The sequence below is a fragment of the Xenopus tropicalis genome, chromosome 4 (genome assembly GCF_000004195.4).
Source record: "Xenopus tropicalis strain Nigerian chromosome 4, UCB_Xtro_10.0, whole genome shotgun sequence".
Taxonomy (NCBI): domain Eukaryota; kingdom Metazoa; phylum Chordata; class Amphibia; order Anura; family Pipidae; genus Xenopus; species Xenopus tropicalis.
In genome coordinates this window covers 139624991-139913162 of record NC_030680.2, presented here as the reverse complement: position 1 = coordinate 139913162, position 288172 = coordinate 139624991, and the positions used below count along the sequence as shown (strand labels likewise).

General features: G+C 45.1%; 2 protein-coding genes across 5 annotated transcripts; one reads left to right on the top strand and one right to left on the bottom strand.

Annotated features, from left to right (window-relative positions):
- Nucleotides 1-5194: 5194 nt before the first annotated feature.
- ppp4r2 (protein phosphatase 4 regulatory subunit 2) lies at nucleotides 5195-20657 on the top strand. The gene is given in 9 exon segments (NM_001011151.1): nucleotides 5195-5419; nucleotides 10115-10196; nucleotides 11550-11720; nucleotides 14139-14232; nucleotides 14605-14642; nucleotides 15494-15568; nucleotides 16030-16170; nucleotides 17157-17410; nucleotides 18909-20657. Coding segments are annotated over 9 exon segments (1206 nt in total). The 5' UTR covers nucleotides 5195-5385; the 3' UTR covers nucleotides 19226-20657.
- Nucleotides 20658-114931: 94274 nt separating this feature from the next.
- Nucleotides 114932-273028, bottom strand: pdzrn3 (PDZ domain containing ring finger 3). Of its 4 annotated transcripts, XM_002938383.4 has the most exons (10): nucleotides 272209-273027; nucleotides 262501-262587; nucleotides 253863-253970; nucleotides 129044-129297; nucleotides 125407-125494; nucleotides 120582-120680; nucleotides 119540-119602; nucleotides 119347-119448; nucleotides 118230-118346; nucleotides 114932-116788 (listed from the first exon to the last, which is right to left on the bottom strand). In XM_002938383.4, exons 1-10 carry the CDS (start codon nucleotides 272920-272922, stop codon nucleotides 115232-115234), a joined length of 3189 nt encoding a protein of 1062 aa, XP_002938429.1. In that variant the 5' UTR covers nucleotides 272923-273027; the 3' UTR covers nucleotides 114932-115231. The 4 variants fall into 4 exon arrangements, with proteins under 4 accessions (XP_002938429.1, XP_004914203.1, XP_002938430.1 ...); XM_004914146.3 differs by lacking the exon at nucleotides 118230-118346 and having other exon boundaries at nucleotides 272209-273028; XM_002938384.4 differs by lacking the exon at nucleotides 262501-262587 and having other exon boundaries at nucleotides 272209-273028.
- Between the last annotated feature and the right edge of the window lie 15144 nt (nucleotides 273029-288172).

The following is a 288172-nucleotide window of genomic DNA, read 5'->3' as shown; positions in this document are numbered from 1 at the left end:
GCTGATTAGCGGCGGATATTGGAGAAGAAGTGCAGGAGCATTTAAGAGCCGATATCCACAGCCTGTGCCGATGCAAAGAAAAAAGGCGGATACCAGAGTAGGGGCTGATTCTTGGCCTCCATTTTTCCATAGGCCAAGATCAGCCCCCTGTGACATCAGCCTAAGAAGTTAATTCTAAAGGGTCATTGCATTAAATGCCTGATCTAAACCTGGGCTTTAGTGCTATCTGGAGTCTTTGCAGCAATGCTATTTTCCAGAGACTTTGATGGAATTTTCTCTCCTGTTCATGCTCCACTATATGGAAGGAAGCCTTCATACAGCATGCACGTGGATGGGAGCTGTCCTATGCCTTGCTTTGTTTGAAGCTATCTCCATAGATGGTAGCTTTTATAGCGTAACTTGTGTTTAGGTAGGGTAGGGGGAAAAAATCTCCCAGCAGAGGATTAAATAAGGGTTAAATGTTTCTCAGACTGGGTTTGATCTACATATAAACAACATTTTAGCCTATTCAACCCAAAAAGCCGCCTTAACAATACATATTCGTGTGTACCTGGCACTTAGGTGCATGTTAACATGTAATAATATACAGGAAAGCTGCAGTCCTGGGGAGCACCGCTGAGGCTACAAAGACCTGTCACATCCATAATCCCCTCCTTACATCTGGATCATATTTCCAAGTGGAACAGTAAGGAAGTTTCTCAGCTGAGAGTGATTACCCGTGAAAACATACGGAACTTGTGATCCGCTCCTCTCCCTGCCAGATGGACCCTAACGTTCCCGGCCTACTTCTCTAATGGGGGGGGAGAGGAATGCTGCAGGGTCTCCTTATAACAATCTGGCTGTAACAACTACATATCATATAGGGCGATAGATCGATCTATCTATCGATAGATAGATGTTAATATATGTAAGAATGTCTGTCCTTACGCCCTCAGACAGACCTGGACATTCAAGTCTAGTTGGCATAACTAGAACTTTTGTGGACCCAGATGCCCCACACCTTAAAACATTGTGCATTTTTTATAGTGAAACTCCAGCATCCAAGCAAAAATTTGTTAGAATCCCACACTAAAGAGAAACCCCTAATATCCCTATCGCTGTAATCTGTTCCTTCAAAAAGTAGGAATAAATACCCTTTTTGTATGCTGAAAGACAGCTGCAAAACAGTTCTTCTCTTTCTGCATCATTTGAAATACTGGCAGGGGAGGAGGGACTAAAACATCGATGTTAGACATTGTAACAACTTCTCCACAGCTTACAGACAGCATGCAGGAACTACATAACCCACAATGCATTGCACTGGGATGTTCCTTTCCTTATTGACATCACGTGTGCAGCAGGGAATTGTGGGATTAGGAGGAGGCAGGCTGAGGACAGTCGACTACTGTTACATTTTGAGTCACAAAGTAGTCAGGCAGATCAACAGGGGGCGGGGCTTAGGGAACTGTTCCAAACTACATTATTACATTAAAAATCATATTGCAGTGTTGCTTGGATTTATGGTTACTTTTCAAAAAGCTTAAGTTGTTTGGGTGGAGTTCCCCTTTAAATATAAAGATATAATCACATAAATCAGGAATTGCCATCTTCAGGGTTGCAGGTTGTTCACTGGCTCATTCCAAGCATTATTTTCCCTAGAGAGATGACTTTCTTCCCCTGTTCTCTGGTCGGTCAAACACTTTCTCTATACGACGCGGTGACTGCTCAGAGCTGCTGTACCGGTGGAGCACTTTCTGTGCCTGATCCAATTAAGCCCGTATTTAACTCTGTCTGGCAGAAGAAAGCAGGGAGGTACTTTAATGGGGATGCGAGCAGATTGGTCACGTTCTTGGAAGAAGTCCATCTTTTGTCTTGCAGCAATCGTCTCATGTGCAATACCAAACTGTATGATGTTACATGAATAAATGATATGAGTTATATGCACATCTGCCTACACACCCTTCCCTCCTTTAACCCCTGAAGAGCTGCATCATTTCCTAAGCAGCATTAAAGGAGAAGTAAAGTCATTTTGGCATTTTACTGCCAATAGATTCACCACTAGAACGCTATATTTATTCTGCAGAAAGCATTGCCATACCTGAGTAAAGAGCACTAGAAGCTTTCTCTGTTTGTTTAAGATTACAGCTGCCATTTTAGCTTGGTCTCCTGTAGCTCTACCCGTTGGTAGCTCAGATCACACATTCTGATGGGAGGGGGAGTGAATTCTTATGGGTGGGGGGAGCAGGAGAAGGGAGAGAAAAGAGAGCTGCACAGACTCGGGCCCCGGGAATGAAGGATTATTCTGAGAGAGGAAGTCAGATACCAAAGAACATGTGTACACAAAAGAAAACAAGAAATTCTGTTTCTTTTGATAGAGGACTCAGTGCAGCGTTTCTGTGAGTGCTTATGGTTGTATTTACATAGACCTTTCTGAGCTTACTTTTTATCTTCTCCTTTAAAATAAAAAATATCCAAAATCAGAATACATGTGCTGTTATTGTTTATTGATCACCACCAAAAAGCAATTTATTAAGTGACGAGCAAATGGGGCAGTTTTGGGGGGTCCTGTGCTGTGCGGGATCACGGAGACTCAGCAAGGGGCTTACAGTCTTAGTGTTGTGTAAAAGACAAACACTACTTGGCCTGACTGCAGCAAATGACTCTTTAAATGTCCAGTGCCCACTGGTTGTTCGGAAAGTTTTTTGTCGTTCTTATTCTAAGGAAAGACGTTATTTAACCTGGTCCCCTGGGTAAAAACATTTGTTTTATAGTGGTCTATAGATGGTCACTATTTATTGGGCTGGGGGGTATGTTTTGGTCTCTGTGTACTTGAAATGACAGGGCCTATTTTGAATCTTAGGCCTGAGCTGCAGCACAAATCTGAAAGGCCGGTAGAGCAACGTATTGATGCAGTAAGCTGGAGATAGTTTACATCAATAGAAAAAGCCTCCTGTAGAGAAAGTGAATGTGGTCTGAACCAGCAGCGACATTTAGTTATAGTACATAGTTAGTTACATAGTTACATAGGGTTGAAAAAAGACCAGTGTCCATCAAGTTCAACCCATCCAAGTAAACCCAGCACACCTATCTTGTATGCTCAGCCACACTGATGGCTCCTGTAGCGGTGGATCGGGTGGGGCCAACCTGAAGACCATTTATGCCTGGTATTAGCAATCTAAAACTTCTAATATCTCAGAAACCACTAAAAGTAAAACATAAATGTAAAGTGCAGAAGTGTTCAGTAAGAAGCAGTCTGAGTAGGTTTACATCAAAAAAGTGTACAGCCATACTGTACAGCTTGTTGCCCCAGGGTGGTACAAATGGGCGATCAGTGCAAGGGGCAATGATAGCTGGAGAGAATGGTTGTTCTCCTGGAACTGAAGCAGGGTGTCTGTTGTGCCTTCTTTGTTTTTCTTAAAGGGGACATATTGGATAAATGGGAAAACCCTAATTTTGTAGGTAATTATGAATAATATACGGTGCTGGTTTCCCTTTGGGCTAAATATTAACCCTATCTGTAACAATGGCCCCTTTATTGGAGCTCCTTATAGATTCTATTACTTCTCTGTCTGAGTTTGAAAGGGAGTATGGGCGTGTCCTAACGGTCCCTGCCAGAAGCACAGTAGGAGGGGGAGAGCCAATCACAGCCCTGAACTCACACAAGCACAGACAGGCTTCAGTTCCCTATCAGGTCAGCCTAGCTGCTGATTGGTTCCTATCCTACAGTGCAGTGTACGGAGGGCCGCCGGCTCCCCAGCTCATCCAGCCAGCAGGAAGTGGCACAGATGGGCGGGGCTAGTGGGGCTTTGGTGGAATTTCTCAATAAATCAGTCTGAAATACAACTTTTTGAAGCTCTATATCTAGAGGAGTATAATTCACTGGTACAATCTTCATTTTTATAGGATATGTCTCCTTTAAACGAAGTTTGGCGCCAAGGGGGTCTGACCAAATGCTGGACCACAAAGGAAACACCCCCAACCCCAGTAAGTGTGGAAAGTGCTGCCATCGGCGAGTCGCATCATTATCGTCTGATTTTGTGCACCGATAGTTGTTGCCTGTTTTTTTCCCAGTTGGCAGCGCATTGATGCTTATTTCCCAGGATACAAGGAAATGTTTGGAATGTTCCCCAACGTTCCGGGATACATCCATTCAGCCTGCAGGAACACGTGCACGAGCTTGGGTTGTGACATGGCGGGGGTATTGTTTCTATGAGCAGAATCAGGGCAAGGTCGCTGGCTATACAGGGCCCCATTCATGCCAAGAAACAGAACAAAAAGCATGAGCAAAAGACCAACTGCAAAGTGACTTGGAATTTGCTTTTCCCACTATTCCGCTATATCCCTAGATCCTATAGAACAGTGATCCCCAACCAGTGGCTCAGGGGCAACATGTTGCTCCCCAAACCCTTGGATGTTGCTCTCAGTGCCCCCAAACCAGGGAGTTATTTTTGAATTCCTGACTTGGGGGCAAGTTTTGGTTGAATAAAAACAAGATTTCCTACCAAATAAAGCCCCTGTAAGCTGATAGGGTGCATAGAGGCCCCTAATAGCCAATCACAGCCCTCATTTGGCTCCTCCTTTTATGATGCTTATGATGCTCAGATGAGTACTCAGTATGGCAGCACCCACACTCATTCATTAGTCTCTCTAAATAATAATCTATGCTCCTATGTATTGCTGCTCACTGAGAGGAACATAAAGCAAAGGTGGAGCTGATTTATATAAATTATTATTTTCCCTTTTCATTGGGATGTGCCCTTGGGCTGATATTCTGCAACCTTGGCAGAAGTGAGGGGCTGTGCAGACAAAGCTGTGAGTAGCACAAGTGTCTGTATAGGAGACATTTCTGAGGCCTAAAAACACTGAACTTGTGACCCCTCCCTCCCCCAGCTGCTGCTGCTGCTGAACTACTCCCCTCACCAAACACAATAGAAGTGGAATCTCACTCAGACGCCACAGGTTAAAAAATAAAACAGTTCTACTCTCACTGCTGGATGAGGTCATTTCTTCAACGGCCAATCACACTGAACTCTGCCGCTACGTGCGGCCAATCAGCGGGCCCGCTGAGTTTCCTTTCTCGAAAGCGCCAATCAGCAGCGCCTATCCCCCCCCGCTCCTCCCCCTCCTGTGCGTGCTCGTTCATGTGACGCGCCCAGTCCCCCTTGCGCGCCCCCCGTGACGTCACAAGCGCCATATTGCGCGGCGGCGGCGGCGGCGGCTTGTGGGTTTTCGGTTCGCTCAGGTGTTTCCGTCGTTGCTCAGCGTGGAGACCGGCGGAAGAGAACCGGCCCTCGTTTGTTCCTGTGCTTTTCCCTTTCTGTGACGGCTGAAGAGATTACGTACGGGGCTGGGAGCAACGGGAGGCTGCCGGTGTCTGTGTGTGTGTGACTCCCTCCTCTTCCGGCAATGGACGTCGACCGGCTCCAGGAGGCTCTGAAAGGTCATTGTCCCGGCAGTTTCAGGGCAATTGTGGGCGAATGTGGCTCAAACTGGGCGCCCAGTCTAGGGGAGGCCGGCTGCTTAGGCATCATGGGAGTTGTAGTTTAGTCAGGGCTTGTGGGCGGCGGGGTGTAATCATTATTCTCCCTATAGGAAATCTCCTGAAAGAACATATCAGTGTAAGCAGCTTCCCACTATACAATGAATCATGTGTAAAGGCAGTACCTTTGTGTCTGTGTTCCCTGCACTGCTGGTTCTGACTCCTGAATCAAGGACTAATCTGTTCTAAGAGTCAGAAGCAGAGAAAAGAGGGAAAAACAAACACTGCTTTATTACATGTACTCATAACTGTAAAGCTATTGGCAATGTGTGTGTATTGGGAAGTTGCTTAAAATTAAAAAATAGATCTAGGGCAGAGTTACCCTTTAATTTTTTTTTTTTTTTTTACTTATGCTTGGTTAAAGTTACAGGGATAGGGGCGTGGGTGCCTGGGAGTTGCTGACCCCCCGATACAATGCATACTTATATGACTAAAAAGGATTTACTTGGCTTGGAAGGTGCTGGGAGTTGCATTTCGGCATCTGTCGCGCTAGTTGTTAGTCACAGGTGGCTTCTATAAATGGTGTCCCTTTACCTTGTATGTATGTATATCTTTATTTATAAATCGCTACTTATGTACCCAGCGCTGTACAGTAGATACATTAATACAAACAGGGGGGTTGAGATAATAATAGATAAATACAAAGTATAACAATAAATACAGATAGAGCTTCAATAAGAGTCGAGGACACAAGAGGAAGGAGGTCCCTGCCCCGTAGAGCTTACAATCTATATACTTTAAACAGTTTAGCTCTATGGGGGGGGGGGGGGTGAGAGGAGACTTACTGATGGCCAATCAGTTGGGGTTTAGGGGAAGCTGGGATTTGTAGTTCAGCAACTGCTGAAGTACTAGGGGTTCTGGTGTGTAAAGAAGCATCTCAACTTAAGTACCAGTATCCTGGGCAATGGCTTGCTTGCTGGGCATGTACACTGGTGGGACATTAGCAGGGCTATTAGCCATAGTGGCATATTTATAGGAGGATACGGATACCCAGCTGTATTTAAAGGACAAGGAACCCCCTGCCCATCCCTAGCCATCTCAAACACACAAAGCAGTCCACCAATGGCTGCCCCTGAACCTGGGCTATGAATGCAGAGTAATGCTGTAAGGTTGGCAACCACCATGTCTGGCCACCTCATATCCAGTTCCATGGCTCCCTGGCTGGGATCAATTGGGTACTGGGAGCCAGGACCAGGGAGCCATAGCAACCAATATGATGCAGCCACCAACCTGGACGCACTGCTCTATATAAAAGCCACATATAGGGAAGGGGGGTTACCTTGTGGGGAGGGGGAGGGTCTTCATTGTCCTTTTAAAGAAGAATAAAAGTTAATTACTGGGTGGTGCTAATTTAGTGGTCACCCCCTCCAGTGATTATTTTCACTCCGGACTGGAGTCCTTTTTACTCAGAGCAGAAAAAAATAATCTTCCCATTCAGGGGTTCTTCAGTGCGACACACAGTTCATGTATGTGAGGGGATATATAGGTCAGTGTGGGTCTGTATGTGAGTGGATAGATAGGTCAGTATGGGTCTGTATGTGAGTGGATAGATAGGTCAGTGTGGGTCTGTATGTGAGGGGATAGATAGGTCAGTGTGGGTCTGTATGTGAGTGTATAGATAGGTCAGTGTGGGTCTGTATGTGAGGGGATAGATAGGTCAGTATGGGTCTGTATGTGAGGGGATAGATAGGTCAGTGTGGGTCTGTATGTGAGGGGATAGATAGGTCAGTGTGGGTCTGTATGTGAGGGGATAGATAGGTCAGTGTGGGTCTGTATGTGAGGGGATAGATAGGTCAGTGTGGGTCTGTATGTGAGGGGATAAATAGGTCAGTATGGGTCTGTATGTGAGGGGATAGATAGGTCAGTGTGGGTCTGTATGTGAGGGGATAGATAGGTCAGTGTGGGGTGTGAAGGGCCCACCGGGGCTCCCATCCCAGGGGCCCTGCAGGTGCACTCAGCCGGGCGTGTCCTCAACCCCCCCCCCCTCGTAGGGGCCCCCTTCCGACATCCTCCCCCGAGCGCATACATTTGACGCGTCAGGGGAGGAGCGTTCGGGAGGGGGAGCGCTGGCAGGGGTCGGGTCTGGGCCGCTGCGGCCCACCGGGATTTTTCCCGGCGGCCCAGTCCGACCCTGCCCTTCCCCACATACTTCTGTGACCCAAATTATCCATAGATGAAGCAATGTGATATTGCATTTGTCAGTGTCTCTGAACCAGACCTCTATGAAGAAAGTATCCTTTTGGGCAAGCAGTCTGGCAGCCCCCTCTCTAGTGAATACGTGTGGCTAGGGGGGAGCGAATGGGTTTAGGGTTAAATAGATGGAATGTGCATCCTACCTATAATGAATATTATTGGAAAATATTTAAATGTTAAAGGAGAGGGAAGATTAAATCCCTGAGGTGGTGCCATGTTATTAATGCACCTGGTAAGTGTTTTGCTAAATACAGAACTGCCATCTTGCACATACCACCCAGTGGGCCTTGGTGGGCTCTTGCACAATACAGAACCACATGACCCATGGGTTGGGGCCGGAGCAACACTCTTTCAGCAGATGGTGGGCCAGATTCTGTCCATATACACTGGGCTCGTAGAACCCCATCTACAGTGACATCGGCAAGGAGTGGGTCACAGGTATAAGAGGAATGAAGGCATGTTGGCTTAAATTGAGGAGGGTGCTTTAGTTGGTGACCCACACATCGCTGTTTCCTTCCTGTTCTGACTCCGGCATTCATTTGGGGGTCACTGGCTGGGACAGCCAATAGAACTATTTCTTTTTATTGATACTTTTTGCTAATTATATTTCTATTCAGGCCCCAGTCCCCCAGTCAAACCACTGCTAGGGTTAACTGGACCCTAGCAACCAGATAGCTGCTGAGACTCCAAACTGGGGAGCTGCTGAACAAAAAGCTAAATCATTAAGCCACAAAAATTATTATTATTTATTTATTTTTTTTTAAATCTGAGTATCACTGTGAAGATCCCTTTAAGTAATTTGTTGAGGGAAGCTTTGTTACCGTAAGGCTAATGCTGCACCATGCTGATTCTTGGCCTTCAGATAAATTCAGGCAGAGAAACAACCCCTATGCTGGCGTTGGCCTTTCCCTGTTGCTCCACCCGGAGCCATTGGCTGGGGTGCCGGCATAAAGAGTGGATTTCAGCGCCAAAATGCACATTTTGGCGCTGAAATCAGCTCTCTGTGCCTGCATCCAGTCTGAGCAATGGCTCTGTGAGCAGGCACCTGGGGAAGGATGTTCGCAGCGTAGGGGCTGATTCCCGGCTTTCTGATGAACTCATTGGCAAACATGGCTTTGCGATATCATTCGCCTCGTCGAGCTGCCATACATGCACCGAATATTGTACGAAACAAGGGTTCGTACGATATTGGTGCGTGTATGGCCAGCTTAAAGGTGGCAATACACATTTTATATTTTATTATTCTTCCAACGAACGTTCAGTTAGCGATAGTACGTTTATATACAACAGTCTAAAACTAACATTCAGACTGAAATTGAGGGATAAAGCCCTAAAAATAACAAATGGGAGGCTGTTCTGAACATGAAATGTCCCCTAAGGGCATCGTCAGATACACAATACCTCCAACCAAAATACAATTATCCAACCTAAATTTTCTAACCTGTCCGATCGACTAAACGGCCGATCACTTGGGTACAAAAATTCTGTAAGTGTGGCTTTGCCTTTGCTTATAAGGATAGGGATTACCCTTGAATATGGCACTGGACAAGAGCTGGATCTGTAATGTAATTATAATAGGGATTAATGGACTTTGCCTTATTAAAAGAAGGATGGCCGATGCACTTTAGCAGGGATAAATATGTATGGCCGCAGCTCTGTGCCAGGGGAACGTGGACATTTGCTTTAATGAAAAGTGATGTTTTAGAATTACCACTGTCCTGTGGCTAAAGGTGCAGGGGTGCAGGTGTAACGCTTTCTCCTGGCTGGGGCACATTCCCTGCCTAAATATACAGGTGTTTAAAGGCAACACCATCATATATATAGCTTGTGCTTCCTTGTCCCCTTCCCCCTCCCCTGCTTAATCCGGCTTTGCACTTTCTCCGTCTGCACTCTGTTTATTAGCAACTGAACAAATAACATCCGCACCATGGCTCTTGCTTTAACGTAGTGCCCTTCCTAGTGCAGTGCAACTCCTCATGATTGTAGCTGCCGGAGCATTAGTGCTTCTTAGTTTTATGTCTTTTCTTTCTCTTCAAACCTCTAATTGACCCACACACACTTTTTTTTTATTTTTTTTTAATATTTAGGCAATGATTAGCTTTCCAAAGCACCTAATTGGGAACAGTTACTGTAGTTAATATAACTGCCTTTCAGCCAAACTGGGGATTGTTAGTGAAAAAAACAAAACCCAGTGTGTCTGATTCATCTTCATCTAAATTATGGTTTTCCCTCTTGTGTCATTTGTTTGTAGCATTAAATGAATGGTCCCGTAGATAAAAGGTTTGCCAACGTTTACTTCTCTGAACAGGAACATCTGTTAATATGTTTGGGATGAAGGCTCTTCTGCTAAATCACTGCCTCTCTGCACCTATACTGAACTCACTGTTGCTTTTCTCTCATTAGATTTTGAAAAAAGAGGGAAGAAGGAAGCTTCTTCTGAACTCGACCAATTTCTCTGTCATGTTGCAAAGACTGGAGAGACTGTGTAAGTTGCAAGTTTTTTTCTTTTAAAGAATAAGTGAACCTATTTGTAAATCTTTAAATTTATTCTGTACAGCCCTCAGAATAACACACCTTTCTCCCTGCATCCAGATTTATGTCTCTCCATTACAGCCAGTTCAACTACAGCTCATTTACTGACTTCCTTGCCTAGTGTGAAACTCCGCCCCATTCAAGCATTAGGGTGAAGACACATGGAGCTACAAGTAGCAGCTACTTGTCACGGCTACTAAAATAGACAATGCTGATAATTTACTGATAATTGTCTCTATGTGTGTTTTAGCAGAGGCAATTCTCAGTATTGTCTATGGCAGGGGATTTCCTGGGTTTTGTAGCCGTGACAAGCAGCTACTACTACCGAACTACTAGCAGCGCCAGATTTGTTATCCAGGCACCCCGAGGCCGGCCCCATTCGCCTTCCCCCATCCCCCACGCGTGTTAGCCCATTTAAACTCATTTGAAGCAGTGGGGAGAGGTCCCCATTGCTTCGTGTGGGAGCAAATATTCTGTGCAGCAAGGCATCCCTAAATTTTTGCCGCCCTAGGCCTGGGTCTTTGTGGCCTCGCCTAGTAGCAGCTACTTGTCGTGGCTACTAAAATAGACAATGCTGATCATTTACTGAGAACTGTCTGTGTGTTTTAGCAGAGGCAATTCTCAGTATTGTCTATGGCAGGGGATTTTCTGGAGTTTAGTAGCAGTGACAAGTAGCTGCTACTAAGTAGCTCCGGGCGTCTTCACCCTTAATGTGGCTTATAGCGCATTTCGATACCTATATGAGAGGAAACCACTATTGCCCAATTCACCCTACATGGATTTGAATTCCACTTTTTTGTGGAGTTCAGATCTTTGTGGGGCTGTTTGGGGGGGGGTACCCTTGAACACTAGCTTATTATTAGTCTTGTATCAAGAATTTTATATTGTGTTAACCTGGAGGCGCAGATCTTCACTGCTAAATGTCTGTGCAGGTGTAGCCTAATTTTTCATTTAGCTTTATTTCTCCTTTAAATTGAGAAACTGTAAACAAAATAGGCAGCACTGCTGAGATCTCCATGGAAAAATGTTTTGTAGCCGCAGTCCCTGCTAGGGTTACCACCTTTTTCGGCTGTTTACTCCAGGAAGGGGGCAGGTGGTGACATCACAGGGGTTGGGGAGGGGCAGGCAGTGACATGGGGTTGATTTGGTGACTTTAGGGGGGCGGGGCTATGGTGTTGCGATTGGCCAATTGATGCATCAATCTCGGAGTTTTGACCCAGACAGCTCTTCCAAAAAATTTGATTTTGCTACTTATGGTTTCAATGCAACAGTTGAATAGTGTTTATCCTACTAAATTGTGTTGCAGGGTCCAGTGGCCACAATTCAAAGAGTACTTCGTATTTAAACTGGAGAAGGTAATGGATGATTTCCGCTCTTCTGCTCCTGATCAAAGAGGATCTCCAAACCCAAATGTGGAATATATTCCTTTTGATGAGATGAAGCAGAGAATACTAAAGATTGTCACTGGTTTTAATGGGTATGTTCTCCTTGTGTACAATTTTTTAATTCTAAGACTAAAGCTGCTTAAATATGTGCTCATATGCTTTTTACCTAAGGGCAAGCAGCCGGATCTGTGGCCAGTTTGGCTGTGCTGTCTGGCACATTTGTCTGTGTTCAGTTCCAAACAACTTACAATGGTATCTGTAACTGGTCTATTTCACAGAAGAGAAATCTTTATTTTTGATACCTCTGGGGCAGTTACAACGCTGAAATCTTACTGCTAAATTGTAAGTGCATAAAGAGTGCAGAGAAGTGGAAAATTGGGTTAAATCTGTGCATTTTGGATGTTTTGGCTTTAAAGCCACTACTTTGAGGGTTACAAATAAATCAACGCATTAAAAATTCAGCCATATTGTACAGTGGCACAGTGGTCAGCATTGCAGCATTGGGGACCTAGCTCTGCAAGGAGTTTGTGTTCTCCCTATTCATGAATGGGGTTTTTTCTGTATGCTGTTTCCACTTACACTCCAAAGATGTTCACCCCTAATCTCACCCTAACTGCTACACTTCCTGCAAAAAGGAAGATTAGCTGAACTCAGACTGGGGCCCCCACCAGCCAGCTAATTTGGGGCCCATGAAAATAAAAACAAGAACAGAAACAGGCGTGTCATTGAACTGCACAAACTGAGTTGAGAGGAAAGTATCTCACATTTTCACGTTGGGCTTCATATGATAAGCAGGTTACTGTAGAGGGTCGCTGCATGCAATGTAATGTTAAACATTATTGCGAGGCAAAAAGGCCAGGGAGAGGCTGTAAAAGGATTCAGAATGCAGGAGAAGGGAGGAGATTTCAGTAATAAAAATTGGTATTTGGTAACATAATGGCTTTGTGCTTAATGGCAGTTGCTTCCATGGTCAGTAAGGGGGGGGTGCTTCTGTAATCACATTCTTTTCTACCATAAAATGCAAGTACTCTGTCCTCTCCCCTAGAGATTACCCCTCTGTGTCTAGTTCAGTACGTGTGTATGCACACCAAGCATCACTACTGCCTGTATCTGCTGAGTGCAACTGCACCGGTAGAGCTTGGGGTGCTGGTCATATCTGTGGTTCCAGAATACAGATGGAAATAACTGAAACTGAGCACTTAGTGAGTATCTAACTTATTTCTTGTAGCCTCCAGTCTACTTGAGGCCTCCAATGACTTCCTTTGTATGATATCCGTGTTACTACATTCTGGGCTTCATACAAGCAGTATGAGATATAAATTGACTTGTTACATGTAAAAAGTTGAACAGCACTGTCCCAGATTATCACTCAACTTTTCCTAGGACTCCCCTGCTAGTGTTCTCCTGCTCTGGCTATAATAATCAGCATGGAATATAAAGCAACTGAGTATATGCAGTGCGCTCTGGCCAGTCGAGCTTACAATCTACATATGATGGCTCAAATGCACGGATATAACTTTGGACAACTAGGGTTTGATTCTCTGTGGCCTTGGCAAAGCCAGTGCAGTTGCTTAATGTCTCAGCTCCATTTCCTGGTGTTGGTGAAAGCTGATGACCCTGTCAGTATCCAGTATTTATAAAGCACCAACATATTCTGCAGTGCTGTACAATAAATAGGTGTATAGAATGAGCATACAGATTACATAGAAAAAAAACATAACCAAGAGGTAGAGAGGGCCCTGTCCAGTTTGAAATCTAAAAGATGGCTGTTATTGATTGAAGAACCAATACAAACGCTGGTTGGAAACGGAGCAAGTGGACAACCTGTTAGGACTTGTACAACCCCAAAACTATCCCACCCTTCACTGATCAAAGGTATTACCCCCAGACTATCCCACCCTTCACTGATCAAAGGTATCCGCTGGAAATTGCTTTTGATGGAGGACTGTTAGACTTACAGCCCACTGAGTGAGTTGGGTGCCTGAGGTAGAACTCTGCTATTGCAGGCAATTAACCGCTCCGAAATGCCTTTCCACCGGCAACAATCACCGGTGAAAGGGCCTGTGCATTGCTTTGGTTTTCCAAAGTTGTGCAGAGTTTCCTCCTGCAGGCAACTTTGGAAAGCCGCAGTAGCAGAGATCTGTCGTTGGGGGGCAACTAACTCGCTCTGTGGGACATCAGCCTTAAGGGCTGTTGCAGAACTGATGTCCATCGCTCGTTGTCACAAGTTGGGTGTCGGAAGCATGCAGTGGCTGTTTGTTTCCTGTGCCTGGGCCTCGGACACTAGTGACAAAAAGTGCTCTGTATGTTTAATAGTGACATCTAGAGGGAACTTATTTAATTGCACTGTCAGCAACAGTGCAAATTACCTGGATTGAGTGAAACTGGAATCTAACTTATCAACTTATATCAAGTTAACGCACAATAAATTATATAATTTCATATAATATTAGTTTGCATTCTTTGTTTCCCCTTTTTTCCGCTAATGTGTTTTTTTGCTTTTTTTCCAGTACTCCTTTTACTATTCAGCGGCTCTGCGAATTACTGACAGACCCACGAAGGAATTACACAGGCACAGACAAATTTCTGAGAGGAGTAGAAAAGGTAAATTTAGATTTATACCAATAGTGATATCCACTACACTACATTAGTTTTATTTTTTTCCTCTGAGGTTCAGAAATTCTTAAGGGCAAGGCAGAGACAGTTTCAGGTTGTGATTATGGTATCCCTCCTTGTACACTGAGCAAACCCAGGGCATTTTTACGCAACAGCTATACCTCTATAAATCCTTTAATGGCTGCCCATGCTCCAGTCCAACCAGACTGGACAAGGGCAATTGGAGATAGAAAGAAAGGTTGTCCTATATAGGCTTAAAATGCTAGGAATAATTATACATTCATGTAAATTAAGGGGGGGGGAAATAATTTTGTATTATCCTCATCTTTGCACTCATCAAATGTTTCTTTCCTTTTGCAGAATGTGATGGTTGTGAGCTGTGTATACCCTTCTTCTGAGTAAGTGTTTCCAATTCAGTACCTTGTAGGGACTTGCATTTAGCTTTCTGTGGGTTCTTTGTGCAGACTATCTGAGTTAAATTGGCAGAAGTGCTAGTCTTGTAAAAAGGTGACCCTGTGATTGACTATTTGGCAGTACACCCTCCAAAACTTGCACCCAAGTCAGAGAGCAACGGAGAGCAACATCTATAAGGGGTTGGTGAAAATGTTGCTCATGAGCCACAGGGTAGGGATCGCTGATTTCAAACCATGTAGCTGTGGGAAAAGGCTGTTGGAATAGGACATTCAGTACTGACACTAAAGGGATGTCCACCTAGTTTAAAATATTGCCTAACTGAAGTATATGCCAAGAAACTTCCAGTATACACAAATTTAAAAAACAAAACAAAAAACTAAGTTTAATTGTAAATATAATTGCAGTATAAAACAGTACCTGTCTGTCCCTTGCTATTTTCTGCTCCCTTCTCTACCAATTCCACTAAAACAGTCAGGGTAGCTTGCCTTGCACGCTGCTTTGAACTCTGTCTGGGAAGATGGAGAAAATGCCTTCTGTATAGAAGCTGCTAGAAATCCCAGAGCACCACCTATAACTGCGTTCGGTAAGACAAAGCAGATGTCAAGGACTGCAGCTACTATACCAAAGTTAAAGTATGTCACTTTCTCCATCTTCCCAGGTCTGATGACACGAAAAGGAGTTGTGGTATTTGGAGTCTTGCATCTGGGGAACAGCATTCTGTTTTGGTGTTTTTTTTTATTCGGACATCCCTTCTATTAAAATACTTCTCTGTATTTGTAAAATGATTTAACCTCCCTTTGTTCACTACTCACCTAAATGTAACATTTCCTTATAGGAAAAACAGTTCTACCAGTCTGAACCGCATGAATGGCGTTATGTTTCCAAGTAACTCCCAGAGTTATACAGACAGGTATGTCGTGCACATACTAATTACACTTCTTCCTTTGTTAAAGTGATACTGACACTAAAAAAAAAACTCTAAAATATTATTATTGTACATTAAAAGTTCCCTATAGGTCACGTTGATTATTTTCACTGATAGAGCTGTTTTTTAAGTAATTGTTACCTGAAGTCCCTAAACCTGACCTGTCCCTTCTCAGCCTGTCCATTACAGCTTCTAATGCTAACGGACTCCTGCTGCACAAATATGGCCGCCCCCTCATAGAGGAACATGGGGGATCAGATAGGGAATGTAAAAACATTGGGCAAATACTTATAAGGCAAAATTATAAATATCATGCAAAGACAGTTATGAAAGTCATAAAAAAAGTTATTTCTGGTGTCCGTATCTCTTTAATGACATTAAAGGGGAATAGTTTGTTTTTTGTTTTTTTTCATAAAATATCTTCTGTTGATTTTTTTTTTTTTTAGGTCAAATGTTAATGGTCCTGGAACCCCAAGACCAGTGAATCGACCCAAATTCTCCTTGTCAAGCCCAATGACCACAAATGGTTTGCCTGACAGTATGGAAAATAATGAGTCGGACTTGCAGCAGAAAGAAAAGAGTCAGAGGTTGTTATTTCATACTCATAGTACAATGGTGCCTTTGTCTTATATGGGCAGTGTGAAACACAGCGTTGTGGTATTCATCTTAGGAACATAGTTGGAGATCATGCTGCACGATACGCACTATTTTACAGAAATTGTTTATTATTGGTTTACAGACTGATATAGAGAACTTATGAGTCCGTTCCTCAAGAGAGATTGGATTTTGCTGTCAAAGGTTTCAAGAGCTCACTTAATATAGTTGGACCCTCACGTTAAAAAGACATAAATTAAAAACACTTTTTTGTGATATAAAGGCAGTGTTTTTGTTTGAATGGGAAAAGCATGCTAACTAGGCAGCTGAATCTAGACTTATCTGAATTCTACTTCCATAGATTCAAATCCTTAACCTTGCTATATTGCTATATTGCTAAACAAATTTATATATTCTGGGACTTGAAGTCTTTCTGCTTCCCATGGTGACCAGTGACTTCAAGTCTCAGAATCCATCACAACATGGAAGAATGACTGCCAGCCTAATACCAGAGAAATCAGTTTGTAGATGTGTTGTAGGATGTAGATAGAATGTAGTTGTATAAGATATCACCATTCTCTTGTAAATTGTATGGTGGTAATTATGCTCTGTCTTGTGACCTCACTCATTTGTTAGGCTTAAGCTGTATGGTGCAGATTTTTGGCCTGTGGATAAGCGCAGACCAGGAGTCGCCCCCTATGCTCCAATCAATGTTCAGATGTTACTGCACCCCGAACTCACTGTCAGCCTGAGTACAGTGGCTCCGGGTACAGACACGTGGAAAGGCTGTTTGGAGCACAGTGGCTGATTCTTGGTCTGCGTCTATCCCAATGCCGAGAATCAGCCCCTTGTGGCCGTTGCCCCTCAAGGAATAATCTTATCTCACATGAACATATGACTGGCCAAAGCGCAGCTGCCGTTCAGTTTCCTGTGTTAATTCAAACCCCTCCCCTGTAAGCCTTCTTTATTATATTCTCAGTGATTCTGTGGCGTCGGAAGATGAATCCCAAGCAACTACTCCAAAAAACAAGCATTCAGCTGAGGACTCGGCAGAGACTGAGGAACACGAAGTCAAGAGACTAAAGTTTGATACAGAAGAGGAGGAGGCAGCGTGTGCTAATCCAGACGCATCGAGCGAGGTCTCCACTGAAATGGCAGAGGAAGCGGAATCTGCATCTGCAAGTGCGGATAAAGACAAAGAAAGCTGCCAGTCAGCCCAGGCTGCAGATGAAGGTACGAGCTGATTTGCACAGAGCATAACCTCTACAATCCGGTTTGGCCACACACTTTCTCCTGCTCTCATTGGGCTAAGGAAGTTTTAGATTTCTTAAAGATGGATTTTAATAGCAGGATCACTGCTTTGCTCATTGTTGCAGTATATTATCACTTAGTGGAAGTGCCGTGATATGCCTGTATCTAATAAACAGGGCTGAGGGGCTTGTCTGGAGACACAAAAGCCAGGTCACAACATCTGCATTCAGCTGCCATAGGCTGGCTTGGCGCAGGTTCAGATGTTAAAGGGCCCTTATCACTGAGAAATTGTTCCCTCCCAGCAGAGCTGCAGGCTGATAGGGCCCACATTCCGTTTGGGGTGTTTCCTTAGCGCTGGCAAGGGGCATATTATAATGAAAAAAAACTATATTCCACTACTGGAGTGTGGGCTCAATTGGCATACACCTCTGGTGGGGAAAAACATTTTTTAGGTGCCATTTAAGGAATTTTACAGTGGCAATTTGCTCCAAGATATCACAATTTATCATTAGCAGTGTAAGGCAAATCTGGTGAGACCTGAATACCTGGCAGCTGCTGCTTCTTCTTCCTCTTAGTACCTGTTTACCAATCTCTTACTTTATTGAAATTATATACGTATGTAATTATTAACGAAATCTGGAGCCTAATTTGAATTAGGCAACAATTTTGAACAAATCATTGTAACGTTCAGCTGGCCACAGATTTAAAGTTAAATCACTGAACCACAGCTATTTGGCTAATAATTACATATCTATATAATCGTTGAGTGTTCAGCCAAACCTTTGTGCAGGATTGTATTTCCCCCGAATCCAAAACTTCCAGATTTGTTATAAACCTATTTAAAATCGTAATGTAATACGGACATTAGTGTGTGGGGCCCTTAAGTAGAGGCTCGAGGCTGTGAATCTGGTAAAGTTTCTGTACAGTGTTAAACTTTATAAAACAAAAGCTGTTCAGTAATATGGGGAAAGGTAACTTCAGTCCACTTATAGCAGGGGTCCTGAAACTACGGCCCATGGGCCGGATACAGCCCCCCAAGTTAATTTACCCAGCCGCCGCTGTGTCTTGGCTACTACCCGTCTGCCTCAGTGTGGACCAGTGTCATTAGCTTTGGCTGGTGTGATTCGGTGACATGACACGCTGGGGCCAAGGACCATGCTGAGGCAGACAGGTAGTACCCAGGGGTGAGGACGCAGTGGGGGGGTCGGGGGGGGGGCTAGTTTGAGGACTAACTAACTATAGTCCGGCCCCACAACAGTCTGAGGGACAGTGAACTGGCCCCCTTTTTAAAGTTTGAGGACCCCTGACCTATAGCAACCAGTGTTATTACTGTATTTACAGACTTGGCTGCAGTGTAATAAGTAGCTGTGATCGATACATGTAGTTTATCACATAGTTTGGTTCAAAGTAATAATGCTTAGTTTGTCATTGGAAATAGTAACTCCTGTGTAATTCCCCTCATACGTGTTTGTCGTTGCAGAGTCTTTAATGACGCCTAGTGAATCCACTGAGGCAGACAGCGGCGAGAGGGACAGCGAGACAGTCAGTGTGACTGAAGAGTCATCAGAGGAGAGTCATCAGATGGAGGAATCGGAACAGTCGGAAACAGCCTGTTCTCTGAACAGCGAAGAGCAGAACTCTGCCGCAGCAGCAGCGAGCACTGTGGGTACCGACACCAGCGAGGAGGAACATCTGGGAACATTTGGGGTCAAATCCACTGAAACCCTTACATTGTCTCCTATGGAAAACAGTGAAGAGGCCACAGATGCTCCAGAGGAACCTATGGATCAAGACTAACCGCTGCCGACACACCAGTATTTTCCAGACAGTTCTGTTTTTACACTGTATAAAACAAATTTTATGTAAAAAAACAAAAACAAAAAAAAGTTGGACCTTTTAGTTTTTCAAAAGGCAATTAAACCACAAACTCCTCTGGAATAAAAACCGAACGAGCTTTATTTTTCCCTTTCTAAGACTGTGAATCTGCGCCTTCAGGTTCTGCGCGCGCCGCTGAGTTCTCAGTTGGGTAAAAACAATGGTTTCTGTATAGATTTCTTCTTTTTTTTTTTTTTTTTATTATTCTTGTTTAGAAAGTGTTTTTAAACTGGAAGGCTACTCATTTCCACCGCAACTTTGGAGGTTTCCACATTACGTTCTTAGAAAACGAGCTTTTTGTTGTCCTTTGTGTTCTTTCAGTTCATTTCATCTGTTCGTGGTATCGGCGTTTAAACCGTTATATTTTTTTCAAGAAGCGTAATATTGGAAATATGGTTTTCTTTCCCTTTTCTGCTCAACGATCAGTCAGCAAAGTTTTTTCCTTTTTTGCCTTTTTTTAGAAACAAATCTACACAAGCCTCGCGGTGGGGGAACGGACGCTGCAAAAATCCTAATTTCCACACATTCCAAGTGATCGAACCGCCGTATTTTGTGTACGTTTTTAGTTCTTTTGGAGGTGCCAGAGTGTTTTTTGTTTTGTTTTTTCCCATTTTATTTATGAGAGAATGCGCTTATTAGGGGAAACTGCACTCGACGTGTTGGGGTTTTTTTTTTTTGTATGATTGACACTTGCAGATCTGGGGAGGGGGGGGGGCAGCGGTGTTTGAAAGGTACTTTTTTGTTTTTTCTTTGAAATTTTCAAGGCATTTAGGTCCTTTCTGCCGTATGCAATGGCAGTGCTGTCGTTCTCGCCGGTATCGGCAGTGCGTACGTTTCAGTTCTCGAGACCGCCGTCATTTCTATCACATTTTTGAAGTGAACTGAATATTTTTGAACACCCTCCTGTGACAGCCAGCGATGAGAGATCTCTCCAACCAGCTCAAAGCACAAATAGCCGCTCTTAACCCATTTATTCTGCCTTTATTATTTTTGTTTTTCTGACCTCCTCTGAAGTTGATTTAGTCTGAAACTTTCTTTTTTTTTTTTTTTTGTTGCTGGCTGCCAAATTTCTACCTGGTTTTTTCTTCAACTTATAGCTTTTTTGATATTTAGAATTTTTAAATTTCTGTAAAGTAGATTTTGTAGAATGTAACAAGTGTTCACTGCCTTTGTGAAACGTTCTATAATTGTATAATTTCTGTGTGTAAACCGAATGCTTGGGCTTTCAATACAGTATTCATATGAAGCAATAAATATTAATGTTATTAAAAGTCCCGGAGTAAATTTTTATCAAATATATGCACCTAAAAAAAATGAAAAAAAAATAATAAAAAATAAAAGTAAAGTACACAAATCAATGTTGGTGGTTTTTATCTTTCGCTCTGCCCTGGACATTTTAATAATATCTCATAGGGAAAGCTCACGTCTGAGACCATTTGCTATTGGTGTTCATTAATTATTTGTGAATGGTTTTGCTTTTTTGTTCAGCAGCTCTCTGGTTGCTAGGGTCCAAATTACCCTAGCAACCAGGCAGTATATATTTGTATTTATAATTGCTATTAGAAGCAGTGTTTGCCAGTCCTTCTCTATTCTCTGGCTTGGTAGCACTGACTGTTGAAACAATGTAACACAAGGCAGCCGACTGACAGACCTGCCTTGCTGGAGGAGACTGAGCTTTGCAACATTGTTTAAATCAGAACCAGTCAGAGGAATGCTGCTTTCAACAGCAATTACGTTTACAAATAACTTTTAAAGCATTTGAAAGTTGCTTAGAGCTATTTTCTTAGGTAAAATTATTTTTTGGGTTGACGTGCCCTTTAAAATTAACTGTAGGTCTCAGTATTATAATATAATAATTCATTTATTTTTGTAGTAGCTCCCTGGCTTATCTTGTTCTTAGGGTTTCATTACCCTAGCAACCAGGCAGCAGTTTCCAAGTCCAACTGGAAGATCAATAGGGGATGGTGGGAAAAGGAAGCAATAAAGTGACCATAGAATTGTTCTGCCTTGTGGTTACTTAGTGTCATAGACAGACAGCATATTCCATTGCAGGCTGGAAATAACTATAGGCTAATAACTGAAAAGTAAAGCAAAATAAATAAGACCAATTGGAAAGTTGCTTATGGGTCCCTGTATAACATACAAGTAATATATACACAAACAGCTTATGGGCAAACTCCCATCCACTGGGCTTCTCCAGTGCCCCCTGCTGGTTACAGCATATATAGGGACCTTTATTTTATATTTTGCACCTTTTTGATGCACCTAAAGCAAGAGCGCAGTGTTTTGAATAAAAAAAAAAAAAAAATCGGTCAACTGCCCAACCAGTCTGTCCATGTGTGCGGCCAATTTATGGATCTCCCCCCACATTATAGGTCTTGTAATCTGTGCCATTGTTATCCATGACCACTAGAGGGGGCTGTCGGTCTATGAAAACTGACACTTTTTTTCTATCAGTTCTCGTTCTACTCGTCCCCCCCCGAATTAACTGTTACTGTTCTGTACTACGTTCCAGATGCCAGGAACACCCCATTCCTTTCATATGTTTCCCCCCATAGAATGAAATGAGTCAATATGCAGTAAAAACTTTAATAAAAGCCTGTACTCTTTTCTGCCTTGTTTTAATAAAAATTTATTGAATTTAAAAAAGAAAAAACTTTAATACAACGATCACCTTCTTGGCTTTGTCCCTGCCATGCTTGGCTTCTGTAACAGCTGGCACTGCCCCTACTTGGCTCTAGAGAGCATTAATCTCTGTACCAAGCAACTTGCAGACAAGGTAGGAGCTGCCATATGTGTCCCAGTAAGTGAGTTTATAATATTGGCTTATTAACTGGTTAATACAATGTCTCCTGTCAGCTATAAAGCTACTGATTGCCAAACACAGAACCTTAGCATGAATATACCCCACCCCCATGCCCCCTGAGCCCCCCCCCAGCAGCCACTCCTTACTATAAAGCCACTAGGAGTACCTTTATTTCCTGGGTATATAGTTAGATAAATACTAATTACAAGTAAACGTAAACGAACCAATGAGTAAATAACCCCTAACGAGCATATCTAAAGCTTTACAACTGTGAGCACTGCATCATTTACCTTACTACACACTGCCTGTAGTAAAACATTCATATTCTTTTGCTGCAGTGACCACCTATGGCCAGTAGATGGAGCTCCCAGCCTATCCCTTACATGATATGATCTTTTTTACTCATTTCACACACGAATTTTGGAGCTAAGGTATTAGAGGATGTTTCTTCCATGATTTATACCATATAAACCAAAGAATAGGAATTCAAGATATTTTATTCTAGGGATTCTATAGCAATGGCTTATTAGGGGGTCATTCCTCCCCCTCCCCCCTCCCCCCCCCCCTGCATTTTAGACCATGGTTGAAGCCTTTGAGAGGCAGGCATTCATGCCAAATGTGGCAGTGACAGGGTTAAGCTCCAAATGGAATAGGGGCAGAGCCAGAGAAAGCAATGGCAGGCCTTGTCCAATGGTTTCTAATCTGTGCTCACTCCCAGCAGGGTATAGGCAGAGGCTGGCATTCTCATTTCCATCAATATCCCGAGGGCAGCAGGTTTACAGTACATAACAATTATATTTTGCCAGTATCAGCAGACAGCGGCAGGGTATCGCGGGTGCCAGGCTAGGGAGAGATAATTGGGGGGAAAGCTGAGGTCTGGGTGCCTAATACAGTGTTTTATTCCTCTTAATGACTTTTCCATTTGTGATACTGAATGTGCGGAATCTCATTTCACTTAAATGCTGGGCAGCAGAGATAATGCAGGCGGGGGGGCTTTCATGTCTTGTGGAATGACAGCTCCCACAATGCTCTGGCAGACTTTGGCCAAAGGGGAGGCTGGGAGCTGTAGTTCAATAGAATCGGGAGGGCCATAGGTTACACATCCCCCAGCAGTGTCAGTCAGTGGTGCTTGGGCGTGCATGCCAACATGGGGCTTTGAAGAGAGGAATGTGAGATGCACTGAAAATATACACAAATACCATAAACTACAGATACTTACAGACAGTATAGAGTTCAGTCCAGCACTGAGGGATCCTATGGAATATATACAGATACATAAACTACAGATACCTACAGACAGTATAGAGTTCAGCCCAGCACTGAGGGATCCTATGGAATATATACAGATACATAAACTACAGGTACCTACAGACAGTATAGAGTTCAGCCCGGCACTGAGGGATCCTATGGAATATATACAGATACATAAACTACAGATACCTACAGACAGTATAGAGTTCAGCCCGGCACTGAGGGATCCTATGGAATATATACAGATACATAAACTACAGGTACCTACAGACAGTATAGAGTTCAGCCCGGCACTGAGGGATCCTATGGAATATATACAGATACATAAACTACAGATACCTACAGACAGTATAGAGTTCAGCCCGGCACTGAGGGATCCTATGGAATATATACAGATACATAAACTACAGATACCTACAGACAGTATAGAGTTCAGCCCGGCACTGAGGGATCCTATGGAATATATACAGATACATAAACTACAGATACCTACAGACAGTATAGAGTTCAGCCCGGCACTGAGGGATCCTATAGAATATATACAGATACATAAACTACAGATACCTACAGACAGTATAGAGTTCAGCCCGGCACTGAGGGATCCTATGGAATATACACAGATACATAAACTACAGTTACCTACAGACAGTATAGAGTTCAGTCTGGCACTGAGGGAATCCTATGGAATATATACAGATACATAAACTACAGATACCTACAGACAGTATAGAGTTCAGCCCGGCACTGAGGGATCCTATGGAATATATACAGATACATAAACTACAGATACCTACAGACAGTATAGAGTTCAGCCTGACACTGAGGGATCCTATGGAATATATACAAAAACCATAAACTACAGATACCTACAGACAGTATAAAGTTCAGCCTGGCACTGAGGGATCCTATGTAATATATACAGATACATAAACTACAGATACCTACAGACAGTATAGAGTTCAGTCCGGCACTGAGGGATCCTATGGAATATATACAAATACCATAAACTACAGATACTTACAGACAGTATAGAGTTCAGCCCGGCACTGAGGGAATCCTATGTAATATATACAGATACATAAACTACAGATACCTACAGACAGTATAGAGTTCAGTCCGGCACTGAGGGATCCTATGGAATATATACAAATACCATAAACTACAGATACTTACAGACAGTATAGAGTTCAGCCCGGCACTGAGGGAATCCTATGGAATATACACAGATACATAAACTACAGATATCTACAGACAGTATAGAGTTCAGCCCGGCACTGAGGGAATCCTATGGAATATATACAGTTACATAAACTACAGATACCTACAGACAGTATAGAGTTCAGCCCAACACTGAGGGAATCCTATGGAATATATACAGATACATAAACTACAGATACCTACAGACAGTATAGAGTTCAGTCCATCACTGAGGGATCCTATGGAATATATACAGATACATAAACTACAGATACCTACAGACAGTATAGAGTTCAGCCCGGCACTGAGGGAATCCTATGGAATATACACAGATACATAAACTACAGATACCTACAGACAGTATAGAGTTCAGCCTGGCACTGAGGGATCCTATGGAATATATACAAATACCATAAACTACAGATACCTACAGAAAGTATAGAGTTCAGTCCAGCACTGAGGGATCATATGGAATATATACATATACATAAACTACAGATACCTACAGACAGTATAGAGTTCAGTCCAGCACTGAGGGATCCTATGGAATATATACAAATACCATAAACTACAGATACCTACAGACAGTATAGAGTTCAGTCCGGCACTGAGGGATCCTATGGAATATATACAGATACATAAACTAAAGATACCTACAGACAGTATACTATAGAGTTCAGTCCGGCACTGAGGGATCCGATGGAATATATACAGATACATAAACTACAGATACCTACAGACAGTATAGAGTTCAGTCCGGCACTGAGGGATCCTATGGAATATATACAGATACATAAACTACAGATACCTACAGACAGTATAGAGTTCAGCCCGGCACTGAGGGATCCTATGGAATATATACAGATACATAAACTACAGGTACCTACAGACAGTATAGAGTTCAGCCCGGCACTGAGGGAATCCTATGGAATATATACAGATACATAAACTACAGATATCTACAGACAGTATAGAGTTCAGCCCGGCACTGAGGGAATCCTATGGAATATATACAGATACATAAACTACAGATATCTACAGACAGTATAGAGTTCAGCCCGGCACTGAGGGAATCCTATGGAATATATACAGATACATAAACTACAGATACCTACAGGACCAATTACAGCACTGATTTAAGCCCAATGCCAAAGAAATCCTATGTAGAACACTGTTAATACCAATGGACTGCCTACAGTTCAGCCCAGCCCTACCAGGAGATGAGCGGGCTAGACAGGGGCAAGGTGAATGGGACTGGTAAATGGGTGGGCCTCCTATATCTCCTGGGCCCCTTACAGCCGCAGGGTCTGCTTGCTCTGTAGTTACGCCCCTGGCAGTAGATATATATACCAGGAGATATAGGAGGCCCACCCATTTACCAGTCCCATTCACCTTTGCCCTGCCCACCCCGCTCATGTCCCCCCTTATGTCATAGACCCGCCATCAAATGACATCACATCCTGCTCTCTAATCCAAAGGCCAATATTAGTCACATAAATAGGTGGCCACCCTAGTATTGGTAGGTATCAGTGTATCTCTAAAGACTGTGGCTCCAGTAATACAAGTGTTGGATATAGCTTGGGAAGAGTGAAGCTCACTGATCCCCTCCTGGATAAGAGCACGGCCCCTTATTAGTTATGTTATATTTAGTCACACGATTCCCCTCAGAGTCGATCACCTAAGCCTGGAAGAGAAAGTTTAGTTGCGTTTGTTGTCCAAAAGAATGGCATGGGTGCCGCAGATATGTAGTTCTGTCCATATGTATTTATTGCCAGGCCTGTATGTAGTTCTGATGCTGTTGGCACTGGGCCTCGGCCCCTTCCCTCAGTAACTGGCGTGTGTATAGCCGGCCCTGCTGTACGGGATATGGGATATTTATCCCAATAAACTCACCCCCCCCAGCCCCGCGGTCTGATTTAGCTGCAAATATCCAACAGCGAGAAGGGAACTTGTTTATTTGCCATAGGGTTGCCACCTGGCCGGTATTTAACAACCCTGGCCAGTAAATCTCTAGCTAGGGCCAGCACCGATATTACAGATTTACTGGCAATGTACTTGGCATTTGTAATACCCTATAAATCCCTCCCTTTCCTGACCCTTACTGCCAATCAGCCTTTATAATCACAGGCACCACCTATACTCTGCCAATTTCCCCACCCAATCCACCTACTTGCCCGCCCATTTGCTAGCCCCATTTGCCTTTTCCCTGCCCAGCCCACCCATTTCCCTGCCCCTAATGTCATAACCCCAACCCCCAAATTACAGCACAGCCCCCCCCAGATCCAAAGGCCAGTATTATGATTAGAAAAAGGTGGCAACCCTAGGTGGGGAAATAGGTGGGCTGGCAGGGGAAAGGTGGATGGGGTCAATACATGGGTGGGGTTATAGGTGGAGCAGAGGGTTGCTCATGGTTATAAAGCAGGGGTGGGCAAACTTTTTGGCTCAGGGGCCACATTGACTCACAGGCGGGACGGGACGGGCTAAAGTTATGCCCAGGGCTGCCATCAGAAATCACGGGGCCTCTCAGCTCCCCCCCAGCATCCTCCAGCTCCACTCCCCAGCATCCCTCAGCTCCCCACCCCAGCATTTTCCAGCTTCCAACCCCAGCATCCTCCAGCTCCCCCCCAGCATCCTCCAGCTCCCCACCCCAGCATCCTTCAGCTCCCCACTCAGCACCCTCCAGCTCCATTCCCCAGCACCCTCCAGCTCCCCACCCCAGCATCCTTCAGCTCCCCACCCGGCACCCTCCAGCTCCATTCTCCAGCACCCTCCAGCTCCCCACCCCAGCATCCTTCAGCTCCCCACCCAGCACCCTCCAGCTCCATTCCCCAGCACCCTCCAGCTCCCCACCCCAGCATCCTTCAGCTCCATTCCCCAGCACCCTCCAGCTCCCCACCCCAGCATCCTTCAGCTCCATTCCCCAGCATCCTCCAGTGTCCTTCCCAGTGTCCTTCCGCCCCCAGCATCCTCCATCTCCCCAACCTGCGGCTCCCTCCATCCTTCGGCTGCGTCTGTTCCCCGGCTCCCCGCTGCATCCTTTTATATGGTTGCGCCCCATGTGTACTGACTTCATGCGCACGCACGGGGCACAACCAATCAGGACCCAGAAATTATTTAAAGGGACCCGGAGTCGGTGGGCCAGATTAAAAAGGCCAACGGGCCGGATGTGGCTCGTAGTTTGCCAATCCGTGTTATAAAATGTGATCGGCAGTGTGAAGGGTCAGGAAAGGGAGGGATTATCTCTATAAATTTGCAATACCGGTGCCAACCCCAGCTGGTGATTTACCCACAAGGCCAGTCACATACCGGCCAAGTGGCAACCCTATGTATAGTCTATTGTACAGTATCGGTGAGTGCTCTACATATATGGCCACCTTGGGTCACCGGGAAGCTGTCGGATAGAGCTGGAACTCATGATGCACCACAGGGGACACTGGGAGAGGCGCAAGATGACAGTTACCCTTTAAATACCAAATTTATTCCCAAATACATTTGTGTTCTTTTCTCGTGCCCTTTCCTTTGGCACGTGCAGCGACGGCGAGCAATGAAGAGCCAACGCTTTATCGTATCGCTTTCTCGCCGGCCCATTAATGTTTCAGAATAACCAGCAATTATTGCAAAGTGTATTCAAGCCGCCAGACTTTCTATTCTCATGGCCACGAGGCAGCCGAGATGATGTATAATAGGCGCGGCGGCGCGCAGTCGCTCAAACTAATATTTTTATTGATGCATTGATGGTGGGAATAGGGAGGCTTAAATGGCAATTAAAGGAGATGCAATTTCGGAAATTGTTTCAGTAAACACTCTGAGAGCGCCGAGTGCCCAGAAAGTGCCAAGAAGAGAGATAGGGGGAGATTAAAAGTGGGATGTAATATTATTTCTGGTGATGTTTCCTCGCTGCCCGCAGTCGATTGCGAGAACACAATATGAGCCGCTATCTGAGCATCATCGCTATTCATGGGGCAATAGGAGAGATTATACACAAGGTACCAAATTGCTTCGCCATTAATGCGACCATCATAGGCGTTCCCTCCCATTAACGTATGATGTAGGGGCCATTAATGCAAAGAGATCTGCTCTGTGTAACTGGGACTTGTAATTGGCTACAGACTCTTAATCGCTCCATGTCGGCCAGAAATGTATATTTAAAGGGACAGCGCACCCTATTTCCAGAAATAAGGGCTCATCGTTGCAATTCAGATGCAAATCGCTGTGTTTTCACCCATAAAGTTTCCTCCAGATGCATTACATTGTACCCAAAGCAGCAGGACACACTTTGCACCAGTATGAATGCAAGTTGGCATCTACTTTGGCAACTTTTGCATCACTGCCAGAAAGCTGAAGACTGCAAGGGATGCTGGGAGTTATAGCAGCAGGTGGAGAGTTGCAGTTTACCACCAATTAAAATACTTTGCTTCAACTTAAATTGGGGCCCCAGACCCCCTGTATCTCAGTCCCCTTTATCCTTTTTCTGGACCATGTCATAAGCTTATTGCCCTGTGTTTGGGCCAATGTCTGGCATGAAAATTGGCCAGATATCAATTGAGCAGGTTGTATGTTCCTGTTCGACAATGATTGCATTGGTGTATTGAGGTGGTCCTCATCCAATAGGCAATCTGTGGCAAATGCCAGAGGGGCTGCCGTAAGATGCCTTGAGGTGGCCATACACGTCAAGATCTCTCGCTTGGCGAGGTTGCCATGGGAGCGGATCTTCTCCTGATATTCCCATCTAGGCGATATCGGGGGAATTTAGGCTAATTTGGTCGTTTGGCCCCAGGGCCAGATATCAGTCGGGCAGGCCCGTCGTTGGTGCCCCTACGTGGGCCGATAAGCAGTCGAAGGGACCGATATTGCAGCTACAATCGGCCCGTGTATGGCCACCTAAAGACTATTCACTATTTATTGGGCTGGGGGGGTTGTTTGGGCCTCTGTGTACTTGAAATGTCAGGGCCTATTTTGAATGCCAATCTGAACCTGCCTCTATGATCCAATCATTGTCCTTGGAGTCAACTTGTGGGTGGCCAAAACGGGTCCAGATCTGCTCATTTGGTGACCTCATAATTGATATCGGGCAGTGTATGGCCAGCTTAACTTTGGCCCCTGTATGTAAGATAAAGGAACAATAAACCTAGAGTTTATCTCCCCTTTAAACTCCATCCAACAGCTATTTACGCCTGGAGATATTGCCCGTTCCTATTGGTTCCCAGGTATCAGCACGTTTGCCCCTGATGGCACCATATAACCATATCCCAGCTCCCCCAGTGCTGCCCTGGGCCGACCCCCCTGCCTGCGCTGTTGCTTCCCAAGCAGATTTATTGCCATTAACGTGTTACCTTTTGATTCAGAGACCCAATTACCCATTGTGTGTCCTTGAACGCAGGAGGACTCTAGCAGCACTTTGATCAAAGCCGCCAGCAGGACTGCACTCTAATCACTCTATTAATCCCCATATAATGACATGAGCATTGCCCTATTACACTGCAACCTGTTTGATACCTTCATTAACTCTCTCCTTCTCCGTCGTTACCCAGGTTTATGCAAATGCTGAGCTGCTTTATTAGGTTTTTGTTTGTGGGGGGGGTTATCCATCCTATAAAGGTCTGGGCAGGGGGCAGACAAGTTCCCTTGGGGAGAGACCATCAAACAGCGTTCGGTGCAGCCGCCGACTTGACATTTCATTTGCAGCCCAATGAGGCCCATTACCCAGACCCGGGCAGCTGAGCTCTTTCTCACTTATGATGCCTTCAAATTAACTGGGGGGGGGACATTTGTTTAATAAACTGCCCTTTCCCTGCTCGCCGCTGGGCCCCTTATTTCCTATGCCATACAGTTCAGCTGGGGGAGTCATTCCGTAACAGCCATTCACTCACACACAACCTCTGCAGTCACATTGGTGCTAATGGGGGAGAAGTGTGCAAAACAATCTGGACAGTGTGACATATTTTATTTTTTTTACCCACAATGCAACATTCCTTGCCGGAATTTTGTGTAATTGCACCTGCTGGACTTATTTTCGTCCACAGCACGGAGATTTGGGGTGGTTAGTAAATTGTGCACAAAAGGCCACAGCTGCCACATGGGTATGACATAGACTTGTATTTGACTCAACAATGAGCTTAAAAACATAACTATTAGTTCTGGGGCCCCCCACCCTCCAGACACAGTTTTCTCCAGTAGCGCAAGCATCTAGGTCTCTAATAGGGTTTTATGGGCCCGGGTGCAATCACCCCCCACCCCCCGGTGGTTCCACCCCTGATTAAGCTCTTACAGGCAGTGACACAAGTATGTGGTACTAGTCCCACACAAGTCATCAGAGGGGCCCAGAACACACAAATAACCCTGCTCAGATCTACCCCCCACCTGCCTGCCCCAGCTCCCACCCCCAGCTCCAGGGTAGGAGAACATCTGGGAAGGGGGGATTTCTATGCTATAGAGGAAGCAGACCCCACAGTCCAGGCTCTCCTGACCCCTGGGCCCCCCAGCGACCACCGGGTCTGCCTCCTTTATAGCTGCGCCACTGCTTATAGGTGCAACACACAGAGGGAGTCCAGTACTTCCTGCTGCGTATGGCACTACAGAGCCCCCCTATGCCAACACGCACCACACCTTGTGCCTTATGCATAGGGTTACCACCTGGATGGTATTTGACCGGCCCAGTCAGTAAATCACAAGCTAGGGCCAGGGCAGGCATTACTTATTTACCGGCAATGTAATTTGTAATATCTTCTGAATCCCTCCCTTCCCTGACCCTCTCCATTAAAGGACTACTCCTTATAAATACAGACCTGCCTATACCCCACCAATTCCCCATCCACTCTGCCCATTTCCCCTCCCTGTGACATAATTGCCCCACCCCATTTTACAACCTGCCTACTACCCCCGACCCAAAGGCCAATATTACAAAAAAAAAACCGCCAAAAAGTGGCAACCCTACTTATGCACCAAATTATTACAGATAGGTACTAGCACAGGTTGGCACAAATTATATCATTCTGGCACATTAATGGGCACATTACTGACCCCATTTTTGCGCCTAGTGCTGCAGCTAGAATTATTATCATAGGCAATTTTATTGTTTGCTGTGACCCCCCCCCCCCCTTGATACCTTGTGGCACTATCTTGTCTCGACCAACGTGCCCCAAGGCAAGATCTTACTGATCTGTGCTGATAAATGTGTCGATTGGTTGACATTTCCTGATGGTAAGTATTAATAACTTGCAAAAAATAAAAAGTAATGGGAATCCCTTTGGATTTCCTCAGGTCCATATTTAGTAAACTGACCCCTGTGTTTTAAGGGTGAAGACACACAGAGCTACTTAGTAGCAGCTACTTGTCGTGGCTACTAAAACAGACAATGCTGATCATTTACTGATAACTGTCTCTACGTGTGTTTTAGCAGAGGCAATTCTCAGTATTGTCTATGGCAGGGAATTTTGTGGTGTTTAGTAGCTGTGAAAAAGTAGCTGCTACTAAGTAGCTCTGTGTGTCTTCACCCTTAAACACAGGGGTCAGTTTACTAAATATGGACCTGAGGAAATCCAAAGGGATTCCCATTACTTTTTATTTTTTGCAAGTTATTAATACTTTCCTGTAAATACTTGTCCCTTACCATCAAGAAATGTCAACCAATCGACACATTTATCAGCACAGATCAGTAAGTCAATTCAGGGTTGGACTGGAGCTTCCTGGGCCCACCGGGGCTGTGACTTCGAGGGCCCCCTTACAAACTCAAGGGCCTCCTCCTGGCATCCCCCCTCCGCGCTTTTTGTTCCCTCCTCTTTAACTTTGCATCTGTAATTGGGGCAGAGAGGACAATCTGGGCTGGTGAGTGCACTTGGGTTGCGGGGCCTATTAGGCCTGGGGTGCATCGGGTTTTTAACCTGCGTCCCACTTGCCCAGTCCAACCCTGAGTCAATTGGTCAAAATATATTCAACTGTTTGAGCAGTGAAGCACCATTCTGAGATACAGGTATCGGACCCCTTAATGTAGAAATCCATTATCCAGAAAGTTCCAAATTATAGAAAGGCCATGTCCCATAGACTCCATTTTAATCAAATAATTCACATTTTAAAAATGGTTTCCTTTTTCTCTGTAATAATAAAACAGTACCTGTACTTGATCCCAACTAAGATATAATTACCCCTTATTGGGGGCAGAACAGCCCTATTGGGTTTATTTAATGGTTAAATGATTCCCTTTTCCCTGTAATAATAAAACAGTACCTGTACTTGATCCCAACTAAGATATAATTACCCCTTATTGGGGGCAGAACAGCCCTATTGGGTTTATTTAATGGTTAAATGATTCCCTTTTCTCTGTAATAATAAAACAGTACCTGTACTTGATCCCAACTAAGATATAATTACCCCTTATTGGGGGCAGAACAGCCCTATTGGGTTTATTTAATGGTTAAATGATTCCCTTTTCTCTGTAATAATAAAACAGTACCTGTACTTGATCCCAACTAAGATATAATTACCCCTTATTGGGGCAGAACAGCCCTATTGGGTTTATTTAATGGTTAAATGATTCCCTTTTCTCTGTAATAATAAAACAGTACCTGTACTTGATCCCAACTAAGATATAATTACCCCTTATTGGGGCAGAACAGCCCTATTGGGTTTATTTAATGGTTAAATGATTCCCTTTTCTCTGTAATAATAAAACAGTACCTGTACTTGATCCCAACTAAGATATAATTACCCCTTATTGGGGGCAGAACAGCCCTATTGGGTTTATTTAATGGTTAAATGATTCCCTTTTCTCTGTAATAATAAAACAGTACCTGTACTTGATCCCAACTAAGATATAATTACCCCTTATTGGGGGCAGAACAGCCCTATTGGGTTTATTTAATGGTTAAATGATTCCCTTTTCTCTGTAATAATAAAACAGTACCTGTACTTGATCCCAACTAAGATATAATTACCCCTTATTGGGGGCAGAACAGCCCTATTGGGTTTATTTAATGGTTAAATGATTCCCTTTTCTCTGTAATAATAAAACAGTACCTGTACTTGATCCCAACTAAGATATAATTAATCCTTATTGGAGCGAAAATAATCCTATTGGGTTTAATTAGTGTTTAAATGATTTTTTTTAGCAAACTTAAGGTATGGAGATCTGAATTACGGAAAGACCACTTATCTGGAAAACCCCAGGTCCCAAGCATTCTGGATAACGGGTCCCATACCTATACAGGGGGTCTGTGCTCTACTGCCCCCACCAAATCATTAATCCCTGAAACGAATGACTGCTGAATTAAAATTACATTCTCTATCAGTTCAGAATGTGTACAATGTGGGTGTGAGTATGAATATGTGTTTAGGACCCTTGAAGTCTACGTTCCTTAGTTAGCAGTGCTGGAACCTAAATTGCCTTTGGGGGTGCCTCACAGGGCAGCTGTTGTTGGATGAGCACCCTGTTGTGCCCAAGAGCCAGCACTGGATTAATCAGCACCGGCACGCACCATAGGGGGGTCCAAGCCACGGATATAAGAAGTGCTGGGCCAGTAACAATACTAGCAGGCCCGGATTTGTGGCGAGGCCACAAAGGCCCGGGCCTAGGGCGGCAAAAATTTAGGGGCGGCATGCCGCCCCGCCGCAATAAAATGTGTAAGTTTGCCTCCCTTACGGAGCAACGGGGACCTCTCCCCACTGCTCCGTATCGGACTTTAAATGCTTGCGCATGCGCGCTCGCAACCAGGGGGTGGTGGTTCAGAGTTTGCGCATGCGCACACGGGGCGGTGGTTCCGCGTTCGCGCATGCGCACATGGGGGCGGTGGTTCCGCATTCGCGCATGCGCACACGGGGGGGGGGGGCTTAGGGGCGACCAACGGGGGTGGCCTAGGGGCGCCGAAAGGACGAATCCGGCGCTGAATACTAGGAGGCTCCAAGCAGAGCACAAACGCAGACGGAGCGGAATCTAACCGCACCATGTTAATCTCTCCCAGCCATCATTTATGGGCAGCTCTTATTAATTTATGCCACGTGCCAAACAGGGCAATAAAAAGGAATCGTCTTAAGACGCAGAAACAATTAAAACCGTAAAAAACAAATTGTTTGTGTCCATTAAAACCTGCTGAGATTGTCAGCTGAGCGTTGTGGGCTTCCGCGTGAAAATTAAAACTATTGATTTTATCTTGCCATTCGGCGGATATCAAAGGTCTCGTCTGGATTGGGTTTTACTGGTCGGGCCCCCTGAGATCTGGCAGTATATATATATATATATGTGTGTGTGTATATTACTGTATGTCTCAAACTCGCAGGCTCAGCAGAATGCAACGGATCGCTTGTACATTAAATAGGCACAGCCATATACTGAGAGAAAGCAATCCCAGCCATACGGTCTATAATTATGTTTATTTGTTATTTATATTTACTCTCACCATTTACTTAAATGGTATATATTTATACTTTTTGAAGGAACAGATTACAGGGATAGGTTATTAGGGGTTTCTGTGTGTGGGGGGCTCTTTATTAGCAAGTTTTGGTTCAGAAGCCGAGTTCCAAACCAAATGAATACATCCAGAGATGCAGGTTCTGCAGTGCTAAAGCAGTAATGGTCCAGGCCTTATAAGCTCCCATTTTCACTGTGTTAGGCCCTCCTTTGAGTGTCAGTGGCACTGCACATGCTCAGTTGAAAAGCTAAGGTTTGGAGTTGTGGGAAATAACAAAATGAGGTTCATCTATGATAAAAAACGATTCTCCTGTGCTGATTATCAAATTCTGGCCCTGAATGCCCATTTCTGAGCTGCCATGTAATGTGAATAGTAATTAATAAATAGCCTTGTTTAATTACTTTTATACTGTATATACAGTATAGTGTGAGTGGGCCCCTAAGCTCAGGTAAGTGCCAGCAGCCCAGAGCCTGTGCTGGGAATCAGCAGAAAAGAAGATGGGGGGCTACTGGGGCATCTTTGGGGGCACAGACCTTCCCTGCTAATGGGCTGTGGGGGCCTTGGGCTGGTACAGGAACCCAAAACATAAGGTACAACATTTCTACCCTACATATTTATATGTAATACCAGTACATAACAGTGGCAATCTACTTTTTGATTGGTTGATATAAGGTGCTAGGGCTATTGCATCTTGGAATGCTCAGCACCAGGGGTTTTCTGGAAAAGGGGCCTTTCCATAATTTAGATCACCATACCTTATGTCTGCTTAAAATCATTTCAGTGGTAAATAAACCCAATAGGATTGTTTTGCTGCCAATAAGAATTTATTCAGCTTAGTTACCAAGTTACCATCAAGGGCAAAGTTCTGTTTCATTACAGAGAAAAAGGGTGATTTAAAAAAAATTAGAATTTGCTTAAATAGACTCTATGAGAGATGGCCATCCTGTAATTCAGAGCTTTCTAAATACAGGTATGGGACCCATTATCCAGAATGCTTGGGACCAAGGGTATTTTGGATAAGGAGTCTTTCCGAAATTTGGATCTTTTATCTAATCTAGTCAAAGTACTAAAAAATCAACAAAACATGAATTAAACCCAATAGGACTGTTCTGCCCCCAATAAGGGGTAATTATATCTTAGTTGGGATCAAGTACAGGTACTGTTTTATTATTACAGAGAAAAGGGAATCATTTAACCATTAAATAAACCCAATAGGGTTGTTCTGCCCCCAATAAGGGGTAATTATATCTTAGTTGGGATCAAGTACAGGTACTGTTTTATTATTACAGAGAAAAGGGAATCATTTAACCATTAAATAAACCCAATAGGACTGTTCTGCCCCCAATAAGGGGTAATTATATCTTAGTTGGGATCAAGTACAGGTACTGTTTTATTATTACAGAGAAAAGGGAATCATTTAACCATTAAATAAACCCAATAGGGCTGTTCTGCCCCCAATAAGGGGTAATTATATCTTAGTTGGGATCAAGTACAGGTACTGTTTTATTATTACAGAGAAAAGGGAATCATTTAACCATTAAATAAACCCAATAGGGCTGTTCTGCCCCCAATAAGGGGTAATTATATCTTAGTTGGGATCAAGTACAAGGTACTGTTTTATTATTACAGAGAAAAAATTATTTGATTAATATGGAGTCTATGGGAGACGGGCTTTCCGTAATTCGGAGCATTCTAGATAACGGATTTCCGGATAATGGATCCCATACCTGTAATAGGTTTTTGGCTAAGGGATCCCATACCTGTTATGCCAACATATTACAGGTTAAAGCCACACTTTGGATCTTAACATATAAATTCCCCAGAACATGCAGGGTAACATTAGTTTTACACAGACCCAACATACAGTATAGTCAGGTAGAACCAGTGCTGGGGGAACTGGCAGCCTACTAACCCCCCATGCAGGTAGAACCATTCCCCGAGCTCAGGGGGGCACTGCTAATCTCTTCGGAATATAAAGGGAAATCCTGTGCTTGGCACGGGCAGGCTGCTTGGCACAGCAGATTACACGGAGTAGAAGCGAGACGCTGCCGGCAGTCTGACCCAGTAAGAGATTAATATGCAGAAATCTGCCCGTCTCCCATTTGTGATGAGCTCTCAGTTCTGCCAGTGACTGTGCCGCCGGTAGCCGACATTCGCTTTCCCACCGGGACTCATCATCTGCTTTTATTTAAGGCAATTATTGGGCAGATATATTTATTTTTATTCTTTCGCTGGCTTATTCAGAACTAGCCCGTGTGGCATCTCTCTCCTTAAAGGGATACTCATACCCTTTTAGGGTGAAGACACACAGCAGCTACTTTTACACGGCTACTAAACACCAGAAAATCCCCTGCCATAGACAATACTGAGAATTCCCTCTGCTAAAGCACATGTAGAGACAATTATCAGTAAATGATCTGCAGTATCTTTTAGTAGCCACAACAAGTAGCTGCTACTAGTATTTCTTGTAGCTCTGTGTGTCTTCACCCTTGTGGAATTTCACAGCAAATCCATGCCTGGCGAAAATATTTGCTCATCACTAAATACTCTTAGCCAAAACTGTCCTGAGAATTTTTAACCCCATGAGACCTGTAATATAAATTATGCAGTGATGTATTTGCTACTTCTGTACAACTCCCTGCCCCAGGACCTGACAGTAAAGCCATCAGACAACTGCCCCCAGCAAACTAGAAAGTACAATAATTATACATTTTTATTGCATTTAATTTTTGTTTGTCATGACTTGTTTCTATTTCAGACACTCTTGTATTCATTTTATAGCTTGATATTTAAACCAGTGGCAGGGGCAAAGTAGATGTTAGCCCTCACTGCAGTGTAAGCAGCGCCTGAACTAGGGGAGAGCAGAAGAGGCACGTGCCTAGGGCGCAACGCTGGAGGGGTGCTAGGCACATACCTCTTGTCTACTTACACCCAGTCCAGGCCCTCCTGTCGCTGCTTTAATCCCAGAGTCGCCACTCCACACTATCCTTCTCCACCTCCCCCATCATCATCTATGCACATGTGCACTTGTATTGGGGGGCGAGCGATACAGGGGGTGGAGTGAGGTGGCCGGCTGGGTTGCATGGGTGCTCAGTCAGTCTGGCCTAACACTTCCTGCAAGTCTTAATAAGCTGCCCAAAACTAATTCAATATTTAAATATGATCTGTATTGGAAAAAAATGGTAAAATGAGTCAGGGACCCACTGGGCCCTATATATTCCTTGCCCCCCAGTTGCAGTTTGAGCTCCCCTATGGTTATAGCTCTAATCAGTGTTAATTGATTGACTGCTCATAAAACTGGGCATAGTCTGTGTATATGTTATTGATATAAACTGCTCATTCTGCCCCTCCTGTGTTGGCCGGTGTATGGTAAAATACCAGCCAGGTGGCAACCCTATGCCCAACAGATATATAGAAAATTGGCTGGATTTTTGACCCAAAGGGTCTGTACATGCCAGGGGCTAAACAATAAGATCAGCCCTATTTTGCCCAGGGCCTGAGTGGCCAAAATGGGCAAGGATTTGCTCATTTGGCGAGACCTTGTCAAAGGAGTAGATCTTACTGACTCACCCAGACAGGGGGTATTTGAGCTTAAGTGCTGTGTTCCGGGCAGAGGGCACCCCAAGCAGACAATTGAAATGGTGAGACATATTAAGATCTATTGTTTATACCAAACTAATGTTCTTGCTACCCAGATTGTTATAAACACATCAGTTACTGATGTCAGCTGAAATTGAACTTCACACGCGTGCTGTATCCAGTAGTTTTGTGTGATTAGATCTTGCCACATATGCAGGGGCATCATTTTGGGGGTGACCTGCAACACTAAGAAAATAGCTGTTCTACAGCGGCCCCCATACCTGCCGGTCTTCCCCTGTAAACAAGGCAGGTGATCCCCACCCCGGCCCCCCTTTAGCACCAGGCTCCCCCCCCCCCCCCCACAGTGGTGTCTGCTTCCCCGTAGTTACTGCACTGTATATATGCCCAGCTCTTAAGGCCCCCGATCCCTTGGACCGATTCGGCAGCTAATCGGCCCGTGTAGGGGCAGAACAGAGCGGCCTGGCCGACCGAGATCTGGCCTGAAATTGGCCAGATCTCGATCGGCCAGGTTAGAAAATCCAGTCGGATCGGGGACCACATCGACTTGTTGATGCGGTCCCCGAACCAACTGCCCTATAACCTCAAATGTAATCCGATCGTTTGGCCCCAGGGCCAAACGATCGGATTATTTTTTTTTAAGTCCCTTGCTACCCGATATCGCCCACCCGTAGGTGGGGATATCGGGTGAAGATCCGCTCGCTTGGTGACATCACCAAGCGAGCGGATCTTAAAGTGTATGGGCACCTTTAGGGTTGCTACCTGGCCAGTATTTCACCAACCTAGCTGGTAATGCCAGGGCATTTACCAGCAATATAGCTGTCAGTAAATTTGTAATTCCTAATATTTGGCCCATGACCTGCCTCCGAACTGCCCCAATCCCCTCACTTTCCTACCCCTGTATGCCCCCAAACCCAGTCTACTTGCAGAATTTGGACCAACTCTGTCCAGCCCCACCCATCAATAACCAAGCATCAATAACCCTTTTGGCCGGCCCCTACAGGCCAGTAAAGACCTGAAAAAAAGGTGGCAACCCTACCATCAATACAGGGAACCTTAAGGTGGCCGATTGTAGCTGCCGATGTCGGTCCCTTAGACCAATTCAGCAGCTTATTGGCCCATGTAGGGGCATAAATCATGGGCCTGCCCTAAATTGGCCAGATATCGATCAGGCAGGTTAAAAAATCAGGAGAAGATTCGCTTGTTTGGTGACTTTGCCAGGTGAGCGGATCTTAATGGATCTGAATAGTGATGGGCGAAATGTTTCGCCAGGCATTGTTTCGCGGTGCGTCCAAAAATTGTCGCGGGCGTCAAAAGAATAGCCACGCAACAAAATAATAGCCATGGGCGATGAAATAATAGCCGCGCGTCAAAATAATAGCCGTGGGTGTCAAAATAATAGCCGCGGGCGTCAAAATAATAGCCGCGGGCGTCAAAAGAATAGCTGTTTGACAAAATAATAGCCGCGGGCGACAGTTTTTTTTGATGTCCAACATTTTCGCTGTTTTGCAAATTTTTCGCTGTTTCGCGAATCTTTTGCAAGATTCGCAAATTTGTCGGCGAAACGGGACAGATTCGCTCATCACTAGGTCTGAACAGTCTCTGTAAATCTCTGAGTAAATGCATTGGTGCTATATATTCCCCCTGTGGCTCCGGCTGGATCAATGCATTTTCTTTTTAGCTTTTGAGGTAACAACTGCGGCATCTCAATTATGGTTTTTTTCCCTCCCTGTGGGGATCACTGGTTGAGCGTTTTAATTACAACAGTCGGTAACAAAGCTTTGCCTTGTGGGTAGAAAATAAAGATGCGCAGGGAGGGCGTCAGTCAGATGTGTATGTGATAATTTCCTATCAAACAAACAAAAATATATATATATATATATATAAATACTATAAAATCCCCTAAGGGGAGGATAAAAGGACAAAGAGACAGAGTGCAAATAATCTCCTTTGCGTTTCATACAGATTCAACTGACACAATCATTTCCCAGAGAGAATAAAATAACGTTCCCTTTGGGAAAGGGCAAATTTTCAGCTGAAATAATGACACAATTAGTTTGGAAATATGAAAAACTGATCGCAAGTGAGGGCCGATCTCTGTAATCTCTTATTTTCACCGCGTTTTATCGCATGGGGTTGGATTCATGTTTATGGGAAATCATAATAACACGGAGCGGGGAAATCTCGTGTTTCCAGACAGCGTTTGTATAACCCCCCCCGGCTGCGTTTTTATCTAAGGCCATTACAGACATTCCAGTGCCGCCATAATCATTCCTGCCCTTGTGTAGAGAGAGGCCCTGTGAAGGGCACAATATCTCTACTGATAACCTGAATACAATCTATTTGCCACTTTGCCTTTTCTTGTCACTGGCGTTTGTACAGACTGCGATACAATCTAAATGGCACATATCTGCGCCCCAGCCTGCTCTGAGGGCTCTAATATTTCATGAGGCGCTTACATACGCTAAGGAGCCATATCTAATAAATAGATTATACAGGGAGGTAGGAATATATCACTGCCATCTCAATGCTCCCCTATTCCAGTAGGAACGACAGGAAAAGGCATTGTTCATTAAAGTGAGGCTTTTCTAAAGGAAAACTATACCATCCCAAACAATGTAGGTCTCTATAAAAATATATTGCTTATATGTAAAACCCTGCTTCATCTAAATAACCCATTGACATTAGAGATGTAGCGAACATCGCCGAAAATGTTCGCGAACCCGTTTGCGGACTTTCGCCAAAACTCGCGAATATTCGCGAACTTTGCGAACCCCATAGACTTCAATGGGAAGGCGAACTTTAAAACCTAGAAAAGCCATTTCTGGCCAGAAAACTGATTTTAAAGTTGTTTAAAGGGTGCCACGACCTGGACAGTGACATGCAGGAGGGGGATCAAGGGCAAAAACTTCTCTGAAAAATACTTTGTAAAAAAAACGCAAAAAAAAAGAACGCCAAAAAATAACGCCAAAAAAAACCCGCAAGCTATTCCTATGTATATGCATAGGCGATAAAACGCGGCGGAAAAACGCGGCGGGAAACCAAGGCGAAAAAACGTGGCGCCAAAAAAAACCGCGGCGAACCCAAAGTGGCGAACATCGGCAAAAATCCGCGAATTTTTGCGAACGCGAACACCCGATGTTCGCGCGAATTAGTTCGCCGGCGAACAGTTCGCTACATCTCTAATTGCCATTTTAAAGGAATACTGTCATGGGAAAACATGTTTTTATCAAAACAAATCAGTAAATAGAGCTTTTCCAGCAGAATCCTGTATTGTAATCTGTTTTTCCCATGGGGCTAGCCATATTCTTCATTTCCAAGTTTACTGCTGCGCTGCAAGTTGGAGTGATATCCCCCCCCCCCCTCCCAGCAGCCGATCAGCAGAACAATGGGAAGGGAGCAAGATAGCAGCTCCCAGTAGGTATCAGAATAGCACTCAATAGTAAGAAATCCAAGTCCGGCTTGGGACTCCTCTAGTTACATGGGAGTAGGAGAAACAATAGGTTAGCTGAAAGCAGTTCTAATGTGTAGCGCTGGCTGAAAGCTCAGACTCGGGCACAATGCACTGAGATGGCGCCTACACACCAATATTACAGCTACAAATACATTTGTTGGTTCAAGAATAAAATGTTAAATGGCAGAGGGAATTATTTGCTATGTAAACAGTGTAATTTAGAAACTAAAAGTACCCCATAAAAATCATGACAAATCATGACTAAGGGCCGCCCCCTGGGAATGTGAAGGGGTGCTACAGAATGTGAGTCCGTGCCAGAAGCAGCATTAAAGGGAAACAATAGGGATAATATGTACAGTTTCAAGCGCAAATCCCCAAATTTTAAGTGCATCTCCCACACTTGAGCCCCATGTCCACATGGATGATGCAATTGTGCTTGTGTTTTGAAGCAAATCAGGGTTGCACCTAGCATTTTCAGAGTGGAGGGGCGGGGTTGACGTTGGCATCTGATTCACTGGGCACAAGTGGTCCTATTGACGCAACCGCGGAGATAAGAACCAGTTCCAGGGTGGCGGTAGCTCTAGGGGGCCTCTCTGGGAGAAGTTGCCCACCATTCAGAAGAGGTGAGGATGGAGCCACTGGTGTGGATGTGGAGGTGGATCAGCATGTTTGGGCACAAGTACCTTAATAAATTGCATTAATATGCGCTTCCATTGTGTATATTTGTGTATAATGACCCCTTATAACTCTGGGTCTCAGATATATTACTGCATTATATTGTGTATATACATATATATATAATCGCACTATGAACTAAGGAGGGGCCCTGCCTAATAAATGAAAGCCATGAGGGACCGAGGCCAGAAAAGTCTAAAGACCCCGGACTCCATCTGTACAAACACAGCATAATGAACAATGCAAATGCATCTGTAGTGTTGGCTCGGCAGGCTTCTTGCCATATTTCCCTGGGCACCAGTCCTTTACTCTGTGACTGCTGGAGTTTGGCATTTGCCGGCAATATTTACTGTGCTTTTCTGCAAGGAGTTGGCGCCCTGCAAAGCTTCTATATCTCCGTCCCAAAGGGAGATAAAGCAATAACATTGAGGAGATTGATCAGGATCAAGACAAAGGACGGTTGCTATTACCTACTATGATACAGCGAGCGCTTGGCAGGTATTATATGAGAAATAAAATGCGCTCCTCATTGGCGCATTTCATTGGTTTTAAATCCCAGTCGAAGATCATGTAGTTCATCCCAACAGAATTGCAGTGAGCAAATTGTATCAGGAGGTACATTGGGTAGGTAGGTGGACCTTTGTTGGCAGCTTTATCTCTTATGGTCGGGCTGTTAAAGTCATAGGCCAGCAGCCCTAGAGCTCCCAGAATCCTTCACTGTCTCAGGATTTGGGGTGTTCCAATTAACAGAGAGCAAATATGCATTCAGTATCAAAAGCAAGAGATGGCACCCCTACATATTATTGCCATGACTTTTTCCTTACATACAGGACCGAATTTGTGGTGCACCCCAAGGCCACTCGCCCCCTCCCGCAGGCTCACACCCCTTCACACTTGCTCCCCCTACACTTGCATCTCCCACCCCCCCTTGCATTCCCCCCCCCCGTCCACACTCGCACCAATGGCCTTATTGATTGGCTGCGCTGGGTGACTGGACAGGTGGGAGATTTAAGTAGTTGTCAAAATCTCCCGTCCAATCCCCAGTGCAGATGTGGCCAGCGGGTGGCATGCTGCCCCCAGATTTTTTATGCCCTAGTCTGGGGCCTATGTGGCTTGCCCACAAATCCAGGCCTGCTTACATAGTGGTGAAGTTGACCATTTCTCATATACAGTGACATCCAGCCTGGCATCCGTGGTACCATTTTGTGTTTGACAGGAAGTACCAAGAGCCCAAGAAAATGCTTCCCATTGGCAGTTTGCCCTCTATATATCTCTCCAGAGCCCATTGAGTACCACCATTAGATCTTAGGCATTTAAATACAACAGGAGAACACTAGAATCTTGAATATATCTGCTTTTACCCTCAGTAAATAACTATACTGTGTCCCCCAAGTATATTAAGGACATTTCTGCATTGGTTGACAAAGTGACATATAATGGGACAGAGACACCAGACTGTTTTATAATGAAACAGTAAATATCTTTTATTATCTTACATTAAAGGTTTACTTATCTTTTAAAGCAGTTCTCTTGCATTTAGTTGTATAGTCACTTGCGGTAACTGCTCCCATGCCTTCACAGGGTCCATTTAACTACCTGTCATATGACTGCACTGTGATTGGACAGAGTGTATTGGGCACAATGCTGGGTAAGGGGCAAGTCTGCTGCCCAATCAAAGGCAAGGGAAGGGAGGCAGTTAAGTCACAGGAACAGCACACTAGATGAATAAGGCCTTAGTAAATCAAATTCCCTATGAAAATGTTCAATGAGTGGGGACATTGTATGAATCTTCATTGATTTAAACAATAAAGGTCCTGTTGAAAATTCTTATTTTATACATAGGATGAAATCTAAAAACAAAAAGGAATCTGAAATTGAGTGAAATGTGCCGGGGAGTAAACATATTGAGCCAAGGAAAGAGCAAAATTGACAGTATCCATGCATTGCAAATTGGCCCAAATATTCCGTAATGAAAAATTTGCCAAATGACAGTCCCTTGAATTCAGGATCATTCTTCCTGGTGCCTAAAGGGTTACACGGAAGGGAAATGATGAATATCCCACCGAGCAATAAATAAACAAAGCCGCCTCACCTTTGAACTCTAAAGCCTGTGTGAGGGTCAGAGATTATGGCGGCAGTAACCATGATTTACGTCCCCCCCTTCCCTCCGCAATGTACACCAACAGCTTCTCTTTGTCCCATTTGAAAGATTTTATTATATATTTTTTCTCCTCCTTTTCCCCAGGAACACAGGCAGAATTTGTTTGTGAAAAAAGGTCTTGTAATTGATCCAGTTCTCATACGAGTCGGCTGGGCCTTGCGTGTGAATTCTGACTTAGCCTTTCAGTAGAGCTCCCAGCTCCTCTGGTAACCACCCCGCCAGATAAAACCTTCTCCCCCCTCGGCCGCCACAAATTTACACTCTTTGCCTTTAATGGCCTTTGTGATTTCGGACAAATAAATCCCAAATTGTTCTGTTGGATTAGAATCCCCGGCTGCGGAGATGCCCAGGGACCCGCTGCAGGGCTGGGTTATGTAGAACAAAAATCAATACAATATGCATGGGCTTTATCTTGTCGTGGTTGAGTGGGATAAAGTAACAAGTAATAAAGGGAAATAAAGGGAAAATAAATCACCAAGAAGGTCTGTGACCTTGTCTGTTGGCAAACGTAAAGCTGCTCTGAAAGTGAAGTCAATAGGCCCTGCTTTGTTCCTTCTAATATTTGTGTTCTATTTTTGAGCTACTGGGTAAATATAATACCTATAAATATATCATGTTGGTGGGGTAAGAAGGGACCGGAACAATCCAAGAAGGCCGGGCCCCAGACTGAGAAAACAAACATAAGAGCCCCATTTAGTGCAGTGTTTATTAACCTAAGGGGACACAAATTAAGTCAACTTTGCAGCCTAAAACGTTGCTTTAAACCAGGGGTGGGCAAACTACGGCCCGTGGGCCACTTCTGGCCCGTTAGTCTTTTAATCTGGCCCGCCGACTCCGCAAGTCTCATCACGCAAGATTTGTCATGTGGGGCCCAGCCCGTCTGTAAGTCAATGTAGCCCCTGAGCCAAAAAGTTTTGGAGCCTTTTTTTTTCGGTTCCTGACCTATAGGTTAACAATCTCTAATTTAGAACCATTATATTGTTCTCGGCAATGAGGGATTTGATAATTGGAGAGGAACAATACTACTACTCCTGGTCTCATCACGCAAGACTTGGCGTCTGGGGACTGACGAGTGGAAACGGCGTAACGTTGGCCCAGCCCGTCTGTAAGTCAATGTGGCCCCTGAGCCAAAAAGTTTGCCCCACCCCTGCTTTAGAAGGTGATCACGGGGACCATTTTAAAAAAGATTGGGGCCCTTTTTCGGTTCCTGACCTATAGGTTAACAATCTCTGGTTTGGAACCATTATATTATTCTCAGCAATGAGGGATTTGATAATTGGAGAGGAACAAAAGTACTACTCCTGGCGGAGATTAAAGGTCATAAGAAATAGAGACCAATAGATATTTCTTATGATTAGTGATGTATCTGCTCTTGCCTTGTAGGTTGGATTAGATGTTATACTGATTTCAGCATATAAAATGGTATTTATTCATACTTTTTGAAGTTTCCCAAAAAATTCTCCTACAAAAAGGGTATAATTTTGCAGCACAACTGTGCTGGTGGGGTAAGAAGGGACCGGAACAATTCAAGAAGGCCGGGGCCCCAGACTGAGAAAACAAACATAAGAGCCCCATTTAGTGCAGTGTTTATTGACCTAAGGGGACACAAATGAAGTCAGCTTTGCAGCCTAAAACGTTGCTTTAGAACAGGGGTGGGCAAATTACGGCCCGCGGGCGACGTCCGGCCCGTTAGTCTTTTAACCCTTCCAAATCCTAATTAGATCCTTAGATGATCACAGTTGTGTGCCAAAATGATACCCTTTTTGTAGGAGAATTTTTTGGGCAACTTCAAAAAGTAGGAATAAATACCATTTTATTTGCTGAAATCCAGCTGCGAAACTGTTCTACTCTTTCTGCATCATTTGAAATCCTGGCAGGGGAGGGGGGACTAAAACACTGATGTTACAAATTGCAACAACTTCCCCACAGCTTACAGACAGCATGCAGGAACTACATAACCCACAATGCATTGCATTTCCTTATTGACATCATGTGTGCAGGGAATTGTGGGATTGGGAGGATGCAGGCTGAAGGCAGGCTGGGGACAGGCGGCTACTGTTACATTTTATTTGAGTCACAAAGTAGCCAGCCAGATCAGCAGGGGAACAGGGGGCGGGGCTTAGGGAACTGTACCAAACCACATTATTTCATTGAAAATCATGAAGACGCTGCATATTTTTTTCTAACGTATATCACAAAGTTGCTTAAAAATGATGTGTACTGTTCAAAACAGTTGTGTTTGGGTGGAGTTCCCATTTAATTAAAAAGTATTGTGATTTTTGTAAAAGGGAGGGGGGCATTATGTGCTCAAGGAAATGATAGCGGTGAGTAGAAGACTCTGGCAGTGACAAGCCTTTCCCATGCCCCGGCACAGAGAAGCATTCCAAGCAAATGCCCAGATTTTACATCAGTCAGTATCTTATTGAGCAATACAGTGTGACACCCCGAGCAGGAGATCCCAGCCGGGGGCAGACGGGGTCACTTTGAAAATATGCCATTAAGGGTCAGAGACATGTTCACTTTTTATAATTTAAAGGGAAACTATACCCCCAGAATGAATATGTAACCAACAGACAGTTTATATTATGTTAAGTGGCCTATTAAAGAATCTCCCCAAACTTGAATATATATATCAGTAAATATTGCCCTTTTACATCCTTTCCCTTGAGCCGCCATTTAGTGATGGGCCGTGTGCTCCCTCAGAGATCAGCTGACAGGAAGTGATGCAGCTCTAACTGTAACAGGAAGTAGTGTGGGAGCAAAAGGCAGAACTCTGCCCATTTATTGGCTGATGGGGCCTAGCATGTATGTGTGCCTTGGCTTGTTTGTGTGCACCGTGAATCCTATGATCCCAGGGGGCGGCCCTTAGTACATAAAATGGCAGTTTCCTATTTAGGATTACCCAATGGCACATACTGCTAAAAAGTATATTTATATGAAAATGGTTTATTTAGATGAAGCAGGGTTTTACATATGAGCTGTTTATGCAATATATTTGTATAGAGACCTACACTGTTTGGGGGTATAGTTTCCCTTTAAACAAAGCTTTCTGTAGGGTTGTTTGTAGCAATCTCAGGGGAATTACACATTGTATTTCCAGGTCAGGTGTGTACTTTAACTTTCTCTCTCTCCATATATATATATATATATATATATATACACAGATATTATACTTGTGTTTATTTGTATGCATCATTTGAACCACATGTTTTTATTGACTAAAAACTTTAATTTTTAAACCATTTAACCAGGCAAAAGACAGACAAGGTTCAGTAGAGGTAACATTAAAGGAGAACTAAACCTTAGAAATGAATATGGGTAGAAATTAGTGACCTGCAACCCGTGGGACCTGTGGGTTTACCCTTACATGACTCCATGTTTGGAGTTAGTTAATTAGATTACCAATATACAAGCCCTTGCCCTCACCCTTTGTTTGAATACATTATACATATATATATGCACTGCTAATCTAATTATCTGCCTCGCAAGGACCACACATGGAGTAGCTTCAATTTTTCCTGTTTGCCCTGTTTAAGACATAACAAAACCCATAGATTTTCCATCACACCAACAATAGGCAAGATCTTATTAATAGCTGGGTTTCTGCAATGCACTGGCGAACTGAAGCCTACAGGCCAAATGTGACCCTCCCAATACAGAGTAAAACTATACTGGGATATTGATCACTTAATCAAACACCATAAGGAGCTAACAGGGAAAGGGCCCAATGGCGACCTCTGATGATGGGGCACGAGAAGAGAGGTCATTGGAAGTAGAAACCTAACAAACTTCTCTGACCCCCAATGAATTTAAAAAAAAAAAAAAAGGGAAATTCCACTGATCCCCAATGTATGTATGTATATCTTTATTTATAAAGCGCTACTTATGTACCCAGCGCTGTACAGTAGATACATTAATACAAACAGGGGGTTGAGATAATAATAGATAAATACACAGTATAACAATAAATACAAGATACAGTTGCAATAAGTCAAAATAATGAGTCAAAGGCACAAGAGGATGGAGGTCCCTGCCCCGTAGAGCTTACAATCTATATCCAATGAACTGACTGACCTATTAGCACATTTATTATTTATGTTAACTATTTATACGAACTACTGCTTATTAGAGAGTAACATCAGCTGTTTATATTGGGAGCTATTTACTGTTCTACATGAACTTTCCAGCAGGGGAATGACTGGTTATTGGGCCCCACAGCAACACCATTGGGCCCCTACGCTTACACAACGTATGAAACATATGCAAAAACTTGTGTTCATTTCAAAGAAACTTACTCCAATGACCCCCCAATAAAATACTAACCTATTAGCACATTCATTATTTTTACTATATTTATGAACTACTACTGACTAGTTATTGGGCCCCACAGCAATAACATTGGGCCCCTAAACTTACGCAATTTATATAACCTATGCAAAAACTTCCATAACTTCCATATCAAGCAATAACAGCGCAGAGCAGGGGCAGGAAGGTGGGAAGGGGTTAAATTAGGGCAAACTCCACTGACCCCCAATAAACTGACTGACTTATTCGCACATTAACCAATGGAACTTTTTATATGAGCGGCTTATTATAGAATAACATCAGCTGTTTATATTGCACATATAAGGGGTACTGCACACTTGTGTTCATGGGGGGCTCATATACATAACTTGCCCAAAGTTTCTGATGCCAGACGTGTGTATATATATATATATATCTTAAAGCCCCCAAAGTATCTCCATTTGTTATTGCCCCATATGTTTCAGTTTGGTTCATTTTTTTATTCCTGTGCGTGTTTATTATTTCTGGCCTAATTGGCTGCTTATTGTGGATATTGTAAATTCATTTCATTGGATCCAGTGCTTAAGCGCATCATTTGTAATGAATACCCAGGCAGCTGCTCTCATCTAGTAATGACGGCTGGAAGTTTATTTAATGTGGCTTTGTTCACCTGGTGTACGTAACATGGGAAGAATTTGCCCTAAACTGTACCCGGAGCCTTTAATTAAATCTGTTCCCGCGAGGCGGCCGGGCAGCCATGTACAACGCTCGCCTGATCTGGGGAGGCCGCCGACATATTGAGCTTATTGCAAGCAGCTTCCTTGGGGAGCACGATGAGCGCAGAGGCAGGAGGGTACCAGAGCCGAGAAGCTACTTGTGCTTAAAGGAACAGTAACACCAAAAATGAAATAGCTTTAAAATAATTTAAACAAAAAGTATTGTTGCCCTGCACTGGTAAAAGTTGTGTGTTTGCTACAGAAACCCTACTATAGTTTATATAAATACCCCGCTGTGTAGCCCCGGGGGCAGCCCATTCCCTGCACCGGTACAGCTGGGGTGTTTGGCTACGAAAACCCTAGGCTATAGTTTACTAATAAATATCGCTGGCGCTGTGTAGCCCCGGGGGGAGCCATTCCCTGCACCTGGGAAGCAGCTGGGGTGTTTGCTACAGAACCCTAACTATAGTTTAATTCATAAAATACCCCGCTGTGTAGCCCCGGGGGCAGCCATTCCTGCACTGGTACAGTTGGGTGTTGCGAATTGTGGATTAGGTGCATCCCTAGAGATAACGTATTGCCAATAGGATACCCCGCTGGTGGAGATAATGTATTGCCAATAGGATACCCCGCTGGAGGAGATAACGTATTGCCAATAGGATACCCCGCTGGCGGAGATAACGTATTGCCAATAGGATACCCCGCTGGAGGAGATAACGTATTGCCAATAGGATACCCCGCAGGTGGAGATAACGTATTGCCAATAGGATACCCCGCTGGTGGAGGTAACGTATTGCCAATAGGATACCCCGCTGGTGGAGATAACGTATTGCCAATAGGATACTCCCTGGTGGAGATAACGTATTGCCAATAGAATACCCCGCTGGTGGAGATAACGTATTGCCAATAGGCTCTGCATATATTTCTGTCTAACATGAGACTTTACTAAATGAACACATTAGAATTTCTGGATTTAACCAACAATAGCTCAAATCCAGGGGCGGGCTGGGCTGACCAGGCGCCCTAGGCAACCCAGTCGGCTACCTCGCCCCTGCACCGCTACATCGCATCCCCCCCGTGTGGTTTGATGCGCACGTGCAGTTCGAGCGCTGGGGGGGCGCGCGTACTAGGGGTTGGAAGGAGAGGCTGCTGCCTGGCGCCCCCCAATCGTTATGCCCTAGGCAGCTGCCTCTTCTGCCGACTTCTAGTCCCGGCCCTGCTCAAATCAAAAGTGGAGGGAGAGTAGTCTGAATTGGGTTGGGAAACCACAGGCAGTTCTCTCTCAGCCATTGAGCTTGAATGTGCCAGCTGTGGGGCAGTGCCAAGCCTGATGCCTTTGCATCTGCAGAAGCACAACATTGGGTACTTGCTGCATCTTTTGCACTCACTGGGCAATCAGAGCCAAGTTCTCTGGGGACCCACCCCCTTCATCCAAGGGATGCCCTGCAGGGGCAACTAGGAGCTCCAGTCTCAGACCTTCCCTGAGGCACATAGAGTGACCCCTACACTCTGTCTGTAGCCTCAGCACTGAGCTTCCCTCCACATCTACTCCAACCTTCATAGTCTCTTATATATATCCCCAATATTCAGGGGGCATCCTACATATGGAGACTTTTTTTTACCTCACTTGCAGTTGTCTGCCACTTTCCTTTCCAAAGAATAACAAATTAAAAATAATTGGCATCAAGAGATTTTCAAAATATCCCATCATTTGCCTTAAACAATCCTTCCTTTCATCTAGCCAGCCAATCATTTGCACATAAGTAACAACAGGTTCTGATTGGTGGAATCCATTGGTGCTTATTCAGTTATGAGCTGCTGGGGGTTCTTAGTCCGGGTAAGGTAGAAGTCTCTCTGCAGACCCCAGCCCATGGTCCCATCACACCCCAATATGGTGTTGCCAGGGTGCTGGTGGGGAGATACACTTAATGCTGAGGAGATAAACTTTGCCACTGGCTGTGGAGATAACGTATTGCCAATAGGATACCCCGCTGGTGGAAATCACGTATTGCCAATAGGATACCCCGCTGGTGGAAATCACGTATTGCCAATAGGATACTCCGCTGGTGGAAATCACGTATTGCCAATAGGATACCCCGCTGGTGGAAATCACGTATTGGCAATAGGATACCCCGCTGGTGGAGATAACGTATTGCCAATAGGATACCCCGCTGGTGGAGATAACGTATTGCCAATAGGATACCCCGCTGGTGGAGATAACGTATTGCCAATAGGATACCCCGCTGGTGGAGATAACGTATTGCCAATAGGATACCCCGCTGGTGGAGATAACGTATTGCCAATAGGATACCCCGCTGGTGGAGATAACGTATTGCCAATAGGATACCCCGCTGGTGGAGATAACGTATTGCCAATAGGATACCCCGCTGGTGGAGATAACGTATTGCCAATAGGATACCCCGCTGGTAGGAGATAACGTATTGCCAATAGGATACCCCGCTTGGTGGAGATAACGTATTGCCAATAGGAAACCCCGCTGGTGGAGATAACGTATTGCCAATAGGATACCCCGCTGGTGACATAACGTATTGCCAATAGGATACCCCCCTGGTGGAGATAACGTATTGCCAATAGGATACCCCGCTGGTGGAGATAACGTATTGCCAATAGGATACCCCGCTGGTGGAGATAACGTATTGCCAATAGGATACCCCGCTGGTGGAGATAACGTATTGCCAATAGGATACCCCGCTGGTGGAGATAACGTATTGCCAATAGGATACCCCACTGCAAAAAAAAGCACAAAAGAAAGTAGCAAAACGTAAGAGAATAACAGAAAGGTGAGAATAAAGGGAGAATAAGTAATACGGGAAGAAATAGTAACTGTATACGGCATCTTTCAGCAGCCCCTCAGGCATTTGCCAGAATCTATAGATTGCCACTCCGGGCCGACTTTTTGCCTTCACTATAAATCTATAAAGTCTCCCTTACCCTAAAGGCCAATATTCAAAGGAATCTATAGGAAATCCCACAACTGTTACCCTTCACCTTCTGATATGGATAAACATTGTTAATCCAGTCCCAATTTATTTTCTGTAATACAGAATGGGGTAAATTAACAGAATAGAATATTCTACTATCCATGATACGGCATAAAATTCTACATGTAAAGGAACGGCCATTGCCGTTGGGTAATGGCACACTGGGATATTGGTCACCCGCGGTTAAATCTTGGCTACAACAGCCAACTAGTCTCCCCAAAATACCTTCCCACCAGGAATAAAGTGAATCGTTGGGAAGGCACATGTGATGTTTCGCTTTGCAATGTCGCCCAAAGTTTCCTGTACAGGAATACGTATTTATATTGTTTTTATTCTTGTATCTGGTTTATTGCAGTGTGAGTGCTGCATGTACTTATACACTACCCTGGGGGCTTCCTTCTGCGCAGCATGTAAAGTCCATGCCAGGTTTTACCTTGTATCCTCTATAGGCCGACAGGGGCTAAGAACCCCCAGCAGCTCATAACTGAATAAGCACCAATGGATCCCACCAATCAGAACCTGTTGTTACATATATGCAAATGATTGGCTGGCTAGCTGAAAGGAAGGATTGTTTAAAGCAAATGATGGGATATTTTGTAAATCTCTTGAGGTCAATAGTTCCTAATTTCTGATTTTAAACAAAATTCTTTGGAAAGGAAAGTGGCAGACAACTGCAAGTGAGGTAAAAAAAAGTCTCCATATGTAGGATGCCCCCTGAATATTGGGGATATATATAAGATACTATGAAGGTTGGAGTAGATGTGGAGGGAAGCTCGGTGCTGAGGCTACAGACAGAGTGTAGGGGTCACTCTATGTGCCTCAGGGAAGGTCTGAGACTGGAGCTCCTAGTTGCCCCTGCAGGGCATCCCTTGGATGAAGGGGGTGGGTCCCCAGAGAACTTGGCTCTGATTGGCCAGTGAGTGCAAAAGATGCAGCAAGTACCCAATGTTGTGCTTCTGCAGATGCAAAGGCATCAGGCTTGGCACTGCCCCACAGCTGGCACATTTAAGCTCAATGGCTGAGAGGGAACTGCCTGTGGTTTCCCAACCCAATTCAGACTACTCTCCCTCCACTTTTGATTTGAGCTTTTCTTGGTTAAATCCAGACATTCTAATGAGTTCATTTAGTAAAGTCTCATGTCAGACAGAAATATCTGCAGAGCCAGCGCTCAGGGTGTCCCCATATTGTGCCTTATGTCATATGCGCGCAGCGCCAATATCTATCCCCGACCGCATCGTGGGGTTAGCGAATTGTATGGTGATATTCCCCCCCACCATCAAATGGCACAGTGTATCCCCCCCACCATCAAGTGGCACAGTGTATCCCCCCCACCATCTAGTGGCACAGTGTATCCCCCCCACCATCAAGTGGCACAGTGTATCCCCCCCACCATCAAGTGGCACAGTGTATCCCCCCACCATCAAATGGCACAGTGTATCCCCCCCACCATCAAATGGCACAGTGTATCCCCCCACCATCAAGTGGCACGGTGTATCCCCCCCACCATCAAGTGGCACGGTGTATCCCCCCCACCATCAAGTGGCACGGTGTATCCCCCCCACCATCAAGTGGCACGGTGTATCCCCCCCACCATCAAGTGGCACAGTGTATCCCCCCCACCAGCACCCTGGCAACACCATAATGGGGTGTGATGGGACCATGGGCTGGATGCTAATAATCAGCAGAACAGCTGGGGGCATGGCTGGCATTCAGTGCCACTTCCCATATAATATCCCTCAGCCGCCCTCATGTGCCCGGGGTCTTCAGAGAGGCTTCTACCTAACCCGGACTAAGAACCTCCAGCAGCTCATAACTGAATAAGCACCAATGGATTCCACCAATCAGAACCTGTTGTTACATATATGCAAATGATTTGCTGGCTAGATGAAAGGAAGGATGGTTTAAGGAAAATGATGGGATATTTTGGAAATTTCTTGATGTCAATAATTTCTCATTTCTGATTTTAAACAGAATTCTTTGGAAAGGAAAGTGGCAGACAACTGCAAGTGAGGTAAAAAAAAGTCTCCATATGTAGGATGCCCCCTGAATATTGGGGATATATATAAGATACTATGAAGGTTGGAGTAGATGTGGAGGGAAGCTCAGTGCTGAGGCTACAGACAGAGTGTAGGGGTCACTCTATGTGCCTCAGGGAAGGTCTGAGACTGGAGCTCCTAGTTGCCCCTGCAGGGCATCCCTGGATGAAGGGGGGGGTCCCCAGAGAACTTGGCTCTGATTGCCCAGTGAGTGCAAAAGATGCAGCAAGTACCCAATGTTGTGCTTCTGCAGATGCAAAGGCATCGGCTTGGCACTGCCCCACAGCTGGCACATTCAAGCTCAATGGCTGAGAGGGAACTGCCTGTGGTTTCCCAACCCAATTCAGACTACTCTCCCTCCACTTTTGATTTGAGCTTTTTGGTTGGTTAAATCCAGACATTCTAATGTGTTCATTTAGTAAAGTCTCATGTCAGACAGAAATATCTGCAGAGCCAGCGCTCAGTGTGTTCCCATATTGTGCCTATTGTTCATATGCGCGCAGCGCCAATATCTATTCCCGACCGTATCGTGGCGTTAGCGAATTGTATGGGTGATATCCGTGTTTATGCGAACATCACATGTGCCTTCCCAACGATTCACTTTATGCTGCGTGGAGAGTTTTTGGGGACTAGTTGCTGTTGTAGCCAAGATTTTACCCTCGGGTGACCAATATCCCAGTGTAGCCATTACCCAACGGCAATGGTCGTTCCTTTACATGCTAGAATTTTTATGCTTTTTTTGCAACCGTGGGTATCCTATTGGTATACGTTATCTCTAGGGATGGAACGAATACAGGAATCAGTTTGTACTTCGGCCAGTAAATTTCAAGCCTCTTTAGTAGAAGAGGTTCAGATTTCGTCGAATCCCACGGTCCTAGGCTTTACCGAACCTGAAGGATTTGGAAGGGGCTAATGTCGCCGCATTTAAACACGGAATATACCACGCATAAACCAATTCGCTACCCACGAGTGCGCGTCGGGGATAGATATTGGCGCCTGCGCGCATATGGACAATAGGCACAATATGGGAACACACTTGAGCGCTGGCTCTGCAGATATTTCATGTCTGACATGAGGACTTTACTAAATGAACACATTAGAATGTCTGGATTTAACCAACATAAGCTCAAATCAAAAGTGGAGGGAGAGTAGTCTGAATTGGGTTGGGAAACACAGGCAGTTCCCTCTCAGCCATTGAGCTTGAATGTGCCAGCTGTGGGGGCAGTGCCAAGCCTGATGCCTTTGCATCTGCAGAAGCACAACATTGGGTACTTGCTGCATCTTTTGCACTCACTGGCCAATCAGAGCCAAGTTCTCTGGGGAACCACCCCCTTCATCCAAGGGATGCCCTGCAGGGGCAACTAGGAGCTCCAGTCTCAGGACCTTCCCTGAGGCACATAGAGTGACCCCTACACTCTGTCTGTAGGCCTCAGCACTGAGCTTCCCTCCACATCTCTCCAACCTTCATAGTTCTTATATTATCCCCAATATTCAGGGGCATCCTACATATGGAGACTTTTTTTTCCTCACTTGCAGTTTCTGCCACTTTCCTTTCCAAAAGAATCACAAATAAATATTATTGACATCAAGAGATTTTCCAAAAATACCATCATTTGCCTAAACCATCCTTCCTTTCATTCTAGCCAGCCAATCATTTGCACATAAGTAACAACAGGTTCTGATTGGTGGAATCCATTGGTGCTTATTCAGTTATGAGCTGCTGGAGGTTCTTAGTCCGGGTTAGTTAGAACCTCTCTGCAGACCCCCGGGCACATGAAGGGCGGCTGAGGGATATTATATGGGAAGTGCGACTGAATGCCAGCCATCCCCACTGTCACATATGGGGGGCGGCAGCATCATGCTCTGGGGGGGCTTCTCTTCAGCAGGGACAGGGAAAAGCTGGTCAGAGTTGATGGGAAGATGGATGGAGCCAAAATACAGGGCAATCTTGGAAGAAAACCTCTTGGAGTCTGCAAAAGACTTGAGACTGGGGCGGGAGGTTCACCTTCCAGCAGGACAACGACCCTAAACATAAAGCCAGGGCAACAATGGAATGGTTTAAACCAAAACATATCCATGTGTTAGAATGGCCCAGTCACAGTCCAGATCTAAATCCAAATGGAGAATCTGTGGCAAATCTGAAAACTGCTGTTCCCAAACGCCTGTCCATCTAATCTGACTGAGCTGGAGCTGTTTTGCAAAGAAGAATGGGCAAGGATTTCAGTCTGTAGATGTGCCAAAGCTGGTAGAGACATACCCTAAAAGCCTGGCAGCTGGAATTGCAGCAAAAAGGGGTTCTACAAAAGTATTGACTCAGGGGGCTGAATAATTACGCACACCCCAGTTTTGCACTTATTTATTTGTAAAAAATTTTGGAATCATGTATTGATTTTCTTCCACTTCTCACGTTACGCCACTTTGTATTGGTTTTCACGTGGAATTCCAATAAAAATGATTCATGTTTGTGGCTGTAATGTGACAAAATGTGGAAAAGTTAAAGGGGGCCGAATACTTTTGCAAGCCACTGTATGTGCCTCAGGGAAGGTCTGAGACTGGAGCTCCTAGTTGCCCCTGCAGGGCATCCCTTGGATGAAGGGGGTGGGTCCCCAGAGAACTTGACTCTGATTGCCAATAGGATTACCCCGCTAATGGAGATAACGTATTACCAATAGGATACCCCGCTGGCGGAGATAATGTATTGCCAATAGGATACCCCGCTAATGGAGATAACGTATTACCAATAGGATACCCCGCTGGGGAGATAAGTATTGCCAATAGGAATCCCCGCTAGGAGATAACGTATTGCAATAGGATACCCCGCTAATGGAGATAACGTATTACCAATAGGCATAACCCGCTGTGAGATAACGTATTTGCCAATAGGATACCCCGCTGGCGGAGATAATCGTATTTGCAATAGGATAACCCCGCTGGCGGAGATAACGTATTGCCAATAGGATACCCGCTGGCGGAGATAACGTATTGCCAATAGGATACCCGCTGGTGGAGATAACGTATGCCAATAGGATACCCCGCGGGGAGATAACGTATTGCCAATAGGATAACCCGCTGGTGGAGATAACGTATTGCCAATAGGCTCTGCATATATTTTCTGTCTGACATGAGACTTATATAAATGAACACATTAGAATTTCTGGATTTAACCAACAAGCGCTCAAATCAAGGGGCGGGCTGGGCTGACCAGGCGCCCTAGGCAACCCAGTCGCTACCTCGCCCCTGCACCGCTACATCGCATCCCCCCCGTGTGTTTGATGCGCACGTGCAGTTCGAGCGCTGGGGGGCGCGCGTACTAGGGGTTGGAAGGAGAGGCTGCTGCCTGGCGCCCCCCCAATCATTATGCCCTAGGCAGCTGCCTCTTCTGCCACTACTTCTAGTCCCGGCCCTGCTCAAATCAAAAGTGGAGAGAGTAGTCTGAATTGGGTTGGGAAACCACAGGCAGTTCCCTCTCAGCCATGTGGCTTGAATGTGCCACTGTGGGGGCAGTGCCAAGCCTGATGCCTTTGCATCTGCAGAAGCACAACATTGGGTACTTGCTGCATCTTTTGCACTCACTGGGCAAATCAGAGCCAAGTTCTCGGGGACCCACCGCCTTCATCCAAGGGATGCCCTGCAGGGCAACTAGGAGCTCCAGTCTCAGACCTTCCCTGAGGCACATAGAGTGACCCCCTACACTCTGTCTGTAGCCTCAGCATGAGCTTCCCTCCACATCTACTCCAACCTTCATAGTATCTTATATATATCCCCAATATTCAGGGGCAACCTACATATGGAGACTTTTTTTTACCTCACTCATTGTCTGCACTTTTCTTTCCAAAGAATTCTGTAAAATCAGAATAGAACTTTGACCTCAAGAGATTTCCAAAATATCCCATCATTTGCTTAACAACTTTTTCATCTAGCCAGAATCATTGCATGTAACACAGGTTCTGATTGGTGATCCATGGTGCTATTCAGTTATGAGCTGCTGGAGGTTCTTAGTCCGGGTTAGGTAGAAGCCTCTCTGCAGGACCCCGGGCACATGAGGGCGGCTGAGGGATATATATGGGAAGTGGCACTGAATGCCAGTCATGCCCCCAGCTGTTCTTGATTATTAGCATCCAGCCCATGGTCCCATCACACCCCAATATGGTGTTCCCAGGGTGCTGGTGGGTTACATTGGCAATACGTTACATCACAGGGGTATCCTATTGGCATAGTTATCTCACGGCATTCAATAGTTATCTCACCAGCGGGGTATCCTATTGGCAATACGTGATTACCGGGACATGCTCATGTCAGGGGGTATCCTATTGGCAATACGTTATCTCCGCCAGCGGGGTATCCTATTGGCAATACGTTATCTCCCCAGCGGGGTATCCTATTGGCAATACGTTATCTCTTCCCTATTGGAAGTGGCACTGAATGCCAGCCATGCCCCAGCTGTGCAGGTAAGGAGACTTTATAGATTTTAGTGGAAGGCAAAAAGTCGGCCCGGAGTGGAAATCTATAGGTTCTGGCAAAATGCCTGAGGGGGCTGCTGAGAGATGCCGATATACATTACTATTTCTTCCCGTATTCCTTTTTCTCCCTTTTTCTCACCTTTCTATTATTCCTCACGTTTTGCTACTTTCTTTTGTGCTTTTTTTGGCGGGTTTCCTATTGGCAATACGTATCTCCACCAGCGGGGTTATCCTATTGGCAATGGTGATCTCCCCAGCGGGGTATCCTATTGGTAATACGTTATCTCCACCAGCGGGTATCCTATTGGCATAGATTCAAGCGTATCTATGGATACGTATCTCCACCAGCGGGTACCTTTGCATCGTTATCTCCACAGCGGGTATCTATTGGCAATACGTTATCTCACCAGCGGGGTATCCTATTGGCCAATACGATTCCACCAGCGGGGTATCCTTGCATACGTTCTCCACCAGCGGGGTATCCTATTGGCAATACGTTATCTCCACCAGCGGAGGTATCCTATTGGCAATACGTTATCATCCACCAGCAGGGTATCCTATTGCAATACGTTATTCCACCAGCAGGTATCCTATTGGCAATAGCCAGTGGCAAAGTGTATCTCCTCAGCATAGTGCACAGTGTATCCACCCACCATCAAGTGCACAGTGTATCCCACCAGCACCCTGGCAACACCATAATGGGTGTGATGGGCCATGGCTGGATGCTAATAATCAGCAGAAAGCTGGGGGCATGCTGGCATTCAGTGCCACTCCCATATAATATCCCTCAGCCGCCCTCATGTGCCCGGGGTCTGCAGAGAGGCTTCTACCTAACCGCGACTAGAACCCCAGCAGCTCATAACTGAATAAGCACCAATGGATTCCACCAATCAGAACCTGTTGTTACATAATGCAAATGAGTGGCTGGCTAGATGAAAGGAAGGATTGTTTAAGGCAAATGATGGGATATTTTGGAAATCTCTTGATGTCAATTATTTTCTAATTTGTGATTTTAAAGCAGAATTTTTGGAAAGGACAACTGCAAGTGAGGTAAAAAAAAGTCTCCATATGTAGGATGCCCCCTGAATATTGGGGATATATATAAGAACTATGAAGGTTGGAGTAGATGTGGAGGGAAGCTCAGTGCTGAGTCTACAGACAGAGTGTAGGGGTCACTCTATGTGCCTCAGGGAAGGTCTGAGACTGGAGCTCTTAGTTGCCCCTGCAGGGCATTCCTTGGATGAAAGGGTGGGTCCCCAGAGAACTTGGCTCTGATTGCCCAGTGAGGTGCAAAAGATGCAGCAAGTACCCAATGTTGTGCTTCTGCAGATGCAAAGGCATCAGGCTTGGCACTGCCCCACAGCTGGCACATTCAAGCTCAATGGCTGAGAGGGAACTGCCTGTGGTTTCCAACCCAATTCAGACTACTCTCCCTCCACTTTTGATTTGAGCTTTTGTTGGTTAAATCCAGACATTCTCTAAGTGTTCATTTAGTAAAGTCTCCATGTCAGATAGAAATATCTGCAGGAGCCAGCGCTCAGTGTGTTCCCATATTGTTGGGCCTATTGTCATATGCCAGCGCAGCGCCAATATCTATCCGCCGATGCGGGGTTAGCGAATTGTATGTGATATTCCGTGTTTATGTCGCAACGTAACCCTCAATCCTTAGATTTTAGCGTTCAGCAGGACTGTGATTTGGCCTATCTTGAACCCTGCCAAAAAAATCAAAAGTGAGGAAGTAGTCTGAATTGGGTTGGAAACCACAGGGCAGTTCCCTCTCAGCCATTGAGCTGAATGTGCCAGCTGTGGGCATGCCAACCTGATGCCTTTGCATCTGCAGAAGCACAACATTGGGGACTTGCTGCATCTTTTGCACTCACTGGGCAATCAGAGCCAAGTTCTCTGGGAAACCACCCCCTTCATCCAAGGGATGCCCTGCAGGGGCAACTAGGAGCTCCAGTCTCAGACCTTCCCTGAGGCACATAGAGTGACCCCTACACTCTGTCTGTAACCTCAGCACTGAGCTTTCCCTCCACATCTACTCCAACCTTCATAGTATCTTATATATATCCCCAATATTCAGGGGGGCATCCTACATATGGAGACTTTTTTTTACCTCACTTGCAGTTGTCTGCCACTTTCCTTTCCAAAAAATTCTTTTAAATCACAAATTAGAAATAATTGACAATCAAGAAGATTTCCAAAATATCCCATCATTTCCTTAAACATCCTTCCTTTCATCTAGCCAGCCAATCATTTGCATATATGTAACAACAGGTTCTGATTGGTGGAATCCATTGGTGCTTTATTCAGTTATGAGCTGCTGGAGGTTCTTAGTCCGGGTTAGTAAGAAGCCTCTCTGCAGACCCCGGCACATGAGGGGGGCTGAGGGATATTATATGGGAAGTGGCACTGCAATGCCAGCCATGCCCCCAGCTGGTTCTGGCGATTAATAGCATCCAGCCCATGTCCATCACACCCGCAATATGTGTTGCCAGGGTGCTGGGGGGGATACACTGTGCCACTTGTGGGGGGGATACACGTGCCACTTGATGGTGGGGGGGGTACACCGTGCCACTTGATGGTGGGGGGCGCATACACCGTTGGCCACTTGCATGGTGAGAGAAAAAAGGAATACGGGAAAGAAATAGTAACTGTATACGGCATCTTTCAGCAGCCCCTCAGGCATTTGCACCTTGTATCCCCCCCACCATTCAAGTGGCACAGTATATCCCCCCACCATCAAGGCACAGTGTTAATCTCCTCAGCATTTAGTGGCACAGTGTATCACCCCACCATCAACTGGCACAGTGTATCCCCCCACCATCAAGTGGCACAGTGTATCCCCCCCACCATCAAGGGCACAGTGTATCCCCCCCACCATCAAGTGGCACAGTGTATCCCCCCCACCATGGCACAGTGTATCCCCCCAATAGTGCACAGTGTATCCCCCCCACCATCAAGTGGCACAGTGTTATCCCCCCCACCATCAAGTGGCACAGTGTATCCCCCCACCATCAAGTGGCACAGTGTATCCCCCCACCATCAAGTGGCACAGTGTATCCCCCCACCATCAAGTGGCACAGTGTATCCCCCCACCAGCACCCTGGCAACACCATATTGGGTGTGATGGGACCATGGGCTGGATGCTAATAATCAGCAGAACAGCTGGGGCATTGGCTGGCATTCAGTGCCACTTCCCATATAATATCCCTCAGCCGCCCTCATGTGCCCGGGGTCTGCCAGAGAGGCTTCTACCTAACCGGGACTAAGAACCCCCAGCAGCTCATAACTGAATAAGCACCAATGGATTCCACCAATCAGAACCTGTTGTTACATACATGCAAATGATTGGCTGGCTAGATGAAAGGAAGGATTGTTTAAGGCAAATGATGGGATATTTTGGAAATCTCTTGATGTCAATTATTTCTAATTTGTGATTTTAAAGAGAATTGTTTGGAAAGGAAAGTGCCAGACAACTGCAAGTGAGGTAAAAAAAAGTCTCCATATGTAGGATGCCCCCTGAATATTGGGGATATATATAAGATACTATGAAGGTTGGAGTAGATGTGGAGGGAAGCTCAGTGCTGAGGCTACAGACAGAGTGTAGGGGTCACTCTATGTGCCTCAGGGAAGGTCTGAGACTGGAGCTCCTAGTTGCCCCTGCAGGGCATCCCTTGGATGAAGGGGGTGGGTCCCCAGAGAACTTGGCTCTGATTGCCCAGTGAGTGCAAAAGATGCAGCAAGTACCCAATGTTGTGCTTCTGCAGATGCAAAGGCATCAGGCTTGGCACTGCCCCACAGCTGGCACATTCAAGCCCAATGGCTGAGAGGGAACTGCCTGTGGTTTCCCAACCCAATTCAGACTACTCTCCCTCCACTTTTGATTTGAGCTTTTGTTGGTTAAATCCAGACATTCTAATGTGTTCATTTAGTAAAGTCTCATAGAGCACATAGAGTGACCCCTACACTCTGTCTGTAGCCTCAGCACCGAGCTTCCCTCCACATCTACTCCAACTTTTATAGTATCTTATATATATCCCCAATATTCAGGGGGCATCTTACATATGGAGACTTGTTTTACCTCACTTGCAGTTGTCTGCCACTTTCCTTTCCAAAGAATCACAAATTTAAAATTATTGACATCAAGGGATTTCCAAAATATCCCATCATTTGCCTTAAACAATCCTTCCTTTCATCTAGCCAGCCAATCATTTGCACATAAGTAACAACAGGTTCTGATTGGTGGAATCCATTGGTGCTTATTCAGTTATGAGCTGCTGGAGGTTCTTAGTCCGGGTTAGGTAGAAGCCTCTCTGCAGACCCCGGGCACATGAGGGCGGCTGAGGGATATTATATGGGAAGTGGCACTGAATGCCAGCCATGCCCCCAGCTGTTCTACTGATTATTAGCATCCAGCCCATGGTCCCATCACACCCCAATATGGTGTTGCCAGGGTGCTGGTGGGATACACTGTGCCACTTGGAATTCCCCAGAGCATTCCTTTTCCCACCCATGTACCCCCTGCCGGCCTATAGAGGATACAAGGTAAACCTGGCAAGGACTTTACCAGATACAAGAATAAAAACAATATAAATTCGTATTTTTGTACAGGAAACTTTGGGAGACATTGGAAAGCTAAACATCACATGTGCCTTCCCAACGATTCATTTTATTGGTGGTGGGAAGGTATTTTGGGGAGACTAGTTGGCTGTTGTAGCCAAGATTTAACCGCGGGTGACCAATATCCCCAGTGTGCCATTACCCAACGGCAATGGTCGTTCCTTTACATGAGGAATTTTATGCCGTATCATGGATAGTAGAATATTCTATTCTGTTAATTTACCCCATTCTGTATTACAGAAAATAAATTGGGACTGGATTAACAATGTTTATCCATATCAGAAGGTGAAGGGTAAGAGTTGTGCCCCACAGCTGGCACATTCAAGCCCAATGGCTGAGAGGGAACTGCCTGTGGTTTCCCAACCCAATTCAGACTACTCTCCCTCCACTTTTGATTTGAGCTGGTTTAAGATTTGGCAGAATCCACAGTTCTGTTGCCAGCCCAAGTGCCCCCTGCCGGCCTATAGAGGATACACGGTAAAACCTGGCATGGACTTTACATGCTGCGCAGAAGGAAGCCCCCAGGGTAGTGTATAAGTACATGCAGCACTCACACTGCAATAAACCAGATACAAGAATAAAAACAATATAAATACGTATTCCTGTACAGGGAACTTTGGGCGACATTGGAAAGCGAAACATCACATGTGCCTTCCCAACGATTCACTTTATTGCTGGTGGGAAGGTATTTTGGGAGACTAGTTGGCTGTTGTAGCCAAGATTTACCCTCGGGTGACCAATATCCCAGTGTGCCATTACCCAACGGCAATGGTCGTTCCTTTACATGTAGAATTTTATGCTTTTTTTGCAACCGGGTATCCTATTGGTAATACGTTATCTCTAGGGATGAACCGAATACAGGAATCAGTTTGTTATTCGGCCAGTATTCAGCCGTTTTTAGAAGGGTTCAGATTCGGTCGAATCCACGGTCCTGGCTTTACCGAACCTGAAGGATTTGGAAGGGTTAATGTCGCCGCATAAACACGGAATATCACCATACAATTCGCTAACCCCACGATGCGGTCGGGGATAGATATTGGCGCTGCGCGCATATGACAATAGGCACAATATGGGAACACACTGAGCGCTGGCTCTGCAGATATTTCTGTCTGACATGAGACTTTACTAAATGAACACATTAGAATGTCTGGATTTAACCAACAAAAGCTCAAATCAAAAGTGGAGGGAGAGTAGTCTGAATTGGGTTGGGAAACCACAGGCAGTTCCCTCTCAGCCATTGAGCTTGAATGTGCCAGCTGTGGGGCAGTGCCAAGCCTGATGCCTTTGCATCTGCAGAAGCACAACATTGGGTACTTGCTGCATCTTTTGCACTCACTGGCCAATCAGAGCCAAGTTCTCTGGGGACCCACCCCCTTCATCCAAGGGATGCCCTGCAGGGGCAACTAGGAGCTCCAGTCTCAGACCTTCCCTGAGGCACATAGAGTGACCCCTACACTCTGTCTGTAGCCTCAGCACTGAGCTTCCCTCCACATCTGCTCCAACCTTCATAGTATCTTATATATATCCCCAATATTCAGGGGGCATCCTACATATGGAGACTTTTTTTTCCTCACTTGCAGTTGTCTGCCACTTTCCTTTCCAAAGAATCACAAATAAATATTATTGACATCAAGAGATTTCCAAAATATCCCATCATTTGCCTTAAACCATCCTTCCTTTCATCTAGCCAGCCAATCATTTGCACATAAGTAACAACAGGTTCTGATTGGTGGAATCCATTGGTGCTTATTCAGTTATGAGCTGCTGGAGGTTCTTAGTCCGGGTTAGGTAGAAGCCTCTCTGCAGACCCCGGGCACATGAGGGCGGCTGAGGGATATTATATGGGAAGTGGAACTGAATGCCAGCCATCCCCACTGTCACATATGGGGGGGGCAGCATCATGCTCTGGGGGGGCTTCTCTTCAGCAGGGACAGGGAAGCTGGTCAGAGTTGATGGGAAGATGGATGGAGCCAAATACAGGGCAATCTTGGAAGAAAACCTCTTGGAGTCTGCAAAAGACTTGAGACTGGGGCGGAGGTTCACCTTCCAGCAGGACAACGACCCTAAACATAAAGCCAGGGCAACAATGGAATGGTTTAAACCAAAACATATCCATGTGTTAGAATGGCCCAGTCACAGTCCAGATCTAAATCCAATGGAGAATCTGTGGCAAGATCTGAAAACTGCTGTTCCCAAACGCTGTCCATCTAATCTGACTGAGCTGGAGCTGTTTTGCAAAGAAGAATGGGCAAGGATTTCAGTCTGTAGATGTGCAAAGCTGGTAGAGACATACCCTAAAAGCCTGGCAGCTGGAATTGCAGCAAAAGGGGGTTCTACAAAGTATTGACTCAGGGGGCTGAATAATTACGCACACCCCACTTTGCACTTATTTATTTGTAAAAAATGTTTGGAATCATGTATGATTTTCGTTCCACTTCTCACGTATACGCCACTTTGTATTGGTCTTTCACGTGGAATTCCAATAAAATTGATTCATGTTTGTGGCTGTAATGTGACAAAATGTGGAAAAGTTAAAGGGGGCCGAATACTTTTGCAAGCCACTGTATGTGCCTCAGGGAAGGTCTGAGACTGGAGCTCCTAGTTGCCCCTGCAGGGCATCCCTTGGATGAAGGGGGTGGGTCCCCAGAGAACTTGACTCTGATTGCCAATAGGATACCCCGCTAATGGAGATAACGTATTACCAATAGGATACCCCGCTGGCGGAGATAATGTATTGCCAATAGGATACCCCGCTAATGGAGATAACGTATTACCAATAGGATACCCCGCTGGCGGAGATAATGTATTGCCAATAGGATTCCCCGCTAATGGAGATAACGTATTGCCAATAGGATACCCCGCTAATGGAGATAACGTATTACCAATAGGATAACCCAGCTGATGGAGATAACGTATTGCCAATAGGATACCCCGCTGGCGGAGATAACGTATTGCCAATAGGATACCCCGCTGGCGGAGATAACGTATTGCCAATAGGATACCCCGCTGGCGGAGATAACGTATTGCCAATAGGATACCCCGCTGGTGGAGATAACGTATTGCCAATAGGATACCCCGCTGGCGGAGATAACGTATTGCCAATAGGATAACCCGCTGGTGGAGATAACGTATTGCCAATAGGCTCTGCATATATTTCTGTCTGACATGAGACTTTATTAAATGAACACATTAGAATTTCTGGATTTAACCAACAAGCGCTCAAATCAAGGGGCGGGCTGGGCTGACCAGGCGCCCTAGGCAACCCAGTCGGCTACCTCGCCCCTGCACCGCTACATCGCATCCCCCCCGTGTTTGATGCGCACGTGCAGTTCGAGCGCTGGGGGGGGCGCGCGTACTAGGGGTTGGAAGGAGAGGCTGCTGCCTGGCGCCCCCCAATCATTATGCCCTAGGCAGCTGCCTCTTCTGCCTACTTCTAGTCCCGGCCCTGCTCAAATCAAAAGTGGAGGGAGAGTAGTCTGAATTGGGTTGGGAAACCACAGGCAGTTCCCTCTCAGCCATTGGGCTTGAATGTGCCAGCTGTGGGGCAGTGCCAAGCCTGATGCCTTTGCATCTGCAGAAGCACAACATTGGGTACTTGCTGCATCTTTTGCACTCACTGGCCAATCAGAGCCAAGTTCTCTGGGGACCCACCCCCTTCATCCAAGGGATGCCCTGCAGGGGCAACTAGGAGCTCCAGTCTCAGACCTTCCCTGAGGCACATAGAGTGACCCCTACACTCTGTCTGTAGCCTCAGCAATGAGCTTCCCTCCACATCTACTCCAACCTTCATAGTATCTTATATATATCCCCAATATTCAGGGGGCATCCTACATATGGAGACTTTTTTTTACCTCACTTCCAGTTGTCTGCCACTTTCCTTTCCAAAGAATTCTGTTTAAAATCAGAAATGAGGAACTATTGACCTCAAGAGATTTCCAAAATATCCCATCATTTGCCTTAAACAATCCTTCCTTTCATCTAGCCAGATAATCATTTGCACATAAGTAACAACAGGTTCTGATTGGTGGAATCCATTGGTGCTTATTCAGTTATGAGCTGCTGGAGGTTCTTAGTCCGGGTTAGGTAGAAGCCTCTCTGCAGACCCCGGGCACATGAGGGCGGCTGAGGGATATTATATGGGAAGTGGCACTGAATGCCAGTCATGCCCCCAGCTGTTCTGCTGATTATTAGCATCCAGCCCATCGTCCCATCACACCCCAATATGGTGTTCCCAGGGTGCTGGTGGGTTACTATTGGCAATACGTTATCTCCACCAGCGGGGTATCCTATTGGCAATATGTTATCTCCACCAGCGGGGTATCCTATTGGCAATACGTTATCTCCACCAGCGGGGTATCCTATTGGCAATACGTGATTTCCACCAGCGGGGTATCCTATTGGCAATACATTATTTCCACCAGCGGGGTATCCTATTGGCAATACGTTATCTCCGCCAGCGGGGTATCCTATTGGCAATACGTTATCTCCACCAGCGGGGTATCCTATTGGCAATACGTTATCTCTTCCCTATTGGGAAGTGGCACTGAATGCCAGCCATGCCCCCAGCTGTGCAGGGTAAGGGAGACTTTATAGATTTATAGTGAAGGCAAAAAGTCGGCCCGGAGTGGAAATCTATAGGTTCTGGCAAATGCCTGAGGGGCTGCTGAGAGATGCCGTATACAATTACTATTTCTTCCCGTATTCCTTTTTCTCCCTTTTTTTCTCACCTTTCTATTATTCGCTCACGTTTTGCTACTTTCTTTTGTGCTTTTTTTTGCAGCGGGTTATCCTATTGGCAATACGTTATCTCCACCAGCGGGGTATCCTATTGGCAATACGTTATCTCCACCAGCGGGGTATCCTATTGGTAATACGTTATCTCCACCAGCGGGGTATCCTATTGGCAATACGTTATCTCCACCAGCGGGGTATCCTATTGGCAATACGTTATCTCCACCAGCGGGGTATCCTATTGGCAATACGATATCTCCACCAGCGAGGTATCCTATTGGCAATACGTTATCTCCACCAGCGGGGTATCCTATTGGCAATACGTTATCTCCACCAGCGGGGTATCCTATTGGCAATACGTTATCTCCACCAGCGGGGTATCCTATTGGCAATACGTTATCTCCACCAGCGAGGTATCCTATTGGCAATACGTTATCTCCACCAGCAGGGTATCCTATTGGCAATACGTTATCTCCACCAGCAGGGTATCCTATTGGCAATAGCCAGTGGCAAAGTGTATCTCCTCAGCATTTAGTGGCACAGTGTATCCCACCCACCATCAAGTGGCACAGTGTATCCCACCAGCACCCTGGCAACACCATAATGGGGTGTGATGGGACCATGGGCTGGATGCTAATAATCAGCAGAACAGCTGGGGGCATGACTGGCATTCAGTGCCACTTCCCATATAATATCCCTCAGCCGCCCTCATGTGCCCGGGGTCTGCAGAGAGGCTTCTACCTAACTCGGACTAAGAACCTCCAGCAGCTCATAACTGAATAAGCACCAATGGATTCCACCAATCAGAACCTGTTGTTACATACATGCAAATGATTGGCTGGCTAGATGAAAGGAAGGATTGTTTAAGGCAAATGATGGGATATTTTGGAAATCTCTTGATGTCAATTATTTCTAATTTGTGATTTTAAAGAGAATTTTTTGGAAAGGACAACTGCAAGTGAGGTAAAAAAAAAGTCTCCATATGTAGGATGCCCCCTGAATATTGGGGATATATATAAGAGACTATGAAGGTTGGAGTAGATGTGGAGGGAAGCTCAGTGCTGAGGCTACAGACAGAGTGTAGGGGTCACTCTATGTGCCTCAGGGAAGGTCTGAGACTGGAGCTCTTAGTTGCCCCTGCAGGGCATCCCTTGGATGAAGGGGGTGGGTCCCCAGAGAACTTGGCTCTGATTGCCCAGTGAGTGCAAAAGATGCAGCAAGTACCCAATGTTGTGCTTCTGCAGATGCAAAGGCATCAGGCTTGGCACTGCCCCACAGCTGGCACATTCAAGCTCAATGGCTGAGAGGGAACTGCCTGTGGTTTCCCAACCCAATTCAGACTACTCTCCCTCCACTTTTGATTTGAGCTTTTGTTGGTTAAATCCAGACATTCTAATGTGTTCATTTAGTAAAGTCTCATGTCAGATAGAAATATCTGCAGAGCCAGCGCTCAGTGTGTTCCCATATTGTGCCTATTGTCATATGCGCGCAGCGCCAATATCTATCCCCGACCGCATCGTGGGGTTAGCGAATTGTATGGTGATATTCCGTGTTTATGTGGCAACGTTAACCCTTCCAATTCCTTCAGATTTGGTTCAGCCAGGACTGTGGATTTGGCCGTATCTGAACCCTGCCAAAAAAATCAAAAGTGGAGGGAGAGTAGTCTGAATTGGGTTGGGAAACCACAGGCAGTTCCCTCTCAGCCATTGAGCTTGAATGTGCCAGCTGTGGGGCAGTGCCAAGCCTGATGCCTTTGCATCTGCAGAAGCACAACATTGGGTACTTGCTGCATCTTTTGCACTCACTGGGCAATCAGAGCCAAGTTCTCTGGGAAACCACCCCCTTCATCCAAGGGATGCCCTGCAGGGGCAACTAGGAGCTCCAGTCTCAGACCTTCCCTGAGGCACATAGAGTGACCCCTACACTCTGTCTGTAGCCTCAGCACTGAGCTTCCCTCCACATCTACTCCAACCTTCATAGTATCTTATATATATCCCCAATATTCAGGGGGCATCCTACATATGGAGACTTTTTTTTACCTCACTTGCAGTTGTCTGCCACTTTCCTTTCCAAAAAATTCTCTTTAAAATCACAAATTAGAAATAATTGACATCAAGAGATTTCCAAAATATCCCATCATTTGCCTTAAACAATCCTTCCTTTCATCTAGCCAGCCAATCATTTGCATATATGTAACAACAGGTTCTGATTGGTGGAATCCATTGGTGCTTATTCAGTTATGAGCTGCTGGAGGTTCTTAGTCCGGGTTAGGTAGAAGCCTCTCTGCAGACCCCGGGCACATGAGGGCGGCTGAGGGATATTATATGGGAAGTGGCACTGAATGCCAGCCATGCCCCCAGCTGTTCTGCTGATTATTAGCATCCAGCCCATGGTCCCATCACACCCCATTATGGTGTTGCCAGGGTGCTGGTGGGGGGGATACACTGTGCCACTTGATGGTGGGGGGATACACCGTGCCACTTGATGGTGGGGGGATACACCGTGCCACTTGATGGTGGGGGGGATACACCGTGCCACTTGATGGTGGAGAAAAAGGAATACGGGAAGAAATAGTAACTGTATACGGCATCTTTCAGCAGCCCCTCAGGCATTTGCACCTTGTATCCCCCCCACCATCAAGTGGCACAGTATATCACCCCCACCATCAAGTGGCACAGTGTATCCCCCCACCATCAAGTGGCACAGAGTATCCCCCATCATAAAGTGGCACAGTGTATCCCCCCCACCATCAAGTGGCACAGTGTATCCCCCACCATCAAGTGGCACAGTGTATCCCCCACCATCAAGTGGCACAGTGTATCCCCCACCATCAAGTGGCACAGTATATCCCCCCCACCATCAAGTGGCACAGTGTATCCCCCATCATAAAGTGGCACAGTGTATCCCCCCCACCATCAAGTGGCACAGTGTATCCCCCCCAACATCAAGTGGCACAGTGTATCCCCCACCATCAAGTGGCACAGTGTATCCCCCACCATCAAGTGGCACAGTGTATCCCCCCACCATCAGGTGGCACAGTGTATCCCCCCACCATCAAGTGGCACAGTGTATCCCCCCACCATCAAGTGGCACAGTGTATCCCACCAGCACCCTGGCAACACCATATTGGGGTGTGATGGGACCATGGGCTGGATGCTAATAATCAGCAGAACAGCTGGGGGCATGGCTGGCATTCAGTGCCACTTCCCATATAATATCCCTCAGCCGCCCTCATGTGCCCGGGGTCTGCAGAGAGGCTTCTACCTAACCCGGACTAAGAACCCCCAGCAGCTCATAACTGAATAAGCACCAATGGATTCCACCAATCAGAACCTGTTGTTACATATATGCAAATGATTGGCTGGCTAGATGAAAGGAAGGATTGTTTAAGGCAAATGATGGGATATTTTGGAAATCTCTTGATGTCAATCATTTCTAATTTGTGATTTTAAACAGAATTCTTTGGAAAGGAAAGTGGCAGACAACTGCAAGTGAGGTAAAAAAAAAAGTCTCCATATGTAGGATGCCCCCTGAATATTGGGGATATATATAAGATACTATGAAGGTTGGAGTAGATGTGGAGGGAAGCGCAGTGCTGAGGCTACAGACAGAGTGTAGGGGTCACACTATGTGCCTCAGGGAAGGTCTGGGACTGGAGCTCCTAGTTGCCCCTGCAGGGCATCCCTTGGATGAAGGGGGTGGGTCCCCAGAGAACTTGGCTCTGATTGCCCAGTGAGTGCAAAAGATGCAGCAAGTACCCAATGTTGTTCTTCTGCAGATGCAAAGGCATCAGGCTTGGCACTGCCCCACAGCTGGCACATTCAAGCTCAATGGCTGAGAGGGAACTGCCTGTGGTTTCCCAATTCAGACTACTCTCCCTCCACTTTTGATTTGAGCTTTTGTTGGTTAAATCCAGACATTCTAATGTGTTCATTTAGTAAAGTCTCATGTCAAACAGAAATATCTGCAGAGCCAGCGCTCAGTGTGTTCCCATATTGTGCCTATTGTCATATGCGCGCAGCGCCAATATCTATCCCCGACCGCATCGTGGGGTTAGCGAATTGTATGGTGATATTCCGTGTTTATGCGGCAACATTAACCCTTCCAAATCCTTCAGAATCGGTTCAGCCAGGACTGTGGATTTGGCCGAATCTGAACCCTGCCGAAAAAGGCTGAATCCTGGCCGAATACCGGACCTAATCCTGGATTCGGATTCTCAAAACATATTGCCAATAGGATACCCCGCTATAGGTCATCCCACAACTGTTACCCTTCACCTTCTGATATGGATAAACATTGTTAATCCAGTCCCAATTTATTTCCTGTAAATTAACAGAATAGAATATTCTACTCTCCATGATATGGCATAAAATTCCACACGTAAAGGAACGACCATTGCCGTTGGCCAATGGCACACCCGCAGTTAAATCTTGGCTACAAAAGCATAGTAGTCTCCCCAAAATGGCTTCCCACCAGCAATGAAGTGATCCATTGGGAAGGCACATGTGATGCTTCCTGTGCAGGAAAACGTATTTACATTTTTTTTATTCTTGTATCTGGTTTATTGCAGTGTGAGTGCTGCATGTACTTATACACTACCCTGGGGGCTTCCTTCTGCGCAGCATGTAAAGTCCATGCCAGGTTTTACCGTGCATCCTCTATAGGCCGGCAGGGGGTACTTGGGCCGGGAACTGGAATGCTCTGGGGAATTCCTTCTGATACTTCTGCCTCACCTTCTTCCTGCCCCTGAGATACCTTTATAGGAGCACTGGCTGCAAGTCTATCAGGGATACTTAGAGGCAGGTTTGGTGGGTTTGGATCAGTTGCAGAATTCAAGCAAAATGACACAGTCAGAACATGAGTTTGTCATGATCACACAGTGGTATCAGTTACATAGTAACATAGTGACATAGTAACATAGTAACACAGTAAGTTGGGTTGAAAAAAGACATACGTCGATCACGTTCAACCATAATGCCTATATATAACCTGCCTAACTACTAGTTGATCCAGAGGAAGGCAAAAACCCCATCTGAAGCCTCTCTAATTTGCCACAGAGGGGAAAAAAATTCCTTCCTGACTCCAAGATGGCAATCGGACCAGTCCCTGGAGAGGGCCCTTCTTAGGACCCTCTCTGTCTCTCTAATAATATCCCATTTTGAGCACTGGAGACCAAAACTGAACAGCATATTCTAGATGGGGCCTTACCAGCGCTCTGTAAAGGGGAAGAATAACCCCCTCCTCCCGTGAATCTATACCCCTTTTAATACAGCTCAAAACCTTGTTTGCCCTTGCAGCTGCTGCCTGGCATTGCTTGCTACAGCCAAGTTTATTATCTACAAGGACTCCAAGGTCCTTCTCCATTATGGATTTGCCTAGTGCAGTCCCATTAAGGGTATAAGTGGCTGCATATTCCTACATCCCAGGTGCATAACCTCACATTTCTCACATTTTCCCTTTAGTATCTGATGCTCTGTATATCTATTAATGCCTCATAATTAATGATAACACTGCTGGGGGAAACTTGCAGCTCACACAGATCTCCCCCCATTGCAAAGCCTGCAAGTTTCCGGCACCTCTCAGCAGAACACCCGGTGGGTTTGTGCAATGAGGAATGAAGACTTACGGACGTTGCTTTATTCACAGTTGGTTGGCGGCGCTGCAGGGGGGATCCCATAATGAGTATTAATATGGATCATATTTTATTACCTCCGGCTCTGTATCTGAGAGGCAGTGGGACTCCGTTCAGTGGTTTCTCACAGCTCAGGGTTCATGACAAATGGGTGAATGTTTCTCTGCCAGCTGCTTGTTTGTTTTTCTGACAACCGAGTTACTTTACCTTTACATTTTTTTTTTGCTGACTGTTTCCTATTTGCCCCCCCGGCTGTCCAAGAATCATCACTTGTCTGGGAGAATTCCAATAGGCTGGGAAAACTTTGGACCCCCAATGGGTGCGTGAAGAAGCATAATACCTTTGGTAATGAGGGTCAAGAAATCCCATAAACATCTCCAGAACACCAATGCCCATATAAGCATCAGGCTTGGGTGTCTAGGGCCCACTGCTGCTGCCACCTCAGGGGCCTCCAGTCGTTAGCTGGCGCCGTAACCAGCCACTCCCCCCTGCACCTCAGGAGGGAGTGACAAAAAGGGCCAGGGCCCACCAGGTTCTTTCCAGGTGTCCCGCTGGCCAAGTTCTACACTGGCCCCACACTATAGAAGATTTAATACTACTAAGTAGAGTGCCCAGGTTTGCCTGTAAAGCAGCAGGCAAGTGGCTAAGTCCAAGCTGTTGATAATCCAACATAAGCAGAGAAGGTTACAAATATAATCAGCCGACAGGTTCAATTGGGCGGCCGGGGCACAGCTAATTTCACTCTCTAAAGGCATTTTCCAACAGGCAGAAAATGTGGGCCGTAGGACCGTGGATATCAACATGCCTATGCGGTCCCCGATCTGACAAGAAAATCAAACCTGGCCAATCGAGATCTGGTCAATTTCGGTGTTACCTTGTCATTCTTCTGCCTCAAAGAAGAAGAAAAGGTAAAAACTAAGTAAGCTTTATCAGAAAGGTCTATGTAAATACAGCCATAAGCACTCACAGAAATGCTCTGTCAAAAGAAACAGGATTTGTTGTCTCTTTGTTTTCCTTTGCCAGAGACACGCTGCTCTCTCCTCTCTCCTCTCCCTCAAGAATGCTAAGAACTCCCTCCCCCCCCTTAGGAATGTGGATCTGAGCCAATCAGCAGGAAGCTTCCTCATAGTCTTACTAACTGAGCATGTACACCGGTCTGGGTCTTGGTGCAGGAGTGAGGCATTATGGGAACTTTCTTTACAGAGCTCAGTGGTTTTTCTTCCTGTTTGGCTTCTGATCATCTGAACGGGAGAAATATGGGGAGACCTAAGGGCACTATTGAGAGAACTGAAGGTATGCCTGCAGCTTGAGATTAACTCTTTATTAGCCTTTCCTTCTCCTTTAACTGGTGCCGACCTTTAGACAGGATTCATAATAACCAACAGCCGGGGTAGAGGAATGAAGTGCAAGGCGCATCTCTATACTGCTCAGTGCGGCGTCACTACCTGCAGCATCTGCCTCCCCCCTTCAGGGCGCTGTAATTGATTGTCTTCTCTCTGGAACATGGAGCCAAACAGGCGCTACACCTGTCTGCCTTTGTCGGCATAAAACTGCCTGGCAGCTTCATGAGCAATTGATATGTGCTGGCACCACGAGGAACAGATTGTGTGGCCCCCCAGATTCCCTATCCCTCGCTCAAGGGAAATGCAAACATACCAAGCTCTTCTCGTAATGCCCCCCGAGACCGATCCCCACGCAGATGAGCTTTAGAAACGCCAGGACGGCTCTCACGGAGGATTTAGAGGGAATCCATCATGTGAATTTGCACAGATTTATTTGACACAGATGCAGGGTTGCAGACATCTGCACTATGGCCTCTTTTAATTAATATCGTAATTATTTCGCTATCATTAGTATATAAAGCCGAGATCACATTAATCAGACGTCCCCAGAGCAGAAGGATTACTCTCACCCTGGCATGGCAGCCAAGTGACACAGCAGAGGCATTGGCAACCGGCTGCAAGCGTTATATGGCGTTATATTGAGGTTACGGTAAAGCCCCTGCCCTGCAGCGCATTCATTATATCTCGTGGGGGTGATAGGAATGGGTTAAATCATCAGCTGCTATAGACTGGTCTGTAACCCAAACTGAGACACATCCCTCGAGGCTTGGCGACACCCCTTACACCCAACAGGAAAAATGTTAATAAATTGTAAGTAAAATATCAATTCCCATTAAATGTGCCCCTAATTCCCTTATGAAAGAGAAAATTCTGTCTGTATTTGGTAACCTTTGCCCTCCCACAAACCAGAATTGGGGACTGTCCTAAACGTTAGGTAAGTAAGTAAGGTTGGGTGGTACAGTAATGCTTATTGTTGGAGTTGGATATCTAAAGAGGGTCCCTCAGTGTAAGGCGGATATAAAACCACTCAGTCTTCTGGGGCCTCTGTACAACCGGAAATTGGAGCATCTTATCATGGCCTCTTCTGCTCCTCTCTACTTATCTGCCCTCATCCCCCCCCATACCCTCATCCCCCCCATACTCTAATCCCCCCCATACTCTCATCCCCCGCATACTCTCATCCCTCCTGCTCCTTAAGCGACCACATATTGCCAGATTCCCTTGTTTAAAGTGGTCAGAAAATGAGCAGATCTGGGAACGATTTGGCTGACTGATACCCTTCTGCCCCACTGGCCCACCAATGATGACTGCAACATGCTTATGTGGACCCTGGAAGACTAAAAAATCACACCTGCCCTATTTATATCTGGGTGATTATCTGGATAGGACTGTCGGTGTGCCTTATCCATGGGCCAATAAACTGCTGACATGGTCTAGGGCTTTATTGGCACATGGGCTTTAATTGGCCCATATCTGGCAACTTTCACTCTTAGCTCAGGACAATCTGTTGTCCATACAGTCCTCAACAAGAGCTGAGTAACGTACCAACCCATTGTCCCAGATCACCCAAACCTTTGGAATGCTCTGCCATCTTGCGTTAGACAAGCTCCTAATCCAAAGCTGCCCATGCACACTGAGATCTGTTTGTTGGCGGCCTTGCCACATGATTGGATCTTTGACTGGTTTAAACTATTTTGTGCTAAGGGTCTACAGAGACATGTTGAGGGAGGACCAGATCGATATTTGGCCGGTCTTCGAGCATATAGAGTTTAGACATGCCCTTCCGAGGTCCATATGCACAGGTTACTAAACTGCCGACTTGATCTGAAGGTCCTGAGTGAGCAAATAAAATCAGCCTCTATTCTAGCTGAACTCTATTGTCGAACCTCACTTTCTAGAGGAAGTATTCCACTAGTCTACTACAGGTATGGGACCCATTATCCAGAATGCTCGGGACCAAGGGTATTCCGGATAAGGGGTCTTTCCGTAATTTGGATCTCAGTACCTTAAGTCTACTAAAAAATCAATAAAACATTAATTAAACCCAATAGGATTGTTTTGCATCCAATAAGGATTAATTATATCTTAGTTGAAATCAATTAAAAGGTTCTGTTTTATTTCTACATAGAAAAAGGAAATCAGTTTTAAAATTCTGAATTATTTGATTAAAATGGAGTCTATGGGAGACGGGCATGCCGTAATTTCTGGATAACGGGTTTCCGGATAAGGGGTCCGATACCTGTACTAACAACTAACACCTGATTTGGCTCCTCCCTATTTGCTTTCTCTCTCCTCTTTGGCACAGACTGTAAGCTCTTCAGGGCAGTGACCTCATCCCAACTGTTTCTCTTCCACTGCCAAACACAAACAAAGAGGAGGCCAGCCATGCACATTCTGATAACTGAGCTGTACTACAGGGTACTAGAACCAGATATTCTCATTACTCAGGCCTGAGATGTACCATAGGGTACTAGAACCAGATATTCTCATTACTCAGGCCTGAGATGTACTACGGGGTACTAGAGCCAGATATTCTCATTACTCAGGCCTGAGATGTACTACAGGGTACTAGAACCGGATATTCTCATTACTCAGGCCTGAGATGTACTACGGGGTACTAGAACCAGATATTCTCATTACTCAGCCCTGAGATGTACTATGGGGTACTAGAACCAGATATTCTCATTACTCAGGCCTGAGATGTACTACGGGGTACTAGAATCAGATATTCTCATTACTCAGCCCTGAGATGTACTATGGGGTACTAGAACCTGATATTCTCATTACTCAGGCCTGAGATGTACTACTGGGTACTAGAACCTTATATTCTTATTACTCAGGCCTGAGATGTACTACTGGGTACTAGAACCAGATATTCTCATTACTCAGCCCTGAGATGTACTACAGGGTACTAGAACCTTATATTCTTATTATTCAGCCCTGAGATGTACTACGGGGTACTAGAACCAGATATTCTCATTACTCAGGCCTGAGATGTACTACTGGGTACTAGAACCAGATATTCTCATTACTCAGGCCTGAGATGTACTACTGGGTACTAGAACCAGATATTCTCATTACTCAGGCCTGAGATGTACTACTGGGTACTAGAACCGGATATTCTCATTACTCAGGCCTGAGATGTACTACTGGGTACTAGAACCAGATATTCTCATTACTCAGGTCTGAGATGTACTTCGGGGTACAAGAACCAGATATTCTCATTACTCAGCCCTGAGATGTACTACTGGGTACTAGAACCTTATATTCTTATTATTCAGCCCTGAGATGTACTACTGGGTACTAGAACCAGATATTCTCATTACTCAGGCCTGAGATGTACTACTGGGTACTGGAACCTTATATTCTCATTACTCAGCCCTGAGATGTACTACAGGGTACTAGAACCAGATATTCTCATTACTCAGCCCTGAGATGTACTACAGGGTACTAGAACCTTATATTCTCATTACTCAGCCCTGAGATGTACTACAGGGTACTAGAACCAGATATTCTCATTACTCAGGCCTGAGATGTACTACTGGGTACTAGAACCAGATATTCTCATTACTCAGGTCTGAGATGTACTTTGGGGTACAAGAACCAGATTTTCTCATTACTCAGCCCTGAGATGTACTACGGGGTACTAGAACCTTATATTTGTATTATTCAGCCCTGAGATGTACTACGGGGTACTAGAACCTTATATTCTCATTACTCAGCCTTGAGATGTACTACGGGGTACTAGAACCTTATATTCTCATTACTCAGCCCTGAGATGTACTACTGGGTACTAGAACCAGATATTCTCATTACTCAGCCCTGAGATGTACTACTGGGTACTAGAACCAGATATTCTCATTACTCAGCCCTGAGATGTACTACAGGGTACTAGAACCTTATATTCTCATTACTCAGCCCTGAGATGTACTACAGGGTACTAGAACCTTATATTCTCATTACTCAGCCCTGAGATGTACTACAGGGTACTAGAACCTTATATTCTCATTACTCAGGCCTGAGATGTACTACTGGGTACTAGAACCAGATATTCTCATTACTCAGGTCTGAGATGTACTTTGGGGTACAAGAACCAGATTTTCTCATTACTCAGCCCTGAGATGTACTACAGGGTACTAGAACCTTATATTCGTATTATTCAGCCTTGAGATGTACTACGGGGTACTAGAACCTTATATTCTCATTACTCAGCCCTGAGATGTACTACTGGGTACTAGAACCAGATATTCTCATTACTCAGCCCTGAGATGTACTACTGGGTACTAGAACCAGATATTCTCATTACTCAGCCCTGAGATGTACTACAGGGTACTAGAACCTTATATTCTCATTACTCAGCCCTGAGATGTACTACAGGGTACTAGAACCTTATATTCTCATTACTCAGCCCTGAGATGTACTACAGGGTACTAGAACCTTATATTCTCATTACTCAGGCCTGAGATGTACTACTGGGTACTAGAACCAGATATTCTCATTACTCAGGTCTGAGATGTACTTTGGGGTACAAGAACCAGATTTTCTCATTACTCAGCCCTGAGATGTACTACAGGGTACTAGAACCTTATATTCGTATTATTCAGCCCTGAGATGTACTTCGGGGTACTAGAACCTGATATTCTCATTACTCAGCCCTGAGATGTACTACAGGGTACTAGAACCTTATATTCTCATTACTCAGCCCTGAGATGTACTACAGGGTACTAGAACCTTATATTCTCATTACTCAGGCCTGAGATGTACTACTGGGTACTAGAACCAGATATTCTCATTACTCAGGTCTGAGATGTACTTTGGGGTACAAGAACCAGATTTTCTCATTACTCAGCCCTGAGATGTACTACAGGGTACTAGAACCTTATATTCGTATTATTCAGCCCTGAGATGTACTTCGGGGTACTAGAACCTGATATTCTCATTACTCAGCCCTGAGATGTACTTCGGGGTACTAGAACCAATGCACCTTTCTGTAAGGAACGTTTTTATTGTCACGGTAAGAAAAATAAACATCTCTAATTAGTTTATATCAAAATGATCCCAAATGCCTCATCGCTTTGAAAGTACAACAAACCCGGGCCGGTTCCCCCGTACACTATTTATTTTTTCATTACAAAACCTTGTATTTAATACGGGTGATTATGTGGCGCACGTCTGACAGAAATCCCTCCGCTGAATCCCAAGCCGCGCGCCAGACTCTTTATTTCTCCAACTTCTCATTTGAAGAAAGCGCAGATGCGCCCTTGTAAATAATGACAACATTATCTCCCATCAGACACCTGTCCGTCCCATTGTTAATGGCTCTGCGGCCTCCCTTATATGGAGAAACTTGGCTACGAAAAGCTGGGGAAAGAAAAAAAACGAGAAGAGAAAAAAAAAAGATGAGAAGACGGCTTTAATCTTCTGATTAACCCTTCTGGGGAAGAACTAGACAAAGACTGGAGTAGATTTCTCGTTTGGCTCAGTACAAAAGCCATAAATATGTCTGAAGCCAATTATTATTATTATCACTTATTGAGGGGGTCTCCCTGTTGATTTTATAGGTTGAAAAGAGCCACAATTAGACTGTGTAGGTAAAGAATATTTCCCCTTTCTATAGAGGGTGGGGGGACGGAGATACAGAAGGGACCGCTCGCTTAAACAAGAGCCGTATAGGGGACTGGCTTGGGTTCAATGGCTCTGATATTCTCCTAGTTGGCACCGGATAACTGGAATCCTGCTCAGAGGCAGAGCGGTCTGTCACATCCCCCAGGGGCCCCCCAGCATCCCCCAGCATCCCCCAGCAGCCTCCCATTGGCCTTGCCTACTAGAATGGATATTTCTGGTAGATTTTCTCCTATATACCTTACCCAGCCCTGTAACGTATTTACTGAGCTGCGTCAGTGCCGATATTGTAGGTAAAAACAACAAGGACGTTTCCGTGCAGGGGGAATTAGTGGGTTCCCAGCAGTGATAGCATTCAGATACCCCCCCCCCCCCCAGATATTTACACTTTCCTGGTTTCTTTTATTATTGCATATCTGTTGCACTGAAGCCAAGCAAAACCTATATTAGACAAGGCGAGTAGGGGAGGGGGGGGGGGGGACACGTGTTTGGGGAGGTATTTCCATGGGGGAGTGTATAACTATATATATATATGTATGGGACCTGTTATCCAGAATCCTCAGGACCTGGGGGTTTTCTGTCATTTGGATCTCCATACCTTAAGTCTAATGAAAAATCATTTAACCATGAAATAAACCCAATAGGGCTGTTCTGCCCCCAATAAGGGGTAATTATATCTTAGTTGGGATCAAGTACAGGTACTGTTTTATTATTACAGAGAAAAGGGAATCATTTAACCATTAAATAAACCCAATAGGGCTGTTCTGCCCCAATAAGGGGTAATTATATCTTAGTTGGGATCAAGTACAGGTACTGTTTTATTATTACAGAGAAAAGGGAATCATTTAACCATTAAATAAACCCAATAGGGCTGTTCTGCCCCCAATAAGGGGTAATTATATCTTAGTTGGGATCAAGTACAGGTACTGTTTTATTATTACAGAGAAAAGGGAATCATTTAACCATTAAATAAACCCAATAGGGCTGTTCTGCCCCCAATAAGGGGTAATTATATCTTAGTTGGGATCAAGTACAGGTACTGTTTTATTATTACAGAGAAAAGGGAATCATTTAACCATTAAATAAACCCAATAGGGCTGTTCTGCCCCCAATAAGGGGTAATTATATCTTAGTTGGGATCAAGTACAGGTACTGTTTTATTATTACAGAGAAAAGGGAATCATTTAACCATTAAATAAACCCAATAGGGCTGTTCTGCCCCCAATAAGGGGTAATTATATCTTAGTTGGGATCAAGTACAGGTACTGTTTTATTATTACAGAGAAAAGGGAATCATTTAACCATTAAATAAACCCAATAGGGCTGTTCTGCCCCCAATAAGGGGTAATTATATCTTAGTTGGGATCAAGTACAGGTACTGTTTTATTATTACAGAGAAAAGGGAATCATTTAACCATTAAATAAACCCAATAGGATTGTTCTGCCCCAATAAGGGGTAATTATATCTTAGTTGGGATCAAGTACAGGTACTGTTTTATTATTACAGAGAAAAGGGAATCATTTAACCATTAAATAAACCCAATAGGGCTGTTCTGCCCCCAATAAGGGGTAATTATATCTTAGTTGGGATCAAGTACAGGTACTGTTTTATTATTACAGAGAAAAGGGAATCATTTAACCATTAAATAAACCCAATAGGATAGTTCTGCCCCCAATAAGGGGTAATTATATCTTAGTTGGGATCAAGTACAGGTACTGTTTTATTATTACAGAGAAAAGGGAATCATTTAACCATTAAATAAACCCAATAGGGCTGTTCTGCCCCCAATAAGGGGTAATTATATCTTAGTTGGGATCAAGTACAGGTACTGTTTTATTATTACAGAGAAAAGTGAATCATTTAACCATTAAATAAACCCAATAGGATTGTTCTGCCCCAATAAGGGGTAATTATATCTTAGTTGGGATCAAGTACAGGTACTGTTTTATTAATTTTCAAAAAATTTAATAATTTGTTTAAAATGGAGTCTATGGGAAAGAGCCTTTCTATAATTCAGAGCTTTCTGGATACTGGGTTTCCGGATAACAGATCCCATACCTGCACCTATAAATTGCAACTGGTCTTTTTGGAAGACAAAGCCAAGCAAAAACTTACAATCTGTGGGTTCAGGCAAATGCCAGAGGGGCTGCTGTAAGATGCCATAGACAGTCACTATTTATTGGGCCGTTGGGGGGCTGTTTGGGCCTCTGGGTACTTGGAATGCCAGGACAATTTGCCTCCCTGGGTAGTGTTTCCTTGGGGTAAAAGGCTAGTAATGATGAACAAAATTAGTAGGTAATACTTTCCCTTTAATGATATAAAGGCAGTGTATTGACAACTTTTTGGTTAAAGGAACGCTCCATTTTAAAGCTTCGTGCTTTCATGGAATACAGGTCCCTAGTCCCCGGCAGTGTTTGGGTTAACATCCAAATCGAGGCGGCTTTAATGGGGCCATTTTATTGCTGTGAATGGAAATGTACAGGCCCCGTTATTACGCAGCGTTGCTGAAATATAAGGCACAGGCCACATAAATCAACTGGACAGAAAACATAAAATTTATATGCAATCCGACATCTTCCTTTCTCCCCTGTATAAAAAGATCCAGCCATGGGTTATAAATTAAAGACCCACGCTGTTGTTTTCCCCGCCGCTAATAAATCATTGTAACTTAGGTGGAACCGACTGATTTTGTACCATTAGTGTAGCTGTGCCCCCTGCGTCGGCCGGAAATTTATATCAAATATTCATTCAAATAAAGTCGCCATTTGTTCCATTGATTGTGGCTCTTATTAGCGGCCTGGGAAGGGGTGCAGAGGATTTACTAACCCAATTAGCAGGGCTGGTAAAGGGTAAGGCAGAGCGGGTGTGTTCCTGGGGGGCCAGGGTCACGGGGGGCCAGGGGCACGGGGGACCAGGGGCACGGGGGGCCAGGGGCACGGGGAGCCAGGGGCACGGGGGACCAAGGGCACGGGGGACCAAGGGCACGGGGGACCAGGGGCACGGGGAGCCAGGGGCACGGGGGACCAGGGTCACGGGGGGCCAGGGGCACGGGGAGCAAGGGGCACGGGGGGCCAGGGGCACGGGGGACCAGGGGCACGGGGAGCCAGGGGCACGGGGGGCCAGGGGCACGGGGGGCCAGGGGCACGGGGAGCCAGGGGCACGGGGAGCCAGGGGCACGGGGGGCCAGGGGCACGGGGAGCCAGGGGCACGGGGGGCCAGGGGCACGGGGAGCCAGGGGCACGGGGGCCCCTATGCTTTACGGCAAAACAACAAGAACTTTAAAAAAAAGGTTTCATGGGTAGAAAAAAATTAAAGATGAAATAAAACCCAAAGCAAATTATTAAAAAGATACCGAGAAAGAGAAAGATAAGTGTGTATTTAGAATAATTCAGAAATAATTCAACTCCCACAAAGGAGGCAATCAGCCCAGCAAAAGGTTTGTCAGGTTTGGGGGGGAAAAAAAAACTAAAAAATGAGCAGCTGATTGCAATGTGAAGGATTATATAAATAGTGAGAAGTTTCCGAAAGAGAATGTGTCCATTTAATAGTAATAATGGCGCCGCTGATTAATACTGTGAGTGCTGATTGGTGATAACAAGAAATGAGCAGAAGTATTAAATGTATTCTCCTCTACTGTGTGTATCAGCAGCAGCTTGTAATATCCCCCAACCAACGTAACCTGTTTCCCATGAAGTTCTACTGAGTAACAGTGTTCCACCATGGCTAATCATATACACCCACTGCTACTATAGGCACCATCTCTCCCTACTATACCTGCTATCCCACAGCCCCAGTCCCTTCCCAGAGGCTATTATCCCCCCACTGCTACTATAGGCACCATCTCTCCCTACTATACCTGCTATCCCACAGCCACAGTCCCTTCCCAGAGGCTATTATCCCCCCACTGCTACTATAGGCACCATCTCTCCCTACTATACCTGCTATCCCACAGCCACAGTCCCTTCCCAGAGGCTATTATCCCCCCACTGCTACTATAGGCACCATCTCTCCCTACTATACCTGCTATCCCACAGCCCCAGTCCCTTCCCAGAGGCTATTATCCCCCCACTGCTACTATAGGCACCATCTCTCCCTACTATACCTGCTATCCCACAGCCCCAGTCCCTTCCCAGAGGCTATTATCCCACTGCTACTATAGACACCATCTCTCCCTACTATACCTGCTATCCCACAGCCCCAGTCCCTTCCCAGAGGCTATTATCCCACTGCTACTATAGGCACCATCTCTCCCTACTATACCTGCTATCCCACAGCCCCAGTCCCTTCCCAGAGGCTATTATCCCACTGCTACTATAGCCACCATCTCTCCCTACTATACCTGCTATCCCACAGCCCCAGTCCCTTCCCAGAGGCTATTATCCCCCCACTGCTACTATAGCCACCATCTCTCCCTCCTATACCTGCTATCCCACAGCCCCAGTCCCTTCCCAGAGGCTATTATCCCCCCACTGCTACTATAGGCACCATCTCTCCCTACTATACCTGCTATCCCACAGCCCCAGTCCCTTCCCAGAGGCTATTATCCCCCCACTGCTACTATAGGCACCATCTCTCCCTACTATACCTGCTATCCCACAGCCCCAGTCCCTTCCCAGAGACTATTATCCCCCCCACTGCTACTATAGGCACCATCTCTCCCTACTATACCTGCTATCCCACAGCCCCAGTCCCTTCCCAGAGGCTATTATCCCCCCACTGCTACTATAGGCACCATCTCTCCCTACTATACCTGCTATCCCACAGCCCCAGTCCCTTCCCAGAGGCTATTATCCCACTGCTACTATAGCCACCATCTCTCCCTACTATACCTGCTATCCCACAGCCCCAGTCCCTTCCCAGAGGCTATTATCCCCCCACTGCTACTATAGCCACCATCTCTCCCTACTATACCTGCTATCCCACAGCCCCAGTCCCTTCCCAGAGGCTATTATCCCCCCACTGCTACTATAGGCACCATCTCTCCCTACTATACCTGCTATCCCACAGCCCCAGTCCCTTCCCAGAGACTATTATCCCCCCCACTGCTACTATAGGCACCATCTCTCCCTACTATACCTGCTATCCCACAGCCCCAGTCCCTTCCCAGAGGCTATTATCCCCCCACTGCTACTATAGGCACCATCTCTCCCTACTATACCTGCTATCCCACAGCCCCAGTCCCTTCCCAGAGGCTATTATCCCACTGCTACTATAGCCACCATCTCTCCCTACTATACCTGCTATCCCACAGCCCCAGTCCCTTCCCAGAGGCTATTATCCCCCCACTGCTACTATAGGCACCATCTCTCCCTACTATACCTGCTATCCCACAGCCCCAGTCCCTTCCCAGAGGCTATTATCCCCCCACTGCTACTATAGTCACCATCTCTCCCTACTATACCTGCTATCCCACAGCCCCAGTCCCTTCCCAGAGGCTATTATCCCCCCACTGCTACTATAGGCACCATCTCTCCCTACTATACCTGCTATCCCACAGCCCCAGTCCCTTCCCAGAGACTATTATCCCCCCCACTGCTACTATAGGCACCATCTCTCCCTACTATACCTGCTATCCCACAGCCCCAGTCCCTTCCCAGAGGCTATTATCCCACTGCTACTATAGGCACCATCTCTCCCTACTATACCTGCTATCCCACAGCCCCAGTCCCTTCCCAGAGGCTATTATCCCACTGCTACTATAGCCACCATCTCTCCCTACTATACCTGCTATCCCACAGCCCCAGTCCCTTCCCAGAGGCTATTATCCCCCACTGCTACTATAGGCACCATCTCTCCCTACTATACCTGCTATCCCACAGCCCCAGTCCCTTCCCAGAGACTATTATCCCCCCCACTGCTACTATAGGCACCATCTCTCCCTACTATACCTGCTATCCCACAGCCCCAGTCCCTTCCCAGAGGCTATTATCCCCCCACTGCTACTATAGGCACCATCTCTCCCTACTATACCTGCTATCCCACAGCCCCAGTCCCTTCCCAGAGGCTATTATCCCACTGCTACTATAGGCACCATCTCTCCCTACTATACCTGCTATCCCACAGCCCCAGTCCCTTCCCAGAGGCTATTATCCCACTGCTACTATAGGCACCATCTCTCCCTACTATACCTGCTATCCCACAGCCCCAGTCCCTTCCCAGAGGCTATTATCCCCCCACTGCTACTATAGGTACCATCTCTCCCTACTATACCTGCTATCCCACAGCCCCAGTCCCTTCCCAGAGGCTATTATCCCACTGCTACTATAGCCACCATCTCTCCCTACTATACCTGCTATCCCACAGCCCCAGTCCCTTCCCAGAGGCTATTATCCCCCCACTGCTACTATAGGCACCATCTCTCCCTACTATACCTGCTATCCCACAGCCCCAGTCCCTTCCCAGAGACTATTATCCCCCCCACTGCTACTATAGGTACCATCTCTCCCTACTATACCTGCTATCCCACAGCCCCAGTCCCTTCCCAGAGACTATTATCCCCCCACTGCTACTGTAGGCACCATCTCTCCCTACTATACCTGCTATCCCACAGCCCCAGTCCCTTCCCAGAGGCTATTATCCCCACACTGCTACTATAGGCACCATCTCTCCCTACTATACCTGCTATCCCACAGCCCCAGTCCCTTCCCAGAGGCTATTATCCCACTGCTACTATAGGCACCATCTCTCCCTACTATACCTGCTATCCCACAGCCCCAGTCCCTTCCCAGAGGCTATTATCCCACTGCTACTATAGGCACCATCTCTCCCTACTATACCTGCTATCCCACAGCCCCAGTCCCTTCCCAGAGGCTATTATCCCCCCACTGCTACTATAGCCACCATCTCTCCCTACTATACCTGCTATCCCACAGCCCCAGTCCCTTCCCAGAGGCTATTATCCCCCACTGCTACTATAGCCACCATCTCTCCCTACTATACCTGCTATCCCACAGTCCCAGTCCCTTCCCAGAGACTATTATCCCCCCCACTGCTACTATAGGCACCATCTCTCCCTACTATACCTGCTATCCCACAGCCCCAGTCCCTTCCCAGAGGCTATTATCCCACTGCTACTATAGGCACCATCTCTCCCTACTATACCTGCTATCCCACAGCCCCAGTCCCTTCCCAGAGGCTATTATCCCCACTGCTACTATAGCCACCATCTCTCCCTACTATACCTGCTATCCCACAGCCCCAGTCCCTTCCCAGAGGCTATTATCCCCCCACTGCTACTATAGGCACCATCTCTCCCTACTATACCTGCTATCCCACAGCCCCAGTCCCTTCCCAGAGGCTATTATCCCCCCACTGCTACTATAGCCACCATCTCTCCCTACTATACCTGCTATCCCACAGCCCCAGTCCCTTCCCAGAGGCTATTATCCCCCCACTGCTACTATAGCCACCATCTCTCCCTACTATACCTGCTATCCCACAGCCCCAGTCCCTTCCCAGAGGCTATTATCCCCCCACTGCTACTATAGGCACCATCTCTCCCTACTATACCTGCTATCCCACAGCCCCAGTCCCTTCCCAGAGACTATTATCCCCCCCACTGCTACTATAGGCACCATCTCTCCCTACTATACCTGCTATCCCACAGCCCCAGTCCCTTCCCAGAGGCTATTATCCCCCCACTGCTACTATAGGCACCATCTCTCCCTACTATACCTGCTATCCCACAGCCCCAGTCCCTTCCCAGAGGCTATTATCCCCCCACTGCTACTATAGGCACCATCTCTCCCTACTATACCTGCTATCCCACAGCCCCAGTCCCTTCCCAGAGGCTATTATCCCACTGCTACTATAGGCACCATCTCTCCCTACTATACCTGCTATCCCACAGCCCCAGTCCCTTCCCAGAGGCTATTATCCCCCCACTGCTACTATAGGCACCATCTCTCCCTACTATACCTGCTATCCCACAGCCACAGTCCCTTCCCAGAGGCTATTATCCCCCCACTGCTACTATAGGCACCATCTCTCCCTACTATACCTGCTATCCCACAGCCCCAGTCCCTTCCCAGAGGCTATTATCCCCCCACTGCTACTATAGGCACCATCTCTCCCTACTATACCTGCTATCCCACAGCCACAGTCCCTTCCCAGAGGCTATTATCCCCCCACTGCTACTATAGGCACCATCTCTCCCTACTATACCTGCTATCCCACAGCCACAGTCCCTTCCCAGAGGCTATTATCCCCCCACTGCTACTATAGGCACCATCTCTCCCTACTATACTTGCTATCCCACAGCCCCAGTCCCTTCCCAGAGGCTATTATCCCCCCACTGCTACTATAGGCACCATCTCTCCCTACTATACCTGCTATCCCACAGCCACAACCTGATCTTTACCATGTTGTTAGTAACTGGTGTTGCAGCTCATTGGGGCCTGGCTATGTTCTGGGCAAGTGACCCCTGCTTGGACCCAAAAGGAATGCTCTGCACGCACATTACTAATAATATCCAACTACCAACTTTCATTGTTAAGTAACAATATTAATTCCACAGGTTGGTGGTTCCTACCAAACCAACAAAAACCCTATACAGGGGATTCAACAATATATACCGATTGTGTGAAATTAAAATAATTTGTGGTTTAATTCCCCACTATCCCTATATACTGCATACACATGACACAGAGACTTGTGGAGTTGCTTCCATTAGAGATTTTGTTTTGCACAGTTTCTCTGAGTAAATAGAGACGGTTAGAATTACAAGGTTCCTAGGGGCTCAGTTATTCTTTAAAGAGATTTGCCTTTAGGGAGCGTTTGACTGCAGGAAAGTGAGTTTCTTATGGATGGATATTGTTAATCTGGGAATGGTTGTGAGTGAATGACAAGATACAGTAAGTGGGTTATTATAAAACACAGGCCTAGGAATAGAATGGATGGCTGCTCTGCTGCGCGGGGAGACGCTGTAATACACTGATTAATTGGCTCGCACGTAGAGGGCAGAGGCCTGTAGTTTAATTCACTAATAAAACTATATACACAGCAAGCTTACAGCATCAGATCCTTTATATTCATGCCCAGAAAACGCACTCCTTAAAAAATAAATATAGATTAGGAATAAAGAAATATAGATTTTAGCCAGTCAACCCATACCACTATTTATTATCGCATTAAAATACAATGCGCATCTTACAGTAAGAAATATTATTGGGATTCTAACTCTAAAATGAATTCTGCTTCTTACAGTATCTCAGGAAGCCCATTATATTGCTGGTCGATCTCAGAATAAAACATATATTATGTATGTGGTGCTGTTGGGCAGGTTTGGGTCAATGGGATTAATGGCGCTGGGTTTCTAGTTATTATCATACAGGGACCAAGCAGGATAAAAAGAACTCATATAAGTTTTTATAAAGCAAGTTATGGAGTGCACAGACCTGCGCAGGGTTAATGGAACGACCAGGCACCCAACCCACTGGGGTTTACTAGCCAACCCAGGCCACAATGGCTTCATTTATTAATGCCCTGGGCACCAAGGGATGCAAAATCAAGCCCCTAAGTACCTGTGCCGGGGGCACGGCTGTGCACCGGATTTCAAACCCCTTTCGGTCATTGCTAAATGGCGTACAAGTGAGGGGATGGTGGGGGCGCTGAATACAGCACTAATGATCTTAGGCAGTGGCCAAACATGCTTCTGCCAGGATCCCCCAATAATTGAGACCCCTGCCATGTTTGTGCTTAATGCCCCCAACACCATCCCATCTGCTCAATCGGTGCTGGGAAGACAAATGGGAAGAAATAAGATGGAACTGTACAGAGAACCCCACAGCTAATCAGGGCCAATCTGTTTTCTGGCACCCCCTGCTGTATGGTTATACCACCAGGGTCGGACTGGGCCCAGACTCGTCCCTTACCTGCGCTGCCCCTGCCCAACTGCTCCTCCCCTGATGCGTTAAATGTACGCGCTTGGGGGAGGACGTCGGGTGGGGGGCCCTGCGAGGGGGCAGTGCGGACCCCTGGGGCGGGAGCCCCGGTGGGCCCTTCACCCCCCAGTCCAACCCTGTATACCACTGGCGGGCAGCAAGGTATTTATAGGAGAATGCACTTCGGAAGGTGGGCCAGGGTGCAAAGTAAAATACATAGGCTTGTACCTGTTGGTTGGAACTGTTTTTTGCACTTTGCACCCTGGAACTGGAGTTGATATCATCCAATTGAGGGCAGGGAAAAGCTAATTTTGTTTGATATGGATATAAGATCTGCTGAGCCACCCACACCACTCAGTTATGTGAAACTTTACTATATGCACCCGAGGGCCTGTGCCCAGGGCACCAGATTATACCTGTGCAAATCCAGTGGCGGAGCTGGGGTGAGAGTGCAGATGGGTGCTTGGGGGCCATCACTTCCAATGGAAGTTACATCACACGTAGCAGTAGTGACATCATTTTTGCAACTTGGGGTTCGTATTTAGTTCCGGCCCCAAGGCTTACACTGGAACTAAATTCAACCCCGACTATATAATGGCTTCTGATAACCCAGGGTGCATCCAACAGGCTTCAACAGGGCTTCATTGAGCACAAGTAGGTGTGGAGGGAAGGAGAGAAGCTGCTGTTTGTGGCTGGGCATTCGGCAGTAAGGGAGAAGATCCAACATGGCTTCATTCTCGTTCAACTAAGTCTGAGCTTATGAGAAGAGAGGTAAAGGGCCCAGGTAGGGTTGTTAGTCTCACACTAGAGGGGCATTTTCATTGGTTCTTCCTTTTGGTTATTTTCAGTCCAAAACGGCAAAACAATTTGTCAGTAGAGGAATCTAACAATACTTACTGTCTGTACAAGGCTGGATATCATCTTCTTCATTTATTTATTTATTTATACAGTGTCAGCAAGTTACGCAGGGCTTTATATTCATTTACACCAAACAGGGATCTTCCAATATTTAAACATATAAGACTAAGAATAAAAAATAGGATCAAAGGCCCTGTTTACAAGAATTTACCATCTAAATGGCTCCCAGGGGTGTCACTGTCACAAGGCATTTCCACACGTTACCAGCAAAGTGTCAGCCTTGGTCATTTTTAGGGATGCACCAAATCCAGGAATCGGTTTGGGATTCAGCCAAGATTTGGCTTTTGCAGCAGGTTTTGGATTCAGCCAAATCCATGTGTCCGGTTCAACCAAATCTGAATCCACATAAAAACCACGTAACTTTTTGTCACATAAACACAGAAGTTGAACATTTTTCATTCAGCAAATTCGGATTCAGGGTTTGACCAAATCCCAAAATGGTGGATTCGGTACATCCCTAGTAATTTTAAGAGCCAAATCTCAATTTCTCTATTGACAATTTAGCAGAGAGTGTGATTGTATCCCGTTAATGATGCTCAAAGAACAAGAGGTAAGCATGACGACCAACTGCAATATCACAATCTAATGTATGGGTTGCACGGTTTTATCATCTTATCCATAAAGTGTGACTGTACTGCTGCTCAGTGAGAGAGAGGGCAGAGGGGGAACCAATCAGTTATTAGGCATTGGATTCAGGCACAGAGACAAATGGGATACTGACAGTGTAAGTGCCCCACAAATCAATGCACATATTTTATATTTTGATATTTTGTGCGTCAGTTGCGGGCACGTCTGTATCCGTCCGGCGTTTTGCTACAGGGCATTGGAAGGGACATTTCTAGGTCACGTCAATAACAGATGTTACGGGCGGCAGATAAACAGCCGAAGAGACAGCAAATCCAGATTTTACCACCACAGACAATAAAACTCAGCGTAACGTATTTAAGATGCTTTCAGATTGCGAATGATGGCGGCGGCGGCGGCAGCGGAGACGGCGATAAGAGCAGATGTTTGTTTCCTCTGAAAAGAAAGAAAAAGAGTAAAAAAAAAATAATAAAATGGGGGTGTTGGAAATTATAGACCTGTCAGTTTAACAAGCTGCAAATTGGAGGCAGCAATTAAAGAAAGATGGTCGGCTGCTGAAATTGTCAGATAGCGTTTCTAATAAACAGCGTGGGCTCAGACAAATGGATCGGGGGAAAATCAATGTACAGTAATTACACTGGGTACTGCGCGGCCCGGCACGCTGATAAGGAGTTCCCGTAACATCGGGGGCTCACAAAGGATCCGGTGCCGCGCCATCTCTACACACAGAGCCCAATTGTATCTGTCAGAGCATCGGGCGGCCAGCATGACTGACGGGAAAGGAAACTTTGGCTCAATAAAATGATTTTTAAAGGGACACAACCCCCCTTCCTTCCCGACTGTTATAATAAAAAGAAGCAACTGGTCTGTAATAAGTCCCTGTGTTAGTTTAATCCCACACTCAGGGGTCACTGACCCTCTTGCCTGTTACTTGATCTGTTTAGAGCCGACTAATTTGTTCATTAGGCCGAGGATTGTTTCCTAAATATTGGAGGGGGTTGTGTTCCAGGGGCACTGCTGGGCGCTTTGGCCAGCACATGTGAGGAGATTTCAGTGGGGTCAATGGGGTGACGGATCCTGCTCAGTGTTCTTGGACTATTTGATAAAAAGCGTCCTGTGTGCCGCCATGTTAGGGCTACTGGCACCGCCACTGGATACAGGCACCGCCATGTTAGGGCTACTGGCACCGCCACTGGATACAGGCACCGCCATGTTAGGGCTACTGGCACCGCCACTGGATACAGGCACCGCCATGTTAGGGCTACTGGCACCGCCACTGGATACAGGCACCGCCATGTTAGGGCTACTGGCACCGCCACTGGATACAGGCACCGCCATGTTAGGGCTACTGGCACCGCCACTGGATACAGGCACCGCCATGTTAGGGCTACTGGCACCGCCACTGGATACAGGCACCGCCATGTTAGGGCTACTGGCACCGCCACTGGATACAGGCACCGCCATGTTAGGGCTACTGGCACCGCCACTGGATACAGGCACCGCCATGTTAGGGCTACTGGCACCGCCACTGGATACAGGCACCGCCATGTTAGGGCTACTGGCACCGCCACTGGATACAGGGGTCAGTTTAGTTTTGGGCTTAGGGTACTCAGAACTCCTGAAAATACCTTCTCCTTGCCTGAGCAATCTCCATTATATATATATATATCTATATTTATCTTTCTATCTATCTATCATCTACTCGCTATCTACTATCTATCCAATAATTATTTATCTAACATTTATCTATAAGCTATCATTTGTCTATTCAATATCTATCTATCCTGTCTGTCTGTCAACTATCTATCATCTATCTATTCACTATCTATCATCTACAAAGTTTCCATTAGCTATTTATCATCTACGCAATTAGTATCAATCTATCTATCTATCTATCTATCTATCTATCTATCTATCTATCTATCTATCTATCTATCTATAATCTATCTATCTATCTATTATCTATCTATCTATCTATAATCTATCTATCTATCTATCTATCTATAATCTATCTATCTATCTATCTATCTATCTATCTATCTATAATCTATCTATCTATCTATCTATCTATCTATCTATAATCTATCTATCTATCTATCTATCTATCTATAATCTATCTATAATCTATCTATCTATCTATCTATCTATCTATCTATCTATAATCTATCTATCTATTCGCTACCGTCTGTCTATTCAATATCTATCTATCCTGTCTGTATGTCTATTTGTCATCTATCTATCTATCATCTATCTATTATCTATCTACTCACTATCTATCCAATAATCATTTATCTAACATTTATCTATTAGCTATCATCTATCTATTTAATATGTTTCTATCTATCTGTCTATCATCTATTTATTCACTATCTATCATCTAAAATGTATCTATTAGCTAATTATCATTTATGTAACTAGTATCTATCTAGCTATCTATCTATTCGCTACCATCTATTTATTATTTACCTATGAGCTATCTATCATCTATCTATTATCTGTCTTTCTAACTGTTATCTAAAATTCCCCCTGCCATTGCCATTTTAATGAATCTCAATATATTGTTGGGTAATAAATGATCAGTAACTTTTTCTCTCTAACTAAAGGCCCCCATACACGGGCCGTTTGTAGCTGCCGATATGGGTCCCTTGGACCGACTCGGCATCTTATCGGCCCTTGTAGGGGCAGAAACGAGTGGGCTGGCCGACCGATATCTGGCCTGAAATTGGCCAGATATCGATCGGGCAGGTTAAAAGATTCAGTCGGATCAGGGGCCGCATCGGCTCGTTGATGCGGCCCCTGAACCGACTGCCCCATTGCCGCCTACATAATCCGGTCGTTTGGCCCCAGGGCCAAACGATCGGATTATTTTTTTTTTTAAACTTCGAGCTCCCCGATATCGCCCACCCGTAGGAGACCTCTGACCTGGTAAAAGTCTATCGTTTTGATCTTTATAAGTGTAAAGGTCCCCATACACGGTAAGATCCGCTCGCTTGGCGATCTCGGATCTTACCGTGTATGGGGACCTTTACACTTATAAAGATCAAAACGCTAGACTTTTACCAGGTCAGAGCTGGTTAGGAACTGAACTTCTGTGCACTATTCATAAATATAGTATCACAGAGTAAAACTAAGATGTAGAAGTTGGACCGAAGTGTCAGCAATGGAAATATAATTCTAAGGGGCCTATTCATGGAAGGCTGAAGAGTAAATGCAGCAGGGGTCAGTAGCAGGACTCCCCGTGGCGCTGCTAATTTCTATAGGAGTTTAGAGTTTTCCTCAAATGTTAGAGATGAGCTCAGTATCATTATTTATTACCAGGTCCAAAAGAGAATCATTCCTAGTAGGTTCTTGCCTGAAGCTTTCTCTGACTTGGCCACCCCATTACCCCAGTCAATGTCTGGATAATTAAAGTCCCCCATAATAACAACTTGATCCAGTTGTGAGGCCTCCTCCATTTGCAATAGTACCTGGGCTTCATTCTCCTCACTTACACGGGGTGGTTATTAGCAGGCACCAATGATCATTTCCTTTGTAACCCTTAGTCCTGCTGAAATCTCTACCCAAAGGGATCCCACCCCCTCCCCATTGCTGCCCCTGGTAATATCTTTAGCACATGGCCCCAAATCTGACTTTACAGAAAGACAAACCCCTCTACCCTTTTTAATCTCTCTGTCCCTCCTAAAGATAGTTTAACCATTTAAATTCACAGCCCAGTCGCATGTTTCATCCCCAGGGTTGGACTGGGCCGTCGGGACACTGGGAAAATACCCGGTGGGCCCCGGTGGGCCCCGGTGGCCCAGACCCAACCCTATAGCTGCTTCCTCTGGCCTCCGATGTCCTCCCCTGACGTGTTTCACATACGCATTCAGGGGAGGACGTGGGACAGGGGCCCCTGCAGGGGGGGGTATAGGGGTGCGTGGTGGGGGATGCGGCCGGAGGAGGCACCCTGGGGGGTGCGGGGTGGGCCCTTCACCCCCCAGTCCGACCTTGTTCATCCCACCAGGTCTCAGTGATTCCAATTATAACATAATTGTTAGTACATGCAATAGACAGGCTGACAAGCTCCGTGCATTGGCCAGCTTGACATAATGTAACTTGTTTCCTAATTCTTCTGGGACTTCTTGTTTGGCAGTGGGGTGCAGAACCCTAATCTCCCCAGTGAGGAGGTTGTGCCATCACAGGCAATGGAACTACAAGGAGTGACAACCCCAGAAAAGAGGAGGGGCCACGTAGGCACATCCTGGGTGGGTTTGTAACAGATTAGGGGCCGTACACATCAACAGGGTAACCCCATAACTGCAAATTGTACTTTCCCACCTTTTCCAACAAATCATGGTTAATGGAGTAGAAAGAACCATTTCTATCATAACGTTGCTCTTTCTTACATTTAAACCCAATTTAGACAAGGACGCAACATTTTCTCTGGCAATGCGGCTGTTTGAGCTCTCAGGGTTAAGTTCTATATAAAGGAATAAATAGTATGAAGGCAAGGGTATATGTCACTGTAGATTGGTCTTGTCAGCAGTACAGCTCCTCAGGAGAGGCCGAACATCTGCCAGGAGAAATCAGCCAGACCCCTTCCAGATGCTTCATCCCAAATAAGTCTCCGTCACAGCTTGACGTTGCTACAAAATGCTTCTCACGCGCCCGTCTGGTCAGGGCTAATGGCCCGGGAGATGGGGAGGTCGGCATTCCTACAGCGCAGGTATCATTAGACTTTATATAACACTATTTACCCCCATGAATACACTTTTACAGAATGTGGCGCAGAGCTGGGCTCCTCATTGGCTCTCAAAGTTCCTTTCTGTATGATGGGTTCATTACAAGCAGCTTCTATTTTACTTACGCACAGAAATAATATATTGCATGTAAAATGCCTCTTTAAAGCCTTCCCCAGAGTCACAGAGCGAGACCAGGCCTAGCAGCTTATGACGATGGGCAAAACCACTCAACATACAAAAATACTGAACTTCTGAGGAAAGACGATGGGTCAATTAGCCGACTAAGCTTCCATGAATCGGTCCCCACTGGAACCATCTAAAGCTTCACACAAGGTTACTGCATTGGAGTAAATTACCCATGATGCAATATCTGGTTGGTTGATCATTCCCATTGGCGTGTATGTCATCCTCAGTTGAACTGGAAGGAGACCAGTCCTGAGATCTTTAGTAACAGTAAATATTGGCCACGTGGGGAAGGTGAATTTACAAGTAAAATATGTGCGCGAGTGGGTAGAGAGAAGAGGGCATTACGACAGTACCCCCAGCCAAAATGCATTGAGCAGAGTCATTACAGCATGTGGGCAAGAGAGAATTAAAGGCCCAAGAACATGGACGCTGAGGGACAGTGGGTAAAGGTTGGCATTTATACAAGCTGGCAACCAGTGAGAGTGGCACTAGGAATATGGCACACTGCCGGACAGTCCAGTGAGCACTGCAGACTTGTGGGGGGACTATGAACAGCTGGATGTTGGTGCGAGTCCCTGGGGGTCAGTGTGGGCTATAGAAAGGGGAGTGGATTAAGCGGGGGTGGGGATTGGGGTTGAGCAGTGGAAGGGAGATAATTTGGGGGGCCTAGGGGTGTCCTGCCAAGGCATTCATTTGCCAATACTCCTGAGTACTGAGCAGAAGGTGCATGGAGGGTCCTACCAGTAAGTACAGGTATAGGACCCGTTATCCAAAATGCTCGGGACCAAGGGTATTCTGGATAAGGGGTCTTTCCGTAATTTGAATCTCCATACCTTAACTCTACTAAAAAATCAATAAACCATTAATTAAACCCAATAGGATTATTTTGCCCCCAATAAGGGGTAATTATATCTTAGTTGGGATCAAGTACAGGTACTGTTTTATTATTACAGAGAAAAGGGAATCATTTAACCATTAAATAAACCCAATAGGGCTGTTCTGCCCCAATAAGGGGTAATTATATCTTAGTTGGGATCAAGTACAGGTACTGTTTTATTATTACAGAGAAAAGGGAATCATTTAACCATTAAATAAACCCAATAGGGCTGTTCTGCCCCCAATAAGGGGTAATTATATCTTAGTTGGGATCAAGTACAGGTACTGTTTTATTATTACAGAGAAAAGGGAATCATTTAACCATTAAATAAACCCAATAGGGCTGTTCTGCCCCCAATAAGGGGTAATTATATCTTAGTTGGGATCAAGTACAGGTACTGTTTTATTATTACAGAGAAAAGGGAATCAGTTTTAAAATTCTGAATTTTTTTATTAAAATGGAGTCTATGTGAGACAGGCTTTCTGTAATTTGGAGCTTTCTGGATAATGAGTTTCTGGATAAGGGATCCCATACCTGTAATAACACAAGCATTGCCTATAGGGGCAAGGCCAGACTGGTCCGTCAGTTTATCAGAGGATCTCCCAATGGGCCCCATCCAAGGACAATTTCCATCCGTCCTTTCTCGTTCCCACCCTAAGTTTATATGATACCTATTGCATTTAGCACCGCCTCCATCTAATTGCTGTGAGATTGGACCCTTAACATCAGGTTTTCTGATTGGCCTTCAGAGGCCCAGTTCAACGCTGCGTAGGGATCAGGCCCAGACTGACAGTCAAAATAGTCTCTGGCATTTTGAATACAAGAAGCCCAAACAGCCCTACACGGACCTATTATAAAACACTGGTCTATGGCATCTACCAGTAGCCCCTCTGGCATTTGGAGCATACTAACTGCCAGTCTGAGCCTGATGGGGTGCATCTGTACGCGGGCAGTTTCAATAAGAATTAAGGATCATTACCTGTAAGACATTCTGCTTGTCTCATTATGAGTGATTAGCAATTCCAGGCCAGACGTTAAAGCATCTTAGATCAGAGAACAAACTGCTTGTGACAATGAGGATCAATAAAGGCCAAGTTAAACACACACTTAGAAGTTAAAGATATTTGTCAAGTGTCCTTCTGCAGGTTCCCCACACAGCGGAGCAAGGAAAGCTCTTAGCTAAAAGGCCTGTTGGCGCGGCTCCCCAGTCTCGCTGGCACACAGCGGGCACGCCACCTGCTCCCCCTCACACTGCGCCTGTGCCCGGCAGGGAAGCGTCTATCAGACGAAAAGGGATTTCTAAGAAGAAAATAAATAAATAAGAAACCGAAAGGGAACGTGCGGTAAATGTATAGTCACAGTGGCAAGCGGCCATGAAGGTCACCGCCTCCCACTCCTGCCGAGGGGCTCGAAGTTCAGCTCACAGCGGCACCGCTGACTCAGGCCTGCGCTATACTCACTCAATACTCCACCTGCTTTTCCAAGAAACAACGAAAAGAAATCAGTAAAAATGCTCTTATTTTATTTTGCTGATGCGCCATGTTGGCCAAGGAAACGCAGAGGAGCCTCAGCTCCTTTAGTAATTAGTGTCAGGTTAAATATATGTAGCCATATCTGCTTGGTACAGAATTATAACACAACAGGAGGCCAACGAGAGTGGTTGTGCCCAGTATGAACCAGTACCATTTTATTAGAAGTATATTTGCATTCAGCTTTATTTCCATCAGGCCAGAATAGCCTTTGCCCCCTGGTGTGATGAGAATTACATGCCATTGGGTACCATTGTTGCCTCAGACTGGACCAGCGGGGTACCAGGAAAATTCCCAGTGGGCCCTAAAGCCCCTGCTGACCCAGGCCCACTGCAGCCACAAGGAGAAAGTGCAGTATGCAGTGATTGGGAGGGAAGGGGGCTGTAGCAGCTTCAAACTGGGGTAGCAGCCTCATCGGGCCCCGGACACCCCAGTCTGACACTGGCCTCACTGCCCAGTGGTCTTGGTACTGTTAGGCCAAGCTGGCTGGGCACCCAAGGCAACCCAGGTGGGCACCTCACTCCAGCCTGCCCACCACCACTCACCACAGGACTTGACCAGACATGGGGTAGGCAGAAAGAAGAGCTTTGTACCTAGTCCCCCCCCCCCCCCCACACACAAACTGCCCCCTAGGCATGTGACTCTTCTTCCTACCACTAGTTTTGAATTTGAACCTGTGCAAAGTCTGTATGTTCTCTATGTGCTTCCCTCCCCAGTCTGAACAGGGAAATGAACTGGATTCATCATAGCGTGCATGATAAGGGAAATTAGATTGCAAGCTCAGCTGCAGAAAGTGATTGAATTATTCTTTGTAAAGTCCCGTAAGAGCCACAATGGTGAGTTACTGTACCCCCGGCGCTGCCCAATGATTTGCTCAGTAAAACTGCCCATTGACACGAGGACCTGCTGGTCACTAACATGATCTTTATCAGAGCGGAGCTGGAACAGGAGTCTCCTTGGGTTTCCGTTAGTCTGGGCCTGACAGATGCTCTTTGGACCCCAGTGGACATTTCCAATCTTGTGGCCCAGCTGCTTTTCTGTGTTAGGGCCCCGCTGGGCGAGCGCAGTCCCATAATCCTGTTTGTGCGGTTAGAGGCTCTCCTGGGGGGATTAGTCGGCTCCTAATCTGGTTATTCCGCTCTCGGCGCTCGGGGGCTAACGTAGCAATCTGTACAGGGAGATGCACACATTGGGCTGGGGATAAAGAAGCGGCTACAATTCCCTCTGCGCTACAGGCAGGAATGGGGGGATCTGGCCAGAAATGCTACATTCGCCCACCAAGAGGGGGCATCAGCGGGTGAAGGTATCGGTTTGGGCCGACCAACTTGAAATCCAATAGGAAAGTAAGATGATATTTTTGAGCATTGGGTCCCTAAAACCATGCATTTCTGCATCCAGTTACCTTGGCTACCGATTATTTTTTTAAAAAATGCACTTGGATTAAAAAAACAAAAACAAATACTTACTATCGGTAACAAGCGGAGGTATTTGGGTACAGGAACCATGTATATGTTTAGGAACTCACACCTAGTTTTAGGGACCGAATGCTCAAGCCTGGACCCCCAAATCTGGCTCTCGAGGTGCCATAGATGCGCCCAAGTGCAACAGCTGCTAAATTGTGCAGAGGCCTAATCCTGCACCCTGGGCCAGAACGAGGGGTAGGCAGGTACCTAGGGCACAATGTGGGGAGAGCTACGGTACCCCTAGTTCAGGACGTTGGTCAGTGTTTGTGCTTCTCTCCCCTCACATCCCCACACAGGCTGAGACTGGGGGGCACCCTGCCTGGCACTATATTCACTGCAGGATATATATCAGGCATTGGAGAGGTAGGGTTGCCACCTATTCTGGAAACAAATACTTTCCTATATTTTTATTTATCTTCCCTAATAACATTGGGATCAAACATCATTTTTACCAACCAGGGGGGTAAAATACTTTGCAATTAAAGGTTAATAGCACAACTTTTCATGGTTCTTTTTTCTTGGAGGGCTGCTAGGCGGATAGCCCCCACTTCAAGCCCACTTCAAACCACACCTATTTTATCACAATGGTGGTAGCACAGCAAAATCCCAAATGCTTGGTCCTTACTGTGGGGATATCAACCATCATTCATATGTGAAAGAATTATGTCATATTAAGATATACCCTTAAATTCCATATGCCTCCTCCTCCCCTGTGGATAGCAGAGCAACCCCCAGTACATAATTACACACCTTAGGGACCATTTAATGGCTATTTCCAACTGCTAACAAACTCCCAGAACAAACCCCTGCCAGGTTCACCTCCCTCAAGCAGCATAGGGCAAGCAGAGTATGGCACACACAGGCAGCACTCTGCCTTTCCTATGCTGCCTGTGTGTGCCATTCTCTGCCTGTCCTACCCTGCCTGTGTGTGCCATACTCTGCCTTCCCTATGCTGCCTCTGTGTGCCATACTCTGCCTGCCCTACCCTGCCTGTGTGTGCCATACTCTGCCTGCCCTACCCTGCCTGTGTGTGCCATACTCTGCCTGCCCTACCCTGCCTGTGTGTGCCATACTCTGCCTGCCCTACCCTGCCTGTGTGTGCCATACTCTGCCTGCCCTACCCTGCCTGTGTGTGCCATACTCTGCCTGCCCTACCCTGCCTGTGTGTGCCATACTCTGCCTGTCCTACCCTGCCTGTGGGTTCCATACCCTGCCTATCCTATGCTGCCTGTGTGTGCCATACTCTGCCTGCCCTACCCTGCCTGTGTGTGCCATACCCTGCCTACCCTATGCTGCCTGTGTGTGCCATACTCTGCCTGCCCTACCCTGCCTGTGTGTGCCATACTCTGCCTGCCGTACCCTGCCTGTGTGTGCCATACTCTGCCTGCCCTACCTTGCCTGTGTGTGCCATACTCTGCCTGCCCTACCCTGCCTGTGTGTGCCATACTCTGCCTGCCCTACCCTGCCTGTGTGTGCCATACTCTGCCTGCCCTACCCTGACTGTGTGTGCCATACTCTACCTGCCCTATGCTGGCTGTATGTGCCATGCTCTACCTGCCCTATGCTGGCTGTATGTGCCATACTCTGCCTGCCCTATGCTGGCTGTATGTGCCATGCTCTGCCTGCCCTACCCTGCCTGTGTGTACCATACCCTCCCTGCCCTATGCTGCCTGTGTGTGCCATACTCTGCCTACCCTATACTGCCTGTGTGTGCCATACTCTGCCTACCCTATGCTCCCTGTGTGTGCCATACTCTGCCTGCCCTATGCTCCCTGTGTGTCCCATACTCTGCCTGCTCTACCCTGCCTGTGTGTACCATACCCTCCCTGCCCTATGCTCCCTGTGTGTCCCATACTCTGCCTGCTCTACCCTGCCTGTGTGTACCATACCCTCCCTGCCCTATGCTCCCTGTGTGTCCCATACTCTGCCTGCTCTACCCTGCCTGTGTGTACCATACCCTCCCTGCCCTATGCTCCCTGTGTGTGCCAAACACACAGGCAGCATAGTCCAGGCAGTACCTACATAGGTACCTACAGTACCTATGTCTGAGGTGTGAAGAAGTGAACAATGGGGGTGATTACAGTCTGAGCCTGAGGTGTGAACACTGCAGGGGGTGAACAATGCAGGTATTAAAAGGTGTGAACAACACAGGGGATTACATATTTAAACAATACAGGGGGATTACAGCCTGAATCTGAGGTGAGAACCATGCAGGGGGGCAGTTAATCTCAGTACTGATACCATTTAATGCTTACTCAAAGGTAAGCCATCAAAGCAGCCAGACAGGTGGGGGGCCACACAGAGGGGGGCCGCATGCGGCCCGCGGGCCGCCAGTTGGTCAGTACTGCCCTAGAGTGTCATGCCAACTCCATTGGAGGTAGGGTTGCCACATTTTTACGTCTATAATACCTATATAATAATAAATAATATAATGCCTTTGGTTTGGGGGCGGCCATGATGTCGGGCTGAAAAGTTTGCAAACACCACGAAAACCTTTCTTGCTTTGAAGCATCCATGGGACCCAATGGCACTCGACAGATCAAACCTGGCGACAAGATAGTCCCGATGAAAGTGCGACCAAAGGGTTAACGAATTCCAAAAATGTTTGTATTCTTTGCACAAAATACGATTTATTTGCGCAAATTTACCGAAAACCACATAAAAACTTGTGGATTTTTACCGAAATGTTTGCATACATTGCGAAATGTTCTATAATTTAGAAAAAATATGATTATTTAGTAGACAAATAGTTCGGTAAATAAGCCCCATAGTGTTAATGATCCTGCCTCCATGTCGGCATTTGCGTCTCCCCATAGAAACACTCACACAATTCCGTGCCGCTGTGCCTTTAAAGGCCGCGTCGCTGCTCGTAGGCATTTGTGCAATTGCGCTAACGAGCATCCGGCGAACCCAACGGCCACAAGGAGATAATTATATTATGTTAATTTGCAGTCTTTCAGTTTTAAACATAATTACTTCTCCCACTACCCGCCCGCGGGGAATACGCCGCTCAGCCCGTCTCGCCGCCATCTCCAATCAGCGCGCTTCCTTCTCTCCATTTACTAAACACAAATTTACTTAAGTTTGGCTCCGAGCTTTTCCGGCTCTTTGCACCACACGTTGGGGGACCTTTGCCAATATCGGCTCACTATGGCCCCGCCCCTAACGCCATTATTCGGTTTGAGCCGCAGAGGGAGGGATCCTGTTTGTAAATCTGGTTGAACTTTGGCCAAAAGACCAACTTACATAGAAATGTAGAAATACATAGAATAACAAACAAGTTGTTACATTCAGGGTCGGACTGGGCCGCCGGGACACCGGGAAAAATCCTGATGGGCCCCAACAGCCCAGACCCGACCCTTCCCGACCACTCCTGCCCTGACGCATTATATTTACGCACTCGGGGGAGCACGACGGGTGGGGGGCCCTGCGAGGGGGGACCCCCAGTGGGCCCTTCACCCCCCCAGTCCAACCCTGGTTACATTTATTTAAAAAATAAAAGCATTTTGGTGGTTTTGATGCAAAACTGGACCCAAGAATGGAAGTATCACATGGGGCAGATTTACTAAAACTCCATCATTTCTCTTTTTTTTATTTTCAAATTCGACCAAACTCATTTTCCTGAATGATATTTGCTAAAAAAAAGTCGCTGAGAGAAAAGTTGTAAAAAAACTCAACTTTTCTGAATTGTTGCTGTGAAAATCCAGACTTTATGGAACTGTCGCTGCGACAATTCAAAAAAGTTGTGATTTTCGGACAAAACCCACTGCAATCTTTAAAGTTTCGAGACAAAAGAAAGAACTTCGAGGAAAGGGAAGGGAGCGCTGCCATTGGCTGCTACGTGAACTCAGCAAGTTTAACTGTCGAATTTGGATTTTTTAGCATAGATTTTAGACATGTCAGGGTCGGAGCCGGGGCCCACTTGAGCCGGGGCCCACTAGAGTCGGGGCCCACCGGGACCCTGCGCATAGTAAATCTTTTGCAGCAGTCGAATCCATGCCTGGTGAAAGGATTTGCTCATCTCTACTGATTAATACTTTTTATTTCCCCTTTAGCACCAGATACAGTTACAGATACAACAGAACATTTTAAACAAAAGAAAGAGAAAAATAATGACTAATAAATGCTAATTACCCTGTGCAGATGAGCAGAATACAGCTCCACATTCATACGGATGGGGGGTAAATCATTACTGTCTCTCAGGGCAACTATCAGAAACTTTGGCCCCCCCCCCCATGAATACAAGTGGGCAGTACTAACATTTTGGCCACACCCCTTGTATCTGCTGCACAAAGGTGCTGGGACAATAGGGTGAAATTGCTGAATGTTGTTTTTTACAACCACAGCTACTGTCATATGAACCGACCAATCATCTTACTGAAAGCAGGGGGGTAACTATAGAGGGCCCCATAGGATTTGACTGATAAGTAACTACAATATATGTTCACAGAAAATGTCTTGTTCCCAAAATTAGGGGCCCAATGGTGTTGCTTTGGGGCCCAATAACCAGTCCCCTGCTGGAAGGTTCATGTAGGAGACGCTCATACTTTTAGTATATTCTTTTTAGGCCCTCCTCTATTCATATCTATTTCCATTTAGGCCCTCCTCTATTTATATCTATTTCCATTTAGGCCCTCCTCTATTTATATCTATTTCCATTTAGGCCCTCCTCTATTCATATCCTTGTCTTTCTTTCAAACCACTGCCTGGTTGCTAGGTTAAATTGGACCCTAGCAACCAGATATCTGCTGAAATTCCAAGCTGGAGAGCTGCTGAACAAAAAGTTCGCCCCTGTCAAGTTTCCCTTCATTGCGTTTGTTTGATACGTAAGTTCCCTAAGCTTCTATGTCAGTCTCTGGGCAGGTCAGGGCAGTTTTTGTGGAATCTCTATGGAACTATTTGCGTAGATTTTGTGACACGGCAGGGCCCCCCCTACGGACTTCTCCAGGCACTACAGCCCCTCCCTCGCCCATAGTGGCCCTGCTGTCCCTTATTCCTCCTTTACTGGACTTTTCCCTTTATTGTGTATAATAAAACAAAGGAATTCATGTAAATCCAGAATAGGGACAAATGATTTCAGCCGAGGGGAAATTGAGTGGAAAATGAATTTCGTCTTCATGAAATGAGTGACGGCTCGCGGGTTCTACGGCTTATTAAACTGGTGTCTAAATGTGCAGGGAAATGTAATTATTTACTCTCCCACTTTCCTGCCTGTGATGAGCCTAATAGGTGGGAATAAAATATAATTTAAAAAGAGAAATGTCTTTGTTTGTGTTGGGAAAGCTCTGGAGTCCCCAGCAGGGTGGCTATTGGGCTCAGATGGCTTTAGGGGGTCCCCATAGAGGTGACTGCCAGGGGACCCCATAGAGGTGACTGCCAGGGGACCCCATAGAGGTGACTGCCAGGGGACCCCATAGAGGTGACTGCCAGGGGACCCCATAGAGGTGACTGCCAGGGGACCCCATAGAGGTGGCTGCCAGGGGACCCCATAGAGGTGGCTGCCAGGGGAACCCATAGAGGTGACTGCCAGGGGAACCCATAGAGGTGACTGCCAGGGGACCCCATAGAGGTGACTGCCAGGGGACCCCATAGAGGTGACTGCCAGGGGACCCCATAGAGGTGACTGCCAGGGGACCCCATAGAGGTGACTGCCAGGGGACCCCATAGAGGTGACTGCCAGGGGACCCCATAGAGGTGACTGCCAGGGGACCCCATAGAGGTGACTGCCAGGGGAACCCATAGAGGTGACTTGCAGAGCAGCTGTTTTAAATAGGAATAGTGGGGGATATCAGGAATAAAAGGGCAAGATGGCAACAGTAACAGGTAAGAGATGTCCCTATTATACCTCTCACCTACTGGGAGGTTAGGTTTCCCCCTCCTGCCCCTTACCCGCCCCTTGCCTGTCCCTTACCCGCCCCTTGCCTGTCCCTTACCCGCCCCTTGCCTGTCCCTTACCCGCCCCTTGCCTGTCCCTTACCCGCCCCTTGCCTGTCCCTTACCCGCCCCTTGCCTGTCCCTCATCCGCCCCTTGCCTGTCCCTCATCCGCCCCTTGCCTGTCCCTCACCCGCCCCTTGCCTGTCCCTCACCCGCCCCTTGCCTGTCCCTCACCCGCCCCTTGCCTGTCCCTCACCCGCCCCTTGCCTGTCCCTCACCCGCCCCTTGCCTGTCCCTCACCCGCCCCTTGCCTGTCCCTTACCCGCCCCTTGCCTGTCCCTTACCCGCCCCTTGCCTGTCCCTTACCCGCCCCTTGCCTGTCCCTTACCCGCCCCTTGCCTGTCCCTTACCCGCCCCTTGCCTGTCCCTTATCCGCCCCTTGCCTGTCCCTTACCCGCCCCTTGCCTGTCCCTTACCCGCCCCTTGCCTGTCCCTTATCCGCCCCTTGCCTGTCCCTTACCCGCCCCTTGCCTGTCCCTTACCCGCCCCTTGCCTGTCCCTTATCCACCCCAGCAGCCCCTCTGGCATTTGCCAGAAGCTACAGATTGCCAGTCCAGGCCCATTAAAGAAGTACTTAAGCCCCCCCGCAGCCCTTTAGCAGGAAGATCTGTGCCCCTGATGATGCCCCTGTAGCCCCCCCATCTTGTTTCCTGCTGATTCCCAGCCCATGCCCGGGGCTTCTGCCTTTAGGGACAGACTCACAATACTCAGTATTTACACACAGTGAGTAGTAATTCAGACAGCACAGTAGCGGCGGCGGCGGCACAGCAATAGTGCATTTATTTCTCTCTGTGTCAGTGAGTGAGGGGAGCTGAGAGAATTTCACACATTAATGCCGGGGGGGCTCCAGCTTGTGGGGAATCTGCGCCAAAAGGCAAATATGAAATTCACAGCAACGAGGGGGATGTTTCATACACACGGCATTAATAAATCATCCCCGCTAACGCACTCCCAGCACTGCTTAGGGACAATTTAATAACAGCCTCTAAGCTTGCCCCAGGGGCAGTAACTCACAGCGACCAATCCGATTCGTTCAGGCAATACAGCAGTAAATGATTGGCTGTTACAGTAAGTTATTAGGGAAATGAGAAAGCGCTGTTCCACACACAAGGGCAGATATATGGGTTTTATCAATACATTGCACATTAGAAACTATACTTCTACTTGTGGTAAATAATAAGGGGCTTATTTATCAGAGGAAGGAAATCAAAATGGAAATAGATTCTAAGATGTCAGTGACCCACACGGGAGGGGGGGCTGAACTTGAAGTATGTAACGTATTTACACCAACTATAAACACAGTAAGTGTAAATATGTTACATACTTCAAGTTCTACATCCTTAGATCACCAGTGGCTAAATCTAACTGCTATCAATGTCACTATCCCCCCCATGTTGGCCCCCCATAGGATGCCCCATAGGATGCCCCATAGAATGCCCCATAGAATGCCCCATAGGATGCCCCATAGAATGCCCCATAGGATGCCCCATAGAATGCCCCATAGGATGCCTCATAGAATACCCCATAGGATGCCCCATAGAATGCCCCATAGAATGCCCCATAGGATGCCCCATAGAATGCCCCATAGGATGCCCCATAGAATGCCCCATAGGATGCCTCATAGAATGCCCCATAGGATGCCCCATAGAATACCCCATAGGATGCCCCATAGGATGCCGCATAGAATGCCCCATAGAATACTCCATAGAATGCCCCATAGGATGCCCCATAGGATGCCGCATAGAATGCCCCATAGAATGCCCCATAGAATGCCCCATAGAATGCCCCATAGAATACCCCATAGAATGCCCCATAGGATGCCACATAGAATGTCCCATAGAATGCCCCATAGAATACTCCATAGGATGCTCCATAGAATGCCACATAGGATGCCCCATAGAATGCCCCATAGAATGCCCCATGGGATGCCCCATAGGATGCCCCACAGAATGCCCCATAGGATGCCCCACAGAATGCCCCATAGGATGCCGCATAGAATGCCCCATAGAATGCCCCATAGAATGCCCCTTAGAATGCCCCATAGAATGCCCCATAGAATGCCCCATAGAATACTCCATAGAATGCCCCATAGAATACCCCATAGGATGCCGCATAGAATGCCCCATAGAATGCCCCATAGAATGCCCCATAGAATGCCCCATAGGATGCCCCATAGAATGCCCCATAGGATGCCTCATAGAATACCCCATAGGATGCCCCATAGAATGCCCCATAGGATGCCTCATAGAATGCCCCATAGGATGCCCCATAGAATACCCCATAGGATGCCCCATAGGATGCCGCATAGAATGCCCCATAGAATACTCCATAGAATGCCCCATAGGATGCCCCATAGGATGCCGCATAGAATGCCCCATAGAATGCCCCATAGAATGCCCCATAGAATGCCCCATAGAATACCCCATAGAATGCCCCATAGGATGCCACATAGAATGTCCCATAGAATGCCCCATAGAATACTCCATAGGATGCTCCATAGAATGCCACATAGGATGCCCCATAGAATGCCCCATAGGATGCCCCATGGGATGCCCCATAGGATGCCCCACAGAATGCCCCACAGAATGCCCCATAGGATGCCGCATAGAATGCCCCATAGAATGCCCCATAGAATGCCCCATAGAATGCCCCATAGAATGCCCCATAGAATGCCCCATAGAATACTCCATAGAATGCCCCATAGAATACCCCATAGGATGCCGCATAGAATGCCCCATAGAATGCCCCATAGAATGCCCCATAGAATGCCCCATAGAATACTCCATAGAATGCCCCATAGGATGCCCAATGGGATGCCCCATAGGATGCCCCACAGGATGCCCCACAGGATGCCCCATAGGATGCCCCATAGAATACTCCATAGAATGCCACATAGGATGCCCCACAGAATGCCCCATAGGATGCCCCACAGAATGCCCCATAGGATGCCCCACAGAATGCCCCATAGGATGCCCCATAGAATACTCCATAGAATGCCCCATAGAATACTCCATAGAATGCCACATAGGATGCCCCATAGAATACTCCATAGAATGCCACATAGGATGCCCCATAGAATACTCCATAGAATGCCCCATAGAATACTCCATAGAATGCCACATAGGATGCCCCATAGAATACTCCATAGAATGCCACATAGGATGCCCCATAGAATACTCCATAGAATGCCCCATAGAATACTCCATAGAATGCCACATAGGATGCCCCATAGAATACTCCATAGAATGCCACATAGAATACTCCATAGAATGCCACATAGGATGCCCCATAGAATGCCCCATAGAATGCCCCATAGGATGCCCCATAGAATACCCCATAGGATGCCCCATAGAATGCCCCATAGGATGCCCCATAGGATGCCCCATAGGATGCCCCATAGAATGCCCCATAGAATGCCCCATAGGATGCCCCATAGAATACTCCATAGAATGCCCCATAGGATGCCCCACAGAATGCCCCACAGAATGCCCCATAGGATGCCCCATAGAATGCCCCATAGGATGCCCCATAGAATGCCCCATAGAATGCCCCATAGGATGCCCCATAGAATGCCCCATAGAATGCCCCATAGAATACTCCATAGAATGCCCCATAGGATGCACCATAGGATGCCCAATGGGATGCCCCATAGGATGCCCCACAGGATGCCCCACAGGATGCCCCATAGGATGCCCCATAGAATACTCCATAGAATGCCACATAGGATGCCCCACAGAATGCCCCATAGGATGCCCCACAGAATGCCCCATAGGATGCCCCACAGAATGCCCCATAGGATGCCCCATAGAATACTCCATAGAATGCCCCATAGAATACTCCATAGAATGCCACATAGGATGCCCCATAGAATACTCCATAGAATGCCACATAGGATGCCCCATAGAATACTCCATAGAATGCCCCATAGAATACTCCATAGAATGCCACATAGGATGCCCCATAGAATGCCCCATAGAATGCCCCATAGGATGCCCCATAGAATACTCCATAGAATGCCCCATAGGATGCCCCACAGAATGCCCCACAGAATGCCCCATAGGATGCCCCATAGAATGCCCCATAGGATGCCCCATAGAATGCCCCATAGAATGCCCCATAGGATGCCCCATAGAATGCCCCATAGAATGCCCCATAGAATGCCCCATAGAATGCCCCATAGAATACTCCATAGAATGCCCCATAGGATGCACCATAGGATGCCCAATGGGATGCCCCATAGGATGCCCCACAGGATGCCCCACAGGATGCCCCATAGGATGCCCCATAGAATACTCCATAGAATGCCACATAGGATGCCCCACAGAATGCCCCATAGGATGCCCCACAGAATGCCCCATAGGATGCCCCACAGAATGCCCCATAGGATGCCCCATAGAATACTCCATAGAATGCCCCATAGAATACTCCATAGAATGCCACATAGGATGCCCCATAGAATACTCCATAGAATGCCACATAGGATGCCCCATAGAATACTCCATAGAATGCCACATAGGATGCCCCATAGAATACTCCATAGAATGCCCCATAGAATACTCCATAGAATGCCACATAGGATGCCCCATAGAATACTCCATAGAATGCCCCATAGAATACTCCATAGAATGCCACATAGAATACTCCATAGAATGCCACATAGGATGCCCCATAGAATACTCCATAGAATGCCCCATAGAATACTCCATAGAATGCCACATAGAATACTCCATAGAATGCCACATAGGATGCCCCATAGAATACTCCATAGAATGCCCCATAGAATACTCCATAGAATGCCACATAGGATGCCCCATAGAATACTCCATAGAATGCCCCATAGAATACTCCATAGAATGCCACATAGGATGCCCCATAGAATACTCCATAGAATGCCACATAGGATGCCCCATAGAATACTCCATAGAATGCCCCATAGAATACTCCATAGAATGCCACATAGGATGCCCCATAGAATACTCCATAGAATGCCACATAGAATACTCCATAGAATGCCACATAGGATGCCCCATAGAATGCCCCATAGAATGCCCCATAGGATGCCCCATAGAATACCCCATAGGATGCCCCATAGAATGCCCCATAGGATGCCCCATAGGATGCCCCATAGGATGCCCCATAGAATGCCCCATAGAATGCCCCATTGGATGCCCCATAGAATGCCCCATAGAATGCCCCATAGAATGCCCCATAGGATGCCCCATAGAATACTCCATAGAATGCCCCATAGGATGCCCCACAGAATGCCCCACAGAATGCCCCATAGGATGCCCCATAGAATGCCCCATAGAATGCCCCATAGGATGCCCCATAGAATGCCCCATAGAATGCCCCATAGGATGCCCCATAGAATGCCCCATAGAATGCCCCATAGGATGCCCCATAGAATGCCCCATAGAATGCCCCATAGAATGCCCCATAGGATGCCCCATAGAATGCCCCTCACATAACATCAGACCAGTCAGAAACACATGTAATGAAAATCACACGACTCAGTAACGTAGTGGATACAAAACAATAATTTATTTGTTTCCTCATTGGCATGTTGGTAACTATCCGCGATTTTATGAAATTGCAAATTATTTATTTTTTTTTTGTAAATTTCAGTACAAAGAAATATCGAAAGCAAAATGTTAAAAAGGAGGCGGCGTGCTTACAGCACATTTACTTTAACCCCCCGCTCCCGCGCTAAGGCCGCAGGGCAAAGGGCATGGATATGAAACCTCTCTATGGAACCCGTTAAAGCTAAACATTGAATAACATTCTCTTCATATAAAATAGGAGCTCGTACACAAGTGATGAGTTGGCGGGGGGGGGGGGGGCGCTGGCATTCACTTGCGCGGGAAAGGCTGTTACTGTAAATATGGATAAATAGGCAGATATAATATAAAAGGGCACAACAGCAAAATACAAAGTCTTATAAAATATTGTTTCATATTGGCAGTTGCTCTTCTGTTTTTAGGCAAAAAGGGAGGAGAAAGCGAGTGTATTGTTTATAAATACTGATTAACAATAGTACATGTGTAATTAGGACTATTTGGCATTCACGTATTTAATATCGGCAGGAAGAATAGCGGAAAAGAAGTACAATGGAGTTCTCATAGTATGCAGAGACCACTCGGCTTCACGGGCCAGTAGGGGCGGGGCCAATATATAAAGGGCAACAGCAAATACGTTTTTATATTAATTGCCGTTATGGCATAAGGCTGTATACCATATAAAGTACCTCTATCTGCCCCACTAGCTTTTTAGGTTGCCTCAAGGCTCCTGTATTCCTAAACAGGGCCGCCATCAGAAATCACGGGGCCCCTCACAACAAAATTTTCTGGGCCCCCCCTCCATCTCCCACACCCGGCCCCCCAATGGCCCCTCCCCCAGTGACCCCTCTCATCAGTACAAAGAACACACAGACATTGGTAGCCAGCATCCCCCCAGCATCCTCCAGTTACCCCCTCCCACGTCCTCCAATTACGCCCCCACAGCATCCTCCAGCTCCCCCCATAGCATCCTCCATCTCCTCCCCCAGCATCCTCCAGTTACCCCCCTCCCGCGTCCTCCAATTACCCCCCCCACAGCATCCTCCAGCATCCTCCCTCTCCTCCCCCCAGCATCCTCCAGTTACCCCCCTCCTGCATCCTCCAATTACCCCTCCACAGCATCCTCCAGCTCCCCCCCATCATCCTCCATCTCCTCCCCCCAGTTTCCTCTAGCTCCTCCCCCCAGTGTCCTTCCAAGGATCCTCCAGCTCCCACCCCCCCAAGCATCCTCTGACACCCTCGCTGCCCCCACCAGAATCCTCCAGCCCACCCCCCCAGCGACTTCCTGTGGCTCCCCCCTCTTGATACTTGCCCCAGCTCCCCGCTGCATTGGCACATTTTATACGGTTGTGCACCGCGCGTCCGGACACAGCCAATCAAATTTCCCACTAGCCACCAATGAACCAATTATAGGGCCCATAGTTTTTTAAAGGGGGCCCAAGCTAAAAAAACCTGTATCACGGCCCCCTTTAAAGCGTCGATTGTCCGGGCCTGGGACAACTGTCCCCCCTGTGCCCCCCCTGATGGCGGCCCTGTTCCTAAAGCACAGCACCTGAACTGCAGGGAACTTGTGTGCCTGAACATGAAGTAATCTGCCCCCTGAGGCAGGACAGTGCAAAGAAGGGCAGAATATGGAGCAGGAGGGCTGTGCCAAGTGAACCCCAAAAAAGAAGCGGGGCAGATACAGGGCTTTTGTGTTTTAAAGAATTGAGCTGCTGGCTGTGAGAAGTGGAATAGTGCTCTTTAGCACAACAGGAAGTGAGGTGTCATAACAGGAAGTATAATGTCACAACAGGATGTATCATGGCATAACAGGAAATATACAGGGTATCGTTGCTATTTTAGCATTTGGCCAGCAGTTGGAATGTGCCACTATACCCTTCATCAGTTCCAGGGTCCAATTATTTTTGGACTGTCTTGATATATAATATGAACTGTAGCCCCTTGTAATGAGTGGATTGACATTTTATGTGGTCTGATTGGTTCGTTACTACTGCCTTCCCGCCCCTACAGACAGCACTGAATAAGTCTCCACTGCACCCCAACGTGTTGCACGGCAATAAGTCTCTTCCCCGCCCGGTAGCGCCGAGGGTAAGTAGAGCGTTTTGGCACCCATTAGATGTAGAATGATAAACATTTTATAAAAGACAAACTATTAACACAGTGATGGTAATTACCTTATATTTACAAAAAAAGAAAAAACAAAAAACCTTGCCACATTGAACGAGGCGGGGAATTCTACCTCAGCGGTAGTTTTGCTATTTACAGAAATATCCGATCTGTGAAGTTATACTGTCGTCACTGACAGGAGGGAGTTGTAGACTCGAGTCCCTTCGGGCGACTTGGTGCCGTGAGTCAAGAGTTCTTGGATTGTCATCCAGTTGTCGAAAATCTTTTTGTTTCTCTTCTTCATCATCTTTTTGTGGCTGAGGTCAATAATGCTGACCTCTTTGTTGTCTTCCGTGCTTTGCTTTTCCTTCAAACAATCCAACCTGCTCTGCATCATGTATTCCCGTCTCCTCTTCTGCTCGTTGGCTCGGCGGACATGCTGTTTCCGTTCCTCCTTGCTCCAGTAACGTCCCATTTTCATTTCGCTGATGGCGTCGTCGTCCGTGGTCATTCCGCTCCTCTCTTCCTTTATCTTTATGGCACGTTCTTTTAACAGTTTATCCCTGACTGGGCGCTTGGTGATGTATCGAGTGCCATCGCTGCGCACCTTCACCTTCCATTCCATCCGGGGTTCTATTGAGTTGGAGAGGTCCTTGCACATACTGACCAAACTCATCTGACTCTGTGCATATTCCACGGCGGATTTTTGCTGGATGAGCTGCATGTAACTCTGATAGTGCTGGGCATGGGCGGGTATGTGAGCGTGCTTGTATGGAGAGTGGCGATATGGTGGGGCATAACTGCCAGACAGCTTGTCCTGAGAAGTTTGACTTTTACCAGCGTCGCTGGTCTTTCTTTCCTTGTTCTCCGCTTGTTTGCTGGGATCTGTATCCTTGAGAGGGAGATGGTACCTGGCAGGACTGGATTCGCGACTGTCTCCGTGGGTTTGCAGGTTCTTCTGGGGAGCACTGCACGGGGCACTGCCAGCTGCACCTTCAGCGTTTGGGCAGTTGATGACATCTGCCACCCTACGCAACGAGTTGTCAGGGGATATTTCTAAAGTTAATGGGGTGCTCCGGCAGCTTTCCCCAGTGTTATAGGCACTTGAGCTATCCTTGTCCGACTTCTCTGGCAGTTCTGTGATGTCCGACAGCTCGTGTCGGCGCAAGTCGATGCTTGTGTTGTAATTGCGGAAACCGCTGTTGTGCAACATCCAACTCTCTCTGTATTGGTCTTTAAGCTGCTGCATTTTGTGGGCACGGACAATGTTCAAACATTCGAGCTCAATGCTGTGCAGCTCTTCATTCAGCATCTCTAACTCCCGGTCCACGCTTTCTTGGTCGCTCCTGTTGGTCTCCATTGTACTGTTCTGGTAATAGCGGCTGCGCTGGTTGGAGCTCTGCACTTGGCATTTCAGTTCTAAAAGCTCACGGAACCTCTCGCACTCATCCATAGGGATGCCCAGAAAATCAGCATCAGTGCAGTCGGCCGATATGAAAGACTCGTTGCTGAACTGCATGTCGCCACTGCCCAGGGTATCCTGGCTGTACATGAGCTTCTTATGGCTTCCCAGAGTGTTAGAAGAAGTCGTATGGTCGTCGGCAAGATTCTCCTGCTCTGAACTTTCATCATTCCGAGTGCTCTCGTCAGTGCGGCCAACTCCACTGTCCTTCTCAAGATGATTAGATAGTAGCGTTGCGGTATCAGTTGTTCCTCCATCTTCCTCAAGTTTTTTCTGTTGGAAAAAAAGATAAAAATAAACATTTGGAACAACAGTTTTTGGGCTCCCAATACATAAGAAACTACATTTTGGTGGCTTGGCCTGTTGGCAAAATTTGCTCAAGTAGAGTTGAGCCCAATCACTGTAATTCTATGTGATATCAGTCTAGTGGTGTGCAGCGCCGCTCTAGTGGCCATTATTCATTCAGACAGAATTAAAAGAGCTGTAGTTACCTGGACTGCTGGGGGATTGGGTCACGTCTGAAGGAGCAGTAAGGGGACAATTTGAGATGAATGGCTTCCTTGATGGCTATCTGTAGGGAACCGTGCACCCAGCCCTACAGGTAAAGGAAGGTGTCTGCGCACAGACCTACATTCACCCCATGAGTGATGCCTGCATTTGTCTGCAAGTTATTCATGAGGGGCCGGCAGTCGATGGTATGTAGGCGCCCCCCCCGCCCTGTGCACACAAGTTAGGGGGTTCCGAAGGGTACTTATTACTGGCCCTAAGGCAAAGACAAGCCTTCCTTGCACCCCCAGCAAGCATCTTAGTCCTCTCACACTTGCATTCGGCGTCTCACTAAATGACCTCCGTTGATTATTAAGGGCAGGCAATTAGGGATTTTTGCTTAAGCAGTAAATATTCCAGAAATGTACATATAAATGTAATTGTTTACATTCCAAAAAACCCCCAGAAAGGTTTAGACTTTTAGACATTACAGTTGCAGGGCCGTTCTTTGACCATCAGGGCCACTATTTTGGGCACACAGGGAAAGCACAGGGTAGTCCCAAGCTAATCACTTGGCTGATTTTAATAATTATTATTATTAACATTTATTTATAAAGCACCAACATATCCCGCAGCGCTGTGCTGAATAACAATACTGCTTAGCTAAATATTAGATTAGGAAAGACTGTGCTTGATGATAAGAATCATGGCCTCCCTAGTGAATGTAACATCCTTCCCAATTGCATTAGACCTCCCATTCTTGCTTCCACTGAGCAGACTGTGGGGGGCAATTGAATTCTCTGCACTACAAGAGCAGGGGTGGCTTTTCGCTGTTGCTGGTAAAGTGACGCCTAAGGCAAGGTTGCTTCATGGTACAAACAGAACTGGTCCCACAGCATATGCCCTCTATGCCCTACCCTATACCCAGCCGGGATTATCCTGCCACGGCAGCGCTGGTTGAACTGACCAAAGTAATTACTCATGTATCTGTCAGGCTGATTTCGGTTGTGATCGTTCTCTATATCCGAGAATAATGGGACATTTTAATTTATCTTCCTTCTCCCCAGTGAGTCTCTCCTGTACAAACTCTGACCGATCCCTCGGAGCTGGGCTAATCTTACTCTGTCATTATAATGGCGGGTTTGTTTAATCCATTTAGCAGAGGCTGGGAATGTGAGTGGCCGGAGTGACAAGCAATGCTGACAGAGGAGCAGGGGAATGGCATTACCTGCTGAAGCATGCTGGCAGTAAATTGCATTGCCTGGTGATGCTGTTCCTCTAACATATCCATGTGTAAATCATCGAGAAAATCATTTCTGTCATCGTCCATCCATCCTTCATCCAGCTGCGAGCAAGAGACAAAGGGAACCGTCACAATGTTGTCCAGGGGATATCATGGAACAGTCAGCTTCCCTCTACTGCAGCAATGGCCATTCAGAGACATCACAACCTTCCCATGGACTATGGATTAAACTCTAATATTTGCCATCCAGGTTCTTATTGATCTAGATCAGGGATCCCCAACCTTTTATTAGTGTGAGCCACAATCAAATTGAAAAGGTGTTGGGAAGCAACAGAAGCATTAAAAAAGTTCCAAGGGTTCCAAATAAGAGCTATAATTGGCTATTTGGTAGCCCCTATGTGGGCTGGAAGCCTACAGAAGGCTCTGTTTGGCTTTATACTGTGGTTTTTATGCAACCAAAACTTGTCTCCAAGCCAAGAATTCAAAAATAAGCCTACTTTCGGCTACTGGGAGCAACATCCAAGGGGTTGGGGAGCAACATGTTCCTCTCGAGCCACTGGTTGGGGATCACCGATCTAGATGAATGTGCCTATCTACTGCTGCCTTCAGGAGATACAAATATCTTCCTACTTCAGGATCAGCCCCTGTAATACTAACAACCTTGTAGTTTTTGTAACCTTGTATTTTAATGGTCCAGACCTTTGGCCTATGGAGTAGCAGTGCTAGATGGGTCTTGTTCAGCAATGCCCAGTTGAATGCTTTTATGCAGTGCCCATCTGTCCCCCCCCAGTGTCTGTTATAGGCACAGTGTGTTTCATTCTTTTCAATGGAAATCCCAATGGAATTCCAGTTGATTGACTGTGAGGCTTCCCTCTGAGACAGAGGGACAGAATGCCATTACTTCACAGATATCATTGAAAATCATAGAGCAGCACTGCCCAATTGTTTCTATACGGTTAGCCAACTATTCACTATGTTTAATGCTCAGGGACCAGATGATAATAAAGTGATAATGTCATTCAATGGAGCAGTGTGTAGGCCATAACAATCCTACGGAGGGCCACATACAGTCGGGTAGCCTTGTGTAATATTGGCACAATACCTGCAATTCCGGCCGGGCCACCAACAGGAAAACATTTTTGGTGTCTTCGCTGGTCAGGAGGGCTACGGCTTCTTCATGGTTATTCACATCGATGCCATTAATCTGCAAGGCAAGCACATAAATAAAAATATATAAGGCTTATGTGGCTGGAAACAGTTATATTTAGGGTTAGTAGAATGAGGCAGGACAGTACCTGTATTATCCGATCTCCCTCTCGAATTCGCCCGTCCTTGGCCGCAATACTGTTGGGATCAATCTGTTATAAGGCAAAAAAATGAATTCTATAATTAAACATTGTACATTGTAAGAATAGCTATTAAAGTAAAATGGAGAGAGTGAGAAGTGGGTAACAAAAAAGGTGTATGTATGGGCAGTTATTTATACAAACCCTATTCCCTACAAGCTGCCATCTTGGAATTTAGGTCCATCCCACTTATGAGGCAATCACACTAAAACTAATTACATGTTACTGCAGCTCTGTAGCAACTGGAGGGTCACAACTTGTCATTCCATAAGTACCAAGTAATTCATTCCCTGGTGCAAGTGCAGAGAATTACAGTATTTCTTTTTAGGGGTAAAGTAAATCATTTTCAATAGGGAATATCCCTTTTTATGGGGTTAATAAATAGAGGTAATTAGGGGACAGCTGGCGTTGATTCTAGGGGTCAGTTTTCTTTGTTTTTTGTTAATGGCAGTGTTGGACTGGGCCGCCTAGGGCCCATACCCAGGGGCAACTCTTATAGCAACTACATGTAAATAGTGCTGAATGTTATAGGAGTTTGCTAGACCAGTAAAAGGACTGCTGGGAACTGGCCAAGGCTGAGGCCCCGTAAAGGTCCCCATACACAGGCCGATATGGGTCCCTTAGACTGATTCGGCAGCTAATCGGCCTGTGTATGGGCACTACCAACGGGCTTGCCCGACCGATATGTGGCCTGAAATCGGCCAGATCTCAAATTGAAAGCAAATGAGATTTAGGCCACTTTGTCCATAACATGGTTTAGGATACTGTCATGACAGTCAACGTGCTACATTTGCAAAAATATCTAGAATAGCCAATGAGCATGTACTACAAACCTGACTCCTCCCACTGTTTTAAACCAGCTAGAGGAGCCAACCCTACAGTCATGATCATCTGGCCTATGGCTTATGTCTGTCATAATGATCACCAAGGCCACTTTATACACATGGCCCATTGGACCTCTGCTTCCAGCCATGATGGTGATGCCACTTACCTCACTAACGTAAATTCCAGTATCATCCTCATCATCCGTCCGGTAGCACACAGTAAGGCCCAGCTTGTCCTGGCTATTCATTCTGTAAAGGTCTATTTCCTGAGGAAGGAGAGAAAGCATTAGCAGAGCAGTTAAAGCTGACAATCTAGTCACTGGCGATGGACTGGGCAAACAATGGACAGAGCAAGCAGTATGGGAGCTCCAATCAGGAAATAGTAACACACAGAGAAATAACATCAAATAATCAATCCCTCCCATATTTTAGTGAATATTTTTAGAAAACTAAAGGGAAAATAAACTACAAAATAACTAAAATATAAGCTATAGTTAACCCTAACACATAATGAAGCAATGTTATTCCTGGGGTACACAAAGGCTCATTCCGACAAGGCAGCCGACTGCATTTGCCTGAGAGAGGCAGTTAACTTACTCGCCCCTATCTATTAAACATCTGCGGATCAATAAATGACGCTTTCTGAGTCTATTTGTCAATACGGAGCCATTAAAAAGAAAGAAAAGGCCTATTATTGATCTGCGAGGAACAGAAATCCTGAGCGTTTCTCATAAAATCAAGGCTGGGAAAACAATCAGCCGCTTCCTTTTGCTCCTGCTGGGGCGAGACTAATAAAATATTTCCAATATTAATTCAGGAATAAATAACAGAATCGCCGGCCCCTCTGGGAAGAGGCAATTTCCAGCACATTACATGGTTTTACTGCCTCCGGGCGAATACATTAGTGCCTGTTGTTAGGGTGGAATACTAGTTTAGTAATTACGTTTGTTTAAGGCTACAAGCCCAAATTACTGCTTATTCCTATATCCGGGGATAGAAATGTAGAACAAGAACGTAATCCAAAACTGCTTTGGTGTCTCATATTGATTAAATAATGGCAGATCTACCTGTTTTACCTGACAGCAGAATTGGCAGATCATTAGTTAAGCTGACAAGATACACTAGTAATCTAATTACCTATGATTGGATCCTTGGTGTCATCTCATTTTGCAGTGGGGCACAAAACCTTTTAGAAAAATGGGCACTAAAGGAGTACTGGTGACATCAAAGAGTGACATCATTGATACAGGACAAGATGGTGCCAGTTGGCAACAGGAAGCCATAATAGTGGCAGTAGGGTAATATGTCGACCATAGGGCAAGAGAGCAACAGTAGAGCATGATAGTGGCAGTAAGGTAAGATGCTGACAGATGGGCAAGATGGCAATAGTAGGGTATGATAGTGGTTGCAGGACATGATGGTGATAGTAGGGCAAGATGGCAACTGCAGGTCATGATAGTAGCAGAAGGATAAGATGGTGACAGTAGGGCATGATGGCAGCAGTACTGCCTGATAGTGGCAGCAAGATACAATGATGAGAGAAAGGAAGATGGCAACTACAGGCATTGATAGTGGCAGAAGGATAAGAGTATATATGTATGTATGTATGTATGTATGTATATCTTTATTTATAAAGTGCTACTTATGTACGCAGCGCTGTACAGTAGATACATTAATACAAACAGGGGGTTATTAAGATAATAATAGATAAATTAAAAGTATAACAATAAATACAGATAGATACAAGATAAATACAGTTGCAATAAGTTAAGAGTCAAAGACACAAGAGGATAGAGGGCACCTTCTGCCAGCTGAAGGCTGTTTGGGGGTCCTGGGATTAGTAGTTTTGCAACAGTTGAAGGGACATGCGTGGGGGTCAGAAGAAGGGTCCTACTTTATATAAATAATATGCACCCTTAACAGTTTGTTTGCCCCAGGCCCCTAGAGATGCCCCTTACTGTTCCCACAACAGCCACTCATTCCTACAAGGTAAAAATAACAAGAGTCACTAAAGGCAAAGTGATGAACCAACAGGAATAGGGACAGTGTTAATTGTGTAAATGACAGAGATGTCAGAATGTAGAAGCGCAGTGGCAGTTCTGGGGCCCTTAGAGCCGCTCCCAGGGCAGATATCATGACTGACAGCAGGACCGTGTGTGAATGTGCCAAATAAACCTGCCAAGCAGTTCAGCTGGAAAGGATCGGGCAAGTCGCCTGTTCCAGTGAGCGGGTTACGTCCCGCGTTGTCCCCGGGGCCCCGGCCGCTATACATTTAGGAGTAGCTGTCAGCCAATTAAGGTAGCGCCATTGACACAGGCCTTTCAGAGGGCCAGATGTCAGCCTTTCCCTCCGCAAACTGACCCAAGTCATGGGGATCTTCATGTCCCTAACAGGAGAAGCGTTTATATGTGACATCTTCCAGCCTCAGCCCCACTGTTTGTTCATTGTTTTTTATTCTGTAAGCAGGGGACTCAAGGGTTAACACATTTTCTGCCATGACGGAATAACAGGGGTCTGACATTAAAAAGGATACGTTTGCCATAAAATGACCTTTTTGTCATGGAGCCACGAGGGGACTGGGCAAATGCAGGACAGTGGAACAGCTGTCACATAAATGTGAGTTTGACCCGAATCTCCTGCCGCTGCCCAGTCACCATACGGCTCCCTTGGCCTATACAGGCCCTATCTGTATCCCAGTAATGCCACTCAATGGCAGGGGGGGGACCTTAAATGGAAGGAGAAAGGGGTAAGTAAGGAAAAAGGGGAGAACAGAAAAAGAGATAAGGAGGAAGGGACGTAATAGTAAAGGTACAGGTAATAAGGGGGGAGCAAAAGGGAAAGCAAAGATGGAGGGTGAAGAGGAAGAGAAGAACTTAACGGGGGGAGAAAGATGAGATGGAGATTAAAAATATTAAACATAGTAGAGAAATAGGATGGGGGAATAAATGAGAGTTGAAGGAGGGGAGAAAGAGAACAGAATAATGGACATAAAGACTGTTCTTTTGGGCAGGGCCTTCTTTGCCTATTGTATAGGATAATGGTTGTTTTTCTATATAAAGTTTAATTTATACACCCAAAAGTACGAGTGGGTCAATGTGGAAATATGGAAGTAGGAGAAAAAAGCCCCTCTGATTCTCCCCTTTATTCTATAACCTGTTTGTTATCATATTGTGGTATGGAGCTGTGTAACCTGACCTATATATATTCATGTTGTTCTAAATACATGGTTTGTCCTTTTCGTACCATATATATATATGATTAAAATGATGAGTATGAAAGAAAGATTGGGTGAAAGGGAGAGAAGAAATGAATATGGAAAAAAAAAAGAGGTGGAGCATAGAAAAAATAGGATAAGGTACTGAAATAGTGTTAGGGCTCCAAATATTTAAAATCATATTTTATTATGGTTCTCATGTGCCCACATTACATTTATGACATTTTGGGTATTGGTACCTACAGCTCAGACGTTGCATTCTGTTCCCAGTCCCTCAGCCAGCCAATGAACACTCAGCCGGCCAGTGAGCACTCAGCCGGCCAATGAACACTCAGCCGGCAATAAACACTCAGCCGGCCAATGAACACTCAGCCAGCCAATGAACACTCAGCCGGCAATATACACTCAGCCGGCCAATGAACGCTCAGCCGGCCAATGAACACTCAGCCGGCAATAAACGCTCAGCCGGCCAATGAACGCTCAGCCGGCCAATGAACGCTCAGCCGGCCAGTGAACGCTCAGCCGGCCAGTGAACGCTCAGCCGGCCAGTGAACGCTCAGCCGGCCAGTGAACGCTCAGCCGGCCAGTGAACGCTCAGCCGGCCAGTGAACGCTCAGCCGGCCAGTGAACGCTCAGCCGGCCAGTGAACGCTCAGCCGGCCAGTGAACGCTCAGCCGGCCAGTGAACGCTCAGCCGGCCAGTGAACGCTCAGCCGGCCAGTGAACACTCAGCCGGCCAGTGAACACTCAGCCGGCCAGTGAACACTCAGCCGGCCAGTGAGCACTCAGCTGGCCAATGAACACTCAGCCGGCCAATAAACACTCAGCCAGCCAATGAACACTCAGCCAGCCAATGAACACTCAGCCGGCCAGTGAGCACTCAGCCGGCCAGTGAACACTCAGCCGGCCAGTGAACACTCAGCCGGCCAGTGAGCACTCAGCCGGCCAATGAACACTCAGCCGGCCAATAAACACTCAGCCAGCCAATGAACACTCAGCCAGCCAATGAACACTCAGCCAGCCAGTGAGCACTCAGCCAGCCAATTAACACTGGGGTAATACCCTTATAATGGCTGCTGGTGCAATCATGTGTGGGTACCCACATTAAATGCTGATCTTTTTGCCTCTAAGATGCCAGTGTGGGCAAGCCCTTCCTTACTGCCTCTGAATCTACAGCCATCCCATAATGAGCTGCTTCTGGGGACAGGTTACCTCCTGCCGGCACTCACTACATCACTGTCAGGGTTATTTATGTGCAGCCAGCACCGAGCCAGTCATCATGCAACTGCCAAGCTCTAGACAAAGTGTCATTTAGACATTTATCTGCTCCAGGGGCCCTACAGTGTCATTCTGGGCCATGGAAGCACTTAGTCTTTGACAAGGAAAGAAATTGCCATTACCAACACTAAAGAATCCCAGTCCTATTGTACTTGCTGATTTTACTCACACCTTGTAGTAAATATACACACACGGACTCAATGTAATTCTATATAATGCACTACAGGTATATCCCCAACGTAGTTACTGCTCCAATATAGAAAGAGTACATTTGTTTAGATCTGTAAATTGTAATAACGTAGTATTTATAGGGCCATAAAGCATATTCACTCCAGATATTTCACAACCCGATTTGTCTTAAAGGTTGGTAGCTAAATGTAGGTGGCTATGGAGGTCCCAATATATAGCAAGGCTTTGAAGATGAGTAGCTGCACATAAGGATAGGTACCTATAGTAGTAGTGAGACTTGGGAGGAAAATAAATGATAAAAAGGACAGTTACCTCCAGTTCGAGTTCATCTCTATCCATTTCGGGGTGCAGGCCTCCCATGAAATCGTTGGGGTCAAAATAGTCATGTGCTGGAGAATGCCTAGAAAAAAACAAATATATTCCATTTATTCCTCTCTCTAAAGCCCCCCGTGTAGGGGCAGAAACTATGGGCCTGGCCGACCGATATCTGGCCTGAAATTGGCCAGATATCGATTGGGCAGGTTAGAAAATTCAGTCGGATCGGGGACCGCATCGGCTCATTGATGCGGTCCCCGAACCAACTGCCCTATTGCCGCCGTTAGAATTCGATCGTTTGGCCCCAGGGCCCAACAATCAAATTCACCTACATGTTACCCGATATCGGCCACCCGTAGGTGGGGATATCGGGTGAAGATCCGCTCGCTTGGCAACATCGCCATGTATGGGCAGCTTTAGTTATGAAGAAAGTCTTTTTGCTTCCCCCGATAACCTGTGGGCACTACAGCCTGGGGTAGAAGCCCCCCTGGAGCTTTGGGCAGCTGTTGAGAAGCTAAGCTTAGGGGTCCTTGAAAATCGCGAAGCATAACATGAGGTTTATAGAGTTGATGCTACATGGCTGATGGTTAAAATCTGATGTAGAATGCACTGGTTTCTGAGCTGCCATGTAGAGTGAATCTGAACTAATGGCTCAACCTTGTATTGTGACTTTTATATTGTATATTGTGCAGGGCCACCATTAGTTATCATGGGGCCACATATAACATTAGCAGGGCCTTATTTATGAGTGCAATAGTCAGCTGGACTCCCAGGGTAGTAGGCCCTGCCAACAGGCAAAATGGAGCCCTATTAAAAAAAAATAGCCCCCATATACATGTCACATCCCTAATCTGCCCTGATTATTCCAATACTGCTCTTATGATCCACCCAAACCTTATCCACTCACCCAGTCCATTTTATAATGGGCACCTACACAGGGTGATTATTTTGTTGTGACAGAACCCATGGCAAAACAGACTTGGGTGCCCTCTAGGGCAGGGCAGCACTTTGGGCACAAAGGAAGAAAAGGCAAAGAACGAGACAGTGCCCAGATGCCCAGTTTGCTGTGCCCGTGCCAACCTGGGGACTCATCAAAACGTGTTTCTATAGAAACCGGCCAGGTTGCTCTGTCAGTAATAACAATGCCATATCATTTTATACATCACATTATGAAACATGAGGGAAACAACCTGTTCCACCCCCCCCCCCCCGTTCCGCACTAATAGCCCCTTCCCCACTGATGCCCCTGCTAAAGCATTGCCGTGCCCACAAACTGGTTAAGCCGACAGCCTGATGAGCCTCATTCTGCCCCCTAACTGCCTGTCACAATGATCTGTTGTCAGTGAAAAGTTCTGCAGTCAATAGCGGCGCTGGGGAGGTCTGTCCCGCTGGCTGTGACCTGTCAAGGGTTGCCAAGCAGCCGCCTGTCGGTTACCCGCTGCGCTGGAATGCCATCTCCCAGCCGGGGGGGATCACACTTGTTTCTGCTTGACATCCCCGGCTGCCGCTTATCTCTCCTGCGCACAAATCTGGGTTCCTAATTATCATGTGAATCTGCATGGGAGACGCTGCCTATTTACGGCTAATGCCGGGGCCCCGGTCGGCGGCTGCGCCTACATTTGCTGCTACCCATCAGGGCTGGGGATTGATATTGCCCACTGTGCCGGTGGGCGCTCTGAAGTGGAACAGCTCTTCAATCAAGGAATAGTGTTTAATGTACACATGTCCCATTACATCCCGGGCGTAAATGAGAGGAGCAGCTCAGCCCTTCCCAGTCACAAGCAATGCAATTACCACTAACACTCCATTTACATGTAAATTCCAAGCCCCCTTGTGATTTCTTTTGTCTGTATAAATAGTGTCACAAGGGGGGGGGGGGGAGTAACCCTTTTAATGTTTATTTCAAGCTAAATGATCATGAGGTAGTGGGGTTGGCATGTACCTTCCAGCAGGCAGTGGTTCAGACAGCATCCCAATGGCACAGAGGCAAAGACAAAACAAATTTAGCTAAAAAGGCTGTGTTTTCAAAACTGTACATATTTATTTTACCCCCAGAAGTTAAGCAGCCCTATAATTAATGATCTGGGCCTTCAAAGTTGCCCACAGCAGCAGTTCCCCATCTTAGATCTTGTTAGGCCATCTTTTAGGTGTCAGTGGCACTGCACATGCTCAGTGTGCTCCAGGCTGCTCATCAGAAGCTAAGCTTAGGGGTTGTTAGAAATCATTAAGCAGAAAGTGAGGTTTATCTGCTACAGTACAGTGCACTCATTAGTTAGTGCCTATAGTATCAGTGGGATAATAGCCTCTGGGAAGGGACTGGGGCTGTGGGATAGCAGGTATAGTAGGGAGAGATGGTGCCTATAGTAGCAGTGGGGGGGATAATAGCCTCTGGGAAGGGACTGGGGCTGTGGGATAGCAGGTATAGTAGGGAGAGATGGTGCCTATAGTATCAGTGGGATAATAGCCTCTGGGAAGGGACTGGGGCTGTGGGATAGCAGGTATAGTAGGGAGAGATGGTGCCTATAGTAGCAGTGGGGGGATAATAGCCTCTGGGAAGGGACTGGGGCTGTGGGATAGCAGGTATAGTAGGGAGAGATGGGGCCTATAGTAGCAGTGGGATAATAGCCTCTGGGAAGGGACTGGGGCTGTGGGATAGCAGGTATAGTAGGGAGAGATGGTGCCTATAGTAGCAGTGGGGGGATAATAGCCTCTGGGAAGGGACTGGGGCTGTGGGATAGCAGGTATAGTAGGGAGAGATGTTGCCTATAGTAGCAGTGGGGGGATAATAGCCTCTGGGAAGGGACTGGGGCTGTGGGATAGCAGGTATAGTAGGGAGAGATGGTGCCTATAGTAGCAGTGGGATAATAGCCTCTGGGAAGGGACTGGGGCTGTGGGATAGCAGATATAGTAGGGAGAGATGGGGCCTATAGTAGCAGTGGGATAATAGCCTCTGGGAAGGGACTGGGGCTGTGGGATAGCAGGTATAGTAGGGAGAGGTGGTGCCTATAGTAGCAGTGGGGGGATAATTGCCTCTGGGAAGGGACTGGGGCTGTGGGATAGCAGGTATAGTAGGGAGAGGTGGTGCCTATAGTAGCAGTGGGGGGATAATTGCCTCTGGGAAGGGACTGTGGCTGTGGGATAGCAGGTATAGTAGGGAGAGGTGGTGCCTATAGTAGCAGTGGGGGGATAATTGCCTCTGGGAAGGGACTGTGGCTGTGGGATAGCAGGTATAGTAGGGAGAGATGGTGCCTATAGTAGCAGTGGTGGGATAATAGCCTCTGGGAAGGGACTGGGGCTGTGGGATAGCAGGTATAGTAGGGAGAGATGGTGCCTATAGTAGCAGTGGGGGGATAATAGCCTCTGGGAAGGGACTGGGGCTGTGGGATAGCAGGTATAGTAGGGAGAGATGGTGCCTATAGTAGCAGTGGGGGGGTAATAGCCTCTGGGAAGGGACTGGGGCTGTGGGATAGCAGGTATAGTAGGGAGAGATGGTGCCTATAGTAGCAGAAAGGAGTGTAGTTTCTGGCCATGTACCAGCAGTACAACTCCCATCACCAACAACCAGGGTATGGGCCACAGGTTGAACTGTTCTGTTTTATCTCATTAGTGAATTAAACTTTTAATTACTACTTACTCCTCTGTTAAAAGATATGGGTCCAATCCGGCCACTGATGGGGAAGGAGAGCCAATCTTGGTCAGTGCTGCTATGTGCTCAAAGGTTATTTCTGTCTGCGTTCCCATATCCAGGAGCTGCACATCGGCTGGAGGGCTGAACACCTTGGTGCGAGGAGTTCGTCTCAGGACCTGCACTACAATGGGTTCTTTTGCCGTTTTAAATGCTTCTACTGCCTGGTCATGTGTGGCTCTGGACAGGTCTTTCCCGTTAACCTGCAAAAAGAATAAAAATCAGAATAAATAATCTGGTTCCACCCATAATCTGGTGTCCAAACCAACATAGTGCTATTCTACTCAAAGTAGTGCTATTCTACTCAAAGTAGTGCTATTCTACTCAAAGTAGTGCTATTCTACTCAAAGTAGTGCTATTCTACTCAAAGTAGTGCTATCCTACACAAAGTAGTGCTATTCTACTCAAAGTAGTGCTATTCTACTCAAAGTAGTGCTATTCTACTCAAAGTAGTGCTATTCTACTCAAAGTAGTGCTATCCTACACAAAGTAGTGCTATTCTACTCAAAGTAGTGCTATTCTACTCAAAGTAGTGCTATTCTACTCAAAGCAGTGCTATTCAACTCAAAGTAGTGCTATTCAACTCAAAGTAGTGCTATTCAACTCAAAGTAGTGCTATTCTACTCAAAGTAGTGCTATTCTACTCAAAGTAGTGCTATCCTACACAAAGTAGTGCTATTCTACTCAAAGTAGTGCTATCCTACACAAAGTAGTGCTATTCTACTCAAAGTAGTGCTATTCAACTCAAAGTAGTGCTATTCAACTCAAAGTAGTGCTATTCTACTCAAAGTAGTGCTATTCTACTCAAAGTAGTGCTATCCTACACAAAGTAGTGCTATTCAACTCAAAGTAGTGCTATTCTACTCAAAGTAGTGCTATCCTACACAAAGTAGTGCTATTCTACTCAAAGTAGTGCTATTCAACTCAAAGTAGTGCTATTCTACTCAAAGTAGTGCTATTCTACTCAAAGTAGTGCTATCCTACACAAAGTAGTGCTATTCAACTCAAAGTAGTGCTATTCTACTCAAAGTAGTGCTATCCTACACAAAGTAGTGCTATTCTACTCAAAGTAGTGCTATTCTACTCAAAGTAGTGCTATTCAACTCAAAGTAGTGCTATCCTACACAAAGTAGTGCTATTCTACTCAAAGTAGTGCTATTCAACTCAAAGTAGTGCTATTCTACTCAAAGTAGTGCTATTCTACTCAAAGTAGTGCTATCCTACACAAAGTAGTGCTATTCAACTCAAAGTAGTGCTATTCTACTCAAAGTAGTGCTATCCTACACAAAGTAGTGCTATTCTACTCAAAGTAGTGCTATTCTACTCAAAGTAGTGCTATCCTACACAAAGTAGTGCTATTCAACTCAAAGTAGTGCTATTCTACTCAAAGTAGTGCTATCCTACACAAAGTAGTGCTATTCTACTCAAAGTAGTGCTATTCTATTCAAAGTAGTGCTATTCAACTCAAAGTAGTGCTATTCTACACAAAGTAGTGCTATTCTACTCAAAGTAGTGCTATTCTACTCAAAGTAGTGCTATTCAACTCGTAGTGCTATTCTACTCAAAGTAGTGCTATTCTATTCAAAGTAGTGCTATTCAACTCAAAGTAGTGCTATTCTACACAAAGTAGTGCTATTCTACTCAAAGTAGTGCTATTCTACTCAAAGTAGTGCTATTCTACACAAAGTAGTGCTATTCTACACAAAGTAGTGCTATTCTACACAAAGTAGTGCTATTCTACTCAAAGTAGTGCTATTCTACACAAAGTAGTGCTATTCTACACAAAGTAGTGCTATTCTACTCAAAGTAGTGCTATTCTACTCAAAGTAGTGCTATCCTACACAAAGTAGTGCTATTCTACTCAAAGTAGTGCTATCCTACACAAAGTAGTGCTATTCTACTCAAAGTAGTGCTATTCTACTCAAAGTAGTGCTATTCTACTCAAAGTAGTGCTATTCTACTCAAAGTAGTGCTATTCTACACAAAGTAGTGCTATTCTACTCAAAGTAGTGCTATTCAACTCGTAGTGCTATTCTACTCAAAGTAGTGCTATTCTATTCAAAGTAGTGCTATTCAACTCAAAGTAGTGCTATTCTACACAAAGTAGTGCTATTCTACTCAAAGTAGTGCTATTCTACTCAAAGTAGTGCTATTCAACTCAAAGTAGTGCTATTCTACACAAAGTAGTGCTATTCTACTCAAAGTAGTGCTATTCTACTCAAAGTAGTGCTATTCAACTCAAAGTAGTGCTATTCTACACAAAGTAGTGCTATTCTACTCAAAGTAGTGCTATTCTACTCAAAGTAGTGCTATCCTACACAAAGTAGTGCTATTCTACTCAAAGTAGTGCTATTCTACTCAAAGTAGTGCTATTCTACTCAAAGTAGTGCTATTCTACTCAAAGTAGTGCTATTCTACTCAAAGTAGTGCTATTCTACTCAAAGTAGTGCTATTCTACTCAAAAGGCAATTTAACATTATTCACATTCTTTCCCTTATATTAATTCCATAAACAATGAGTATGAGGTCTCGGGTTATTGTGTGCGCCGAACATTCAATCTCTCCGTACTGAAGTGTAATGGGCTGAGGAGCTGAGCAAGATGGAGACAAATATATCAATGTTGCCCAGTAACAAAGATCAGGGCTGCCCAACATGAAGTCTTTCAGTTGTTGTCACAACTCCTAGCACCTAGCAACTACTCAAGCCACATGTTACCATTTCCCTCATTCTTATGGGACACACAATAGGTATAACTGCTGTTTCACATAGTAGTGACTAAACTCCTTGGGGATAAGTGATTGTAGCTTCCAACTGACAACAACAGATACCAGGGCCACCATCATAAAAGTACAGAGGCTGCAGAGGGCCAAAGAGCCCGTACAATGTTATTTATAACAAGAATATTAAGAATGGCTTTTAAGAAGGCAGAAAAGTGATACAGTGATGTGGCATTACATCTACACAGAACTATTACCTCTTGTTAGCAGCCTGTCGGACCAAGGCAAGAGGTCTTTTTGCAGAAGAAGAGGCCACATTTCAATATCTTTTAGCCAATAATGGTTTTTCCATGTGGTTGCTCTCCAAGTCCGACCCCACTAAAGACATGTTTCAATAACATTTAGCCTTTTTCTCCTTAACCCTGATGGCTTTTCCTGTAGATTTCCTGCAAGTCTAAAGGTGCCCATACACGGGGCAATTCTAGCTGCCGATATCGGACCCTTAGACCGATTCGGCAGCTAATCGGCCCATGTATGGGGAATACCGATGGGCCTGCCTGACCAGATCTCGATCGGGCAGTTTAGAAAATCTAGTCGGATCAGGGAATGCATCAGCTCATTGATGCAGTCCCCGGACCGATTTTGCCTGTGCCCATCATTATAATTCGATTGTTTGGCCCCAGGGCCAAACAATCGAATTAGCCTAAATTCCCCCAATATTGCCCACCCGTAGGTGCGGATCTTAAGGTGTATGGGCACCTTTACCCCTCTGTCCATGTAACAATAGCTTTTAGCCCTTATTATCCTAAGCTTGATGGTTTTTTCCTTTGGTTCTCATGAAATCCTACCTCTCGTAAGCCATATTCTGGTATCGTTTAGCCTTCTCACCCTACCCTTGATTTACCATTTTGCTGCCCCGCAATTCCTACCAGAATCTAATCAGAAGACATGTTCCAATAGGTTTCTGCAAGTTTTGATTTATGACTTTGAGTCTCTTGATGCATATTTTGCCAAAGGGACACAAAGAAGTAAATTGTGTGTCCATAATTTCTTAAGTGAAGAATAAAGTCTTTTGGTTTTTTAGTTTAATGGCAATGCAATGTATGTAGCATTTACAGAAAGCTCTTTATTACAGTGGATAATAAAAGCCGCCCATTCCAGACGCAACGCAAACAGTGATGGATACTGTGCGAGCCAAGATGCACGCCATCCCATCTACTCCATTGTCTGAGTCACTCTGGCTCGCCCAGGATCTGGATCATTTCTCCGTGGCTCTCAGTTCAGCACCCGCGGCTGATTAGGTCCCTGCGATGATAGGTGTTGATGTTGTGCAGACTGGGGTGAGGGAGAGTTGAAAGCTAAAAACACAGAGCTGCTAATGAACCGACACAAACACATCCTGGATGTGACACCCAACGGTGGATTGAGAGCGAGAAAATGAATGTGCAAATCTGTCAGAAAGTCTAGCGAGCCCGAGACATGTCCACCTTGATATTATCACTGCATATTCTTATGTATTGCTGGGTGTACGAGGTATTACTGGATGTAAAATGGCTCCACTATCCCCAAATATGGTTTAAAATCCTTTATTAAGTGTGGTAATTATTTTTAATAGATGTCTAGACACAGGCTCACGTTAATGCCTGACTTGGGCACTCCATATGGCGTCCAAAACGACGCCTGACGAAATATAGCCATGGTTTGGCCAGTTTCTTCTGGGCGGGTATAAAAATCCCATCGGGCTCTTGATGTAGTGATGTAGTCCTCTCCTGATGGATCACTATTATGATTTGATCATTGGCCTGATGGGTGGAGAAACTATGCAAAGATACTCTAATTGGTGGCCTTTAGGCAACCACAGGCTGTCAGGAGATGCCGAGTGTTCAATAAAAGCTGACGGGTTGCAGCATAGACATCTCTCAAATTATTTTATTACATTTGTGGTCCCTACACCTCTAACTTGTGCCTCGATCAGTGATCAGCCATCTCTTTGGGGGCCCCCACAGTGCAACAGTTACAGGAAATTAAGGAACTCCAGCAAAAATTCTCCCGTAATGTACAGTAAGGACTACTAAAAAGTAATCAATTCCTTTGCATTTATTTCCTTAGTATTCCAATAATCAGATCAGGTGCGTTGGCTCCGAATACAAACTCTTGGAAGCAGATGTTGAATTGTGTTGCACTGAGCCAATGTACAGAACAGTAGATGTTGGGTTACTGAGCTGAACATTCTCAGCTTTGTACATTGCCTGTAAGGGTTAATGGCATAGAAAGGTCCGTACTGTACGTTCCTGGCGGGAGCAGGTGCTGCTGATTTTGTTTGGGAGATTCTGGGCAAGGCGCCGGGCAGCTGAGCAAAGCAATTCTGAACACTAATGTATTTGAACCAATATTCTGCGATTGTTGACCGAATCAACACAGAGAGCTGAGGGACTGTTCTTAGGCACCAAATCTTATGAAAAAGCCGCACACAGATGTGCACAAATCTAATAAAAGCTCAGAACACAGACGCCCCCCATAATCACCTGTGTGCCAACGCGCTCTACATGGAACAGACACCTGTCCCTAAGGTGAGACTTAACGAATGGAAATTTTTTGATGGAACCTTTTGTTCTGAGTAATAGAGACAAAGAACACTTCTACTTAGCGTACACGAAGATTCGCTTCTGATTGGAATCTTTAAAGATCAGTGAAACTTGAGAAATCAATACGTAACTTGCTCAATAACATCAAGGAAGAGATTCTGGTGAACATGGTGTTTTACGAAAATTACAAAAAGTCAAATTGCAGAAAGTGTTTTTCCCTCAAATGAGAAAAGTAAAAGACCAGATGTTTATAATAGCTGCCCAAGGAGATGCCTGGGTGCCATTTATGTCTTGATCACTAAATCCATAGGGTTAGCCAGAAGATGGCACCTTGGGCATAGGTTGGTTCCAGCTACAATGGTAGGGAAGGTTTCTGTAGGTTATAGGAGTTTTGGACCACATGGCATAAAGTATAGGTTTGAATTAAATCATCTTGCAGATACAGGTATAGGACCCATTATCCAGAATTCTCGGGACCAAGGGTATTCCGGATAAGGGGTTTTTCCGTAATTTGGATCTCCATACCTTAAGTCTACTAAAAAATCAATAAAAAAATTATTTCAACCCAATAGGACTGTTTTGCATCCAATAAGGATTATTTATATCTTAGTTGGGATCAAGTACAGGTACTGTTTTATTATTACAGAGAAAAAGGAAATCAGTTTTAAAATTCTGAATTATTTGATTAAAATGGAGTCTATGGGAGATGGGCTTTCCCTAATTTGGAGCTTTCTGGATAATGGGTTTCCAGATAAGCGATCCCATACCTGTACTAACTGCTTTGGAGACTGAAAAATGAAGGCATTGAGGTGTGTAGCGCCATAGCTTCCCTACAACGCCATAAAAAAAGACGACTGGATTAAGCAGAAAAGGCACGTCTATAGGATACATTATGGGCCCCATGTTAGTTATATAGAAGTTATTAAAGAACTAGAAATAATTACTTTATTATGGAGGTGCATAGAAAGAGGACAACACCAGACCTGCCTACTTCATAAGGTTGATTGCATCATGTAATACGAAGCGATTGTGCCAAATCTTGACCTTCTGGAACACAAGCCCCACTTCTCTGCTTACTGGGATGACATAACAATCTGGCAGTGAGAAGAAAGGGCCCCATTATTACAGCTGTCTCTGTTTAGGGTGATTTTCAGTCTATTTATTGAAATGAATAGAAAACATTTGTATGCATTAAACGATTTGTTGGCCTATCCTTAAATCATAAGGCCTTCAAGGGAAAGCCTTTATGTTCCGGAATGAGCAAGAATCCCTTCTAGTAAGCTGGACAAATCCTTGGGAATAGCACCGCTTGGTTCATCGTCCCATACAGATGCTTATTTTCTTTCCAAGGCTCCTTTATGGTCTAATAAACATATTTAATGAGTTTCTAAAACAATTCCATTTTAGAACGTCTAGAAAAGGAAAAACTTCTCCTTTGTGCGTGTCTTTTCCCTCATGAATGTTAGAGAGAGAGTTCAGGATCCAGGTTAATTCCACTCACAGTTTGGCTTAATCCGGCTTTTCTTTGTGCCGGACAGAGTCTTTCTGTTTCAAAAAGCAGAGCTGCGATGTGTATCAATACACCACGTCCAAGCGTAAACAGTACTTGTGTCTTTGTGGCCACCACTCACAGTAGAGGAACATGAATCAAACTCAGTCTCTGAAATCATAAGATGGTGTCGGCTACAAGCATTGGGTTCAAAGATGTTGGCCAAATCCAATTCCATAAATCCAACATGCCCAACCTAAGAAGTGTTCATATCGGCAAAGAGCCTCCCAGGAGTAGCCTTTGGAGACACTTAAAAGGTCCTCAGGAGCTCCTTATCACTGGATAGATGCCATGCCCAACTTGTGGTCACATATATAACCAAGGAAAACCTCCATTTCTGATGATTCATGGGAATTGGGAATGTGAGAAGGAAACACCACCATACAGTGAGCAAAATGAAGAGGTTGCGTTATCCAATAAAAGCCATGAAAGACACGACAGGAGGACATGCAATGTGCTTATTAATGGCTAAAATGGCTCTGTGTGAATGAATACAGAAGGTTTTGTCTCATCCTATTCAGTTCAGTGGTTGCAGTAAGAGTATATGCTTCCCTTCCTCGTACAAGAGGGAATTATCTAGAAGAATTGGATATAGGCTTCGCTATAGATATCAACATCCAGTATAGGAATGAATGTAAGGTGGCTATGGCCTAACCAATCCTGTATCCAACTGATCAGCCTGTGGGCCAAATGGTCGGACACCGTACAAAGGGCCATAAACCCTATGGCCACCTTTCCATTCTTTTGTTTATTTATTTTTAAACTCGCCCAATCAATGAATCAATTGAACCAATCACTTGAATTGTCTTGGATGGATTGACTAGTAGGGGCAAAGACTGTAGAGCAGGGATGCCCATGCTTTTCATGTAGTATTCTGATTATCCAGTATACCATATGCATAGAGCCATGTTATAATAAAATGTTGTCATACAAAAGAAGCCAGAGAGGTGCTTGGGCAAGTAGGGACCAAAAATGTTCTTAGTCCTTGATTAAAGGGTCCATGGCAAGTACAATGCAACACATGAATTCATAAATGAGCAAGGAAGCCACATAACCAAGATAAAGTAGAAATAGGAGCTGTAGCCATTAGAGATATGAACAACACAACCCTTTTGCCATGATTTGTGCACATATTAATTTTAATGGTCCATCCCAATGTACACCGCCTATAACAGTAGAATGCATTACAATAAGTGAAGTGGGAGTCACCAACAAGTGAAAAGAACGACCAGGAAGCATCTCTGTGCCCCAGAGACTTAATGAAACATTAAGGACGTTGGTTCCATTCCACTAGTGCAATTGCGGCAATTCTTTATTGTCAATATGTATATAAAAATACACACCATTTCCCTTCATAATTAATGAGCAGGAGAAAGGCTCTGATGGGTTTTGCAAATTTTTATTGTTCCATATGTTTCATTAAGCTTTCCTGCGTGACACGTACGGGGACGTTTCCCTCCCGGCCACCTGCTTCTAGGCAATAAGCAGATGTATATGGGGTGGGGGAGGAACGGTTCAGGTTGGGGTAACGGAGACAAATAACATGACATCAGAGCGGTTCAAAGGAGGCCTTTATTCAGCCGTAATGGGGAGCTCGGGAAGGAATTCTCAGGCTTCTGTTCCTTATAGAATTAAATGACTGATAATGCAATTAGTAGAGTGCTGAAACATGATTATACCCCATATATGAAGTGTTTCAATTAAGTGTTACAATCCAGATTTGGAGAGGTCTATAAGGTGGGAATTGAATACAATTCACTAACCCTGAACGAGGGCTCTCAGTGTAACGGGATACTGGGATATGGGCCTAAATAACTGAAGCACTTAATAAGTTCTGGGAATGCACTTATTCTTATTGATATTAAGATGCTCAAGCAACAAGGCGTTTGGGCTTAGGTAATAAAGGCTCTCTCTCTTTCTCTGTATATATGTATATATTGTCTATATATATATAACTGGGATGCAAAAAACATCAACAGTAGAATGCTTGAAGTTTAAAGCTGGCCATACACGCAAGGATATAATCGTACCAAATGTAGTTTTGTGCGACTTTCGAACCATGTGTGGACCCCACGTTATAATCCTGATAATTTTCATACCATGGGGATCGGTCGTTTAGTTGATCGGCCAGGTTGGATACCGATAAAATTGGTGCATGTATTGTGTATCTGACGATACCCTTGGGGGCCCTACAATGCATTTCTAAGAAGCCACTTTCGTACAACTGGTGCCTGCCAACTATTTCATGCTCAAAACTATTTGTTATTTTTTGGGCTTTATCCTACAATTTCAATCTGAACATTAGTTTCAGATTGTTGCATTTAAACGGATGGGCGATATCCGAACGTTCGTCGGAGGAAGACTAAAATCTGTGTATGGCCGGCTTAAGGCTGCTCAAAAAGAAGCCAGAGCCCTGGACAATGCAGAAAGGGATCCTCAACGTGAGATGAATAATAAAAAGAGATGGGCAACTTTTTAAAAGTCCTAAAAATATAGTAGAGCTGTCCAGCCTGTGGCCTACCAGCTGTTCCAAAGCCCAAAATCCCAGCAAAGGGCATATAAAGTGATTTTGCCTTCTAGGAGACTTTCTTCAGAAACACATACACATCAGTAACCAATTAGCTTCTGTTCACTGGCATAATTATAGAGGAACAGGCCCCCCCAGGCTGGAGACAGGTGACCCTCTATAGTTTCAACAGGTCCTCAACCTGTGGGTGGGGAGTAGTGGACACGGATGGCAAGTGGGTGGACCAGGTAGGAGTCGGCCAGTGCCGGGCCCTTCCAAAGACTTTTTTGCTGGGGGAAGGGGTGGGGAACAGCGCTGGCTAGTTACATCACTGTATGTGTTTGATACAATCTGAACAAGCCAACATCTAAATTATATCTTTATTACTACATACTCCTACTCAACCAGGACCAACACGATCAATTCCATGACATTATCTGCTTCTATTTATATCATGTTAGAACCAGCGCCTAGGCCAAAGAATTTTGGCAAGTAAGACAAGGGCGCCAATCTGTGAGTTCTCCCCACCCATCCCCAATGGCACACCCTCACCCGCAGTCTGGGAGAGTTAGTGGCAGACACCAACTTGCACAAAGGAAAGACCAGTCTTTATTCATAGTAACTGGATTTGGCCAATAAAACTGCAGTTAAGAGTATTTTCTAAAATTGGACCAATTCCCAAAATGGTTGTACCCTAGACAAGTTCCTCTGCTGCTACTGTGAGTTCCAGCCACGAGTAGAGCCTGATCCAAGATATGAACGGAACCACAAGGAATTGTGGGGGGTGCCGTGTGGTTTTTTACCTTGAGCCTGCTCCGCCCAAATACATCAGCCAAGAAAAGCATATGGCCGTCTCCACGAGACCTCTTCCCAATGAAAAGCTCACAGCTTCCCATAACTCAAAGAAAAGATAAAGCAACAACTTGCTGCGAGTTCCTGAAGCTTTAAATATTGCAGAGCAGATATCTCACGCGGGGAAAAATACGTTGCGCTCAGCAATAACCATTCCCGAGGGGCCGCACCATTTTGTCTCAAACTGACTGTTTAATTGTCCGCTTGCTCATAAGCGCATACTTCTCTATTCACACGGATTTACGTGCAATAAAAGATCCGCCATGTGGGGATTCGCACCGAGACAACTGCATTATTCATCTGCAAGTCAAGGGGAAAATTTCAATTGCCAGCGCCTGATGAATGTCTAATTAAGCACAGGGAACTTCTAAGCCGTCCGGAGGCGCCACCATCATTAGAGGGCACTTTTCCGAAGACTATGGAGCTTCCAGGCTGTCGGGCCGAGGATTTCTCTCTCTCTGTCTCTATTTCTCCTTCCAAGCTGGTACAACCCACTTCAGAAAGCCCAGAACACTGTCTCTGGAGTTAGACTGGATAAGATCACAGCAGTTCTGGAGATCAAGTTGATGTTCTTTAAGAAACCTGACCACTAAAGCTTAAGGGCAAAGACAAACGGGGCGATTAGTCGCCACGATTTTTAAAAAACTCAGTCTCAACGACTAATTGCAACTATTTAGGAACTATAGTTGCTGTGACTAATTGCACGTCGTTTGCTGTGCACCGATTAGTCACCGCAACTTTTTTAAAAGTTGGAAAAAGTCAGAAAAAGAAGACAAATAATTCAAAATAAGTCATGAAGACCAATTGAAAACATACTAAAAGTAAATATACCGCTCAAATCACACATTTTGTTGCTGTTCCTATGGGACTCCTGTGGAGGTGCCAATGCGCCACAGAATTGCTGCCCACCTATTCCCATGCAGTGGGGCAATACCGCCAGGGCCAGATTTCAATAAAACCATACATTGTACAAAGATGTCTATGAAGTTCCCTAAGAGGCTGGGGGTCATAAATATACATGAAGGGCCACATTCAGCCCAAAGGACCGCATCTGAACCACCCTGCCCTACAATACTGTCTGCCCTGCAGATATCCAACTGCCCTGATTGGCCTTATAATGTGTTATAACAAAAAACTCCCATGGAGTTGTTTCCTTGGCCTGGCTGAGCTTTATGATCTCAACCAATCTGTTTATTTATACTGTTTAAGGCTCATAAAGTTCCTAGAGAGGATCCTGAACCCCAGCGTAAGTATGCTGTCTTGTAAACATAGCCAGACCCTCAGGCACAGAACAGCCGAAACTGACTAGACAGTCACGTTATTCTTTCTTGCACTTTAATATTGATGCATTTGCCTCTTTAATGACTTTATACTGCCAAATAATGACTTAAAAAAAGGGCAAATGTCCAGCACACAAAGGGTTAATCCTGTACCGCCACATCCTTATGCCCAGCAGCACCAAATGAGTAGGTATCCTAATACATTCTTTATTGTGTAATTAAAAGGTACAATAAGGTATTTGCACGGATGCGAGGGGGGAGAATATTGTTCAGCGTCATTAAGCTCCCAGCAGCTGAAGATGAAATTGCCGGCAGTCGGCCAAATCTCTTAATGAAGGGAAGCTCCCTGTGTTATTAGTGGGTGAAGCAGGGAATCCAGTGTCAGCGCCACTAGATCTGAACCTTTATGAGTTTCTGCGAGTAAGGGATCAGGGGGCCAGATGCCTGAGGGTGAAGACACACAGAGCTACTAGTAGCAGCTACTTGTCGTTGCTGTTAAAGTAGACAATGCTGATAATTTACTGATAATTGTCTCTACGTGTGTTTTAGCAGAGGCAATTCTCAGTATTGTCTATGGCAGGGGATTTTCTGGGGATTAGTAGCTGTGAAAAAGTAGCTGCTATTAAGTAGCTCCATGTGTCTGCACCCTAAGAGATGCAGCATACAAGACGAGGGGACGAGAGGTTCACTGAGTATAAGTAGGGGCATAAGTGCAAAACTCTTCCTCTTCTCTGTGGTCAGTCCTGCTATGTTTTGCTACACCTTGTGTCCCACATCTATCAACAAAAAGAAGCAAATGCGAGCAAGTTGATTGTGCAACATGGACACCTATCCATAACTGACACTGCTCAGCCTGTGCTGGACATTTTGGAGAAACGTATATACTACATAACTGCCGGTAGGTGGTCCTAATCGGCCCAAATATTGTTACCCCACAGAGCAGAAGTTGCAAGTTGGAAAAGCGGGGAGCAGCAGGTATAAAAGGCCAACAGCAGGCCCCATGGTGACAGTAGGAATGGCACATATAGCGTTTTTACCACAAGCAGAAAAAAGTGGAAAACACGCTGACAGGGTAACCAATGGCATCCGACTGACTGCACACATAGGGCAAACTTGGGCCCCAAAAAAGTGTGCACTCTCGGGCCCCTGTGCACACTGACAGAATGCCATATCAGTCCATTGCACTGCAGCCCTGGCAGAGAAAATCCCATGCATGACATTAGGGTGAAGACACACAGAGCTACTAGTAGCAGCTACTTGTCGTGGCTACTAAAATAGACAATGCTGATCATTTACTGATAATTGTCTCTACGTGTGTTTTAGCAGAGGCAATTCTCAGTATTGTCTATGGCAGGGGATTTTCTGGGGTTTAGTAGGCGTGACAAGTAGCTCCGTGCGTCTTTGCCCTTAGACTTACACTTTATATTAGTGTTGTGCACCCTGCCTCAGTTCAGGCCTCAGTTCAAAATAAATCTGGACCCCCCCAAGAATGATGTTCTGAATGAAATAAAGTCCAGCTGAGCCTACAGGCCTAAAGGGGCTATTAAGGGCTGCAGTCCATGGCTACATGGCTCCCAGCGAGCTGCTAATGACCAGGACACAATGCACAATGGCGTGCCAGGAAGACTCTGCCCCAGACACTCTTTTCTCTGTTACATAAACAGTTAATTTCACACGGGGCCTGACGCCTCCTGAGTTTGTTCTGCCGGCTGCACTCCGCTAGCTGGGATTCCGCCGCCGTCCCGGGAACCAGACTTGCATGAAAACTTGGCGACGGCCAGGGCTCACCATTACGGCAGACACGGCCCGATCTTAACACAAGGATTCACAGGAACAATACGGACCTCAAGCGGCTAAGGGAAGGCACCATTCACAGGCCCCTCAGAGGCGGCACAGAGGCCAGAACCCCTTGTTAACCTAATGGCTTCAAAGCCCTGACACAATCCGCTGGGCACATAATATGGGAAATGCTCTGCAGCCACAATCGCACAGCAAACTGTAATGTTAGGGACGTTCTAATTGGCTTGAGAAATCCATGGGCCACTGTGGCTTCAAGGGGAACTACACCCAAGAAAACAGTTTTCTGCATAATGAAAGAAAATATAATCCTAAGCAACTTCCCAATATAAATTCATTATGTATTTCCAGTAGTTTTTAGGTTATTTGTATATATCATTGCTACAGAAAGCAGCGTCTGTCTGTCCCTTTCTATTCTCAGTGTAGAATTCACTTCTGGGTCCATTAATCAGCTGCTATCAGGAGCCGGAACCACCAGTGCAGGGATATAAGAACCAGATAGAGACTGCTTTCAGCAGCAATTACAGTTACCTTAGAACCAAGGTTTAAAGAATGGATATTGGAAAGCTGCTTAGATTTTACATTATTATTATTATTATTAACATGTATTTATAAAGCGCCAACATATCCCGCAGCGCTGTACAATAAGTGAGTTACATACATTGGACATACAGAGTAACATATAAAGCAATCAATAACCGATACAAGAGGTGAAGAGGGCCCTGCCCAAAAGAGCTTACACTCTACATCACTGTTCCCTTTAAAAAAGATCAGGCAATTAATAAGTGCTAATGTAGAGATGGGCTGTCTTCTACAAGAACTATAACTCCCAGCAACTCCCAGCCCAGGGTGTCGTTTTGGAAAAGCCAATGAGTGGAAAGTTGAGGTGTAAATGCTATACCACTCGCTAACATGATTTTATTTTTTAAAGGGGAATTCAGGAGTAATATTTGGTATTTTGTAGAGGTGGAGTTGTCCAGCTTGCCTTTATTAACTAATTCCTGCTTTGGAGGCTGTCAGGGGATGTTGGGAGATGCAGTTCCAGAAGACAAGAGGGCTAAAATGTGCTACAATTAAACCAATGTTTGCCCACTAAACAATACTAGGAGAGGAAACAGAACAAGGCGGAGATGTCAATCTCCCCAAACACCTTAATGCATCTGAGGAATAATAATATTAAGTTTTGTTATCTCAGCAATGCAACGCGCTAACAATTTGTTTCATTTTAACCCAGCGCCCCCTCATGGATGTATTTGGTAACACAGGGGCAGAGCAGAACAAAGATGACTGATAAAATAAACTATGCATAGAGGTAACTGATAGAATGTATAAAATATATAGGCCAATACATGGTAGGGTGTCTTTCTATTGTTCTATTGTATAGGCAGACAGCCCCAAGGATATGGAACAGATAGCTGCGACCCTTCTTCACCTACCAAGCCACCACATACTGGCAGATACCAGTGCATTGGCAGATAAGGCTTTCCATACCCCATCCCTGAGCCTACAGGTATTCATGGCACATAGACATGTTGATTGGGATTGCCAGGCCCCTCTACACTTAAGGGCTGTGATCTTCCTTGTCGCGCGGCGACTAATCTCCCCGTGTGTCACAGCCCTAAGGGTGAAGACACACGGAGCTACTAGTAGCAGCTACTTTTTCACAGCTACTAAACGGCAGAAAATGCCCTGCCATAGACAATACTGAGAATTGTCTCTACTAAAAACACACGTAGATCATTTATCAGCAAATGATCAGCATTGTCTATTTTAGTAGCCATGACAAGTAGCTGCTACTAGTAGCTCTGTGTGTCTTCACCCTAAGGGCACCAAATGAGTGGATTATGTGCTGGACCAAATGAAGCCAATGATCAGATCATACTGGGAGCCTACAGTGACCTGTCAGATGACCATCAACATGTCCAATGCAGACCTTGCCCGATGGGGTATTCATACCTGCCAGATAGATATCTGCCCAGTTGTAGACCAGATATTGGACAGGCAGGTCCTTCCAAGGGTCCCTTACATGGGCCAATAGGCTGCTGACTCAGTCTGGAGGGACAGCATGTACTGGCCCATGTATGTACTGGCCCATGTATGTACTGGCCCATGTACGTACCGGCCCATGTATGTACCGGCCCATGTATGTACTAGCCCATGTATGTATTGGCCCATGTATGGCAACCTTTACTCATTGCAACTGATCCAATATTCCCTTTCAGACAGTAGAGCAGTAAATGAGGCACGCTGATTGGCTGCTAGAACTTAGTACCAGTTCTAACAGAAATATATCTGTAAAAGATTTGGCTAATTTGGTCGCTACTAAATCCCAACCCTGTTTATAACGGAGCGTTAATATAAGTAGCTTGGGGGGTGCAGTTTCCTCCCCAGTCACAATTTGCTCATTGCATTGTCCCACCAACAGGACTGGTTTAACCCACTTCTCTAGTTAATCCTTAATAAACCCTGTAATCCCACTGAATTGCCTTTATTTGCTGCCAGAGCTGCTTAGGAACATGAGTATTGGACAGAGCTCATTTACTCATTAAAGTGGATGTAGGAGTCAAATAAATGATGGTATCCGGCTCTGCCCCCCTTTTAAAGAAATCGGGGGCAGATTCTGATAATTCAGAGTTTAAATGCAAAAGCTGTACATGTTTCCATAAGGTGTCGGACCTATAGCCTTCATATTTACATCATTTGCTGACCGAGGATGCTGGGATTTGTAGTTAACAGTAGTGCAATATCTTTGAGTATAATGCCTAACATATATATATATATATATAGGAATAGCTTCCAGTACAATAAAGTGTAAAACAGTGCATTTAGCAAAAAGTGTTTCTTATATCATCTCCCTGCAGGGGCTGTACCCCGATGCTTCTCAAGGATTCCTAATTTAGTATTAAATTAATTTAACCCCTTCATAGGAAGACTGTGACAAGCCAGTACAGGCAGCAGCGGGGAGTATCATACAAGCACGGGGCCACTGAGAGCACTGCCATATGGGGGCTACCAATAGGTGCCTATAGGTGCAACACAGGACCCATACTATACAGACTATGAGATGCCAATGCCAGTACCATACAGAAGTAACACACATATATATGCGGGTACAACCAAATCCCCCAGGTGTGTCACTATGTTAGTACCAGCAATGGGCCCCACATTCAGTGGCAGGGCAGAACCCACATGGGCACAGGAGCGGCCTGGGGTATAAAACAGGAGTATGACAAGCACAGTGCCAGCCTGGGGTACAATCATGGTGCCAGTGTAATGAGCCATACAGGTGCCTCAGCACATAGTGCCAGCACATAGTGCCATACAGTATAACTGTTACAGTGGCATGGAGTTACATACAGGCACATCAGTAGAACATACTATACACATATATATTACTAACTGTTATACCATACAGGGGCATCACTGGCATAGTGCCAGCATGCAGGGCAATACAGGGGCATCCCTAGCATAGTGCCAGCACACAGGGCAATACAGGGGCATCCCTAGCATAGTGCCAGCATGCAGGGCAATACAGAGGTATCCCTTGTATAGAGTCAGCACACAGGGTAATACGGGGGTATCCCTAGTATAGAGTCAGCACACAGGGTAATACGGGGGTATCCCTAGTATAGAGTCAGTATGTAGGGTAATACGGGGTATCCCTAGTATAGAGTCAGTATGTAGGGTAATACGGGGGATCCCTAGTATAGAGTCAGTATGTAGGGTAAGGGGTATCCCTAGTATAGAGTCAGTATGCAGGGTAAGGGGTATCCCTAGTATAGAGTCAGTATGCAGGGTAAGGGGTATCCCTAGTATAGAGTCAGTATGCAGGGTAAGGGGTATCCCTAGTATAGAGTCAGCATGCAGGGTAAGGGGTATCCCTAGTATAGAGTCAGTATGCAGGGTAAGGGGTATCCCTAGTATAGAGTCAGTATGCAGGGTAAGGGGTATCCCTAGTATAGAGTCAGTATGCAGGGTAAGGGGTATCCCTAGTATAGAGTCAGTATGCAGGGTAAGGGGTATCCCTAGCAGAGTGCCAGGCACATGAATAACCCAGAGACAATTGCATCTCTAAACTGTAAGCCAGACTGAAGCGCAACCCTCCCTATACCCAGAGGGTCCAAAAACATCTCTAGTAAAAACCAAACTTTCCCTACTCACACATGGTGTTTTAACCCCTTCATCCCAGGGGGTGTGGCAGCTCGCTACATCCCAAGACTCTCTGCCAGTCAAGGTACTTCTGGATAAGGGAAGAGACCACGTCCATTGTGGTACCCAGTTGGCAGCATCCAATATTACCTGGCAAACTTCATACAATAATCTGTATTCTTCATCGGGTCTCCGCAGGCTGCAGAGGCTGCATCCCATGTTTAACAGATGTCTTGCCAGAGTTGCGCCGGCAGTCTCTCCCCGTGCAGAGCAGGAGAGTGTGGGGAGCTGCTAGGCAGTCACATTGGTCTCGCACAGTTGGTGACAGACGGCTAGAGATCCTCTCCTATCTGTGCTCAGAGCCCTCCCTCTGCTGCTCGCCTTGTGCTCCACAGAGCCCATAAATACGGCTCCTCCTGCATATTCATCACTTCTCAGTGACCACTCACCGGCACCGCCACCGGCACCGCAGCCAATAGCTCTCCTATGTATGACTGGGATTCCGAAGGTGGGCATCACTATCCGGATACAGCCTGGGCACAGTCAGCAATCTGCCAATTGTAGGCAATTTGAATGGAATCATTGTGCATAAATTCTTTATCATCCCCCATAGAATGACTCTCAGTCCTGTGTTAGTTTAAGGTGGGAATGCAATAAAGGAAACACACTCTGGCTGCTTTGTAATACATCTCCCAGCATTCTCACTCAGCCTGCTGTAGCAACTTCAGATTAAAGGGATACTGTTGTGCTTTTTATGGGGTACTTTTTATTTCTAAATTTCACTGTTTACATAGCAAATAATTCCCTCTGCCATTTAAAATTTTATTCTTGAACCAACAAATGTATTTGTAGCTGTAATATTGGTGTGTAGGCGCCATCTCAGTGCATTGTGCCTGAGTCTGAGCTTTCAGCCAGCGCTACACATTAGAACTGCTTTCAGCTAACCTATTGTTTCTCCTACTCCCATGTAACTGGAGGAGTCCCAAGCCGGACAGTGCAGCAGTAAAGTGTGACTTAAGTTTATCAGACCACAGGTCACATGGCTGTGGAACCCTGTCTCTCCTTTGTACTTGCTGCTTTTGGTTGGTTGTTCATTTTAAAAAAACTTTCACCTATTATAGGATATTATTATTCCTCACTAATGTAACCAAGCATGGCTGTATATGTGCATGGAAGGCTCCATTTATCCATACATGCAGTTATACATATGAGAGGGAGCTGTCCTACTGCTTTCATTCATATAGCCTGTGCAGTGGGGGCCTCCAACTTAAAGCGGCCCTCAGCAGCTAATACAAATTTATTTTTAAATAAATGATTTTATTTTTAAGGTGGGCTTTCCCCCCCCACCCACTGGCACCCTTTAGGCAGGAGAGCACCACTATGCTACTTTGTGTTCTTAGCATTCTATCGCCACTTAGAACCCATCTCCCATAATGGTTTATTATACTCCCTTTGATCCATAGAAGAAAATAGAAGAAAACGGTTGAAGGAAAAGTGAGAGTAAAGCCCGTTTCCAAGCCCCTCCGGTGAGCGCCAGTATCCTCCTCGGATTTTGGCAGGCGAAGCAACGTCATATGTTGTTAATGAGATCACAGCGGATGGTTAATGAGTTGCCGCAGAGAGCAGGAGACCTACGGCTCCCCGTGCTTTGATGTGCGGGCAGAACACAAGAGGATCCACATGCCGTCATGTCCTGGCTCCCAACCAACGCTGGCCGGGTCTATACTCATCCATCTACTCATTTCTCCAAAATGAACCTGCCCGATTCAAGGGGCCCCTGATCCAGGCACACACTTATTTGGCCGCTATCTGATCATAAAGTACAGCAGAGTATCAAATGGCTAGAGAAAGAATTGAAATCATTGCCTTAGAACAAGAGTCCCCAATCTTTTATCCCCATGAGCAACATTTATATAAAAAAAGTTGGGGAGCAACTCAAGCATGAAAAAAGTTCTTAGGGGGGCAAGGAACTTTTTTTGATACTTGTGTTGCTCCCCAATTTTTTATTTTTTTAAATGTTGCTCACAGGGATAAAAGATTGGGGACTCCTGTTCTAAGGCAATTATTTCACTGGGCTACCAAAATGCCAATAAGAGCTGTGATTGGCTATTTGGTAGCCCAATGTGGACCAGCATCCTACAGAAGAGTCATTTTGGCAGTACACATGGTCTTTATGCTTCCAAAACTTGCCTCCAAGCCAGAAATTTACCAATATGCACCAACCAGTTTGACCACTTTTACCTGGTTGGCAGCCTACTGGCCCCTGTATGGGGTCAAACCCATAACCTCTGAATAGAGATCATGCAGATATTGACCAAACCAGTTTGAAAATCATTCAGTGCTACTATGCATGCATTCCCATAGCCTAAAGGGAAAATATACCTTATATATGTTCATTAAATCATTGAGCATACTGGCATGAGTAACTCTACCCCTTTATATTCATTTTATATGAGCAGGAGCTTCAGTACTGGGGGCTCTGAATTATCATCCACAGGGAGATAGTTGGCAATACAGGTAGTACAGTCCATGTATTACAGTATAGGTAGTACAGTCCATGTATTACAGTATAGGTAGTACAGTCCATGTATTACAGTATAGGTAGTACAGTCCATGTATTACAGTATAGGTAGTACAGTCCATGTATTACAGTATAGGTAGTACAGTCCATGTATTACAGTATAGGTAGTACAGTCCATGTATTACAGTATAGGTAGTACAGTCCATGTATTACAGTATAGGTAGTACAGTCCATGTATTACAGTATAGGTAGTACAGTCCATGTATTACAGTATAGGTAGTAGAGTCCATGTATTACAGTATAGGTAGTAGAGTCCATGTATTACAGTATAGGTAGTAGAGTCCATGTATTACAGTATAGGTAGTAGAGTCCATGTATTACAGTATAGGTAGTAGAGTCCATGTATTACAGTATAGGTAGTAGAGTCCATGTATTACAGTATAGGTAGTAGAGTCCATGTATTACAGTATAGGTAGTACAGTCCATGTATTACAGTATAGGTAGTACAGTCCATGTATTACAGTATAGGCAGTACAGTCCATGTATTACAGTATAGGCAGTACAGTCCATGTATTACAGTATAGGCAGTACAGTCCATGTATTACAGTATAGGCAGTAGAGTCCATGTATTACAGTATAGGCAGTAGAGTCCATGTATTACAGTATAGGCAGTAGAGTCCATGTATTACAGTATAGGCAGTAGAGTCCATGTATTACAGTATAGGCAGTAGAGTCCATGTATTACAGTATAGGCAGTAGAGTCCATGTATTACAGTATAGGCAGTAGAGTCCATGTATTACAGTATAGGTAGTAGAGTCCATGTATTACAGTATAGGTAGTACAGTCCATGTATTACAGTATAGGCAGTACAGTCCATGTATTACAGTATAGGCAGTACAGTCCATGTATTACAGTATAGGCAGTAGAGTCCATGTATTACAGTATAGGCAGTAGAGTCCATGTATTACAGTATAGGCAGTAGAGTCCATGTATTACAGTATAGGCAGTAGAGTCCATGTATTACAGTATAGGCAGTAGAGTCCATGTATTACAGTATAGGCAGTAGAGTCCATGTATTACAGTATAGGCAGTAGAGTCCATGTATTACAGTATAGGTAGTAGAGTCCATGTATTACAGTATAGGTAGTACAGTCCATGTATTACAGTATAGGTAGTACAGTCCATGTATTACAGTATAGGTAGTAGAGTCCATGTATTACAGTATAGGTAGTAGAGTCCATGTATTACAGTATAGGTAGTAGAGTCCATGTATTACAGTATAGGTAGTAGAGTCCATGTATTACAGTATAGGTAGTACAGTCCATGTATTACAGTATAGGTAGTAGAGTCCATGTATTACAGTATAGGTAGTACAGTCCATGTATTACAGTATAGGTAGTAGAGTCCATGTATTACAGTATAGGTAGTAGAGTCCATGTATTACAGTATAGGTAGTACAGTCCATGTATTACAGTATAGGTAGTACAGTCCATGTATTACAGTATAGGTAGTACAGTCCATGTATTACAGTATAGGTAGTACAGTCCATGTATTACAGTATAGGTAGTACAGTCCATGTATTACAGTATAGGTAGTACAGTCCATGTATTACAGTATAGGTAGTACAGTCCATGTATTACAGTATAGGTAGTACAGTCCATGTATTACAGTATAGGTAGTAGAGTCCATGTATTACAGTATAGGTAGTAGAGTCCATGTATTACAGTATAGGTAGTACAGTCCATGTATTACAGTATAGGTAGTACAGTCCATGTATTACAGTATAGGTAGTACAGTCCATGTATTACAGTATAGGTAGTAGAGTCCATGTATTACAGTATAGGTAGTACAGTCCATGTATTACAGTATAGGTAGTACAGTCCATGTATTACAGTATAGGTAGTAGAGTCCATGTATTACAGTATAGGTAGTACAGTCCATGTATTACAGTATAGGTAGTACAGTCCATGTATTACAGTATAGGTAGTACAGTCCATGTATTACAGTATAGGTAGTAGAGTCCATGTATTACAGTATAGGTAGTACAGTCCATGTATTACAGTATAGGTAGTAGAGTCCATGTATTACAGTATAGGTAGTAGAGTCCATGTATTACAGTATAGGTAGTACAGTCCATGTATTACAGTATAGGTAGTACAGTCCATGTATTACAGTATAGGTAGTAGAGTCCATGTATTACAGTATAGGTAGTACAGTCCATGTATTACAGTATAGGTAGTAGAGTCCATGTATTACAGTATAGGTAGTACAGTCCATGTATTACAGTATAGGTAGTAGAGTCCATGTATTACAGTATAGGTAGTACAGTCCATGTATTACAGTATAGGTAGTACAGTCCATGTATTACAGTATAGGTAGTACAGTCCATGTATTACAGTATAGGTAGTACAGTCCATGTATTACAGTATAGGTAGTACAGTCCATGTATTACAGTATAGGTAGTACAGTCCATGTATTACAGTATAGGTAGTACAGTCCATGTATTACAGTATAGGTAGTACAGTCCATGTATTACAGTATAGGTAGTAGAGTCCATGTATTACAGTATAGGTAGTAGAGTCCATGTATTACAGTATAGGTAGTACAGTCCATGTATTACAGTATAGGTAGTACAGTCCATGTATTACAGTATAGGTAGTAGAGTCCATGTATTACAGTATAGGTAGTACAGTCCATGTATTACAGTATAGGTAGTACAGTCCATGTATTACAGTATAGGTAGTAGAGTCCATGTATTACAGTATAGGTAGTACAGTCCATGTATTACAGTATAGGTAGTAGAGTCCATGTATTACAGTATAGGTAGTACAGTCCATGTATTACAGTATAGGTAGTACAGTCCATGTATTACAGTATAGGTAGTACAGTCCATGTATTACAGTATAGGTAGTAGAGTCCATGTATTACAGTATAGGTAGTACAGTCCATGTATTACAGTATAGGTAGTACAGTCCATGTATTACAGTATAGGTAGTACAGTCCATGTATTACAGTATAGGTAGTACAGTCCATGTATTACAGTATAGGTAGTACAGTCCATGTATTACAGTATAGGTAGTACAGTCCATGTATAACACTATTGGTTGGTATAATGTTCATGTGAATACAAGGGAAGGGGGTCTGTAAGAATATTACCTGTTGTTGTAAGATTAGCTGAAAACACAAACCATTGCTAAGAAGGGGCCACAGGGCCCCCCATCAATAGAGCATCACTGACTTTCAAATACAGTTCAGCCAATTGGCTTCATAAAGGTTTGAAGCGGCCAATGTCCTTTTAATGCATTCATTGTCCCATTGGGAATCGTTACTTGTCTGCTTATAATATTATAATGATATGGAGCCCCCACTCCCCCCCCGTCAGGCCCTAAATGCCTCATTTACTACTTTATTGGATGCCATTAACTTGGAAAAGTGGAGACGAGAGAGGACCAATAAACTGTAGCATCTGTATTTGGGGGGCTGTCTGTGCATCGCAGTCAGATGCTCCTCTCAGCCCACCACTTACCTCTCTCGTCTGATCAATATATTAACAAACCCGTACAGAAAATGATCAGTAAAACAAAGAAAAATAATGATTTTGGGCCCCTTGTAAAGACCAATATATAGTGTGGCTAGTCTAGGGGCAACACACAGGGCCCCCTGTTTCACCACCCCTGGAGGGGTGCCACTCTATGGTTACAGTAATGCCACTTGTAAGTTAAAGGCACGTGACTTCTGGGTTATAGTGACATTACTTCTGGGTTATAGTGACATCACTTCTGGGTTATAGTGACATCACCTCTGGGTTATAGTGACATCACTTCTGGGTTATAGTGACAGCACTTCTGGGTTATAGTGACAGCACTTCTGGGTTATAGTGACAGCACTTCTGGGTTATAGTGACAGCACTTCTGGGTTATAGTGACAGCACTTCTGGGTTATAGTGAGAGCACTTCTGGGTTATAGTGACATCACTCCTGGTTTATAGTGACATCACTCCTGGTTTATAGTGACATCACTTCTGGGTTATAGTGACATCACTTCTGGGTTATAGTGACAGCACTTCTGGGTTATAGTGACATCACTCCTGGTTTATAGTGACAGCACTTCTGGGTTATAGTGACAGCACTTCTGGGTTATAGTGACAGCACTTCTGGGTTATAGTGACATCACTCCTGGTTTATAGTGACATCACTCATGGTTTATAGTGACATCACTTCTGGTTTATAGTGACATCACTTCTGGGTAACAGCAAGCAGCGACTTGGGATGTGGCAAAACAGTTAGTGGATCTCTGTTGGAAATAACGAGGTTTGGATCTGGACAACTAGAACTGCTCAGGTCTCTTTCTGTAAAACTCCTTGAGCATCAGGTTAGACATCCCAGATTAAGCAAACCTTGCATTCTCTCCAGCTGCCCCATCTCTAACGGATATAACAGTATGGGGGGCAGTGAGAGCCCACTCTGGTACTGGAAGTCCATTATAAAGACTATACACTTAGAGGTGGCCCAGGGCAGGTGGCTAAACTTGACTGCCCATTTGTTTGGCCGATGGCAGAGGTTAAGCTGTGTGACCGCTGACCATTCACCATTAATTCCCTCTAATGAGAGCACTGAACGGACCCAGAAAACATTGATGAATTAAATGGAGGTCTCGGCTGAGTGTGAGTGAACTTTTAACCTGCCTCTGGGGGCACAATCCAAGCTGAGAATGCGGAGCCCAATCTAATTTCTTTCCCTTTCTTTTTATTCCGACCTCCCCCCTTAATCTGTGTAAGCGATCACTAGGAGCCACTAGATAGTGTAAAATGAGTCATTTACTGGCTAAAAATTGATGTTTGCTGGGCAGTTAAAACCCGCAGCTATTGTTGGGCTTAATGCACCACTAATGCAATTACCGACGGCAGAAAAGCCCATCTGAAGGCTTACGATTTGGCAGGAACGGCGGCGCTCCAGCTGACACTTCCCATGGAATCTTCCTTTATGGTGTATGAGGGATGGGGAAGGAATTGTGTGAGTAGCGAGCACCACATGGAATGGGGTCGGGGAAGAACAAGGGCAAGATTATACCGACTCAGGCAGGGGAGAGGCAGAAGGAAAAGGGGACAAAGAGAGCAAAGTCATGGAGGGCAGATATTGTAGTTCTAGATTTCTAGAACACCAAAGAAATAACCTTACCCCCTCCTCCTGTGCCAATGGAACCAGTTATGGATATAGTTCTGCCATCCCAGCAGTCCCCAGCTGGATTGATATTGTGCCCATCAAACCACATTACACATAGTGCTTGTACCCAATAATGGTGCAGGGCAGGAGTGTCTGTGCCCATCCCTGCGCCCACTGCACCTTTAATGGAGAAAAACAAATGGACCCTGTTCCCTGTTGCTTATCCCAAGTGTCCTGCATACCCCAGCCTTGCCTTGTGCCTTATACAAGATAAGCAATGTAGGGAGCAAGTCAGGGGGTGCCCAGGTCCCACCCTGGTTATGCACAGCTGGCAGGAGCGGCAGGGACAGAAGGGTCGACTTTTTGTGCTCCGTATTAAGCAACATAACATGCCACTTTGTGCCTGGGTGCTTTTGCACTTTGGACCTTGCAACAGATTCAGAATAAGCTCTTAAGGATTATGATATAAATGTGACCGGTAGAATGTGAATTGTAAATATATCCATAATGCCTTTGGCAACCAATCCAATGTTTTCCTTCATTGTTTTACTTGAAGGTGGTTGGAAATTCCATTCACACTAGTCTCTATGCCCCAACACTCTCTCTTTTTTCTGGATGTTATACAGGGCTGACTAAAGTGTGTTAGTGTTTATACTACCCAGGTCCAAATTCACTGGTAAATAAACCTCAGTGTGTTTTAATGCCCAATAAGTCCAAATCCGGCACAATCTGCAAACCAAACTGTCAGCCTGCATATCTTCCAATGCACATTTTACTCACGGCCCTCCCTATTTTAGAAGAGTCGGAATAACTTGTCGCCCCCATACTGGGTCAGAATGTCCCCTGCCCAATACCCCTCACCAGCTGTCAGTGGGTGCTGGATTTCAGCAATATCTACCCTACTTATATAGCCACTGTGTTGCCATCCTGCCCTACTCCGCCTAGCAACCCTCATATTCCTCCCTACAGCTGCTGGAACCTATGTTTTGCATGAGAAGCAACAGAATTTTGGACAAATATATCAAAACCCATTATTGCCAATCTGTCTGTGTTACACAACAACTAAACATGGCAAACAAAATATGATTTACAAAGCCAATGACACCGATTCATGAGTCTCATTACGAAACTGACAGCAGATAGGAATAATTTGGCTCATTTAGTTTCTCCCTCATTTCCAGCAAACTCCAATAATTAGCCGTCTTCTCTATTAACCAGCGCCGGTCCCTGGTGGGACTCATTCCCCCCCCAATCCAGTCTCCTAGTTAGGGAGGAGGAAGAAAAACTAAATCCTGAACTATCCTGGAATTTCTGTTATTAACAGAAAGAGACAGATAAAAAGAGGGAAATAATTAACAAAAAAGTTGCCCTTTTAAAGCGATACACCAGGTAGGAGGCACAGGCCTATGTCTGGGAATCATACAAAGGTAAGTGCAGGATTAGAGAAGGCGCTGACAGGTACAACGCACATTAAGACATTGCGTATAGTTAAAGAGCTCCATGTTGTACCGCCAGTGTTATTCGCTTTATCTCCTGCCTCCCGGTGCAATCAGCTAACGAGCAGGTATTTAATAGGCAGTGACATTCCCTTTGAAATACAGAATGGGTCTACTTTTTTACATTTCTTTTTATGCCTATTGAAGTCGGGCCGAGCCAGAGATGGAATCTAATTAATGGCTAAGCTGTGCACCTTTACAGCAGTTAACAAGTAAAACTGAATGTAATGAGGTAATCCGACATGTCACAGCGAGGAAGAGACGGCGTTGGGAGACAGACGGTAGGACGGTGCCGTGGGACCTGGGCTGACATGTCATTCTCTAATTAACTAAGTGTTCCCTTTAAACTGTCAGAGTCAGTGCGGAGCTCCGACCCAACCGCCTATTAATATTCAGATTCCGCTCCGGAAAGCTCTGGATTCTGTCCCAGCGGTAAGAGTGGAACCGGCGTCTCTACCTGATGTTCCTGGTTCAGCAGCGTGACTGTGACAATCACTGTGGCACCCCCTGCAAGCCCCAAGCCTCCCGGGGAGTGCATTGATTTCCAAATGATTAGGAAGGGTTATCTGTATTGAAAGAATAATTAATTCCAGTCCCCATCTGACTTCAGCATAATGTAATTCTAAGCCCCTTCCCAATAGGCATTCATTGCACACTGCCAGTGGTTATAAAGTTCCATGTAATTGTAATTGAAGGCAGTGTTTGTTTATACTTTTCTGTACCCCGATTCCGACTCTTGAATCAATGTAGCAGAAGTCAGTTTTCCTTTAGGTCTGTTAAATCAGTTGCAGATAGCAAAGTAGTACTGGTACTTTTGCAAGGCAACCCCAGTCCTCTCCCCATGGCTCAATCACAACGGCCCCTCTGCTGCTCTCTCTCTAGGTGCGACCCCCCAACTGTATCCAATGCAATTGCCAGTGGCTAAACCCAGACAACTGGGGGGGTTGAATGATGACATCGGAGGGGAGTTTGACATTAGGGGCAGTTGATTGTATAGATTGTAAGCTCTACGGGGCAGGGACCTCCTTCATCTTGTGTTTCTGACTCTTATTGCAACTGCACCTTGTATTTATTTGTATTTATTGTTGTACTTTGTATTTATCCATTATCTTTAACCCCCTGTCTGTATTAATGAATTCTACTGTACAGCGCTGGGTACATAAGTAGCGCTTTATAAATAAAGATATACATACATACATACAGTTGATGAGTTGGAGCACAGAGACCTGCACAAACTCACCACATACAGAGAAAGGTGCAAAGTGCAAAAAACATGGTGGATGCACCCTGCTGTGCATGAAGTAAATGCAAAACTAGGCCAAGGTCTGTGGTTCCTTGCCTGTCCCTGCCCCTGGGGCACAAAGTAGCCGTCACAAACACCTAGGATTGGTTGGTGGAACCAGGAATAATCCTTGTGGGTTTTGGCCCTTATGGGCCCTACTGCCGTCAAAGGCCTGCTGCATGTATACAGTCTGGGGGGCAGCAGCAGCAAGAGGAGGTACATGGTGGCAGGGTGTTCACGGTGGGAGTGGGGGAGACTGCTGGGGTGATGGGCCCTTGGGGCGACAGTCCCCCATTGGGTTCTAAGAGTGCAACAACCCCCCTCGGCGATGCCAAGGTGCCGCTGCTCCAGTTCTGCCTGACACAAGGCACGTGCTCCCCTTGCCCCCCGGTTCCAGCTCTGAAATGACCCCTGGATCTTTCAATACCCATAACTGATGTAAGATAAGGCAATACCAGCAATTCTTTCTCTTGCTGTATTTAGTTCTGGATATCAAACTGCTAATTGTTCTTACTGAGTCGCTAAATAACCAGTGCAGATGGGATATAGAGTGTCACCGCTGTGTGATTCTGTTTGTGTCTCTTCTCAATACAACACGGGGCCCCGTGAAAGGATCAGGCCTCAAATGTCGAATATGTTGACTCCAAAAGTCCGCAGGGAGCTTATGTTTTGGATCAAAGAACACACTGATTAATCCAGCAGAGACGCGTGTCAGTCTCATTGAAAACGTCACAATACACCATCGGCAATTACTCCGGTGAAAGGGATGAGTGACATTTCCCAATGAATATGGGAACCTGCCGCTGCGCCTAATGCTGGTTTATTCACAAATTAGACCTGAGCTTTCAGGGCCAAATTAATGGAGGCTCCATTTAGGGTTATGGCACACCAAGCGGAGCCGTACCCCCTGCCACTGACTGAAAGGCAACCCAAGCTGCAGTGACAGGACGTTCTAAACAGAAATACAGCTCTATAAGGCTGGGTGCCAGATCTGTAACTGTGCCCCCCACCCACCTGTACCAACTACTGACCTCCTTACTGATATTATAGTTTACACTTACAGCATGCCATATCTCCGGAGTCCTCTCCCAAGCCCATTGGCCTACAGCAAGTCATATCCCTGGATTCCTCCCACCACGCCATTGGCCTACAGCACGCCATCTACATGAATTCCTCCCACCAGCCCATTGGCCTACAGCACGCCATCTACATGAATTCCTCCCACCAGCCCATTGGCCTACAGCATGCCTTGATAAAGGGCAAGAAAGGGGCCCGAAACATGTTGTGTATGGCATAAAAATAAAAGCACTTTTTTTGCAGAAATTTTGCATTTTGTCTCGTGCTCCCCCCTATATATATTTTTCGATTGGCCTACAGCACGCCATCGACATGAATTCTTCCCACCAGCCCATTGGCCTACACTACAGCACACCATGGACATGAATTCTTCCCACCAGCCCATTGGCCTACAGCACCCCATCTACATGAATTCTTCCCACCAGCCCATTGGCCTACACTACAGCACGCCATCGACATGAATTCCTCCCACCAGCCCATTGGCCTACAGCACGCCATCAACATGAATTCTTCCCACCAGCCCATTGGCCTACAGCACGCCATCAACATGAATTCTTCCCACCAGCCCATTGGCCTACAGCATGCCATCGACATGAATTCACCCCACCAGCCCATTGGCCTACAGCACGCCATCGACATGAATTCTTCCCACCAGCCCATTGGCCTACAGCACGCCATCAACATGAATTCTTCCCACCAGCCCATTGGCCTACAGCACGCCATCGACATGAATTCACCCCACCAGCCCATTGGCCTACAGCATGCCATCTACATGAATTCATCCCACCAGCCCATTGGCCTACAGCACGCCATCGACATGAATTTATCCCACCAGCCCATTGGCCTACAGCACGCCATCGACATGAATTCATCCCACCAGCCCATTGGCCTATAGCACGCCATCGACATGAATTCATCCCACCAGCCCATTGGCCTACAGGACGCCATATCTGTGGAGTGAATAATGCCGATATAATAAAATCTAGAAATCCTTCTATACTGCACATGTGCTGGTTCTGACCAGCTGTAATGGTTCTCTAAGAAAGCAGTAAAGATGGCGGGGGAGCACTCAGAGGCACAATACATCAGGTTGGGGCATTTTGTAAAGAAGTGTAGCAGCGTTCTGGGCATTACGGAGATGTCTATAATTCCTGTACGTATGTTATACAGATTGGTGAATCCCCCACATTTATTGTTGATTTGCTGAGTGAGAGGCGAGTGTGCATCCAGATTTATAGATAGAGGGACACTTATCCCTTTGTGTTAGTGCAGAGCTCAGCTTGGGGGGGCTATTTCAGCTTGGGGGGGGCTATTCCTTAATATCCACCGACGCACTCTTCCCCTTAATCTCTCCCTCTCCCTACATTGTTGGCTGCTTGTTATCACTATCCAACACCAATATTAGCAGCGAGGCCGGTCAGAGCCAATACAAACAGCTTCTTGGCTGTCTCAGCGGCAGTTGTAAAGCAGAAGTGACAGCTTGTTACTCCCCGAGACTCGTGAGCTCAGTACGAGAGCGATCCAATAACGGCTATTTTGTGTCTGTGGGATTTTTGGCTAAGATGTCCTTAAAGGGGCAGCTCACACTTGCAAAACATTATTTTTTCAGTTGCTTTCTGTTCTCTGCTGAGCCCCCCAAACCAAAACCATTGTATTGTATAACATACAGGACAGACATATACACAGACCTGGCACTTTATCTGGCTATGTCTTCCTGTCGGTACAGGTATAGGATCTGTTATCCGGAATCCCGTTGTATTATAAATGGAATTGGCACAATGATTATTCTACTATATGTTCCAGAAGGTTTTTATTGTATTAACAATATAAAGCTATATATATATTTAGCTTTAAAGATGCTAAAACTAATTTCCTTTCGATCAGCAGGTCCATTAAAGGGGATGTAATCCCAAAATTAGAACAAATTTTGAAGCTTCACATAGGGATTTCATATAAGAGACCTATTTTATATCTTAAAGAAAGTTATCCTGGATCCTTAGGGTTAAGGAGTCGAGGCCCCCCTCCCGTATGGCTAAGTACCAGCAATGAAAGGAATGGTTATCGGCAGAGCAGTAAATGAAAGCTGCGGTTTATTAAAGATACACTCAGAGCACTTACATGTGCATCACCAAATTTAAGGCAAAAAAGCATTTTAATTACTTGGAAAACAAAAGAAAGCAGCAGGTTATTTGCCAGCGGGTGGAGCGAACATCTTTACTAATGAAGGAGTTAAATAACTGCTCTTCCCTCAGCCGGGGACTTAACAGCTTTATGGAGGGCAATTAACTGGGGCTTCCCCCCACCTGCCACTGCCAGCCGGCTTTGTTTCCCTCTCAGAGTGATTCTTAATTGCACTTCATTTGCTGGTATATGTTGTTGGGGCAAGGTTGGCAAATTGGATCTCTGTCTGCATCTTTGAAGGTGTGTATTGTTTATACAGGGGTCCAAGAAGAGACAACTGAGCTAAATTACCAGAAGGGATAATAGCCTCTGGGAAGGGACTGGGGCTGTGGGGTAGCAGGTATAGTAGGGAGAGATGGTGCCTATAGTAGCAGTGGGGGGATAATAGCCTCTGGGAAGGGACTGGGGCTGTGGGATAGCAGGTATAGTAGGGAGAGATGGTGCCTATAGTAGCAGTGGGATAATAGCCTCTGGGAAGGGACTGGGGCTGTGGGATAGCAGGTATAGTAGGGAGAGATGGTGCCTATAGTAGCAGTGGGGGGATAATAACCTCTGGGAAGGGACTGGGGCTGTGGGATAGCAGGTATAGTAGGGAGAGATGGTACCTATAGTAGCAGTGGGGGGATAATAGCCTCTGGGAAGGGACTGGGGCTGTGGGATAGCAGGTATAGTAGGGAGAGATGGTACCTATAGTAGCAGTGGGAAGGGACTGGGGCTGTGGGATAGCAGGTATAGTAGGGAGAGATGGTGCCTATAGTAGCAGTGGGGGGATAATAGCCTCTGGAAAGGGACTGTGGCTGTGGGATAGCAGGTATAGTAGGGAGAGATGGTGCCTATAGTAGCAGTGGGGGGATAATAGCCTCTGGGAAGGGACTGGGGCTGTGGGATAGCAGGTATAGTAGGGAGAGATGGTGCCTATAGTAGCAGTGGGGGGATAATAGCCTCTGGGAAGGGACTGGGGCTGTGGGATAGCAGGTATAGTAGGGAGAGATGGTGCCTATAGTAGCAGTGGGGGGATAATAGCCTCTGGGAAGGGACTGGGGCTGTGGGATAGCAGGTATAGTAGGGAGAGATGGTGCCTATAGTAGCAGTGGGGGGATAATAGCCTCTGGGAAGGGACTGGGGCTGTGGGATAGCAGGTATAGTAGGGAGAGATGGTACCTATAGTAGCAGTGGGGGGATAATAGCCTCTGGGAAGGGACTGGGGCTGTGGGATAGCAGGTATAGTAGGGAGAGATGGTACCTATAGTAACAGTGGGAAGGGACTGGGGCTGTGGGATAGCAGGTATAGTAGGGAGAGATGGTGCCTATAGTAGCAGTGGGGGGATAATAGCCTCTGGGAAGGGACTGGGGCTGTGGGATAGCAGGTATAGTAGGGAGAGATGGTGCCTATAGTAGCAGTGGGGGGATAATAGCCTCTGGGAAGGGACTGGGGCTGTGGGATAGCAGGTATAGTAGGGAGAGATGGTGCCTATAGTAGCAGTGGGGGGATAATAGCCTCTGGGAAAGGACTGGGGCTGTGGGATAGCAGGTATAGTAGGGAGAGATGGTACCTATAGTAACAGTGGGAAGGGACTGGGGCTGTGGGATAGCAGGTATAGTAGGGAGAGATGGTGCCTATAGTAGCAGTGGGGGGATAATAGCCTCTGGGAAGGGACTGGGGCTGTGGGATAGCAGGTATAGTAGGGAGAGATGGTGCCTATAGTAGCAGTGGGGGGATAATAGCCTCTGGGAAGGGACTGGGGCTGTGGGATAGCAGGTATAGTAGGGAGAGATGGTGCCTATAGTATCAGTGGGGGGATAATAGCCTCTGGGAAGGGACTGGGGCTGTGGGATAGCAGGTATAGTAGGGAGAGATGGTGTCTATAGTAACAGTGGGGGGATAATAGCCTCTGGGAAGGGACTGGGGCTGTGGGATAGCAGGTATAGTAGGGAGAGATGGTGCCTATAGTAGCAGTGGGGGGATAATAGCCTCTGGGAAGGGACTGGGGCTGTGGGATAGCAGGTATAGTAAAAATAATAAGGCGTTTGGTTATTTAAAACAGATCCCATGGGTACTGGATACCATTGTTAGACAAGTATGGTAACCTTATTACCCACAGAGGAGTGTACACACCATGTTTAGTAAGGTATATGTAGCAATTAATAAGGTGCAGCGGCGCTGGGATAATTCACGTGTGGGTTTGACTCCCCCGGGCAGCCCGTGGCTCTGTAAGTAAATACTTTGGCCAGAGTAGCACTGGGGATAATTACAGAGGAGCCGCACTGTTTATATCATTAAATATGAATGTTGCTGTTCCCAAGCAGCTGACATTTGGTGCTGTCAGTGACAAGCAGGGAAGATGACACACAGCAGGAGGCTACATGCCGGCCGGGGCCACGTGACACGCTGACAGAGAGACAGACAGGTTATGGGGCATATTCATTCCCATGATCCTCTTACTTACTGCCGGCAGCTGCTGCGTCGGGAGGTGCTGATGATGGAATTGGGAGTTTATATATTATTGTACAGCAGGAAACAAAGGCAACAAGTAGCGGAGAAAAGTCTTGTCTCCCACTCAGCAAAGGCCCACACTCATTCCTCCCGGGAGCAGGTAGTAACATGTCCATGGGTTTCTCTACAACATTATATTAGACAGAGATATCCTTAGTGGTGGCTGGGCCCTGTCTAAACAGGAATATCCCCCAACTGCTTTATGGCTGAGATTCTAGCTATCTGTATAACAGAGCATTCTGTCACAGTGGCACAGATCCTATCTGATCCCCCCATTGTAAGCAGCAGTCCTGCCCTGCTTTATGGCTGAGATTCTAGCTATCTGTATAACAGAGCATTCTGTCACAGTGACACAGATTCTATCTGACCCCCCCCCCCCCCCCATTGTAAGCAGCAGTCCTGCCCTGCTTTATGGCTGAGATTCTAGCTATCTGTATAACAGAGCATTCTGTCACAGTGGCACAGATCCTATCTGATCCCCCCATTGTAAGCAGCAGTCCTGCCCTGCTTTATGGCTGAGATTCTAGCTATCTGTATAACAGAGCATTCTGTCACAGTGGCACAGATCCTATCTGATCCCCCCATTGTAAGCAGCAGTCCTGCCCTGCTTTATGGCTGAGATTCTAGCTATCTGTATAACAGAGCATTCTGTCACAGTGGCACAGATCCTATCTGATCCCCCCATTGTAAGCAGCAGTCCTGCCCTGCTTTATGGCTGAGATTCTAGCTATCTGTATAACAGAGCATTCTGTCACAGTGGCACAGATCCTATCTGATCCCCCCATTGTAAGCAGCAGTCCTGCCCTGCTTTATGGCTGAGATTCTAGCTATCTGTATAACAGAGCATTCTGTCACAGTGGCACAGATCCTATCTGATCCCCCCATTGTAAGCAGCAGTCCTGCCCTGCTTTATGCCTGAGATTCTAGCTATCTGTATAACAGAGCATTCTGTCACAGTGGCACAGATCCTATCTGATCCCCCCCATTATAAGCAGCAGTCCTGCCCTGCTTTATGGCTGAGATTCTAGCTATCTGTATAACAGAGCATTCTGTCACAGTGGCACAGATCCTATCTGATCCCCCCATTGTAAGCAGCAGTCCTGCCCTGCTTTATGGCTGAGATTCTAGCTATCTGTATAACAGAGCATTCTGTCACAGTGGCACAGATCCTATCTGATCCCCCCATTGTAAGCAGCAGTCCTGCCCTGCTTTATGGCTGAGATTCTAGCTATCTGTATAACAGAGCATTCTGTCACAGTGGCACAGATCCTATCTGATCCCCCCATTGTAAGCAGCAGTCCTGCCCTGCTTTATGGCTGAGATTCTAGCTATCTGTATAACAGAGCATTCTGTCACAGTGGCACAGATCCTATCTGATCCCCCCATTGTAAGCAGCAGTCCTGCCCTGCTTTATGCCTGAGATTCTAGCTATCTGTATAACAGAGCATTCTGTCACAGTGGCACAGATCCTATCTGATCCCCCCCATTATAAGCAGCAGTCCTGCCCTGCTTTATGGCTGAGATTCTAGCTATCTGTATAACAGAGCATTCTGTCACAGTGGCACAGATCCTATCTGATCCCCCCATTGTAAGCAGCAGTCCTGCCCTGCTTTATGGCTGAGATTCTAGCTATCTGTATAACAGAGCATTCTGTCACAGTGGCACAGATCCTATCTGATCCCCCCATTGTAAGCAGCAGTCCTGCCCTGCTTTATGGCTGAGATTCTAGCTATCTGTATAACAGAGCATTCTGTCACAGTGGCACAGATCCTATCTGATCCCCCCATTGTAAGCAGCAGTCCTGCCCTGCTTTATGGCTGAGATTCTAGCTATCTGTATAACAGAGCATTCTGTCACAGTGGCACAGATCTGATACCCATTAAAATAAAATATTAAGAAAGGGACATTTCATGATGGAGGAATCTCTGTGGACCTTTCCTACACATGAATATTTCTTTCAGTAAACAACACACATTATTCTCTGCAAATTTCTTCCATTACTGGAGTATTTTATTGATTTCTTCTCTACCTTCCAATTCAAAACAGATTTTAACATGTACAGCCACATTATAGTTAAGTAGTGCGATAACAGTGGCAATCAGAGAATCCTGTGCGGGTATAGTACAGAAATCTGCAATTACCCAGCAATGCTTGCTCGCTACCAACACAAGATCACACAATAGACTGATAACAGCACCAAAGTGTGCGCCTTTATTATCGCAGTACTAAATTATCTCTAAAAACGCGTTCATCCGAAAATTGTTAACCCCACCATTTGAAAGGGATTGTGCAAAGCCCAGAGCAGCCTGGAAAAAAAGCACAGTGTTCCTTCCAAGAGGCTATTATCTCCTATTGTAGGCACCATCTCTCCCTCCTATACCTGCTATCCCACAGCCCCAGTCCCTTCCCAGAGGCTATTATCCCCCCACTGCTACTATAGGCACCATCTCTCCCTACTATACCTGCTATCCCACAGCCCCAGTCCCTTCCCAGAGGCTATTATCCCCCCACTGCTACTATAGGCACCATCTCTCCCTACTATACCTGCTATCCCACAGCCCCAGTCCCTTCCCAGAGGCTATTATCCCCCCACTGCTACTATAGGCACCATCTCTCCCTACTATACCTGCTATCCCACAGCCCCAGTCCCTTCCCAGAGGCTATTATCCCCCCACTGCTACTATAGGCACCATCTCTCCCTACTATACCTGCTATCCCACAGCCCCAGTCCCTTCCCAGAGGCTATTATCCCCCCACTGCTACTATAGGCACCATCTCTCCCTACTATACCTGCTATCCCACAGCCACAGTCCCTTCCCAGAGGCTATTATCCCCCCACTGCTACTAAAGGCACCATCTCTCCCTACTATACCTGCTATCCCACAGCCCCAGTCCCTTCCCAGAGGCTATTATCCCCCCACTGCTACTATAGGCACCATCTCTCCCTACTATACCTGCTATCCCACAGCCCCAGTCCCTTCCCAGAGGCTATTATCCCCCCACTGAAACTATAGGCACCATCTCTCCCTACTATACCTGCTATCCCACAGCCCCAGTCCCTTCCCAGAGGCTATTATCCCCCCACTGCTACTATAGGCACCATCTCTCCCTACTATACCTGCTATCCCACAGCCCCAGTCCCTTCCCAGAGGCTATTATCCCCCCACTGCTACTATAGGCACCATCTCTCCCTTCTATACCTGCTATCCCACAGCCCCAGTCCCTTCCCAGAGGCTATTATCCCCCCACTGCTACTATAGGCACCATCTCTCCCTACTATACCTGCTATCCCACAGCCCCAGTCCCTTCCCAGAGGCTATTATCCCACTGCTACTATAGGCACCATCTCTCCCTACTATACCTGCTATCCCACAGCCCCAGTCCCTTCCCAGAGGCTATTATCCCCCCACTGCTACTATAGACACCAACTCTCCCTACTATACCTGCTATCCCACAGCCCCAGTCCCTTCCCAGAGGCTATTATCCCCCCACTGCTACTATAGGCACCATCTCTCCCTACTATACCTGCTATCCCACAGCCGCAGTTCCTTCCTAGAGGCTATTATCCCCCCACTGCTACTATAGGCACCATCTCTCCCTACTATACCTGCTATCCCACAGCCCCATTCCCTTCCCAGAGGCTATTATCCCCCCACTGCTACTATAGGCACCATCTCTCCCTACTATACCTGCTATCCCACAGCCCCAGTCCCTTCCCAGAGGCTATTATCCCCCCCACTGCTACTATAGGCACCATCTCTCCCTACTATACCTGCTATCCCACAGCCCCAGTCCCTTCCCAGAGGCTATTATCCCCCCCACTGCTACTATAGGCACCATCTCTCCATACTATACCTGCTATCCCACAGCCCCAGTCCCTTCCCAGAGGCTATTATCCCCCCCACTGCTACTATAGGCACCATCTCTCCATACTATACCTGCTATCCCACAGCCGCAGTTCCTTCCTAGAGGCTATTATCCCCCACTGCTACTATAGGCACCATCTCTCCATACTATACCTGCTATCCCACAGCCCCAGTCCCTTCCCAGAGGCTATTATCCCCCCCACTGCTACTATAGGCACAATCTCTCCCTACTATACCTGCTATCCCACAGCCCCAGTCCCTTCCCAGAGGCTATTATCCCCCCCACTGCTACTATAGGCACCATCTCTCCCTACTATACCTGCTATCCCACAACCCCAGTCCCTTCCCAGAGGCTATTATCCCCCCCACTGCTACTATAGGCACCATCTCTCCCTACTATACCTGCTATCCCACAGCCCCAGTCCCTTCCCAGAGGCTATTATCCCCCCCACTGCTACTATAGGCACCATCTCTCCCTACTATACCTGCTATCCCACAGCCCCATTCCCTTCCCAGAGGCTATTATCCCCCACTGCTACTATAGGCACCATCTCTCCATACTATACCTGCTATCCCACAGCCCCAGTCCCTTCCCAGAGGCTATTATCCCCCCCACTGCTACTATAGGCACAATCTCTCCCTACTATACCTGCTATCCCACAGCCCCAGTCCCTTCCCAGAGGCTATTATCCCCCCCACTGCTACTATAGGCACCATCTCTCCCTACTATACCTGCTATCCCACAGCCCCAGTCCCTTCCCAGAGGCTATTATCCCCCCCACTGCTACTATAGGCACAATCTCTCCCTACTATACCTGCTATCCCACAGCCCCAGTCCCTTCCCAGAGGCTATTATCCCCCCACTGCTACTATAGGCACCATCTCTCCCTACTATACCTGCTATCCCACAGCCACAGTCCCTTCCCAGAGGCTATTATCCCACTGCTACTATAGGCACCATCTCTCCCTACTATACCTGCTATCCTACAGCCCCAGTCCCTTCCCAGAGGCTATTATCCCACTGCTACTATAGGCACCATCTCTCCCTACTATACCTGCTATCCCACAGCCCCAGTCCCTTCCCAGAGGCTATTATCCCCCCACTGCTACTATAGGCACCATCTCTCCCTACTATACCTGCTATCCCACAGCCCCAGTCCCTTCCCAGAGGCTATTATCCCCCCACTGCTACTATAGGCACCATTTCTCCCTACTATACCTGCTATCCCACAGCCCCAGTCCCTTCCCAGAGGCTATTATCCCCCCACTGCTACTATAGGCACCATCTCTCCCTACTATACCTGCTATCCCACAGCCCCAGTCCCTTCCCAGAGGCTATTATCCCCCCACTGCTACTATAGGCACCATTTCTCCCTACTATACCTGCTATCCCACAGCCCCAGTCCCTTCCCAGAGGCTATTATCCCCCCACTGCTACTATAGGCACCATTTCTCCCTACTATACCTGCTATCCCACAGCCACAATCAAGAGACTATTATAATAATCCCACCTCAACCACCTATTGAGGTTTGCTTTTAAACATAGCAGTAATCTTTACCAGCTGATTGGCTGCTATGTGTAGTGGATCTAGATCAAACATTGTACCTATTATTACATAATTCCCTTTGTGTTTTATGGATTTCTGAGCATGATAATAGCTGGTGAAACCCGGAGTATTTGCAGATAATGTACACAGCCACACATACTAGACATGCAACATGAAACAAGTCCAGAGTTCCGACTCCCGCTCGCTGCTCCCCCCTCCCGACTGCAAAGCTGTATTTCTCTCTCTGGGGGAAACACATGATAAATATTGTATCCGTGTATGCTGCTGGATATACATAAGCTCAATAAATATCCTGCTTATTAACATCTTACAGTAAAAGTGGCGGCCGCTCTGGGGAATGCTTTAGACATGTCTATAAGTGTAATTGATGATACGGTTTGCTGAGGCGGTTTCCTCTCCCTAATGAATTCTGGGATGGGGCCGAGCGCTGGCAGCTTTCTCCGAATATCCCTTCTGCCTCATTCTCTAAAGGAATATGCACTGGCGACTGCCCCCCTGTGCGCTTGGCAGGTATAGGAAACAAAACATAGAACTCTCCAGAAAATAACATGCACACAGATAATGGAAGGAAATCTAAGCCACTCCCCTAATACATAATGGCCACACCCCTGAGGAAGTACAGACTCCACCCACTAAACTGTACCCCTTTTCTGGTCTATTATTCTCCTTTATATACCAAATTAGGGACAGCTGGGCCTCTCGGACACATTATAATGTGCATATTTTTATTTCTATTTTCAGATTAAAGAAAGTTATTTATAAAGACTCCTACAAAATAAAATACTATATTTTTTTCCTAAGTATAATGGCAGCATTAAGAAGGTGCAGGCTAAATAGACATTAACTTTAAACCCATTTAGGGACTTTCATTTCCTCCTCTCAGTGGCCCTTTAATCAGTTTATGTTGGATGCAGAGGAAAACAAGGTTGGCTTATATCGTCACCCAGGCTACTGCCTCCGGCTACCCCAATACTCCATGGCTACTCTCTCACAGATAATTATATGAGATTGGTCATGTGACCATGAAGGTTAATGATCACTGTGCAATGATACATGGACTAATTGAGCCCAGACATTTCTTTCCACTTACAGACCAATCACCAATCATTTCCGTTCAATAAGTACCAGACAGTGACAATAAGGTGTATGATGATGATGCTGAATATGAGGAAGGACAAGGCCTAGTAACACTCCTGCCAAATTCCCCTCGGGCTACTCATTCATCAAATAAGCACTGACTTAAGGCCCGGTTTGCTCAGCGCTGGAACATACGCCATTAAAGCAAGAACAGATCAAAACAAAGAAGGCAACAAAGATTCCGAGCCAGACTGGCCAGTGTAGGGCCAAATCTGAGACTGGATGGAGTGGTCTAGCCTGTACTCTGGCCAATAATTCATACATAAGTGCCAATATATTCATCAAACAACTGGATTTAAAAACATTGTTGTTTCCAGACAGAAGCAAAAGGTTACAACCTCAACTACTACATATCTACGACTATATTACTACATGTCTACTACTACACTGCTACAGATTTACTACTACATATCTACTAATATACTACTGCATATCTAAACTATATATCTACTACTAGTCTATTACATATCTACTACTATTACACTGCTACATATTTACTACTACACTACTACAAATCTACTAATATACTACTGCATATCTAAACTATATATCTACTACTAGTCTATTACGTATCTACTACTACTACTACACTGCTACATATTTACTACTACACTACTACATATCTACTAATATACTACTGTATATCTAAACTATATATCTACTACTAGTCTATTACGTATCTACTACTACTACACTGTTACATATTTACTACTGTACCTCTATATATCTGCTACTATACTACTGCATGTCTACTACTATATATTCTACTACATATCTACTATATATGTACTACTACACAACAACTTATTAATGTATTCCACTGGCAAATGTTGACTACTTTTGACTTAGATATCTGTGTTCGGAGGTTTAGGATGTTGGGTGTGATAGTGTGAATGGGAAGACGTAGACAACGTAAAAGAAAAGCCATTACCTTTCTTACAATGGACACATATGGACAGATATTGCCTGCTGATACTTGGCCACTCTTGATGAAGCTGGAAGCTCATTGGCCAATGTATTGGGGACACGATATCTGTCAAGGGACTGACCAGATACATTATATGACCTACTTGTCCAACATCTCAATTTAAAGCCAAAGGTATTAATAAGAAGTTGCTCCTTTGGTGGAACAGTAGAGAGTATCTACTATCCCAACATGGTTGGTGGAAGGTTGTTGGCTACCACTGATAGTAGGTGATGAGGCCTGGTCCACAGTGGGGGGTTCCAATTCAACACTCAGGTATTCAGTTAGGTAAAGGCCAGGGCTCAAGTCAAGTTCTTAGCCTCTCAGCAAACCCACTGTGTATGGACCTTTCTTTGTGCCTGGGGTCATTATTGTGCAGAAACAGGAAAGGATCTTCCTCAAAACTGTTGAGTGTCATTGTATCATGGCTGTGGCTTAAATATCCAATTCCAATAACTAGAAGGGGTAACCACATACTTGTACCCATGTACCTATCAAGCCACGGAGGTATTTCTCTCCCAGCAGGTCTGCCTCGGCTCATCTGATTGTTGCCCCAAGAATGGATCTGACTGCACAAATGAGATTCTAAATGCAGATTTTATTATTATTATTAACATTTATTTATAAAGCGCCAACATATCCCGCAGCGCTGTACAATAAGTGGGTTTCATACATTGGACATACAGAGTAACATATAAAGCAACCAATAACCGATACAAGAGGTGAAGAGAGCCCTGCCCAAAAGAGCTTACACTCTACAAGGAGACATACAGAGTAACATATAAAGCAACCAATAACCGATACAAGAGGTAAAGGGAGCCCTGCCCAAAAGAGCTTACAATCTACAAGATTCAAGTGTATCTCTCCTGTAAGCATAGGATATATATTATATATATTTGTATTGGGTACAGGTTTCCCTTTCTCCCACAATCTCAATGCAATTGCCTAATTATACAGCCTTCCCTGGGCCCATTTGCCTGCCCGGGGGGCACTGTGCTTCCATGCACGCTGCTCTCTTCTCCGGCCTTTGTTCCCAAAACCAATTTGTCACTGGGTAAAGAGCCCGGGGGCGAGTGTTGATATTTACTCGCTGCAGACTTTAGTCTATTTTAAATAGGCCCCTGGGACCCTCTGACTGACCAGTGAATATCTCCCATCCCCGAAGCCCTCGTCTCTGCTGCTCTATTTAATTGACTAAGAACAATCCTGCCCTGTTCGGAATCACTTTAACCCATCTCTGCCTCCGCGTTTGCAGCCTCTAATGACCTTCTTCAGGCCTAAACACATATGGCCGAGACAATGCAAATCTCATTTGGTAGCCGGCTAAATCCAATAATTCAATTGATACTGTAGCAAAGCCCCATTTATCAATGTCAGAGCGCCGCGCTGAGTCTTTGTTTCGGTGACAGGCACGTGGGCACAAGTTCCTAATCGATTTAGCAATGATTAAATACACATTTGTAACACTTGTCATTATTAAACCTTCAATCTTCATTACGGAGGTTTAACAGTTGCATTAAGGCTGAGAAACGGCCGCGGCTTCCAACCTGTGAGTGTAACCTGCGAGGCTGCGGCGCTGCCCATGCACGGGAGCTTTTGGAACATATTCAGGAAGGGGGTTTTCTAAGTAATGTAGGAAAGCTTTTTATTAAAGGGGAAGTTCACCTTTACTTCTGGTGTATTGGGGACATGCAGCAAAAGCTTGTGACTGTGAGGCTTTCATTTTATTATTATTCTTCTTTTTAATATTACTATTCAGGCCCTTTACTATATCTACTCTTCTAACTGCTGCCTGGTTACTAGGGTAATTAGTTCCTAGCAACCTGATACAGTTCTAAGGCTGACAGCTGCACACCACAAAATCCAAAGCTTAAAAAAACTGCAAACTGCCTTAGAATATTGGTGTAGACCACACTGGGAACCCTAGAGTCCCCACCACCTTTTGGAGGGGCAGTAATGCTATGGGTTCCCCTGCATCGATAGATACACTTGTCTATCCAACTGGACAATTAAGCTGCCCAGCGACTGCACTTGCAATCTGAAATGACCCCAGCAATCTCCTGTCCTGGCTGGAATTGAACCTAGGACTCTATTGCACAACGGTGATGCCCCAATGAGGGATTGAGATTAGGGGTGAATGATTATTTGCTGCCCTGGATAGTCCTAGATGGGCAGTACATTGACCAATTAGGGTGAGGTCTATGGTGGTAACCCAGGGTCCGACTCCCTCTGCCCCCTAGCCACTGCTGCTCCCATTCTGTTCCACTACTTACTTACAGTTAAAAAATAAAGATGGCCGTGCATTCCACAGTGGAACACACGACAGCGGAGCAGGGAGCGGTGATGGCTTGCAGGCAGGTAGCAAGGCCCAACAAGGCCCACCAGGGTTTGTCCCAGTATCCCTATGGGCCGCCAGCCTGACCCTGTGATCAAGTTTGGAGAAAAGCTGAAATGTTTATTGCATAGCAGCAGTGGTGACTTGCTTTATGGCTGAGGTTCTAGTTTTCTTTTTTAGAACCGAACATTTAGACTACAATGGTCTTAGATCCTTTCTATAAACCATTCTATGAATCAGTGCAAGGTACTGAGCCCTTAACAGCATTATTTAGCTGATTGCTCAAGACAAGGAAGCTTAGCAAGGCTAAAGAAACAACTCCAAGGCACAGGAGAGCAACAGGAAATTGCCCGGTACTAATGAAAAAGAGAAAAAAAACATCAGTATTTAAATCTAAATTTCAGTACAGGTATGGGACCTGTTATCCAGAATGTTTGGGACCTGGGGTTTTCCAGATAAGGGATCTTTCTGTAACTTGGATCTCCATAACTTAAGTCTGCTAAAAATAATTTAAATATTGAATAAACCCAATAGGCTTGTTTTGCCCTCAATAAGGGGTAATTATATCTTAGTTGGGATCAAGTACAGATACTGTTTTATTATTACAGAGAAAAGGGAATCATTTAACCATTAAATAAACCCAATAGGGCTGTTCTGCCCCCAATAAGGGGTAATTATATCTTAGTTGGGATCAAGTACAGGTACTGTTTTATTATTACAGAGAAAAGGGAATCATTTAACCATTAAATAAACCCAATAGGGCTGTTCTGCCCCAATAAGGGGTAATTATATCTTAGTTGGGATCAAGTACAGGTACTGTTTTATTATTACAGAGAAAAGGGAATCATTTAACCATTAAATAAACCCAATAGGGCTGTTCTGCCCCCAATAAGGGGTAATTATATCTTAGTTGGGATCAAGTACAGGTACTGTTTAATTATTACAGAGAAAAGGGAATCATTCCATAAAATTAAAATGATTTGCTTATAATGGAGTCTATGGGAAATGGCCTTTCTGTAATTCTGAACTTTCTGGATAACGGGTTTCTGGATAAGGGATCCCATACCTTTATTTGAATGTTAGTATCTTTTAAATGTTTAAACAACCTCAATGGCTCTTAGACTGTCACTGTTGAAAAGTTCAATATCGTGGTTAACTTCCCCTTTAAACAGCTAAATCTGCAGAAAGAGACTGCTATTCAGACTAGTAATGGGTAAAAACACGATTATGAAAAAATGAAGAGAAAACAAATGAATTTGTTCATAAAACAGAATCATCTTTAGTCGTAATTGTCATAAAAACACAGGGAAACACAATTATACCCCCTGCGTGGCCACGTAATTACACCGTCTCATTAACAACTGCACAGGCAATTACGTTCAGCCAAAGGCTGTGTATAGATATATATATATATTTTTTTTTTCTGTCTCCGGGATAAATACAATAAAAGGAGATTTGGAGGATAATCAGAATAAGCCGAAGCCCCCAATTTCTGCTCTTATTTGAATAGAAGCCGGGGAAGCGCTGTGTACATGCAAGCGCCGCGTCCTGCAATTTCCATCCAATCTCGCCTTCATTTATGATAAGTGCATTGATCAAATGCTGTTCTTATGACTGTGCCGCCTTGTTTTGTTCTGCGGAGCGGGAGGCCATTAACCAGCGCGGGGAGTGGAGAGGATCTTGAGATTTGGGTCTGTACAATGGAAAGAACTCCCACTGCACAACTGGCAAACAGGGAATAAAAAGGCGACGGAGGCCGGCAGGGATAATGGGATTTTAACTGTGACCCCAGTAAAGGTTCAGCTTTTATATAGGGCTAGTGTACACCCCCCCATGTACAGCAGCAACTAAACATAATGCCCATATCCCCCCCCATGCCATATTCATGGGCATTACCATCTCACAGGGAAATACCAATGAGACTGGGTTTTTGGGTAGGACAGGGGAGGCATTTGCCCTACGGCTAGGGTTGCCACCAGTTTGGTTCTGACCCCAACAGTTGGGTTTTCCTTAGGCCTGTGTGGGTCTCAATTGTCTGTTCGGTTTTCAGTCTTGTGAATCCCCAACAATAATTTGGACAATAAATGTAAAACATTATGTTCTATCAACATAGTTATCATCAAGTTCAATTATTCTCTTATTATTACAGAAAGAAAAAGCAAATTTCAGAGCTTTCTGGATAACTGGTAAAACAGACCCCATACAATTAAATGATTGGACTTACTTATCAGACAGAACCAATCAACTATCTGGTTTAGAACCGGACATCCCAGTTTTCCACTAAAGAAACTGCCTGAATTCCAACCAATTGTAAGTGATGCAGTAACTGCACCCTGGCATCATAACCCCGCCCAACGTGCCCACCCCTTGCTTTACTGCCCCACCCTCAATACCATCAGCCCCGACCCCTCTGTTTGGGTTTAGCCACTGACAAACGTACCCTAGCTGTGGCCCCAGCACAAGAAGAACCCAAAATGTTGCAAATGTCGGATGTTCAACCTAGGGGGCTTGCGCCAATAGGTGCCCCAGACTGCGCCCAGTAAAATGCATGGGAAGCCCATTTTGGATGCGAGCACCAGAAGCAGGGCCGCCAACAGAAATCACGGGGCCCCCCCTCCTCCCATATAGCGGAGACGGGGCCCCTCACAAAAAAATTTTCTGGGCTCCCCTCCTCCCACGCCCCCAATGGCCCCTCCCATCCACAGACATTGGTAGTCATGGCCCCCTAAAACATTGGTAGCCAGAGACCCCCTAAAACATTGGTGGCCAGGGGTTACATTTTGCATTGGTGCCAGGGCAGGGACCCCCAAAAACATTGCTAGCCAGCCCAGGGACCCCTAAAACCTTCCTCCCCCAGTGTTCTTAAACTATGGCCCGCTCCCCGCTGCTTCCTCCTCCCCCACTGCTTCCTCCAGCTCCCCCCCAGCATCCTCCTGCGTCCCTGGCTCCCCTTGTGTCCTCCGGCTATGTCCCGTGGCTCCCCGCTGCATCTTCACTTTGATAAGGTCGCGCCCCGTGAGTACGGACGCGTACGCACGGGGCGCAACCAATAGGATTACCCGCTGAGCACCAATGACAGGGCCCAGAGTTGATTAAACTGTAGCACGACCGGGCCCCCTTTAAAGTGAAAATCGCCCAGGCCCCAGACGACTGTTCCCCCAATGGCGGCCCTGACCAGAAGTGACACAAACCCCCACTCCCCAAAATGCTGGATGGACACACAAGCACAACTGCGGCTACAGCGACACTGGAATTATGGGAATAGGGCCACTTAATTATGGATAAAAAAAGGCAATTGCAATCCGCAGTGGCACTTAGCGCCCAGCACTGGTGTTTGTAATTGAAGCATAATGGCTGTTCAGGCAAGGCTGAAACTGCCGGCTGAACCAATAGCAACTTGTCGGTAACGTCAGTTATATCCGTAGGTAAAATAAAAACGTTACTAATAATTGGCTGTTATCCCAAGCCCAAGGCCCATTACCGGCTGGATAATAAATATATCAGTTTATAGGAGCAGGGGGCGCGCGTGTCCAATCACTAAGATGATGTCCCCATCTCCCTGGCGCAGCTGGGCCCCTAATACCCCTTCCTGCCTCCTAATGATATTGGTGCAAGTAAGCCGATCTGTACCATTTAATGTGGCTCCCCCTCATTATTATGGGGCCCCGTGTCCTGAGAGAAGCCTTTCTGCCCCGTTATGGTCCCACAGAGCCTCACTGCGCCAAGAACGGCAAGATTTCCCCAGCAGAGATTTTATTGTCCCTGCCTTTAATATGCCCCCAACCAATAGAATGTTGGCCCCACTAAATCTTCTTTATGTCACAGCCTAATGGTGCCGTTAAATGGGGGGGTTGCTTGTCTCTCACTAAAGGGGGGAGCACAAACCATCACCTGTTTTATATATTCTTTGTATTCCAAGTAGTATCAACTGTCAGCGAGAGACTTACAGCCGCACGTGGATGGATTAACCCCATTGTGCCTGATGGTGAACGTGCAGGATATCCTTTATTAGATTCTGTTCTTTATTATAGCGACCAGCAGCACATAACCCTGGTTGGAAACTGGTTTTATCACCGCAGGATTTGAAGCCCTTAAGGAAAATGCCACGTATAGTTATTCAGGCAAGTGAGAAGCCGAGTTTGGCCACTAGAGGGCGTGGGTTCATTTGAATGATTGGAGGAGTTCTTCTCATCGGAGCAGTCATTCCTGATCCCACTTATAGTCATAAATTAGGCTGAGAATGTATAACTAATATATATCTAAAATAAAACAAATGTCTTTCCCTGTATAATATAATAATTCCTTTTCACTTTTATCTGCATTCCATCCCCCAAGGGGTTACTGTGATGCTGGGGGTCCTGCCATAAAGCCTCCATTCCTTTTAATTCCACTGAATATTTAACAGTTTGAGCAGGAAACATATACCCCCCCCCCCCCCGGGGAAAAAATAATTTAATTAAAATATGGCATTTCTGTTAATCTGAGCTGTACCATATCATTCATTTAATGGGGGGAGCAGTGAGGGGTATAAATGTGTATAAGGAATATATTACATTGATATAGGAGAAATTGGGAATTAAAGTCAGACGTTGGTAGGTTAGAGATTACACTGGAAATTATTATCCTGCACATACATGGGATCAGTCATGGCCCCGCTCAATATTAAATGCTGATTTATATAAGTACATGAATAAGCGATAGTGAGGGAGGGGCTGTTTGTAGCTGTGGGACAGAGATACACAATAAAACTATGGCAGCAGAGGGATTCCCCTGTACTAAGCACAATTCAGCAGGAACAGCCCCCTAAGTTGGCTCATAGCCTGTACAGAGAGATACCATAAAACTATGGCACATAGGGATTCCCCTGTACTAAGCACAATTCAGCAGGAACAGCCCCCTAAGTTTGCTCATAGCCTGTACAGAGAGATACCATAAAACTATGGCACATAGGGATTCCCCTGTACTAAGCACAATTCAGCAGGAACAGCCCCCTAAGTTTGCTCATAGCCTGTACAGAGAGATACCATAAAACTATGGCAGCATAGGGATTCCCCTGTACTAAGCACAATTCAGCAGGAACAGCCCCCTAAGTTTGCTCATAGCCTGTACAGAGAGATACCATAAAACTATGGCACATAGGGATTCCCCTGTACTAAGCACAATTCAGCAGGAACAGCCCCCTAAGTTTGCTCATAGCCTGTACAGAGAGATACCATAAAACTATGGCACATAGGGATTCCCCTGTACTAAGCACAATTCAGCAGGAACAGCCCCCTAAGTTTGCTCATAGCCCGTGTGTATTGGGGAATATGCAATATGTGCAGGTCACAGATCTTCATGACTACAACTCTTTAGGATCAAGCAGAATGACATTAATATGATCTCTTTTCACCTTCTGCAACTGGGCCCAGTTTGTAGCACTATTTTATGTTGCAGTTCTACCCTATCTGTAAACTTGAAGGTGGTCAAAGTACTCCATAAGCCACTGGGCTTTATGTTCTTGCCTGTAACTTAGTGATAACACTTACAAATCCATATCATGCTCAGAAGCAGTAGTTACACTATTAAGAGGGTCCATTGGGCTCATTAGAGTGACTCTGCTGCCACCTAGTGTTTGCAGCGCACAATCTCATAATAAAATAAAGTTGTAGGGTTCTCTCCTTTGGTACAACGCTGTGTAACAACCAGACAGATGGCAAAGCAGTGACATGTCTACACGCACATCAACTGCTAGAGACTTAATACAAATGGCACGGCTACACGGGATACCCAGCCTCCGTGGCACCCCCTGTAGGGCAGTAGTACTGTAAGCTCTACGGGGCAGGGACCTCCTTCCTACTGCGTCTCATACCACATGGCACTTACTCCCTGTGTATTTATACTTATTTATTGTATTAATTATAACACTTGCCCTCCCTGTGTGTAATTGTGTATATTGTAAGATTGTACAGCGCTGCGTACCCTTGTGGCGCTTTATAAAAAAGTTATACATAAATACATACATACATGTGGTTACCATCAAGGGAAGAGCTGGGTTACTGCTGGGCTGGGAGCTTAGTCTATTAGATCTTAATGCCAGATTCCTTATGAATTAAATCCGTAGAGCCAAAATATGACAAGTTCCCCTTTAAAAAGACAGTAATGAATTACAGACCTGTAAAGATGCATACAAGGCTGATTTCTGCTACTTTGTTTTAAGAACGAGAAGCAGCAGTGCATAAATATTTCAACAGCAATTCCATTTATAAATAAGTCTAAAATGAGTAATGAATTTACAGTGTATAGGAAAGTTGCTTGGAATTACATTAGGGAAAACGGAGTAATTGGCTTTAAATCCTCAGAAGTCTGTTTCACAAATGGCCACAAGGTGGCAGCCTAACAATATAGCAATGAGCATAGGAATAAATCCTTGTGCTGACGTGGTATCTGCGCCCAGATCTCACTAACCCAACACAGCAATGAGACTGGGAGAGGAGAGAAAAGCTTCCCATATGTGCAACAAAACTGCAAACCTTCAGCCAGAAATCACAGATGATAACAATGACCTCTGACTCACGATTCCCCCACACACAGAAAAACGCAATCTCCACCAAAATGCTTTCATTTACATAGGACCAAAAAAAAAAAAAAGCCACCCCCATCCCACAGAAGTGGTACAGCCCTTGCACCCCTTCATGAAACTAATGTGCCCTAGGTGGGTGCACCTTTAGGATCAGTACATGGGGGTTAATGAGTGGACGAGAGAACAAACCCAGTGTATGATAGACACACTCCTTGCTGGTAATGGAAAAGAAGCCAGAAAGGGGCGTGGCCAAGCTGTCCAGGGGGTGTGGTGTGATGGAAATGAGGGTGTGGCATTTACAAAAGGTTAGGGGACACTGACGTTCTGGGGGGCACTGATGCCACCAATTGAATTGGAGCCCACTGTTCCCGAGGAGCCTATTAAAGCGTAAGTGTTAGAGCTGGGTGCAGCAGCCGAGTGCTCTCCCAGGCGTTCCGCTCCCCAGACAGGAAGCACCTGGAATTTTCTGGAGCAACGTGACTGCTAATAGTCTCTGCGCTACGGAACACTCCCGGCAGCAATGGAATATCTGTCCTCAAAATGATTCCAAGACAACTTTGACAGCACTTCCAATTCAGGACATTCCAGCAACACACATCAGGGAATTCTGGGAGTTGTAGTCAAAGAATATTCAGATTTCAGCTGCCAACAGGACCAATAGCCTGAGGGCACGGCGCCCCCTATGTATAAGGAGGAACTCAGATATGAAAGGACTCGCGGAATGGCTCCTACGGCGTCTAATGAGACAGTTTCCATCCAGTTCAATGGAGATATATGATATTGCTGCGCTATTACAGGAGGCTGCTCAGTAATGATCACATACAGAATGCATACAATGTGCCCGTGTTTGCCCTCTTGGTGTATTTTGTAGGGGCAGGGGGTGCCTAATCACCCCAGTAAATAAACATGACTCCTGGATTTGTCTCACTTATACATTTCATATAAACCCCTAAAAGCTTCTATGAGGCTGCTAAACACACTAGCATACTAACCTTTGAGCCTCCATCTGTTGTTGTTCTACAACTCACATTGCCCCATGTTATTGGCCAACTACCTATCACCCGTATTGATCTAAATCTCTCAGCAGCATCCTCATCTGTTGTTGGTCTACTCCCTCCACATCCACCTCCCTCTGTTGTTGATGTACACCCTCCATCTACTATTGAACTACACGCCTACCGATCATTGGTTGTCCCAAACTGTGAGCACCTCCCTATCACACTGATTGGTCTACAACGTCAACTCCCCCATTTGTTGTTGCTGATTTACTAGATTTAACATGACCTCCATCTGTTCTTGATGTGCAGCTCTCACCATTGTCTCTGTTGTTGATCTTCCAACACCCCCTCATAGCATAAGGGCAGAATCCTTAGCATAGCAAGTCCATTATTCAACTCACATACAGAAAAATACTGTTCACAGTTAACTACATCTCCCATAATCCTCCTTTGGTATTAGTATTGTTATTTTATATGGAGTGTGTGATTCTCTATGTCTCTGCCACCAGTACCATCCATTCCTCCCTGCCCGGCGGCAGCAGCAGCAGCAATCACAACCCACAGGGATTCAGAGTCCATCAACGAGCCAGAATCCTACTGGGAACGGAGCATTCGGAGAATGAGTTTCAGTCCAGACGAGCAGCTGTTCAATCGGACAGGACAAATGCACGGGGGACAGAAGCAGTTTGAATTCCGGAAATATGTAATACAGATATTTGGAAAGGACTAGAATGCTATTTGGAAGGCAGCAGAGGAGCTATGGAGGGAGACCCAGAGACAGTGTGGGGAACAATAATAACTCAATGGAGGCGAGGTTCTGTGCCCATATAAAGGCCCAAGGCTGCAGGGAACTCTGAGTATCACTCATGTATTATAAGGGATAATGTACCCCCTACTGTAAATGATAAGGATATTAGCAGTCACTGAGGGGTTCTGTGCCCATATAAAGGCACAAGGCTGCAGGCTGAGTTATACAGGGAACTCTGAGTATCACTCATGTATTATAAGGGATAATGTACCCCCTACTGTAAATGATAAGGATATTAGCAGTCACTGAGGGGTTCTGTGCCCATATAAAGGCACAAGGCTGCAGGCTGAGTTATACAGGGAACTCTGAGTATCACTCATGTATTATAAGGGATACTGTACCCCCTACTGTAAATGATAAGGATATTAGCAGTCACTGAGGGGTTCTGTGCCCATATAAAGGCACAAGGCTGCAGGCTGAGTTATACAGGGAACTCTGAGTATCACTCATGTATTATAAGGGATAATGTACCCCCTACTGTAAATGATAAGGATATTAGCAGTCACTGAGGGGTTCTGTGCCCATATAAAGGCACAAGGCTGCAGGCTGAGTTATACAGGGAACTCTGAGTATCACTCATGTATTATAAGGGATAATGTACCCCCTACTGTAAATGATAAGGATATTAGCAGTCACTGAGGGGTTCTGTGCCCATATAAAGGCACAAGGCTGCAGGCTGAGTTATACAGGGAACTCTGAGTATCACTCATGTATTATAAGGGATACTGTACCCCCTACTGTAAATGATAAGGATATTAGCTGTCACTGAGGGGTTCTGTGCCCATATAAAGGCACAAGGCTGCAGGCTGAGTTATACAGGGAACTCTGAGTATCACTCATGTATTATAAGGGATAATGTACCCCCTACTGTAAATGATAAGGATATTAGCAGTCACTGAGGGGTTCTGTGCCCATATAAAGGCACAAGGCTGCAGGCTGAGTTATACAGGGAACTCTGAGTATCACTCATGTATTATAAGCGATAATGTACCCCCCTACTGTAAATGATAAGGATATTAGAAGTCACTGAGGGGTTCTGTGACCGTATAAAGGCATAAAGGGAACTCCGAGTTTTCCTTGTATTAAAAGGGATAATTTGCCCCCTACTGTATATAGACCCTACTTTATATGGACACAGAACTCCTCATTGACTTCTATTATCCTTATACTTTATAAGAGAGGGTAACTTATTTCCTATATAGAGAACAGCAGGGGGTACATTATTCCTTGTATGTGTCACACTGCCAGTGTATTATCAGCAGCCCATCTAGTTGAAGCAAGAACACAAATGAAAACATAGGATATGAGCAAGTCAACATGTTTGTGTTCCCGATTGCTATCTTAATGGGCCGCTCTCCAGACTCTGTCAATCAAACGTTATCAGTGGGTTTCCCTGCCCTCATCTTGGTGCTGTTTTTGTAACGTAATGCATGTTGTGTTTGACCACAGCAAAAGGGGCTTGAGTAGAAGATTTTCACAGCCATAAAATAATGCCGTTAAAGCTAATGATAAGCCAGGTATGGATACTTGCTGGCATGTAGGTTTATGACTGGAGTTAATATTTAACAAAGGAGTCTTGCCCCACCAGGCTCATAATGGTTTAAATGGGGGGAGGATGGTGGTCAGGGCATATTTGCTGTAATCGTAATAAACTGGCAGTTGTAACACCTTTAGGGCAATTGTGCATGAGGCTCTTTTGTGCAACTTTAGGCAGTTTGGGGCCATAACAGGACCCTAAACAGCCCCATGTGCCCTTACTGCTTGAGCCCCAACAGATGGTAGCTAAGCACAAAACATGCCATATGTCATTTTCCCAATATCATCACCAAGGGAAGCCCAGTGGAATTCCTACAGTCAGCAAGTTTATTATGTAGAACAGTTAATATCTGGAACCGACTGGTAGCAAATGGGTTTAGTACCCATGCTCTACATTGTCCGGTGTTCATGATGGTCTGAGGGAGGATTAAGTAAAGAGACTAAAGTTAATGTGTAGATTGGTACTTTAGCCTGTAGGATTCCTCCAGCATCCCCAAGATAGAGAGTAGGGTGAAACTGTAGCTCAAGATAGAGAGTAGGGTGAAGCTGTGCCTAAAGATGGAGAGTAGGGTGCAACTGTAGATGGAGAGTAGGGTGAAACTATAGATGGGGAGTTTGGTGAAACTGTAGCTCAAGATGGAGAGTAGGGTGAAGCTGTGCCTAAAGATGGAGAGTAGGGTGCAACTGTAGATGGAGAGTAGGGTGCAACTGTAGATGGAGAGTAGGGTGCAACTGTAGATGGAGAGTAGGGTGCAACTGTAGATGGAGAGTAGGGTGCAACTGTAGATGGAGAGTAGGGTGCAACTGTAGATGGAGAGTAGGGTGCAACTGTAGATGGAGAGTAGGGTGCAACTGTAGATGGAGAGTAGGGTGCAACTGTAGATGGAGAGTAGGGTGAAACCTAGTTCAAGATGGAGAGTAGGGTGAAACCTAGTTCAAGATGGAGAGTAGGGTGAAACCTAGTTCAAGATGGAGAGTAGGGTGAAACCATAGCTCAAGATGGAGAGTAGGGTGCAACTGTAGATGGGGAGTTTGGTGAAACCTAGTTCAAGATGGAGAGTAGGGTACAACTGTAGATGGAGAGTAGGGTGCAACTGTAGATGGATAGTACGGTGCAACTGTAGATGGAGAGTAGGGTGCAACTGTAGATGGAGAGTTTGGTGAAACCTAGTTCAAGATGGAGAGTAGGGTGAAACCATAGCCCAAGACGGAGAGTAGGGTGCAACTGTAGATGGAGTGCAAATGTAGATGGGGAGTTTGGTGAAACCTAGTTCAAGATGGAGAGTAGGGTACAACTGTAGATGGAGAGTAGGGTGCAACTGTAGATGGATAGTACGGTGCAACTGTAGATGGAGAGTAGGGTGCAACTGTAGATGGAGAGTTTGGTGAAACCTAGTTCAAGATGGAGAGTAGGGTGAAACCATAGCTCAAGACGGAGAGTAGGGTGCAACTGTAGATGGAGAGTAGGGTGCAACTGTAGATGGAGAGTAGGGTGCAACTGTAGATGGAGAGTAGGGTGCAACTGTAGATGGAGAGTAGGGTGCAACTGTAGCTCAAGATGGAGAGTAGGGTGAAACTGTAGCTCAAGAAAGAGAGTAGGGTGACGCTGTAGCTCAAGATGGAGAGTAGGGTGAAGCTGTAGCTCAAGATGGAGAGTAGGGTGAAGCTGTAGCTCAAGATGGAGAGTAGGGTGAAGCTGTAGCTCAAGATGGAGAGTAGGGTGAAACTGTAGCTCAAGATGGAAAGTAGGGTGAAGCTGTGCCTTAATATGGAGAGTAGGGTGAAACTGTAGCTCAAGATGGAGAGTAGGGTGAAGCTGTAGCTCAAGATGGAGAGTAGGGTGAAACCGTAGCTCAAGGTGGAGAGTAGAGTGAAGCTGTAGCTCAAGATGGAGAGTAGGGTGAAGCTGTGCCTTAATATGGAGAGTAGGGTGAAACCGTAGCTCAAGATGGAGAGTAGGGTGAAACCGTAGCTCAAGATGGAGAGTAGAGTGAAACCGTAGCTCAAGATGGAGAGTAGGGTGAAACCGTAGCTCAAGATGGAGAGTAGGGTGAAGCTGTAGCTCAAGAAAGAGAGTAGGGTGAAACTATACCTTAATATGGAGAGTAGGGTGAAACTATACCTTAATATGGAGAGTAGGGTGAAACTGTAGATGGAGAGTAGGGTGAAACTATAGATGGGGAGTTTGGTGAAACCTAGTTCAAGATGAAGAGTAGGGTGAAACCGTAGCACAAGGTGGAGAGTAGGGTGAATCTGTAGATGGAGACTGGCCTAATAAATGTCTCAGCTAAAATCATAGGACTTTAAAACTCCAAAGGTTATTTTTATACACAACCCTTCTAAAATATGGAGGTGGGCGATGTTTCCAGGGACTTGCCCTCTTTCATTTAGGGTACGGAGAGCTTTCATGTTGGGCCAAAGAAAAGTCTCCCAAACTATGACTAATCTTTTGAAATATAAGATATTTTTCCCTAGTATTTTACTTTTTTACCCAGTTCAATGGCAGATTTATTGCAGACATGTAATGCTGTCCAATAATTTAATGCAGGCAACTTAAAGAGACAGTAACTATAATATTCTCTGTATGAAGGTATTTCCCTGAAGGGGCAATATCACAGCAACGTAAACTGCCAAGATGTGAAAGCTGGGGCACACTAGGAACTGTAGTTACCAACAGATGTCAGGCAGCAGTTTCCACAGTTCTTTCCTTCACCTTCAAGCTTTCTTGTTGCTAATGAATCCTGCTAATGGCTCAAAATCTTGAAGTCATTCAAACAACAGGTTTCAATAGGGTAACTTGGACCACTAAGTGTTAATGCCTTTGCGGCTAAAATCTCAGCCATAAAGCAGGGCAGGACTGCTGCTTACAATGGATATGAGATAGGATCTGTGCCACTGTGACAGAATGCTGTTATACAGATAGCTAGAATCTCAGCCATAAAGCAGGGCAGGACTGCTGCTTACAATGGGGGGGGGGGGGGGATCAGATAGGATCTGTGCCACTGTGACAGAATGCTCTGTTATACAGATAGCTAGAATCTCAGCCATAAAGCAGGGCAGGACTGCTGCTTACAATGGGGGGGATCAGATAGGATCTGTGCCACTGTGACAGAATGCTCTGTTATACAGATAGCTAGAATCTCAGCCATAAAGCAGGGCAGGACTGCTGCTTTCTTAGAAAAAGTAACTACAAAACCATTTAATACAGACACAATACAGTTGAAGTGTAGAAGAGTTATTTTATTTCCAAAACAATTTTACATAATAAGCATTACCCAATGTTCTCAGGCACAAATGCAAACTGACAATGTCCCCTAGATGCAATCTAGTTCAATATTGTGAGCTGGGGAAATAATCTTTGCTCTGATGAACAAATTAGTCGGCTCTAAACAGATCAAGTAACAGGCAAGAGAGTCAGTGACCCCTGAACGCAGGATTAAACTAACACAGGAACACTTATTACAGACCAGTTGCTTCAGATGCAAAACAATGTCAGGTGCGCCCTTTTGGGTCACAAAATATCTTTTTATTAAAGAAACGGGAAAGTGCTTGGGGGCGGGGGGGGGGCTCGATCCTTTGATGGTTGGTTCTTAAAGCAGATTTAAAGGCTAGAATGTGCGGAGCAAGGTCTGTACAAGGGGAGGAATCTGCCAAGTGATGAGCCGCGCTTTCATTCATTTAGATTTATAATGCCCACTTATGGGATACGGACATTTTATAAATGAAGGAGTGAAGATCTAAAAAGGCGGATAAAAGCCGGCCCTTTCTGGGGACTCGCCAAGGGAGCATGGGGTCACATAAATAGGGGGGAAATATCTATCAAAAGAAAGAAATAAAATTGATGATTAATGGGGAATATATTCCATCTTGAAAGAAAGAGAAAAAACAAAGAAAGAGGAGATATCTTATTCTGTTTTTGCTTATACATACAGGTGGGAGCTGCCATATTATTTGCTCTACACAGTACAGTATATTATGTGCCCGAGCATTCCTCTCTGTACTCTCTCAATATGAGCTATAAGTGGCTAGGAGCTTGTCATTAGGGTTGCCCCCTTTCTAAAATGGGGGCAGGTATTGATATAAAACGAGCAGATTGCATTATAGAAGGGGCGGGACAGAACATAAAGGGGAGGAGCGGTGGAGAAACAGGGAGGAGCGATGACACAAAAATCTGGGGTGCATTACAGAGAAGATAAAGGGCAAGATTGAGTGGTTTGAGGGCTTGATTGGGCAGGCCAGGCACTCAACTTAGGGGTATTACAAAATTACTTGTAACTACATTGCCAGTAAATTTTTAATACCGCCCCATTCTGGCATTTTATGAAGCTGGCTAGAAGTTGGTGGGTTGGTTGACCTATGAGCCAAGGCTGGGCCAGTGCAGCATTGCTGGGTTGCTTTATGACTGGGATTCTAGATATAAGGGATCATATATCACATAAGGTAGCAAAGTGCAAAAACAGGTGCAAAGCTCCTTGTTTTTGCTTGCAATGCACCTTCTCCGCCCCACCCCGCCACATTTGCGGCTGCCACAAAGAGCTGTGACTGTACAAGAGGAACAGGACACCTGTTGGAGGGCCATTACAGGGAATCTAACCTCAAACATATCAATTGACGTAACTTTACTAATGGTGCTTCTTTTAACCCTTTTTCCATTTACATTCATTTTCTATTTTTAGTGGTCCTGAGATATTAGCAGTTTTATAGAGTTAGGCAGGCTTCAGCTGAGAAGCTCTTCAAAGGCAAAAACCGTCAGTGACCCTGTGCTGAATGCAACAAAAAAGGCATATCAGTCACAAATAACAGCTACCGATATTCGGTGCGTGTATGGCAAGTCGCAAGTCGACCGATATCGCAGGAGGCTGCTGATATCGGTCGACTCGCCGATCGGGCCAGTTAAAAGATTTTGATCTGAGCAAAATCTGCCGTCAGGGCTGAATCGGCAGAAGGAGGTAGAAATCCTATTGTCTGTACCTCCTTATCTGCCGTTTCAGCTGAGAACGCTAGTGGCAGATTGAACGATCTTTCGTGCAACCGATGGTCACACAAGATCGCAAATCGCCACGTGTGTGGCCACCTTAATGGGAGCGACTTTGTGCCCAATAGTACATACAGTAACGCCCTTGCACCATTCTACCCTGTGAGAGACATTTCCAGCTATGGGGGGAGTTTACCCTATTTCTTAAGTTGGCATTCTCCAACATTTTTCTATGGAGACATTCTACATAGAGTTCAAACAACCAGAGCTCCTTTAGGCAAATGTAATGGCACTAGCTGAGTGGATAGGTGCAGTTCTGCAGGGAAGGTTCTACACACACAGCTATAGTCTCATGTTCTACTGTCTGTACTAATGAATAAGGTTCCATTCCCTCTTTACCAGGCAGCCTCTCCACCGACATTCAATTCTTTTCAACCTATGCCTTTTAATTCATATTGAGTCCTCTGTGTGTGTCTACATTCAGCATTCCTTTGCTCAGCCTTTGTCCTTTCATTCGCTTACATACCATAAAGAGGTAAAATGAAACCCAAAGAGTATAGCAGTGCAAATCTGTTTTAGTGCTGGCACTACATCACAGGAGACGGCTGGGGAGGCTTTTTTTTCTTTAATTGGCGAGGGACATATATATAAATGGCATCAAATAAACTGGCTAAGTTACCACTTTTATGGCAGTTATCGCTGCAGGGAAATTGTCATTATTATTATAAGCACTTTACCAAACCAAAAATACTATGTAGTTGATTGTGGGTTAACAGAGAAGTTAGCCTTAAAGGGCAAATATACCCCTTATTCAGTTGAGCTTATGTAGAAAAGGTGCATAAATATTATCTGAACTTCCAGAAATTAATATAATTAATTGTTACACAGACATACCTTCCACAGATTGAAAGGAAACCATGATACTCATATAAACCATTTCCCAACATCCCTCAGGATGACAGTTTGTGGCTACCTCTTACCTTGTTCCGTTGGAAAGTGATGGATTCTGGGACATTCTGCTTTTCTGGAAAGCAGAAAGACTTCAATTCCCAGAATCTGTCACTTCACAATGAAACACGTTGAAGTTGGGGTTGCATTACACAAGGTCAGACTGGGGTACACAGGTTCCGGGGCTGCCACCACCCCCTACCCCGAAGTAGGGTCGCCAACTTTAGCGCCCACTATCTCTGGGCTGGGGGGTGGGGAGTGATGTCACTGAGCGGGGCAGTGACATCATGTGGGCATGACTGTGATGCCTTGGGGTGGGGCTATGATGTGGAGATCGGCGATTGGCTGATCGCCACTTCCATCTCAGAGAGTCATTCCTGGTTTTCCAAATCGGGGAACCCAGGCAGGTAGTTTTGACCCGGAAAGCCCTCCCAAAATCCGGGTTGTCCGGGTTAAAACTGGACAGGTGGCAATCCTACCCCCTTACATGCGTACATTATACATATCTTTGGTGCAATGGGGGGAGGGAATTTAGTGGGAGAGCGCCAGCGGGGACCGGGTCTGGGATTTCTCCATTGCCCATTGCAACACTGGCATTACACTGTGAGCCTATGGGAAGTTGGAAATTGTTTCAAACAACTCATTCATAATCATAGACTGCTAGCTAGAATCTCTAGCACGGTAGAATGGCTGAACTGTTGCTTTTGCAAGGCAGTTGTACCTTTTTTGCCTCAATAATTTCAATACTGAGGCACAAAACACACGTTATTTTTGGATGAGGGTTCACTATATACTGCACAATGCTCAAGTCAACATAGGGGTTAAGAAGAAAGTATTATAAAGCTTTTTGTGTTTATTTGGTAAAGTACTATACAGCACAAATGTCAGCTCTGTATCTGTTCCCCTTGTAGGGATCCCATGGCCTCTCTCAGCGCTCTGTCTCTATTTATTATATGTTTGGGGATTCCTCTCTAGATATGTAAGGACAGGGGAGGTATATGCCCCCCCAGCATGCAACACATTCCAGTAGCAGCACACACATGCTAACAAATACACAAGTCACTGGTTCCTGTATATTATTTTTACACACAGGAACATATGAACACTGTGGGGCCTATTTATCAATCGGCGTAAGAAAACAGCGATACACCGTCTGGACACCAGACATTTCCATGTAAAAATCCAGTGTGTAACAAATCCAGTAAAAGTCCAAGCTGTGTATTGATTTTAGCTGTTGGTGGGAGTTATAGTTTAACAATATCTAGGGGCCCAGGGTGTCCAGCCCTCAGTATGAGGTTAGTTTCAGTGCTCTGATGTTGGGAAGCAGTGGAATTTCCTTTCATGTACCTCCCGGCCCCCCATCCCGCTGGCTCGCCCTGCTTTGTTTCACCCTTTGACATCCTCATCCTCCTCTTGCCCTGACCTTCTGGATCATTTTCCCTTCACCTCTTTTCATCTTCTCTCCATTTCTGTATTTATCTGGTGACCTGTTTCCTTTCTTATCTCTATGTTCTATAAAATCCGCAAGTTTCTCCTTAAGCTGTGCACAAATACAGGGTTACAACATTATTGGTATCTTTATATATAAACAGCCCTTTTCTGCTTTTAGAACATGAAAATATACTGTTTTATACACAGGGTTTCCTGTAAATATTCAGTAGACTATATTGATGTCTTGGAAGCCATGTTTTCCTGGCACTTCCTGGTCAGCTGATGGAGACGGACCAATAAGAATTTCTGTTGTATATGCTCAGCTTATCAGATACAGGAAACTGTTGAGTCTCCATTTTTTGCCCAGAAACCTAATATATTATCAGTAGATAGATGTATTTACAGCAAAATCAGATGCGCAGCTATTGAAACATCTGACAATAAACCCCCAGAATGTATACTTAACCAACCTATTAAAGAATTTCCCCAAACTGGAATATATATATCAGTAAATATTGCCCTTCTACATCCTTTCCCTTGAGCCGCCATTTAGTGATGGGCTGTGTGCTCCCTCAGAGATCAGCTGACAGGATGTGATGCAGCTCTAACTGTAACAGGAAGTAGTGTGGGAGCAAAAGGCAGAACTCTGCCCATTCATTGGCTGATGGGGCCTAGCATGTATGTGTGCCTTGGCTTGTTTGTGTGCACTGTGAATCCTATGATCCCAGGGGGCGGCCCTTAGTACTTAAAATGGCAGTTTTCTATTTAGGATTACCCAATGGCACATACTACTAAAAAAAGTATATTTTGATGAAAATGGTTTATTTGGATGAAGCAGGGTTTTACATATGAGCTGTTTATGCAATATATTTGTATAGAGACCTACATTGTTTGGGGGTATAGTTTAACAAATAAATATGTGCTGTGTGTATGGTTCCTAAGGGCTAGTGTTTCACCCGGCCGGCTCCCTCATTCACTGGGGACCAATTTCAGGTTTATGACATGACACAACTTGTCAAGGAAACACAATGCTCCGCTTACTTTTCATACAAATGGATTCCAGTTACAACCCTTAAACTTTGCTCTGTGGTCACAGACTGTTGCTACCGTCCCTCCAGAGATGTGGAACTCCCGGCCTTTCCTTTGTGGGACGCTGTAACAGCAGCTTCAGTCAGAGATTTCTGAGGATACTGGGAGCTGTAAATCACTAAAGCCTTGGGGAGCTCAGCAAGTTGGGCTTTCTGTCAGCCCTACATTATAGCTCATAGGGCCAATAATTATATCAGCCCAGCACTTACACCCTAAGGCTCTCACAGACACTACTCAGCAGACTCCACCATAGATTAAGTTTGAAAACCACCAGACTGTTAATTGAGCCTCTTTCCCAATGTTTGAGGAAACCTATTGAACCCTATAAATGGTCCCAGGAGGTGGAACTGTGGCATTTTCTGAAGAGCTTCCATTAGTTGATAATGATGTTTTTGCAAGGGTACCACTTGCGAACTGGCCAGCCAGAGAAAACAAGCAAGCGAGCCTATTTTAGCAAGCAAACTCCACTCAAATGAAATGAGTCGGAAACTGCCCAACCTGGTTACTGAATGGTCGGCACACAAAGCATTCACAACTGGGAACAAAGGGCAATCAGGGCGGATTGTAGCCCATTCAATGTACATAGATAATGCACTTTATGGCAAAAGTTGTATAGGTATGGGACCTGTTATCCAGAATGCTAGGGGACCTGGGGGTTTTCGGATAAGGGATCTTTCCGTAATTTGGCTCTCCATGATTTAAGTCTGCTATAAATCACTTAAATATTAAATAAACCCAAAAGGCTTGTTTTGCCCCCAATAAGGGGTAATTATATCTTAGTTGGGATCAAGTACAGGTACTGTTTTATTATTACAGAGAAAAGGGAATCATTTAACCATTAAATAAACCCAATAGGGCTGTTCTGCCCCAATAAGGGGTAATTATATCTTAGTTGGGATCAAGTACAGGTACTGTTTTATTATTACAGAGAAAAGGGAATCATTTAACCATGAAATAAACCCAATAGGGCTGTTCTGCCCCCAATAAGGGGTAATTATATCTTAGTTGGGATCAAGTACAGGTACGGTTTTATTATTACAGAGAAAAAGGAAATTATTTTTAAAGATGTGAATTATTTGCTTATAATGGAGTCTATGGGAGATGGCGTTTCCGTAATTCGGAACTTTCTGGATAACGGGTTTCCGGATAAGGGATCCCATACATGTACTGCAAACACTAATATATATTATATTTATGTATATTATATATATGTATTAAATGTTGACATTTAATGAAAGGACCCATGTCGTTGCACAATTACCCGCACTGTTATACAAAGTCAGAGGGGCAGAAAGGTCACAGTCCCATTTATTTCTGGGGAAGGTGCAAGTAGTGTGGTCCCTTCTCCTCACTGCCTGCCAAAGCAGTAATTACTGACAGGGCTAGAGAACACCCGGGGTCCAGACTCATGTGAGATGCCAGTTAAAAGAGCGTTAGGCTAATCCTGCTAGAAAAGCTGCTACTGGTTTTTTTTATCCACTGCTAAAACTGTGAAGATTAAAATTACCTGTAAATCCCTTTTGAAGTTTAGGAGAATTTGGTGGCACTGCTTAACTCCTACCCGTGCCAGCGAGGCAGAACCGGGCCACAGACGTGTTTGCAAAACTGGGTGCAGGCGTGTTTGCTTGGGGAATTGTGCGCTGATGGAAGGTCTACTGAAAGTAATGTTTATTATAATCACTGGGGTGCCTAAAAAATGTGTGCCCCCCCCAGTGGATTTACTTATCCCCTCTTTATCAGGAAGCAATGGAGAGTAATTGGCAGATTACTGATACTGCATTTTTAAAGATTAAAAAAAAGCTTCTCCCCTTTCCATTGGCCTCCTATTGTGTTACAGCGTCATTACAAAGGCATGGCCTAGCAGTCTAGGAATGAGGCATGATGGCAAATAACCAAATAACAGACGGATAAACAGTTCAGAGTAATGGTCAGCACTGTCTGTGGGAAGGATCCATCCAAGGGCAATATGGGCCAAAGCCTGTTGGGGGTGGGAGGAATTTTAAATTTAAGTTGCCCAACTAGAGAGTTAAACTTGCTTATAATAAGTACATTGAAGAAATAGCAAAACATATAGACGCATATCAAATATAAAAGTAAATCTTTGGCCTCGTGGCACAATTATGGACAAATGCCCAGTGTGCCAGGGGCCTTAGGTTTTAATGCCTTGTACAACAGAGCAACCATTATACCACCACAGTCTCTTACCCTCATAAGGGTCTTATATTACAGAGACCCCTCCTAGACCTATATGTAAAAAAAAAAAAAGATATTTGGGAAATCGTATGATGGGAAATAGTTTTGGAGAGCGTAAAACTAGTAAACGGATTAATGCATTTTTCCTATGACCTCAGATTTCAAACACCAAACAACTTGATTTTAATCCTATTATTTAGACATCAAAGGGAAAGCGATTCATTGCTGGGGTGAGTTGAAGTAAAATGGAAGGATTAGTATATTTCAGGGCAATACACACAGTAGACGTTCTGTCTCAATTATGCTTCCCCCCCCCCCCCCCTTTATTAAGTGCTACTGGCGGTAATGAGCAGGCTGTGGTCAAACACAAAACCTGTTGCCTTTAAGCCTTCCAGGGAGCGTCAGGTAACTGCCATGTAAAGGAAACACTAAGCCTTAATGCACCGTGGATCAGAGATTCGCCTACTGGACTGCACTTTAATTTTACTATTAAAACTGCATTTTTTTGCATTTTGCACACTCTTTTCTGCATTGTATAGGGGTTCCAAATTCCCACTCCAACCCAGAGATGCCCAGATGGGTACCCCAAGCTGAAAACAATAGGTTTTGGGTCAAAAGCAAACTTACAATTTATTCCTTATACATTCTTGGAACATTATACAAGGGTGACTGTGATGTTTTTATTTTATTTATCTATTGCCTTGTAATGAATATTGGGGGGAGGGGGGCTGACCCATCTGGAAAAGACCACATTCACATCTAGTATGGTTTTCCCATCAGATACCAGTCATGAAGGCTATGGTTTAGCGGATTACACTGGCCAATATGGCGCTGATATGGCAATGAGTGCCCTAGTTGGCAGCCGATATCGCTCTGTGCAAAGCTAGCCTTAGTAATGGAGGCTACTGTTTTGGCTAATTAAACTAGCCAATATGCTGCTGATATGGCAATGAGTGCCCAAGTTGGCAGCCAATATCACTCTGTGCAAAGCTAGCCTAAAGGTGGCCATACACGGGCCAACTGTAGCTGCCGATATCGGTCCCTTGGAACGATTCGGCAGCTTATCAGCCCGTGTAGGGGAAACAATGACTGGCCTGCCCGACCTGCAATCAGGCAGATATGGATCAGGCAGGTTAAAAAATTCAGTCAGATCATGGACCGCATCGACTCATTGATGGGGCCCCCAAACCAACTGGGGGTCCCAGTCGTTATAAGTCGATCGTTATATGGAATTAGCCTAAATTCCCCTGATATCACCCACCCGACCTCGCCAGGCAAGCGGATCTTTACGTGTTTGGCCACCTTTAGTGATGGAGGCTATGGTTTGTGCTGATTACACTGCCCAATATGCTGCTGATATGGCAATAAGTGCCCTAACTGGAAGCCAAAATCGCTCCGTGTGAAGTCAGTCTTGGACTTTAGTTCTTCAGATGCAAGTATCACATATAAATGACTTAATCATTGTCAAAATGTTGAGGGAGGTGCCTGGAATAAAATAAATACCAATGGGAACACACACAATGCAAAGCACTGGGTCTTTCATTTCCCCGCACATTATTCAGCCATATCCTCCTATAATAGGTAGGAGCGAGTGAATGGCTTAGAGCTCTGGGCCATGCACCTGCATCTCTGAATGGCTTCTGACCTCCGTATTGTGTGTGTGCCTGCGAGGAAGACCCCGGCTTACCTGGGAAAGTACTGTCTAAACCACATACTTCCAATCACTGCTAATTGTGCATGGCCCTTCCCTGATGTGGTTCCTGCACAGCTGAGCACTTTGTGAGGGCGACTTTGAAACAAAAAACCCGAAGAGCAAACAGGGTTTTCCTTTGTGTTCCCCTGCGCTTTACAGAGACAACACACAAGCTCAGCCTGATTCATTTGCACTGTGACAAATCTCCACGGTACACAGACACGCAACCAAAGGCCTCCTTTTCTATAGGTCTTTATGGGGCTTTTCATTCATAACACTGGGCGTTTACAAGCATTCGGGTTTCCAAAGGATACTGCAAATCCTACAAATCTTAACAATGGCTTGTGTGCCAGATCCATTGGCTTTAGGCTCTCAACACATGTACAGTGTGATCATCTGCTGATGGAGGCGTAAACAAGCGCCAGATACTATGCAGCGCTCTGGGGACTCACAAATGTGAAACGGATCTCCCCCCTGTGTTGCTGCTCATTCTAATGTTTAATAAACATTTTATATTGTGTATTGTGGCCCGTAAATAACTGGTAACAAAAATAACTTTTACTGGCCAAAGAAAAGATTTGGTGACAAGGCACAAAGAAAGGAAACTGCCTCTCCTTAACCATTAGTGACACTAATTAGTAATAAGTTTATCCAACAAAACCAAACCTTGGTAAAAGGACATTAGATTAACTCATTATGAATGATGTAGAAGAAAAAGTGTATTTGTGGGTTTGGGGGATGATCAGATCCAGAGTTTAGCACCAAAGCACAGCAAGCGTTATACCCTTTTTGGCCAAGAGATGTCACTGTTTCAGATGTTACATCATCCGAGCAATCATGGCGGCACCCATGGATCCTAACAAATACAAATAGACAAATAAACCACAGTACATCACCTTTACAGCTGTAACAGATGCGGCAAAACCGGATCCTCTTCAGCTAAACCTGCCCTTTACCAAGTGTGCAGAATAACCTATGCATATGTGTATTAAACATTTATGAGGACAATAGCATGAATTTACACATGCAGGTAGAACAATGAAAACAATTTGATTGGTTATCATGGGTTACTGGCCACAGGCAAATGCACTCAAAAACGACTTCTATTAATGACCATCAGGGGTGGGACCAATTTACTAAGTCAAAATAATTATTTTCTACCATTTTGGCCTTTTGTCTATGTAGAGATGTTTATGGTCTGGTGCTGCCCTTGGCAACTGCTTGAGGGGGGGGGGGTTAAATATATATATATATATATATATATATAGACACCCAAGGGCAACCCCACCATTGCTGCCACCCTCGACACTGGACCTCTGATGCCAATATAGAAAATACATCCCCTCTGTGACACCATGACATGCCTTGTATGCAGACTTCTAGGAACACATTGTCATTCTGCTTCTAGTAAGGGAATAATACCTTGTAAAGCCCCCAGTGACATCATGACATGCCCCAGACTACCAGGCCACGCCCCCTTCTGGCTTTGGGGATAGTAACACAATAGGAGGGCTATGTGATGGGATAATAATGAGTATAGTTAGCTAGCTAGAACAGTGTTTTTCAACCTTTTTTGGGCAAAGGCACACTTGTTTCATGAAAAAAATCACGAGGCACACCACCATTAGAAAATGTTAAAAAATTTAACTCTGTGCCCAGCAGCAGTGCCCCCCTAGTACACTGGTGCCCAGCAGCAGTGCCCCCCTAGTACATTGGTGCCAAGAGCAGTGCCCCCCTAGTACATTGGTGCCCAGCAGCAGTGCCCCCCTAGTACATTGGTGCCAAGAGCAGTGCCCCCCTAGTACATTGGTGCCCAGCAGCAGTGCCCCCCTAGTACATTGGTGCCAAGAGCAGTGCCCCCCTAGTACATTGGTGCCCTGCCTACGGCACACCAGGCAACATCTCGCGGCACACTAGTGTGCCGCGGAACAGTGGTTGAAAAACGCTGAGCTAGAAACACAATGGCAGCCTAGGTGAGGCTACAAATGCAAGCTGAACAAGTAACACCTTTATTGAATACAGGGGAATGAAGCACATTGGAAATAATGATATATCTCAACAAAGTAAAAGTCTATTAAAAAATAAAAAATGACTTCCATTTAAAATGGCCCTGGAAATATAACAATTATTTATTGCCAAACAACAAACTCATTTCAGCTCTGGAAGAAACATCCCTATTAGTGGGCTCCCCGGGCCCCGCTCTGCGGCACAGACATCCTGGAGTCATTACAGCTGTTTTGCAGCAGCGACAGAGACAGCTTTTAATTGGCCCTGATCAGTAACAGAGGGGGCTGTTTGCAGGCGACAGGACACCGACACCAAGGAAGGAGGATTTTTTGTTCCAAGCCCCCGGGCCTGATCTTTCTCTTCACTTAACACGGCGAGCGGCGTCCGGAGACGCTTTTGGCGTTTCTCTCACACGAGACACGAATAAACACATCCGCGTGTTGGAATGGCAACGTGAGGCATGTCAGGATAAATCATCCTCCCAATGGCGGGGACGCAGCGTGGGAGACAAATTGTATGGATCGTGCCTTGAATTAGTGACAATCCGCACTTTCCCTTTACATTTCATTGGCCGCAAAATAATTGCATTACACACATGTACTTCATTGCACTTCCCTATGCACAAAAGGCAATTTAACACTATTACACATGTTTTCAGACACATTTAAACTTTATTTATGACATTACATTGCCCATTTCTGCCTTTAAAGGAGAACTAAACCCTGAAAAGGCATGTTGCTATTAGTGCAAATATACATATATATACATATATTCATTGCTAAAGGGTTGTGGTGGCCTTGGATTGGTACAGGTGCCTCAAAAAAAAGGGTCCTTTAGATCAGGGAAGGCAGTGTCCAAAGTGCAAGAAGCCAGTGCAATCACCCATTATTTTGCACTTTGTGCATGTTAGGGAGCGGCAATGGACACAGGCCACAATGGGATGTTGTATTTGCATAGGGAAGGCGATAAGGACAGAGATGGTCTGCTGCATCTTGCATCTCTTGCACTTCCTACATCTTCATAAATGCCCCTAAGGCAGCGGTCCCCAACCTGTAAGCCACACAGTCCTGTGGACTGGCAGCCTACAGGAGGCTTGGTTTGGTTGTACCCATGGTCTTTATGCAACCAACACTTGCCTCCAAGCTAGAAATGCAAAAATGAAGACCTGCTTTGAGGCCCCTGGGAGCAACATCCAATGGGTTGGTGAGCAACATGTTACCTCTGAGCCACTGGTTGGGGATCACTGCCCTAAGGTAAAGTATCTATAGCCGGATTTCTTTCTTAACTTTAGTTCTCCCTTAGACATCCATAACATTCTAGAGACCCTTCTTTATATAAATAGTGGAGGCTCACAAAGACTGTTTGAATGTTATGTTGGAAAACGGGAATACGGGGAGGAGGTATATTTATGTCTGGGTAAGAATACTGCTTTGCTGAGAATGTGCTTTTCTATTAATACAAATGCAGCCATGCGTTATCTGCCGTTATCTGCCTGAAGGAATTTAAATGCAACCAGTCCATCCTGGAGAAGGAGCCAATGAAAGGAACCACATGTGCAACTGCACCATTGTGCTTTTTATGAAAAGGCCCTGCTAAAAATACAATTTCCATATCTCTGGAAAGTCGTATACCAGTCATAGGAAACTGGAGTGTTTCTTTTATGTCCACGGTGAAAACAGAGCGTGTTAGGGAAGAGATATCCTTAATCTGTTCTGACAGCTCTCCTCCTCCTCCTCCTCGGCGTTGGCTCTGCAGCATGGAGGTGAGGCCTCACTATAAATAACATGGCAGAAACCGGTTTCCACACCTTGGCAAGGCGAGATATCAACACTTTTCTTATTAAGGCATCAACAAAGTATTCCTTTAATCATAACGCTTCAAATAATGGTCAGGCGCAAAAAAAAGCCTTCTGGAAACGTTCAACTGTCACGAAAATATGCGCCTGAAAGGCAACCCCGCTGGGGCAAAGTATGGTCTTTCTCAAAGGGGGACCCTGGTTTATGAAGGGGAACAAAGGTGATTAAAGTGGACCTGTCTGTCAGCTGCAAACACCTTCCCACCATGAAACACATATGTACATCTTGTCTGAATGACGATCAATTAGTTGCTGTCAGAGGCTGCTACAAAAAAGTGCCTACAGGGTTTGGAGGAGGTTCCAAGTTGGCGAGTCAATTAGACACACATTTCTGCTGCTTTTGCCTTTCACTATAACTATCAAGGATCCTGACCAAAGTGACCATTGGGAAAGGTAATGGGGTCCTTAGATTGTAAGCTCCTCGGGGGGGGGGGGGGGCAGAGGACCCAGGAGTATTCTGCAGTCTTTCTTTTTTCAAATGTATTTGGGTAGCTTTGCCAAGACAAACCAAGGGCAGTGTAGCAAAGCTGTTCCACTCCGGCTGCCTGGAGCAAAGAGAAAACATGGACACAAGGAACATTGGACGGAAATGTCTAAGAAAACTGAATGGCTTCTAGAACTAATTAAGCAGGAAGGCCAGTGAACTAGCCGTGGGTTAGCCATCGATATAGCAATGAGTCAAAATGGAGTGGTCAACTCAACCTACTCACTTAATTCGAACTCCCTCAATTTCACTGTGGCAAAATCTCATGTGGACCCAATAAATATGGAATTTTCATACCAATAAGGAAGACCGGTTGGCTGAAGAATGACGTGCTGTGTTGGACAATAGCACCAGCAGTAACGCCTTCCGTGCTAATTGCAAGCTGGGATTTACACGCCTATTCCCTGAACTTCCATTAATTCTATTATTAAACTGTTTCATTATTAAAATCGTTTATGTGAGGGAGGGAACAAGTTTTTACCCATTATTCTGTCAATAAAAACTCATGATTGAAATTTTCTAAGTTTATAGTGAATAAAGTGTACAGGAAAGGGGTGATTCAGGATTTGAGTCATTGGACACTGAGGAGGACCAACATTCTTTCGATCTAGACCAGGGATCCACAACCTTTTTTACTCATGAGCCTCACTCAGATGTACAAAGCGTTGGGGAGCCACACAAGCATGAAAAAATGTCTTTGGGGTGTCAAATAAGGGCTGTGATTGGCTATTTGTTGGCCCCATGGGGACTGCTGGCCTGCAAGGGGCTCTGCTTGGAGCAAAACTGTGTCTCCAAGCCAGAAATGTAAAAATGGCACCTACTTTGTGGCCACTGGGAGCAACATCAAAAGGGGTGGTGAGCAACATTGAGTCATTGGTTGGGGATCACTGATCTAGATCATGGGTGTCCAACTTCAGCCCAGTGTGTAGGTGATCCTTGAAGAGATGTTATATCCCCCACCCTGCTTAATAAACCCTCAGTATGTTTTATAGGAGTGATACGACTAACCTCTGGGTACCTATAAGAGAGAGCTTCAGTACAGGCTATGAGAAAACCCATGTCCCTTCCAGGAAGGGTCCCAATTACAGCCCCCTTCAGCAACAGAGCCAAGTGATGCTAGAGGATGGTTCTTGGGCAAAGCACTCTTGCTAGATTATTATGACGCAAAACAAGGTTTATGGGCAATGTCAGACTGGGGTGTTTGGGGCCCACTCTGGGCCGTCACCCAACAGCCTATCACCCCAGTGGCACAGAGCCCCTCCCCCATCCTGAACCTTCAATTTTCTGCCTCTGTCTCTGTAGCTACTGTTGTGGCCGATGCACAACAACTCCCCGCCCAGCAGATCCCAAGCACAAAGCAGGCCTGGGGCAATGGGGCCCACAAGGGTTGGGGCCAACCAGGATTTCTCCCAGTGTCCCACTAGTCCAGTCTGACCCTGCTTACAAGAAGAGATAAGAAAGCTTATGGCCTGCTCCCCTAACAGACAATGGCAGCGTAGGCAAGGCTAAAAAGTGTCACATAAGGCTATAAAGATGCCATTCTAGAGAAGCAATACATACATGAAAACATAAAAAAAATATTATTTGCCCCGTAATTTGCAACAAAGTAGTAATTTCAGAGCAAATATTAAAGAGAAAACTTTCTTGTAACAAAAGGAAGTTTGGAACAGACTCTTGGACTCTAGGAGCGAATTCCCAACCTAGTTTTCCATTCAGTCTTTGGCTGACGCTAGCCATCTCTCTTTCCTTTCCTACAACTGCCCCTCCAAGAGGACATAAAGAACACGGCGTGACTCTGCGCCCAGGGACTTGAGCCGAGGCGTTTGCTTTCTGCCGAGCACGGAGCGATGAATCTATTTATCTCCCTTCTGTCATCGTTCCAAAAAACGCTGAAAATAAATTCAAGTATTTTATGTTAGCAGTATTTTATAAGCCGCGGGGGTGGTATGGGAGCTGTGAGCGCACATAAATCAGACTACTTTGCTCCCCTAAAACGTTGAGATCACTGTTTTTATATCGTTGTTTTTTACCTTTACGGCTCCCTGGCCGCCGGCCACCGGAGAATTGTAATTTAGCGACACTGGTCAACAAGAAACAATAATCCCAACCCCAGTGCCGAACACTGACTTAGCCAACAGAATACACAAATATTGCAGTTTCAAGTGAGATCATTATGAACAGGAAATTAAAGGGGATGTAAGCCCAAAAATAAATATAAGAAATTGTAATTCAGAGCAACATTCCAATATACATTTATCACACATTTTGCATAGACTCTATACTCTATAGAAAACCTTCCTCTCCAGCCACTCTCCTACCTGGGAGCTGTAAAGGAGCGGGGAACCTGGGAGGCAAGGGACGGCCTGGAACACGGGCGGGACTGGGGTGTGGGTCAATGTGCACATCTCAAAAAATAATTTACTGCCGGGTTTGGGGGGGGAGTTGGACACATATAATTGCACCATTTTTAACATGTAAAATATTACAATTACAGAGGTAGGTGCAGTGTTCCTGCTTGTTGGGAGGTTCTCAAAAGGCGGGGTACAAGCTTGACACCTCTTTAGTATCTCCCCAACCCATGTCAGTAACATGTGCCATTTCAGAGTCCAGACCCACCCACTATTCCAGAGATGACAGTTAACGTAGAACATGGGAGGAGCCATGTGGCATGAAGAAGTGGCCTACTAAAATCAGACGTTTGCTCAGAAATAATACAATATAGTAGGTTCCTATTGGTTTAAATCCGCAAAAGGCATATTTGTAATGATTGTGGTACTTGTGGCCCGGCCCCAACTGCACATCTTGAAAGCAGATGGTTTTCATTGTACTTTATCCATTTAACTCTCCTCTTGAAGGATGCACAGGAGATTAGGGTTCTAAGGGTGTGTATAATTTGTGGGATTTTTTTCCCCCATTCTCCATCATACTGGATCACAATGACCATTTAGATGATAGCATGCATGTGTGTACAATTAGCCTTAGAATTACCCCTCGAGAATATAATGCCCTTCCCAAGCACTGAGAGGCTGCAGCTCCTCAAACCATTCCGGCTGTTATACACAGATACAAGGGCCTGAAAGCTCCTTGGGCATAGCTGACATACATGTGGCATCATTGCAGGTGGCCGTTGCGGCTAGACACACATTAGGTCTATAACAGTAAGCAGTGTGGCTAGGAGAGAAAAACAGAAGGCAGCTGTCTGCAAAATGCCTGCTAAGACGGACGCGGGCAGCGAGTTGGCATCGGCACAGATTATGTTCCACTCCGATCCGTCTGTGGTTACCAAGCATGGAATTACCACTTTAGCACTAAACAAGGGTAAGATATAGAATGTTGAGGCTTGACGCTCCACCCAAAGTGGCCCTTGAAGTATTTACTAGGTCTCTGCTAACACAATATTCTGAGTGACCACTTAACAAGGTTACAACTGCTGGATAGGGTGCCAATTGTACACAGAACATTGTGTAGCATGAAATTCATGCCTTGTACTTTGTGCTCTGAAAAGGAGTTCTGTGATCACAAAATAGATTTTAGATTCACAAAATGGATTACTGTATGTCAGCACATCATAAAAAAGGCCAAACATGGGCAACTGGGACTGATGGGAATGATCTCAGTAGTTTCATTCTAGCAAGTAACTCGCCGTGATAGATCTCTGCTATCATGGGAGAGTAACAACTGAAGTCGCCGGTGGAAAGCCCTTTGCATCACTTCGGTTTTCGCGTGAAATTGCCTGCAGGAGAAAAGCCTTTTTTCGGAGAAGTTACTCTCCCGCAATAGCAGAGATCTATCACAGGAGAGTAACTCGCTCCTGGGGTTCTTAGAAAACTTTGGGACATACCAAAATATGTCTGATATAGCTGATATGGCGTAGGTTTGGCTTTGTGTGTAGGGAACCACTAGATTACCCTTACAGATTACTGTCCCCTTAGGGCTGTGGCCCACGGGGGAGATTAGTCGCCCGCGACTGTGGGAAATCGATGTGCCACGTATGCCATCCCACCAGCGATTTACATTTTCGCCGGTGGGATGGCATTTCGGGGAGATTAAGTCGCCCAGGAAAGAGGATATTTGTCGCGGGCGACTAATCTCCCCGTCTGCCACGGCCCTTAAAGTAGATGAAACGCATCACATACAATGGTTTATCACAGTAACGAGCAATTAGCCCTAGGAGTCCTTCACATCTGATAAAACAAGAAGAATGAGCTGAAGTTATTGGGCAAATAATTATAAGGACATGAGTAATTGTCCCCAGTTGTACTTGGTGCAACGCGGTTTATCATCTCTGTAAGGTCCATTAAAGAATCCAAGACAGCACTTCGACCAATCACGGTCAGGCACAATGTTTTGTTTTTAAGAACACCTTGTCAAAGGTAAGCCGACTACACCACTGAGGGAAGCCGCAGCATAACCCCCATGGAATAGGAACTAAGGTTAAGCACCGCTGTTCACGACTGAATAACTGAATGCTGATATTTGGTGGGTTGGGAAGGGTGGAGGAGAAATATGACTTTATAATCTGCTCTGATCTGCAGAGGGTTTTGCCGCATTTAAAAATAAGATGAAGGTTTGCAGGCCCAATCACAAGTCACTCGTCTGCTCATAAAGGGTCTAGATTCAATAGAGAACCTTAGTGGTGGCATCTAATCAGCATTATCCGACCAATAGGCCCACAGGCTGAAAGAATAGATATTGGTTGGCAAGTTATACAGACCTGTTAATCTGACATGCTGTGGCTCCTTGCCCATCCTCTAATGCCAATGCAAACAATAAAAAGCCATATCTCCAGATGGAACTTGGACAAGGATGGTCTTTTGAAACTTCTCTCTTGATGTGCCATACATACCCAAATGGTACAGTATTAGGGTTGCATGATATGAAACCCAGACAAAAATGTGCTTCAATACCCCCTGTGATTCCTCACCCATATATACCACTCTCACACAGCCCCAAATTACACATCATAATGCCACCCATCTCACTCATGTCTGTGTGATTTCTGCCACTGGCAAAGATGGCAACCCTATCCAGCACTAAACAGTGCCAAAATGGCAGGCCTAAACTGAGAATATATGGGCACATTTATATAACTTACAAGCTAAATGCATGGCTGAGCTCATCTATAGAACTGTTGCAAAAGCTGTCCAACCCTCAGCTTTGGCTTTTGGTAACTATACTGGCTAAGTTGGGAACCTAACTGTTATCAAGGCCTCTCTATTCACATATTCACAAAAGAACCCACATGCCTGACATCATCAGAGGGGACAATTCAGGTCCAAGTACTCAGACTTGGGTTGAGAAGAGCTGGTTGCAGGTTGGAAATTTCATGACCTTGCATCACCAATATATGACCAATTGTCCCCTATAGAGGCAGCAGTGCAATTAGGCATTACTAGCTTTGGGCAGTGCTGTATCTATAAGGGGCCTGAGGGGGGAGGTATCCCCTTCGCTTAAGGTGCCCATACACCTTCAGATCCGCTCGCTTGGCGATGTTGCCAAGCAAGCGGATCTTCTCCCGATATCCCCACCTACGGGTGGGCAATATCGGGAGAATGCAGGCCCTGGGGCCAAACGATCGAATTATAACTGCATCCCCGATCTGACTAGATTTTTTACCTGCCCGATCGATATCTGCCCGATTCCAGGCCAGATATCGGTCAGGCAGGCCCGTTGGTAGTGCCCCTTCACGGGCCGATTAGCTGCCGAAGCGGTCTAAGGGACAGATATCGGTAACTAGAATCGGCCCGTGTATGGGGACCTTTAGGGGCATATTCTTGCACTTCTCCTCTGGGTTGACATAAATGTTTCACTCACATCTACTAACTGGGACGCCACCAGTAAGTGCCACTTTGCTGTGAAGCGTGCCAGTCTGTGGGCCTAGAGTCAAACAAGAGAATGGCTAGTGCAACACCCGCAACTGCCTTGTAATAAAGAAGGCAAAGACTGCCATGGTTGGTGTGGTAACTCATAGCAACCAATCTGATGTTGGCTTTCACTATTCAATCTCCATTATTCTAATGGCTGCTGTGGGTAACCGATTCTCAAATAAATATGCTTAAAAAACTTTTCTATAAATTGTGTGTAGTTATCCTTCATCTAATGGCCGTGCAGCACGCATATACCAGCATGTACATTTAGCACAGAAACTTGCACAGACGGGCAGGCATAAATGTGTGAAATGTGGCCTTTTTTCCCTTTAAAGACTTTGTATACACTGCAGAGCGCTGAAATTCCAAGAATCCCCTTGGGAGGTCTGCTGCAAAAATAATGTTCCATTTCAGTGTGTCATGTCAGAGGCCTGCACTAATAGCTAGAAAATGGCCCGAGTGCGCATAGCCGGCTCCTAATCTCATCCCTAATACTGTCTGTGATTTACTTTGTACATTCAGCCGCCATTAATCTCCCACCAACGGCAGAAACCAGGAAATCTCCATCCCGCCGCCGCTTCAGCTGGAAAAATGGGAAATTTAGTCCTGTACTTTTGGGGAAAAGGCACAAGATTTCTCTCTCTATTGCACAAGTGTGTGGTTTTTTTTTTCAATAAAGGAGGTTGTGTGTGTACAGAACTATGGGGTGGGGTCCCCCAAGAGAACATAATGGGCCGCTGAGAACAGAAATCAGTAGGAGTGTTGGGTAGAGACGGCCTATCAGAACAAAAAGGCAGCAATGAACAAGATGGTGGTAAAATGTTTTTTCCACCATGGCAACCATTGTACCCAGAATGCCATGCTGTAGAAGTAAAGTGTAAAGCTCCAGTACAGCAGAACTATTATACTTTACTGCTACGTAGTACTGGAGGGTAAGTTACTAGTGTAACTAGAAGAAGCACTTCTGGTCTGTGCCTAATGGCACCACACGCTGGCCAACATATATCAGCCTATGGGCCAAATGGATGGTAACCAGATGCCTGAATGCACATAAGATAGCTACATTCTGTTCCATGCAATTCTACTGGTAGCCCAAACAATAGTAAATGCAGGAATTCAGGGTGGGAGTGGGGGTGCAGGGCTCCCGCCGGCCGCATCCCCTAACCTCCCCCCCACAGGGGCCCCACCCGACGCCCTCCCCTGAGCATGCGTAAATTTAACGCATCAGGGGAGGAACAGTCAGGCAGAGGAAGCGCCGGTGTCCCGGCAGCCCAGTCCGACCCTGCAGGAAATGAAAAGGAGCACCATCTGCCAACCCATCATGTCCCAACCACCATGATAAAACAGTCTTCAATCAATGGCTACCTAACTTCCAGCTGATCCAGAAAAAGTTGAGATCTCTTCTGAAGATCAACCTTTTCTTAAGCTTTCTTCTGCATCTGCCAGGACAATCGTACCATGCACTCACCTCTCTAATACAAAACCAGAGACCAACAGTGAAATGATCTGTGCCGTGGCCACCAGTATCTCACACAAACACCATGGAGGAATAGTTGCCATAGGACCTGAGTGAAGCTCTAGGGCTTTCTCCAGCTCTCAGAAGGTGAAATATGACATATAATCTCACACCCATGTGTAATTAAAGAGCTCACAACATGTGTAATTATAATTCAGCTCTCCAGCCCCAAGTCCAGCCGAACATCTGAGACGCTGTGCGCTGTAGTACATGGGACTCCGGGGAATGAGCAGGAATTGGTGCAATCTATAATTACCCCGTAAGTGGCATTCTGATAATTATGTCACTCCTGGCCGGGCTAGAAATAACCGTTACATGTTTATCCTCGTGTAAGGTTGTATTTCCAAGGAGCCCTGGTCTCACAATGTCCCTTTCATAAGCCTAGCACGAGCCACAGGCTGGCCCTCACGATGAGCAACAAGGTCTCCATAACAGTGTCCCACCTCCCCCCGACGCCTGTAAATCTAAGCGAGCAGGACCTTCTCACCACCCAGGGCTAATGGAAACCCACGGGAACTAATATATCCTGTTCCTTGCTGTAAATACCCACGCCAGCCTATGTTGCTCAATGGCATCATGTGTTTTCCTTTCATTCTTACTAAGAGCAAATGTCTGACCTAATGTATATATGTGTTTAACTAGCAGGACCTCTGTAAAATGATCTAGTTGTCCCCAAAGCTCTGAAAGGCCTTAGCGGTGTTTTTCCCTATAATCTCTCCCACCACAGCACAGCTCTCTTCCCATAGGTAGACTGCACAGGAGTGAAATGACTGGATAGGAGCCAATTAAAATGCAGCTGGTGCACCTAAGGCTAAGGACAAGTGCTCTCTGTACACGGGCAGGGGCCCCAAACTGAATTATCTTTAAGTCAAATGATTACAGGGCCATTATAAGTTCATGTATATCTATTTTCACATTTATGAATGTGTTTGTAGCTCATGTTGCAGTTTCATCCCTGCCTAAACTGCCATTGTCTCTTAGCCTTTCTATTGTGCCATAATGCAGATCATAGGAAACTCTCCATAGTAGGAGAAAGACACTATAAAACTATAGGGAACCCTTTAACTTTGCTCATAGCCTGTACAGAGAGATACCATAAAACGATGGCAGCATAGGGATTCCCCTGTACTAAGCACAATTCAGCAGGAACAGCCCCCTAAGTTGGCTCATAGCCTGTACAGAGAGATACCATAAAACTATGGCAGCATAGGGATTCCCCCGTACTAAGCACAATTCAGCAGGAACAGCCCCCTAAGTTGGCTCATAGCCTGTACAGAGAGATACCATAAAACTATGGCACATAGGGATTCCCCTGTACTAAGCACAATTCAGCAGGAACAGCCCCCTAAGTTTGCTCATAGCCTGTACAGAGAGATACCATAAAACTATGGCAGCATAGGGATTCCCCCGTACTAAGTACAATTCAGCAGGAACAGCCCCCTAAGTTTGCTCATAGCCTGTACAGAGAGATACCATAAAACTATGGCAGCATAGGGATTCACCTGTACTAAGCATAATTCAGCAGGAACAGCCCCCTAAGTTTGCTCATAGCCTGCACAGAAAGATACATAAAACGATGGCAGCATAGGGATTCCCCTGTACTAAGCACAATTCAGCAGGAACAGCCCCCTAAGTTTGCTCATAGCCTGTACAGAGAGATACCATAAAACTATGGCAGCATAGGGATTCCCCTGTACTAAGCACAATTCAGCAGGAACAGCCCCCTAAGTTTGCTCATAGCCTGCACAGAGAGATACCATAAAACTATGGCACATAGGGATTCCCCTGTACTAAGCACAATCCAGCAGGAACAGCCCCCTAAGTTTGCTCATAGCCTGCACAGAAAGATACATAAAACTATGGCAGCATAGGGATGTCCCTGTACTATAAAGAATAATTCAGCAGGAACAGCCCTCTGCGTTTGTTCCTAGCCTGTACCACAGATCAACAGCAGCACTAGCCCTCTATGGCACTAATACCAATTCTGCAGGAATTTCAGAAGACACAGAGGCCATGTAACAGAAAGGGAGCTTCTCTATATACACAGAAACAACTTGGATGGGGTTAACAAGCAGGGTTTCCAATGTTTCCAGTGGTCTCCTTTGTTTCCATCCCCTGGGCCGTAAGAAGGCAAGTTATAAATGAAAACCATTTTTACAAACAAACACAAGGCTGCAATTCCCCAAACTGCCCAATCCTTGTCCAAATACGCAGACAATGGGCTTATTTACCCGTGGCCGTCGCTGTGCAGAAAGCCTTGGGCTATGGGTAAGGAGCAATTCTGACCGGATGGTATGAAGGCAATTTATTTGGAAGGATCAGTCTCGTACACATATAAAATATATTACTCCGACATACAAGTTATTCAGTAGCAGGAGGTTAGTGTAAATGCCGGCCTGAAAGCAGACATATTTGTTCTGTGCACACAAATACCCGCCCATTGCGTCCCAGAGACATTTCCTTTCAGCGGAGGCTTATTCTAACACATATCAGTGATCTGATAAGTATTCTTATATAAACATGTTGTGCCGTACTGTGCCCGACGCTGGTAAATGAGCCCTCATGTACCAATGCATTAGGTGCATATTGTTTATGTTATTCATGAGAGTGATATTGTTATACCCTATTACAATACCATATCATGGGGTTCCTCTATATGAGATGAGTAACGCCCCCCGTCATCAATAAATTTCACTGTGTTTATCCTGCCAGGTGCTCTGGGGGCATTATATATGGAATTGGCACTGTATTTATCCTGCCATGTGCTCTGGGGGCATTATATATAGAATTGGCACTGTATTTATCCTGCCATGTGTTCTGGGGGCATTATATATGGAATTGGCACTGTATTTATCCTGCCATGTGCTCTGGGGGCATTATATATAGAATTGGCACTGTATTTATCCTGCCATGTGTTCTGGGGGCATTATATATGGGATTGGCACTGTATTTATCCTGCCATGTGTTCTGGGGGCATTATATATAGAATTGGCACTGTATTTATCCTGCCATGTGTTCTGGGGGCATTATATATGGAATTGGCACTGTATTTATCCTGCCATGTGTTCTGGGGGCATTATATATGGAATTGGCACTGTATTTACCCTGCCATGTGTTCTGGGGGCATTATATATAGAATTGGCACTGTATTTATCCTGCCATGTGTTCTGGGGGCATTATATATGGAACTGGCACTGTATTTATCCTGCCATGTGTTCTGGGGGCATTATATATGGAATTGGCGCTGTATTTATCCTGCCATGTGTTCTGGGGGCATTATATATGGAATTGGCGCTGTATTTATCCTGCCATGTGTTCTGGGGGCATTATATATGGAATTGGCACTGTATTTATCCTGCCGTGTGTTCTGGGGGCATTATATATAGAACTGGCACTGTATTTATCCTGCCATGTGTTCTGGGGGCATTATATATGGAATTGGCACTGTATTTATCCTGCCATGTGCTCTGGGGGCATTATATATGGAATTGGCACTGTATTTATCCTGCCATGTGTTCTGGTGTCTTTAATTAGCCTCCCCAGGAAAAAAAAATTGCCTGTGGTGCTGCAGATTTTGGGGGATTTTGCTGTAAATATACAAATTAGGGTTTGCATTCAGTTTGGTATTCCTCTGAATTTTGTGCCAAGGGTTTAGCAGGGGATCTCTAGCACATGTACTAGCAGTGTATTCATACTGCACTAAGGGAAACAACATGGCAACTCCTTCCTGCATGTAGAACCACAGTGGAGGAATGGTCTGTGCCCTCATAATTTAGAGTGTGCAACAGAAAATTAAGGCTTCCTATGATAATATTTTCCATTTGAGTTCATTTATGTGGCCAAACACCCACTCCTGGTATAAAAGCGGGACTTATTTTGCTATTATTGGAAAGACTTTTCTAGAAATGACCAACTGCCAGTTGCACGTTGCTGCTGCCATTCAGTGGCACAAATTGTGGCTAGTGCTACCTTACATTAACTAGACTGCCGTGGCTCTTGTATGGCCACTTATCTGGAGTGCATGAATGGGTGACACTGTACTCCTGTGTGGGATATATTAGAGCAAGCCCAGTGTTATCTCTGGCTTTTCTATTCTGAGCTATGTGTTCCTGCTTATTTATACAACTGTTCATTTAATCCGAGCATCGAGTGCTAAGCAGTATCCATGTCGTGTTTATTTTTCCAGAGTAAAATGTTGGCATTCGCTTGTCGGAATTGGCAGAGGCTGCATGGAGCAACTACACGGAGCCCAGGCTGCCTTTATACTGGAGGCTGCTGTGCCTGAGAGGTCCCTTTCAGGGAGCGTGATGGTTTTGTGGTTAGTTAAATCCCCGGCCGGAGTGACATTTAGGAGTGTTGGCGTTGTGCGTGCCTCGCTTGGTTAAAGCAGAGAGAGACATTTAATTTAATATCTTTACACTGAAGCTCCAGTGTGACACTCACAATGCCACCTTATAAACAGGGACGGAGATAGGGACGAGGGGGCCAGGGCAGTGATGGGAGACCGGGCCCCTTAACTTCCATTAAAAAAAAACTGTCTGTCCAACTTGTATTCTTCCAGCTGTTATACTATAGACTAAATCTAAAGGCTGTCAGGAGGTGCCGGGACTTGCTGTCTGAACAAGAGCTACACAAATCCCTCATAAAAAAAAGTATTAAAAATATAATTAGATCAAAAATTGAAGGGTAAGTTTGTGCTTGTAGGGTGTCTAACCAGAGAGTGGGTTGGATGTCAAAATGAACAGGAGAGACTGTAAACAGATATATAATTTAATAGTAACAACAATCTTTTGGACGGATCTATCTGCAACTGTGCCAGGCAACTTGCCTGCAGCCATAAAAAACGCAGAGGAAATGGAGATATACTGTGGCACATAAGCTGAGGGCGCTGCAGGGGTCATTTATAACCCCAAGTGCAGTTGCAGATGCGTGCCGTGTGAGGCAAAGTCGGCACAAACAAACTGGAGCAGGGGAACGCGAGCTTATTGCAGTGCATCAAGCACATTGCCCTCTTGCATCCGCTATTACGTTAAACTGAAAAGCTGATCATTTGTAAAGAACCCATTATAAGTTTTTCCACATCGGGCAATTAGTCCCTCTGGAAGCGACCAATCATGAAGATTTTACAGGAACGTCGGGGCCTCGAGTCTACGCCAGCCCATCTCACCACCAAACCATCCGACTGCATCACTCTTTTGCCAATTATCCCGGGTGACACAAATAGCCCATAATGCACAAACTGCACATAACAACAAAACCCACAGTCCTTTAGCTTTCATCTGTCTTTGATTGGTAGCTGGACAAACGCACTGAGCTTGGGGGCCCCTGCCTATTCATCTTCCGTCTGCATTGTTTTAATAACCAGGCTACAACGTCTTATTTTCCTGCCTCAGTTTGGAACTGGATATCCACTTACCTCTAATGAGCAAAATGTTGAAATATCTTAAGTTCCCTAATAGGCAGGCTTTAAACTCTATTCTGATGTATCCGAGTTGTAAAGGGAAACTATTTGATGTTGTATACATTAAAAACTCCCTTTTTCTTTAGCAAATATAAAGCGTAAGCTTTGATCCCCCACTCAGATGTATAGGCAATAAAAACACTGCTCAGATTTCAGGCTGCTTTATGCTTCGTTGCCCCTTTTTCCCATGGCAAAGCCAAATAATAATTTAGCGGCGCTTAATTACAATGATAATGTGCAGTGATCTACACTGAATTTAGTGCTGAAATATACAACTAGTTATGAAATACACATAATATGAAATGAATGCTATCGTAATATACCAATTAAGCATTATATACTGTATCTGCAGATGAAGGCTTCTGTGTGAGACCGAAACATTGAGTAATAAACCTCTTTATTTTTGCATTTACATTTTGTTCACAATTCTTGAAATCCTAGGAGTGCTGTCCTTGTTCCAGTATATATATATACTACAGCCATCCCTTGCTTATCATCTACCTGTATTTTAACATCACCTTCAAGAACAGAACTAGGCCATTTCTAGTACATGTCAAAATAAGGGAAAGAGCAAAAGTGACGAGGCCCAAACTGGCAACTTGTGGGTTCCAGCAAATGCCAGAGGGGCTGCTCTACGATGCCACATACATTCACTATTTATTGAGCCGGTGGTGACTGTTTGGGCCTCTGTATTCTGAAATGCAAGGGCCTATTTTGAATCCTAGTCTGGACCTTATAGTGACCTATCAAAAAGAGAATAGTACATTCGAGGTATGAAATATTTGATTGGCTGTGGGACACCTTCTTAAGATGGCCATACACGGGCCAATTCTAGCTGCCGATATGGGTCCCTTAGACCAATTCGGCAGCTTATCGGCCCGTGTATGGGCACTAACGACAGGCCTGCCCGACCGATATCTGGCCTAACATCTGGCTTGGCTACCTCGCCAAGCGAACGGATCTATGGCTACCTTAAGACTCAATCAAGCAGAGGTCTTCTCCATTATTTGCAAAAAGATCTTTAAAACTCCATTCAGAGGTTAACAATGATGGCAGACCCTGTGGGCCACGTATAATGGAGGTGCTACTGGAGTCACTGACTGATGTACAATTATGCTATAGATATAGATAGATAATAGGCAGATAGATAATAGATAGAAATGCAAAACAGATTATCTTTCTGAGACAGGGAACCCTAAAAAGAAACCTGAAGTGTGTCCCAGTGACTTTTTGGAATGGCAAAAAGTCAGGGGCACATATTTCATCTCTCCAAGGCACATATCCCACTGTTTCCATAGAGTACATGCCAAAGACTGGAAGTTGGAGTGCATCTTGTCAGCATAGATTGAATGTCAATAACAGCCATTCCTCACATTCTGCTTATTTCCCAGGGGCACTGACAAGGGGAGTCCAAGACCGAACAGGTTTTTTGCCTGCTCCAACATGCACGTTGGGCAAACCACTAGGGTCAGCACAATGACCCTTTAATGCAGCATTACATAGATGGCACACTTACTGCTCCTCAAAACACATTATATCTACTTAGAATTGCTGCCCACTAATGCACGAGTGGGAATTCCACATCACAAAGCTATCAAGCATACTTGTTTAACTAAATAAAGCCACAACAAGACACCAAAACCGAGAGAGAGCCCTCTCTAGATAAACAGGGCACTCACACGGATCCAGGCCCTCCGAGCAAGACAAGCCGTCTCCAATATCAACAACAATCTGCCAAACCAAATCATATTAACTTAACAGAGACTGAACATTCTGTTTAAGAGAAAAAAAAATGGAGACTTCATCCATAGAGTATTAGGTCATCATGGAAATATGGAAAAGAGAGAACTTATTAATGAGATAATGTAACCTACCAGACCAACATTTTCTAACCTTTTTCTCTGGACCAAACAGTTAGAGAATCAGTTTGTGAGAGCCAGATATGGATTAGAACCAGTTTAATGTTATAATTTCTTGAAGATGATCATGGAGGCCTACCCTAAACAGCATAAAGATCTATTTTATGTACCTGCAAGGCAAACTTAATATAACATTCATGGAATAAGGTGAACAAGAGGTCTGCTCCACGTCCTGGTAAACTTAGACATTTAACTTTATGGGGTAAGGGAATCTGGAATTCTCTTTGCAGTATATGTAACCCTGGATTAGGGTTACCATAGAAATTATTTTCATGCGAAAAGCCAGAAACTCTCGACGTTGCCTGAATAACTTTAAAACAGCAACCAATTAAGTAAATCAATTGCCAGACTTGTAATCTGTTCTGCCATGCGTTGCCAGGTCTCAGAGCGATGCCAACTGCTAACAGAGAAACACTGCTTTCTACAAAGATTACATTTAGTCTTCAGTATGGCTGTAGGCAGAACGCAACGTTTGCTTGCCTGTCCCACAAATGTATAAATGTGTTTAATCAAATGTCCCAAATGTTGGGTTTTCAATGAACTCATTATGGAATGTAGGGATAGGCCACAGAGGCAGCAGACTATGGAAACATTTTGGGAAAAGGAAATGGAGTATATTTCTTCTATAACTCCTTGATTCTCCTTGCCCTTCCTGTGTTAGCGAGCCCGTCTATGCTACTAAGGCTTCCAGACACGGAGTAATGTTGCGGTTGGACCATAAGGGAGGGTGCAGTTTGCCACACTTGCCATGGGTGCCAAAGAGTTTCTGGCAGATAATTTCAGGAACGGTCACTCAAGGGACCTATTGCGAGTCTGTATGACAGGGTGGCCACACTTTTTACCTTTGCAGTTGACTGACGACCGTGGAATGTGACAGTGTGGCGTGAATGCATACATATCCATTCACACAGCACTTCCGCATCCCCGGCTTGATCGCGGTCAACCAGAAATCCACGGGGGATCGACTGGTGGGCCGCGATTGACGTATTGGCCACCCCTGCTGTATGACATTAGTAAGAACAGTGATCACCAACCAGTGGCTCGGGGGCAACCCCTTGGGTGTTGCTCTCAGTGCCCCCAAACCAGGGAGTTATTTTTGAATTCCTGACTTGGAGGCAAGTTTTGGTTGAATAAAAACAAGATTTTCTACCAAATAAAGCCCCTGTAAGCTGATAGTGTGCATAGAGGCTGCCTAATAGCCAATCACAGCCCTTATTTGGCTCCTCCATGAACTTTTATGGTGCTTGTGTTGCTCTCCAAGTCTTACATTTGACTGGGGTTCACAAGTAAGAAAGGTTGGGGATCCCTAAATAAGAACATAATACATAATATAATAAAAGCACACCAGAAAGTAGGGGACTGCAAGGGAGATATAAGTGCACCTATGCATAGGGTAGATTTAATATAGGCTGTACTTGTATGCAACCCAAAACAGCCAAATAATTGGATTTAAACCCAAAGTAGGTTTCTGCCTCAAACACCCTACTGTTCTTCACCTCTTAACAACAGTGTTCCAGGAAAGCAATAGCCAAACAGCAACCCATTTTCCCCTTCTTTAAACCCAGACTCGCTCAAAAACAATTTCCTGAGCCAGAAGCCGGCACAAGACTGAGCCATTGTCTGAGCGCAGGAATGCTCTTAACCACACAGCAGCTAGTCAAGCCACGCTTTCACTTATCACGAATAGATTATACCACTTGACTGCAAAATCCATTAGAAACGGCACATGGCATAATCCGAAGCGTAACAGCAACATGAAAATATAGTGTTACAGGGGGGGCTTGCGATAAATAAGCCGCAGTCGTCATGTCGCTGAAATTTTATCTAAACACCGGTGGCTGAAACCCCTGCCCCCTAAAATGTGCTAACGTTAAGATACCACCTTTATTTTGTGTGTCTCTTCGACAGACAACAAAGGGATTTGAAGAATTAGGGTGAAGACACACAGAGCTACTAGTAGCAGCTTTTTCACAGCTACTAAACTCCAGAAAATCCCCTGCCATAGACAATACTGAGAATTACCTCTGCTAAAACACACGTAGAGTCAATTATCAGTAAATGATCAGCATTGTCTATTTTAGTAGCCACGACAAGTAGCTGCTACTAGTAGCTCCGTGTGTCTTCACCCTTAGGTTCAATTAATATTACCCACTTATCTGTTTGAGCCTATTTACTTTCTTCCAGCCATATGATTTTAGCTTGGTCTCTACTCGAAATGAGTCAGGTCTAAAGGCCCCCATACATGGGCTGATTCTAGCTGCTGATATTGGTCCCTTGGACAGATTCGGCAGCTTATCGGCCCGTGTAGGGGCAGAAACGACGGCCATGCCCAACCGTCATCTGGCCTGAAATTGGGCAAATATCGATTGGGCAGGTACGGGTCGGATCGGGGACCGCATCGGCTCATTGATGCGGTCCCCGAACCGACGGTGCCATTGCCACCATTAGAATTTGATCGTTTGGCCCCAGCCTACATTTGCCTGGTGTCGCCCACCTGTAGGTGGGGGATATTGGGAGAAGATCCGCTCACTTGGCGACATCGCCAAGTGAGCGGATCTTAAAGTGTATGGCCACCTTTACATTCCTATTTTCTAAAGACAATGACTTTCATCAAAATTTTGTGAGTTTGCAATGCTGTGTTTTCTACTTGACCCCCCAAGTCAAACCATTGCCTGGTTGATAGGGAAAAGTGACACCCTAGCAACCAGGTAACCAGAGACACAAGAATACAAAAGAAACCCAAGTGCAAACTGTGTTAGAATGCCAAAACTTCATATCACAAAGAGCTGTCTCTTTAAGAGTATATCAAATTAAATAGGATTACTTTTTTTTAAAAGAAAAGGCGTACATGTTATATTCTAATATAATAATTAATCCTGTAATTCTGTGCAGCCTATAATTGCACAATTTAATATGAGTAGTCATTTTAATATGAATTAGTTTTATGCTGCCAGGCAGATCTAGTTTGATTTGATGGATACGCCCAACAACAACGGTGCCATGAGGTTTGTGGCTATGACAGGGCTGGCACGGGCAACCAAAACACTCGAGGCAGAAGAACAAGATTGCTCCGTGCCAGGCATAGAAGCACTGATAACGTGCACAGAATAGTGGGGGATTGTGCCTTGGGTGAATCAGAAATCAAATATGAAGACAAAGCTTATTCGGGAAATTAAGTGAATCAACAAAAACTTGTGTTCCAGTCCATGGAAAATCTCTGTTCTACTGGACGGATTAGTGCAACAGCTGCCCCCGGACCTCCTAAGGCTGGAAAATCTCAAGCGGCAGCCGATGAATGAATTGGTATTTAATGTAGTGACATAACTGGATCCGGTGCCAGAAATGCAGATGTGGCTTTTGCATGAATATAGTAACACCCTGCAACAACTTCACAGCAAGACTCCAACCAAAAAGGTGGATACATAGAGTGAGGCTGGTCGTTCCTATATGATATAAAGGTAGATATAAAGGCAGAGAGCAGAGGCCAAGGAAAGATAGGAGACCTTCTTGCAGTGGGGTGCTGCTGGGGGCTGATAAGCAACAGACTATAACACAATAACATCCAGTACAAGAACCATGTAAACTGGAACCTTATAACCCCAAAGGCCTTAAGCAAAATGGTATTTAACTCTTTATTACAGTAGAAGAAACTCAAACATAACATTAGACTATCTTGGACAAAGTCAATAGTATAGAAGACATTAAAATATTTTTGTATACAATGCATTTAAGGATCTAGAGTTACAAAGCCGTTTTGGAGATGGGTCTTCACCTTGGAAATGTGGCCCTTTTTGACTGGCCATTTATGATGTCTATTATCAACAAACTGAGAAATGAGTAAAAGACTTTTCTATATATATATATATATATATATATATATATATATATATATATATATATATATATATATATATATATATAGGCCCTTATGTGGGGCGAAACGTTGGATTGGATTTAATTGGATAATTAAAGATTCTTTTCAATATATATTTATATATCTCTCTCTAAGTAAAGAATTCAGGAAATTTGGGACATTTTGCACCAATATAATAAATAAAAAATATATATATATAACAAAAACATGGCAAGCAGCCAAGTTTATTTTCCACACAATGACCAAGTGGGCTCCATGTATAACGCACGGCGCAGGAAGTGAAAAATTGGGCGCACATTCCTCTATATGACAGCGTGTGCTGTGGGCTTGGAATTTCCTGGCATGGTATCAAGCGCCTTTATGGAGGCCTGGAATTTGCATCCAGCCATAATTACTAACAGGTGATATGAAGTATGCCATTGCGTAAGCACCATGCAGCATCGGCAGCAAAGCTACGGAAACTAGAGGCGCGCACAGAAGCCGAGGAAACGAGAACCGTGTGGTACTGACATACTGCTTGACAATGTAACGTTAAGCTCTATCCAGCCTACCAACATGACTTCTAGAGGTACTGTTACTAGTAATTCATCCAGTTAGGGCTGTATGCAACCAATCAAAATGTCTCTAAAAGCTACTGAAGGAAGAAGGTATAGTAGGAAAAGATGGTGCCTATAGTAGCAGTGGGGGGATAATAGCCTCTGGGAAGGGACTGGGGCTGTGGGAAAGCAGGTATAGTAGGGAGAGATGGTGCCTATAGTAGCAGTGGGGGGATAATAGCCTCTGGGAAGGGACTGGGGCTGTGGGATAGCAGGTATAGTAGGGGGAGATGGTGCCTATAGTAGCAGTGGGGGGATAATAGCCTCTGGGAAGGGACTGGGGCTGTGGGATAGCAGGTATAGTAGGGAGAGATGGTGCCTATAGTAGCAGTGGGGGGGATAATAGCCTCTGGGAAGGGACTGGGGCTGTGGGATAGCAGGTATAGTAGGGAGAGATGGTGCCTATAGTAGCAGTGGGGGGATAATAGCCTCTGGGAAGGGACTGGGGCTGTGGGATAGCAGGTATAGTAGGGAGAGATGGTGCCTATAGTAGCAGTGGGGGGATAATAGCCTCTGGGAAGGGACTGGGGCTGTGGGATAGCAGGTATAGTAGGGAGAGATGGTGCCTATAGTAGCAGTGGGGGGATAATAGCCTCTGGGAAGGGACTGGGGCTGTGGGATAGCAGGTATAGTAGGGAGAGATGGTGCCTATAGTAGCAGTGGGATAATAGCCTCTGGGAAGGGACTGGGGCTGTGGGATAGCAGGTATAGTAGGGAGAGATGGTGCCTATAGTAGCAGTGGGATAATAGCCTCTGGGAAGGGACTGGGGCTGTGGGATAGCAGGTATAGTAGGGAGAGATGGTGCCTATAGTAGCAGTGGGATAATAGCCACTGGGAAGGGACTGGGGCTGTGGGATAGCAGGTATAGTAGGGAGAGATGGTGCCTATAGTAGCAGTGGGATAATAGCCTCTGGGAAGGGACTGGGGCTGTGGGATAGCAGGTATAGTAGGGAGAGATGGTGCCTATAGTAGCAGTGGGGGGATAATAGCCTCTGGGAAGGGACTGGGGCTGTGGGATAGCAGGTATAGTAGGGAGAGATGGTGCCTATAGTAGCAGTGGGGGGGATAATAGCCTCTGGGAAGGGACTGGGGCTGTGGGATAGCAGGTATAGTAGGGAGAGATGATGCCTATAGTAGCAATGGGGGGATAATAGCCTCTGGGAAGGGACTGGGGCTGTGGGATAGCAGGTATAGTAGGGAGAGATGGTGCCTATAGTAGCAGTGGGGGGATAATAGCCTCTGGGAAGGGACTGTGGCTGTGGGATAGCAGGTATAGTAGGGAGAGATGGTGCCTATAGTAGCAGTGGGATAATAGCCTCTGGGAAGGGACTGGGGCTGTGGGATAGCAGGTATAGTAGGGAGAGATGGTGCCTATAGTAGCAGTGGGGGGGATAATAGCCGCTGGGAAGGGACTGGGGCTGTGGGATAGCAGGTATAGTAGGGAGAGATGGTGCCTATAGTAGCAGTGGGGGGATAATAGCCTCTGGGAAGGGACTGTGGCTGTGGGATAGCAGGTATAGTAGGGAGAGATGGTGCCTATAGTAGCAGTGGGATAATAGCCTCTGGGAAGGGACTGGGGCTGTGGGATAGCAGGTATAGTAGGGAGAGATGGTGCCTATAGTAGCAGTGGGGGGATAATAGCCTCTGGGAAGGGACTGGGGCTGTGGGATAGCAGGTATAGTAGGGAGAGATGGTGCCTATAGTAGCAGTGGGGGGATAATAGCCTCTGGGAAGGGACTGGGGCTGTGGGATAGCAGGTATAGTAGGGAGAGATGGTGCCTATAGTAGCAGTGGGGGGGATAATAGCCTCTGGGAAGGGACTGGGGCTGTGGGATAGCAGGTATAGTAGGGAGAGATGGTGCCTATAGTAGCAGTGGGGGGATAATAGCCTCTGGGAAGGGACTGGGGCTGTGGGATAGCAGGTATAGTAGGGAGAGATGGTGCCCATAGGTCCCTTCTTTACATCATTGCTCACAGTTGTGCCTGTTCTTTCCTTACTTCTATGTTTTCCTTGTACATATTCAAACCTGCAACCCATTCTCTAATGCACTGGGGGAGAACATGATCACCATTATCACAATTAATCACATCCCAGTTATCCTTGTAATCTGTGCACATCATCCCCAGAGCCAACTATGCCCAACACATAATCCCGGGTACCTGTGCAGGGAATAAGCCTCCAGATAACAGTGCTGCTACCTGCCCATATACAATAGCATGAAGAACAATGTGGATTTCACTCTGACATTCTACTGACATTTTTAGAGTGCATTTTACATAAAAAGCTCTTTTAGAGGGTGAAATAGATACGCCGTGACCCCGATGCCTGGCAGAACACATGAAGCCTTGCTCGGTCTCCTGAACGGGAGCTGCCATACTCCGAGGCCTCTCTGCGAGCATCGGGGCCCTTACAGGTGACTGCAGAAACAGTTTCTAGCTTTACTGCTTGGCACATATCCATCCTGACCTGTGTAGGTGAAACACAAACCCACAGCTTGAATGTTTCCTTATAAAGGCAACACTATGCCACGCTGGCACGCAGGGAACGGAATAACAGCACTAGCATAGCCTCACGATTATTCAGGTACAAATATAGCACCCATTATCCAGAATGCTCGGGACCAAGGGTATTCCGGAAAAGGGGTCTTTCCGTAGGATTGTTCTGCCCCCAATAAGGGGTAATTATATCTTAGTTGGGATCAAGTACAGGTACTGTTTTATTATTACAGAGAAAAGGGAATCATTTAACCATTAAATAAACCCAATAGGGCTGTTCTGCCCCCAATAAGGGGTAATTATATCTTAGTTGGGATCAAGTACAGGTACTGTTTTATTATTACAGAGAAAAGGGAATCATTTAACCATGAAATAAACCCAATAGGGCTGTTCTGCCCCCAATAAGGGGTAATTATATCTTAGTTGGGATCAAGTACAGGTACTGTTTTATTATTACAGAGAAAAGGGAATCATTTAACCATTAAATAAACCCAATAGGGCTGTTCTGCCCCCAATAAGGGGTAATTATATCTCAGTTGGGATCAAGTACAGGTACTGTTTTATTATTACAGAGAAAAGGGAATCATTTAACCATTAAATAAACCCAATAGGGCTGTTCTGCCCCCAATAAGGGGTAATTATATCTTAGTTGGGATCAAGTACAGGTACTGTTTTATTATTACAGAGAAAAGGGAATCATTTAACCATTAAATAAACCCAATAGGGCTGTTCTGCCCCAATAAGGGGTAATTATATCTTAGTTGGGATCAAGTACAGGTACTGTTTTATTATTACAGAGAAAAGGGAATCATTTAACCATTAAATAAACCCAATAGGGCTGTTCTGCCCCAATAAGGGGTAATTATATCTTAGTTGGGATCAAGTACAGGTACTGTTTTATTATTACAGAGAAAAGGGAATCATTTAACCATTAAATAAACCCAATAGGGCTGTTCTGCCCCCAATAAGGGGTAATTATATCTTAGTTGGGATCAAGTACAGGTACTGTTTTATTATTACAGAGAAAAGGGAATCATTTAACCATTAAATAAACCCAATAGGGCTGTTCTGCCCCAATAAGGGGTAATTATATCTTAGTTGGGATCAAGTACAGGTACTGTTTTATTATTACAGAGAAAAGGGAATCATTTAACCATTAAATAAACCCAATAGGGCTGTTCTGCCCCAATAAGGGGTAATTATATCTTAGTTGGGATCAAGTACAGGTACTGTTTTATTATTACAGAGAAAAGGGAATCATTTAACCATTAAATAAACCCAATAGGGCTGTTCTGCCCCCAATAAGGGGTAATTATATCTTAGTTGGGATCAATTACATGGAACTGTTTTATTATTACAGAGAAAAAGAAAATCAGTTTTAAAATTCTGAATTATTTGATTAAAATGGAGTCTATGGGAGACAGGCTTTCCGTAATTCAGAGCTTTCTGGATAACGGGTTTCGGATAAGGGATCCCATACCTGTATCTGCATTAGAAATAAAGAATCTTTAAAAAATTGCTCATTTGCGTCCACAGATGGCAATGAGCAAAGTGGACTTTTGTGCACAATTTCCATGGTTTTTTTGGTTATCTGTTTATAGTCAGTTGTTCATTATATTTCATGTAGGGGTGACTATACTACTGGTTATTTGGTAGCCCCATGTGGCCTTGCAGCCTATAGGAAGCTCTGTTTGGCAGTACACATGTTTTTTAAGCCTCCAAGTCGGAAATTCAAAAATAAGCACCTGCTTTGAGGCCACTGGGAGCAACATCCAATGGGTTAATGAAACAACATATTACTCAGTAATCTAGGGCCACATTATAATAAAATGATAAAGTCATGCATAAAATTCAGTGAAGCCCTTGGACAGTCTAGGGACCATACAAATCTTTTGTAGGGCCACACTCAGCCTGACAGCCCTGATATAAAGAAAGAATGCACGGCCTATGGCCCTTCGGCTACACAACTCCCAGCAGCCCAAAATAGCCTGGCCTCAAAGTGCAGCAGGTCATAAGTTAAATCCTAACAAGCAATTGGGTCACTGATGAGTAGGAATAAAGAGTAAATCAAGAGCAGTAAAGGCCAGCCTCCATTATAAACAGGAGCACAAAGATGGAGGATATATAAAGGCCCCTTGCATGACGTACACAGTAAGGAAAGCTCTTGACGTTACAGTGGAGCGAGGGGGACAGATCTATCAAACTGCTATTTTTACCCTTCAATCTACCAGTAAGTTGTCTAACAGGTGTTATGTGCAAGCAGGCAGCTCTGGCCCGACTGCCAGATAATCTCTGTGTCCTGAACTGTCACTCGACTGTGAAACAATCAGCAGCGAATGAAAGGTCTGTGCTGGGGTCCGGGTGCTGATATACAGTATGGCTATATTGTCTGCACCGTACATATGCACCCGCAGGACTGTAACTGGCTACTATACCTTCTCATAGCCTGTACAGAAACAGTTATTCCTCTGCACAGATTACAATTCAGCAGGAACAGCCCCCTAAGCTTCCCCATAGCCTTTATACAGAAATACTATAACACTATCACAGTGTATGGTGGCCTTTAAGATGTTGCTGAAACATAACTCCCAGCCTCAGTTACTCTCTACGTTAGTGATAAAGGGTAATTTATGACTGTAAGTGTAGTCTCTGCAATGTTCCATTCATTAAAGGTAGCTCACTTATGCTCACTGTCGTGGGGTCTGTCCTGCCTCCTGTTCTGAACTGAGCGCAGTGAACGTATTAATGTAGGTGAAACAGTTGGCGGTAATTCCAGGATTCCCACAGCGGCTGCAATAGTGCCATTAATTGTGATTTTGATGGTAAGCGCAACTTCATGAATAATAATGATGTCATCCTCTTCTGAAGGAAGTGATGTCATATCGACTGTGATCTCTGGGGGAACCCTCATTCACCCCCCAGCTCTGCTTTGGGGGGGGCGGGGGGGGGGGAAGGTGAGGGCCAGGAAGCATTTGGTGGTAGCTGGGGAGTGTTTATATTTCATTTTTATAATTATCGATTATACAGACACCAAAAGCCTACCCCCTTTGGCTGCCTCCCTAGGCACAGAGCCTCGGGTCTCTCTCTCTATATATAGATAGATAGATAAATAGATAGATAGATAAATAGATAGATAGATGATATATAGATAGATAGATGATAGATAGATAGATAGATAGATAGATAGATAGATAGATAGAGATAGGTAGATGATGATAGATAGATAGATGATAGATAGATAGATAGATAGATAGATAGATGATGGATAGATAAATAGATAGATGATAGATAGATGATAGATAGATAAATAGATATATAGATAGATAGATGATAGATATATAGATAGATAGATAGATAGATGATGGATAGATAGATAGATAGATGATAGATAGATAAATAGATATATAGATAGATAGATAGATGATAGATAGATGATGGATAGATAAATAGATAGATATATAGATAGATAGATAGAGCCCTGATTTTAACTGTGAATCAATTCTGGAAAAATGTGTTTATTTTTAACATGAAGTCCCAGCGAGTGCATCTCTCTCAAAAAATCGGGTATATTTCCCCTTTAAAAACACAAACACTAGGCAGAAAGTCAGCAGAGTGTGGGATCCAAGCTGCAGCCATGGCAGTGCCACAGGTGCTCCTGTGAGTATATCTGCTTGGCTTCAGCCCACTGAGAGCGCTAAGAGAGACACTGCCAGCCTAGCATGGCGCATAGCTTCTACACTATGGCTTTGCCTGGGTAAATGGCCTGTGAAATCTGTACTGATCGCTCCCACCCAACGAGGCGCTGTAATGGCTGCGGGAAGATCTCGCTATAACAGCGGGAAGAGCGATATAAACGCACACTCACATAATCCCCTTCCCCCGGCTGGCTGTGAACACTAAACCCACAGACCGCGCACCACCCTGAAGGGCTAAATCTCTGCCAAAATTCCTCTTTTGCAAGTGAAATGAGATAAGCGCTAATGATAATAACAGCATTCTCACGTGGTTAAACATATACCTACAGACCTATATCATCAGCGGGAGGCTAAAAATAAAGTCTGATGGTAAATACACATCTCCCTGTTGTCACAGGGCAGCCCTGAAAAGAAGGTGAGGAAAGGGGTGGGGCCGAATGATAAGTAGGCGGGGTTTAAGTGTGACCTGGGCAAATTTATTAAACAGAAACTAGAAATATTTCATAGGCCATGCTGCCCTTTCTAAATAAAGGCCCTCCAATCAGACGCAGGCAGAGACCAATAATTTCTTTTGCTTTAATTCTGAAGAAGCCCTGTTTGGCGCTTGCACAGGGGGAATGTATTCCCTGGTACTCACATGACTGTCCCTACTTCCTGTCTAGCAAAATACATCAGCCCTGCCTTGCTTTATGGCAAGGATTATAAAGATACTAATATCTACAGTTAGTATTAGTGGTTGTATATATAGTTTATGTATGTGAGTGTATAGATTGATAAGTATAGGTTGTGGGTGCTGGGTTTACTTGGATGGGTTGAACCTGATGGACTCTGGTCTTTTTTCAACCCTATGTAACTATGAGATGCAGGGTGGCTCACAAGACACAATGCAGAATCATTTTCAACCTGTTTCCATTTACTGCACTGCTGTCTGGAGAGACCTATGGCTGAATATCTGGACAACAAGTTGGCAGCTTGGGGCTTGAAACGTTTGTAGCCCATTTGTACCGGGGGGCAATGATTCCATAGTACGTGACTTGTTCTGCTGCTCCCCCAGACTGCGGCCTATAAACACGGGCAACGTGACCGGCTGACGCCAAACTCCAGCTCCCGTTAGTTACACTGCGCAACCACATATTCTATTCCTGCATCTGCCAGCCTCATCTTCCTCATCCTCCGGCTCTGCTCCTGTTTTACTCACTGTGAATGTTTCTTTGTTCTCCCTGCCGCACTAATGTAAACCATCCCGACCGTGGAAAGGTTAACCCCGTATGTACTGGCGCTTTTCTGTTGGAAACGTGAGGTGTCGTCATGGCACAAAGGCCTGTTTGTAGGGCTAGAGTTAAAGATGTGGCTCCTGTGGTGCTGGGGGGCCCCATCTATAGGCCTTCAAACCGGCCTCGTCTGTCACCATAGTGAAGAAGCCAGCCTGTCTATTTGCTTTGACAAGAACCCTGGAATCCTTTAGTAAATAGGTTTGGGGCTGTTTATCCTGATGTCAGTGTATAAACCAAGCTGTCAATCACTCAAGCCGCTCAATCAGGCTCCCAGCTGCCAGACTGATAGACAGTTGCCCCCAGGACCAGGAACCCATTCAACTGTTCCTGCGTGTCCCATTCTTGTAAGGGCAATTCAGTAAAACCAAAAACATCCCGACGTGGGATTTGCTTTCTAAGGCCAATGGGGTCTTTGCCTTCAGAAACGAGTCCTGTGAGGCCATATGTACTCAGGGCATGGCTGTCACTGACACAGTAAATAATGATGACAGGCTGTTTAACAGTAAAATAAATACATTTATAAGAAGAGGTTATCTCCCATTATTCTCAACTAAACAGAGAGCAGACATGGGTTCAGCTTATTTATACCGTCTCCATGTAGTTGTACAAGGCTGAGCGCTGCCACACTGCTTGCTTTGGTTCTCAATGGGTTCAGCATTATTGTACTTTATAACAACAGATCACTGTCATAGACTTCTCTGGAGAGGAATGTGTATAATAACATTCCATATTTATAATACAGAGGTGGCTGGGAACGTGACAGTTTGGACATACCCATTCTCAAGCTGGGGGCTACCCTTCCTTGTCCTGGGTCACTGTAATGCTACCTCCTCCAGCCAGCAGAGGGCAGAGCCTAACAGACATTCCCATGGTCACCTTTACCATATACAGTATCTAACTGACTTTCCTTGAGTGGGTTCAGTCCTTGTACTTAATAATAACCATGCTCTGTAGTCTAAGCAGCATTCCATATCAGCACAATTAGAACATAGTTTTAATAAAGGTCAGTTTTTCACAGTCATAGAAACGGCAAAACAAAAGAAGATTCAGATTTGGACTGATGAATGGGTAAGAGCAGCTTTAACAATACAATTACTACACTATACTAGTGGCAGCAAGAATCGGGCCAGTTTAACTTCATAGAATTCATTATTCTTCAATAGTACCTATACAGGCAGTGCCCATACAGAGAGGTATGCAACTCTTTGCACTTCATACAGGGAGCACAAACAGTTTTGCCCTAAAGGAATAGTTCTTTGGTAAAATAGACAGACAGCGCAAAATAAAAAAATGTTTCTAATATAGTTTGTAAGGCATAAATGTAATCTATAAAGGCTGGAGTGAGCGGATGTCTAACATATTAGCTAGAACACTACTTCCTGCTTTCAAGAGTACGCTTATACCACTGGCTCAAGAGTACGGTTATACCACTGGCTCAAGAGTACGGTTATACCACTGGCTCAAGAGTACGCTTATACCACTGGCTCAAGAGTACGGTTATACCACTGGCTCAAGAGTATGGTTATACCACTGGCTCAAGAGTACGCTTATACCACTGGCTCAAGAGTACGGTTATACCACTGGCTCAAGAGTACGCTTATACCACCGGCTCAAGAGTACGGTTATACCACCGGCTCAAGAGTACGGTTATACCACCGGCTCAAGAGTACGGTTATACCACCGGCTCAAGAGTACGGTTATACCACCGGCTCAAGAGTACGGTTATACCACCGGCTCAAGAGTACGGTTACCGGTCAGTAGTTACCACCGGCTCAAGAGTACGGTTATACCACCGGCTCAAGAGTACGGTTATACCACCGGCTCAAGAGTACGGTTATACCACCGGCTCAAGAGTACGGTTATACCACCGGCTCAAGAGTACGGTTATACCACCGGCTCAAGAGTACGGTTATACCACCGGCTCAAGAGTACGGTTATACCACCGGCTCAAGAGTACGGTTATACCACCGGCTCAAGAGTACGGTTATACCACCGGCTCAAGAGTACGGTTATACCACCGGCTCAAGAGTACGGTTATACCACCGGCTCAAGAGTACGGTTATACCACCGGCTCAAGAGTACGGTTATACCACCGGCTCAAGAGTACGGTTATACCACCGGCTCAAGAGTACGGTTATACCACTGGCTCAAGAGTACGGTTATACCACTGGCTCAAGAGTACGGTTATACCACTGGCTCAAGAGTACGGTTATACCACTGGCTCAAGAGTACGGTTATACCACTGGCTCAAGAGTACGGTTATACCACTGGCTCAAGAGTACGGTTATACCACTGGCTCAAGCGTACGGTTATACCACTGGCTCAAGAGTATGGTTATACCCCTGGCTCAAAAGTGCGGTTATACCACTGGTTGTGGAGTATGGTTATACCACTGGTTTAAAGGAGAAGGAAAGGTTAAGTCACTTGGGGGTACCAAAATGTTAGGCACCCCCAAGTGACTTAGAACGCCTACCTTGTACCCCGGGCTGGTGCCCCCGTTAGGAGAAAACAGCACCAGCCCGGGGCACCTGTAGACACCGCTTCCTCCTTCCTTTGCGCGCTGCTGCCGAAATCCATGGGCCGGCGCATGCGCAGTAGAGTGAAAAGCCGACTTTAATGTTTAAGTTCGGCTTTTCACTCTACTGCGCATGCGCGCGCAAGCGAGGAGGAAGCAGGTAGCGCCGGCAGCTGCCCCGGGCTGGTGCTGTTCTCTCCGTACGGGGGCACCAGCCCGGGGTACAAGGTAGGCGTTCTAAGTCACTTGGGGGTGCCAAAACTTAACCTTTCCTTCTCCTTTAAGAGTATGGTTATACCACTGGCTCAAGAGTATGGTTATACCACTGGCTCAAGAGTATGGTTATACCACTGGCTCAAGAGTACGGTTATACCACTGGCTCAAGAGTACGGTTATACCACTGGCTCAAGAGTACGGTTATACCACTGGCTCAAGAGTACGGTTATACCACTGGCTCAAGAGTACGCTTATACCACTGGCTCAAGAGTATGGTTATACCACTGGCTCAAGAGTACGCTTATACCACTGGCTCAAGAGTACGGTTATACCACTGGCTCAAGCGTACGCTTATACCACTGGCTCAAGAGTACGCTTATACCACGGGCTCAAGCGTACGGTTATACCACTGGCTCAAGAGTACGCTTATACCACTGGCTCAAGAGTACAGACTGCGCAACATATTTCTAATATAGTTAGTTAGGCAAAAATGTAATCTATAAAGGCTGGAGTGGGCAGATGTCTAACATAATAGCCAGACCACTACTTCCTGCTTTCAGCTCTCAAGAGTACGGTTATACCACTGGCTCAAGAGTCTGAAAAGACAGAAATATGTCAGTGACATCCTTGGTTGAGTAAAGCATCTGACTGATGCAACGTGCCAGACAATGATTCAAGGAATCAGACAAAAATAAATGTTTTTTTACCCTTGGCATTTACACTAGGCTGGATACAGTACTGGGCGCCCCAGCTGAGCTGTGTGTACATTACCCCACTGCCATTGTTGTTGCATATTTGGCCGACTCTCATTGTCAGTTTAATTGAACCCCCCTGCAAAGAGAATCTGACCCCCACTGCTGAAACCCAGCAAGAAAGTATGTAATCTTATCCAAACAACGTTCTGAAACTGAAGAACAACTTGGTTTTAAACAAACAATTAAGGCATTTTTACCAAAACCATAGATAATTAAGTTCTATGTATCCAGCCATTCTATTTCTTAAAGGTCACCCATTTTTTTTATTTAAACATTAACAAAACCCTCAAGAACACATAATCATCTCCATGTAAGGGTTTATGGACGTCGGCCAAATATGCAGTGATTAATATTTTATTATTTGATCAGATATGTAACGTATACAGCACAGATCACTGCGGAACAACAGGGCACGATTGGAATCATTGCAGCCTGCGACAGTCCAGTTCTGAAGGATGGATGTGGCTCCAGAATTCATAAACAAAACAAATATACAAATCTAATGACATACAAAAGTAACCATTTTTTAATGAACCATAGAAAGAGCTCTGCTTATTTCAGCTTATATACATGGTGAGTAATAGCATTATGCACATCTACACTTAAAGGGATATTGCCATGATTTTATGGGGTACTTTTTATTTCTAAATTACACTGTTTACATAGCAAATAATTCCCTCTGCCATTTAATATTGTATTCTTGAACCAACAAATGTATATTTAGCTGTAATATTGGTGTGTAGGCGCCATCTCAGTGCATTGTGCCCGAGTCTGAGCTTTCAGCCAGCGCTACACATTAGAACTGCTCTCAGCTAACCTATTGTTTCTCCTACTCCCATGTAACTGGAGGAGTCCCAAGCCGGACTTGGATTTCTTACTATTGAGTGCTATTCTGATACCTACTGGGAGCTGCTATCTTGCTCCCTTCCCATTGTTCTGCTGATTGGCTGCTGGGGGTGAGGGGGGGATATCACTCCAACTTGCAGCACAGCAGTAAAGTGTGACTGAAGTTTATCAGAGCACAGGTCACATGGCTGGGAAATGGATAGACGTGGGTACAGGTTGCGTGTGGCTCCTACAATGACATTTTGGTTAAGGTTTAGTGGGTTAGGGTTGGGTGGGGGTTGAGTTTCCCCTGACCCCCACATTACCAGTACAGTACACAGACACAGTACACTCATTGTGGCAGGGCAAGGCAAGAGACTGTGCCTCTATAACTGAATCTTCTGTTTCATAGCCCCCCCCCCCCCCATAGAGAATATTTTCCCATTTAAATATCCTTCTGTCCCAGCCTGCCAAATGGCAGCACATGTAGTATTAAATATCCCAAAGTGACCAGCAGGTCCAGCAGCGACAAACCCTGGAGCAGCTCCCAAGGGATGACACAGCTTTTAATTCTAATGATACTGTTGGAATGTCAGTTTCCCGACACTCCGCAACACCCGAGCTGCTCCACCTGTCTGAAGGGATCAAAACAGACTATTAAGCCAATGGGCTGGAGCATCTCCTCTTAATGGGCAAGTTCCCCTCAATATTTGTGTTACATCTAGAATGCTATAGCTAGTAGTGGAAGCTAGTTGAGCAACTATTGTTGCCAGTGTAACATACACATAGCAACCAGGAAGCAGTCTGAAATGTAACACTGTTTAACCTTATCGCAAAAGGCAGTAACTGAGCAACCACACTGCTGCAAACATCTTCATGTAGATTATAAGCTCTTTTGGGCAGGGCCCTCTTCCCCTCTTGTATCGGTTATTGGTTGCTTTATATGTTACTCTGTATGTCCAATGTATGTAACCCACTTATTGTACAGCGCTGCGGAATATGTTGGCGCTTTATAAATAAATGTTACTAATAATAATAATAATAATAAATCTTTATTTATTTATTTATTTTTTACAGTTTTTTCATTATTTCCTTTCCTCTGCTGACTCTTTACAACTTTCAAATGGGGGTCACCGACCCCGGCAGCCATCAAACTATTGCTACAGTTTTATTGTTTTTGTTACTTTTTATTACTTATCTTTCTCTACAGGTTCCCTCCTATTTAAATACAAGTCTCTCATTCAAACCACTCCCTGGTAATTTGAACCCTAGCAACCAGATAGCCGCTGAAACTCCAAAATGGAGAGTTACGTATGTTGAACAATCCCTTCAAAAAAACATAGAAGCAATGGCAATATTAGATGACAATGGGCTACACAATATTAAACATTAACACTGAATGGAAATACAGTAATAGGACCCGTTATCCAGAATGCTCGGAACCAAGGGTATTCCAGATAAGGGGTCTTTGCATAATTTGGATCTCCATACCTTAATTCTACCAAAGAATCAATAAAACATTAATTAAACCCAACAGGATTGTTTTGCATTCAATAGGGATTATTTATCTCTTAGTTGGGATCAATTACAAGGTACTGTTTTATTATTACAGAGAAAAGGGAATCATTTAACCATGAAATAAACCCAATAGGGCTGTTCTGCCCCCAATAAGGGGTAATTATATCTTAGTTGGGATCAAGTACAGGTACTGTTTTATTATTACAGAGAAAAGGGAATCATTTAACCATGAAATAAACCCAATAGGGCTGTTCTGCCCCAATAAGGGGTAATTATATCTTAGTTGGGATCAAGTACAGGTACCGTTTTATTATTACAGAGAAAAGGGAATAATTTAACCATTAAATAAACCCAATAGGGCTGTTCTGCCCCCAATAAGGGGCAATTATATCTTAGTTGGGATCAAGTACAGGTACTGTTTTATTATTACAGAGAAAAGGGAATCATTTAACCATGAAATAAACCCAATAGGGCTGTTCTGCCCCAATAAGGGGTAATTATATCTTAGTTGGGATCAAGTACAGGTACTGTTTTATTATTACAGAGAAAAGGGAATAATTTAACCATGAAATAAACCCAATAGGGCTGTTCTGCCCCCAATAAGGGGTAATTATATCTTAGTTGGGATCAAGTACAGGTACTGTTTTATTATTACAGAGAAAAGGGAATCATTTAACCATGAAATAAACCCAATAGGGCTGTTCTGCCCCCAATAAGGGGTAATTATATCTTAGTTGGGATCAAGTACAGGTACTGTTTTATTATTACAGAGAAAAGGGAATCATTTAACCATTAAATAAACCCAATAGGGCTGTTCTGCCCCCAATAAGGGGTAATTATATTTTAGTTGGGATCAAGTACAGGAACTGTTTTATTTCTATGGAGAAAAAGGAAATCAGTTTTAAAATTCTGAATTATTTGATTAATATGGAGTCTATGGGAGACGGGCTTTCCGTAATTCGGAGCTTTCTGGATAACGGGTTTCCAGATAAGGGATCCCATACCTGTACTGAGAAACATTTATTCCGTGCCTTCTCCGGCTGAATTGGCTGGTAAGATTTCTACTTACCCATGCAATGGCCATAATATCTCAAAAAACTTGATCCGTCCATCTGCTCTAATCAGTCAGAATTACAGGTTGGGCCCAGGCAAACTCTCAGCTGTAGCAGTTGCAGAAAAAAAAGACCCATAGCAGCACCTGTCAGCCAAATGCCACTAGAACAGCTTTATCTTATGTTGCCAAAACGGCCATACTGCTCTCAGGCCTGAAGGTTTCCCATGTTGAACAAATGTTCCCTGGCTGTTCCGCTTATTCCAAGGGATACTATCATTTCCCAAATCACTCCATTATATTTTTATACATGCATAACTATGAGCACATTTACATAGCACTTACTTAGATTATACATCTTTCCCATCAGTCACAGTAACACACACTATGAGGTTAGACTGTCGAGGTTGGGGTTGTTTTCTCTGAAAAAGAGGCGCTTGCGAGGGGACATGATTACTCTGTACAAGTACATTAGAGGGGATTATAGGCAGATGGGGGATGTTCTTTTTTCCCATAAAAACAATCAACGCACCAGAGGTCACCCCTTTAGATTAGAGGAACGGAGTTTCCATTTGAAGCAGCGTAGGGGGTTTTTTACGGTGAGGGCAGTGAGGTTGGGGAATGCCCTTCCTAGTGATGTTGTAATGGCAGATTCTGTTAATGCCTTTAAGAGGGGCCTGGATGAGTTCTTGATCAATCAGAATATCCAAGGCTATTGTGATACTAATATCTACAGTTAGTACTAGTGGTTGTATATATAGTTTATGTATGTGAGTGTATAGATTGGTAGGTGTGGGTTAAGTGTGCTGGGTTTACTCGGATGGGTTGAACTTGATGGACACTGGTCTTTTTTCAACCCTATGTAACTATGTAACTATACTATGTAAGTAGGGGCAGTTTCATTGGGAGCCATTAAACCTGCCTGTACCCATACATAAGAACATAGACAGCAGACAGCTCATGGGAGGGAGTGCTGGCCACTTGAATACATTTTCCCATGTAAGAACAAACAGCCCTATTGGGTTTATTTAATGTTTAAATGATTCCCTTTTCTCTGTAATAATAAAACAGTACCTGTACTTGATCCCAACTAAGATATAATTACCCCTTATTGGGGGCAGAACAGCCCTATTGGGTTTATTTAATGTTTAAATGATTCCCTTTTCTCTGTAATAATAAAACAGTACCTGTACTTGATCCCAACTAAGATATAATTACCCCTTATTGGGGGCAGAACAGCCCTATTGGGTTTATTTAATGGTTAAATGATTCCCAGAAAAGGAACAATAATAATTCTTAAACCCTAAAAAAAAACAATTAGTATAGACAGGCCCGGACTGGCAATCTGTGGGTTTGGCAAATGCCAGAGGGGCTGCTGTAAGGTGCCATAGACACTAGTCACTATTTATTGGGCCCATGAGGGACCTCTGTGTACTCGGAATGCCAGGGCCTCAGTCCAGACCTGAATAGAGGTCCAAATATAACAAAGTAAAACTTAATAGAAAAAAAATCCCCTTTTAAAAAAGACTCCAAAAAAATATTTGTGGCTGGTACCACTTAATAAACAAATACACCTGCCTCTGTCTGTCAGGTCACTCGGGCAGTGAATTTAAAGGTAAAATATGTGCCGCACAAAAGAAAGGGGTTTTTAGAACAACTTCCAGACTTATTTGTAGAAAGTGACAAACAAAAGGATATAGAGCACCCAGACACGACGTAATTAAGGCACAACCCCCAAAACTGAGCATTCGGGCGGGAAGGTGACCCCCCGGGTTATAATGAGAAATTCCATAAGTCGACAACATCACAATAGGTGCACAAAGCCTCCCTTATGGCACAACACAAAACCTGCCCTTATGGGAAACTGCACTGCAGTGTCACTGTGGGAAGAAAGGAAAGCATTTCATATAATTACTGCTTACACAACTGTATTGTTCAGTAGATGTTTGGCAAAACAAAACAATAAATACAGCATTATTACTTGCAAACCCTATGTGTATCTGCGGCTGAGTCCGACTCCTCACAAAAAGACAGCCGGTAACATGCTTTCTATTGGTAATGAGGAGCTGCGACATGCCTGATCCCCAAAACGACAACTTTCCAATATATACTGTATATATATATAAATACATTTTCTGTCCCTGGTTATGACTATTGAAACAATGTAGCAGAAGCCAGCTGATTAAGAGACCTGTGACTTGTTAAGCAAGGCTTTCTTTTGCTACATAGTTTCAGAGACAGAACCAGCAGTGCACAATGTCCCATCGCTTCCAATTGCAGTTACCTGCACGCATGAAAAACAATGAAAATGTGTAAAGAATGTATAGGGAAAAGTTGCTTAGAATGACATTTTCTTTCATTAGGCAGAATTACACCTCCCCTTTAAAGTTAATGGGGCGTAAGGAAAGATTCTGCAGCACTTTAAGCAACGCTAAAACTGAATGTGGGTTAAAGTGATCAATAACACAGGGATTTATTTTGGACCCCTTTGGGTAAGTCTATTTTGTGATTACTCTTATCCTTTACATTCCCCATACAGCATTTCCATCCATAATTCCTTTTTTAATTTTTGTTATTAAAAAAAAAAGGCACTTCTTATGACGGATTCCTCTGCTTTTGTGAATCTGCTGAATAATTCGAAATAAAACCTCTGGTTTATTGCCTGGAAGGCCGGAGGGAAAACATCTGGTTTTAATAAAAGGGGAATCTAGCCCAATATGGGTAGAGCCAGTTCCCCTTCCCTCCTGTGCGCCGTTTAGTTGTGCTTTCCTGTGAGTCGGATTGCTGGTCCCGGGGCCCAGACTCACCCTTTCCCAAGACCTGCCTTGTTATTCCCCGATATTCTCAGCAAATTGCATTTGGCCAGTTTTATCGCTTGACTGATAACTCCGTTTAATTAAGCAGCTGCAATAACTAATATGACTTCCTGTAATTACCCCCGTGCCTTGAGCCGGCCCAGGAAGGGCCCTTTTGTTCCTAAACGAGTGCGCGCATACAAACGAGGGTCAGAGGTACGTGCCAAGGTTGGGAAAGGCAAACCACTTGGAATTAAGAAGGCTCCATGAAGAAGAAGTCGGGCACCTTCACGAGACTTCACAAAGCCGAAGCGATGAGTAGGCCTTTCCACCGGCGGCTCCTATTGTTGCCGATGGCAGGGCCGGAAGTAGGCATAGGCAGAAGTGGGACCTGCCTAGGGTGCAAAGATTGGGGTGCGCCAGGCAGGAACCTCTCCTGCCTACCCCTAGTCCACGCTCCCTTATAATTGCCCCAGCTGGTTGTCCCTACATGGTGGGCGCAATGAGTCACACAGGTGGCCGACTGGGTTGCCTAGGGCATCAAGTCGGCTTGGGCCGCCCCTGGCCGATGGAAATGCTTTTCAAAGCAGTTAGTTGCCCGCGGTAGCAGAGCTCTATTGCGGGCGACAAACTCGCTCTGTACCCATCAGCTTTATAGTCATAGGAGTACCTACAACTCCCAGTAACCCCACTGGCGGAGCTCGGGGGTTGCAGTTCTACTACTTCTGGAAGGTTCAACACTGTTACAGTTTATTCTGAGCCAAAAGATTAATTGCACACTGGAGCATCTACCCATCTATAAAGTCTCCCATTAGCGTGAAATTACAGTCCAATGGTGGGGGATCCTCTGCTGTATCCAACCAATCAGTCTTTGGGGAGACCAAACACATAGGGGCATATAAATTATATAGTGTGTAAGCCAACATCACCAGTACTTGCTTTCCAAAAGCAGTCCAATAAATGCAATATATTGACTGGTCGCTGTGGGTTTTTATATCCAGAGCAAACTATATACCTGTTACTAGATTACCCATAAGCCCAGGCAGTTATAAATTCTCTTCCCCGTAGAAATAATACGAACCTTAATTATTGCACCCCTTATTGACACCCCCCAATACAGCTGTTGGCTGCCCAAGGTGGCTAGTGTTGTAGTACAGCAACAACGATACATCCTGTAATGGGGGTCTATCCATCATACCCGTCATTCTTCACTTCCAGCCATGTCTGGCCGGAGGATTTTCCCATGTGACTAATTAAAGGCATATGCACCGAATAATCTGCATGTGCTCCACCCAGACGTGACCTCTTATTTTCCCACAACTATTAAAGGAAATGCCTGAAACAGGTTAAAACCAGAACGTTTGTGCTTATTTAGGTGTAAAGCTCCGTACGTGGCTGGAACCGATGTCCTTCAGGTGCTGAACCTTCCCCCTAGATTCTGTAGGTGTTATTTTTTAATTTATAGTTGATGAAATCTATGATAAATAATCTTTGGTTCTGGTGCTGAACCCTGGGGTTTATTTTGGGTCTTAAAGTACATGGCCTAGTGATCCAGGGGACTTGGTCTTATGAAAGTGTGGCCAGGCAAGTGGCCCATAAATGGAAGTTCCTGATGAAGATCCATGCATGATTTAAAATGTTGCAATAGAAGTTATTGCTACAACTAAAAATAATATCAGATTGCTATAATGCCATAGAGGAAAACCGCCATAGCAGGGCCAAGCTCCTAGGACCCCAGAAGTGCAATAACCCCTACGGAGAGATAGCGGGAGGTTTACAGCTGTAACTCTTTCTGTACTGCTGGTTCTACCTCAGGAGCATGTAGCAGAAACCCATTTGCCTCCAGTTATAATTCCATTCCCCAATTTGCCTTCCTTGCTTCTGCACAGGCCTGTTAAATCCCCTGGCTTCTGCTACATTGTTTCAGGAGTCAGAGCCAGGGCAGTGAGTAGAAACGGCCAGACAGATCTGGTCTGGTTTCAATAGCAATTACATTTACAAATAACTGTAAAATGGAAAATGTATAAGGAATGTGTGCTGGAAAGTAGCTTAGAATGAAGAAAGAGATCCCTGCTGTAGCCTTTAAAGTGAATATTCTTATGTACGGGGAGACCACAACCTTCCTTTATTTCTTTTTACAAAGTTAACGACTATACACCTATTCTCTAATGTGCAACCTGTGGCCCTCCTGACCAGGGTCGGACTGGGGGTCCCTGGGGGTCCATGGCCCCTGCCGCAGCCATCACACACCTCCCCGCAGGGCCCCCCACCCCTCCGAGATCTCCCACCGAGACCTGAGTATCGATGGAGTGCCCTTCGGGATCAGTTCTGGGCCGCTGGGGCCCACTGGGTTTTGACAGCGCCAATACTTAGCATTGCCCAATACCTTGCATCACCATAGCATCGCCTTGGGAGTAAAACTCTTGGAGGGCCCCAGCTTGCTTGGGTATACAGCAACCCAAGAATGTCAATAACAGGGACAATGATGGGATATGGTATGAAGTGTTAGGTCACAACACACTTGAGAGATATCAGATAACACCCACTGATATACCTGGGATGTCCATCTGCACTAATTTAAAAAGTTACCTGCTGAAATCTTTTTAGCCCTGACTAATGGTGGCCCTACAGGGGTAGATTTAAGCTGCCGATTCAATTCTGCTTATCTGCCCTTGTATGGGGCCCCCCAAAGGGCCTCCCCATTTGATATCTGGGTAAAAAACCGCCAGGAGTCAATCAGACTGGTTAGATTTTCCTGTCAGATCAGGGACCGCCAATGCCGTTATTAGCCTGATATTTCCCACCTTAGGGTATATCAGAAGAAGATCTGATCATTTCACAACCTCGCCAACGAGTGGACCTCAACGTGTATGGAAACCATAAAAGACAACAGACAGACTGTGCAAAATAAAAATGTTTTCAATATAGTTAGTTAGGCAAAAATGTAATCTAAAGCGGCTGGAGTGAGCAGATGTTTAACATAATAGCCAGAACACTACTTCCTCCTTTAGCTCTCCAATCTGTTAGCAGTCAGTGACCTGTTTGCTCACAAACTAACTGAACAGTTATGTCCCATGTGGCCCCCCCTATAGTCACTGACTAACTAAGAGGATAGAGAGCTGAAAGCAGGAAGTAGTGTTCTGGCTATTATGTTAGACATCTGCCCACTCCAGCCTTTATAGATTACATTTTTGCCTAACTAACTATATTACAATTTTTTTATTTTTATTTTGCACAGTCTGTCTATTTTAGCCAGTTTCATTTCTACACTGAACTGTTCCGTTAAGGGTGCAGTCCCCAGCATTCATTCTGATACTACAAGGCTCCTCAACTCCATATCAGATGTATTAGATACAATAGGAAATAAATGTCTGAAGTTAACACTGCAATCTATGAATCTATGAATCTATGTAACTGTCCGTAACGTTGGCACAAGAATGTAACTGTCCGTAACGTTGGCACAAGAATGTAACTGCCCGTAACGTTGGCACAAGAATGTAACTGCCCGTAACGTTGGCACAAGAATGTAACTGTCCGTAACGTTGGCACAAGAATGTAACTGTCCGTAAAGTTGGCACAAGAATGTAACTGCCCGTAACGTTGGCACAAGAATGTAACTGTCCGTAATGTTGGCACAAGAATGTAACTGTCCGTAACGTTGGCACAAGAATGTAACTGTCCGTAACGTTGGCACAAGAATGTAACTGTCCGTAATGTTGGCACAAGAATGTAACTGTCCGTAATGTTGGCACAAGAATGTAACTGCCCGTAACGTTGGCACAAGAATGTAACTGTCCGTAACGTTGGCACAAGAATGTAACTGTCCGTAACGTTGGCACAAGAATGTAACTGTCCGTAATGTTGGCACAAGAATGTAACTGCCCGTAACGTTGGCACAAGAATGTAACTGTCCGTAACGTTGGCACAAGAATGTAACTGTCCGTAATGTTGGCACAAGAATGTAACTGTCCGTAACGTTGGCACAAGAATGTAACTGTCCGTAACGTTGGCACAAGAATGTAACACCCCATAAACATCGCTATCAGCAAAGTTTGCACTAGAATGTAATTCTCCAGTTCACTGGAACTGTAAAGTTTGCGCTGTCTGCAAAGTCTCAGTTAAAATGGAACTGCTAAATTGCACCAGAAAGCAACTTTGTGCAAATGTTGCACAGGAATAAAACTTCAAGCCCATCTTTAATAAGCCTGGCAGCCAGTGCAGGGATGCCAGTAAAGTATTGCTTGGCAAGCAGCGATACACAGTGCCGTGCAAGGCATACAGCATACCAAAGCCATGAGTGAGATCTGAATGTTATTGGGAAAGTGTGCGGCAATCTGCCTGTGACTGCTGTAAGCCCCGCGCCACAATTTATAAGCCGACACATCTGACATCTGCTTCACTTTTACCAGTCCGTTACTCACACGGCTCTTGTGCTGCCTGCAAGCTCTAGTGTTTCTCACACGCGTGTAATCCACTAACTCTATAAACAGGCAACACCTTTCATTTGGAAACCCTGTATCCACAACTCTCTGATGTCCATTTGCTGTAATGTCCTACTGAAACAAATAATTGGTCATTATTGGCCCAATTTGCTTTTTCTCTCTCCTTCTCCACACGGACCCCCATACTGGTACCAGTCCCGCAGTTATTAAGGGGATCTATGCCGGCCCGTGCACATTATGTGAGGTTTCAGTGAGTAATGAGACAGCTCAGTACAACATGATTAATTACATGTGGGTAATGAAACGGAAAGTGATCTGAAAACTCTGCAAGGCATGAGCAGAAATTGTACCTCTTCCTTATTTAATGGGGCAGAAACTATTCTCAAATAATCTGTTGTATGGGCCAGTCCCTCCCTCCACAAGGGCAAAGCTCCCAGGGGATACAGTGCCGGGTCGGGTTTTATGGCATTCTAGACAAACAGCAGCCTCCAGATGTTCTGGCACTACAACTTCCCAATGTAGTTCCTAGTGGCTAGAGCAGCGGTGTTGATCTTTTTCACTTCAAGCCCCTTTGGCTAATGCATATGAACCCAGACCAAGAATCAGCCCCTATGCTTTCCCTGTGCCTGGCACCCAAAGCCGTTGAATTGAGTCGACTGGGTGCAGGCAGAGAGAGTGGATTTTGGTACAGACTCCCCCCATTTCAGTCCTGAAATCCATTCCTTGGGCCTTCACTGGTGCAATGGCTCCATCTGCAAGCACAGGGATTGGCTGATGCCAGCGTTGGGGCTGATTGATAAAGGCATTCTCCCCAAATTAACCTTCACACTGGGACCCCTGTCACTGCTCCAGGTCCCACTCCAGAGGGGCCCATAGTTTTGGGAACTGGTTCCAATTGGTTTTGAGCTTTGGAGCAACTGTTGCAGTATGATATAACCTCAGGGTCGGACTGGGGGGTGAAGGGCCCACCGGGGCTCCCGCCCCAGGGGCCCTGCAGGTGCCCCCGCCACCCGCACACCCTTACCCCCCCTAACTCCCCTCGCAGGGCCCCCCACCCAAAGTTCTACCCTGAGCACGTAAATTTAACGCGTCTGGGGAGGAGTGGTCGGGCAGGGGGAGCGCTGCAAGGGTCGGGTCTGGGCCACCAGGGCCCACTAGAGCCGGGGCCCACCAGGATTTTTCCCGGTGTCCCTGCGGCCCAGTCCAACCCTGTATAATGACTCCATGACTCCATGTTTTCCCCAGAAGTCTCCCTTTCAACTCTTCTTAACCCGATTCTACTTCACTATGGTACCTTAGGCAGTGAGGAGAGCTTGGCACAGGCACCCAGGGGTAACACTCACAGCTTCTTGCCAAACCAGGTTCCCATTACAGAAGCTTTGATGAACATGTAGTAGTATATTGAAACCTGCTGTGGCCAAATTACGGCAACCTGCATTTTATTCTGTGCAAATAAGAGTCATGCACAAGGTTTTGTGGGCTGGGAGGAAATTGCTATTGCTGTGGTTTGTAGACTTGTCTTCTGGCAGTACAATCACATAGCATTCATACGTCATTAAAGCGTGAAGCCACAGCGACGACTGATTACACAGAATTTGTTTGCTAATTACCCAGGCCCCTGAAGAAGAAAAATAAAATTCCTTGCTCTTTAGAATGTTATGGTTTTATTCGGAGAAGCAAGTCAATTCCGGCACAGAGATATCATCTGCATTGTACAGGGACATATCTATCTCTCAACCCATTCTGTCCTGCTAAACATTGCTGGTCCCTAGAAAAAATATATCCCATATATGAAAAAATTTGATATGATCATAGTTGAGGGTAAGTGAGGTCATGTAACAGCTGATGGGACATAAGAGCTCTCTATTATCCTGAGAGGGGGGTGATTAGTCACAGTCTTTGGCCAATCGAGCACATTCTGCTGGGAAAAGACGCTTAGTAAGGGGTATTACTTCAACCAGTCATGGATTTTATTTTTAAACATATTTCCATTGATACCCAAGTATAATACGGAGCTTCCCTTGAGCAGACCCATCAGTATGGCAGCTCCCATAAGTTCCCAAGTTCATGTATTTGAGCTGGCATAAACGTCAATACTATGTACTTTGTTCTAAAAGTCAATCCTTATAGGTGAATGTCAGTACAATAGAGAGCTAATTACAAACATTTCCCTGATTAGGGAACAGATTCAATAAATAGCATAAGTTTTAGGGTTGGGTCCTGCACTTTAATAACAGACGGCTCTTGAATTATTCTTTGGGAGTCACTCCTGCTGCCCTAAATGCACCAGAAAATACCCCTAGTCATATTGCTTGCTGCCTTCATGGAGGTTATAGCACTAAAGGGAGGCAATGGGAGGTCACAGGAATAAAAACAATGGTCTTGTAAGGAAGGCTGGAATTTTTATTCTACAGCCTTCATTAAGCAAATGAACTATACATACACCCCTTAACATTTTTAAGAGAAATAAAATACAGGTATGGGATCGGTTATCCGGAAACCTGTTATCCAGAAAGTTCCAAATTACAAGAAAGCCATAGACTCCATTATAAGCAAACAATTCACATTTGTAAAAATGATTCAATTTTCCCTGTAATAATAAAACAGTACCTGTACTTGATCCCAACTAAGATATAATTACCCCTTATTGGGGGCAGAACAGCCCTATTGGGTTTATTTAATGGTTAAATGATTCCCTTTTCTCTGTAATAATAAAACAGTACCTGTACTTGATCCCAACTAAGATATAATTACCCCTTATTGGGGCAGAACAGCCCTATTGGGTTTATTTAATGGTTAAATTATTCCCTTTTCTCTGTAATAATAAAACAGTACCTGTACTTGATCCCAACTAAGATATAATTACCCCTTATTGGGGCAGAACAGCCCTATTGGGTTTATTTCATGGTTAAATGATTCCCTTTTCTCTGTAATAATAAAACAGTACCTGTACTTGATCCCAACTAAGATATAATTACCCCTTATTGGGGGCAGAACAGCCCTATCGGGTTTATTTAATGGTTAAATGATTCTTTAGTAGACTTAAGGTATGGAGATCCAAATTACGGAAGACCCTTTATACAGAAACCCCTATATCCTGGGCATAACAGGTCCCATACCTGTACAAATCTATAGGGAGCCTTTAATGCACATTACCACATACTAGCACAATGAAACAGAAGACCAAACATATAGATAAAGAGAAATGAATGGAATGCTGGAAGTCTATCTTACGTCACTCAAATTAAATAAAAATCACAGACCATTTCGAAATAATAAACTCTGAACCAATCCAGTAAAAATAACAGGAGATGTTTAAACTACCTCCCCCCCCCCCCCCCCCCCCACCGCTTTTCTCCCCCCTAGGATGGACGTTACAAGAAATCGAAACCAGCTTGAAACATTTGGAATTGCGACAGGAGACGGAACAGAAATGCCCTTCGTACGGTAATCACAATAAATGGTTTTCACAGCTGATTAAACGCCTCTTCATCATTCTGTTACCAAATAGTCACTCTGGTTATTTCTGCCCTCAGACTCCTGCCCAGAGTTGTCATTTCTTGTTATTTTATAATAAACTTCCTCCGTCACCAAGGCCTGTCCCAAGGCCAAGCGGCCGCCCCACCTCGCGGGCCCATCTCCGTGTCTGTAAGGATGCAGGCAATTACTGCTGGGTCCCTCAGTGGGGATAAGCGCCGCGTCTCTGCTCTTTCATCGCCCCCGTGGAACAGAGTCAACACGCTGTGAACTTTTATTAAAATAAAATAAAAGGAAAGAATGCGTCTGGTCTGCAAAAATAAAGTATCCGCCGCTGTCATCTTCCAAACGTTGCAGCATGTAATATGATTATGCTTTATGAATTGGACGTCGGTGTCCGGAGGGGCTGGACAGATGCGCAGGGGCCCCAAGCTCTGTAGGGGTCACAACTAACTATAAAGTCTCATGTCACTCACCCTGTTATTATTGTGGGGGAAATCAATAGTGTCACGAGTTTCGTTATTATCAGCTTAAAGGGGATGTAAACCCAAATATAAAATGCTGCCTAGTAAAAGAAAGCGTGATTCTAAACAAGTTTTCCAATTCACATTGAGTTATATGTACATGTAATTGCTATAGTTCTCTGTTGCCTGCTTCTGTCTTATGAAACAGTACAGCAAGAGTCAGGCTTGCAAGCTTCTTTAGGGTGAAGACGCACTGAGCTACTAGTAGCAGCTACTTTTCCACAGCTACTAAACTCCAGAAAATCCCCTGCCATAGACAATACTGAGAATTGCCTCTGCTAAAACACACATAGAGACAATTATCAGTAAATGATCAACATTGTCTATTAAAGGTGCCCATACACTTGAAGATCCACTCGCTTGGCGAGGTCACCAAATGAGCGGATCTTCTTCTAATATCCCCACCTACAGGTGGGCGTTATCGGGGAAAATGTAGGTCAATTTGGCCCCAGGGCCAAACGATTGAATTATAATGGCAGCAATGGGGCATTCGGTTCGGGGACCCCATCAACGAGGCGATGCGGTCCCTGATCCGACTAAATCTTTTAACCTGCCCGATTGATACCTGGCCAGATATCGGTCGGGCAGGCCTCTCGTTCCTGCCCCTACACGGGCCGATACAATCTGCCCGTGTATGGCCACCTTAAGTAGCTGCTACTAGTAAGCTCTGTGTGTCTTCACTCTTAGGGGTCTGTTAATCAGCTTCGGCTGCTTTGTTTTGAAAGTCAGATCCCCCAGAGAATAGAAAACAACAAATACATGTACAGTGGGAAGTTATTTACAATTACAATTTCGTTCACTGACCAAAGGTTTATTTTGGGGTCTATGTGCCTTATATTTACATATAGCCCCACCCCCTCATATAATGAGGCTCAGCAGCAGTTGTTGTTGCTTTTGAAGGAGCAGACAATAGTAGGCAGCATAGGGCAATTTGGCAATGGTAGAGCAAGATGGTGATGGCCAATCTGAAGGCCTATGGGGGGGTACCACATACTACCAAATATTTGAGTTGTGACACTCCCCAATCTGCCCCAGTCACTCCCATTTACCCGGACACTTCCAAAGTCCTGCCCACCTTTTGACAAGCCCCACCTTTTTGAGGTTCAATGATTCTTGATGGTCCTGCAATTATCAGAAGGCCGCACAAAGTATATTTTGACTTAGGTTCCCTATTTAGGTAAGATAATTAATTAGGGGCAATTACACTGGAATTGTGGGGGAAACACTGCATTCAGGGAAAAATGAACAGAAGGTTATGCCAAGTTGTTGTGTTTGGCTTCCATTAGTAAATGAGCCCCATAGTCCGAGCGCTATAGTTCCCGCTCTATAGAGACAAAGGATGGAGCAGGAGTGACGAGGTTTTCCCACAGACACAATCATCTTGAAAAAGCACTTTCTTTGGTCTCTTCTTTTCATCACTTTCCCCCGTTTCTGTCATTACACAAAAAGTTACAGAAACAATTTTCGAGCAGCAAAGAAAATACAGATCAGTTCTCAGACAACAGAGGGTTTAACCGAGATTTTCAACAAATCTGTTTTCACTCTGGTGATTTCTCATCCAAAAGAGCCCGCATCTCGGGGGGGGGGCAAATACATTCCGCTCCTCTCTTCCCACACTGCCCATGAACCTTCCGCCCCGTGTATTTGCTTTCATCTTGGGTTGGTGCCTCCATGTTTTCAAACTGTAACTGTGTTGGATGTTCAGACGCTAATGATCAGGGAAGTAATGGCAGCTAAACGGAATGGGAATGAGGGCTGTGGCTCTCCGGCATCAGGAGGTGCCCCTTGGGGAGTATTTTATTGATACACAATATAATAACTGATATATTTAGAATTTAAATTAGGGGCGAGACCATTGCAAGCAGCAATTAAAAAGCAATTTTTTTCCCATTAATGAGTGTAATTGCAGTTAATAGGCTAGCAAACACATAAACAAGTATTAGCTGACATATTGAATATGAAAATAACCGGTTTGTTCACAACAGGCTGAAACTTCTAGTCAATGTGAGGCCTTGTCATGTTTTATATATAAGCAGCACAGCCTATTCTGTACACACTGTGACATCTGAAGCCACAAATGGTGATGAAAAACCCTGACAGATTTGTAACTAGTTGGGCAAACAGTATATCTATGGTACAAGGGGAGACTCCCTGCAAACGCGCGTCACGCCTTGTTCTCTCTTTTACAAAGGACTTAAATTAGCTTAGTTTCATCACCTCCTTCACTGGGTGTCAAAACAGTCCAAAACAGATTTATATAGGGAATGTTGTACCTCCTATTGTTAGATATAAGGATATTGAAAGAGTCTACTTGACCATACAAAGATATTACATCCCATGCAGGTTTGGATTGGGGGGTGCAAGGCCCACCGGGGCTTCTGCCTCAGGGGCCCCTGCACCCCCCAATGGCCCCAGCCGCCTTTATCCCCCCCCCCGCAGGAGCCCCCTCCCCTGAGCGCATCTAAATGAAACTCACCTCCGGCACGTCGGGGGAGGGAGACACGGGAGTGCCCTGGGAGGTTCAGGTCTGGGCCGCTGGGGCCCACTGGGTTTTTTCCAGATGCAACGGTGGCCCAGTCCGCCGCTGATAACATGTCTAGCGCTTTTATACAGGTCATAGAACTCCGAGATGACTTCTAATATCATCATATTTTACAACAGGGGGTACATTACTTACTATAATACACAAGTTTCAGTCACATGATAGAAGCTATCGGGTTACTAGGGTATTAGTTACCCTTATTGGGTTACTAGGGTATTATTTACCCTTATCGGGTTACTAGGGTATTATTTAGTAACCAGGCAGTGGTTTGAATGAATAGGAGGATAAGTAATAAAAAGTAACAAAAACAATAAAACTGTAGCCCCACAGAGCAATTCTGTTTCGGCTGCTTGGGTCAGTGACCCCCATTTGACAGCCGGAAAGAGGCAGAAGAGGAAGGCAAATAAGTCAGAAACTATATATTTGTAGATTGTAAGCTCTTTTGGGCAGGGCCCTCCTCACCTCCTGTATCGGTTATTGATTGCTTTATATGTTACTCTGTATGTCCAATGTATGTAACCCACTTATTGTACAGCGCTGCGGGATATGTTGGTGCTTTATAAATAAATGTTAATAATAATATTAATAATAATATAGTTTCTGACATATATATTTATATATATTATATAATAAACAGCAATCGCAAAGTTGCTAGGAATAGGACATTCTATAACCTACTAAAGGTTAACTTAAAGCCACCCCTTTAAATGGCCATGATAAGTATTCCCTTAATTATATATTTCAAGTAAGTATAAGTATTTTACTAACTATCTGATGACACTGGGTGCTAACTAGCCAATATCTTACAGCGATCATGTTATGGGTCTGTGGAAAATGACAAGCCCGGCATGATCCAGAGGACACGCTGATGGGTATTCCAGCCTGACTAGAGTGCTCCGCGCCACGCTCAGCTGCACATTCTCTGCGAGAAATGAGCCATCTGTGGATTCCTCCTGTGTTCTCAAGTGGGCTAATCTGGCACTGCAGCTCTTCCTCAGGCCCCGCAACTCATACCCCAGCTGTCTGATTCCTGTGTATACTTCACACTCAGATATGCCCCGTCGGACATGAGAAATGGGGCTGTTACCCGATTCAGCCCAGACACCTTGGTTTAGAGATACAGAAACATAATATTTTCCAGGTTGGGGCCTTTTTTCTCCTGAACTTAGCACCTATTTGTTCTAACGCTTGCTGCTGTCAGTCTCTCTGTCTTTAGGTTTTATTGTAGAGCATTAAAACATGTTGAGGCAGAACATAAAAAAAAGAAAAAAGTGAGGAAAAATCATTTGTCAAATTCACAGAAATGCTAATGCTAAATACATACTCTTATAATGAGAATGCCTGCTTCCTATTCGCCGATACAGCCTCCTGGGCTGCTACATCCTGTTGTGTAGAATTCTGCAAAACCAAGTTGGGCCCAAGCTGGGTGTTTCTACCAATTTTCCTTCAGAACTGTTTTTAGCACAGGGAAATATCTAAATAAGTTATAGTTTCCCCGGGCTATCAAATAGGATAGGGGTGCTTCACTGGCATGGGAAAAACCATAGTCAGACATTTTCACCTGGCCACTTCCTGATATCAAGCTACACCCCCTGCCACAAAAACATAGCTTCTTGTAAAGAGATTATTACATCACTAGGAATTAGTTTTCCATAAATAATGATAATAATATCATCTTTTAGCTTTATCCCTATTAATTAATCATTTGGTATTTATACAAGTGCTTGTATTTACAGAAAGGGTTTTTTTTAGTAACAAAGTTACGATCATACGATTGATAAGCCACTCCTGTTTTTGTAAATACATGCACTTGCCTAGATACTAAATGCCTAGTGAAACCAGGGCCAGGGAATGTGCATTGATCAATCCCCCTCTCTTCTGTGAGCTTGTAGCTAATTGGGCCTGATGTGTTGCACTTCCATTGTACTTATATATTTTTACTTTGCCTTGGAGTGCTCCCACATCCATGGCCTTATGCCTTGGGTGTTGGTCTGGGCAGTCTCTCTTCTTTAAAAGACACAATATGTGGAAGGATTAAGCCTGTGGAACCAATGCTGTGGCATGTCTGTCCTATAAAAGCTAATGGGGGGGGAGGCCTTAAGGTGGCCATACACGGGCCAATTCTATCTGCAGATATCGGTCCTTTATACTGATTCGGCAGCTTATCCGTCAGTGTATGGGTAGAATGACGGCCCTGCCTAACTGACATCTGGGCTGAAATTGTCCAGATCTCGATTGGGCAGGTTTGAAATTTAGTCGAATCGGGGATCGCATCGGCTCTTTAATGCGGTCCCTGAACCAACAGCGCCTATACCCGTCATTCTAATTCAATTGTTTGGCCCTGGGACAGAATTGCCCCAATATTGGGATACTGCCGACCTCACCAAGCGAGCGGATCTTAGCGCGTACGGCCACCTTAAAACCTGTACTGAAACCAATGCCCAGGTCAGGAGACTTATCCCAAGAAATGCTGCCATGCAAGGAGGTGCCCACTTTTTGTGCACTTTTGTCCCTATTAATTACATTACAAGCATCATTTTCCTGGCCAAATTGTGTAGCCACACAGCCAGCAAACAATGCAAACAAACAAGCTGAAACTGTCATCAGAGTCTGTAATACCTTTATAGAAGCAAGAGAATAGAAAGCAAGACAGTCATCATTTCATAAATTCAAGATCTCCCACAGAAAATGTCAAAGGGAAAAGAATAAACTGGTTTAGTGGCTGTAACAGAAACAGTAAATGTGTCCAAGAAAGCACAGAATCTGCCATTAAATCCAGTTATTTAACTACCGCTCTCATAATATAGTTTGCTAAAGCACAAATTGATTCTGCAGGACTCGCAGAGTTGGGTCTGAGTTGAAACGCTAAGGCAATTAACTTCCAATTCAGTTACTTGCAAATGGACTTTGCAGAGCCTGTTCATAAGGGGATTAAAGGAGAACCAAAGGATGAATATGACTAGAAATGCTGCATTTTATATACAGAACGTACTATCCTGGCCCATTGGTTCAGCAGCCCTATAACAGTAATGATCCAGGCCTTCCAAGTTGTCTACAGGAGCTCACCATTTGGATCTCAGGGCTGCTGTTGAAATGATAAGCTTAGGGGTCGTTGCAAATTATCAAGCAGAAAGTGGGGTTCAGTCACACAGACTGATTATTAAATTATGATACAAAATACATTGGCCCCAACAGCCCAGGGCATGTGCTGGGAATCAGCAGATAAGATGGGGGGCTACTGGGGCATCTTCAGGGGCACAGATCTTCCCTGCTAAAGGGCTGTGGGGGCCTTGGGCTGGTACAGAAACATAAGAATGTAGAATTTCTAGCCTATTACTTTCATAAGCCTTAGTTCTACTTTAATTGACTGCATCGACTCCTTCTGCCCTAGTCTGTGTCCCAGTGCTCTAGAATATGGCTGCCGTGAACTTGTTTCCCAAAAGTTAATACATATATTTGTTCCGAAACCGATAAGAAAACAGTAAATTTAGCAGAAATGATTTGAGTTCTGCCAGGAAGCTTTCAGCCTAACGAGTGAAATGAAAACCCTCGTCCACACGAGGAGGCACTGGAACGGAACGTTCATAGCAAGAACATCTGCGAGTAAACATCAGCATAATTCATTTACTGTGAAACAGCAATCATATAAATACCACATGTTTGCGTTCGCATACGGAAAGCGAAATCAGGCCGCCACATATCCTTTTTCTTCCAGACAGATGAAAAACAATCATTACGGATTAGGTAGAAAGGGTTATATATTTTGTAAGCACAGTATGTAAACAAGAAGAGTTATGTCGTTCTTTGTTGGGGGGCTCATTTGGCGTGCAAATGTTTTCCTAGGATTGTAACTCAAAACAACCAGTCAGACCTCTGCTTACAATAGCCCAACTGTGCTATAACAGGAAAAGGTAACTGCTGATTGGTTGAGGTTTGACCACCAGTGTTCAATACAACAGAATATAGTGGACTTCAAACCCTTCAAGCCAATGAGACATTAGACACATGTGACATGGATGTGACATCCTTCACTGCCGCGTAATTGAGCCCCACGCAACAGGATGGTAAATATAACTACAGCAAGCAAACTAAATTAAAAGCATGACCAGTCGGCACGGAATTCACAGTTTCATAAACACAATTCTGCCTCCCCCCGGCCTCCAGTAGCCAAACTCAAACCATCAACAGAAGTTTTACAATTCAAACCATCAGCCCACTCTGCAACCCCCTAATTACAAAAATGTGCACTTTCCCACTTCAAAGATGATTCACAGAGCTGCTCGCTGCCTTCTGCAGTCGGAACGTTGGGTTATCTCCATATATAAATATATACCATAAAACAAGTGAAGTCGAATTGACTAATAATAATGTAGCACTGTAATTGCATGGCCCTTGGCCCCCCAAAAAAGGCAAAAGCATATCAGGCCCCTTTCATCTATGCGTACATTTGGGGGCACATCCTAACTGTAACTGACAGCAATAGAACTTTCCATTGAGGAACATTTTGATTCTGAAGCCTATAAGCTGGCCATACATGCACCGATGATATTGTACGAAACCTTGTTTTGTACCTATATTCGGCGCGTGTATGGCGGCTTGACAAGGCGACTGATATCGCGAAAGGCTGCAGATATTGGTCGACTCGTCGAACAGCTGGGTGAAAAGATTTTGATTGGGTGCCATTGAAGGCACCCAAGCAAAATCTACATTCAGGGCTGAATCGGCTGAAGGAGGTAGAATCCCTATTGTTTCTACATCCATATCTGATGATTCAGCCCTGAACATCAGTGGAGGGTGGGAACAATCTACGAAAGATTGCTACGAGTATGGCGACCTTGCGAGCTAGGTTCCATAACTGCTCAAGGAAGGCCACGGGCAGAGCTGAGCCTGGGTTACTCTTGTCTACACCCCCTTAGGCACCCCTCTACCCACACATATACATATACAGCTATAGTAGCAAGGCCACAGGCTACTCCTACTGATCAGAGTTGTAGCACAACCACTGCTGTAGGGCCACACGTCAGACACTGCAGTAACTAATATGATTGAATCCCAGACCTAGCCAAACCCGCAGTCTGATCTGCCCCACACAGCTGACGCACAGTCCCTTGGGAGTTAGTGCACTTGATTGTGGATTGTGTGATTAATGGCCTCTGTTTCCCTGGGGATTAGTAAGACTAATTATACCCAAAACATATGATAAAGAAGCAGGAATACTTTGCGTGGTTCTATTTCTGCTCGCTGATAATATTACACACAAGCATTTCCAGCCCCGGCAGCCAAACTTAGATACCAGTTCCCACGGTTTATGTTGGGCAAACTGTATTCTACCGTAGTCTAGCCGTATTTTGTTGTACTTAACAATAGCTATGTGCAATTCCTATAAATGGGGCTTGCTTTTACAAGTATATAGGAATTAGCCTCAGAATGTCATGGCTTTAATGTGATATAGAATAAGCCCCCAATATCAGGATATAAGAAGTCGCTAAGTAGATAAAAAAAAAAGCCCCGAGCTGCAGGAGTCAAAGTCAGTGAACCTCAGCGGGAATTCTGATATACTGCTTGGTTGGTTTAAATAATTTCTTATAATACACAGGTCCAGTTAGTCATTAGACACATGTGACATCATGAACCAAAACTAAGGCCATAGGTATCAGGAACAGAATGATGGCAGCCAACCAAAGCCTCTATGGACAAGTGCAGGTAGTACTTTGTGATGGGAGGTTGGTCTCTTTAAAATATCTGGAGGATCTCTTTAATACAAAGATAAAGTTCCCCCTTAAGAACATTCAGTCCATGCTCTGAAATCTGAAAGTGCAAGTGTAACTGATATTTTTCATATTTAAATCACATCTCTAATTACTTCACTGCAAAGAGACACTGCAGCACCAGCTGCTTATACCCAAAAGTTGTCTTTGTTTTTGGGAAGAAGCTTTCCAAAGTAAAGCAGTTAGGAAATTAGAGTGAAACCCCCTGACACCCATAGAGAGCTAATTAAATCTGATTTCATCCATTCATTATCTGGGAATGCACAGACAGCAACCCTCAGGGATATTACCACATACTAAAAGATTGTCAGAAATAAATAAATAACTATAATGTCCTTTATAGTGGACTGGATTTAAATCTCACAATAAAAATACATTTTATTTGTTCACATGTATAATATAACATAAGATACAGCAATACGGAGCTGAGAGCAAATACAGAAGAACTGGGGACAACCATGGGTACACGGCTAAAGCAAAGGTGCTTAGTGATTTGTACCCACAAAAACTATTTTCAAATGCAAAGTGTTGGTAACATATGCTAGGGATAGAACTATCCACACTGGAGGGAGCCCAGTAACATTGAAGCTGGAAGTGTATTGTCTTTGTTAATGGTTTGAGGAAAAAATATATTGTACCACCCCTTGAATATTGCAGAGATTGGCCACCGACTAGCCCCAAGTGACTCCGATTGGCTGTACACTTACATCCCTGAGTTTACTACATTTGTTGATTTCCCAGTGTGCCTCAGGCTGGACTTAAAAAGCTCCATCTAAGAGCAGTGACCATTACATTACTCGCTAGAAACTAGTTGGGAGTCATTGTCCTAAACAACAGGGTCAAACCCACAGGGTGCAAAACATATGTCTATCAACTGCACAGATGGATTTATCCAAAATTCCCAGTTACTTATCCTTAATATATGCTCTATTAGTGAGGCCCAAGGAAACAATTACCACTTAATGACTGTGATCTGCCCTTCAGTTGTTGCACAACAATCACCATACTACGAATACCTCAAAATGGCAAAGATACATGCACAGATTTAAGCACTTTATATAGAACATCACGTGACACCATTAAACATATCACACAGTCAAACTATACAAGGTTACATTTTACAATGCCCACAGACCCTTGCTGGGTATGAGCTGCCCTTTAATCTCAAAGCAGAGGATGAGGAGGGTGAAAGTACTGCTTAGGGAGGCTACAAATAGAAGGCTTTCCACTTAAGACTTTCTGGGGAGGCTAAATCTCCCTAAACCTTCATTATTCTCCTTCTATTCTGTAAATTCCAGTAATGTAATCCACAGTTTTCTGATCTAGACTAGTAAGACGATCCATTGGCCACAGTAAACAATCTCCATTTGCCCCCCTCACTAGGCCGAGGAACTCTTGCCCAGTTCTCTTTCTATATTTAGAGATGTGGCTCAAGCCCTGAAGGTCAGAGGTTTCTTTGCTGAACAAGCAGAAGGCATTTGCAGTTCTACATCCAAGCCTTTACCGAGCAGCTAATGAGAGATATTAGATGATCTTCACATACCTCGATAATCCTATCATGGATCTGAAGTCCCCCTTCCTTAGCCGCCGGGCCACTATCAACTATTTTAGAAACATATATCCCTTCGCTGGATGGTCCATCTTGATTATCCTGCAAAACATTATAAAGAGAAGCGGTTTCATTATTTTGCATAGTTACATACTTCAACCCTTCCAAATGTTCAAATATATTATATTATATTATATTTATTGAGAGAGAGAGAGAGAGAGAGAGAAATTTCACCTGAAGATAAAACCCTATTATTTCTTATAAGTCACCAAACAATTGGATCTTTTCTTAATCCATTTAGTCCAAAATTGGGCCAATATGATGTTTTAGCCCTTGGGTCAATGATTGGACAGAACTAACATAGTAGTCTGGATATCTAATAGACAGACTGTCTGGGAATGCCTATACATTCAGATCTACCTTTGAACAAACAAACCCCTCCCATCTCTAAGCAGCAGCCTTTGAGCTGCTCATTATCAGGGGCTTCTCAGTAGTCTGGTAATTAGTTTTATCAGCTTATCTTAAGTTTTTCAGGATCAGACAGCTAAAAAATGTTACAAGCCACAATAAAATTGTTTTAATATTAGCATTGATTTATACTTACACCACCTAATGAAAGAAAATATAATTTTCAATATTCATTCATTACACTTTCTCACTGGTTTCAAACCTAAATGAAAAGGAAATTACAATTTGAAAAGTATTTCCAGCATAGAGTTAATATGCAGGTAGCATACTCTTTTAAGCACAGTAATCTGATAGCCTATGCTAGTTTTGCGCTCTGTTGCATTTTAACCCCTGATCCATAGGAATTTGCTTTGTGGCTTGTACATTCAGTTTCCCATTCATTCTCCCTTTATCCCAGAATCCCTCGCGAGGACCCGGAGGTGTGCGACTACGTCGGTAAATGAGAGCTATGGAGTGTGACTTTGCATCCAGGTAACCGCAGTCGGAGATAATTGCGAGACAGTTTCATAGCGGTTTAACTGTTTATCTTGTGGTTACTCATGAGACAGAGAGCGCTCTATGCCGGTTCTACGGCTCACACACCTCATGCTGTGTATTGTGTGTATATACGTCAAGGTGTAATATCCGTATCCCTGGCCCGCTGACGCATATTCTGCTCAGGAACTCTGTGCCCTGATTAATGAGACTGCAGCCCCCTAGGCCTCTTACTCTCCAACTTCTACTCAACTATCCACAAGAAACTGCAAGCATGGGATCAGTTATCTAGAACCCTGTTCTACAGAAACATTGCCATTGCCATTTCTCATAGAGTCTTAATTAATGGATAACAAAACCCCACATCATTGTGGTGTCAATTTGTTAGGTAAATTTGTTGCTATATTTACCCCAGGCCAGCACCCCTCTTCTTTATAAATCTTCCCCAGCCCAGGGTTGCAGATCATGCTGCCACCATCTTGCTGCCTGCTCCCAGCATCCTCTGTGCTGCCCTTTGCAGATGCCGACTTTTAGACAGAAGACCAGTAAATTCTGATTGGCTCAGTCTTGGACTGAGATTTAAATTAGGCCCTAGCATTTCAAGTAAACAGAGGTGCAAACAGCCCCCCACCACTCTTCTAAATAGTGAGTGTCTATGACATCTTACCCCTCTGGCATTTGCCAGAACCCACAGATTGCCAGTCTGGGCTGTGAATGGCTACTATAATTTACTAGAAATGGAGCAACCTTTGACCCGTTACTATATAATCCCCATCTGTATCCAATTCTCTTTTTCAACCCCTACTTATCTTCCAGCTTACCCTGATATATGCCTCCTGCTCCTTGTGTCTTGTCTAAGGCGTATGTTCAGAGAGCCACCACCGGGAGCAGTGTAGTGTTGGGGAGCCACACAAGCATCAAAAAGTCCCTTGGGGATGCCAAATAAGGGCTGTGATTGGCTATTTGGTAGCCCCATGGGGACAGTAGGCCTGCAGGGCTCTCTGCTTGGAATAAAACTGTGTCTCTGTGCTTCCAAAGAAATGTAAAAATGGGCACCAATTATGAGGCCACTGGGAGCAACATCCAAGGGGTTGGTGAGCAACATGTTGCCCCCGAGCCACTGGTTGGGGATCACTGCCCTGAATGATGCAAAAGTTGAAAGACTGCTTGGGAGCGGAGGAGCCTAGGAGGAAAGTAAGTGGGAGTTATATAGGGGTCTGTTAGCTTTGGGAAGCAGCACTGTAACTGTGCTAAGAAACACAAGGAATTCTGGGAACTAATCCCAGAGAGCTCCAAGAAATTCCTATTGATATGAGTTTATCTTATAGGCTAAAGCTCACCCATTGGGTTTTTAAAGCAGAAGGAAACGCTGATCAGATTCCCAAATACCGACTATTTATACCCATTATGGGTCTTATTATTGTAGTGTAGGGTTTTCTGATCAGCTTAAGGTCCCCAAACACGGGACGATTCTAGCTGCCGGTATCGGTCCCTTAGACTGAAATCGGGCAGATATCGATTGAGCAGGTTAAAAGATTTAGTTGGATCGGGGACCACATTGGCTCGTTGATGCGGTTCCTGAACCGACTTTTCCTATACCCGTCATTATAATTCGATTGTTTGGCCCCAGGGCCAAATGCCCGAAGTAGCCTGGATTCTCCCGATATCACCCACCTGTAGGATCTGAAGGTGTATGGGGACCTTTAAGGTGGCCACACACGTGGCGATTTGCAATCTTTCGTGCGACCATCGTTCGCACGAAAGATCGTTAACTCCACAACTAACCGTTCAGGGCTGAAACGGCAGATAAGGAGGTGGAAACAATAGGATTTCTACCTCCTTCTGCCGATTCAGCCCTGAAGGCAGATTTTGCTCAGGCGCCTTCTATGGCGCCTGATCAAAATCTTTTAACCCACCCTATCGGCGAGTCGACTGATATCAGCAGCTTCCTGCGATACCGGTCGACTCGCCGACTTGCCATACACGCACCGAATATCGTACGAAACGAGGTTTCATCGATATTATCAGTGCGTGTATGGCCAGCTTTAGGTAGAGCCAGGGGTGTGGATCCACAGACAAATCAACAGAGTTGAGGAGGACACAACATACATATGAAAACACAAGGAATATGCTGTAATCCAAGGCAATTTCATTTCGATTTAATTGTGGGGTCATAATAGAGAAATGTAATAACTGGCGCCTCGTTTGCTACTGGTCTGGTAACCCAAAGCAACCAATCAGCAGATATATTACCTGTTTAGCTGCTAAAGGTTACAAAACCCGTGGCTTAATTAGAGCCTTTTATTACAATTACCCTAATATTGTATTGTTATTGCTGAATTGTTTCAGCTTTAGTAGCTGGGGCCAGAACCAACCTGTAGTCAAAGTAATAGAGTTTTGGCAATGTGAAAGTAAACAGAACCACCTGTAATAGGTACAGCACACAGGTTGGTATGTGTACAGATCATTTTGACTGAGTATTTTGTTCGGAGCTGCCATGTTGCTTGCCTAGTGTAATGCTCCACAGCTAACACAGCTAGCACCTTTCTCAAGGCAACTGGGGAGCAGGTTAGTGAATATAGCAACAAATAAACCCAACAAGGTGAATATTTACAGGTATAGTGGTTAATTCAGAGCGACAAAATGGCCAAAACTGTCGCGCATACCACTGCCCTAAGGCAAAATATATGCAATATAAAGCTCATTATACACAGAGCATATTAGCAACAACAGCTGCATGGGAGCCACAATCCCCTATGTGTTTGCAAGATTCTAATTGGTGTCTGAGTGGATATTAGAGGTCAGGGGGGCAAAGCCACTTTAGAGAGGCCAGCAGTGACCCTTACCCGTTAATTACCCTGAAGACTTCACTTCACATGTACTTAAAACTCCTAACAGAGCCTTGTTATTGCCATGGCCATAAGCGCCTTAACATGTCTGTGATAGTCTCCTTCTACTGCGGATCCCCTACACTATATTCTAGGTGTGTATAATGGGAAACTGGAATAGTTGGCTCCTCTGGGGCGGGGACTGATGCCAGTATTAAATAAATAAAAGATAATTCTCCTAATTAGTAAAAACATTAATCAATAATATGAAGAGGAATGGGAGATCCATGGAACTATAGATAAGACAGTACTACAATGACCAAGGTAATCAGGTCTGTACTAGGATGTAAAGTAGGCCCAGGCATTTCAAGTGCAAACAGCCCCCCCAGCCCATGAAATAGTCACTGCCTATAGCATCTTACAGCAGTCCCTCTGGCATTTGCCAGTCTGGGCCTAATGGTAGTAGCCAGATTTGTTGTTATAATATCAGGAAACCAGACTGGGTGTGGCCTTTCAGCTAGAGGTGTGGTCTGAAAAAACAATGAACCAGCCATATATGGCCAGTAAATTAATACTCCAGGTAAAGCATAAGCAGGAACACAAACCCCTCCATTTCTGTATTATTGTAATGACAGATACTCTGCCACTATAGGCATTCCCCTGTAATCAGCCCAATTCAGCAGGAAACGCCCCCATGTTTGTTCTTAGGCTGTACAGAAAGATACCATAAAACTATGGCACATAGGGATTCCCCTGTACTAAGCACAATTCAGCAGGAACAGCCCCCTAAGTTGGCTCATAGCCTGTACAGAGAGATACCATAAAACTATGGCACATAGGGATTCCCCTGTACTAAGCACAATTCAGCAGGAACAGCCCCCTAAGTTTGCTCATAGCCTGTACAGAGAGATACCATAAAACTATGGCACATAGGGATTCCCCTGTACTAAGCACAATTCAGCAGGAACAGCCCCCTAAGTTGGCTCATAGCCTGTACAGAGAGATACCATAAAACTATGGCACATAGGGATTCCCCTGTACTAAGCACAATTCAGCAGGAACAGCCCCCTAAGTTGGCTCATAGCCTGTACAGAGAGATACCATAAAACGATGGCAGTTTAGGTAACCCCCTGTACTAAGCACAATTCAGCAGGAACAGCCCCCTAAGTTGGCTCATAGCCTGTACAGAGAGATACCATAAAACTAAGGCAGCATAGGGATTCCCCTGTACTAAGCACAATTCAGCAGGAACAGCCCCCTAAGTTGGCTCATAGCCTGTACAGAGAGATACCATAAAACTATGGCAGCATAGGGATTCCCCTGTACTAAGCACAATTCAGCAGGAACAGCCCCCTAAGTTGGCTCATAGCCTGTACAGAGAGATACCATAAAACTATGGCAGTTTAGGTAACCCCCTGTACTAAGCACAATTCTACAGGAACAATTAAGGGTAAAGTATGCCTTTAAGATCTATCATTTCCAGCAGACTTTTAAAGATTGCTGATAATAGGGCAAATTATTAAAACATTAGTCCCTCATAAAAATATCTTTTTTTTGAGATGTCAGAGACATATTGGCCATTTTCAAAACAAGGCATTTTGTCATGATAATGTGACTTATTGCAGCCATTCAGCCTCCCATAGCTGCATACCAGCGAGCAAGCCGTGACAGTTATGCACCAAAGAATCCACTAAGCACAATTACTCAGCATGATTATTGGTAATTCTACATACTGCGCAGAACTGCCTGCAGCAATCAGGGATCCCATTCATGCTACGGATTGTTGGATGAGATAAAGTAGGGTTTTTGCATAGTATATTTCTGTACTATAGCCAAGAACAATCTACAGAAACTTATAATACACAAAAGCTATTAATAACCTGTAAAATATATCCTCATAAACAGAGTTAGAGATGTCACCTGGAATTAACTGCACTTAGTGATGTCGTTTGTATCACATGACCCATTTAAAATAACATACCCTGAACTTACAGTTCCAATACCAGAGTTTTATAGGCTGTGGAGCAAAATTAAGTATTACCCTGACCTTCATGCCGGATATCACCATAAGATAAAGTTCAGTCAGAGTTCCCTGACCTGTATAGCCTGCAGCCTTGTGCCTTTATATGGGCACAGAACCCCTCAGTGACTGCTAATATCCTTATCATTTACAGTAGGGGGTACATTATCCCTTATAATACATGAGTGATACTCAGAGTTCCCTGTATAACTCAGCTGCAGCCTTGTGCCTTTATATGGTCACAGAACCCCTCAGTGACTGCTAATATCCTTATCATTTACAGTAGGGGGTACATTATCCCTTATAATACATGAGTGATACTCAGAGTTCCCTGTATAACTCAGCTGCAGCCTTGTGCCTTTATATGGGCACAGAACCCCTCAGTGACTGCTAATATCCTTATCATTTACAGTAGGGGGTACATTATCCCTTATAATACATGAGTGATACTCAGAGTTCCCTGTATAACTCAGCCTGCAGCCTTGAGCCTTTATATGGTCACAGAACCCCTCAGTGACTGCTAATATCCTTATCATTTACAGTAGGGGGTACATTATCCCTTATAATACATGAGTGATACTCAGAGTTCCCTGTATAACTCAGCCTGCAGCCTTGTGCCTTTATATGGGCACAGAACCCCTCAGTGACTGCTAATATCCTTATCATTTACAGTAGGGGGTACATTATCCCTTATAATACATGAGTGATACTCAGAGTTCCCTGTATAACTCAGCCTGCAGCCTTGTGCCTTTATATGGGCACAGAACCCCTCAGTGACTGCTAATATCCTTATCATTTACAGTAGGGGGTACATTATCCCTTATAATACATGAGTGATACTCAGAGTTCCCTGTATAACTCAGCCTGCAGCCTTGTGCCTTTATATGGGCACAGAACCCCTCAGTGACTGCTAATATCCTTATCATTTACAGTAGGGGGTACATTATCCCTTATAATACATGAGTGATACTCAGAGTTCCCTGTATAACTCAGCCTGCAGCCTTGTGCCTTTATATGGGCACAGAACCCCTCAGTGACTGCTAATATCCTTATCATTTACAGTAGGGGGTACATTATCCCTTATAATACATGAGTGATACTCAGAGTTCCCTGTATAACTCAGCCTGCAGCCTTGAGCCTTTATATGGTCACGTATAAATCTGACTCTCCCTATTTGCTTTGAATTGTTAAAACCTCAGAAAGGGGTGCAGGGCAAACTATCAATGAGACATATATATATATATATATATATGTGTGTGTGTTTCCCTTTTGTTTAACATAAAGTAATCTGTCCATTACAGCAAACAAATTAAGCCCACATGTCCTTGTGACTGAAGGTTCCTTTATCCCAGAGGGTTAAACCTGCCCAGCAGTAAGCAACAGAGTCTTTTCTGAAAATCATTAACACTTTATGTTACTTGATAACAGTTACAGAAAACAAGATGAAAGAGGAGTTGGGGGGTGGGGGCAATTACACTCATCAGTAATCAAAAAGGTGCACGCTTCACCCCACATGCCCTGTGATATATAACATATATAGCGCTCTCTGCATCCTCCCACCCTTCAGAGCAACCAAGAAAGCTGGATTGTTACTGGGGGGCCCCTGGCTGCTGATGCTTGATCCCAATGTTTATAATAAAGGGAGGAAAAATATATATGACGGTCAGTATTGTTTTCCAGAAAAGTTAATCGTTACACACTGGCAATAAGGTCACAGATCTGACTGGACTTTTGTTTTATTGGCTAAATTCTTTTCCTGTCTTTTTGTTTGGCTCCTCCCCCACATACACCTTGTACTGGTGCAGGGGGAGTGGGACACACAGGTATGGTTGGCAGGGGGGCACGGGTATCACACAAAAGTGTGCCAGGCCTAATGCTTATCATTTTCAAAATACAGAGCTGCTATTAATAAGCTACATTTGAAGGGCCACTCAGCAGACTGCACTGTAGAATAGGAACCAATCAGCAGCTAGGCTGACCTAATAGGGAACTGAAGGCTTTCTTTGCTTGTGTGACTGCAGGGCTGTGATTGGCTACTCCTTTCCTACTGTGCTTCTGGCATCGACCACACCCACCGCTTATTTGAAACAGGGACTGTAGCAGATCTAGGGGGAGCTCCATTTATTCAAGATAATGATACATTTTTGGCTGGAGTGAAACTAGCACCATATTGTATTGATTATTGCCTACAAGATTGGCGTTTTCATTTATGCTGTTTGTCTCCTTTAATTTGAGAGTTCGCTCCCCCTTCACATAAATAAATGTCAAATGGACATATAAATAATGCATTCCGTACAGAGCAGCCCTTAAGGTGGCCAAACACGGTAAGAGGTTGCCAAGTGAGTGGATCTTCTCCCGATATCCCCCACCTACAGGTGGGCGATATTGGGCTAATTCGATTGTTTGGCCCCAAACAGTCGAATTAGGATGGCAGGTATAGGCGCCGTCAGTTCGGGGGCTGCATCAACAAGTCAATGTGGCCCCGACCTGATGGAAAAATCAAACCTGCCTGATCGAGAGCTGTCCGTCTTCAGGCCAGACCCGTCGTTAGTGCCCATACACGGGCAGATAAGCTGCTGAATCGGTCGAAAGGAACCAATATCGGTAGCTAAGATCGGCCCGTGTATGGCAACCATTACTCTTGTTTTGCTATACATTTATGCCATACATACAAAATACCATGTAAGGAAAAATGATATGAACATAATTCCTCTAGTTTCTGGGGCATGAATGGTAGACAGCCCCCCATAGAGGCAAAATAAACCCTGCAATACTTTTATTTCAGACAATTGCCCCCCCTCCATATACTCAACAGGAAAACAGATTTTAACAATTAACATACCACGCAGGAACGGCCACCAATAATATTAAATCCCAGGGATCCAGATTCCCGGTGGAGAACAAGAGTCATGGCTTTCGATTCTTCACCCTATAAAGGGACAGATAAAAGAATTCAAAATGACGGCGCTAAGCGGCTGCTGCCTACGCCACCCCGACTTTGCTCTCAATAAACTCTGTATACGCTGAATAACTACGTTTTTTATTTACAAAGAGCAAATAAGACCCAGAAAGCGCTCCCTTAGCCCCGTCTCTGCCCCCAAAATAAATCTTTAGTGTCACGGAGAAAGAATGTCTTGCGGTCGACTGTCAACTGACAGTGAGGCAAAAGGACAACTATGTACATTTTTTTTTTCTTCCTTGGAAAAACCTGGATTGAATAAAAGTGTTGACAAAAAAATATGCAGCTGAAAAGAAAGAAAGACAAAGTATTCATTCCCAAACTGTTCCACGAATTGGCTTTAATCTGATGCAGATGATTTAAAGGTGATTTGGTCAAGTCAGCACATTGTGGATAGTGATGCTGTAGGGGAGAGAGGGCTGGTAGGCAATATGGCCGCCCTCTGGTACTCAAGGAATGCCATGTGTGTGTGTGCACTGCGAGAGTTAAAGACAAAAATATCCCTCGCTCATCTGCTGTAAAGCAAGGAATGAGTAAACACAGGCTGTGTCTAGAGCAAAGCTGGAGTTTATATGCTGTACCAACAGCTGTCGGCCAAAGAGCTATCCATCAGCCTCGGATACAACACCAACTTCAGAAAAACAAGCCGCCCAGCAAAGTGGGACTGCAGTAGCATGAACTTGGGTGGGACGCAGAGGGGAGAAAAACTGAGCATGCAGCAAAATGTAAAATATTATAAGCATCTGATTAAATTTTCTGTGCAGAGCCGGAACTAGGGGTAGGCAGAAGAGGCACGTGCCTTGGGTGCAATGCTGGGGGGCACTAGGCACATACCTCTTCTACTGCCCTACTCCGTGCCCTCCTCTCCCCACTCCAGGCCATTCTGGTCCTAGAGAACAGCCCTTTTCCCAGGGAATCTCGCTCCCCCCCCACTGTCAGGTGGGAGAGCTGTCCAGTCAAGTCACTTAAGGTGGCCGGCAAGGTGCCCGAGCGGCTAGTCCCGGCACTTTGTAGTGAATGCACTCCTGCCAGAGGGCTGCTGTACAAGTCTACAGGTACAGTATTACTATGGAGTTAAAATGTACCAACTGCCCTTGAAGCAGAGTGAGTATATGCTGATGAACATATGCCTCCTATAGTAGACAAGCATTTTTGCTCCAAAGTAGTACCCATTAAATTATATTATATATTATAATACAGTATATATAATATATAATTACTTTCTGACTTCCCCATCATGCACGGGCCCAATAGGTAGCACATACAGGGAATTCTCAGGCCTGTAACAGAGCTCTGACTCTCCCGTGCCTGCACTCCCCAGGGCATTGTACCCTTGATGACCTCCTAATTGCTTGTATAACGAAGATCAGTGCTTTTAGGCATGCGGTAAAGCTACTCAAGTTGTACTCATTGTGCTTACCACATTCAAAACCATTCTCATACTCATGAACTGGGGAGCCCTGACCAAGCATTTCATCCACCAATAAACCTAAAAATGAGATAGCCATGCCCTGTACCCCTCTAGAATGTTATATGGGGAATATATTTATAGGAGGGGCTATGGCTCACTGTGTGTCCATGCATATTAGTAACAGCATGTCATTCTATTGGGGCAGAGAATGCCTCAGCTGAGGTAAGCAATATGGCTGCTGGTGCAAACATATCTAAACACAAGTAGGCATGGACTGAATGCAAAATGTGCAAAGACGCTCTGCTTTTGCATTACCCTATATTTTTAAGGAGAACTTAATGGAAGATCTAACCTGTTCTGAAGTTGTTGTTGGTGATAACTCACTGCAAACTTCTGTGGGAAGTATGGACTCCATGGCTACGATAAGGCAAAGTCCCAGTAGCTTTAAGAGCTGGAATTCCCATCATTTAACTGGTGCAGAGCGCACAATTGCCCCTCACCTTGGGTTTTGGCTGCCACCTTTCCCTATTGTCATCCTCATACCCTACTTTTGTCTTCTTGCCCTTCTGCTGCCATCTTGCCTTATTCTCGCACGTTTTAACCGTGAACTTCTCACTTTAAAAATTCTGATCTGAGGACCCCCCTGTGTTTATATATAATTATAAAGACGTCCGCAGGTTGGCCTTCAAGAAATCATTTTATCTCGCATCTTTTCCCTTTTTGCTGTTTTAACCAGAGACTTCAGCTACTATTGGACTACAGTCCACATCATCCAGTGAAAACTGCTCCCAGAATCCTTCTCCAGACTTTGCTGTGAGTTGTAGCAGTAGAACAGCTGGAGGGCCACAGGCTTTTGCTTTAATTGTTTTTATTCAACCAGTCAGGGTTGCCAGCTGGACACTCAGCTATGACAGTATTAATGCACAGCTTTTCTCTAAACTGTTATATTTTACAGGAAAACCGACATCCCAGAACCTTTCAAAGACACGCCAGAATAAGATTTATATGTTGCTCCAGCCTAAGATATCACAGCTTGAAAAGAAAGCATGATTTTTTGGAATGCGCACAGCCCCTTCGAGCTTCATCCTGCAGAAACAATCAGGGTGACAAATGAGGTATTCACTGACAGCCGGGGATTTGAAGATCTGAGGGGGCAGAATCCTGCTGTATATGGACTCTATTACCTGGAAAAATACAGGCCAGGAAACAATTTCATGGTGGAAGAGTGGCTCATCCTGGGAATGACTTTTCTGCCAATGTACTGTGCATAAGAATAACAGGTTTTTCCTAATACGGATTCTGTTGCTATTTTAACCTGACTTTTTTGGCACGTTGCAACCTCTCTTGGCCCCTAAAGGGTTACGCCGTTCCTACCAGATGACAGCAAAGCCCTGCCGAGAACCGGAGAGAGGAAAATACCCAAACTATTTCATTAGGGGGACATGTCTTTATGTTTGTTCCATAGAGGTATTTCAAGAAAATTACAATTTGTATTGCAGTTATTCATGTTTTTTACCCACTTGTCATTCACCCTGTTCTACTTAAACCAGACACTGACCTCATTCCTATTCACACAACTCCACCAATCAGGACTCAGAATTATTTTTGCTGTTTAAAAGAGAACCTGGTTTTGTTTGCTTGTCTGCTCAACACTAAAGGGTTTCAATGGCTTCAGCTGCGGGACATACAAGCAAACATTTTATTTTGTTAATGTCAATTATTTTTCAAGCTCAGTATTCATCATCCTGAATTGATATCATTCGTTATTGTTGTTTCGACATTTAACCCATTCACTGCCAAGCTGAGACGCAAAGAAATGTGCCAAGTAGGAAATGTGTCACGTTCTGATTGGTAGACCTGCATAAAGAACTGTAAAACTATCATGGTGCTGAAAGATGGACAAGAGGAGCCTTTGAGCGTAGGATTGTCCTATTGAAATGTGTAAGAGTCGGACATAGTGTACAACACACAGGTGTGTCATATGTTTCAATTGCACTCCAATGGCAGAAACAGATAGAGCTCACCATAACCTCAACACTGACGTCTTTAGAAGGAGCACATGGATTAACTCTCCCTACAGTGCATAACAGAACTACTGATTTCACTGTACAAATGCAGAGACGGCAAATCATACCAGCTACTAAGTTCACGTTCTGACCACGAGCCATAATTACAGTATAATAAATACAAATGTAATACAGGCAGGTAAATATTGGCACCTTCGATTGTAAGCTCCACTTGGGCAGGGACTGATGATGAATAATCTCTGCAATGTGCTGCGGAATATTTGAAGGTATTTAGCCAATTGTTTTACAGCAGAACACGATAGGGTGGGAGTAAAACCATTCATCATATGGTTGTACTGCTCAATACAGACCTTGGGAAACCAATAGCTGCTCCACTAAGAGCAGACTTGCCAGATATATATGCCCAGTGATAGTGGACCCTGGACGTTACATAGATATATTTCTTTATGTTCTGTTGAACTTGACTACATTTTCGGGCTTTGTCTTTGGTTGTAAACAACAAGGGCAGAGCCAGGACAAGAAACATTGGTGCCCAAGGCAATACTACTTGGCTAAGCACCTTGTCTAATTGTCCCCACCCAGCATGGCAACCCAGTTACCCTTTAGTTTACATGGCAATCCACCATCACCATTCAGTTTATACTGGTACCAGTCAAACCCCACTGACACTCTTCCCTATAGACACATGCCGCATAGTGCCCAAGGTAATACTACCTGGCTTAGTGCCTTGCCTAATTGTACCAACCCAGCATGGAAACCCCAGTTACCCATAAATTCACCCACCAGTCCCCTCACCACCACTCAGTTCATACTGGTGCCAATTGCATCCTATTGACACTCCAATAGTATATCCTTGCTTCCTCCCCCATAGGCACAGGCCTCTCCTGACTACCCGTATTTCCGGCCCAGGGAAAATGCATTCTTGTTGGGCTTTCCTTTCCCCAAAATACGTGTAAAATACCTGCCCAGGTTCCCTTTTTACTACTCTTAAACCTCTGTTTCTACCTCCAGTTTCCTCCAATATGTTACCCAAGGTTTAGAAACGGGGTCATAAACATTAATCTGCCCTACTCCCACAAGAAATGTTTAAGAATTGGTTAATGTTTGCAAAAATGCAGATTAGCTGGGGCTAACCCTTTCTTTCAGCACTTAACAAAAACATTTGTATTATTGCGTGTGTTGTTTCAATCTGAAATCATTTCTTAATGAGGAGTTAAAAAGGCAGTCCCCCTTGCTGCTTTATTTATCAGTTTTGGGATTATTTTTTCTTTGAAGTTGTGTTTCCAGAACAATCAAGAGGGAATAACGCGGGCATCTAGCTGCCAAGGGAAAGGGATTATTTTGATTAATGCATTTTATATCGGGTTGGAAAATAAACACATTTTAATCGGTTTTACCACTGGAGGGTATAGGAGGCTTTATACAAAGCTGTCTGCGTGCGTTTCCATGGGGTACCCTGGTTGCCTCCCATATTTCTGAACATACAGGCAAGTTAATCAGCTCCTGATATAATTGGAACTGATGTGAATGCTGTATAATCCTTGTAAAGTGCCACAGAATGTTTGTACTATATAAAGACTAATAATAATCTTAGCCAGTCTGGGGAATACCAACAAAACTGACTAACTGGGAAGGGCATTGGTGGACATGTCACTGAACAGAGAATGGGTGACGAAATTGTGATAAAGCCAGTTGCATCACTGGAAGGGCCTTTTAAAAGTTGGGGCCACCATTGCATGCCAGTTTGCTGGCCTGAACCTGACTGCCCCACAAACCACACTCACTTAGGTCTATGGACATTCCAATGCTGATACCTAGGGCTTGGTCTTAAACAAACCTCACTTTTTGGAGGTATTTTGCTTTGTCCTAAACCAAAAAAAACAAATGACAACAGGTGCTGATGCCCTAATAAAATTACCCAAAATGGTATATTTTTGGATTGGGCTGATCTGATCATTGGCCCAGAGGCCACCAATCTGATCACATGGGGAGTCTACAGGGACCTGTTGGGTGAGGCCTTGCCTAACAAAACCTGCCCCAGAGATATCGGTCTGATATTGGGCAAATATTAGTTGGACATGCCCTGCTGAGTCTCCCAAACATGGAAGTATAAGTCCGGAGGGGCCAAGTCCCCAGCTTTTATCGGCCTGTGTATGGAAAGCACAGAGAGTAGTAAAACTGTTCCACAAGGAACAGAATAGAAAATCCCACCTCTCCCAGACAGATCCAGTACCACAGATACAGATGCAGCAAACAATGTGCCAACGTAAACAACTTATGAATCCATCAAACCAGTGACCCACTTAGCTATCCCATAGGATATGCAATGAAGCCAGGAAATAGAGAGGAACGGCTGAAATTTCATGGGTAGGATCCCAGCTGGATACCAAAAGCCTGGGCTCTACCCACCTTAGAATAACTGTTAAAAATAAGAAGTGTTGGACTTGGCGTAGGAATGTCACACGGAGCAGGATAAAGATGAATTTCATGATCCAGGGGGATCTGGATATTTCCCCTCCCTTGGAAGGGAACAATGAGGCAGTGTTAGTGCTACAGATGTTTATTCTGTATAATGAAAGCACTCACATAAAGATACTGATGTTCTTCTAGCCACTGGAGCTTCAGTAAAGGGCTAGAAAAATAATAACCCCCGCTGGGCCAGATGGCCTACATATTCACTTACAGTAAAGCAAAGAGGGGGGCTGCCTAAAGTTTTATTTATGTGCAACCTATTTGTAAGGGAGCACAACTCCCACCATGTTCAGCAGCTTTTAGATACAATAAAATATATACACAACAGGGAGGGACAAGCTCTGGAATGGGGCTACTACAGATGGAGCCCCCCTTGCTGAAGATAAACAGAGAGCAGGGCCAGAAGTAGGGGTAGGCCCAAGAATAGGAAGTAGATGGGGGGGCGCAGGCCCAAGAATAGGAAGTAGATGGGGTCGCAGGCCCAAGAATAGGAAGTAGATGGGGGCGCAGGCCCAAGAATAGGAAGTAGATGGGGGCGCAGGCCCAAGAATAGGAAGTAGATGGGGGCGCAGGCCCAAGAATTGGAAGTAGATGGGGGCGCAGGCCCAAGAATAGGAAGTAGATGGGGGCGCAGGCCCAAGAATAGGAAGTAGATGGGGGCGCAGGCCCAAGAATAGGAAGTAGATGGGGGCACAGGCCCAATCAGGGCCGGGTAGTAATGTCGATGGCAGGGGATTGTAGGTGTGGGCCAGAATCGGGCTGACGAGGTGCCAGGGCAAGTGGGTAGCAATACTACTTGGCCCAGCTTTGTCAAACTGTTTAGCTGGCCAAAATTTGCCCAATATTGTCTGCGGAGTTTTCCACTCCAGACCAATTTAGTGGGTTTCTGGTCAAAATTGGACTTCCCAAACAGATTTGCCAGTGGCTACTGAGAGGTTGCTGGGAGTTGTTGAAAGGCCACAGGTTGGACAAGGGCATTCCAATAGCTGGTATCATGTGTAGGCTGCAGGGAACTGAGGACTAACAACATGTGCAGAGGAAGCAGTCAATGTGTGTAAACCACCCCCCCAGAGGATTTTTTGGGAGTCGCTTGTATTTATACCCCCAGCAAGGGCAGAGCAATAGGCAAGACCAAAGCATTCCTTGGATGTGGCTAAAGGTGATAATGGCAGAAGGGGCACTTTGTTAGACTGTCCTGTGCCAACCCAACCCCTGACCCTAGCACTGAGGCAGCATTGTAGTTACATAGAAGAGCGCAGAAATACATTTGCCCCAATTAGCTGCTACAGAATCCTGGAAGGAGTTAAGACTTCCCAACAAGTTCTGACTTCCCAGGGCAACGAGTAATGGCTTCCCAGTTCTCCAGGCACAAGCTGCATTTAACCTCTCCATGTATACAGGGGTTGTTATTATAAGCAGCGGCCTCTGACATTTCTTTATAAAGCAGATCCTGCCTCCTTACAACTGCCCTGCTGTAAATATCTGCCTCTTGCCCAAACCTCACCGGCTGCCCGACTCTGCAACTTACACATACCTAGGCAAGTGGGAAAATGTGTTTTAAAATAATCCCAACCCAAAACCCTCAATATAATTCATCATTAAAGGGGAAGTAAAATGAAAAACAGCTGAAAAAAAAAATAAATATGGACTAGGGTAACCTATAAGAATCCTTAGTTATAAGTGGAGGGAGGGGGGATTTTTTGGGATAGAACTTGGCAAGGAATGGTTTCCCTAAGCATTCCAATAAATGGTAGGTATTACAGGCCCTGTGCACCTGGCAATAAAACATCTATTTATTTCTATGGTTGGCCGGAGGGGGGGTAGCGAGGATATTTTTAAAGTTGTGGTGTCGGCAGATGATGGTTTCCTAAGCCGGCCACTCTCCCTCTGTATTTAGTATAAGGCTGACATTAGCAAAGAACTTTTCTATTTATTATTAAGAACCTATAATTGTGGTTTGTGATATGTGTTGCCATGGTGTTAACCCTCTTGCTGCCTCTGGGCATCTCATTTTTGAGATGGGAGGGGGGAAACGTGGGTGTGTAGAGAAGAATTGCCCCCCCTCCCGACTGGGGGTATCTGGGAGGGGGGGGAAAGGATGTGTAGCGAAGAATTGCCCCCCCCCCCCCCCCGGGGGTATCAGAATGGGCTGACAGTACTGTGCTGCTCTGAACCCGATGTAGGTTAACCCAATAAATCCTGGAGAACATTCCCATAAATAAAGGACATCAAGTGGAACAAACTTTTGTAACAAGGATGTCAAAGGGCCAAAGCAACAGCTGATTAAAACTACATCTCCCAGCATCCTCTCTAGACGCTGAAATCCACATCAAGGGGAAGTCTATGACAGTGATTGTAGGAGTATTAAATAGGAGAAATGTTAAAGGGGCTGAAGATATTATATACATTTTAAAGAGAAAGCAGTTGCCCTTTAAAAAGATAGTTTTTCATTAACCCTTGCAATACTGCTGTGCCACGTAGCCCTTCCTAATGCCAAACCACGTTTGGGATTAAAGTAGGACTGTGGGGGGAATAAATGCGGCAGAACACGATGAGTGAATAGCAGCACCCAGCCCCGTGTCCTGGGATAGGGAATAGAGAGAGCGCTGTTCCTCAGTAGCCCCCGGGGGAAGCCATTTAACTTGCCCTTATCACTCACAGCTGTGTTTTTTGACTTCATGTGTTACAGCCACAGGGCGAGGAAGTGAGGAGTGCAAATAAAAGCCCCCGCCAGTCTGCTACAAAGGGTAAACTTCCTGTATGTGAGTCTGTTTGTGTACAAAAGCACAGTTAGTGTCACATTGTATGAGAGGAGCGGCAGTCATTAGCCCAGGGATCAAGGCTTCGGGGAACTCAAGAATAAATTGTTATAGTAGAATCTGACAGTTTACTCCCTCCCTTTCCCCTATATACAGTACAGCTATTATATATATATTCTGTTTCATATCCCCTGGAGCCCATCAGATAACAAACTGATATCAGTCATTTAAAGGGCAAGTAGGATAAAGGCAGGAGAACTCCCAGCTGCTGGAGAACGTCACAACCACGTCTCCATTCTGTTCCTATAAGTCGCACCCTTGGCAGGACGAGAGGCAGGGCAAAGATGTTCTGCACCAGCTTTGTCTGTTTAGTTGCACATATTTGGGGTATACAGGGGGTCGATCATTAAGAAAGTCAGCCTGTCCCTTGGCCGTTGGACAGGGTGGACTCAAGGTCACGGTGCACGTTCCGGCTGGACCTGCAGGGGTGTCTCAAGCTGTTACACTACAACTCCCAGCATCCTTCAACAGCCTTTGGTGGTAGTCAGCGGACAACTGGAGTTGTACCATAAATAATCCGCAGGGACTTATCCCCACTAAGGACCAAAGTCTATGCCAAAAATAAACTTTGCAAGCCACTCTGGTGTTTAGTAGTCATGACTTAAGTTGTAGGTAGCCAGACCCAAAGAATCACTTGCCAGTATGTTGTTCTATTTAAACCAAGGCATTTTGCCTCACCGGCAGCAGTTTGTTTGCAGCAGTTTGACAGTAATTAGTAAACGTGTTGAAATGAAGACACCTTGAGGTGCCAGCGCTAATTGCTGCCAAACTAATTATAAGAGGAGAACTGTCACCACCCTGTAATATATATATATAAATGTTTTTATTGCCATGGTTCTGACTGTGTGAGCCCGGTGCTTACCTTGCCTGGGGAAGCCACAGCTTTGGTCAGGGAGTCCAGCCGGGTACTGTACTCGGTGAACTTCTTCTGGTAGCGAAGCGCTGTCATCTGCAGCTCGTTCTGCACTGCAGACAGTTGCGACAGTAGTGACTTTTCCCTCTTGCTGGACCTCAGTGCCCTCTTCTTGAGCTCGGTCTCCAGCCCAGAGATTTTGCTCTGCAGGACGTTGTTGAGCCCCTTGAGTGCTTTCAGGCAGCAGTGCTCCCCCAGCCTGTGCTCCTGGTGGGTGATCATAAGCCCGCAGCCCTTCTGGCAGATCCCAGCTGCCCTATAATCGCAGCGTTCTCGCATATGAGCATCCATGTCCCGCAGGTTGAGCACCTCGTTGCAGCCCTTGTTCCTACACTTGGCCGGGGAGAAGTCGCACATCTCCGCATGCTCTGCCAGGCTCTGCAGCTTCACCACCTTGTCGCAGCCCCTGGAGTAGTTGTCACACTTGATATCCAACTTGAGGATCAGGCTTTTCAGGGGTAGCACGTGGTTGAGCTCCTTGGCAGAGATCCGTTGGCATTTCACTGGGCAGCTGCCCTGTTGCACCACCCAAGGCAGAACACAGCCTGCGCAGAAGACATGCCCGCAGGGGGTGGTCAGGGGGTCCTCCAGCACCCTGTTGCACAAGTTGCATTTGAAGTCGGGGTCCACCTCCCCGCTGAAACGATCCAGTTCAAAGCCCATGGTCGGTGCCCGTTGGAGTGCCTAGCAGCGGGCTCCTGGTTGAGCATTGGGAGATCCCAGACTGGCTGGCTGCAGGCTGCGGCTACTGACTCATATGGGGGTGGGGAGCCTCCACCAGCTGTACTGGAGGCAGGGACTGGGGAAGGAGGGGCAGGGGGAAGGCACATGTGTCAGTGCTGCAGTTAGGGGGGCTCACTCTGCTGAGCTTCCTGCTCACACTTCATTCCTGCACACACCGGCAGCCTCAGCTGCTGCACAACTCCTGCCACTTACATCCTATCTGCCACACAGCTTGGCATCAGCAACGGTCACGTGGCACAGCAGGACTGCAAGGGTTAATCCAAAATTAATTTCTTCAAAGAGCAAATGCTTTAAAAATGTATCTACCTCTTTTAATTAGATTGTAAGCTCTACGGGGCAGGGACCTCCTTCCTACTGTGTCTCATACCACATGGCACTTACTCCCTGTGCATTTATACTTATTTATTGTATTTATTATAACACTTGTCCTCCCTGTGTGTAATTCTGTATATTGTACAGCGCTGCATACCCTTATAAATAAAGTTATACATACATTTAACATACCTCTTTGTATTTCTCCTATTTTATACTCCTAGAAATCTGAGATTTCAAATACCACCTCTAGCCCCCACAATGGTGTGAACGTCGGCTTCTAAAGAGGATTCTGGGAAATGTAGTTTTAAACAACTGTTGCTTTAGAAGTTTCTTGCCCTTGATGCCCAGCTTTCAGAGCAATCCTGTGCAGCATTAATTGAGCCAATATGTAGTAGTACAAAAGTGTCTGGGGGGGGGGGGCTAACCCACTTTAATCCCCCCTCTGCCCTGCCTCCTAGAGGCAATTATTTGCAACACAGCTTTACTTTTCTGCATCTGAGTTCTGTTCCCAAAGGGTTAACGTCATGGCAATCACAAACCACAATTATAGGTTCTTAATAACGAATAGAAAAGTTCTTTGCTAATGTCAGCCTTATACTAAATACAGAGGAGAGAGCCGGCACCGCAACCTTATAAATACCCTTCTCCCCCCCATTCACAGAAATAAATATATTTTTTTATTGCCAGAACTGCGCAGGGCCTGTAATACCTACCATTTATTGGCTTAGAGAAACCACTTATTGCCAAGTTTTATCCCAAAACACTTTTTCCCCTCCACAAAAGAATCCAACAAGTGTTTCCATTTGTTACTCTGGTCAATATTGTTTTCAGCAGTTTTCAATTTAACTTCCCCTTTAAAAGATTTATTATGTTGAGGATTTCAGGTTGGGATTATTTTCTAATACATTTTTCCACTTGCCTACAATCAAGTGTGTCAGCTGCAGAGTCGGGCAGCCGGTGAGGTTTGGGGAAGGGGTAAATATTTACAGCAGGGCAGTTCTAAGGATCTGCTTTATAAAGAAATGTCAGAGGCCGCTGCTTATAATAACAAGTCTGTATACAAGGAGAGTTAACTCATTGGCAGAGACTGCTTGTGTCTGGGAGGGTGGGAATATTAGTTACTCGTTGTTGTTGGGAAGTTGTAACTGGCAGAGCTGTGCCGCAGCTAATTACCGGCTGAGGATGCTGGGAAAATACCCCGCCAATGGGATTATTCAGAACCAGACAGGTCCAGGCAGCAAAACAGCAGGATTTAAAGCAGATTGGGTCAGAATGAGGGAAAGCTGCAGCAGGACTTTATTATGACTAGGGATGCACCGAAGATTCAGCCATTTTCTGCAGGATTCGGATTTGCCCGAACCAAATTCTTAAAATCACGTGACTTTATGTCACAAACACAGAAGTTGAAAATTTTTCGCCACACTCGTAACCCTTCCATATTCGGCTAAATCATTAACAAAGGATTCTGGGGTTCAGCCAAATCCGAAAATAGTGGATTGGGTGCTTCTCTAATTATGACCAATAGCAGCTTGGGTGCTGATGTCCCTGAGCTGTGCCTGTTTAAAGGGTTTTAGTGCCAAGGTAAATGTCTTGTAAATGTCTTTTATAGATGGAGTTTCTGCTTGTTTCCATGGGCTGCCAGCATGGAAACACATGTTAATGGAGCCTTTGGGTGAAGACACACTGAGCTACTTGTAGTAGCTACTTTTTGAAGGCTACTAAACTCCAGAAAATCCCCTGCCATAGACAATACTGAGAATTGCCTCTGCTAAAACACACATAGAGACAATTATCAGTAAATGATCAGCATTGTCTATTTTAGTAGCCACGACAAGTAGCTGCTACTAGTAGCTCTGTGTCTTCACCCTTTTCTTCCCTATGTTACCTGTACCTTATCAGTTTTTGGTGGTTTAGAGCAGTGATGTAAGTACCGGCAACATAGAAAAATGGGCTCACCCTGACTCCTGTTTGGTAGTCCAGTGTGGTGCTGAGGGTACCGGCAATATAGGGAAGAATTGGCTCCATTAACTTCCTATGGTTAATTACAGACAGGGTGGTATAAATATGAGAAAGCAGAATGCCCTGTGCCCAGCCATTGCTGACCAGTCTCTATGGGATTTTCAGATGGTCCCAGACTGTAACCAATACTCCTCCTCCTTTGCTCTTATTGCCAGTGAGTGACAGGGGAAGGTGTTCCCTGGGACAAAGGGGTTTATTGGGGAGGGATGCTGGTTACTGTGCTTTTATTTCCCCTTCAGAAGAAGGAATTGGAAGATAATAGATAGGAAAACTGATAGATAGCAAAGCTGCTGGGCATCGTTAAACGTGATAAAATATCTTGTGTACAACTTTGCCTTTATTTCGGCTCAGGCAACTTGAAAATCAGCTGTGAATGGGCCGTGAGGACATTTGTGCCTATTTAGTAATTTTCACATGTCAATCAGTTGGGCGACTCCCGCACCCCTGCTAGCTGTGTCAGTCATAGAGACTGTTCCCTCCTCTCCCCTATACACAGTGCAGCTATTTTGTTCTGTTTCATATCCCATCCCCTGGAGCCCATCAGATAACAAATGGATATCAGTCGTTTAAAGGACAAGTAAGATAAGGCAGGAGAAGTCCCAGCTGCTGGAAGACATCATAGACCTTGTCCTGCAAACTCCCACTATGTTCCTACAAGTTGCACACTTGGTGCAACAAGAAGCATAGTGTGACAGCGCTTTCCAAGATGTTCTGCATTAGCTGTGTCTGTTTTATTGCAAAGAAAGACCTATTTGTATACAGAGGGCTGATGTTTAAGTCAGACTTGTTGTTTGGATAATCCTTTAGGTGCCAGATAGGGTGGGCTCAAGGTTATAGTACAAATTAAAGCTGGACCTGCAGCGCCGGTACATGCAGTACCTCAGCTGTTGTTATACTACAAGTCCCAGCATTCTTCAACGGTCTTTGGTGGTTGTCTATGGAAGACTGGAGTTGTGCCACATATAAGCAACAACTGGAGGGTTTCAGGGTCCCCATGCTTGGACGCCACAGAAATCAGAATTAGTCTCTGTCAACCCCAGCTGCTCCAGAACCTCTTTAATAACCTTGTATATTTAGGTGCCAATATCACCACTGTGCCATGGTTTACCCATAATGCAACAGGCTAGCTCAGTAACTAGCAAGGTGCACAGGCCTAGATTGTCCTAAGCTATTTGGGTGGGGCGTATTACAAAGATAAACAAGGTGACAAAGCCCACTTGTTGCCCAGGCCTCCCCATAACTGCGGGGTCTGCAGGATAGGTAGCTACGCCACTGTGCAGACCTACCAAAATATATATGCACTGCATGCTGGGAAATAAATCCTGCAAAATAAAGAGGAACAACCTGCACAGAACATAGAGACTGGCCTGTATTACCCATAATGCCAGTGCACTGCCAATGTTCTGCTTGGTAACTGCTTACATGACGGCTAGCAGGGGTGCGGGACTTGCCTGGGTGATTGACATGTGAATCTCTGCATGTGCAAATCACTGAAGCCACAGCAGAACAGTGACAATTGTCCCCACAGCTCAGATGGCCCATAATTCAGGGACATCCACAGAAAATTTTCCAGGGGGGAGGGAACCAAATCAGCGTAAATGTATATATATATATATATATATATAAATATAGGCCTCCCCTCTTCCATTGGCTGAGCTACAACTCAGAGGTAGAACCTGTACAGCCACAGAAATCAGAATAAATCACATTCAGCCCAACTGTACCCAGAATTCCCACCTAAAAGTCCCACCCCAAATCAGCCAATTTGGGGTGGTTCACCTTTAAGTTAACTTTTAGGATGTTATGGAGTTGCCTATTCTAAGCAACTTTTCAATTGGTCTTCATTATTTATTTCTTATAGTTTTTGATCTATTTGCCTTTTTCTTCTAACTCTTTGCAGCTTTCAAATGGGGGTCACTGACCCCCGCAGCCAAAAGCCATTGAACAATTTTAGTTTATTGTTGCTTTTTATAACTTGTTTTTCTGTTCAGGTCCTCTCCTATTCATTTACTATCCTCTCATTCAAACCACTCCCTGGTCGCTAAGGTAATTTGGACCCTAGCAACCAGATAGCCGCTGAAACTCCAAACTGCAGAGCTGCTGAACAAAAAGTGAAATAACTAAATAAACGACAAATAAAAAATGAAGACAAATTGCAAATTATCTCAGTATATTACTCTCTACATCATACTTGAGCATCCCCGGTGAGCATCCCCTTTAAGTAAAATGTCTTCTTATCTGAAACATCCCACCTGCATCCCTCAGGCTGCTGTTCAACTACAACACTCACTGACTCTGCTTGGCAAGCAATGCATTTTAAAATAATATACATTTAAGGATGGGGGGGGGTAGATAGATTGATAGATAAATAGATGATTGATAGATAGATAAATAGATAGATGATAGATACAGATAGATAGATAAATAGATAGATGATAGATACAGATAGATAGATGATAGATAGATGATAGATTGATAGATAAATAGATAATAGATAGATAGATAGATAGATAGATAGATAATAGATAGATAGATGATAGATAGATAGATAGATAGATAGATAGATAATAAATAGATGATAGATAGATGATAGATAGATAAATAGATAATAGATAGCTATAGATAGATAGATAGATAAATAGATAATAGATAGCTATAGATAGATAGATGATAGATAGATGATAGATTGATAGATAAATAGATAATAGATAGATAGATAGATAGATAGATATAGATAGATAGATAGATAGATAGATATAGATAGATAGATAGATAGATAGATAGATAATAGATAGATAGATGATAGATAGATAGATAATAAATAGATAAAAGATAGCTATAGATAGATAGATAGATAAATAGATAATAGATAGCTATAGATAGATAGATGATAGATAGATGATAGATTGATAGATAAATAGATAATAGATAGATAGATAGATAGATAGATAGATAGATATAGATAGATAGATAGATAGATAGATAATAGATAGATAGATGATAGATAGATAGATAATAAATAGATAAAAGATAGCTATAGATAGATAGATAGATAAATAGATAATAGATAGCTATAGATAGATAGATGATAGATAGATGATAGATTGATAGATAAATAGATAATAGATAGATAAATAGATAGATATAGATAGATAGATAGATAGATAATAGATAGATAGATGATAGATAGATAGATAATAAATAGATAATAGATAGCTATAGATAGATAGATGATAGATAAATAGATAGATAGATAATAGATAGAGATAGATGATAGATAGGATAGATAGGATAGATAGGATAGATAGGATAGATAGGATAGATAGGATAGATAGGATAGATAGATATAGATAGATATAGATAGATAGATAGATAGATTGATAGACATGAATGTTTTAGCTGAGAGACTGATTGCCAGTCCTGCTTCTAAGGTACTAGTCCCAAACAGGAACAGAGCTGCCAGTTAATGGGGAGACTGGGCCAGACATAAGAGACTTTAGGGGAGAGATACACTTACAATAACACCTACCTTCACCTTACAGAATAAATACAGCAGACTCAGCTTTGGTGGGTTCCCTTGGTGTAGAAGCCATAGGCAGCCTCAGTCTCTCACACAGATACAATCACACACAAAACTAACAGATTTCAGCCTCTCCCCCAAAACTGAAGCCATTTTCTAAAGCACCCCCCTCTGTCACACACACAATGATATTTATTCATCTGTCTATGGCACATCACCTTGTGAATAATATTAACACATTTACATTTATTTTTATCTTTATATTTAGTCACGATTTCCCATCTGCTTTATTAATGTCATGTAATAGGGTAAGCTGCTCGGCAGAATTATTATAAGGGCTAAATTCCAAGCTTCATAGCCAGAGAACAGAAGAGTTGAATATAACCAGCCAAACAAAGGCCTTGGGACCTGCGTGTAAGTTCTTCCCACAGACTAAAGATGGCTCATTCTGCTCCTATTATACACCAGGTGCACACCTGAAACCTACATCTCCAGTAGGGCCCCCTAGTGGCCCAGCACCAGAGAAACCTGCACTAAAAATGAGTAAATTCTCTTATCAGATTTGCTAAATGGCCCCGAGCTCAGCTGAACACGGAGAGAAAGGAAGCTGCCGACATGCTGTACATTCTGCTCCCAGCACATGTTTAGCCTTAAGCCATATGTTAAGCTTCAAATATCTCAAAACTTGGCACAACCAAGCGCCTTGATAAAAACATCAAGTGATTAACAGCATCAGCACTGTCTGCTCCCCCCCCCCCCATGACAGAATGACATTCACATCAAATGCTTAAAGGGGAACTAAACACTAAGGTCTTCTTGCAGAGTTGTGCGTAGTACGAGGGGATTCCTATGCTGCCGTAGTTTTATGGGCTCTCACTGTACCGACTGAAGGTGTTATTTACTGTCACCCCAGAGGCAAGTGCTAGAGCACCGAGGGGTGTGAATTCAAACCCATTAGTGCTCATTCCTAAAACACAAGGTGCACAAGGCAGCCCTTTCCTGCCCTGCCTTAGGGCAGCCACTATAGGGCTTTTTTAATATTGGTGTGTAGGCGCCATCTCAGTGCATTGTGCCTGAGTCTGAGCTTTCAGCCAGCGCTACACATTAGAACTGCTTTCAGCTAACCTATTGTTTCTCCTACTCCCATGTAACTGGAGGAGTCCCAAGCCGGACTTGGATTTCTTACTATTGAGTGCTATTCTGATACCTATCTGTGTTTTTGAAAAACAGATTACAATGCAGGATTCTGGGGGAGAAGCTCTATTAACTGATGTGTTTTGAAAAAATTTCCACATTTCCATAATGTAAGTTAGGGGACAGGTAGGGGGCGGGACACCTACATTTCTGCCCGTTCCTTATGAATAAAGCAATACCAAATGCATGCTGTATTCACAGGGTACACATTCCATATTACAGAGCAGGGAGCATTTTGAAATGTGTTTGACATTTTTTTTGCACTTTGCTCCCTGCTCTATGGTTTCTTATTGGTTTCTTATGAGTGCATAGACAATATGGGACACATTTATCAAAGTATGACAGGTCCGATTAAAAAAAAATTGTATTTTTTCTAAAGTCTACAACTTTTGTGTATTTTCTGCAATATTTTCGTTAATTTGCGAAACTTTTTCGTACTTAGCGACAAAATCGTATGTGTTGCAACAAGTACGAAAGTTTCGGATTCATTCAAGCTTCAGTATCGTGCTTTTCCTAAGGCCGGGTTGGAGCTGCAGAGTGCCATTGAGCCCTATGGGAGACTTTCCTAGGGCCGGGTTGGAGCTGCAGAGTGCCACTGAGCCCTATGGGAGACTTTCCTTGGGCCGGGTTGGAGCTGCAGAGTGCCATTGAGCCCTATGGGAGACTTTCCTTGGGCCGGGTTGGAGCTGCAGAGTGCCATTGAGCCCTATGGGAGACTTTCCTTGGGCCGGGTTGGAGCTGCAGAGTGCCATTGAGCCCTATGGGAGACTTTCCTAGGGCCGGGTTGGAGCTGCAGAGTGCCATTGAGCCCTATGGGAGACTTTCCTTGGGTCGGGTTGGAGCTGCAGAGTGCCATTGAGCCCTATGGGAGACTTTCCTTGGGCCGGGTTGGAGCTGCAGAGTGCCATTGAGCCCTATGGGAGACTTTCCTTGGGCCGGGTTGGAGCTGCAGAGTGCCATTGAGCCCTATGGGAGACTTTCCTTGGGCCGGGTTGGAGCTGCAGAGTGCCATTGAGCCCTATGGGAGACTTTCCTTGGGCCAGGTTGGAGCTGCAGAGTGCCATTGAGCCCTATGGGTGACTTTCCTTGGGCCGGGTTGGAGCTGCAGAGTGCCATTGAGCCCTATGGGAGACTTTCCTTGGGCCAGGTTGGAGCTGCAGAGTGCCATTGAGCCCTATGGGAGACTTTCCTTGGGCCGGGTTGGAGCTGCAGAGTGCCACTGAGCCCTATGGGAGACTTTCCTTGGGCCAGGTTGGAGCTGCAGAGTGCCACTGAGCCCTATGGGAGACTTTCCTTGGGCCGGGTTGGAGCTGCAGAGTGCCATTGAGCCCTATGGGAGACGTTGACACGAGTGAGGAAAGGGGGCCGCAGGTAATATAAAGGATGAGGCTGTGATTATGTGGGACTCAGGCCGCTGCTGTGTATTGTGTGCAATCGTTTAGCAAGTTTGGAAATTCCGTGAATCACATTGGTGGCTGAGAGCAGTTTTACGATCATTTTGCAATATAACCCTTACAATGCTGTGAAAGGTACAGGAATGTAGGGATTCATTACATGCCCTCAGGCTTCAATATAGTCCTTACTCTCTGCAATATTCATAGGCAGAGGCTGATTTTTTTTGTATTTTAAGAGATTTGTTACACAGATTCCTTCCCACTGTTCCGAGATCAATTCTATGTAAAATACTCCAAGAACACATGGCAGGATAAATACAGTGCCAATTCCATATATAATGCCCCCAGAACACACGGCAGGATAAATACAGTGCCAATTCCATATATAATGCCCCCAGAACATACGGCAGGATAAATACAGTGCCAATTCCATATATAATGCCCCCAGAACACACGGCAGGATAAATACAGTGCCAATTCCATATATAATGCCCCCAGAACATACGGCAGGATAAATACAGTGCCAATTCCATATATAATGCCCCCAGAACACACGGCAGGATAAATACAGTGCCAATTCCATATATAATGCCCCCAGAACACACGGCAGGATAAATACAGTGCCAATTCCATATATAATGCCCCCAGAACACACGGCAGGATAAATACAGTGCCAATTCCAGATATAATGCCCCCAGAACACACGGCAGGATAAATACAGTGCCAATTCCAGATATAATGCCCCCAGAACACACGGCAGGATAAATACAGTGCCAATTCCATATATAATGCCCCCAGAACACATCCGATTTCAGGCCAGATGTCGGGCAGGCCTGTAGTTGGTGCCCCTACATGGGCCGATAAGCTGCCGAATCTGTCTAAGAGACCGATAACGGCAGCTAGAATCGGCCAGTGTATGGCCACCTGCTTTAGACAGGTGTTTAATAGCATTAAAAATGCAGACTGTCCCACGGCCGAGTCATGTTTCACCTCTCAGGGAGACTATTCCTGTAGTACCTGCTGCCAAACACTTCCCTCTTACAGCTACACCATCACTTATGGCACTAAAATACAGAGCTATGGGTGCCAAAGTACACTTCCCACATCTGATAACACCTATGGTCCCTCCTTGGCATTATGGGGAGAAAGCGCGGCACATTCCTTTGGTTAGAGTGGGGAATTCTATGGTGCCAATGGCAAATGAGTGGAATTGCATGCAGCGCGGTGGGAGCAGCGGGGAGCGGGCGAGTTTGTATGACTCCATGGGCAGAATATCTAGTCATGGCATTGATTCCCGCTGGGAGGAGATTCTGTTACTTAAATAACTTCCTCTGGAGTTTAAGGGCCATCGAAAGCTTTTCCTTCCCTACAGAGAGAGCCGGGGATTGGACCTTGTCCAAGAGATCTGTGGGCTCAGCTGGGCTATAATAAATTCTGGAAGAGCGCGGCGTTATTCTTTGTGAACAAAGGAGTCATTTATATCTGTAAGGGTCACTGTTACAACCTAAAGAATTGATATGGGGGCTACCAAATAATGAGAGGTTCTTACTTTAGAAAACAGGGCTGGCTTTCTTGTCTCCAAAATCAGTAGCACCGTATGTGATAGAGGAGAGGATCCTAGGGTTTATCTGCCAGGAACCAGGCATTATCCTTTGGAACTGAACCCAAGGACTGGGCAACCGGCTGGTCAGAACCAACTGGACACAGCAAATCACATTTTCTGCAATGCATTACTACTAATTGTGTGATACATTGAGTGGATTGGCATTGGCACTAAAGCAATGGGGCCCAAATCCCTTTGGTCGATAGGGCCCCCAATTCAACTTAATTTCTGTGTTTTAGCATGAAATCGCATTAGAGATAGGGTCAGACTGGGCAGGCCCAGGTCCATTCTCTGCTGCCTTGAACTTGTGCCTAATAAGTTAAATGGGAAGCAATGTGCGTGCCTGAGGGAGGGGCTAAGGGAGAGGGAGGGGCTAAAAGAGAGGGAGGGGCTAAGGGGGGGCTTGCCAGCTGTAACTGCAGGAACAGAGTGCCTGACTGGGGTGGAGCCCTTCGGGATGGCACCTCAGTCGGACCCTGATTACAGATATTGATATTTGCCAAATTGGCCAACTTTACCCTCCCATGTATCCTCCTCAGCTTAGAAACATCAGGCTGGACTTTATATCCCCGAAATGAATGACTCCAGGGGCATCACATTAGCAGCGGCATCTAATTCCTATTCCTGCAGCAGAATGGGGACGCCTCCGAGTCTGAACGAATTACTGCAAATGATGTGAGAATCCAACTTTCCCCCTGATACTCTCTCTCTCATATGGAAACAGGGTGGGGCGGCTTAATAAGGAAGTGATTTATGAAATACAGAGTCTAGGGTAACATGAATGTATCTGATTTTAAACACTTCCATCCAGACAGTAATATTTCATGCCCGGGCCAGTCATTTTACTTAATTGCAGCAACCACAGCACATAAACAAATACTTTCTTCTTACATACATACTTATGCTTTCCCTGCCAGTATATTCCCAACAACTCCTGGGAAACTACATATTCCCTTTTATCCCACAGCCCCAGTAACTTCCCAGAGGCTATTATCCCCCCCCCCCCCCGCTACTATAGGCACCATCTCTCCCTACTATACCTGCTATCCCATAGCCACAGTCCCTTTCCAGAGGCTATTATCCCCCCACTGCTACTATAGGCACCATCTCTCCCTACTATACCTGCTATCCCACAGCCCCAGTAACTTCCCAGAGGCTATTATCCCCCCCCACCGCTACTATAGGCACCATCTCTCCCTACTATACCTGCTATCCCATAGCCACAGTCCCTTTCCAGAGGCTATTATCCCCCCACTGCTACTATAGGCACCATCTCTCCCTACTATACCTGCTATGCCACAGCCCCAGTCCCTTCCCAGAGGCTATTATCCCCCCACTGCTACTATAGGCACCATCTCTCCCTACTATACCTGCTATCCCACAGCCCCAGTCCCTTCCCAGAGGCTATTATCCCCCCACTGCTACTATAGGCACCATCTCTCCCTACTATACCTGCTATCCCACAGCCCCAGTCCCTTCCCAGAGGCTATTATCCCACTGCTACTATAGGCACCATCTCTCCCTACTATACCTGCTATCCCACAGCCACAGTCCCTTCCCAGAGGCTATTATCCCCCCACTGCTACTATAGGCACCATCTCTCCCTACTATACCTGCTATCCCACAGCCCCAGTCCCTTCCCAGAGGCTATTATCCCACTGCTACTATAGGCACCATCTCTCCCTACTATACCTGCTATCCCACAGCCCCAGTCCCTTCCCAGAGGCTATTATCCCACTGCTACTATGGGCACCATCTCTCCCTACTATACCTGCTATCCCACAGCCCCAGTCCCTTCCCAGAGGCTATTATCCCCTCACTGCTACTATAGGCACCATCTCTCCCTACTATACCTGCTATCCCACAGCCCCAGTCCCTTCCCAGAGGCTATTATCCCCCCACTGCTACTATAGGCACCATCTCTCCCTACTATACCTGCTATCCCACAGCCCCAGTCCCTTCCCAGAGGCTATTATCCCACTGCTACTATAGGCACCATCTCTCCCTACTATACCTGCTATCCCACAGCCCCAGTCCCTTCCCAGAGGCTATTATCCCACTGCTACTATAGGCACCATCTCTCCCTACTATACCTGCTATCCCACAGCCCCAGTCCCTTCCCAGAGGCTATTATCCCACTGCTACTATGGGCACCATCTCTCCCTACTATACCTGCTATCCCACAGCCCCAGTCCCTTCCCAGAGGCTATTATCCCCTCACTGCTACTATAGGCACCATCTCTCCCTACTATACCTGCTATCCCACAGCCCCAGTCCCTTCCCAGAGGCTATTATCCCCCCACTGCTACTATAGGCACCATCTCTCCCTACTATACCTGCTATCCCACAGCCCCAGTCCCTTCCCAGAGGCTATTATCCCCCCACTGCTACTATAGGCACCATCTCTCCCTACTATACCTGCTATCCCACAGCCCCAGTCCCTTCCCAGAGGCTATTATCCCCCCCACTGCTACTATAGGCACCATCTCTCCCTACTATACCTGCTATCCCACAGCCCCAGTCCCTTCCCAGAGGCTATTATCCCCCCCACTGCTACTATAGGCACCATCTCTCCCTACTATACCTGCTATCCCACAGCCCCAGTCCCTTCCCAGAGGCTATTATCCCACTGCTACTATAGGCACCATCTCTCCCTACTATACCTGCTATCCCACATCCATATGCTTGCACAGCAATGTCCTGTATAGAGTAATATGTGGATCAAGAGTTACTTTGTTGTTTACAGATGGCAGTGGCAAGAAATAAACTCAGCGCTTCTTCCCTCTGCATTTATCTTATCTCGCTGCTGCCACTGACACACTACAGCACAAAATACTTAAGCAGTGACAAATCAGCAACAGTTACGATACATGAGTAATGTTTTCCTTACCCAATCAGTGGAACAGAACAGCCTTTGGTTTTAAAATGTATTTATTTATTTTAAAGTAACCTTAATGGTGGGAACAATCTTGCACATTTTTACTGTTGGTAAAAATACATGGTTGGCTTCAGCTCACTGCGAAACACCATAGCCCAGTCTGAGCCTTCTGTGTATAGTCTGGGAACCAAATGTACAGTTTGCTCTGAACAGGTCACTAACACTGCACTGAAACACAGGCCTGTGAGAGCAAGCTACTTGCTATACATTTCAACTTAGCTTTGCTTGGCTTTTAACCATACCTCATTTATAAATGGCCCCATGCTAAATAATTGCTAATAATTTAAGATTTATATAAACCGTTTTCCCAGGATTGAATGTGACAATTTTAAAAGTAAACTCAAAAAACTTCAAAAGTAGAAAAAAAATAATGGTACTTAAATTTCTATTCTCTATGATTTTAGGTTTCTTGACCTGTATTAACTCAGCCTGCAGCCTTGTGCCTTTATATGGTCACAGAACCCCTCAGTGACTGCTAATATCCTTATCATTTACAGTAGGGGGTACATTATCCCTTATAATACATGAGTGATACTCAGAGTTCCCTGTATAACTCAGCCTGCAGCCTTGTGCCTTTATATGGGCACAGAACCCCTCAGTGACTGCTAATATCCTTATCATTTACAGTAGGGGGTACATTATCCATTATAATACATGAGTGATACTCAGAGTTCCCTGTATAACTCAGCCTGCAGCCTTGTGCCTTTATATGGTCACAGAACCCCTCAGTGACTGCTAATATCCTTATCATTTACAGTAGGGGGTACATTATCCCTTATAATACATGAGTGATACTCAGAGTTCCCTGTATAACTCAGCCTGCAGCCTTGTGCCCTTATATGGTCACAGAACCCCCCAGTAACTTCTAATATCCTTATCATTTACAGTAGGGGGTACATTATCCCTTATAATACATGAGTGATACTCAGAGTTCCCTGTATAACTCAGCCTGCAGCCTTGTGCCTTTATATGGGCACAGAGCCCCTCAGTGACTGCTAATATCCTTATCATTTACAGTAGGGGGTACATTATCCCTTATAATACATGAGTGATACTCAGAGTTCCCTGTATAACTCAGCCTGCAGCCTTGTGCCTTTATATGGTCACAGATCCCCTCATCCCCTAATATCCTTATCATTTACAGTGGGGGGTACATGATGAGTGATACAAAGATGCGTGTGTGAGTAGGCGCATCAGTTGAGCATTGTGGAACAAAACACACAAAAAGGCCAATAAACTCTGAAGCTGAAATATGAAATGCCAGGCTTCTGGGGGCAGATTTCTCCGGCTGAGCCGTATAAAGTAGAGCATCTGTCTCATATACATCTGGGGTGTCGGTTACTTACCACGCGGTGAATCTGAGACTGTTTAACATTCCAGCAAGCAGAAGGCAATGAGTGCTGTTCCGCCTTCTGACAGAGAGGACTTGGCATGGAAGGGTTGGAGCTGCCACTGTTAAGTCATTTTTGCCATAAACAAATTCTTTTCCAATGGGAAAGTAACTGCTTTCCTTGAATCCGTGCCTAATACTGTATATAGGCAACAGCCAGCGGTGCAGCCCGTCCCTTCTGACTAGGAAGGATAAGGATTTCTCAACACTTCCCTTATCTTCAGTGTAAGGAGCTTTTAAAGGTGAGACCAGATATTCCCATCACATGTAAACAGGGTATTTTTGTCGGTAGAGGTACATAAAGGGCCACTAAACTTACATTTTACGGTTATCATCATTATCCTTTATTAATATGGGCCTACATATTTGTATAGATTATGCATAATTCACATTGATCCCTGACCCAGTGGAGCTTCCAACCCCCATGAATTTGTGCAATATAAATACTATTACTGGGTAATTGAAAAATGATTTCCGTATTGTTTCATGTAGGTTCCATAAAGCAGTTATTGTACAGTGCTAGCCGTGTCCAATAATAACCATTCAGTCCATCCAGCTTGAGTTACCAGCTTATTGGCTATTGTTGGGAGAAAAGCCTTGCCCGTGAGGAATTTTTACAAGTCTGTATAGCCCCACTATATCATAGAACCATTGGCCCAGGGACCAAACCATCATATCAGCTCAATTTGGCCCAGTACTTGGATAGCCAAAATGGACAAACCCCCAGAAATTAGCAGTTCTTTACCTGGATGCCCCAGCTTAAGCTATGCTTGTCTCTCAGGCTGACTGACACAGA

Coding starts and splice junctions, on each gene's coding strand:
- pdzrn3 (XM_002938383.4), bottom strand. CDS start 272,922: ATGGGCTTTGAACTGGATCGTTTCAGCGGGGAGGTGGACCCCGACTTC. Junction 120,681..125,406: donor GAGATGAACTCGAACTGGAG/GTAACTGTCCTT, acceptor CTCCTTCCTCAG/GAAATAGACCTTTACAGAAT. Junction 119,449..119,539: donor AGGGAGATCGGATAATACAG/GTACTGTCCTGC, acceptor CTTGCCTTGCAG/ATTAATGGCATCGATGTGAA.